This window comes from Bombyx mandarina, chromosome 15 (genome assembly GCF_030267445.1).
Source record: "Bombyx mandarina strain Sakado chromosome 15, ASM3026744v2".
Taxonomy (NCBI): Eukaryota; Metazoa; Arthropoda; class Insecta; order Lepidoptera; family Bombycidae; genus Bombyx; species Bombyx mandarina.
The window spans coordinates 10,131,040-10,419,397 of record NC_143221.1 but is presented as its reverse complement, the minus strand read 5'-3'; the positions used below and the strand labels follow the sequence as shown (position 1 = coordinate 10,419,397).

Sequence of the window (288,358 nt, the reverse complement as noted above, 5' to 3'; positions counted from 1 at the left end):
TTAGGAATTTGAATAATTTGTGTGCCCGACTGAAATGTATGTATATATACAAAATATAATCACAAATGCTACGAATATCGGAAATATCTATGAGTTGTATTAAAAGTTATTTGAATTGTAACTTTCGCAAAGTAATGATGCAAAATTTGAATGAACTTCGCCGCCAAAGTTTTCAGTTTCCCGATGTGCCATCTCGTCGTTGTGAACTTTGACCGTTTACGTCAGAAACAGTTTATATTTTATGATATTTATTTCATCAGATGTCAGATAAATAAACCTTTCACAGTGAAATTCGAAGTTCATTGTTTTCAAACATGCACAATGCACATTTCTTATTCAAATGGAAAACAAAATTCTAGTGTTGATCTTTTTATTAATCAAATGCATACATAGTCATAGTAAAATTTTATAAATTTTTGATGGACCGTGATAATCATATGTATAAAAATCTTAATCTTAATTTGTCTATATCTTAATTTGTTATAGCCAAATTCATGTTTTATTTTTCCAAGAAAAATTGGAGATATATATATTAACTTGTTCATTACACTAGTGTGGGGCCAATAGTCGAAAATCTGACTAATACGATTGACACCACAAAATTAGATTCATTTTATGTACTACATTTTGTTTTGTAGTTGAAATTTTCTCTTCTCTAGGTAAGTAAGAACGAGAGAAAAATTGGTAACACTAAAGTTTGTCAACCTATACCAGACAAAAAAATAAAATTGGTTGATATTAACAGGAGAAAAAGTAATGTTCTGTATTTGCCTATTTACGCTTAAATAATAAATCAAAATGGATTGTGATTTGTTTCTGAGGACAATAAAAAATTCTGTGGAAAAGTGATAACAAATTAATGAAATTCGAAGCTTTAAGGAGAAAAAAAAAGATTGGTTTCATACATATAAATGTAATAAATATTTTCTCCTACTTACATAACTGTGATACACTGCGGACAGAAACAAATCTTTCTCTTAAAAGTTCGCCTAAGCTTGAAATGTAAAAAACACACACTAATTAAATTATTCCTATCATTAATGCTATAAGCCAAAACCTTTTGTCTTCACTAAAGTAGAAACCGGAAAAATTTTCACCAAGTCTCTTACTTACTTCTTATTTCGAGCAATATATCTTTGAATAATCAATTTAAGATTTTCCGTTACGATAATCAAATGATTTACGTAAAGATTTGTTTACAAAAAACCTTTAAAAATGACGTTAACATCATGAATAGTCTATGGAGTGATATAAAACGATTTTTTTTATCTATGCCATGTATAAAATAAAAGAAATACGTCTTGGATTACGTTAATCAGCTTTCGCTTTTACTACCATGTCCAGAAATAAAATACTTTTGCAAGTCCTGGCGTTTTTCATCCAGGGTACAGACAGTAAAAAAATAATTAGGAGGTTTTTGATTAAATACTTATCTGTTTCAGTTTGATATAATTTCTATTATTTTAGTTTTTTAAATATGCTGCGTGCTCAACTTAAAACTTATAGATTACTGGTAGCAGGATCTCTTGTGAGTCCGCGCTGGTAGGTATTCTATTCCTATTTCCTGCCTATCCCCTTCCTATTTCTGCCGTGAAGCAGCAGTAATAAATTTCGGTTTGTAGGGTGGGGCAGCCGTTATAACTATAGTTGAGGCCTTGGAATTGATATCTGAATGTGTGTGGCGCATTTACGTCGTAGATGTCTATAGGCTCCAGTAACCACTTAACACCAGGTGGGCTGTGAGCTCGTCCATCCACCTAAGCAATAAAAAAAGGTAGTGATTGCTATGAATCTTTATTATTCCCTGATAGGTCATCAACTCTCGTGCTATGATGAATGTAAATTAAGCTTTACGTATTAATTATGTAGTAAGCGGTTGTGGGCTTATATGTCGTATTGCTATGTTTGTAGGTATCGGGCGGTGAGTGGAAGCACGTGCGGGCGAGATGGCCGCGCCAACCAGCTGATAGCATGCAGGCGGCGGAGCGCCGGCCCGCCCCGACCTAGCCGATTGCACCACGAGCGCCTCATTCACGGGTAATTTACAACTAATTAACTCTACAAACAATTGAATGTGCTTTCTTTTATTGCTTAGATGTGGAGACGAGCTCACAGCCCACCTGGTGTGGAGCGGTTACTGGAGCCCATAGACATCTACGACGTAAATGCGCCACCCACCTTGAGATATAAGTTCTAAAATCTCAGTATAGTTACAACGGCTGCTCCACCCTTCAAACCGAAACGCATTACTGCTTCACGGCAGCAATAGGCAGGATGGTGGTACCTACCCGCGCGGACACACAAGAGGTCCTACTACCAGTAAAAAAATTAACCAGTATTTATTTAACTTAATGCACAGAAGTACAATGGCGGAGTTAATGCCTGAGGCATTCTCTACCAGTCAACTAAGGGTGGTGTAGAGAATCCTGTGGTAGGAGCATACCTTAATGTGAAAATAACCAAACTGATAATAATACTTAATACATATACAACACATATACGGTGTATATGTTACGGTAAATCTGATTAATTGAAAATTATTAATATTTTTACAAAATTATTAATAATAACCACATGTTTTGGTAAATGTGAATAAACGATCGAAATTTATTACTTTTAGTAGTAATTATTAATAATTCACGACACATATTGGTAATATATATATCATCATTCAGTATATATATCAGTATATATATCATCACATACAACAACGTACACAATATAATATTGTCATCATGATAATAATATATAATTTACACATATATCTATATATAATCTCTATCATATACTCGTATATTCACATATATATTCATATACACACTTAAACACAACATAAACTAATTGTAAGGTACCTATATTTTAAAACCCTTTCCCCCTCCTGGCTGAGTTTTTGCTCGCTCACCTGTCCTAGTGAAACTGGAAAGGCCTCCGGGCCATCAGTGAACCTTCGATAGTAGCCCCTTCTGGTTGATGACCCGTCCATAATTTTGCATCTTTTGTGTCGGTTTAAAGGACATTCGTCTTATAATCAGGACAATAATCATACATCTCAAAGTGAGGTTATGATATCTATAATCTCCAGTAACCACTTCAGACCGGTTGGTACCTGAGCATACACATACACTAAAATGTTTAAAGCTTTCAAACATAATATTACATACTGTGATTTGAAATATGGACTCGGAAATTTAAGATTGAACTTTTAATTTGGCCATTTAATTATCGGAGCGGTAATCTTGGTGCAGTGCAAAGAAATATACCGTCTACAATGGTCGTCATACTTTTAAATTAGAAAATCCTTTTTTTTTTTTTTTTTTTTTTTTATGATTGGAAGTTTACTGGTGGCCCGAAGGCCTTTCCAGTTTCACCAGGACAGGTGGGCGAGCAAAGGCTCAGCCAAGAGGGGTGGGATTTGCTAACAACTGCCCGAGCGCCTCCGAAGGAGACCTAACAACTCAAGAGCAATTGTTTCGCGAATGAATCTACTACCGGATCGGAATCGCGACCCGCTGAGAAGATCCGGCGAGAAACTCAGCGGGCTGATGCATGCGTTAGGTTGCACGTCGACCTCTTTGTCGAGTTCGACGAGTACGGTTACCGGGGTCCCTAAGCCTGCCCCTAGTATTAGAGCTGAAGGCATCTAATGCAAAGGTTATTGGATCTGATGGATCCGTAAGGACGTGTCTAGGGCGTCGACGGTGACTGGCTCCTGCATGATCAGGATTCGGGGAGTAGTCAGCGGCGGCAACGATAAGGCGATTATCATGACGCATAGCCTTATCGAAGTATCGTTCCGACGCTGACTTCATGTATTTCCGAATTGATTCGAGGCCCAGGTCGTCGTGTAGGTCAACGTTCCTCACGAACCACGGAGCCCCGACAGCTAACCTGCAAAAGCGGGATTGTAGGGATTGGAGGGTGTCTATGTGTGTGCGGGCCGCGTGAGCGAACACCACACTCGCGTAAGTCATGACGGGCCTTATGCAAGTTTTGTAAAGTGTCACCTTGTTCCGAAGGGACATTTTACTCCGCTTACAGATCATGGGGTACAGTCTACCGAGAATAAACGCGGCACGGTCACGGACTGATTTTATATGCGGGCGGAATGTCATCGATGCATCCAGGGTAACGCCCAGGTACTTGACCTTCCTGGCCCAAGGTATGGGTTGTCTAAAGAGAGTAATCGAGGGTGTGAGATTCCTCCTCCTAATCCGGGAGGAAATCCGTGTGGAGCTTTCCCTCTGAAATAGCACCGCAGTACTTTTCGCTGGGTTGATGTCTATGCGCCATTTTCGGAACCACTGTCCTAGGGCTAGGGCTGCGCTCTGAAGCTTCTTCGCGATTAGGGACTTATTTCTACTAGAATAGTAAACAGTCGTGTCGTCGGCGAATAAAGCTAAATGGGTCGGCGGCGACCGGGGAATATCGTTGACGAATAAGCTAAATAGGAGGGGTGAGAGGACAGAGCCTTGCGGGACTCCAGCTGTGAGAGGTCGTGGGGAGGAGCGGGTTCCCTCGACTCGATATCGAAAAGAGCGGTTCGACAAGAAGTCCCGTATGATGGGCACGAGACTATCCGGCACGCCCATGTTGAATAGTTTGAAAATCAAACCATTGTGCCAGACTTTGTCGAACGCTTTTGCGACGTCGAAGAAGAGAGCTCCCGTGTATAACGGTTTTGGTCGATTAAGCCCCACAAGAATGTGCTCCGTGAGGCGGTGCACCTGTTGAACGCATGAGTGATTTGTACGGAATCCGAATTGTTCATCGATGAGAATGCCCTTGGATGAGACGAAGTCTCTGAGGCGTTTGTAGAGCAGACGCTCATACAGTTTGCCTAGAGACATGAGGAGGCTAATCGGGCGGTAGCTCGTCGGATGATTTTTTGGTTTACCGGGTTTATGTATGCCGATAACGTCCGCTTCTTTCCACACCGCGGGAAAGATACAGTTCGCCATAGCGGCATTGAAAATAGATGCCAACATCACGATGAGTTGGACGGGTAGAAGTTTAATAACGCGGTTAGATATACCGTCGGAACCGGGAGCCTTGCGAGGACGTAGGTCTTTGATCAAGTCTTTAACTTCCATCGGGGTGACGGATGGTAACGCATCCGAGGGTGGCAAGGAGGCTCTGCGTTCTACCTCACTGTCTACTAATTCTACATGAACAGGGTCCACGGATTGAGTGCTGGGCGTGCACTGGGTTTGCAATGTATCGGCCAGCAGCTCTGTTTTTTCATCATCATCCAACGCCGCGAGTCGGCCTGAGGGGCCTACGAGGAGGGGCATAGTTACTACCGTATCCGATTTGAGAGTACGAGCTAAGCGGTAGTAAGACCTTTGGGAGGGCGCGAGTCTTTCTAAGAAATCAGACCATCTGGCATCTCGGACTTCGGCGATGCGAGACTTTACGTCGCGTTGTAGGGCACGCATTCGAATACGATTATCCACGGTAGGATATCTATCGTAGGCGCGGATCGAGGCGTTCTTAGCTCTAAGGAGTTCCCTAATATCGTTGGGCAATTTGAAGCGGTGAAGGAAGTCCTCGGCTACAACTTGCTTCGATGACCTATCTAATGTCGAGGTGATGTGTGACGTTAAGATGTCTATGGCTTCAGCGGTATCCTGAGGAGACGGGGTAGAGTCCGGGCTAAACGGGAGCTGATGCCCAGCGTGTGCCAATCCACCACAGTCCTCGTGACGGGAACGGAATCGGGAGCGCGACCGAGCTTCATAACGACGGGACGATGGTCTGAATCTAACTCTGAAACTACTTCGATCGAGTGTAAGCGCAGAGTTACGTTTTTTAATAACGCTATGTCGAGTATATCCGGGCGATGCGCGATATTTAGCGGGTAGTGAGTCGGGGTTAGCGGAGCGACGATATCGAAGGCGAGATCATCGACTAACGCGTCAAGCCGCCTGCCATTCGGTGTTGTGGTGTGTGAGTTCCACCTGACGTGTTTACAATTTAGGTCGCCCGCCAGAATGACAGAGCTTCCCATGCCGAGCAGCGCCTCGATATCACTGCTTAGAACGATCTTATCCGGTGGAAGATAAACGGACGCGATAACGATCGGCGCGTGTCCAGTCAGTGAGATTCGGCATACTGATGCTTCGATGTTAGAAAGCGCGGGGGGGTCGAGTGGGACGCAGTGCAGGGCTCGTCTATAGTAAATGACGGTACCACCACCACGAGCAGTGAGCCTGTCGTTCCTAACCATGTTATAGTTCGCGATTTTAGGGTCGCGGCGCGCGGGCTTAAGCAGGGTCTCCTGCACCAAAAAGATGTCAATTTGATGGTCACGCAAAAAATCACAAACCTGATCACGTTGATTTGCGAGACCGTAAGCGTTAAAAAATCCTATCGTTACGGATAGGGGCTTTATTCTACTTATGTACGCCATTGATTACCGGCGGAGCGAGGGGAGGACGTACGTATTTAACGACGCGTATACGTCAGCGTATTCTTGCACAACGGCGATGAAGTGTTGTGCAGTGGAGGCGGCGCGAATGGCGTCACCCAAAGCATTAACACGCTCAAAGTTGATCGACTGAAAAAAGTCGATCGCTAGAGCGAGATTGTCGGACGCGGTCGGAGTGCTGGTCGCGGGGGAGGAACGAATCGCGGGGGAGGGAGCTACAGCCGTGTTCGTGTACGGCAGCGGTTTAGCCCAGGCCGAGCCGCTGGGCGCCGGCGTCGGCACGAAGGCAGGCTTAGCCTTCGGCACAGAGGGTGCCGTGGCTTTGATGTCAGGGCCGGAAGCTCGGAGGCGGTTTTGACGCGCGACGCGGCGATTTATTTTAGGGGCTTGGGGGCATCCACGGTAATTCGCGGGGTGACCCTGTGTTCGGCACAGGACGCAGCTAGGTGGTTCCGTCGCGGTTTTTTGATCGCGATTGCAAAGAGTCATGGCGTGATCGTCCAAACACTTGACGCATCGAGGGCGCGCGTGACAATTACGGGAAGAATGCCCGTACAACTGACAATTGTGGCACTGGCTCGGAGTGCCTTTTTTATGAGGGGTTTCCACGGTGATTCCGGAAAGCCTACAGACAGTTCGGACGTTAAAGATTTGCTTACCCTCGGGGGTAGACTGGAGGGCGACGAGAACCATATTGTATGGCTCCCTCCCGCGTCCTGTGTGCATGCGGTGCACGGAGTTTACGGGTAGGCCTTGTTCGAGTAGGTCGGCCTTTACGAGCTCGGCATCTAACTCCTTGGGGATGCCACGTATGACTGCACGGAGCTCACGCTCCTCCTGGAGCGTATACGTATGATAACTTATACGCTCCTTTCGGAGGTAGCTTGAGAGGGCCCTATGGTCGTCGGGTGTTTCTACTTTTATCTGTATCCCGTTCGCGAGGTTACGGGCACTGACAAAATTTATGTTTTTGGCCTTAAGGGCCAGGGAGACACGGTCCCAAGCAGCCTTCTCTTGAAGAATCAACGAAGGAGGGGCCTGATTTTTCGTTTGTGCCACCGGGCGCGGCGACGGCGTGGCACGGGGACAGGGAGCGACGGGGGTCGGAGGGCGGGGGCGCGACGCGTTCGCGGCTTTGCTTATTTTAGCGGCCGCGGAAGCTCGGGACTCCGCGGCGCGCTTCTTACCCTTTTGCACGAGAGTGAATCCATCTGTTAATGAGGCGGGAACGAGGTCAACCTCCATATCCGAGTCAGAGTCGGAGGACGAGGAGGAAGGCGCGGGAGCGGCGGACGCGACGGAGGCCGCAGACGATCGCTGAGGTAGAACGGAAGCTGCCGCGGTAGACGCGGGAGTTTTTCGCGACAGTATGGGGGACACGGGTGTGCTGGGCGCGACGGAGGCTGCGGTGTACGGCGCGGGAGTTTTGCGCGCGCTTGCAGGGGACGCGGGAACGGCAGGCGTGGCGGAAACGGCGGGCGCGGCGGGCTAGAAAATCCTAATTAGTTTTCATTTCTCATGTTATTCAGTTTTATTTACCAGCGTATCGAATATAATATAATATAATCTAATGACTTTCAATGCTTTTAATGACTCTTGATTAATTAATGCAATAACCGATGTATTTGATGTACGACAGATTGTTCGAAGTCTCAAACTCAGTTACAAGGGTCGCTTATATTCAATTACATCATGAAAACTTATAGGTTCCAATACCTAACACTCAGACCTTTTGCATAATTTGTGCGTAATATTATAAAATAATAATATAATTGTTGATGTACTCTTTACATTTAGTTACAATACGACCAAATTTGTAATGTAATTTTTATTTTAAATATTTTTTTATATACGATATTACCAAAAATTCATTAAATCACATTTTAGGAAATATGTTGTCAACTGTCGTCATTGCGGATGGAACTCAAACTGCAGTATAGGAAGCACTTATTTATTCCACACGCACCTTAAAATCGTATACATTAACAATCAATTGGCTTTTTATCTTTGAACCTTTTAAATACGTAAAACACAACTTTTATATCATGACATTTTATCCCTCAATCAGACAGTCTGTCTTTTTTCTTAGGGATATCTCCCAACTGACCGTATACCGTAACTATGGAGTTTATGTTTAGTAACAGGATTGTACTAGAAGGTAATTTTTTTTTACCTAGTTACGCAAGCGCCTTAAAACCGAACAAAGTTTTTGTGTTGAAAAACAAGTTTCTTTAATATAACCAAAAGACTTCATAAACATATTCTGAACGGTATAGTACGTCACAGTTAAGTTGGCCTGTTTTTATAAGCACAACAAAAGATTTCCTTGTTATACGATGTGTCTTTGTTTCGGCCACCGCGCCGGAACTTTCATGACGTCAACGATAGCCATTTTGCGAGCTAACAACTTTAGTATTTTTTTTAGTTGTCACATAAAACGCCTTGAAAATGTAATTTAGTGTCAAACAACATATTTAGGAGGCGGCGGCCCGGCCTCACTGAAGCTCGGGGGAAATTTTGTCGATCATTTGTGTCAGCAGTTCGTTTCTTTATCGATAAACGTAGACGTGTATGTATCGGGGTCGTTACGTTGATATTAGGTGTGCTTTTTTGGTGTTTATTTCTTGGTTGATCGTTTTTTCATTTAAAAGCGTTATTGGCACAGTCAAATTCAACTCGTGTTGACCCGACGCGCTTTTCTCTTTATTCTGGTATTTTGAACGAATAAAAAAATATCTTTTGCTTATATGGGTGGACGAGCTCACAGCCCACCTGGTGTAAGGTCACTGAAGCCCATAGACATTTACAACGTAAATGCGCCACCCACCTTGAGATATAAGGTTAAGACCTCGAGTATAGTTACAACGGCTGCCCTACCCTTCAAACCGAAACGCATTACTGCTTCACTGCAGAAATAGGTAGGGCGGTGGTACCTACCCGTACGGACTCACATGAGGTCCTACCACCAGTAAGCATCTAGCATCCTTGTTTCGACAAGACAAGCCACTGATCAGTTTTGTGAAAATTTTTCAGATACATTTTTCTAGCTACCTTGCTGTAGTTAATCACGACGATAATATTCAAAAACGTTACTGGTTCGTTATGTTATTCGAGCAGAGTTTGCGAAAGTATTCCTCAGCCAACAATGGTATGTGCAGAGCCCGAACCAACGGAAATCTTGTGGAATTGACCTCGTTTGTTCCGTCAATATTTGCGATTTGTCGTCCTGAAGTGAGCCTCGGAAGGGTTCAGTAAAATCAAACCCAATCTTCACCGCAAGCTTTGTTTGTTCTTAAAATGCACCGGAGCTCATTTATTGTAAAAATCTTATACCTTTAAACGAGCAATTCTTGTATATATATAATCTGAATCTCGGAAACGGCTTCAACGATTTTCATAAAATTTAGTATACGGGGGATTTCAGGGGTGATAAATCGATCTAGCTACGATTTATTTTCAGAAAATGTTGTTTTATTCGTGTTTCCAATAATCAACTTTATCGATGATCAACTTTATGACTCTTCCTGATATCTATTGGCGAATAATAATACTATTTTTCTTAATTGAGGGCAACTAACCGCTTTAAAGAAACAACAAGATGGCAGTATAAAAAAAAAACCGGTCATCATCTAGTAATAACTTATACTGACTAGTGTCATTCGAAGATCGAAATTCGACTTTAATCATACCTCGAGATTTAGACTCATTTTGTACATCACATTTCCGCTTTTGTTATCTTTTTGACATTTAAAAAAAAGCTGTAATTTTTTAATGCAATTTTTAGTTTAGCTTGTTAACGGCTATCAAACAAAACAAAATCGGTTAACAAACAGAGTATAGTAGCAAGTGTTGTGTATATTATATAACAGTCAAATGTACCTAAGGTTTTAATAAATTTAGAATGATAAGCCGAAGTTTAGTTAAAATTGAACCTTATTTCGTTCCAATTAATTCTTAAAGTTTGCTGTTAATTTTGTATATAAGGCTTTTTTGATAGTCGTAGCGGATTTAAGTTTTTTTTTTGTAATTGGCAGATCAATGATCACGGTCTACCTCGTGTCAATTGCTTCTTGGAACTTGGAATTTGGACACGAAATGCACCCAATTGTAAGAATTAATCACAGTTATTAACAAATAAAAGACACATAAAATCTGTATATTACTGTTTGTAGAAATCTTTGACAGCCACAGTTCAGCCACAGCTTTATACTAAAAAATAATAAATATGATAAGATTACAAGAGATATTATGTTTAAATTAATACATGTACGAGTATGTTTCATTCTAATTAATATCATAACACTTTAATAAATATAAATATTTTTCTTCACTTAAATTTACAAATTTAATCAGCATATTTTTTTCAAAATTCGTTACAAAAGGTGGCGTTTCCGATCCGGTGGTAGATTCGTGGCGAAGCACTGCTCTTGCTAGGGTCAATATTTCTTTGTAACATTGTATCTCATTTATCGCTTAGTTCGTGAAGGAGTTTTTCCTTTATATTCTGCTTCTCATTAAGGTTCATCGGATCTAGACAGGGCCTTTATTATTTTTTCTAATACAGCGTTCTGCTGCCTAATTAGGCACAACGCCGCCCTGTGAAATGGCCTTTACCTAAAGTTTTACAATTCTCCCCGTACAGGCAGCGCTCGCCAGCTGCTTTAAGTACAACTTGAAGCAGACGCGATGTTCACAAAAAGTTAGACTGTACTTTAAGAGACTCGGGAACGGACTTATAGGGGAGTACTGTAAGAGTCAAATTAACAAGATTTGTGTTTACGGTAACGCTTGTCATCTGTGGCTTTTTGTGTAGATAAGATCGATTTGACAAATCGATATTTCATTAGTCTAACACCATATATATCAAAGCATAAGTCTACGTTTCATGGACTTTAAAAAAAAGAGTTTATGGGAACATATCTTTTTATTATTTATTAATATTTATTATAAGGAGCTTTTGTACGTGCTTCGGAATGATATATGCGAACTACTTTAAATTACTATGTATGGACTATAGATGTAATAAAAGACGCATAAATTCCGAGGTTAAAGAGTATTGGAGAGGGGATTGGAACTGCTATCAGTAAGCAGTTGTTTCACTTGGTAGACAATGACTGGTTTGCTTCATTGGTAGTCAATCTTCAATATCGGAGAGGCGCTTCGAGTAAAAAAATAAATTTTCTGTTCACCCGGGAGCCCTTCTATTGGTAGGACAACTTGTGAATCCGCACGGGTATGTGATGTGCAGTAATGTGATTCGGTTTGAAAGGTAGGGCAGCCGTTGTAACTATACTAGATACCTTTTAGAACTTATGTATCAAGCTGGGTGGCGCATTTACGCCGTAGATGTCTATGGGCTCCAGTAACCACTTCATATCAGGTGGGCTGTGAGCTCGTCCACACGTCGAAGCAATAAAAATATATATAATAGTAAAACCACTTCATCTTTGTTTATCAAAAGTTTCTTACAATTGTAGAGTATATAGATTTTCTGGTGGTTTAATTAAAAGGTGTATCGCATGTTTGCGAAGCCGTGTGTTTGCGAAAGTCCCGGAACGTGTCCGAGAAATCCGGTTGCCCTTAACCAGCTCATTCTACAAAGATATGTTTCTTAATGTTTGTTCTTAAAATGATTGTTTGTCTAAGTCGCGGCTTTCTTTAACTGGTAAAAAAACAGTTATTTGTGTTACCGAAAATAAAAAAAATCTGTTATTATATCTACAAAATTTGTGGTGATCCTCTAAATAAATCACTTATAGTATCAACATTCAATCGCAGAAGTAACTCTCTAATTCTTAACTACCTCACGGAATTTTGCGAGACTTCTTCATATATGATTTGAAGTTCTAATTTGAAACGTAGGCAGTCGATATGCAATCAAGACTTGAATCTTATGTCTTAGAAAACACAGTAGCATTTTCATTGTTTTGTATCTGGTAAGTGTAAACATTTTTTGGAATTCAGTTTATTCTCGTTATTTGTAAGGATTCTCAACAAAAAACTAGGCTTCGTACTAAAAGTTAAAACGCGCAAGAATTTGCTGTAACACAGACTAATGACTGTTTACTTTACGTAATTGGTTAGTTACTGCGTAATTAAATATTCCTTTTCCGCATTTCTTAGTTTTATATACCAACGACTTAGCATTTGTTTGTCGTATTTTTATTTCATACCAAGATAGATCTGTAGAGACGAGCTAACAGTAGCCTTATTTGAGGACACGGACAAAAAAATCTTTGTCGATTACGTTTTATTACACGTATGAAGTATTTATTTTTAAATTTTGGGCAAAGACTATCACAATCTACTTTTCTTGTAAGCTTTTGGTACTTGAATTAGAAATGTAAGCTGAAATGAAAAAGTACTTGAAGATAAATCAGATGTTTCCAATTTGGGGCGGTCGCCCCTAGAGACCGCAAGTAGTTCTTGCACAAAGCTCGCCAACATTTCAAAGCTAATGGATTGAGTAATTTATTTTTACACACGTGTATTTGTAGTAATATTGGGAGTGCGTTGTAGATTTTTTTGAGATGATCCCTCAAGTCGTCTTTACCATCGCACCACCCGTATTTGGGAGCAGAATTCTTCTATGTTACTTGGAACTACTATGTTCATCCAAAGTCCAATACCAGAGATATTTTTTTGCCACGTGCTGGGCTTGATAAAAAATCTAAGTAAATAAGGGGTTCAGTTTTGCCCGAGGCATTGCTGGTTTTTTAAAGTGTAAATACCATATACCATCAGATGGTATGGCCATGTACTCTACCGCATATGAAGGAGAATTAATTAAAATAAAAAACCAACCATCAAGGACTCTCTGACGTGATAATATGACGTCAATGACGCACATTAATGACGTATACTCACAGAAAAAACAAAGATCTATAGAAGGAAAGTAAAATGTATCGCATTTTAAATTTAATGTTTACATTATATTATTTCGACTTCGACTTGTACTCCTGTGCATCGAAAAATAAATAAACGAAGTTTCCAATATAGGGACTGCGATCGAGGAATAAATACATCGTAACTGCAATGTTCAAATTCCTAACGCGGCTTGTTGTTACTACTTGCTTAAGAAATGAAATTGAATTTTGTTTTTTCTCAATGCTGATGAATATTATAAATAAAGGCTTACGACCAAAAATAAATTGAATGAAAGAAATATTGTCATCACTGTGAACGTTACAGTTTTCAAAATTCTCATGTAAAGCTATCGACTCGCAAGTTTGCGTAGCGGTGGGCTGTGTTGTCAGAAGCTAAGTCAATGTAAGCGTTCGGTTGGTTGGCGATGTATGGCGTTACAACCTGAGTGGATGACATTAGTCCAGTTGTATATCTCAGAACTCTAGCTGTAATGCCAGGGCGGCTTGATTGGTCCTCTTTTCCATCGAATACCCCATTGGTCTGGCGTCGTTGGCGACGTGTTCATTGCAGTGCTGACCGTGGTCGATCTTCCTGTATCTCCCGGTTCTCTTTCAAACAGGATTCGGCAGTTCCAGAAAGTAGTGCAGGGGAGTTTTTTTGTGTTTTGCTTCAGCAGTCCCGCGCGAATCCTTATCGAACGCGACAATCACATAGGAGATTCTGTTTCCGACTAAAAAAAAGTAATAATTGCCAAATATTTTTTATGCCGTGGAATGCAGTTACAACGATTTTTTTTTCTTGACATTGACTGTTTTCAGTATCGTTTTCTTTCTTCTTATAATTGAGATATAAACAGAAACATACGCTAGCCACTTCAAATTTAAGATTTTCTCCCGGGTACTGAAAACATACATAAAAGTCAGCACTCAGTAAACTCGGACAAAGCCGTATAGATACTAATGTATATTTGATTTCGATGACCAGTAATTAGCGGTGAGTTAGCCACCTACTGGGACGAACACCGCAGATTTACTCCAAAATCGGTCAAGCATTCGTGGGATGAACAGATTTGTTTACTCTTTGTCTAGGTGTTTAATGTCTACATATACATGTATATACTTAAACGTATAATAGTCTATTTATTAGTATCGCGTTCTTATAATATAAGGAAATTGGTTTGAAACTAGATTGCCTTGTGTGAGTTATCTCTATATGTGACTATTTATTAATTATCAATATAATAAATAAAATTAGTATCAAAGCCATTATATTTTCACTAAAGTAAATAGGCGAATTTCACGACTTTTAGCTTATCATAATTTGGTCCGCTGTTGATAACGCGACTCATAATATTAAGAAATAAATAAAAAAATTAACTAAACACCTAATTTAAGGGTAACAAATTAAAACTATTTCAATGTAGTAATTTCAGGACCATTTTTATAATACTTGACGTTCTGCTGCATGATGTAAGTACTTAAACTTCACATGTGTAGCTAAAGTGGAGAAGCAAACACAATGTTAAGGTGAGGCTCATAATAATGATAATTTCAAGGGTGGATAATATTGAGCGGGCCGTGGATAGGCGCCGCTGCCCGGTTGTGCAATACGCAGTACTCGTCGTAAACTACATATGTTTACGACCACTGTCACTGAGAGTACATTCCCACTCGTAAAATGGAAATAGACCAGGGATGGGATGGTTACGCTCATTTCATATGTTCAAATTTCGTTTTTATAATTGAATATTTCGAAACGTAATTACGGCTAGTGGCTGTGTACAATTCATAATGAAAATTATAGTTTTGTACTGTAGTATTTTTTTTAATATCTTATACCTTTAAACGAGCAATTCTTGTATATATAAGTATATAATCTGAATCTCGGAAACGGCTCCAACGATTTTCATAAAATTTAGTATACACGGGATTTCGGGGGCGATAAATCGATCTAGCTACGATTTATTCTCAGAAAATGTTGTTTTATTCGTGTTTTCAGTAATCAACTCTTACCGACATCTGTTGGCGAATAAAAATACTATTTTTCTTAATTGAGGGCAACTAACCGCTTTAAAGACACAACAAGATAGCGTTATCAAAAAAAAAACCAAGTGCAGCTCGGTCATCATCTAGTGTTTTTTTAATTACTTCGATGGCTGGACGAGCTCACAGCCCACCTGGTGTTAAGTGGTTACTGGAGCTCATAGACATCTACAACGTAAATGCGCCACTCGCCTTGAGATATAAGTTCTAAGGTCTCAATATAATTACAACGGATGCCCGACCCTTCAAGCCGAAACGCATTACTGCTTCACGGCAGAAATAGGCACGGTGGTGGTACCTACCCGCGCGGACTCTCAAGAGGTCCTACCACCAGTAAATAAATGTGTGAAAGCTACCTTGTGAGATTTCATCGATATTACTTTCTTATCGCTATTTCTTGTTAAGTATTAAAGATTTAATTTACTGACCTTTCTACGCCCAATAAAGTCGTTCAATGTAAATCGTTTGATGTCCGTACCTACTATTTTCTGCGTCACATTTACGTCACGATCTCGTCCCTGACCTGATCCTGAAGATCTATTCTCGGCTTGTATGATATTTGTGTCGCACATTACTTTGCATGGTTCGAGGATCTTTCGAGTATCGACTCTTACTACCTTGAACTGCTAAAGCAATTTTATGTATGCAGGAATGGGATAAAGTCGAGGCGCACCAACAAAACTTTTGCGTTCACTTGTAAAATCCAGTCGTTTATCTGTTACGTTTATGTTTGTTACCAACATTCGTGGACTGTAAAACGAAAATAGTTGAACACGTGCAATTTATTTACTGTTTTATTTCGAGAAAACTTATTTTTAGTTTGGAGAGCAAACACTATTATTCACTGTGGTCGATAAATTTCGTAGTTTATTTGAATATTTTTGGGTGACAAAGTACAACAGTTTAATCTCGTCATTGTATTATATCTGATTTTTCGAACACTTCATAGTTTTCGTGTTCGCGGACGATTAGTGTTATTGTTGACATTTGAATATTGTGGTAAATACTGTCTATTTTCATATAAACATTATTTGCTTTATGTTTCACTTGAAATAAAAGATATTTCTCGACTTTAACGGTTAAAATAGTTTTTAATTATATTTACGACTCGCTTACTCTTTTAACTATACATATGTAGTTTTTAATTTCTACAATATTTGATTTTCGCTCAGTAAACTACGATAAGTCTTGCTGAAAGAGCTTGTCAACACTTTTATTAATGAACCTAAAAGTTTAGATGAAAATTGAAATTGATGGGGTTGATCCATTTAGAAACTAATATCCGGCCTGATAATTGCTGGTGCGGCAATTTAATTAAGAAAAGCCCGTACGTTGAACTACAGATAGCCATCTAAGTATATTTAACAGCTACCATTGAATATTGGAGATAGCTTGCGCGAGTAACATTTGCATTTGCAAAGCATAGCATAAGTCAATGAGATCAAGCTTCACGGGAAAAAGATCGATCTTATTTTATGTTTTATTTGTTTAAATCTACAGTTAAATATCGCGTACATGTTTTTTTAGCTTACAGTTTCGAACGATTAAAAAAAAAATAGTCACCTGTGAGTATGTTGTTGTTTGTCAAAATCTAGCAATAGGACTAGCTGCCTTGTTGAGTCAAAAACAAACTCAATTTATTTTACGATTCATTGCGCAATAACAGTGGCGGCAATGGTGGATTTACACTAAGTGCCCAGGGCGGCAAAATTTAAAAAGTGAAAAAAATTTTTTTTTGTCTTATCAAGATTGCTTAATATAAGTAATTAATTAATTAATTAATTTATTAACTAATTAATTAATCATTTTCTGTTTAGTTGATAATTCAAGAAATTCAATTTATCTGTTATTTGTGAATTATAATATTGGCACTTTTGGTAAAACATAATAATCAAAATTATTTATTAAATTCATTTCCTTGGAGATTGAAAATAATAATCGATTTTTCTATTTTCTGGAATTAAAGAAATTTAATTAGTTTTTTTTATGTGATATAATTATGGGTCGCCCTTAGTGCCACATTAAAAATTGTTAAATAAAAAACAAATATTTACTTATATTTTTGGAATATATAACTTATAATAATGTTTCTGTAATAAATTAGTAATTTTAATTTTGCTAAATAAAATATATAAACTATAAGCTTAAGTAAAATTCCAATATTGGGGCGGAATTTTTTCAAGGCAAGCACAATAGCCAAGGATAGTGGCGAAATTTACTCGTGCAGGCTCACAAAACGCCCTAAAATCAGTTAATACGTAAATTGAACAAAAAGGGAAAAAATCGAAATTAATAATTAAATTCGTATTTATGAAGATAAAATCGAAACTGCTTAACATCAGCTGTACTATGGGGTCATTTGTTTAACTTAGCTATTTAATACAAAAAAGGGATTGGGACACAAAGTATATTTGGAAAAGCATATTTTAGTTGAATTACTAGTTCTTTATGTATATATTGTGACTTTTCGTATAAAAAAATAGTGATAATGTCCGATTGGATGCTCATAATATTAAGAAAAAATAGAAAAGATGACATAAAACGTGTAACTCATATAAATTAGAAATTATATGCAGTATATATTCTGATGAAGTGAAATCCTTCGTATGCGGCGGCGTGAGTCAGTCCCTAGTTTATACTTTAATCAACATTCGCTTCGTTCCGGATATGAGCGACATCCGTATCGAATGCACAGCTTATATAAATAGTTTATTGATAAAACCCAGCACCCAGCGCTGCGAATATGCCTAGAAACTACAGTAACAAGAATTAGATCTTTATTATTATAAATAAATTACTTCATAGGAAAATGTTTATACAATTGCTACACACACATTTTTACTGGTGGTAGGACCTGTTGTGAGTCCGCGCGGGTAGGTACCACCGCCAGGGTGGGGCAGCCGTTGTAACTATAATGAGACCTTACAACTTATATCTCAAGGTGGGTGGCGCATTTACGTTGTAGATGTCTATGGGCTCCAGTAACCACTTAACACCAGGTGGGCTGTGAGTTCGTCCACTCATCTAAGCAATAAAAAAAAAACACCAGGAGATCTGAATTTTAACTAGCATTGAAACATCACATATACATGTGGTTGCAAAATGTCATTCAATGACAGCTTTGGAAAATTGTATCGATTTATGAGTCTAGTATTACCGTCATCTATTATGGTAAACATAACTTTTTTTTCCTACCTAAGCTAATAGCCTTGAGAGGCCATTTCAGTGTAACCCTAACAAGTAGGTGAGCTCACGGGGCCTAAACCTGACGTTGCTAACACTAACCTTAGCAAAAGCAGTGCTTCGCAGAATCTACCACCGGATCGGAAACGCGACCCACTGAGAAGATCCGGCGAGAAACTCAGTGGGCAGTGTATATGGGTTAATTTACTCTTTGAGCCCTACTTCGCAAGCGACGGGTTCGGCGGGGACGTTGACCGGTGCTTGAAGTACCTAAAAGCACCGTTAGTGGATCCGGAGAATCCGAAATGACGAGTTTTGGGTGACGTCGACTGTTTACCATTCGGTCAGCAAGATCGGGAATGTGAACAAAACAAAACGTCTCTCATTTGCCACTAAAATAAACATATTTCTTCAAGTATTAACTAACCAATAAACAAAACAAAATATAACTATAAATACTATTTACTAGAGCTAGAGCTATATATAAATATCATAGTAAATAATATATTATTTTCATAAGAAATATATTTTGCGGCATGCAGCAGGTAAATAATATCACTATTTAGATTGAGATATTATTAGTTAAAAACACAATTATAAATTGTGATAATTAAAACCGGCAGTGCCATCAGTGCCCTCATCAGTTTATTTTAAAAACATGAATTCAAGTGTTCATAGGTTCAAAGAAATGTATTCATGCAGCTCTGCAGCTAACGGTCCACGTGGCTAACACCACAACTACAAGTGGTAGCTCTCAGATATGAGGTGAGGAATCTCACGTTTCAGACGGATATGAATGCTTGACGGTTGAAATACATATAGGTAGGATGGTGGTTCGTACCACTCCGGGTGGTCTTATGGTGCGCAATACTCACTATTCATAAAATTTGAGAGGATGTTGGGAAAAAAATGGCAACGGGAAGTAATCGCTACTAAGGTTGAGTCTTATTTCGATGAAAGTAGTGTCTTTGTATATTCAGGGTCGCGTACCCGTATGCTATAGGAAGCTGGAGGATTATTTTCAGTTATATAAGTATTAGTTTCGTCAAAATCTCACATTGGAAGGCTCTGATATTTATCACTCATGGTGAGCTATTTGCTGGTGCTCAAATAATTATGTTAAAAACCTGGTCATATAACGGTGATACGAAAAAAATATTTGAGTGTCATAGAACACGTTATGGCGTCAATCCTTATAATATTATGTACTAGCGACCCGCCCACGCTTCGCTTCGGAAACATTTAATTTTATTATTGATAGCTGAGTCCCGCGATGCTACCTGCAGTTATTGTCGTACCGCGGGTGACGCCGCGGGGGGAAGCTAGTCTAAAAAAAGTAGCCTAAGTTACTCCTTATATCATCAGCTACCTATCAGTGAAAATCTCGTAAAAATCGGTCCAGCCGTTCTAGAGATTAGTTGAAACAAACAGACAGACAAAAATTGTAAAAAATGTTATTTTGGTGTATGTACCGTGTATATATTCATATGCATGTAGTAAATAGCGGTTATTTTAATATTACAAACAGACACTCCAATTTTATTTATATGTATAGATTTATGTGTTCATACGTTTTGACTCGTGTAATCAGTGAATATTCCTGTATCTCGAGACAATTGAAAATCCTTTAGCACAGCATAAGTTATTAACCGTATTTGGCTGGTTTCCAAGCCCGATAGTAGACAAAACTTTGCACTCACTAATCAACCAACAACTATTTTTTGTTGCTTATTTAAGCGCTAATGGCTCTAGGCGTCTAAATGAATTGCTCGAGAACTTATTAGTTCTGTACTTGTTCGATTTATAGCTGTTTGTTATTTAGTTACTACTGACTAAAATAAGATTTTGATTATATAAAAAACTATATTACAAATAGAAAAATAATTAGAGATATAACATAAAAGGGAAACTAAATAACGTACATGAGGAGAATAACTTACCAGTGAATTGCGTTAGGCCCAAAAACGCGTATGTAATGTACGATAGAATATAATTTCCATGTGTTATTTTAAAATAGTGTGAGGCCATCAATATTGGCGCGCTTTTGAAATTGATATTGTGGATCAGTTTTATTTACCCCAAAATTATAATTTCATCTATTTAGGTTAAAATGTATTTCTTAGTGTCCAGTATCGGTTGCTTAGAACGGAATCATCCGGCATTTCGAACAAGATTGAATTTCGCATTTTTATCACATTTTTAAAGAATTTTTAAGTAATCGATCAATCCTGAATTATACGTCAACTCTCCTACTTCGGTTTCCTATAAGAAAATAAACAGCAGAAAATAGGTTGACTATTAATACTGTAAAAATTTGTGAAAGTTGACCGAGCGTATCACAGTAAGAAATTTACATGTTTTAATGATGGTAACGTTATTTAAAACAAAGGAGGAGGTTTGTTTATTTTACCTTTCGAAATTCTTGCGTAAAGCCCTCCAGCCGTAACTCTTCATAAGAAATTCACAAGAGTCTCAGACCTCAATCTTTGGAAACATTTAGGAGCACTTTGAGCCTCATCTGATATTCTTGAATTAAGTAAAATTATTTAAAGTTAAATGAAAGACGTATTTACGGAACGGATGCACAAATTTTGTATTACTTTCTAAAATAAAATTTAAAAAGATCACTATCTTTACAAAACATATTTTCGACCCGTACAAAGCTAAAATCTATGACACTGAAATATTTAAATAGTTATATTTTTTTTTTTTTTTTTTTTTATTGCTTAGATGGGTGGACGAGCTCACAGCCCACCTGATGTTAAGTGGTTACTGGAGCCCATAGACATCTACAACGTAGACGCGCCACCCACCTTGAGATACAAGTTCTAAAGTCTCAGTATAGTTACAACGGCTACCCCACCCTTCAAACCGAAACGCATTACTGCTTCACGGCAGAAATAAGCAGGGCGGTGGTACCTATCCGCGCGGACTCACAAGAGGTCCTACCACCAGTAATTACGCAAATTATAATTTTGCGGGTTTGATTTTTATTACACGATGTTATTCCTTCACCGTGGAAGTCAATCGTGAACATTTGTTGAGTACATATTTCATTAGAAAAATTGGTACCCGCCTGCGGGATTCGAACACCGGTGCATCGCTTCAACACGAATGCACCGGACGTCTTATCCTTTAGGCCACGACTACTAATTGACTACTATTGAGTAATACTATCTTTTATTTTTCTAGAATTTTACGAAAAATATCGCCATTAATGAAAACATTATTACGACCCGATCGAGCGTGCAGTCTTTTCAAAATAATTAGATATTTTATTTAAAACATGGCACGGTTATTGATTGTTTTTTAAGATATTGTTACTCTTTAACGAATAATCAATTGAACTTATTGTTCTTTTACTTGTTCTTCCGTAGATATCATTCACTACACGAATGTCATATATTGAGGCATGAAGCGTAAGTCTCCATTTTATAATCTTAGCGGCTGTCTCACCCTACAAATGAGAATGCATCCTTGCTTCATGGAAAAAATAGACAGGATGGTATCTACTCATGTGGGCTCATAAGACATCATACAAACATTAATTACGTAAATTAAATATTAACGGGTTTTAATTTTTTACACGATGTTATTTTTTTCATAATGGAAATCATTCGTGAACACGTACATCTAATTTTCTCGTAGAAAATTTGGTGCATGCCTGCGGGATTCGAAGCCCAGCGCATTCGGGTTGAATCGAATTTATAGACATCTTATCTATCAGGCCACGATAATATACTAATGTTTTTTTTTCTTTATATTCTTTCAGAGAGTAAGTAGTCTTTTGTCTTGACTACCAACTTATTTTGGTATTGCACTCTATTTAAACTGTCCTGAGAGTGTAAATTGAGTTTTATTAAGAAGTAGGCGCGATTCTAACAGTACGAAAGCCTGAACTTCTCGGTGGTGCGCTCCGATAAATTTAAAAGTTAATAATCGGAGTAAAATGGCAACTCCGACGGCTCACTACCAACTGTCTCCTCGTAATGCTCAATATTTTTGCTTAATAATCTAAAACGGCTCCGAGTTCGCACATTTAAACAAATTAATATTCTTGTACAGTTCAAGTCGTAAATTATTAAATATTACTTTGATCTGCGCCGGCTAGCACTTAATCTATACGAATGATGGGTATTAAGATTTACGTGTTAATTACATTAGAATAAAACTTTAACGTTTTTAATTTGTTCGATTTTATTGAAATTATGAAGTCATCCAATTTAAAATTTCAATAAAATTAAATAAATCATCAACGATTGTGAGAGTTATACTAAGAAAAGACAAAGGTAAAGTTAACAATTTGAGCGTGGCTAAACGGAACCACATAACATACGTATTATATTTTGCTTTTTCATCGAGTGTATTAAGTTTAAATAGTCTTGTCTCGCTGACTCACATATTTCACGTTATTTACTAGGTTTTTGTGTTTTATGTCAGATAATATGATCCTACAATCAGGTTATTTTGTAGAACTTTTTTGTATTGTTTATAACTTACGCGGTTTTTTTTGTGCTTAGTTTTTTATTGGTCATTTATTTATTGGTTTTAGGAGCCAATAGACATCTACAACGTAAATGCTACCACCTGCCCTGAGACCTGAGTTCAAAGGTCTGCTGAAATAGTACCTCTTATTGTATTTAGTAATTGTGTATAACTTTGTATCTGTTGTTATGTACACTTAGAAGTCGTCGTGGCCTAAAGGATAAGACGTCCGGTGCATACGTGTTCAGCGATGCACTGGGGTTCGAATCTCAGGTGGGTACCAATTTTTCTAATGAAATACGTACTCAACAATTATTTATGTTCACGATTGACTTCCACGGTGAAGGAATAACATCGTGTATTAAAAATCAAACCCGCAAAATTATAAATTGCGTAATTACTGGTGGTAGGACCTCTTGTGAGTCCGCCCGGGTAGGTACCACCGCCCTGCCTATTTCTGCCGTGAAGCAGTAAGGCGTTTCGGTTTGAAGGGTGGGGCAGCCTTTGTAACTATACTGAGACATTAGAACTTATATATCAAGATAGGTGACGCATTTACGTTGTAGATGTCTATGGGCTCCAGTAACCACTTAACAACAGGTCGGCTGTGAGCTCGTTCATCCAACTAAGCAATAAAAGTAAAAACCCCATGATTTGGTAAGTAGATGAAACATCGTTAAATAAAAAATTAAATTAAAAATAAATTAAATAGATATGTGATATTAAATGAAAAAATATATAGGCCCCGTGAAAACTCGCGAGCGATGGTACGAGGTAAACGTGAAAGGAATTCATAAAACGAAATTATTTCAAACACATGCTACCAAATAGCCTTCATAAGTATGTATAACAATGTTCATAAAATTTTTCTCGAACACGGCCTGAAACAATACGTTTAGGAATGTGGAAAAATTATAGCAATAAATTCACTTAACACGCTTCATAAAACCAAAGGACTGGACTTTTGGACATGGCCTCGCGATGTTTTTGTTTGCGGTTAAATGTGCTGATTTTGTAACGAGATACGCAAAAAACATTTCGCGGAGTAAAAAACGTGAGTTCGTCGTTATGTGTACTCCGTTAAATTTTAGTACACACTTAATTCTCCACAAACCATGTAATGTGCTATTTTCACGAAGATAGGTGAAGGAATTTCCCTTGTTTTTTTTTTTGCATAAACCCCTAAAACTGTTTACGGAGCTGACTTCGTGTATGTAGTGAGAGAGGAAAACATTAAATCATACGCATTCTTTAACATACACAAAAGCTTTTTTTTTTAGTTTAGTTTCATAAACTAACAATACCTTAAGTGCCAGGACGCATGCTCCTGAAGATCTTTTATTTTTGGAATTCCATTTGATTCCCATAAATAGATGATCATACTTGAATGCCAGTTGCAAAAATAAACAACGTTATGAATAAAAGTTGTTTCATTTTAAGTCATACAATTAAATACGTACTTGAATTAATGATATAGTATGATTTAGAATCCATGATTTGAGTCAGGAGTCAAAGTTATTAGTTAGTAAAACTTCCTGTAAATCAAATCAAAAGACCAAAAATTTGATAATTGTAATACTAAATAATTAGTGAGACCATTCATCACCATTCAACCGTTTTGTACCGCGAAGCTTTCCCACGTTTTAAATACTAGAGCCGTGAGATTTACGCAGTTTAGAGTTTGACTTAACACTGATATTCGTTATGATGCTCTGTGAATATCTATATATATAAAAGAAAGTAGTGTTAGTTACACTATTTATAACTCAAGAACGACTGAACTGATTTGGCTGAAAATTGGCGAGGAGGTAGCTTAGAACCAGGAGAAGGACATAGGATACTTTTTATCACATTCCCGTGGGACTTGACATAAAACGTGGTAACTATAACAAAACGCAACTGACAGCTAAACGTAATATATTCTATGGTTAATTGTGTTAATTATAGTAGAATTTTGAAGTTGACTGGTTGATGTGTTTGAAACAAACCGTGTGGCGGAACAAAGTTCGCCGGGTCCGCTAGTTACATATAAAGTATCCGATTGTATCTGTATATGTATTGTAATTGTATACAAAATAGATATGTACTATCAAAGGAAGTTCCCATTAGGGGGTGTAAAGCAAGGTGACGACTCCCTGGCGCGTCGTTCTAACCGCATTATATCCTAAGCTCTTATCGACTACGCGTTATTGGAAGTCGAGAAGACCCATCAATTTCCTTATACTATTTTTGTCGACGTTCTTAGCTTTTATAGATAAACATTATTTCTATTATTTGCACTTGATGTTACTGCTAGTGTTAAGAGTATAGCGGATCTAACTGCACCACATGGTTGCAGCCTCACACTTTAATATATGAGGTCGATACCTCAATTGTATTGTATGACGGTTGTCCTGTCCTGTAAAGAGCATGAATGCTTACCACCCTCCTGCTAAAATAAACAGTGATTGCTGAAATAGACAAAATGGTGATAGCTATTCAGGCGGGCTCGCCTGGAACTTAGTTTCAGTACGAGGTTGCCAAATTGCTAAGCCTAACCAAAACAAATCTTTATTCGCTTCGCTTAGGTACCAAAACAGAATAGAATTAAGTGGACAAGAATAAGTTTAATCAATTAATTTTAACTTTAAATTGATTTTGCTTGTTAAATTTCTGAGATAATTTGCATAAGCATGGAATTAGGCGGCTGAAATTCTTTGCTGTGTATGTCAGTTTCCATGTCAGATTGCATTGCTATCAGACTGCCGATGGAGAGTCGTGAATACACTACGTTGTATATGATTATGTCGCCTTTACGGGTAAGGGCTCAGTCGATTTCTGTAAGCTAAATCCCGGATTAAATATGAGTGATATGATATTGTATTGTATTGAAGCTGTTCCAATTACCAATTCCCATTTGACAGATGTCAATAATCAAGTACTAGTAAAGTACCGCTGTAGTCAATTATCGACGATATCGATTATAGAGCGGCACTGTATTCGAAGTAAATGATTTTAGGCAAATATTGTTTTCTGTTTTTAAGCTATTGCATAGCTTTTATCGCGGGCCTTGAGCGCGGCGACCGAATCATGCAATTCCGTAACGAAAAAAACCTAACACTCCTCACTTCGGCTACCATGTAGCTCACGTTCAACACATTCACACGTTGCGCTTGTGTAGTGTTTGTGAATAAGCGCGTGGTGTGACGTCACACTGCATGCGCATCATGAAAACTCTGCCCATCTCTCTCTCGCGCAGTCTAGCTTATGAGTGTGAAGGGGACAATTAAGGTTTTGCTTTTATTAATGTTTAATATAGTGTGGTCTTGTTTTATTATTGTTTTAATATTAAATTATCATTGTCTAATTATAATTGCATAATTTGGTAAAAAATGCTATGCAATAGCTTTACCGCGGCAGTTCCCGAATGCCCCACGTTTTTTTTTGTTGTATTTTTTCAATTGTTTTGGTACAGGCGCGCTGGAGGGCGGCGCGCTGGGCGGCGGCGGCGGCGGCGGCGCGCTGGGCGCGCTGCGAGCGGCCGGCTCGCCGCCCGCGCCCAGCCTCGGCGCCAGCCGGCACAGTCTTATAGGTAAGGTTTAACTACATACTTTTAGCCAGAGAAGCTCATATGATAATATTGTGACTAGCTGTTAATCAGAATAAAAAGTTATAATTTTTTTTTTATCTTACCTAAGCCGAGAGCCTTGAGAGGCTATATCAGCGTAACCTTAACTAGTAGGTGAGCTTACGGGGCTCAAACCTGACGACGTTGCCAACACGAACCCTAGCAAGAGCTGCGCTTCGCAGAATCTACCACCGGATCATCGAGGTTTGCTTGCAAACAGGCCGTCGTTCCTAACAGCTTGCCAATCAAATTAAGAACATGTTCCATACAGTGAGGTAGCGGTAATGATGAAGACTCACTACGGAATTTGTGAGAAAAAGTTGATCTGATTGAATTGATTGAAATCTGAGATTGAAAAGTTGATAACCTAACCTAGAACAATTTCTTAGAGTCCTCTTCGTGGGAAATACGATGCAATACACAGAAAAACCAAAGTCCTTCTCACCATTTCACTAAGGTCCTTTCTAGTGTCCCATCAAGCGCGCACGCTTTGATTCGCTTATTTTTGCCATAAGATAATAGGCGTATTCCCGGGATTTGTTGAAGTTGTTGAAACTTAGTTATTAACATAAAATTTCTTGAATAATTTGTTGAAAATAAAAACTGTATAATTTTAAAACCTTTACATATCTTATGTGTCTAAATGCCTTAGCAGAACGTCGTATCGATCCGTTGTCTGTGGTCGCGTGCCGCGCAACTAAAAAAGAACACACTTTCTTTTTTAATATTCGTCTGCGAGTGCTCTTTCTTATTGGTAATTTAATGATCTGTATAATTGACTGCCGAACCGATTTCGAAAACAGCTTGTATCTATTGATTACTTCAGTTTTTGTTATTGCGTCCTTGCGCATTGTATGCGTCCTTATATGACTCGATAGTATACCCATTTCTAAGCCCTTTACAATACTTACCATATAATTGTATTATAGTTGTAACTATACTTGAGCCGTTGTAACTATATTTGAGACCTTAGAACTTATATCTCAAGGTGGGTGGCGCATTGACGCTGTAGATGTCTATGGGCTCTGGTAACCACTTAACACCAGGTGGCCTGTCAGCTCGTCCACCCATCTAAGCAATAAAAAAAAAAGTTAATTTTGATATTCTGAAAATAACGATATTTTTGCATTAATTCCCCAAACGAAATTATTTTATTCAGAGTTTACTTCAGTCTTGTGAGTTTGCGAGATTAGTTTTTTTTCTTGTTTAAGTTTATGAATTGAGTGCCGCTCAAAAATTCACGTGAAGCTAATTGAATCTGAAGTTTTTCTTTCGACGAAATTAACTTCTAAAGTTGAACTAAGTATTAAGCGGTGCATTTTGTTAACTAAAATTAAATCCACGAGAATTAACGAACAAAGATGTCAAGTAGAACGTTTACTTAGAGCCAGTTGGATCCGGGCTATCTGTCTTGTCGGATCAACAGATGAAAATAAAGCCTGGAGATATCAGACGTAGAAAATAATTTGCCGGGGCGAATTGTCTGCAGTTACTAACCGTTACCGGGACAAATTTGGAGCCGATATTTAATTATTTATATGCAGACCAATAGAGTTGCGATATTAACAAAACTAATTACCATTATTATATTGATAATTTAGTTATATATATAGATTTACCTGTAATTACTACATAAAATAAATAAATACATGAATATATAAATAAAATTTAAAAAACTTCACAGGGGGAAAAACTTAACGCCGAATGCACGGTGTCTGCACTTAAGCATTAAACTTACAGATAAAAGTTTATTTCAGCTATATAAGAAAGATCTAGTTATTTTTTTAAGTTATCTTTCGTTTATACTCCATCATTTCGCGGATTTATATGTACATCTTCTTTATGGACCATAATATGGATCGTGTGCACGTAAATTGTACTTTCCGCTACGGAGTTTATTGTATACTTATCGTTTTTCAATAACTTCAAACTTCTTACGAAAGCAGAGCTTAGCTTAGACGTTTCTGAAATAGTTTATTAATAAAGATATAATCGTTTCTGCTTCGAAAGTTAATGTTCCGGTCGCGGATAATGGATTCCCGAAAACAATACTCTTCATGAGGCTACGAGTTTCGTTAAATGTGTGGCACTTTCAAACGGGATGGTAAACCGCAAATTTCTCTCAATATATAGCTAGTTTAATTTGGTGGAATAGTTTAATTAACAGGATACCGAGTCAGTGTGTGTGTCCTGAGGAAATTGATGAGTTGCGTCGTACGAAGGTTACTCGTAAATCTATTGTACCTGACTTTATCTGCTGCTACATTCATTTGTTTCCAGAGAGACTGTAATTAGTTTAAATATATTCGTGAGCAGAAGATTTGTTAGCCCACGACCTCGTTATTATTTTGCCCTTATTACCGAAGCTAGCATTAAACATTCATTAGAAGTCACACTCATTATTTATGTAGGAGCAAGCGACTTATTGTAAATTAAACATTAAATTCAAGGGACCATTAAGGTAGCGTTCTGTGGTTTCCCTTTCCTGCAGGATTTCCCTTTTGCATTGATTCGATTTGTACAGTTGCTTGTGACGTAAATTTATGTTTCGGCTTGAATCACAAATGCCTTGATTAATTGCAATTTGTTATACGAAATCGTTTATTGATCGATGTTGGGGCAACCTATGAAATGCGGGGATGATAACAAACAAATATTTGGATTTTGAATATTTTGAAAATCACTAAGGTATGATATGATTCGAAATTTTATTGCATTGGACACTGTTGAAACAATATTAATATATATCAAACTAGGAACGATTACATAAAATGTAGAACAAGATCAGTTCATAAATTCGATAAATTAACCGTTATCGAGCTCGGCGATCGTAGATAAAGTGACAATTATAGCCCCCGAACGCATGACATAGGAGTTCATAATATCGCTGACAATGAATTATTCCTATGTTCGCAATTACTAGTCTGCATCGTACTATTAGTTTTTATGTACATCTTTTAAAATAATTGTTACCCAGACCGAACGAAGCGTTTATTTTTTATGAATACAATGATATAGTTACCCTTCTATGAAATAATTTTAGAGATTGTTTTTCACTTAGTTTTTTTCAGGAATAGTTTCGCGGTATTTTTTGACATTGACAGTTACCTTTTGAAATACAAACGGAATAGGCAAATCACGATGTAAGCTATGACCGTAGAGCATTCGTTTGCAATTAAGTTTATCTATTTACATTGCCGTTATACTCTATGGTCGTTCCTTAAAAGTCCTATATCCAATATCGTTTCCTACCAAGCGCCATTAGATTTAATTATCGGATTAAAAATAGTTAATCCGATAATAAAATCGAATGTGGCCCTTTCACGTTTGAGGGTGAATAAAACAGGTGCGAGAATAAATCTACTTCTGAATTTCGATTTCTTTGTTTGATTGTTGACACAACAAACAAGTTCAATGACGTGCAATGTTTGGTATCACAAGCCCTGAGCCCTGAACAAAGAGAAACAAGGCCTTGTTCAAATAAAACATTTTGAGTGACAAAACTGGAAACGGACAAACTTTATCGAGTTCTTTGAAAATATGAAATCGATTTCTACTGCAAACTTACGATGTTCGTAATTAAAACAACTTATATTTCTTTATCTTTCGTTTATTATTTTGATTTTAGTATTTTTGATAAATATATATTTGTGTTTATTTTTATTTATTTTTATTGCTTAGATGGGTGGACGAGCTCACAGCCCACCTGGTGTTAAGTGGTTACTGGAGCCCATAGACATCTACAACGTAAATGCGCCACTCACCTTGAGATAATATAAGCTCTAAGGTCTCAACTATAGTTACAACGGCTGCCCCATCCTTCAAACCGAAACGCATTACTGCTTCACGGCAGAAATTGGCGGGGTGGTGGTACCTACCCGCGCGGACTCACAAGAGGTCCTACCACCTGTAAAAATAAATATATATAAAAATATATATCAATCAATATACTGAGCTTATTAGCTTGTTAGCTTAGCTAGAGGACGTCTAATATATATTATTATCTGATAAAGATCAATCTGTTATTATAATAGTAGCACCCCAGTAGTTGAGGTTTGATCTTGATATGATACTTCAACTCAGTATATTGATTGATATATATTTTTATATATATTTATTTTTACAGGTGGTAGGACATCTTGTGAGTCCGCAGGGGTAGGTACCACCACCCCGCCAATTTCTGCCGTGAAGCAGTAATGCGTTTCGGTTTGAAGGGTGGGGCATACTGAGACCTTAGAACTTATCTCAAGGTGGGTGGCGCATTTACGTAATACATGTCTATGGGCACGTCGTAGATGTCTATGGGCTCCAGTAACCACTTAACACCAGGTGGGCTGTGAGCTCGTCCATCCATCTAAGCAATAAAAAAATATTTATTGGATTTTCACGTGCTTCCTTTACGCAATCGTAACGACATTTTCGCATAAAGTCTCTTTACGAAAATGTACAAAAATGGTATTACATTAGTAATTTCCTGACGTCACCGCGAGTTTTGACAAGCGATAAACGTTCTTACGCTCAAATAAATGTTGCTTCGTATGACATTGTCCGCTACACGGCTCGGCAGCGAATATGGCGGCGATAATGACCTGTCAGGTTTTATCGTTGCTGTGATAGTTTTGCTCAAATTTTGGTAATCACGGTAGGCGATTTTGTTTCAATACGCAGCCATTAATTTACAAGATGAAGGCTTGAATTGAATGACGTAGTAATAAAAAAACGTATTTGAAAAAGTGTATATATTTTTTTCATTTTAGTCCTAGGACATTTAGAGTCGGTGCATATAAATATCGTCACACACCTTGAAACGCGAGGTCGCGGTTTCAATTCTATTGTATAATGAAACATAATAACTTGATAATCTATATAAACTGTTCGTTAGTAAAACTCCAGAACGGCTGGACCGATTTGGCTAATTTTGGTCTTGAATTATTTGTGAAAGTCTAGAGAAGGTTTAAAAGGTAGATAAATATGAAAATGCTAGGAATTAAATAAAAATAACAATTTTGTTTTCCCTTTGATGTGTCCCCCGTCGGAAGGATTCCTTTTCTTTGTTTTAAGTTTATGTTATATAATAGTTTAGGTCTTTTATTTATCGATTGAGGCACTACGAAGTCGGCCGGGTTCCCCTAGTTTTTTTTTCAAATTCACCATATAGATATCAGTCTAAATTCCCGAAACCTGAACATCGAAGTTATTGATAATTTGCTTCGGATAGCTACGAAAATGGACTTTTATAGTTGCCCAAGTTCTATGAGTAATGAAAGCTTAAATTCGCCGAGCACGCCGTGGAAAAGACACAAGGATGTTTTTTTTATTTTATTTTTATATTCGCTGGATGAAGTTTTTTTTTATTACTTATACGGGTGGACGAACTCACGGCACTCCTGATGTTATGTGGTTACCGGAGCCCATAGACATCTACAACGTAAATTCCGCGACTCACCTTGAGACATGAGTTCTAAGATCTCAGTATAGGTACAACGGCTGCCCTACCCTTCAAACCGAAACGCATTACTGCTTCACGGCAGAAATAGGCAGGGTGGTGGCACCAAGCCGTGCGGACTCACAAGAGGTCCTACCACCAGTAAAGAATCAATAGCCAAAATACTTTCAAAATATATAAATGTAAATGACCAACTTCGCTTTAAGAACGAACAAGCTAAATGGCTATGTGTATTGTAGGTTTTAGAATTGGGAACAGATATGGCTGAGATCTAATGATTTTCACATTTATGTTAATATACAAAACATACGAAATAATGTATTTACGTTGCGATGTCTACGGTTCCCCGTAACCAATAAATACCAGTTGGGTTGTCACCTCGATGCAATAACAAAATAAATCTATAGTAAATTTGAATTTCTTCAAGAGCGCTTCGTAAGGAAAAAAAATCTAGGTCCAAATATTGTACTAGATACTTGAAGAGCGTACCGCGTTGAGAGAGGCACGTCGTGGTAGGTACGTATTGCGCCGGAATCGGCATAATAGTGGCGCGGATAGCCGACGTGTGGTTACGTGACAAAATGTTCAATGTCTCAATATGTGCTCGTTATATGTGATTCGCTTATCCGCAGATCGTTTATCGAACACTTTTGAACCAACATCCGTTTTCGTTCGTTCATACGTAGGCGACACGAATCTTTTAGTGTGTTTACTGATGTTGTGTCAGTGCGTTTACAACAAAAGCTATAGTGGAACACTAGTCGTCGTGGCCCAAAAGATAAGACGTCCGGTGCATTCGTATCTAGCGATGCAACGGTGTTCGAATCCGGCTGGCGTCTACCAATTTTTCTAATGAATCACGTACTCAATAAATGTTCACGATTGACTTCCACGGTGAAGGAATAACATCGTGTAATAAAAATCAAACCCGCAAAATAATAATTTGCGTTATTACTGGTGGTAGGACCTCTTGTGAGTCCGCACGGGTAGGTACCACCACCCTGCCTATTTCTACCGTGAAGCAGTAATGCGTTTCGGTTTGAAAGGTGGGGCAGCCGTTGTAACTCTACTGAGATCTTAGAACTTATATCTCAAGGTGGGTGGCGCATTTACGTCGTAGATGTCTATGGGCTCCAGTAACCACTTAACACCAGGTGGGCTGTGAGCTCGTCCACCCCTCTAAGCAATAAAAAAAACACTAAGAAATATTAGCATTCGAAATAGGTTGGAAAAAGTTATCATAACATGAATTCGAGGTAAGCTTCCAAATCATCAAATGAATGTCAACTACAAAATGTCATAATTTATTTCCGAGATCTGTCACCGAGGGAGTTACGTAATGATTCATGTTGAATTATATTTGGTACAATGAGAGATCAAAGGTCGAAAGGCAATTTGTCCATTTTGCTTGTGTCACATATTAATTGGAGATTAAAACGGGGCCGCACGTAAGCTAAGTGGGCTAATTGTAACCCAAATGCGTCCTCAATAATTGATCATGCGAGACCATATCGACTATCGATACTGCGGTCGTGCTGTCACTACGTGTCAGCCCTACAATCTGTGTCTTTACAATATACAACGCTTTAATCAATAAGGCCTAATGAATTTCGCAACATTTAATTACTGGTAAGGCAAACCTGTGAATCTGTTCTAATTTCAAATATAATAGTCAATATTAAGAAATAAATCAATATTTTTCATTTAATATTAGATATTTTTTTTAATGCTTAGTTTAAAAATCATGCTTTAATAGCTCTTATATTGTACACTATTCCCCTCTTATACATCGTATTTCTCTCTGATAATGGTTTGCTGGAAGAAAACTCATGAATGAGTTAAGCTCGCCTTTGTACATAGTATTTAGACATTCTTTAAATCTGTTTTTATTGTATTTTCTTTTTGTGTACAATAAGTATAAATATAAATATATAAAAATATAAATCAATGAATTGTAGGATTTTATTCAATATTCGCGAGTCATAGATATAATTAAAAATAAATTAACATTTTGTTAAATCGTTTTATTGTCCTTTTAATTTTTTTCTGAAGTTTCAAATATTTTAATGAAGTTTCAGATATTTGAGTATTGCGCGTCTAACTAAGCGTCTATTTTTCTATTCAACTTAAATAACTTCTAGATTATTCTAGAAGTTCATGAAATAAAAACGCGAGATTCAACCGTGAAAGTAGTTTTAATTAAATCAATAAGTTTATTAATATCAAAATTAAATTAATATCAAAATTAAATTAATATCAAAATAAATAAAAAACAATACACAAAACATAAGGTCCCAAAGTGTTATGTCAATCAAAGTAATTATTAGAAAATTATTTGAGTGGGAAGAAAAGTATAGACAGATCACGAATATTTTATGACGTGATCTTAATGTCCGTTTGGAGTATAATAAAAATGATCTTGTGTGCCGTGAGCTCGGTGTTCGATGAAATATGACGCGCGTATAATAGGTGTGTGGATAAAGGACGTAAAAGTTTCATGGCGCTCAATATCCGGTCGGGGTGTGCCGCACCGTCGCCCTTGATAACTTTGTGGACGTTTGCGGTCGTCTGGACTATGTTTTTGATAATTAAATTATGATACTCGCGAAATGGTTATTCATTTTGAATGTAAACGATATAAAAGTACGAATCATTTTTTGAAGTTATACTTCTTTAGGCGCGTTATGAAAAATTGATGAGAGTGAAATTTCACGATGCACGCGCACCGTGACACAAAATTAACAGAAATGAAGTTGCACACTAAATCGCTCATTACGACCGACGTAACTTGGCGAGTCTGAATATAGCCGCAGGTGAACTTTCGCGTATGTACACTCGTAAAAAAAAGGTGTTATTAGCATTCATTTTTTAACGTTAAATATTTATTATTAATTATTAAAAAAAAAAAAAAAAATTTAATAAAAATAAAGTATAACTTCTTACGCGCGTACATAAGTACACGCACCCTTTTTTTTCCGCTCAAGTAAATAGCTAACCGAGTTCATTCGTGTTTTATTTATTTATCGGAGTATCGACATGAGTCGGAATCCTTTTATCTGTTTTTATTACGTGTGAGCGAGTTCACATAGATCGAAGCCCACAAACATGATAAAGTGAATACCATTGGCCACCTTAAGATATATATGGTTCAAGCCTCACTTATTCTGTTTAATATCAAATTTAAAGGCATGTTTGATTTGCGGCAGAAATAGACAAATTCATAATACCTACCTATGCGGGCTTAGATTATGCCCTACCACCCGTAAATTAGTTTTTTTTATTGCATAGTTGCGTGGACGAGCTCACAGCCCATCTGAAGTTAAGTGGTTACCGGAGCCCGTAAATGCCGCCACCCACCTTGAGATATGAGTTCTAAGGTCTCAGTATAGTTACAACGGCCGCCCCATCCTTCAAACCGAAACGAATTACTGCTTCACGGCAGAAATAGACGGGGTGGTGGTACCTACCCGTGCGGACTCACAAGAGGTCCTACCACCAGTAAATTATAGTAAATTTGCTGTTCCAACCATCAAGCCGGAAAGAAACACTTGTTTCGCGACAGAAAAGAGGCAGATTGGTGGTGCTCGCCCGTGTATATTCAATATACGCCCTACGTGTGGGTAGTTAGACCCATGTCAATATTTAATTAACTATTAATAAGCCTATTTTTTGGCGAATTGGCAAACGTAGGACGCCCTCAGGTGGAGTGATCTATGTAGAGTGACTGGCATGGATGAGGGAAGCCGAGGATCGTGCTTAGTGGCGTGCAATTAGAGAGTCCTATGTTCAGCACTGGACTGCTCTATGCTGATGACGATGATGACGATGATGATGAAGCCTGTTTTCTGAATCCAAAGTTTCTTGCTGTGATAGTTCACCTGTTTGAAGTACTGAATTTATTAAGTAACAAAAACTGGCAGATGTGAATTAAAATTTCAAACCAGTTTGCGAGTAGCTTAAGATTTGTGTTGTAATAATTGTGTTCGTCTATCCTTTCGTGGTTTATTTGCCTGAAATATCAGTAACAAGCAAAAGTTAGTCTTAAGGCAAAGAAATTAATTCAAGCATAAAATTGACAAGACGCGATAAGCAATAATATTTATATCTATTAATATATTTAGTAAAAGTTTTTTAAATTTTAAACTTAGTGTCGATAAAGCGATATAAGTGAACAGGAAAATAATCAATAGAGACATTGATGATGTTTAAAAAATTATTGCCATCGAACGTAGACGAATCGTATGGCCAAACTATGATCGCAAGTAGTCACTGTTGGCACTGACTACTTGTAGTCAGTAGTAGATTGGTACAAGCCAAGCCGTTGCTCACCAGTGAGAAGCACGTTTGACGAACATTTTAAGTTATACTGAACTATTTGTTGGATAAGTTAAATTCCAATATTTTCTATAAAATAATTTCATTCTTAATTACCGATTCAAATAATACGATTAATCTATTAATTTGTTTATGATATGCTCATTATTGGTCTATTTAATTGTTTACTTAATCATTTTTCGCTATGTTTAATACACCTTTGCCATTTTTAAAATCATTTACTTCAAAATCATTAGGTTTGTTTAATCTGTGAATGATTTGGTATCTTTTCTTCGGCTCCCTTCGGACAGGTGGTGAAAATGTATCTGTTTTAGTATAGATTTTAATAATGGGTAACCTTTTTATCAATGTTGCCATTTTTTTAATTACTTAAAACCAATTGTTGATTTATCTATGATATTTATCTTTACTTGTCAAGTGAATAATGAAATACGTATTAAATAGGTAGCCGAGCTGACAAACAAAAATAAAAACAAATTGCCGAAATTCATTTTTAACGAAATCCTCATTTGTATTATCTACTAGCTGCCCCGGCAGACTTCGTAGTGCCTCAATCGATAAATAAAAGACCTAAACTTTATTTAATTCCAATTCTCATATTTATCTACCTTTTAAACCTTCTCTGGACTTCGACAAATAATTCAAGACCAAAACTAGCCAAATCGGTGCAGCCGTTTTCGAGTTTTAGCGAGACTAACGAACAGCAATTCATTTTTATTTAAAGATTAATTAAACGAATAACATGAAAACAATAAAAGATAAAATAAGACAATTGATGTTGAACCGAAAGAGAATACTCGGTATTTCGTTCTAACGTTGCTGCAGTGTGGAAGTGAAAACTGCTGTAACAATTGTTTTACGAGAGCAAAAAAATGTTCCACAGTCAGGAATGAAATCACGAGAGGAAGTCATCGTGGCCTAAAGGACAAGACGTCCGATGCATTCGTATCGAGTGATGCACCGGTGTTCGAATCCCGCAGGCGAGTACCAATTTTTCTAATGAAATACGTACTTAACAAATGTTCACGATTGACTTCCACGGTGAAGGAATAACATCGTGCAATAAAAATCAAACCCGCAAAATTATAATTTGCGTAATTACTGGTGGTAGGACCTCTTGTGAGTCCGCACGGGTGGGTACCACCGCCCCGCCTATTTCTGCCGTGAAGCAGTAATGCGTTTCGGTTTGAAGGGTGGGGCAGCCGTTGTGACTATACTGAGACCTTAGAACTATATCTCAAGGTGTGTGGCGCAATTTACGTTGTAGATGTCTATGGGCTCCAGTAACCACTTAACACCAGGTGGGCTGTGAGCTCGTCCACACACATAAGCAATAAAAAAAAAAAAATTAAACATTTACGACATGTTTACAGTGTATAGAGGTTACAACAAATTATCTAAGCTATAAATTATAAGCTATAATCTAAATGCCGTGGTGTAGCCACCAGGTTCTCGTAGGCGAAAGTTATGTATTTAGATTCAACATCAAGGTAATATCAACAACATCAAATGAAATCAATGGTGTAAAATATAGTAGAGTTAAGTGTCTGTAAATTGAAGTAAATCAATAAATGTAGAAAGAGGGTTATTAAAGTAGAGTGGTTATAACCTAAACCTAATTATTAATTTCTTATCGAGGATTATTTTCTGTTCTTTTCGTTTAAGTCACACACCTAGTCTTTATTACCAAGTTATCTGAGTTAATGAAATAAATAAATAAAAATTACAAGTATATATATATATATATATATCGCTCAATTTTGTTTCATTAAAATCAGACGTTGCGAAAAAATGTTATCAACTTTTAGATGTTAAAATATAGCAAATAATATTATTAATAGGAAAGATTCTATTTGCTTGTTACGATTTCACATCCAAATCATTGAAACGATTTTGTCGAAGTTCGGTATCGAAATAGTTTTTAAGACTGAGGAAATAAGGCTATATGTCTTTGATGCTACTTTTGGACATAGGGTGTGCGAGCATGTAGTTTAATAAATAGACGATGATTGATAATTGAATTATTAAGTCACAATGTGTTAGGCGATATGTTCTGAGTAGACTGGTAGTTCATAATTAGTAGAGTTAACGACAGACGTCACTTGTCTCTGAACGACTAGCCATCGTTCCCAGCTGGTCATCATCTTAATGCACTCATGCAAGGGGCTGTATGATTTGGCCAACATATCCTGAATGTGAACATTCGAGATTTAATTAGCCTTCTTAAATAATACGATTTATTTTAGCAAATATAATTCGGAAATATTGGTAAAGTCATAACGGTTTTAAATGTTTATAAAAAGGTCTATCTAAATGAAAAAAAACAATCAGGTTTTGTTTAAATCTAATTTAATTATAGCATTTTGTGGACACAGAAAATTGTCAAATTCGTTGAACCAATTGATTAAGAAAATTGCTTGGAAATAAATAGGTTCGAAGCGGGTTTTTTCCTCGGTAGTTCTTGAAGGGACTTGAAAATAATGAAAATCTTTTCACTGCGTACTTTTTTGTTTGCCCGAGTTGACACAACCAACTTTCGATTTCTCAGATTTTTTGTGTTTGAATATAATGCTATTTGCTTTAACGAGTGGGTATTCGTGAATTTTTATTTGTCAACCATTGAACTTAATTATACTTTAACAGCGTTTTACACAGTCATTAAAATTCGATTAAAACATAAATGTCGTCAACAAACAAATGTTTATGTTTTCGAATTGTCTAAATATATTATAAAATTTCTAATTTTCAATTTAAATTATTGCACTATATAAAAAAGTAAATTTAGTACTTAAATTAGATGTCAATAATTACAGAAAATACCTTTTTTTATTGCTTAGATGGGTGGACGAGCTCACAGCCCACCTGGTATTAAGTGGTCCATAGACATCTACGACGTAAATGCCGTCACCTTGAGATATGAGTTCTACGGTCTCAGTATAGTTACAACGGCCGTGAAGCAGTAATGCGTTTCCACCCTTCAAACCGAAACGCATTACTGCTTCACGGCAGAAATAGGCGGGGCGGTGGTACCCGCCCGTGCGGACTCACAACGGTCCTACCGCCTTACTTTCCTTATTTTGGTAGACTATTGCATAGTATGGTAGTAATAAAATATTTTAATAGATATGCTTATTTTATTTTAATAGGAATCAGTAATGAATTAGAACAGTCACTAGCTTAATACGAATAAACTGACTAGTTTGTTTACAATTTCATTCAATCAATTTATTGTGATGAAAAAAGTCACAGTAAATTCCTACCATTTGCTAGGACGTCATTTCATTTCGTCTTGTCTTATTCCATTTCATCTGAATGAATTATAATTTTAATTAAACCAACTTCATTGCATTCCACTCCATTTTTATTTAAAGTAGGTATTTGTAGACTACAGTTGATGATTTTTATAAAATAAACACGGGCAGTCATGGTATTGTATGAATCCGATTACTATTCTAATCAGATGAGATTTCGGAACTGTATAAGTTTTGAAAAACAAAACTGCATTTGCAACGCATTAAGAGAACAAAGCTTTGTTCTTTGAATTACATTTTACATGGTTATGATAATTTCGCCTTTATTCGTTTCCCATCCCTTCGTAATAAAATCAGAATCTAAATTGTAGTTGTCCATTGGGTGTTATTCTAGTCCACTGGTCATAGTCAACTCAGCGACCGAGCGCAATTTGTACGTGTCGAATGATCAGCTCGTATCTGTTACAACGCGTTTTATATTTGGAAAATTGGTTTCAATTAACAGTATTACATTGGAGATTATCATTAAACTTAGGTTATTTAAAAATATATATAGAGAGAAGAATACCAAACACTTGGAAGAAATTCTGGTCATTGAGTGAAGTAATGAAAAATAAATAAATGCCTATGGCAGCGAAACGATAAGTCTTCAATGCTTGCATACTGCCATATCATACATACGGATGCCAGACATGGGACTTAACTGAAAAACAATAAAATAAATTAAATATATGTCAGAATGGGATAGAGAGAAGCGTATTGGGAGTAAGAAGAAGGGATAAAATAGAACCAAAAAAGATCAAAGGAGAGACTAAATTTGGAAAAGTTCAATCAATATCCAGAAAATTAAAATGGCGCTGGACGGGATATATTATGGTGAGAGAAAAGAAAGAGAAATGGAAAGAGAGAGAGAGAGATCATGTTATTATTTTATGTTTAGTTAAATCAGTTAAACTCTAGCAGCAAATAGGCTTATTATTTAAAAAAAAACCGTATTTCCATTCTTTTGTAGGCGCTACGCGAATACCGCCACCGACCTCGAAGTATGAGGTTTAGGTCTTAAATGTATCTCAATCTCCAATCACACGTCAGAAAATTTTCAAAGTGATCCAAAAAAAAGACTAATAAAGTGGGGACCGTGCTGGTATTTTTTTTATCCCTCGCTATCTCCCACTGGGTGCGGAAATTATTTACACCTAGAACATCGAAGCAGAATACCCAGCTTCTCATTAATCTCCTAAGTGCTAAAATTATGCGACCACTACGTAATATTTAAATTATTAGTAAAGTTTTCTGTTTTTTTTTTTTTTTTTCCTACCTATGCTGATAGCCTTGAGAGGCTATTTCAGCTTCACCCTAACGTGTGTAGGTGAGCTCACAGGGCTCAAACCGGAGTGTTACTAGCACTGACCCTAGCAAGAGCAGTGCTTCGCAGAATCTACTACCGGATCAGAAACGCGACCTACTGAGAAGATCCGGCGAGAAACTCAGTGGGCTTACTCAATAAAAACTACTTTTACGGCTTAAAGTTTTTTACTCTCATTTCATTATAATACTCTTGATTGATATTTCGAATACTTTCATCACGGACGAATGTATTATTTTTAATAATGCCTACGACCTGCGAAATACGAAGAAATAAATACATTTTGATTAATTATTAAGCACTACATCCTTGAAATTTGTTCGGCCAACGATCCAATTCCACTAATTGTATAATTAAGGATTAGTAATGAAATACGGTACTTTAGCTCTTATTTTATTTCATACTCAAAATAAAAAAGTGGCTCAAAACAAAATTGTAAAGTAGGCAGTCGAATGGTATAATATGTTGGATTCCTTCTAAAGTTGCATTAGCATGGGTTACCCTAAAGCGGAATACGGAGATCAAAGAGTTTTCTTTCTTTATATAGCCCATGGAGTTCTTCATTTCGACTTGAAAGGAACGTCGACATTATTTTAAATTTTTTTAGCGAGAAAATTGGTTTTCGTTGCCGTATAATCATTATATAAGGCCACGGGGGCAGTGCAGGGTGAATGAAACACATCAGAAGTTTGAGCATGGTTGATAACGTGTGTGTCGTGTTCGTTAATGTGTCGCGAGGTATGCGTGTCCGTTCATGATAACTCTCAAAGGAATCAACTCATATTACCTTTCATTATCATGACTGAAATAATCATGATATATATCTTTTTTTTATTTATTGCCCTTGTAGACAGACGATCATACGGCCCACCTGATGGTGAGTGGTTACCGTCGCCCATGGACTTCAGCAATGCCAGGGGCAGAGCCAAGCCGCTGCCTACCGAAATTGCCGCTGCCTGTCTACCAAAAGGAAGCAGTTTAATTTTTATATCTAAAAGTTATTTTTATTGCGTTGATAGGTAAACGAGTTCACGGCCCATCTAGTGGTGGGTGGTTACCGGAGTCCATAGACATCTTCTCTTCTTTTTATTCACCTTATACCACTAGGTGGGGTCGGTATAGCTATTTTTTCTCTTCCATTCTCTTCTATCAGCCGTTAGCTCAACACTCATTCCTCTCTTTCTCTCATATTGTCATTCACACACTCCACCCATGTCTTCTTTGGTCGACTACATTACATGTGAGTTTTATGTGTTAAATACGAATTTGTTTAGAAAAATTGGTACCTCGGTGCGGGATTCGAACGTCGGCAAGGTCGTATTTCTGAATAAAGTATACCGGGCGTCATCATATCATTTAGACCATGCCAACATCAGTAGAAAACATAGTAACGAATACATGTTTGTATTTTAAATAAGACAATTTTCTACAACAAGACACTGCTTAAATTGTTTTTTTTTTGATAGGTGAGATTGATGTTCTTTTTCCTATTCGTACACTCTTGACAGAGTGGTCGTGGTCATCCATCAGTCGGATCCTGCGATACCGATGCTCTCGCGATGCTACGCCATGTATAAACGTAGTAATTACGCAAAATGGCGACTAGTAAATATTTTGTTGTAATGAAGATTACCGTCGCAGCCGAAGATGGGTGGTGGGCGGTAACAGTAGACAGACGAGGCTGGCGTATCTACTAATTGAATCTGAGAACTTGTCCAGAACTCTCCGAACTTGTGAGAAATTTGATTAGTTCATCATCTTTCTTTGAGCGTCGAGTTTTAAAATATTAACTTTAGTTTATCTGATTAAGCATGGTTCTGATGGTTATCGCATCAAACAATATTAATTTCATTATCTGTGAAACACGAATTTGTTTATTTACAACATTACTTCTTTTTCAAGTTTTTTTATAGATTTGCGCTATTTTACGACGAGCGCAAAGAAACAATGATAATTTGGGTGTTTTGGGATATTTTAGGAACCTACCAATATTCACATCAAGAGAACAATATCAAATTGCTTAAACGATTGCGATTATCAGACGTACTTAGATGTAATAAAATCCGAAATTGTTTGAAATTTTAAAATAAGAAGAGGTGAAAAAAAAAATTAATTCTGAAAAAAACATTTACAAAAAAATATATATAGATTTAGAAAGTAGGTTCGTCACAGAACAACTAAGCGAAATCGTTTATGAATACTAAAATGATAGAATTAATTCTTCAACAAACGATGAACATTATAATGACAAATTGCCTTTTGTTAAATGAATACTGGAACAATAACGTTTTTCCAGGGGAGACCGGAACAAAAGAAATAGCAATTTGCTTCGAGAAAACGATAAGCAACCGAGAATATTACTGATTAGTTGATGGAGTCAGCTTCTTTTAAACGCCAATGACTTACACATTTATTGTTAATGTTTATTAGAAGATTTTTTTAATATAAGATACTGAAAGAAGATTTGGCTATCTAAGAAAATCAAATCTTTAACTTATAGCTTTGTCGATTATTTAAAGCTCCAGCTATCTACATATTAGGTTTCGGAATTTGCGACTTGCACTTGGTTGAATTGCGCAAGAAAACTACGAAACCATTGTTATGTCTTATTGTAATCTACCAACTAAATTATTAGACCTTCGGCCCTAAATGTGATGAACCGAAATTCCGTCTATGGTTATCTAACATGACTGAAATTTTAAAAAATGTAGCAATTTTTTTTTAATCCATAAGTACACTGCGGTTAATTTATTTCCTGAAGTGATTCTTGTTCACCTGACGGTTTTCTAGAAAAATCGCTCTTAAAGATAAGACCGCCCATTGTACTTTTTTGTATTTAAGGTTTTGCATTTATATTATATATTTTTTTGGTGTACAGTAAAGCATACTCTCTCTCTCTCTCTCTCTCTCTTTCTCTAAGATTCGTCATAGAAATTAGAATATATTAAAAAAATTAGGATACATTTATTTGCCGTATCAAAAAAAAATCCTAGTATTCTGAAACAAAATTTGTAATATAACTAATTAGTATATTACTTATTTCGTAATAAGTATATACAAAAATAACGCGATACGTGTTAATTTAGTGTAGCTTCTACATTGGGAAGAAAGCCAAGTCACTAGTGGGCACTGTCTGCAATTCCAAACGCCAGCGTTTTTTAAATTAAAAACCTATTAAAATTGTTATCCGCGCCCGTTATTCATTATTATCTCAAATTAAACGTCCATTTTATCGGGCCATCATTTTGCCAACATTAAGGTAATCCAAGTTAAGTAATTGCTTAGTAAAGTTCCAAGTTCAATTTCGGGGGTGATTTGCTTTTACTTATTTTATTATATTTTGAGATGACGTTACCAAACATTATGAAGTTTTCTTTTTATTTTAAATTTGAATACGTGGTATGGGTCGTAATGCAAGCCGAATTTGATTTCAAAAGATCATAAAGATTATGCAATCCAGTATTCATTTTAATATGCTCAATAATATTATCTATATATTAATACGTGAAGCAAAAACTTTGTATCCCTTTTTACGAAAATTGCGCGGACGGAGGAGTATGAAATTTTCAACACATATAGAGAATATAGAGAAGAAGTGCACAATGTTAATATTTTTTTAAATAATGCATAAAAGATACATTAAATCAATTAACGAAAACATTACACACACTACATACCATGTATTTGACGCACACACGCATGCATAATATTTATTGTCAAACTTTTGTTCTTGACTTCTGTTGTCAAATTGAGATTAAATATTGTTTGTCTTTGTTAATATTTTTTATTGTGTAGTCTTGGCGAAATTTGTGATTATAAAAGTATAAAATACAATCATAATGTGTAGTGTACAAACTTACAATTCCAATTAATTATAGTCGAATTTCGACTACTGCAGGACCTCTAGTTATAATTATTAGCTTATGTTACAACGGCTAATTAATTACTGGTAATTTAATATAATTACTTTAACTAACAGTTATTTTATGGAATCAAATTGTCATTTTAAGTTTTGGTAATTAAATATATAAATAGTAGCGTTTTTTTTAAAAATAAATTGCAAACTATTGAACGCAGGTAGTAAAAGAAGTACCAAAAGAAGATACAGAACAGTCCCCCCCTATGACACGAAGCAATGGATATACTATTGGAGATAAAACCCGAGGAGGGTTGAAGGTGACAGGAGGCAGGTTTTAAAACTCATGCCAAATCCCAACTAAATGGATACGATCATCCTGCCCGTTTCTGCCGCGATGCAGTCATGTGTTTCCGTTTGAAAGGTGCCATCTCGATCTCATATCTCCCTACGGCTGGCGTCATAACGTCGATCCCTATGGGCTCCGGCAACAATCACACGAAGTGAGTCGAAAATTCATTCATTCAACTTCGCAACTAAAACCAAAAACAAAAGCAAGCACAGCTTCTCCCTTGTACTGAAACTTTGATGACATCATCGTATGTTTTAAAAGTTCGATGAACGAAAAGTTCCACCTAGTGACTCGACCGTCGAGAGTATGCACCCGATGCTACAGCAACAAGTAGCTGCTTGCTGCGCTACAGAGAGAGAATTGTTTTTCGTTGAATTCTTAATATGACCGGATAAGTTTTGACTTATAAAATTTACGACATTCTTATTTCTGAATCGACGTATGTATCATTTTGTAACTACCAAAATTTGTTTGTAAATTCTAAAACATTTAGACCCGTATTGCTTTAATAAAACAGTTTACGTTTATTAATGCGTTTAAAAGTCACTAAAAATATCCCCTTACTTATAGAGATAGCTCAAAGGGTTATTTACTAAAAGTAGAAAATAAATCGACAAAACAATTGAGTTTTAACTGCTCAATTGAGAAGTTGTGAAAATACATAAATTCAAAGATGTAATCGACATTAACACAAATTGAAATTCGAAACGCAAAATTTTATGAACGCAATTTAATCTGATGACTGTCAAAGTAATAATAAGATAATAAGGAATGCAACCGTCTGTGAAAACGATTGTCTCGCAGTCACTTGTTTTTATTGACGTTTTATATTGTTTCAGAAATAAAGCGTGCAACTTTTTTAGACGAAAAAAAACTTTTATCTCGAAGCCCGAGAATCGAGACATCAAAAAGTAGAAAAGTTTTCGGTTTCGAGGGTCGGTTCGAACTTTCGGTTCGGTCTGCTAGTGGAAGTTAACGTCATAATGTTTTTTTTTTTATCATTTCAATTCATTTTTATTTAGTTGTAAAATGGCTACGCTATTTCTGGCTAATGAATGCAGATTTATTTACGAGGTTGTGATTAGCATTCGGCGTAGTTTTCATTACAGTTGCCATTGATTTCCGATTTAAAGAACAAGAAAAACATATATTTTCCCCAACTCGTTAAAAAATTTATTAGTGAGTTTTCCAATGCTAAATTTTTTATCTTCTAAGTCAACTAAATTTTCGGGCCACCAGATGGTGAGTAGTGACCGTTGCTGCCATGTCAAACCTCTCGCATACGAATCTCTTTAAACTATTTACAAAAATAGGAACAATGTTGGTATCTATCTGTGCGGGCTTATAATATCACTTTCCATCAGTAGATCTCGTAGTAGATGAACAGTCAAAATATAACGTGTAAATAACGGCGAGTATCGAATGTATCATTTAATTAAAGTCATTTTGACTGCCTCGATTGGAGTTATTACTCCATCAAATTGAGTTTATTTTAACGAAGGCGAAGCAATACACGCTCAAATGATTTTCACGTTTCAGTTTATAGAAAATCAAAATATTTAATGGTATCTATCTCGTGCTTGATTGAAATATCGCTTAGATTTCGTATTAAAGTGTGTTTTTGTAACGTGATGTGGCTCTAGATTCATTGAGATCACATCGGATAACATTAGGCAGTTCAATTAAAATTTCAGTTTTCAGAATTCTCCCAATGAAAATGAATCTTATACCTTTAAACGAGCAATTCTTGTATATGAATATATATAATCTGAATCTCGGAAACGGCTCCAAAGATTTTCATAAAATTTGGTATACAGGGGATTTCGGGGGCGATAAATCGATCTAGCTACGATTTATTTTCAGAAAATGTTGTTTTATTCGTGTTTTCAATAATCAACTCTTCCCGACATCTATTGGCGAATAATAATACTATTTTTCTTAATTGAGGGCAACTAACTCCTTTAAAGACACAACAAGATGGCGTTATCAAAAAAAAAACCAGCAAAGCTCGGTCATCATCTAGTAATATTTCAGTTGAAAATGCATAGATATGTAAAAAAATGTAACATTCAAAACAGAATAGTTACTCTTTTATGTTCCCTTTCTTTTCATTCTAAATAAAATCCCTGTCAGCACATCCACAATCCATTTACAAAAAAGCAACATGAAATGTGTCAAAATTACTATTTTGGTACTTAATGTTTAGAGCTACTAAATAAATTGTAGCCACTTAAGTAATAATCAAGTACCCTTTCCTCGCTAAATTAATTGGAGGGCTTACTTAAAGCCGATTGCCAGGTTACCATTGCTTACGCTTCTAAAACTTTAATCCACTTTTTGTTCGCAACAAAAATATCTGATAAAATCTAGTTTGATCTTGTTACAAATATTATAGTGTTTCATAACGTGAATAACTTATCAAATTGCTTTTTGATTGTATCCGACACCAATTGAAATATTGTTAACAAATAAAGTTACGAATCTATTTCACAAGTAATATTTAGTATTGATTTGTTAATATTTAGAGAAGAACGAAGGCAACTGAGTCCACTATGGTCGAATGTACTCGAAATGCTTCGAACCGCCAGACCTGGAAGCGCATTGCCTGGAGGGCGGTCGTCGGGAACATGGGCGACCTAACAGGTCCTACTGCACATACAGCGTCAGCGCAACCACGACCACTCTGACAAGAGTGTCCGACTGAGAAGAAGAGAAGAACGTTGGAGGATTGAATGTTTTAAGGGAAACTTATTAAATCCAAATTAGAATCGTTGTAAATTTAATCGGGTCTCAATATTAAACACATTAATTTACCGGATTTTCTCCGAAACATGTCTCACCAATTATCTAAAGCTTGCGTAGCGCTAGCATAAATCATACCTATCTTCGTGTCGGTAATTGCGAAGTATGAACTGTAGCACCTATCTTCCTTTTAAGCTGACTGGTGCATATCAAAAATTGACATAGACCTGGCCATGTGATCTACAACTGCTAATTATCTTTTTTTGAGGTTGAGGTATATACCTAGTCAGGTCATAAGTATTGTCACACAGTAAAAACTTTTCTTTTAGAATGCTGGCCACAAAAAAGTTTATTGAATTCGAATTTCGAATTGTTCATGAAAATAAAAATGTATAACTTTTAGAATTTTACTCATTTTTAAATATGGAGTGGACGCTTAAAGAAGACCGTGTTGCAGTTATTGCGTTGCATCGTTGCGGTTACGCGCCAATTCAAATTTTGAACATACTGAAAAATTTGAATATAACCAAAATATTCGTTTATCGTACCATCAAACGATACAATGAAGACTCTAGTGTGGATGACAGGTCAAGAAGTGGTCGCCCTCGGTCTGTTAGGACTCCAGCAGTGATAAAAGCTGTGAAGGCGCGAATTCAAAAAAATCCCAAACGTAAGCAGAAACTGTTGGCCCTTCAGATGGGGTTAAGCAGAACCACGGTGAAAAGGGTGTTAAATGAAGACTTAGGGCTTCGAGCATATCGAAGAAAAACAGGACATCGTTTGAATGCTGGTCTAATGGACCTGAGACTGAAGAGATGCCGCGCTTTGTTGAAGCGGTACGCGGGAAAAAAATATCGGGAAATTCTTTTTTCGGATGAAAAAATTTTTACCGTAGAAGAGAGCTACAACAAACAAAATGATAAGGTGTACGCACACAGTAGTGAAGAAGCGAACAACCGTATTCCGCGTGTCCAACGAGGTCATTTTCCATCGTCGCTCATGGTATGGTTGGGAGTTTCTTATTGGGGCTTAACAGAGGTACATTTTTGTGAGAAAGGTGTAAAAACGAATGCAGTTATGTATCAAAATACAGTCCTGACGAACCTTGTGGAACCTGTTTCTCATACCATGTTCAATAACAGGCACTGGGTATTCCAACAAGATTCGGCGCCAGCTCATAGAGCGAAGAGCACACAAGACTGGCTGGCGGCGCGTGAAATCGACTTCATCCGGCACGAAGACTGGCCCTCCTCCAGTCCAGATTTGAATCCGTTAGATTACAAGATATGGCAACACTTGGAGGAAAAGGCGTGCTCAAAGCCTCATCCCAATTTGGAGTCACTCAAGACATCCTTGATTAAGGCAGCCGCGGATATTGACATGGACCTCGTTCGTGCTGCGATAGACGACTGGCCGCGCAGATTGAAGGCCTGTATTCAAACTCACGGAGGTCATTTTGAATAAACTTTAGTGTCATAAGAATCTATGTTTTGTTAAGTTCATTTTGGTATATGAATCGTTACATAATGAATAAACTTGTTTCAATTATTTTACATTAAACATGTGACAGAATTTATGACCTGACTAGGTATATACTTAAGCCTTTACTTTATTGCTTGGAATGAGCTCCCCTCCACGGTTTTTGCCGAGCGCTATGACATGTCCTTCTTCAAACGAGGCGTGTGGAGGGTACTTAACGGTAGACAGCGGCTTGGCTCTACCCCTGGCATTGCTGAAGTCTTTGGGCGACGGTAACACACAATTAGGTGAGCCGTATGCTCATTTGCCTACACGATCAAAAAAAGATGTGTGGTGTCGTGGGACACCGCATAAGAACGAAGTTCCTTATTATAAATTATTAATTTAAAGTTCTTTCTATTCGAGGTGTAAAGAAAATAAAACTGGAGGTTTCGCAACATCCCACGGTCATTCGGTAGCGTGGTATATATACTTCATTCACGGTTGTTTGTATAAGAGTTAGTGTATTGCGCAAACGAACGCTCTGAGATCGTGGTCAATGAATGATAAAAATATATGTTATTTTTTGTACGTTATTACAAAGTTAGTCGTACACTGTGTGCATTAATAATAAAAATCTTAGGTTACGGACCATATCTTAGGTTACGGACATAAGGAACTTAGGAAAAAAATTGTTGCCTACATTCTTAATTTAGCTGCTCACATATAACACATAAATCACATATAACACATGATTTTGTAGTCGAAGAAGTATCTATGTTTGTCTATAAGGCACAATCTTGGTGATTCAAACGGATACTGTACATCAAATTAGGTTACAATATAAATTTTTAGTTGGGCTGCCCGAATCGTGTATATTTAAAGCAATTATAATAAGAGAACTTCCATTAAATTCGGAACCTCCGCACTGCGGCGTAGCAAGCACAGCATTAAAATTTATCAAAACCGCTGCCTGAATGAAACAAGTGTGTTTCTATTTTCGTAAATACAATGCTGTTTTTTTGTATACGTTTGTATGCGATTCGCACATGGTGTACTTATTATAATCGAATAGATGTTTATGACTTAAGTGATAATCTTTCTAATATAGTTCACGACCACTATTGTTGCTTAGATTGGTGGCAAGCTTACAGCCCACCTGGTGTTAAGTGGTTACTGAAGCCCATAGTCATCTACAACGTAAATGCGCTACTCGCCTTGAGACATAAGTTCTAAGGTCTCAATGTAGTTACAACGGCTGCTCCACCCTTCAGACCGAAACGCATTACTGCTTCACGGCAGAAACAGGTAAAAAAAAAGGGCAGTGGTACCTACCCGTGCGGACTCACAAGAGGTCCTACCACCAGTACTTACGCAAATTATAATTTTGCGGTTTTAATTTTTATTACACGATGTTATTCCTTCACCGTGAAAGTCAATCGTGAACATCTGTTAAGTACGTATTTCATTAGAAAAATTGGTACCGGCCTGCGGGATTCGAACACCGTTGCATCGCTAGATACGAACGCACCGGACGTCTTATCCTTTAGGCCACGACGAACGATGTTTGCTTAATTTTACAGTTAGTTAACTGTAGTTCATTCTCTATTATAGTTGCATCGCTGGCTGCATTGAATTCTCATTTCATCTTCGGTTCGTTAGCTATTTCGAAGTGCGGGATGTTTTCTTCTCCGGCTACGTAATTTTGTGCGCGTTCTAGCGAGCGGCGTCTTCATAAAGAAAATCGCGTCGGGCTTATAAAAGAATAGCGACTCGACAATAGCCTCATTCGACTTACGTTTTATTCACTTCATTCGATTCGCTAGAGAGTTTTTGTTTATCATAGTTATTGTGTTTCTTTTGTTTATGACTGATTTTTTGAAGCGCGAACAAAAGTAACTTGTGATAGAATTTCAATGCTATCTTGTTAATTGGCTGGATAAAGGAAATAAATAAATAAAAGATATAAATAAAGATACTCGGGGACTGGTTAAAGTGTTACTTTTACTGGGTTTTTAAAGATAATGCTTACAACTCATAGCCCCGAACACTCAACAATACGGAGTACAGTTTTTGTATTGATTTTTTATTTTTGCTTGAGGAAGATGTGTCCTTTCTTTAGTTATTGTTGACGCCGCTTATGACAACATTCAATTTAAGGTAGCCTCAGTAATATGACCTTATAGCTGGAAGTCTGTGTGGGGTTTTTATTCAAAGGATATATTGCGTAGCCGCGGTATCACAACGTTGTCATGACACCGACAAAAATTTTGTACTTTATCAATTTTTATTTTTTATTGCTGATGGGTGGACGTGCTCACAGCCCACCGGGTATTAAGTGGTTATTGGAGCCCGTAGACATCTACAACGTAAATGCGTCACCTTAAGATATAAGTTCTAAGGTCTCAAGTATAGTTACAACGGCTGGCCCACCTTTCAAACCGAAATACATTACTGCTTCACGGCAGAAATAGGCAGGGTGGTGGTACCTACCCGTGCGTATCCACAAGAGGTCCTACCACCAGTAATAAACCTCTACTAGATACCTTTTTTACATAATAATATCATTATGATTAATCTTAAACTACTGCGTACAGGTGTAGTACATACAGTAGTTTAAGCTCTTTAGGGATGAATTTTTGTTAGTACAAAAAACACGAATTTATTTATTAGTACATTACATAACATAGTTAGTTATTAGTACATTATTTATATATTATTTTCATTTTATATTGAAAACAAAAAATAAGTTAAAAAAATGGTGGCTCTTCATTAAATAAAATATATCCTTATATGTTTACATAATTTATCAAATAATGTATAATTAATAATAAAAACGTACACATGTGTGAATGCTCTTGAATAGGTTAAGCTTAGCAGTTAGTATTTAGTACTTTTGGCCGGAATTCGAAGATTACATAATTTTTATATTTTCTCTTTTATATTTTACGGTTCTATGTTTTCTTTGACGTTTAGACGTATAACAACTAGTGGCTCTCGTCCGAAATTCTTCGGGACTATCGAGTCATACAAAATATTCTCATTTGTTGTAACTACTCGCTCGTGACGTTAATATATTTATTTTATTTTATTGCTTAGATGGATGGACGAGCTCACAGCCCACCTGGTGTTAAGTGGTTACTGGAGCCCATAGACATCTACAACGTAAATGCGCCACCCACCTCGAGATATAAGTTCTAAGGTCTCAGTATAGTTACAACGGCTACCCCACCCTTCGAACCGAAACGCATTACTGCTTCACGGCGGAAATAGGCGGGGTGGTGGTACCTACCCGTGCGGACTCACAAGAGGTCCTACCACCAGTGATTACGCAAATTATAATTTTGCGGGTTTGGTTTTTATTACACGAGGTTATTCCTTCACCGTGGAAGTCAATCGTGAACATTTGTTGAGTACGTATTTCATTACAAAAATTGGTACCCGCCTGCGGGATTCGAACACCGGTGCATCGCTTCAACACGAATGCACCGGACGTCTTATCCTTTAGGCCACGACGACTTCTAATAAACTTTAACTTAATACTCTATCATGCCAGAAAAGAAACCCCTCATCTCCTTTTTATCATCACACCTCCAGCCATCGAAGCAGAGTTCATCTATATTATCTGGAACTGCTGCGTTTATCGACAGTGCGTTTCCAAAGATCTTTTCTGCCTCGGTGTTTCCCGCGTGCTATGTATGATATGTCCTTCTTCAAACGAGGCTTGTGGACAGGAGGCAGCGGCTTGGCTCTGCCCCTGGCATTGCTGGCGTCCATGGGTGACGGTAACCACTTATCATCAGGTAGGCCATATGCTCGTCTGCCTACAAAAGCAATAAAAAAAGTGTGTTACCAAAATTGATTTTTTTGTATTTGTAAATTAAGGGACCTTCCCTACGAATGTCTGTTATTTTTATGTACGGCACTAATGATAATGCTTTTTCGCTAGTCGATTTTTTTATGTTTTTATCGATAGGATAGTGCTAGCAATTTAAAAAAAAATGAATATCAAGGCGCGTGTATATTTCTAGAAACACTACGAACTTCTAGGAACTACTAATAAATTGAAAAAAATTCTAGATAACTAAAGCAATGTTTATTTTTGTATGTGCTTAGAAATGATGACGTGCCGGCTAGGCTCGCGGAGGCTGGGCGGATCTCGCGGTTCGCTGCAAGCTGGCACCACGTGCTCCGCCGCCAGCGAGCTGGATCTCTCCTCACGATCTCGACGGGCGCACAAAGCCAGGTAATAATTTATTTAGGAAAACTAGTTACCGCTCAGAGCTACGGATGCTTGAACTACATTTTAAAACCTGTCTCGCCGTCTCAATAGCTCCGACTGGGTTCCCGCCCGGTCCGGGGTAGGGCGCCGGCTGTGAGCGGCAGGAGTTTTTAATGAGGTTTGACTCCCACACACCTGCCGTGCGGGTGGGGATCCGGCGATTTCCTCCTGTGGAAAAAAAAGCCATCTGCGTGAAAACCTGTGATCAGCAGTGGGATAAATAAGTTTTATTGTATTCCAGGGTTAAAATGTTTTCATAACATATTTCGTCAAAATCGATTCAGTGATTTAAGAATACAATCGTAACAGATACACACAATCGATTAAATGAGTATTAATATCGATTTTCATTATGGATGTTAACCAGTCACCTCGTGAGCACTCCTGGTCTAAAGTGTAAGCTCTAAATCGGTTATTGGGACCAGCTTTATCTCTGCTCGCGACTCGCAAAACTTAAAGAATGACTACCAAAGATAATGTATGAAATCATTAATTGCCTAGAGGTAACGCCTATTCAACCCTTTAAACCAGGAAGCACGATTGCTTCGCGGTATAAACAAACAGAGCGGTCGTATTAAAGGGCTCATGCCCCAGCACCATTAAAAATAAGCTCTTTTGGGACTCCTGAATGTCCCTCAAAATACGTCCCAAATTGTATTTATCGACACACACCATTTATTGAAACAAACCACGGGACGCCCACTTTTTTTACTACACCAATAACAATCTATTTATAGGTATATAATTTATGCATAAGCTATTTATCTCAAAATAGGAGCAAAAGTTAGTAGCCATTTTCTATTCGGACGTATTTCCACCCGGAACATGAATAAGTGATCTAACTTGATGCATAAATAAAGAATACTGTTATTTTGTTGAGAACAAGGGGAGATGCATTATCTAAGTTAAATGAGCGTATAAAAGTATTCTCATTTTCCGGAAGCATACATATAATAATGAAAACGAAACAATTGATTAATGTGTATTGTTCAAATGTTCTAGCAACTTTTTCTATTATGATTCATGTCATGATATAGCTTACTTATAATATAGTTATATACATTACTTATAACATTAAGTTGTAATTTAAAAGGTCATATTAGACGATTAATCGCCAAATTAAATTGCATAAGCCGAGTTAAAATCAAACATTGCTCAACAAAATATCTATGTACTAAATAGAAAATAAATGTGATAAATGTTAACATATTTGGAGAAGATAAGAAAAATAAAGTTTACATGACAAATCGTTCGCGAAATTGTCACTTTAAAAATTTTTGTTTCAATTCATTTGTATACGTGTGAATCAGTGTGCTTAGTGCGAGTTTTTTAACGTGCTCGATAGCGTAAAAGTTAGCTCATATTTGTATGAAATGGGATCGTTTGCCTACGTTTGCCGCTAGGGGCATTGTTCCAACTGCATACAAAATTGGGTTAACTTTTACGCTATCGAGAACTTTAAAAAACTCGCACTAAGCACACTGATTGCGGCTCTACCTTGTGTTAAGTAGTTATCGCAGCCGATATGTATAATAACATGAATGCCCACCCATCTTGAGACATTAAGTCAAAATCTCAATTGTAGTGTATAAAGAATATAAGGCATCAGCTATCCTCGAAACCGGAATACATGACTTCTTCGTAACAGAAATAGGGACAATGGTGTAATTTACGCATGTGGGCTTGCTCTCTATAACTGGTTACGTAAATTGGTTTAATAACTTGCTTAATATAATACTTTTTGATTAATTATTAACTGTTTTTCTTTTATGCTTTACGATTGACCATTCTAACCGGCACTATCTAGGCGGGCTTCGGATAGCCTGCCGACAGAGAGGGCTGGTGGTCGTGGCGCCGACGATCGCCGGTTCGGCGTCCCGAGGGGGAGAGTGGTGGAAGAGATATGCTCCGCACTAAACGCTTCACTTCTCCCCTTTGCCTTTTCATGAGTTCCATCATGCGAGGTTTGGATGCTGGTTGTTGCGCGACAGTAGGTTTTAGTCGGTTCGACTCTGACATGCCCCGCCCTCCATCCCCAGTGGAGGACGGAAGTACGGGCGATTTCTTCCTGCCACAAAAATGCTTTACGATTACTTTAAATTCAAATGAATGCTATTTGTTTTTCAAACAAATTATAATTATGTAAATAGAAACGGAATCCTTTTGACGCTCAAAATTCGCAAGTCAGATCGTGGACTATGATTTTGTCGACGCCTCTACTCAACAGTACACTTACGGCCAACGAAAATTGAACGCAGCCGCTCACACCTCAGTATTTCCTTTTTATATTATTCTACTATAGACCGCATTGTAACAACTCAGCATCCAACTTGCTTATTACATCGGAAAGGCGCACTTAAGAGATTACGCCAATGATCCCTTATAATATCTGTGGATATGTAAGGGCTAACTAAAGTCGTTAACTTTAGGGTTTCACTAGCCCTCCGTTCAAAGTCGCGTGATACCCAGGGATCTGATTACTCTCGGTCTATTTTCCATTATGCCCAAAATACTTTAGTTTAGTCGTTAAAATAGTTTCTACTTTATTAGCATTGGAATCGTGCTTAATTGAATTTGTACGTTCGCAAAATACAGCACGCCTTTTTCTTCCAAGCGAATGTTCAGATGTTAATGAACTTGTATAAATGGTTCTATGTTTTCTCAATTTCTCAATATTGGTTTTGTTTTCTTCGAATGACGTCTACAGGGTTTCCATCTGCGGAGGTGAAGTCTTTCGTGATATTTGCATGCTCTTTTGTTTGTATAGATAAAAAAGGTGGTTTTAAGTTATTCCCAATTCAAGCCCAATTAATTTCCGTTCGAGATCAATCACGCAGTCTTTCGGCTTGGTCTTTAAAAAAGTTTTTAAATAGTATTATTCGCTTGTCTCGTACTTATGTGGCGAAAGCGACTCACCGCAGCCATACGGTGTCTGAGATTTTGTTTTCTTTTGAAGTAGCAATTATTATTTATGCCGTATAATTGTAACCAAAACATACAAAGGGACAGCTCAAAATTATCACAGCTCTTCTCAGTTTTTTGCCAATTGTAGACATTATTAAAACTACAAATGTAAAAAATATATATTTAATATTAAAAAATAGATTATAGTTACTACAATATTCAAATGTTGAGGAATAACACTAATCTAATTGTAACTATACTTGAGACCTTAGAACTTATATCTCAAGGTGGGTGGTGCATTTACGTTGTAGATGTCTATGGGCTCCAGTAACCACTTAACACCAGGTGGGCTGTGAGCTCGTCCGCCCATCTAAGCAATAAAAAAAAATCATATGACCACGAAAACTGTCAAGTACCTATTCGAAAAGTCAGAAATAATACATATAAAGAACAATAAAAATCGCGAGATTAAATCGTAAAACTAGCTTTAATTATACTTTTGTATATAAAAACACAGACAGACACCGATACTTTCAATATCGAAATATCGATTCAATCTAAAAACAGTTCAATCAGTCGTAAAGTATCTAGAACAACCCGTACGTGTTGTGTAAATTGACTCGATTCGGCGACCGTTGGTGCATTGCGCAGGGACGCGGCTGTAAGCGTAATATTTATTTTAGCAAAATATTTCTTTACATTACTTGGTTAACGGTGCGGGCGCGCCTCCATTAAGGCGCCGCTGGAGAGGTTCGAGGGTCTGTCTCTTGTTTGCTGAGGAACGCGAGGGCCCTTTTCTTGAGTGTCGCTTTAATCACAAGTGTTGACTCGATGAGCCCGCCCTGCCCATGTGAAAAGCAGCAAAAAGGCCAAAGACGAATTTAAAAATAATCTGTAGGTATTGTTACAAATCCATTAACGGAAAGATGTTTTTGTTCTTAAAATACGAACTCAAATAGATTGTCGTATCTTATCTTATCTTATACCTTTAAACGAGCAATTCTTGGATAAATCGATCTAGTTACGATTTATTTTCAGAAAATGTTGTTTTATTCATGTTTTCAATAATCAACTCTTCTCGACATCTATTGGCCAATAATAATACTATTTTTCTTAATTGAGGGCAACTAACCGCTTTAAAGACACAATAAGATGGCGTTATCAAAAAAAAACCGAGCAAAGCACGGTCATCATCTAGTTAACTATTATTGGTGTTATGAGATGTTATTTTACCCGATGTTGCGTTATGATGTGTATGTACTGTGTGTGTGTGTGTGTGTATCGATAATTGAGAGTTAAGTTTCTTACAGTAATGAAATATCTTTTATTTTACTGAATACTGTTCGATTTTTAAATATATTTATTAATACGGGCAGTACAAGGGAGTTCTTTGACAACCCTTACCTGAAGCAGCCATCGTCAGACTGAGCTATGAAACCGATCGCATTTTTGAACGGTATATATCTCATTTTACGGTACTACAGCTCCGAAGCGGCTTTCCAGCCGTCACGTCGCATTGGAAAAACCAATTTCTACCGGTAGCCGCTCGGTTGCTACTAAGTCGATTGGGCTTCAAACGATTTTGCCCTCTTCTGGGAAAAATCTTAAATCTGCATCGCTGGAGATTAACGCGGGGAAAATTCAACGCTCTATTGAAACTTGATTCGAATACTTCACTTAAACGGTTTCAAACTTTTACTGTTATTTGCGATATTCACACGAAATGGTTTTATTATTAAGGGATTTTATTTTATGTAATAGAACATAAACATTATTTCAATAGATTATACGGTTGAAAACTTTTTGTAGAGCATACAAATGGTTAAATTAGCATACGAAGATGATTTTTAACTAGCGGACTTCAATTCTGTGATATTATCCGTAATCTCAATTTTAAAGTGTAACTCTCAATTTTGTAGTGATTTCAGATTTATATCCGCTTGAGAAAAATATTTGCCTATACAGCTTCTGAGAGAATGCAATAACTCCCGATCCATTAACGGTGCTATTAAGTACCACAAGCACCGGTCACCGTCCTCGTCGAACCCGTCGCTTGGGACGAAGGGCTCGACGAGCGAATGAACCCACAGACACAGCCCACTGAGTTTCTCGCCGGATCTTCTCAGTGGGTCGCGTTTCCGATCTGGTGGTAGATTCTGCGAAGCACTGCTCTTGCTAGAGCTAGTGTTAGCAACACTCCGGCTTGAGCCCCGCGAGCTCACCTACTAGTTAACGGTTACGCTGAAGTAGCCTCTCAAGGCTATCATCAGCTTAGGTAGGAAAAAAAAGCAATAACAATGCTCTACCATTGGATTGGCAGAATGTGCGATTTTTTAAACCATAAGTACTACAGTTGGTGACTCAACTATGAACCTCGTATAGATGAAGTCCATCGGTATGCTTGATCATGAACGAAAAAAAAAAAAGGTCATGAATCCGGAATACGGTAACAGAAACGTCCTCAACGTAGTTTAGTTACTTTTATATTTGGTACTCAGCTAAAACTACTGTTACGGTTTGATCTGTAATATTTTATTGTCATTAAATAATTTTCGACGTTTCGAAATATTTTACAGAAAATTCTACTAAAATTTACTGGTGGTGGTAGGACCTCTTGTGAGCCCGCACGGGTAGGTACACCGCCCCGGCTATTTCTGTCGTGAAGCAGTAATGCGTTTCGGTTTGAAGGGTGGGGCAGCCGTTGTAACTATACTGAGACCTTAGAACTTATATCTTGAGGTGGGTAGCGCATTTACGTAGTAGATGATGTATGGGCTCCAATATACACTTAACACCAGGTGAGCTCGTCGACCCATCTAAGCAATAAAAAAAAAACTTTTCAGTTGAATAGTTTACGGTTAAGGGTCTGTTCGTCTTTTAAATAATCGAATAAATTACATCAGGTTAAAACTACTGAGCGCAAGCGGCGAGGCTCCGTTGTTGGGGGGCTGGCGGAGCACGCCGCACACGCCGCACGCGTCAGCGACACCGGCGCCGCACCACTCACACAATCACCTCGCACCGCAGCACTGCAACGGCACTGATAGGTCTGTAACATATTTTCACACGTGTACACTTTAAACAAGGAAATTGCATTGATTAACACTCACACACACACACACACACATTCACACACTCACACACACACCCACATACACACGCACAGACACACACATCGTACACACATTAATATCTATGCAGATAGTGAACAGAAGGGTTGCTTCAAAAAATCTATATATTAATACGTGAAGCAAAAACTTTGTATCCCTTTTTACGAAAATTGCGCGGACAGAGGAGTATGAAATTTTCCAGACTTATAGAGAATATAGAGAAGAAGTGTACAATGCTAATTTTTTTTTTAAATAATTCATAAAAGATACGTTAAATCGATAAAGAAAAGATTACACACACTGCATACCATGTATTTGACGCACACACGCATGAATACTATTTATTGTCAATCTTTTGTCCTTGGCGTCTTATTTTTAAATGTTGGTCATTTACTAAGATTTTTTCAGTGGACTTTTTGGAGGATCCCGAGAAGTTACGTCCAGCGGCTTTGTTTCATTTTGCCACATTTGTGCACTTTCAGATATTAAACAATTAATAAACCACCATTATTACACATTTAAACCCGAAGAAACACTAAATAGACAAAATAAAACAAATCACACAACTTCACTCCTCGCGTTCCCGCCAAAAAGTCCTGTTCTTGGCGTCTGTTGTCAAATTGAGAATAGATTAAATATTGTTTGTCTTTGTTATTATTTTTTATAGTGTAGGCGAAATTTGTGATTATAGAAGTATAAAATACAATCATAACAATCATAATAGTGTACAAACTTACAATTCCAATTAATTATAGTCGAATTTCGATTAATTATAGTCGAAAAACTACTGCGGGATCTCTAGTATTTATTAATACGCTTTTATTAGCTTCAGACGTATGTATGTATGTAACGGAATCTTTGAACATGATTTTGACCCCCTTCAAAACGTTGGATTAACTCGAAACTTGGTATACTTATTGACCGATATACTACCATATGATCGATGACAATTCAATATTACAAAAAAAAATTGAAAAAATTGAAATTCAACCTAGAAATTAAAAATAAAGAACAGTTTAAAAAAACTAACAAAATACGCTTTTATAGAAAATCCAACTAAAAATAGAAAATAAATTTTAATAAATTTGAATTGATTTGACCATGAACCCCACGCTTTTTTTTACAATAAAATCATTTTTTCTTACACTATTTTTAATTCAAATTTATTAAAATTTATTTTCTATTTTTTAGTTGGATTTTCTATAAAAGCGTATTTTGTTAGTTTTTTTAAACTATTATTTATTTTTGTTAATACGGACAAAATATAAGCTCAGAGTCCAACCGTCCTCTTTATCGTAACAAACAAAACATCACAACGTGACTAGCGCGGCCCACCATTTTATTGCTTTCTTTCAACGGCAATATAAACTTATTTTCCTCAATACAATAATACCATTGTATATTACTTTTCTTAGTCGTTAGTCCATTATTATAAAGATTTTGATTATTTTGTTCTAAATGAATGCGTAATATCACGATTCAGTGGATTTACTTGCCCACCTTGGGTAGATAATAGATATTACACAAAATATGCTTTCACGCATTTAATCAAAGGTAGACCGTTCCAGGTGGTCCGATAGTAACCAGATGACGAAATTTTCTAAAGAAATTTCACACAGTATTCTCGTCACATTAATTACGTCTATGTTGTTAATTTATTATAGTTAGAATAGAAGAAATCTGGAAAAAACCAGAATCGCACTATCGACATATTCAATAGCAACAACGCTTCGGTGATCAGTCATCTAGCATTGACAAGCGCTTGATGAAAGATCTTCCCCTTTGTATAAGTCACTATATGGGCCGCTATTTCTTTCACCATTATCATCAGCCCACATTCGTCCACTGCTGGACATAGGCAGAGGCCTATGTAGATGGAGATATAGTAGGCCTGGTGTAGATTGGGCTCTCCCAATCTACACCACTGACCCCGGTCTTTGGTTCTCCTCATCCACTTCTTGCTGGCCAATGTTCGGAGGTCATCGCACCATCTAGCCAGCGGTTTATTTATCTTGCTAATATTAACATTAATAACATTGAGCATTCAATAAAGCGTTCTTTTTGTTTTTTACCATCATTTATAATTAATGAATTATTCTTCTAAACAAAGCAATTCGAATGAATGGAAAGCTTCATTGGGTGTTTTCTGACATCGGTCGATAATTCCTGTCATGTTACTGTTACTGTTGTTTGAAAAACAAAACGTGTTTCCGCTTCCGCTTCGTTTTCTCGAGAGCCTCAAATTTTAATTGTCGAATTGTGAGAAAATCTCGTTGCACGTAACTCGGGCAGAAAAATTAAGATAGCTCGTCAGAAGATATTTCTCAAGGTGAAAGATGTTTTGGGATCGTTACGATTATTGGCCTAATATAACACGTGGTCTAGATTCCTGGTCGATATCAACAACTTGGTAAATATATTTAGTATTTTGGCTTTTGTTAAAGTAACAAAACTGAAAGTTCCCAGAAGATTAAGCTATTTTTCGCTTACCTAGCTAATATCCACATGTGTTCGTCTGGTGGCCCATAAGCTCGATATTAGTATCAAACACGTCTATTTATTTGTACGTTTTCAATGCCCATAACGCATTAGAAAACCCTATTCTGGCTTCATTTTGAGGTGGCGGCTTCAGTTTGCTCTCGTATCTGTTTCACATGCTCAGCTTCTCGTGCTGGGGCACTTCAATCCACATAAGTCCTTCATAATCTTAATAATATACGCAAAATATCACTGTTTCGCGTGACTATGGGCTTAAGAAACAATATTATGTTAAAAAAATACGTATGGAATTACGATAGCGAACACTATACACATTTTATACATACCTATACATTCTTATTAAATACATTTAAACCTTAAAGTAGTGCACCTAAGCAATGAGTTCATTTTTATTGCAACAGATATTACAACAAACATCAGCAGTTAACTCGAACGCTTTGGATGAGAGATCGCTAACAAGCTCATTGTGTAAATAATTAAATAATTGCTCGTGCCCAGGCTCTCAGACGGAGATATCCAATTATAGCTACATGGTTTACGAAAAGGGGTAGGCTCAAATTATCGCTTCATCGTTACCTGCATTATTTAATTAATATTCGCAACAAAGCTTACTAGGTAATTTAATTATCAGCGAACACAAGCGCTCTTGGTATTTAGTAGTAACTTTTTATTTTTATTGCTTAAGTGGGTGGAAGAGCTGACGGCCCACTTGATGTTAAGTGGTTACCGGAGCCCATGGACATCTACAACGTAAATGCTGCCATCTACCTTGAGATATGAGTTCTAAGGTCTCATTTTTACAGTCCACGGCTGCCCCACCTGCGAAACCGAAATGCATTACTGCTTGACGGCACGAATAGGCAGGGCGATTGGTACCTACCCGGTCGGACTCACAAGACGTCCTACCTCCAGTAATTAGAGTCAGAAGAGTATCCCTGAGCACCATTAGTAAGATTAGTGGTGGAAGTCTCAAAAAGTTTACTAGTGTAAATGGATGGACGATATCATAGGTCGCTGGTTGTTTCATTGCCGGAGTCCATAGACATCGTGATGTAAAAGCCATCACTCACCTTAAGATATTAGATCAAAGTTTCGCGTCTTTCAACTAGAACGCTTGAGTGCTTCGCTGAAAGAACGTACCACGGAAATTTCAGATGTCTCAGCTTCGATTTGCATTGTAATAATGACTTTCGTCGCTACCTACTTATTATGATTGCTTTAAGGTAGGATTATAAAGCTATTGGGTTATTGCATTATTAATAGCAAACAAACACTTCGTGTTCTTAAATATGTTACAAATGTTTTTGAGACGAATATGAACAAATCAAATAAATTAAAATACCTAATTTTTTTACATTAAAGTCCAGAATACCTGTACTACACTACAAGATTTATTAAGTTGGCTCTATATTCGATAATGCTTGTGTTATCCCCGATAATGGGACTTGAATCTCGAGCCGCAAACCCGAAGTTCCTCCTTCGAAATACGCCTCGAATATACGAACGTAGGGATTAATTGGATACACATCCCCTTAATACACTGCTGCCCTCAGGTGGTAAACGCGATATTCAATTACTCCCGAGGAGGTATTACTTGTACACGGATTCTGAGCAGATCCAGTCAATCAGAGCTCAAACAATCAAGAATTGCAAACATCAGTGTTTACGTCTTATGTGTGGTGCATCTGATCTTACCTTCGTATTATACACGAAGCAGACGTGATCGAAAATTGTTTGTTTATCATAAGAGCATTATGAGAAACTTCAACAATACCTATTTTTTAATTCAAACTTTGGCCCTAGGTCTCCTTTTAGGTGGCGATATTCACATTTTGACATCTGTAAGCCCCTTAAACATAATTAATACCATTGATCCGTGTGTTGGTTCACTCGTGCCACGTAGTGATTATTGCTAAAAAACAAACAGCAGCAGTTTGAAATTGATGAGTGAACGAGCTCTCCTGGTTTTATGTGGTTACCGGAAGCCATAGACTGACCCTGTTTACAATACGGTCCGCCACGGATTGATGATAAGCTATCGCAGTACGTTTGTATAATACTCAGGGAGAACTGCTGTACTTCTTCTTAGCCTCTTTTTAATCAAGCCTAATCAAGCCTATCATACATAATCTCTACCCTCATACCCTTCTATCGCATAACCTTTTCCACACAGCCCGTCCAAGTCTTGTAGGAGGACTTACATTACAGCTTATTTTAATATCTAGGGTCTTTTTGGCTACATGCACCGGCACAAATCCCTTAGCGTTATATTACGACACTCACGGCATGAAGTGAGATGAGGTGGTGTTATGCAGGGCCGATATTACATAGTCTCTTATTAACAAGTTACTGGTACAAGTACTGACTTCGTCTTTTTACCGTCGCACCGCTCCCCATTGTGTCGTTCATCATCCACACTACCCTGATTCGCTCACAAATTGTAATGTGAGCACTCTACACTTTGTCAGCGAAGGTCCAGACGTAATTTTTCCTATACCATTGAACTGTGGAATTAACTTATCCCAGGGCGAGTCCTCTGCTCTATAACATGTCCCTCTTAAAACGAATAAGGAAAGTAATTTTCGTTACGGCAGCGGGCTGTGTCTCTGATACTGCCGGTTTCAATGATAACCACTTAATATCAGGTGGACTGTTCATTTGGCTCTCGTCAAGGTAAGAATTAATAACACGAATCTTGTAAATCAATTCAGTGTAACTTCAATATTGTAGTCATACCTTATTTTTCTATCTCGTAACTGCTTATTATTAATTGAAGTCGTCGTGGTCTAAAGGATAAGACGTCCGGTGCATTCGTATCTAGCGATGCAACGGTGTTCGAATCCCGCAGGCGGGTATCAATTTTTTTATTCTTCAATTTACTTAACAAATGTTCACGATTGACTTCCACGGTGAAGGAATAACATCGCGTAATAAAAATCAAACCCGCAAATTTATTATTTGCGTAATTACTGGTAGTAGGACCTCTTGTGAGTCCGTACGGGTCGGTACCATCACCCCGCCTATTTCTAGCTACCTTTTTTATTTTTTATTGCTTAGATGGGCGGACGAGCTCACAGCCCACCGGTGTTAAGTGGTTACTGGAGCCCATAGACATCTACAACGTAAATGCGCTACCCACCTTGAGACATAAGTTCTAAAGTCTCAGTATAGTTACAACGACTGCCCCGCCCATCAAGCCGAAACGCATTACTGCTTCACGGCAAAAATAGGCAGGGTGGTAGCACCTAACCGCGCGGACTCACAAGAGGTCCTACCACCAGTAATACAGCTAGCAAGGAGCTAGCAGTAAAATAGCTAGCAAGTAATTGGTACAAGAAGCCGCGTGGCTGTATTTCTTCTTTGTTAGTATGCCTAGTTACGTCAGCATGTACCTACATATATTTTTATCTTCTATTCTTCAGTTTGAAAATAATCATCAAGTTTTTCAGATTGTTAAACACTTCACGTGCGCTACAATCACGTGTAATCGTACCGCTTTGTACACGAGTATGTTTCAAACATGTGCTATGTGATCGAGTTAGATGTTGAATTGATAATAGCTATCAGATACACCCTAACTAAATAGGTTTCACGGTTTCAGTAATGCATTGTGTAACAGCGAACAATTTCAACAAAGGCTATTGTGCTCAAACAAAACAATGCTATGTTATATTAACTGGGTTAGACTTGACGCGATGTGTTGTGTCATAATCAGGTTCTGTAGGAGTCCGATTATAAAGACATACAGTTGGTTAGTTTAATTTATTTTGAATAATAGGTTGTGTCCTGAAAAATGACCATTCTATACTAGAAAAATATTATACTTCTAGTATTGTTACCAGTAATCGCATTAGTACGCCGTTAGTACGTACTAGCACGGATCAATGGTACAATGAAACATAAGTAGTAGTTCAAAGGGACCGTATCATAGAATTTTTTCGGTCTATGGGCCGTACATACCGTAATCTTTTTATTTCTTTATTTTATTGCTTAGGTGGGTGGACGAGTTCACGACCCACCTGATGGTGAGTGGTTACCGGAGCACATAGACATCTACACCGTAAATGTCGCCACCCACCGTGAGATATGAGCTCAGTATAGCTACAACGGCTGCCCCACCCTTCAAACCGAAACGCGTTACTGCTTCACGGCAGAAATAGGCAGGGTGGTGGTACCTACCCGTGCGTACTCATAAGAGGTCCTACCACAAGTAATCCCCATGTTACTTGTTCATTACGAGATTTCCGAAGCTATCCGTCTGACAGACTTTAAAGTTGTCATGTCATGTCATATGTAATCCTATTGCGCTCACTAAGATCGCATTTTACGCAATTCCTAACCAAAACACAGCATTTTAGGAAACGAAAAAAGCACTTATTAACACGATTACCATAGTGACGGTTGTCATAGCTTGCACATGCAACGCTATCCCGGGAAAATCCGACATGTATAATTCTCTTTGAATTACCTTAATATACCTATATACTTCTGGACGTCCATACGTCGAGTTGGTTAGACTGGATCTGAAAACGTGCGCCCCTGATCTTACACCTGCGCTAACGCGTTTGTATCACCTCTCATTAACAAGGTTCCGTCTTCATGGAAGACCGACCATGTCCACCCTATCCCCAAGAAAGGTGACCGGTCGGACTCATCGAGTTATAGGCCTGTCGCGATAACTTCCATGCTTTCCAAGGTGATGAAGCGAATAATAAATAAACAACTCTTGAGGTATCTGGAGGATCACCAGCTGATCAGTGACCGACAGTGCGGCTTCCGTCACGGTCGCTCAGCTGGCGATCTTCTTGTATACCTTACTCACAGGTGGGCAGAGCAGGGGCGAGGCTCTTACTGTGAGCCTTGATATCGCGAAGGCCTTCGACAGGGTCTGGCATAGGGCACTTCTGTTGAAGCTTACGGAATCCACGAGGGACTCTGCCCGTGGATCGCTAGCGGATTTGGATGGCGGAGCTAGTGGATTTGGATGGCGGAGCATTACGTTCGTTCTAGACGGTGACTGATATCATGACCATTAACGCTGGCGTTTCACAAGGTTCGGTGCTTTCCCCCACGCTTTTCATCTTGTATATCAATGACATGCATTGCTATGCGGATGACAGCATGGAGGATGCGCGATATATCGGCCATCAGAGTCTCTCTCGGAGCGTAGTGCAAGAGAGACGATCAAAACTTGTGTCTGAAGTAGAGAACTCTCTGGGGCGAGTCTCCGAATGGGGCGAATTGAACTTGGTTCAATTCAACCCGTTGCAGACACAAGCTCGCGCGTTCACTGCGAAGATGGACCCCTTTGTCATGACGCCACAATTCCAAGGAGTATCCCTGCAACGTTCCGAGAGTATCGGGATACTTGAGGTCGACGTTTCGAGCGATGTCCAATTTCGGAGTAATTTGGAAGGCAAAGCCAAGTTGGCGTCCATCCAAAATACTGGGAGTCCTCAACAGAGCGAAGCGGTAATTCACGCCTGGACAAAGACTTTTGCTTTATAAAGCACATGTCCGGCCTCGCGTGGAGTACTGCTCCCATCTCTGGGCCGGGGCTCCCAAATACCAGCTTCTTCCATTTGATTCCATACAGAATAGGGCCGTTCGGATTGTTGATAATCTCTTTCTCACGGATCGTTTGGAACCTCTGGGTCTGCGGAGGGACTTCGGTTCCCTCTGTATTTTGTACGGTATGTTTCATGGGGAATTCTCTGAGGAATTGTTTAAGATGATACCTTCATCTCGTTTTAATCATCGCACCGCCCGCCGGAGTAGAGTTCATCCATACTACCTGGAGCCACTGCGGTCATCCACAGTGCGTTTCAAGAGATCTTTTTTGCCACGTACTATCCAGCTTTGGAATGAGCTCCTCTCCGCGGTGTTCCCCGAGCGCTATGACATATCCTTCTTCAAACGAGGCTTGTGTACTTAACGGTAGGCAGGGGCTTGGCTCTGCCCCTGGCATTGCTGAAGTCCATGGGCAACGGTAACCACTCACCATCAGGTGGGCCGTATGCTCGTCTGCCTACAGGGGCAAAAAAAACTTTAATATCCTTCATCAATTATTCAATATCTTAATAATATAAGTTAATTTATGTTTAATTATTGTAATGCTAAAAATGAACTATAATATTTCGGAGATATTTCATAATTTCATTGGATTTTGTCATCCGCACCTTTCTACAGATATAGGATATTGTAGGATTAACGCTGAGTGCATTCCTTATTGGATTTGCACACAACATTTAGCACTTAGTTCTTGATAGAGAGGACGATGGCCAAGCGAGTCGTGTCTAATTATATTTACCGATCAATACCCTATTAATAGGTTACATGCTAGCTTGTTAGGTATTAGTATTGAGTTCCAGCAAATATATTTGTGAATGATAAATTTGGTATTACACGCTTAAACACAGACTTATATTATTAGACACAAATACCAGCTCCATTGCATTTGACTCCAAACAGAAGACAGCCGTTTGGATGATCGACAGTTTTGTTCGCACGGATCTTTTGGAACTTCTGGATCGACAGAGAGACTTTTGTTTTTCGGATTCCGTTATTCCGTTTTTAGAGCAGAGTTCATCCGTACTATCTAGAATCACTGCGTTAATCCAAAGTGCGTTTCCGTAATTCTTTTTGACACATATTTCCTGGTGAAATGGTCTTCGCTACACAATATTATTACCTATATTCTGAGCGCCATAATATATCTTTCTTCAAACGAGGTTTGTGAAGGGTTCTTACAACAGGCAGCGGCTTGGCTTTTTTTTTTATTGCTTTGATGGACGGACGAGCTCACAGCCCACCTGGTGTTAAGTGGTTACTGGAGCCCATAGACATCTACAACGTAAATGCGCCACCACCTTGGCTGTGCCCCTGTGCTTCTGATGGGTTGTATGCTAGTTTACCTACAGAACCCAATAAAAAAAGAGTTAGTAACAGTAGTGCGCATTGTAAAGCCGGGGTATCGCCAAATTATCGGTTTCTGTTGTAAAGTTATAATTCGTTTCGCTTTGAAGCCACCTCTATACTGTTAGAATTGATTGATTTCAACTTTATCACAAGATGCGGCATTCAGGCTGTGCAGTTAATTGCTGGGTATCACAGCATTTTATGGATGCCGTTAAACCTTAAGACAGCTGAGACAGTTAATTTGATTGATAAAATTCTGAATTTGAATTCGTAATTCTATTGCAATTTCCCATTTGTTAATAGTTCAAAATGTCTTCTAAGCATTTTTGGATTATCTGCTCGACAAATAATAAAGCACAATTATTTGAATGTGAACAACGAAAACGCTTGTATGATTATTACACTATTGATGAATATTAATTATAATCATCCATTCCGCGAATAGTTAAAGTCGATAATCGTACAAAATGTTCTCGCATGATATAATCTCACACGACAATCTCGCCCGCATCCTTCGAGGAACTCCTTTGGTAGAAAGTTAATCTTAACAAACTTGCTGTATGTACTTAAGAGGCCGTCAGCGCAAAAGTGCCCTAAGCTTACCATAGTATGCAAAAATGAGGTTTAAGTTTTCATGAATTTTAATTTGAGTAGGCCAAAAAATAATGTTTACAAAGCCATCTGTTCTCTATGGATGAAACTATGGATAGGCGGGTTTTGCATCATTTTTTTTTATATTTTAAATAAATTCCAATATAAATATATAAGCTTGAATATAAAAATTGTGGGCTAGGCCTTATTATATATGATTATGTACTTTAGTATGTAATTGAATGTTATTTTGTTTGTTACCCAGTGGCAGCAGAGGAGGTCTCCGACGTCGCTCCACCTACGCAAGCGGCCGACTGCGCTCTGGGCCGCACTGGTCGTTTGTTTTTGACCCCGCCGGCCGATTGTGCTACTATTGGTCCATGGTCGTCTCGCTAGCCTTCCTTTATAACCTATGGGTTATAGTCTACAGGTTCGCTTTTCAAGAAATAAATGGTAAGTAAATAAAAAAAATAAAGGTTCTGAAAAAAAATTATACTTAATTATATACGATGTTATTTGAGCTGAAAATAAACGATGAGCTTGCCATAATAGATAATGATTAGCTACATTTAAAAAAGAAATTAATAGCAGACTTGGTCCTCTGGATTCCATTGAAATGTCATATTTTTTCATGAATGTCATTGAGATATCATACAATTTTCGTTCCTTGGCCACTAAATATTAAAAATGTTTGAGCAAACTAATAATAATAAGATATGTAACGATATGACCGCTATTTAGATAGGACGTGAGAATAAATGTCGTGCTCCAAGCTGCAACGTCTTAGCGCGGTCCCCGCATAGTTTCCGCTAACTTGCGCCGCACAGTGGGTCGATACTATGATTTGAGTGACTTAGGGACCAACTTTGTTTTTTAACAAATTTTTTTACGTAGATAGATAGAGCTCGTTAATCTCAATAATAATTGTTTTGGGCAAAAATTACAAAAACTTTATAGTTTGGTCAGAAAAATGTGTTTTGTGATTTTTTTGTATGGAGCGGGTCACATTAAATTAAATTCCTGCTAAGTACCGTGAGGTCCCGCTTTGAAACTTTATTTTTCTCACACCTTGTCTAGTCTACTATCATTTGATGCTATGAACATGTGCATAAAGTTGCAACTCTGCCAAATAAATGGATCGAAAAAAATGAATAAATACATAGAATAAAAACCTTTATTTTTATTTTCGTAAGTGCTTTTAAGTTAAATTTGATATGGATTAGTAAGTAAAAGCACGCAACAATACCCATAATTACATAATACCTAACAAAAATACATTTAGTAGGTCTCTAATTAATCAATCTCTGTAATTATCAGGATAGTTAACATTAGTTACTGAGGATAATTAGTTAAGCAGCCATTACTGGGTAGTAGAAAATATAGTAAACATTTGTGTCTCTCTGGAAGTATAAAGTGACCATATTTATTATATACTAACTAGTGTTCGTTTATTCGTACTACTACTAACATCTTGTGATTGTCGTCGTGATCTTCTTTTTTCCGTTATAATGGATAATTTTATTAACAATTTAGGATTATTTATAATTTTAAGAGAGCAACTACAGTCGCTGTCTGATAATAAAAAACTTTCAATTCCTACAAAATCAAATGAACGTGACCGAAGAGAAAAGTGTTGAGCCCCAAAACTTCTGTACGCACTTTTGTTCAAATATAAGTGCAATTTGGAAACGAAGTAGTCGCATGTTAGTACAGTTTATAAGAAAAAAAAAGTGATTGGTTCGAATGTGCAATAAACTGGCCCGAAGGCATGATACCTAAAGATATCAACACTACAGGAAAGGCTCGAGATTTCTAATACTGAAGATGTTGAAAATGTACCACGCTCTAATGTACTACAGAAGCCTCAACATCTACTTTTACACCTCGAAAACCTTTTGAAGAATTGGGATCCAGGCACATTGAACAAATTTACCAATCGCTTCCGTTATCCCCGGATGAAATGAAAGCTACTACAGTTGCTAGTTTGAGAAACACTGGAAATGAAGATGTAGGAGAAATAATGAACCATTTGTCAAATCACCCCGAAGATCTAGAAAAAGTTAAGGAGTGTTTAAGTACAAGTAAAGTGAAAAGTAGTACATATTCTCCCGATAAGGCACTATTAGTTTCACTTAAATTAAGTGGCAGTATATAAATCCAAGAGAAGCAGCAAGTGAAAATGGGTCCGATTTATACCCTTCTTAATATAAAATTAAGCAAGAAAAGACCAAATGTTATCCAGGGAAAGACGAGGTAATTATTAATGAAGAAGGAGCTGCTAATATAATGCAAGCATTACTAAACTTGGCGGTATATAGGCTTTTAAATGTGATTACTTCGGATTTGGACTCGGCAAGAGAGCTACTGCTTATAAGCAAATAGGCTTTGATAGAACCCCAGGTCAAAGTAAATATAAACAAAAGACTGAAACAGAGTTTCATGATTCATCTTTTTTCTTGGCCAGTCTAGTTCCTATAAGGCTTCAGAAATTTGATGGAACAATTATTTAGGAAAACGACCTACCCTCATCAACTTTTTGTTGCCGTCCAATAATGTTTAAATTTATAAAAGAAACGCAGTCAACAGTGGCAATTATAAAAGCTAGCATAACAGAAGAAATAGAAAGACTTCGGCCATTAAAAATCAAACAAGTTGAAGTTAAGCATCAATTGCACATGATGATGATAGACGGCAAAATAACCTCATTTTGTCAGAAACATTTTCTGCTGTCTGTGATATTTGCAAAGCAAAACCGTCAGACTTTTTTGGAGTGACTTGCTTATCAAAGAAAAAATAATGAAGAAATATTCCAGTATGGAATGCCATCTTTACATGCCTGGATAAGACGCATGGAGTGCTTATTTCATATCGGTAAATATAATTTTATTACTTCACATTTTTTTCATCCTATGTAGTTTCCTGTGAGATTATTTTTTAAATGACATTTTTTTGTTTGCGTCTAATCGTTTGGACTTCAAGAAATGGAGTTGCATTGGGCGATGACTAAGAAAAAATATCAATCAGAAAGATATATACCTTAAGCGTTTAAAAAGGAATACGGTTTACTTATAGATGTTGTCAAGCAAGAAGTAGGATAGATAACCAATGATGGCAATACTGCCAGAAGATTTTTCAGGAATGCAGAAGGAACAGCCCACATAACAGGAATACGTAAAGATTTAATAGAGAGGTTTCACGTGATTCTTCAGACAGTTGCATCTGGAGAGCGCGTGGACCTTTCCAATTTTTCCGAGTTTTGTAGATATACTGCAGAATTGTATATTAATTTATATCCCTGGTATTATATGCCTTCCAGTATCCATAAATTGTTGGCACATGGCAGTGATATACAATAATAAAAAGCTTTGCCTTTCGTGCTATTCCTATAGGTAAACTGTCGGAAAAGGCAGCGGAAGCTCGCAATAAAGATTTTCGGAAATATATAGAGAGTTGTTATTTTAGAAACATAAGTAGAATGTCGACTAATGAGGATATTTTACACAATCTTCTTTTGTCTTCTGATCTAAAGATCGAATGGTGAAACAAAATATATAATACTTAGAGATATTGATTAATTAGAGACCTACTAAATGTATTTTTGTTAGGTATTATGTAATTATGGGTATTGTTGCGTGCTTTTACTTACTAATCCATATCAAATTTAACTTAAAAGCACTTACGAAAATAAAAATAAAGGTTTTTATTCTATGTATTTATTCATTTTTTTCGATCCATTTATTTGGCAGAGTTGCAACTTTATGCACATGTTCATAGCATCAAATGATAGTAGACTAGACAAGGTGTGAGAAAAATAAAGTTTCAAAGCGGGACCTCACGGTACTTAGCAGGAATTTAATTTAATGTGACCCGCTCCATACAAAAAAATCACAAAACACATTTTTCTGACCAAACTATAAAGTTTTTGTAATTTTTGCCCAAAACAATTATTATTGAGATTAACGAGCTCTATCTATCTACGTAAAAAAAATTGTTAAAAAACAAAGTTGGTCCCTAAGTCACTCAAATCATAGTATCGACCCACTGTGCGCCGTTGAGAATTAAATTACTCACCGGAACAGCTTTTCTTAGTTAAATGTCACGTCGCGTGAACAATGTAATAAATATCTACCGCGAAAGGAAATGTTTCGATGTTTCACGGTGGAGTCTCTTGTTTTGTTGTAAAGTTTCACTGCCACACGATTGCATTTGCCACGTTCTGTTGCCAACGATACGTAGTTTGTAATTCAATCTTCACGGCCTTTGTTACGTTCGTTTTCAACTCTCATTCGTTCATTCATTCATCTTTCCTTTTTATTATCTTTGATTATATTATATTATATTACTAGATAATGACCGAACTTAGCTCGGTCTTTTTTTTTTGTTGATAAATTGATTTTTAAGAAATTATATAGGTATTTAAATACGAATTACATATTAATAAAATGATGAAATATGAATAATATTTTTCGATCTCACCGACAGAATAATAAAAAAATATAAAAATTATCGATAAAGTTGATTATTGAAAACACAAATAAAACATTTTCTGAAAATAAATCGTAGCTAGATCGATTTATCGCCCCCCAAATCCCCTATATACTAAATTTTATGAAAATCGTTGGAGCCGTTTCCGAGATTCAGATTATATATATATTTATATACAAGAATTGCTTGTTTAAAGATATAAGATAATTGATTACGACATGTGAAGTCCTATCCATTAGAATTATGTTTTGTTTCAGGTGAAACATTAATAGTGTGGTTTTGCCTCGACTATTTTTCGGACTTCCTATATTTGGCGGACATTTTGTTTCATTTTCGGACGGGATATCTAGAAGATGGCGTGCTACAAACGGATGCGGCGAAGCTGAGAGCGCATTACATGAACTCTACCACGTTCTATATAGACTGTCTGTGTTTGTTGCCGTTGGACTTTCTTTATCTATCCATCGGCTTTAATTCAATATTACGTTCATTCCGATTAGTGAAAATATATCGTTTTTGGGCGTTTATGGACCGAACTGAGCGACACACGAACTATCCTAACTTGTTTAGGTCAACGAGTTTAATTCATTATTTGTTAGTGATATTCCATTGGAACGGGTGCTTGTACCATATAATATATAAAAACAATGGTTTCGGTAGTAAAAACTGGGTGTATCACGATACGGAAACGGCCGATGTAGTGAAACAGTATCTTCAAAGTTATTATTGGTGTACATTGGCGCTCACGACTATCGGTAAGTTATTTTTAATATTTTTTAATTTAATCTTGCTTAAGCAACAAAAAATGCATATGTTAAGCCGGAGAAAAATAGTCATTCGAAAGAACGTAGCGTATAATAAATATTAGGTGTTTATATTACACACCGGTGTTTATTAGTGGTAGGATGTCTTGTGAGTTCGCACGGATAGTTACCAACCGTAACTATTTCTGCCGTGAAGCAATAATGCGTTTCGTTTTGAAGGGCCCTCAGTCGTTGTACTGTTAAAACTGTGACTTTGGAACTCATGTCTCAAGCTCAAGGTGAGTGACGGTATTTACGTTGTAGATGTCTATGGGCTCCGGTAACCATTTAACACCGGGTGGGCCGTAAGCTCGTCTACTCATCTAATCTAAAAAAAACAACATTAAAAAAAGTGAGTAGAATAAAATTTTGATACGATGTCGCGATTTGGATCACCTAGTAAGAAATAAGAAGATATAAATTTTCTAATAACAACTACTTGATAAATCATTTTTGTCTACGCTGACCTTATTACCTACGCGGCTCATTTAAAATTAAACCCGTGAGTGGCGGTCGGCTCGTGTTCGTTGCGATGCGATGCGGCCTCCACATGCGGGTTTCTTAATTTACCTTTGAAGTTGGGATCGCCGACGGTAATTTTACATGGCCCTGATGTACTAGGACGGTATTATGTCACAGGGGCAGTTCACGATTATGCAGTATGTACCCGTATGCCTGCTCAATTTATATGTATATCATTTACGATCACACAGCCAGCTCGTTCAGAGCTATAGAAGTTATAGAGACCATTTTATTTAAATCGTATCGTAAATTTAAAATGGTTTCCACAGTCTTCTAGAATTTTTTTCCTTTTATGTTAAGAATTATGTAATTTATTTATTTATTTATTTGGGAAACAAACAGTACAATACAAACATATAATATTTTAGAAAATATAGCTAAAACAATAACCGAATATGTTTCCACAATCAAAATCACATATAAGTAGAAAGTGAACAGAGAAGAGAAATTTAGAAATTTAAATTACAAAAAAACAAAAGCAACACAATACGAACATATTATTTTATACATCAACTTACACTATAAAACTATAATACTCATCGGACTAAATCACCTTATAAATATTTTAAAATAGCTTTTCTATATGCTATAAGTGACAAGCAAAAGATGTAAGCATTAGAGAGTAATAATGTAAAAGTCGTCTGTTCGTTTGCCTTCTGAGGCAGTAAAATTATTGTATAGGTTTTGTAATAGAAAGTTCAATAGCCTGCTCGCTATTACAGTATGAATAGGCTAAATATTTAAAATCAAACTTAATGAGACAAGGCCAAATTCTCCTCAGTTTAATTTAAAATTCTTTTTCCTTTTCTTCTGGGTATTTTTCGAACGAATTAGAGCCCAGTTTTTACTACATCTTTAACGTTTAGACTCCTTAATTTCTCTTTGTTATTTCCCTTGGCCGCAAAACAAGTTTTTGATTTATTCAAGCTTTCCTTCCGATTAAATATTACTGAGTTGGGTGCGATGTTTACGTTTTTACGAGGTTAATGTACCAACAACTTCGAATTCGGCAATTGTAGTTTAAGAGCAAACATCTACGGTTAAAGGTTGACGGTAAATGCAAATGCAAATTTTTTATTCAAACATGCTTGTTTTAATGCAAAACATATTGACAAGAAAATGAGGTTATCAACAAAAGATTTGATTGTATTTGAATAGTTAGAAAGAAAATATATAAACGAAATGTTTTTAAACAAAGCAACTGTCGTAAGCGTTGTAGGCATTTGTGTTTGCCAGTGGGAAAAAATACGGCCATGCGAAGTCGGTCGGCTGAATAAAAGCTGCACTTCGCTCGGGAGGCTGACAGTTTCATATGGCACGCGTGAAATAGGGGCCTGTCACTGCAAAGCCGGCCCGGAGCCACGCCCGTGACGAGTTCTGTGTCCAAACACACCAGGGCATTGTGGAGTCCTTCGTCAAATAAACGCGTACTTTTTTCCGTTAAACGTTTCAGATAAATGTGTTGATGTTCCTAAGAAATGGGGTGGAAGTTTAATTTAAGAAATCGGACGGAAGCATTTCATTCAGTGAAAACATTCTCGTTTATTGCTTTAGTGCGTAGAGTGTGGCCACCGGAGAGTTCATTGACACCATACTTAGCCTCATCAACTCATCAACTACTATATCGTCACGATATGTCCATATAAGTCTTACGTGCTTTCCTTATTTCCCTCACTAATTGCACATGTAAAATTTAATGAAAAAGTGCATGAGTGGTACACTAAAAATTTGAACTGAATTTATAATTAACAGAAATAATATTAACGCCATCTGCTATTGATAAAAATTTACCGATATAACAAAGATTAACTACAACTATTATTAAGGTATTACTGGTGATAGCTCATGTTAACAGTGCGCACAGATAGGTATTACCGCCCCGCTTATTTCTGCCCTGAAATGTGAAAAGTGGGGCAGCCGTTGTACAGTAAAACTAAGACTTAGAAATCATGTCTCGAAGTGGGTGGCTTTAGGTTGTAGAGACATCCGTATGGCCTCCGGTAGCTAGCTCGTCCAGTCATTTAAGTAAAAATAATAAAAAATTGATTAGTAGTAGTATTATTTTATGATACATATAAATAGTATACATTACTACTATTTAGGTGCTAAATATATTTGGCGGAGATAGGCCTAGAATATTATTATTTAGACTGAAACGGTAGTTAGGTAAAAATAAAATAAATCAAACCTCCCATGCTACCTGGTATCTTTATACTAACCTACATTTAAAGATTAATAGAATTATAAAAATTTGGGTGATAGACAGATAGAGAATGGCAAGATTTGTAGAAACTACCTTGAGTCATACTTAGTGGATTTGAACCAACACGGCTTGTCGGCCGCAAAGTAATCACTCTTTTTGCTTTGGAAAGTGGGACAACCTTCATTCCAATATAACATTGAGGTTTTGGATTAAGATGGACGGCGACATTCATGTTTGGATGTCTTTGAGCTTCAGAGATCGTTTAAAACCAAGTACATAAGTCGTCATCTATCTAATTTAGGTGGTACAAAAAATGAATAATATAATTCGTTTAAGAGATAAGATCGTCTTAAGTGGTTAATTAAGTTTCTTGAGGATAATATATAAAAGGAAGCTAGAACAAAAGATGCTCTTAGCAAAGGGAAGTTGCAAATGAGTTCAGCATCGTTGACAGAAACTTTGTCTTAACTTACCCACTTTCTTATGTGTGTTACTTACAAATATATTGGGTCCGGTAAATGAGTTTCATAGAATGAAAATATAACCGTAGGCCCTTCATTATTATAATTTTTTTTATTTTTTTTTTATTGCTTAGGTGGGTGGACGAGCTCACAGCCCACCTGGTGTTAAGTGGTTACTGGAGCACATAGACATCCACAACGTAAATGCGCCACCCACCTTGATACAAGTTCTAAGGTCTCAAGTAAGTTACAACGGCTGCCCCACCCTTCAAACCGAAACGCATTACTGCTTCACGGCAGAAATAGGCAGGACGGTGGTACCCATCCGCGCGGACTCACAAGAGGTCCTACCACCAGTAATTACGCAAATTATAATTTTGCGGGTTTCATATTTATTACACGATGTTATTCCTTCACCGTGGAAGTCAATCGTGAACATTTGTTGAGTACGTATTTCATTAGAAAAATTGGTACCCGCATGCGGCATTCGAACACCGGTGCATTGCTTCAACACGAATGCACCGGACGTCTTATCCATTAAGCCATGACGACTACACTATAAGATAATTTAGAACAAAATATGTAGTTTGTCCCAATTTTTACTGCTCTTTTAAGCCAATTTTGTTCTGCCAATTTCTGCCATGAACTGAGTACGCTAGTCCGGAAGGCTTGATAGGTATTGTTCCAATGATACTATACCTTTGTACGGATGTTTCAAAGCAGACGGGCCTGTGCAACCGTATGATGTATCCTATTTCATTCACTCACAGTAAGCTCTATAAATGTGCGTATTTCTCTCTTTTTAGTATCGCTTTCTCGTTTCATCCAGTTTCAAGCGATGGTAAAAAAAAAACAGTTCAATATTTAATTAGGAAGTGTGTCTTTGAGTTAGATTCTAGAATAAAAATTTGAAACTGAAAATTTGGTTGTAGATCTTATTTAAACATTTCGACATAAAATGGAAAAATGGAATGGCATTTTTAAACTCCATATAGAAACTAGTTTACTATAATTTTAGTGAAACCTAGTTGATATTTAATGTTTATTTAAGTGTAAAACTTATAACAATTCACTCTTTGAAACTGTCAGAAGTAGCTGTGTATTGTAAATCCACATTGTCAATTCTCATTAGACCGTTCGCGATATTGCCTGTTAAGGTTTTTTTTTTGTGTTTGAAAATACAAGTCCAAAACCAAATTTTGTTACAGATAGCGTGCGTATTCATACCAAATTGATTTGGTTTCTTATTTAATAATCAACAAGCATCTTTGTTCTTCTTAATTTATTTTTATTGTAGTGGAGAGAAAGAAGAGTTATATGCAACTGGGTATACATAGCGCAGTAGTATCACAACACATCCAGTGAATATCTGAATTAACCTAAGAACAATATAAGAAAATATTGCTAATAAATTGCTAATACAAATTCCGTAGAATAAAGATTGGAGCCTTGCATCGGTCGATTGTGTAAAAACATTATTGTTCGGTGGAAGAATGTATTTTATTAGTCGACTTCACCCTTCCCTAAAAGTGGTTATAGGACTTGAATGCGTTTTCACTTTGAGAAATTACTGGTCTATCTATTACTGGTGGTAGGACCACTTGTGAGTCCGCGCGGATAGGTACCTAGGTAATTATAATTTATCTGATATTATACATTCCGGGGATCAATGGAAGCGAACCGAAATAAATGCAAGGTGTTACAACACTGTAGATACAGCGGATAGATATTTTTCATTTTAGTAAAATAAAATTATTGAAGATTTTAAAAATACATTTACGGTTTATTTTCCGTTTATTATTTCCGATTTCTTAAATATTTTATACTTTTCGTTATAAGGGCTAAGGTCGTTGACATTTAAATGCCTACTAACATCTGTTTTCATAAAACAAATATTTATGAAGCTTGCGTTATTAATACAGATAAATTAATTAAATAGTTAAATTCGTAAGCTATGCGGCTATGTTGTTGAGTGTAACTTTTAATGTCGCTAAGTTAGTCATTTATCCGGTGGGGTGACATTTAACCTAACTCACGATCAAAGGTTAAATGTTTCGGTTTGTCAAAATTAATCTGTAGCGGTTATAAATGACATAGTTTAACTAACTTCTGCGTTATAAATTCACAGGAACTTCTAACTAGTTATTCCGTCAGAATGTGGAACCAGGTAAACAAGATAGGGACGTTTACCGTCTTGTACAACGTCGGTTATTAACCTTTATTGAAGATTAACGACGGAGGTTCTTTAACTTTAATTAATTGGAATAATTGGAATAAATTCCTATTTCGAAACAAATTTTATTCTTACATTTGGATATTCATATTGTTTCTTTTATTTAAAGATACTTAAATTTTTTCAATTTTCGAACAATTGGGATTCATTATAAATTAGTTTAAATTATTTAATACGGCATAAAGAAAGACAATAAAATCAAACCTGCGAAATTTTTAGGCATGGATTGAATTATATGAGATATTTATTTATTACGCTTCATGTAAAATTTACATTGGCGGGCATTAAGCCTAAGGCATTCTCTACCAGTCAAAGAAAAGGTAGTAGTGCAGACTAAATAGTTGTAGGTGCAATGAAATTTATATTAAATTACAAATATATGCGTTAGGCAGCGGCTTGGCTCTGCCCCTGGCATTGCTGACGTCCATGAGCGACGGTGACCACTCACCATCAGGTGGGCCGTATGCTCGTCTGCCTACAATGGCAATAAAAAAAATACATAGATGCATATAATATTAATAAACAGATACAGAGATATTGTAGCCTAGATGGCATCTTTCTGCCGCGAACTAGTCGTGCATTACAGATTGAAGGCAGCTGTTTAATAATAAAGTTGAGAATCCGACCTCACGTCATTCACGATTTAATATGCATGGATTCCGATAACCACAAGCTACTTCAGTCATAACTTCGTTCACCCAAGAATTCAATAAATACATATAGCATAGTACATTATTATTATTCATTATTCATAATTTATTTAACAAAAAAGTGGACATCACTCCTGTTGTTCGCTTCCTGCCACCGTTTTTTTACAAAAGCACTCTAAGTTGCTTGATTGAAAAATTCTAAGAAAGATAAAAATATTGTGGCTGAGATTCCCTCGAGTCGAGCGCTATCGACTTGAAGTGTCTTCGAGGTACTTCGGCAAAGACCGCGAAGCCGTTTTGACTCGACCGATCTTGGGCACGGTCGAACGCACAGCTTACTGAATTAATAGCAACCGCAAAAAAATTATTCGCTATAACGTTGTTCTGAAAATCTATCTATATATATAAAAATGAATTGCTGTTCGTTAGTCTCGCTAAAACTCGAGAACGGCTGGACCGATTTGGCTAATTTTGGTCTTGAATTATTTGTGGGAGTCCAGAGAAGGTTCAAAAGGTTTGGTAAATATGAAAATGCTCGGAATTAAATAAAAATAACAATTTTGTTTTTCCTTTGATGTCCCCCCCGTTGGACGGATTACTTTTGTTTGTTTTAAGTTTATTTTATACAAAAGTTTAGGTCTTTTATTTATCGATTGAGGCACTATGAAGTCTGCCGGGTCAGCTAGTAACTTATAATAATATCGACGCTTGAAAGGCAAATGTGACTAAGCGACAATAACTGCTTTATACATAAATGATAGGCAATAACCATATTCGATGCGCAAAAAAAATATATTTCTAGATCTATTAAAATAATTTCAATCCTACAGCTAGATTCGTTAAAATAGAATTGTTTTCAGGTATTTCAACTTTATATTAGTCTGTTGTAAAGTTCACGCATTGTCGCTTAGTTACGTTTGCCTTTCAAGCGTCGATATGTGAAATATCTTTAATAAGAAGTTTAATTCAGTAACGAAGCGTATGTATTGTTGGAAAAGATGAATAGTTCCATCACGCAGACTGTCGTGAACTTGAAGTCTTAGTTGATCTATTATATTCTTGTAATATGTACACGTATTATGTGTTTGATTCAACAGCTATGGTTGGCAGACGAGCTCTCTGGTCTCAGATCTCCCTGATACAAAAGTCCCCTTTTTGGTTTTTTTTTATTGCTCTGTTGGGTGGATGAGCTCACAGCCCACCTGGTGTTAAGTGGTAACTGGAGCCCATAGACATCTACATCCTAAATGCGCCACCCACCTTGAGATATAAGTTCTAAGGTCTCAAGTATAGTTACAACGGCTGCCCCACCCCTCAAACCGAAACGCATTACTGCTTCGCGGCAGAAATAGGTAGGGTGGTGGTACCTACCCGCGCGGACTCAAGAGGTCCTACCACTAGTAAAAGAAGTGTCTGGAGAAAATCGACAAACTTTACACATAGGAGATTGTCCATTGATTGAAACATTTTGAAATGGGCTATCCATGTTTGGATGACACTAAGACGGAGTTCGGCTTACCACTGGTAATCAACAACGAGTGCCTCCGTCTCGAGAATTCAAAGTGGTATTCTTGCCAACATACATGTTGCATTGATGGAATTGATGTGGTGCCATTGCAGCCACTGTCAAGGCCAAGGACCGGCCTCAGCTGCTCCTTGTAGAGGCATTGTGTCATTTAGCCCGTCCCCTCGGTATTGCGTAGCAGTCAGCCCAATGTTCCACAACCCACCCCGAGAGACAGTTCTCTCCCAGAAGGCCTACACGCGAAGGATCTCGTCTTCTCTAGGCAATTAATCTAAGTTAAATTGAGAAACTACCATTCTTCGGCTGATTAGCTAATAAACTGTAAGAAACTTCAACTTTGCCAAAGTTGTGTTAACCGAGTCTCTTTTTTTTTCCTACCTAGCTGATAGCGTTGAGAGGCTATTTCAGCGTAACCCTAACGTTTGTAGGTGAGCTCACGGGGCTCAAACCTGATGACGTTGCTAACACGAACCCTAGCAAGAGCCGTGCTTCGCAGACTCTACCACCGGATCGGAAACGCGACCCACTGAGAAGATCCGGCGAGAAACTCAGTGAGCTGTGTCTGAGGGTTAATTTACTCGTCGAGCCCTTCGTCGCAAGCGACGGGTTCTACGAGAACGATAACCGGTGCTTGACGTACCTAAAAGCACCGTTAGTGGATCGGGAGGATCCGAAATGACATGTTTGGGGCGACGTCGACTGCTTTCCATTCTGTCCGCAGGATCGGGAATGTAGTTACCGGCGGCCACGATGAGAGGGTTCTCGTGTCATGCCGCTTTATCGAAGTGGCCGAGTCACTAACAGCCGCGATTTGTATAACAGTTTTTAGGTTTGTTCTTTAAGAACGTTAAATATCTTGCTAAATGAAAAGATTAGAAAAATCCGAAGATGTCCTTTTAAAAAATAGTTAAACCGTGAAGCAGTAATGCGTTTCGGTTTGAAGGGTGGGGCAGCCGTTGTAACTATACTGAGATCTTAGAACTTATATCTCAAGGTGGGTGGCGCATTTACGTCGTAGATGTCCATGGGCTCCAGTAACCACTTAACATCAGGTGGGCTGTGAGCTCGTCCACCCACCTAAGCAATAAAAAAAAAACAGTGAAAATCGTTATAGTGTGGAAGAGAATGTAAGGGCAACAATAAATACCTAGCTGAAACTTTTTTTTTGCTTAGATGGGTGGACGAGCTCACAGCCCACCTGGTGTTAAGTGGTCACTGAAGCCTATAGACATCTACAACGTAAATGCGCCACCCACCTTGAGATATCAATTTTAAGGTCTCAGTATAGTTAGGACGGCTGCCCCACCCTTCAAACCGAAACGCATTACTGCTTCACGGCAGAAATAGGCAGGGTGGTGGTACCTACCCGTGCGGACTCACAAGAGGTCCTACCACCAGTAAATTTCTATAAATGCTTTCCTAAAACGTAATATTGAAGGCACGTGAATTGAAATCTAAATCTAAATTTTTGTACTACACTGTACTTTATTCACTAAACTGTTAAGTTATTTAAGATCCAGAAGAGTACTAAACATTAAAGTTTAAATGCTATTTCGAAGGCTACTGAAACTGTTGTTCAGTACAATGTTGTAATAGGACTGCAAGAGGTGTTTTAATGTAGAGGCCATTCCGTTTAATGACAACCATTTTGAGTTCCGCACCCGCGAACATTTAAAGCATTAAGGGCAAGTACCATACATTATGACTTATGACAGGGAATTCCAAACATTATTCGAGTTTGTGATTTTCAAATGTCACTAAGAGAAGCATTATTTTTGTTTTTTTTTTTTTATCAGGTAATTTCGTTTATGGACAGAAATTTTATATTGGTTATTATTAGTTATTAGAACCTAACCTAACGATTAGTTTTTCATGACTGTTTCTTTTAAATTATTTATTAATGAAGAGCGTTCAGGAAATATTTTTTCAATTTTTGTTTATCTGTCAGCCATTATACTATTTTACAAGAATTTAGATTGTATCTTTTGTATCTTTTAGAAAAACATAAGATAGATCTGGTTTTTTTTCGAAGAATCGGCTTCTTGTGTTTTCATGTAATCTCGAGCTCTTTTTATTTTACAATTATTCTTGTTATAATAATTTGAAAAATCTTAGAGCTATAATATACAAAGAACCCAATGACTAGACGAAGATGTGTGCAGCTCGTAAATTGGCGAAAAACCCTTTTTTCTATATGTCGCACAATTTTCTATATAAAAATTTGCACACAGATTTTAGGTTTTGGTTACTAGGTTCGTTATGTGGACGGGCTCATTTTTCATTATAAATGGTTACAGGTCGCCAATTTAAAGTCGAGCAATTGATATAATCTGCATACATCAATCAGTACACATTCACAAAAGTGCCAAAAAATGACCTATATTCAAAGCCAAGATCGGAAATTGATACCTGTGTTATACTATGCAGGTTGCATGTATATTATTATATTCAAAGCAAAACCGATATAAGAAATTTTGCAAAGAAAAAAGTCGAAGATGAATGACACCAACTCCTTCGGTTAAGGAGTCATGTCGTATTTTTTCCCAACATTAATCATTTCAGCAATGATATGACGAGAAATGTTTCATTAAGATTACTAATAATAATGAGTGCGGTAAAAATAACACAAAATTCGTGTTAATTTATTTAATAAATGTGAACCACAAATGACTTGTTATTGATGTTAAAATACACGTAGCGTTTTCTTTGTCGAAAAATATAAAAACTGTTTTTAGGAAGTAAAGAGAGAAAAACACAATTTTAAGCCGGATTGATTTTGTTGATATGACAATTATTTTCAATATCCAATAAAGGAAACGGTCATGTGTAAATTAGTAATTAGATTTTAATAATTCGAGTAATTTCAATAATTGTTCAAATGAATGATAGTGCACGGATTTTTTAAAATTGGTTTTTATTAAATTACCTCTGACTTCGGAAAGTAAACAAATCATAGAGAAAATTTCATCACGAAAGTTTTCGTTTGAGGTTACTTGACGAATTTAATAAAGGTATGTATTAATGTCTAAGACAGTTGAGCCAATAATGTCATTTTCATCTAAGTGTTGTCTTCAAAGTTATATTTTCATGGTTTTTTTTTTAAAATGATTTTATGACCTGGTAACTCAGACTTTTAAGTCATGTCTTATTTTAATTTATATTCTTATTTTTATGAAAAATTATAATATAGAGTGAAATGAAATGAAAATGATTAATTTGAGACATTAATCAACTGGGATGAAATTAAATGAAATGAGATGATATGGGATGAAATATATTATAATCTTAGTAAAATGATGGTCATTTACTAAGATTTATTCAGTGGACTTTTTGGAGGATCCCGAGAAGTTTCGTCCAGCGGCTTTGTTTCATTTTCCCACATTTGTGCACTTTCACAGATATTAAACAGTTAATAAACCACCTTTATTACACATTTAAACCTGAAGAAACACTAAATAGACAAAATAAAACAAATCACAAAACTTCACTCCTCGCGTTCCCGCATATCAATATACCGTCATTGTCTTACTGATATCTGCTATGTGCAAAACGTAAAACTTTGAGATATTGAATAAATACCTTTTCCTATATATTTTTAAATGGAGTAGATTTTATAAATGATATATTATAATAATAATACTTACAGCCACTTAGCGATCCTTTTATACAACTATTTTATAATTTGGTTAGTATACTAGTCGTAATATTATAGATGATATGTAAAATACTCCAATATTTGCCCTTATCAGATATTGCTCTGACAACGAGAATATCTTTAAATAATCCTAACGCCATTTTATAATCGTTTCAATCAGCATAATGTGCAACTTCAACAGAATTCAAGTTGTACTGTGTGCTGTTATGAACATAGTTGAACAAACTTCAGGCCGTTTCAAGTGTTAACTTTACACAAATCGCCTGCAATGTAGTCATGTCGGAGGTCATATTGAAGAAACATTTACACAAATGCGGCACAAGCGCTAGCATCGAAGCATGCTATTAGTTTTAATTGCGCTAATTTAATTGAACATTGCCGTTGGGAGACTGAGAATTAGCATAAGTTTGTAGCTCAGTGGCATTATTACCCCACATTATCATGCTTTCAAGGAAGTCCAGTAATCAAGAATATATTAGTGTTTCTTGGCAGGAATAGGCTGAGACAGCAATTATATACTAGTTTACTGGTAGTAGGACCTCTTGTGAGTCCGTACGGGTAGGTACCACTGCCCTGCCTAATTCTGCCGTGAAGCAGTAATGCGTTTCGGTTTGAAGGGTGGGGTAGCCGCTGTAACTATACTGAGACCTTAGAACGTATATCTGAAGGTGGGTGGCGCATTTACGTTGTAGATGTCCATGGACTCCAATAACCACTTAACATTAGGTGGGCTGTGAGGTCGTCCACCCATTTAAGTAATAAAAAATAAATAAAAAAAGGTTAGATGATTAGTAGCAAATTTATTCAAGTCGATTGTAACTCATCTGCGTGATTCTCCATAATTTTCCCTCCCAATCGAATTTAAGTCTGTTATGAATTATAATTGCAATATATCGAAATAGCATTGCGAGTCGATAGATCACGAGTCCGAGATGCTCATACAATCGAATCTACGTCACGTTGGCCGGCGGGCGAGTTAGTCTATTCGGAAATATCGAAAAACGTTTCGATTGTCGAGTCAGAGAGCGCGATTATCGTGAATCGAATCTTGATTTGCACCGATTGCGATTCCTTAGATTGTTTAGTCGTTCCTCTCGGACTTGCTTATGACTAGCTAGCTGGTTGTTGGCTGGGTTTGCATAGCCGTTTTTTTGGATTAAAAAGCCGATTGACCATTCTTCTTTTCAGATTTTCTAACTATAAATCTTTTACTTCAAATATTTTTCTTATCAGCTAGAGCAATTCTTAATGTTATAATCATCATTCTCCTGCCCTTCTCCCAGTCACCTGGGGTCAGCGGAACATGTTTTCGCCTTCCATATTCCTCTATCATATACCATTTCTTCGCTCATTCTCCTCTTACACATCCCCTTGCCTTGCACGCAATCCATCCATTTTTTCTTAGTCTGCCTCTTCCTTTAAACCCTTAAAAATGAAACGCAAATATTATATAATCGTCTCGTCAAATAGATAAAATTTTCCGTTCTAGTACTGGTTACTAGGTTCTAGGTTCTACTAGTTATTAGTACAGATATTTTGGATACCCATAACACAGGAATAAATCCTAGCTTTTCGGCATTGAATGAGAAACATTTGTCAAAACACAAATTTTTTACCACGCTCACTCAGTGTTTAAACACGTTACATGAATTTAATATTTCAAAGTAGCATATTTTTTCTCTTTTCATATCGAGATTTATTAAAATTAATAACATAGCTAACAGGTGGTAAAGCAAATTATATCACTAAACATATCAGGCTCTAAAATTTACTTTAATTTTAAATACTAGTTTATTGCATGTATTGTTTAAACTTAATAAAAAAAACGAATGCACGGGTTGTACAATTTCAAAACAACGCGGAACGTGTCTGCCAGTTATCTTTGCGTTATAAAACGGCTTCACGAAATATTATGTAGTCACTGCAATCAATTAGCCGAAGAATTAACTTTTGTTCAGGTTAGGTATACTTGATTTTTATAATTTTAGGAATTTACATCCTGCTGTATATTGAAACTAGCTGACTCATTGTACATCGTAATGCCTAACAAATTTTGACGCCTTACTGGTGGCATTTTTAACAATAAGCACGACTCAACTTCTAAACTCACATCCAAACCCACAAAATACGATTTAATCTTCAAACTATTATCAAAACAACGTCCGTTAACAGCATCCAATAGCGTTTCTGTATCTAAAACAAATGAAACCAATCAAACAATTATATTTTTCTGTTACGTGTTTTTTTTAATAGATTTGGATGTTGATACGTCCTTGTCACCAAAATCTTAATAAAAAAAATGTGTGCAATTCACACGTGGTAGAAGTGAAACCTTCCAAAATTAAAATACAATTATCCTAAACGTCTTAAGTATATGTAAAATTTTGTCATTAGTAAATAATTGTAAGGTAGCGCCCTCTGTGAATTTATATTTTAATTTCACGTATAATCCTAAATTAACAAGAGCTTTCATACACACATTAGTATTAAAAAATCTCACAGATGGCGCTGTATTAAATAGTATGTATCTTTCTGTCTCATGAAGCCAGCAAAGATGGCTTCATCCTACACATTTTTGTATTTGTGTTTCTTACCTGTCGTTTTTTCCGTTGCATCCGGTTTGAAATCACAACGATTCTAAAGAAGTTTTCACTTCAAAAACCTTTACTTAATTGATCGATTTTTTTAGCCATGGCAATAACGAAGACAAATAAAAGAGTTATTCAATTTGTTGCCAGCGTTCTGAAGTTATCCGCGTACATACATTGCGTAGATTCATTTTTATAAAATGAGTTAAATATAATGAGTTGTTATTTAAGCTATTTATGATACGGGCTGTAACCTCGAATTGATATTACAAGTACCTTCAGAAGAGACGGAATCTCGCGTATTGGTACTTTCTTCGTAAGTTCAATAACTTTCACGAGGATTTTTTAGTAAGCGTTAACAATGCTACGAAACAGTTATTGTAAAATGTCAACTTCAGATTCTCAACTCAACTCATCTCAACTTCAGATCAGAATAGATAACAATATTATTCATCAACGTCTTCATGTATGCTTTGTTGGAGCTCTCTAACCTAAAATGTCAAGTGGCTATCAATCTTTCATTCCGTGCCTCGCAGGATAAAGTCGGGACTTCGGGTGCGGGATTGGCGCGTCTTTCAATAATTTTGGGCGTGTGTGTAAAATTACGGAATGCTTCTAAATTTATTATTACACAAATATATCTCGGTTTTAAATTTACAACGTGAAGTTCGTTGGACGTATGAAGTTTTATAATAATATACTCGTTTTCATGAACTTTGCGGCATCGCTATATAGTAATGGCCTGTAGCATACGCTACGGTGGGTCTACGGAGTAAAGCTACGTCAGCTACGTACGAAAGTCTGACTATAATTGTTGTCTAAATGTCTACGACTCGTGAAGCGTCCTTGGTCTAACGTGTAAGAAGCCGTATGCACTCGTAACGAATGACGACACTACTTCTGCGATGAAGTTAATGTAAAGTAGTAAGAGTAAATGGCATGTTCAGAAGAACGCCATAAAATATATGTATATCTATCAATATATATGTACATATCTATTAATCGGGTGTTTGTTTATGGACTAATAAGTAATACGAGCAACTTATACTGTAAAATTACTATGTGATTAATTCTTATTGGATTACATTTGTTACGCGGGCAAAACCTCATGGTGCATTTGGTGGTGAAAAAATGAAGCTCGCGCAATATTTTATGTATTGTAATTATTAGTGGTTCAACGTGTTGTGCGCCCGAGTAAATACCGCCGACCCTAAGATCGAAGTCTCCTTCCGGCTTAGGTAGAAATGTGGAGGATGGTGGCATTCACGCAGTGTTGTCTATAGGCTCCAGTAATTACTTAACAGAAGGTGGACCGTGAGATTGACTGTAAACAGCAGTGTGTTCAGTTCGAGTCTTTTAACGTTCTCGATAGCGTAAAAGTTAACTTAAATTTATATGCAGTTGGAACAGCGCCCCTAGCGGCAAACGTAGGCAAACGTCCCAATTTCAACATAGTTGAGTTAACTTTTACGCTATCGAGAACGTTAACAAACTCGAACTAAGCGCAGAAAAAAAATTGCAAAACAAAATGATGTGCCGGTTTTATTTATTATCACTTTTTATTTTAAAGCACGTATAAATAAATAATCTGTTCTTCCGCATATCTCTGTCACAGGTGGTAGGATAAATTCTGAACGCGGCTTAACCTGACATTAAGTCGAATGGAACGAAGGGATAAAGTAAATCCAGGATCGCGTATTTTTTAATTGAAATTTTTACTGTACCCGAGTCTGATTTCGCGGTTCTTTCCTGTTTACAAAAGCGTGCACGTTTGTTTATTAGTTGAGCGTTTTTTTTTGTGCCGACAGAGTTAATTAGGAGAGCATAGTCAAGTGATTTTAATGTCTGCTGCAACAAGGCCGCAATACCGCGCCGCGGATGCCGACGGCTTTTTTTACTGTATCGTTATAAGCGCAGGCAACGTCTGCAAAGTGCTGTGCAAACGTTATAAATTATTTAACATCATTACTACGCTTTGTAAACTTTTGCAGGCAGGGCGGTGGTACCTACCCGCGAGGACTCACAACAGGTGATCACCTACAACCATAACCGGTGGTAGGACCAGGTGATGATCGATAGCACTACGTGACTACAAGCACGTATTTTGAGACATGAGATCGAAGTTTCAATTATGATTTGGCAATATCTCTCGAAACACACTAAGCTGTGGATGTGCAACGTGTTTTCCATTTTGCATTTTATTTCCTATGTACGAAGTTTAAAATTTGCTTAACGTGCAGGTGATTTGCCGCGACCACGCAGCAAAGGGGAATATGTGTTCGTGATAGCGCAGCTCCTGTTTGGATTGCTCCTGTTCGCCACGGTGCTCGGTCACGTAGCCAACATCGTCACCTCAGTCAGCACGGCCAGAAAAGAATTCCAGGGTAAGTTATCTACTATTGTTTTGTTCATTTTCAGATTTGTATTTATGAGCAAACAGCATACTTGTTTGCTTGTAGAAACAAGGTGGATTTTGTAGTTTAGCGGCTGCCTATGACCCGCAGTGATCACTTATTGTTCATCTACTAAACAGTAACTTTGTATCAGTCACTTTAATTATAAAGAAAGAATATTTGAGTAATAGATTCGTGTTCAAAACGTTACTTTGACGATTTCGTTTCTATAAATAGTTCAACGTTCCTATGTACGAGTAAAACATGATCGTGTATGGCTGTTAAAAGAATAAATCTTATGTAGGAAATAGGTCGCGTGACAGCGTCGGGTGAGGGTCGCAATACGCAGGCACTGTAGCGTGTCGCGGCTCTCACATTAGCGTGCTAAGCAGGCACACCGTCTGTACGTGCCACCACGTGGCGCCGCGTCATCATTACGTGCGCACTTCAAACAGCTCACACACGACTAACCACAAACGAGATTATCCTGATCAATCAATCACGACGGTTCTTCGCGAAGAATAAACACGAAAAAACTTTAGCCATAGCTTTTAGCAATTTAATAATATGCTAAATAATTCGATAAGGCGACTCAATCGGGTATTACCTATTAGCTAAGTCGAACGTGGATTTTAAATAGAACGAACGGCAAAGTGTCAACAACTTTAATTAGCGCTGCAACGCGGTTGTGGAGACAATGGCGCCGCGACGACAGAGAGCAGGCTGGATCCGTGACCTTCCTCGGCGGCGCTGCAGCGAAATAGGTCAGCGGCTTGAATGCTATAAATAGCTCGGCGAAAGTCGGGCGCCGCAACCCATCCCAACGGGAGTGCGCGTCCCGCGCGCGTCCGCCCGACATCGATCCGGTGTTGGTACCGCGCGCCCCATGCGCTCGTCGCTCCAGCCTACTATTCGACAATAATTGATCTGCCCGTCACCCGCCCGATGCTGCGAGCGTCGGCACGTCCCCGAGGCCCGCTACTCACAAAGGGACTCCGTCATTAACGTCACGATATTTCGTCGTCTCGAAATTAGCATATAGCATGACAATTTTCTTGTTCAAACAGAAAACTTAACTATCATTTTTAAACGTTTTTTTTTACTTATTTTAATACAGTACACCTGCTTTACAAACCTTATTGGTAGCTACGTAGTAAGGAATTATTTAGTAACTAAATTATTGCTGTTTAGGCACTAAAATTCATTTCTTCAATGACATTTGAGAAAAAATGTAAGGAGGAAAGATTAGTAAAACATTAACACATCAAATGATATGAAAGGAACTTGGAAACTAGTAACTATTAGCAACTCTTTTAGTACGATTTAAACAATGATTAATCTAATTTTTGTATTTTTTTCCTTATCTTCAATATATTGGCTACTGAAAGTTGGATAATATAGTATTATTTATAATCTGTTCTAAATTTTAAATCAGGAAAGAAAGCGTTATCTTAAGATCATCCAGAACTTATAATATGTACTACTAAATTACATATTTTGTACTTACACTACTGTTAATTTACTAGTTAGTTGTGCATTTACAGAGTACATAAGTTTTTTCAAGGGTCTCGGACCGTAGAAGCTTAATGAACGTTAATGATTATTGGTCGAGATGTCGGTACGTTCGGAACGTTTTGTAAACAAGCGGCTTCGATCTCAGACTAACTACCTAGTTTATATTCAAATTGTTTGTGGTTCTCTGTCCTCCAACTCCGTCCCACTAAATCCACGATTGCATGTATATTACAATTTTAATGATGCGTGAAATCCAAAATCTTTTAACACGTAACAGCTTAACAATTTAACTAAAGTTGAACTCACTGGGAGTCGAAAGATCGCAAGTATTTAATTGACACATATTATGACTATTATTATGTTCGCTAATTAAACTTTCAAGCTAACTGTATACCGCAAAGGGTGCTGAGCTTGGAAAGCTCATTGGTTTTCAACAAAACGTTTTCTATACTTCTATACTAATATTATAAAGAGGAAAGATTTGTTTGTTTGTTTGTATTGAACAGGCTCCGAAACTACTGAACCGATTTAAAAAAATCTTTCACTGTTTGGAAGCTACACTATTTCTGCTATACACACTACACTACAATGATGTAACCCAAGGTACCGCATTCCATATTCTTTACATATTTTACCACATTCCATATTCTTTACATACATAAGGTACCATATTCTTTACATCGCGTGCCCTGCGAAAACTATTGATGATAGAATAAAATAATGTACTACGACTTTGTAGAACACATTATTAATTACAAAAAGTGTCGCGACAGCATATGTCTAACTATTATAGTTATGCCGCAATAAGTGTTATTTTATTTAAAACAAATAAAACAACGTCAAATATCGTTGAAATTTTTGTTAAAGACCCGAGCGGAGCCTGAGCGTGCCGCTAGTGTTAAATAAATACGGATAACTTTCCATGTTTTGCTGAAAAGTGTTTTGTTTTGCTTGAACTAATGTACGGTATTATGTACGTGGCTTATTTCCTCTGGACCACGTCCCTGACTAACACACTGTCGACCGCACTTCGGCTGTCCTCTCGGTCACTGTTTGAAGAAGATTAAATTACTCCAGATGTCAGCGCACTAATGACAGCGTTCACGTTTTAGTCGAAAGTAAAGGGTGAATGTTCGTTTCGATGCTTCTATATATCGGTTGACAATTTTTGTTTTAGTTTGTGTATCCAAAACAATTTATTGTACTGGTTTTTCTTTTACTGGTTTATTTATTTTATTTCTTGCAACCTATCGTATAGGAGACCACTAATTTCTGGATGATTATTGAATGTTAATGATGCTAAAGTTCCCAACGGCCCGGAAATTTTCTGTTACAAAATTACAAGCGATTATGACGCAACAATATAATTAAAACTTCCACCATATGTATCTAAGTGGATGGCGGTGTCCACGTTGGGATATCTATGGGCTTGGATAACTACTTAACATAATGCATATCCAAATGAATGAAAGAGGAGTTACTGGTGGTAGGACCTCTTGAGTCCGCACAGGTAGGTACCAACACCCTGCCTATTTCTGCCGTGAAGCAGTAATGCGTTTCGGTTTGAAGGGTGGGGCAGCCGTTGTAACTATACTGAGACTTTAGAACTTATATCTCAAGGTGTGTGGCGCATTTATGCTGTAGATTTCTGTGGGCTCCAATAACAATAATGACGGAAACATCAATGAGAAATTTGCGGGAACGATTTGTACAATCTCTTTACAAAGTACAATTTACTTAGTCATCATCATCATCATCATCATCAGCCTTTATCTGCCCACTGCTGGACATAGGCCTTCCCCAATGCCTTACACATAATGCGGTCCTCCGCCTTCCGCATCCGACCAACGACTTCCCGCCGTGCGCACTAAGTCGTCAGTCCACCTGGTTGGAGGACGCCCCACGCTCCTGGTACCCATCCGTGGCCTCCATTCGAGGACTTTCCTCCCCCACCTAGCGTCGCTGGCTCGACAGATGTGATCGGCCCATTGCCACTTCAGCCTGCTAACTTTGAGAGCTATGTCGTTGACTTTGGTTCTCCTTCGAATTTCTTCGTTCCGGATTTTGTCCCTTAGAGAAATACCGAGCATAGCTCTCTCCATCGCCCGCTTACTTAGTGATCGTACGTAATATTCTCATCGGTATGTTCAGGGATTTCTGCAGTCGATTATCCGATAGCTGACGATTAGTCGATATAATCCACTATAGTTTCAGCTACTTGTTACTTTGAACTACTTTGAAGTGATTAGATGCATCACTTTGTTCTGAGCTCGGCTTCGTTCGTTTCCTTGTCGTGAGTTCACGTGTGGCGCTAAAATTAATTTAACTACTAAAGCTTGCGTGTAGCAAATCGTTAACGGAGGAAGCTAATTGCAAATTCATATCATAAGAGCGGCTCAAACAAATACTTTGTGGATTCGGCGGTGACTCGACAGCGTGAAGTTGTTTGCGTTTGATGACTGGTTTGTGAATTTAAAAAATGTTTATGTTTTTTTTTTATTGCCGTATAGGCAGACGAGCATACGGCCCACCTGATGGTGAGTGGTTACCGTCGCTCATGGACGTCATCAATGCCAGGGGCAGAGCCAAGCCGCTGCCCACCTTTTAATACTCTCCACAAGCCTCGTTTGAAGAAGGACATGTCATAGCGCTCGGGAAACACCGTGAAGGGGAGCTCATTCCATAGCCGGATGGTACGTGGCAAAAAAGATCTCTGGAAACGCACTAACGTAGTGGCTCCAGGTAGTATGGATGAACTCTACTCCGGTGGCGGGCGGTGCGATGGTAAAAACGAGATGTAGGTATCATCTCGAACAATTCCTCAGAGCACTTATGTAATGTTAATTTATTATTTTTTGCGTCTGTAATGTGTATGGTTCACGGAGTGTGTTTTTTTGTTCTCTTTCTATTTCTGTTTCTTATAGAAAAATAGATGGTAGTTAGTTAGCACAGTATTCAAATGTCGAGAAAAATAGGATCTTAGTCGTCCTTTACCACCAAAACTGTCGACTTCGTAACGTCAGAAATAATATTGCGAAAATAATAAAGAGATTAAGTCGTAAAGTAGTTTTTATTTGTATTTTTTTTTTTTTATTTTTTATTGCTTAGATGGATGGACGAGCTCACAGCCCTCCTGGTGTTAAGTGGTTACTGGAGCCCATAGACATCTACAACGTAAATGCGCTACCCACCTTGAGATATAAGTTCTAAAATCTCAGTATAGTTACAACGGCTGCCCTACCCTTCAAACCGAAACGCATTAATGCTTCACGGCAGAAAATAATAGGCAGGGCGGTGGTACCTACCCGCGCGGACTCAAAAGAGGTCCTACCACCAGTAATATATCTTCGACAAAAAGCGAAGAACATACTAGGATATTTTTTTTATATTACGAACATCCATATTATGCTTTCGGCGTTCACGTATGCGATATGATTTATCATAACATTTAAATACACAGCACAGACTTGGGTGTTTAGGGTATCGGTAGAAACCTTATATCATCCCGACTGATACTGACTCATTGTATTGAAAAATATAAAAATTTCACATTAAAAATAACATTTTTAATTTTGCTGATAGTACTATATCAACTAAAATAATTATGCATATTGTTATCAGTTCAAAACGTTGTTTTTGAAATATTGTCGAAAGTCCGTCTGTCCTACGTCATCCTACAGACTCTACATCTAATATAAATTAACTGTTTAAAATAGTAAAAATTAGACTCTTTATCTTCTCCATTTACGACTCATTTATATCTAAGTTAAATTCGAAATAATTTAGTGATTTTTTTTTTATAAATTGTATCCACCTAAAAATAAGCGTCATCAAAAAAAAATCTTTAAAGAAACTCTTCCGTTTGTGAAAAAGTCTCCTCTCTAATTACAACAGACGTGCTCGGCTTAATAAACTGTTTTTTTAAAAGAATATTAAATGAAGAATTTGTGTGATGTTCAGATTTCTCGGAAAGGTTGAATGAATATCGTAATTAATTCCTTATAAAAATGTAAAACTTGAAACAATGATAGCGGAGTGATGACAGACGGAATAAAGTGCTTTATTAATTCACTTAACGTGTATTAATGTTATGACAAGTATATGAGTGACTTTATGCTATCTTAGGGAATAAAACACCTGTGAAGAACTGGCAGAGTCTAATACATCACCATCGACTGCTCGTTTTATCATAAATTCAAACCCGTGACATTCGCCGGGTGGACGAATAAGGTTCTGAAATGTAACGAAAATTGAAAATTGGAATTTGATAGATGAGAAGAGAAGGGGTTCAAAAGATAATAGATTGGACTGTACTTGTACTGTTGTGGATATTTTTCTTATAATTTCTTGTACGAAATCGTTTTTGCGTACTCAGAATAAGCTTCATACGTGCTTTATAGATTTACGGTCTTCACTAACTAATTTATATACTTAGTCTGGCCATAAATATTGTTACAATTAAAAATAAACAAAATATTACATTTGAATTTGGAATCTGTAATTTTTATATGATTGCTCATTGAATTTTCCCATTTTGGCGCCAGTACATTGTACAATATTTAACGATATTAAAATGGAGTGGGGTGATAAAGAGAACCGAATCGCTGTGATTACATTACACAAAGTAGGTATGGAGTCAAATGCAATTTTTAAAACTCTCCATACGCTTGGTATTAGTAAAATGTTTGTGTACCGGGCTATTAATAGGTGCAATGAGACCTCCTCTGCTTGTGACAGAAAAAGATCTGGCCGTCCACGTAGTATTCGTACGAAAAAGGTGGTCAACGCAGTAAGGGAAAGAATTCGAAGAAATCCTGTCCGAAAGCAAAAGATTTTATCTCGGGAGATGAAGATAGCACCTTAGAACCATGTCGCGTATTTTAAAAGATGACTTAGAACTTGTAGCCTATAAAAGACGTACTGGTTATTTCTTAACTGATAATTTAATAGAGAATAGGGTGGTGAAATCGAAACAACTACTGAAGCGGTACGCAAAGGTCATAGAAAAATTTTGTTTATGGATGAGAATTTTTTTACAATTGAGCAACATTTTAACAAACAAAATGACCGTATTTATGCTCAAAGCTCTAAGGAAGCTTCCCAATTAGTCAACAAAGTGCAACGTGGGCACTATCCGACTTCAGTGATGGTTTGGTGGGGAATTAGCTATGAAGGCGTGACTGAGCCATACTTTTGTGAAAAAGGTATCAAAACATCGGCACAAGTGTATCACGATACCATTCCTGAGAAGGTAGTGAAGCCTCTTAACAAAATCATGTTCAATAATCAAGAATGGTCCTTCTAGCAAGACTCGGCGCCAGGTCATAAAGCTCGGTCTGCGCAGTATTGGTTGGAAACGAACGTTTCGGACTTCATCAGAGCTGAAGACTGGCCGTCGTCTAGTCTCGATCTTAATCCGCTGGATTATGATTTATAGTCAGTTTTAGAGAGTACGGCTTGCTCTAAACGCCATGATAATTTGGATTCCCTAAAATAATCCGTACGATTGGCAGTGAAAAATTTTCCCATGGAAAGAGTGCGTGCTTCTATTGATAACTGGCCTCAACGTTTAAAGGAGTGTATTGCAGCCAATGGAGACCACTTCGAATAAGCTTTTTAAACTTTAAATTGTTTTATATTTATGTATTAAACTAACACACTGTAAAAGTAATAAATGTTATTTGCAATAGAAATTTTTGTTTTTCCTTTGTCTCAGTATTTATGGCAAGACTAGGTATATAAAAATGAATTGCTGTTCGTTAGTCTCGCTAAAACTCGAGAACGGCTGGACCGATTTGGCTAATTTTGATCTTGAATTATTTGTGGAAGTCCAGAGAAGGTTTAAAAGGTAGATAAATATTAAAATCTTTGGAATTAAATACAAATAACAATTTTGTATTTCTTTTGATGTGTCCCCCGACGGACGGATTCGGATTCCTTTTGTTTGTTTTAAGTTTATTTTATACAAAAATTCGATTGAGGCACTACGAAGTTTGCCGTGTCATTTAGTATGTAATAAAAATGTTTCTGTATTAAAATCTTTCCACGCCTAGTTTATTAGATCGAGTTTAAGCTTCTTACAATTTTTATTTTATTTTTCTTTATTGCTTAGATGCGTGGACGAGCTCACAGCCCACTTGGTGTTAAGTGGTTACTGGAGCCCATAGACATCTACAACGTAAATGCACCACCCACCTTGAGATATGAGTTCTAAAGTCTCAAGTATAGTTACAACGGCTGCCCCACCCTTCAAACCGAAACGCATTACTGCTTCACGGCAGAAATAGGCGGGGCGGTGGTACCTACCCGTGCGAACTCACAAGAGGTCCTACCATCAGTGAAATGTCAGTCTGAAATAATAATTCAAGCTGTAGAATACTTATGTACAGCAACCAATATTGTGTTTAGCTAAACTGGATGGGGTGAAGACCTACATGCGCATGAGGAGAGTACCAACGCATCTGCAAGTGAAGGTGATCAAATGGTTCGACTATCTCTGGCTCACCCAGAAGTGTTCCGACGAGGAGAAAGCGGTTTCGTGTCTGCCGGACAAGCTAAAGGCGGAGATAGCTATCAACGTACATCTAGATACCCTGAAAAGGTGAATTACTTTAATTTATGATCCCCAGCGAAATGGTCTTTGTTAAAGAACTATAAAACACGGGTAGGTTCTTCTGTGGGTTAATTTATTTGCGGAATAGCCGGACCAGGATCCTTACAATGTTTATGGTTTAATCTCTTCGGTATTGTGAAAACTAGCCAAGCAAATACAGTCTATCCGTTACATACACATAGCGGTTATCAAAAGAAAACGCTCGTGTTGAATACAAGTAATGAACCATTAAAACATCTTTTAGTATGTTATTCTAGAAACTTTATTGAATTCAAATTTTAAACAAAAGTTTCTAGAATGTCAACAATATTGATAGTCGTTATAAATGATCTCAAATGCGCAAACTTTATGAAATAGATGTCAGAGATTGCAGAGGCAGTAAGTACATCTTGTTAGAAACTGTTGTTGTTGTTAACGTCTCGAACTAAAAGTTTACGTTATAGACAAGTGAAGCAACTTTCCCTGGGACGAAGACAAAGGGTTGTAGATACACCGACGATAATGAAACCGTCGCCAGATCAAATAAATTAGTCGAGGCACTCAATGGCCCAGCTTTTAATTGAATTTAGTTTAGTTTTAGTTCAAACTTGGTGTTGTTCTGTTTCCTGTTAAGATTGATTGCAAGTTGATTGTCTGTTTGGGGTTGTACAAAAAAAAAATAGAAATTTTCCACGTATAACTAATATACATGCTATGTATATTCATTTTACACGTAAGCTTAAAATAATTTCACGTAAAAATGAGCCCAATGAAATGCTGCAAACAGCAAACGTTGACATTTCATGTTGTCTTCAATATTCAGAATTCTACGTAATTCAAATTAATGCGACGCAGCAGTTTATGCTTAATATCCCGTGTTGTATAATTAAAAAAGAGAAACATCCGCTTTTTATGGCCATGAATTATGCATAAGTATTCATTTATATCATCCGTAAATTTACGTCGTCAAATGGATATTCTGAGCGGCTTTGTTTTCAAAAAGATCCAGTATAATAAGTAATAGCATCGGAGTCATATACAAATACATAATATACATATCGACGCTTGAAAGGCAAACGTGACTAAGTGACAATAACTGCTTTGTACATAAATGATAGGCAATGACCATATTCGATGCGCAAAAAAGATATATTTCTAGGTCTATTAAAATCATTTCAATCCTACAGATAGATTCGTTAAAATAGATTTTTTTTCAGGTATTTCAACTTTAAATTAGTCTACTGTAAAGTTCACGCATTGTCGCTTAGTCACGTTTGCCTTTCAAGCGTCGATATGTATATAAATACAATCGGGCTGTGCACTTTTATTATCATCGATGAATCCAAATGTTTACATATTTGTGTTTTTTTTGACATGTTTAATTTTCATCTAGGGTCGAAATATTTCAAAATACGGAGGCGGGGTTTTTATGCGAGCTTGTGTTGAGGCTTCGACCGGTACTATTCTCTCCCGGTGACTACATCTGTAGAAAAGGTTAGTCGCTTAGCTTTTTCATTGCCTGGTCTTTCTTCAGACATCTCAGATTTTCTGTTTCTGTTTTGTAGGTGAAGTCGGCAAGGAGATGTACATAGTGAATCGAGGGAAACTGCAGGTCGTAGGCGACAACGGCAAGACCGTGCTGGCAACACTTAAGGCGGGTTCTTATTTTGGCGAAATTTCCATTCTGAACATGGGCACGGCAGGTAAACAACTTGGTAAATATCGCCACGGCCCGAGACGCCACGCCATTATTCTCCTATTATGTTACGTGTCGAAATGTACTGAAAGCAAACGTTTCGAGGAGACGCTGCAATCAGGTCGAGGGAGCGGCCGCACCGCCAACAGGTTTTGAGACATCGGTACCGAATGCGTTCGTTATCGCTATTGCATAAACTACAATCAGAATTGCTAATTCCTCTATTACAAATATTATTAATAAACCAGTGACTACTGTATCTAATAATAGCGTTAACGGGCTCGTGTCGTTCCTTTTGAATTATTAGTGAATGCTTTGTAAAATATGTATATATATATGTTAATTTAATAAAACGTAATAAGTATTTACGCTTATATAGATTATAATTTCAATTATTTTATATTCTTTTTAATTTTTTTTTTCATATTGGTACTTCAATCGAAGAAATATTGTATGGTGAGCTTTTACTGATTTAAATTGAGTTTACCGCAGTTTGTGGCTTCCAACAAGATTCGTGTAGATATCTTGTGACATGTATTGTTTTGCCTATGATTATCTCCTTTGGTTGTATTGAAGGCAGTGTCCCCGATTGCTTTGCATCCTCCCAGATACCTTATATATTTGGCGTGACCTCTTGGTGCATGTTACCCTTAATTTTTAAGTGCCATCTACCATTTGAGAATCCGAGTTTTGATCTATTGTTAACGGAGTTTATTTCATCTGACTTTAACATCTTACGCATTTTACAATCGTAGAAGCTTAGTTCTTTACGGTTAATTACTGTCTACTGATTTTATCGATAGCGACATTTCTACCTTAAGCTTTGTATTTGTCTTGGGGCACAGGTGACAACCAATTAGTCGCTTGCTGGTTGATTTACGATCAGTTTTATTTCCGATATGAACGCGATGGCTCCGGACCCACCCTGCATAAGTTTGTTAAGGTAGTTTAAATTAATTTCCTAAAGGCTTTATTAAACGAATTAGTTCCTCGTTACTTCTGTGATTCTGGAATGTTTGTACCCTGCTCGGTGCGTCGGCTTTGTTACAATACACCTATGGTCTGTTTTGGCGTTTGATTAAATCAGCGGTCGGGGAACTTTTTTAATTATTACCCCAAAATATTTTTGTGCAAGTTGATATTATACCCCATGGCGAAGAACAAAAAAAAAACGAAATCGCTTCATTTTAGCATCTTTCATATTATAGCCCCCATGATAATTTTAAATCACAACGATTCTAAAGAAGTTTCAGTTCAATGTATAATTTTTACTCACAAAAGTTTCATTTTTACCCCCCAAAATTTCATTTTACCCCATTTGGGGTAATTTACCTCGGTTCCCCGACCGCTGGATTAAATCGAGAGAGGGTAAGGGAGTACCTAAGTCAGAGTTGGCCGTAAGCGTATTAGCCGGGCACCATTCGGCACGGAGTTTGTGGATGACACGTCGACAGGCAACCGTCGGACAGCATCGGTGCGCTCCGTCGGCTACTCGGACCTGTTCGTACTTAGCAAGAAGGACATGTGGGACGTGCTCAAGGAGTATCCCGCAGCGAGAGTGCGCCTCGAGGCCATCGCCGTCAAGAGACTCGAGAAATACAAAAAAGCACCACTCGAAAAAGGTATGTGTTATACTTACGATTAAGAGCAGTCTTTAGTTTGTAAGGAGCAATGATTGCAATCACTATTTGTATACAACATTGTTATCTAAAATTAGGTACTCTCATCTTGTTTGAGATCTAATAATTTATTGCAAGAAGGTTATAGATTTCTCGAAAATCTCACAATTTAATTTTGTTTGCCTTTTACATTACAACTTTTAAGAAATAAAATAGTTAGCTGTCTCCTGCAAAGATGTTTTCAAATTTTAGAAACAATCATGCTTAACTTTAGTTATGAATGTCCTTTTGAAGATTACTGCCATTGCAAAAAGCAAAGACCGTGCTCTAACTCCATATTTCCCTCGTAATATTATTTGAAAAAATGACACGACTAAGTAAAACAGTAAGCCTGTTCTTACACATCGAAGCGAAAGAGATTCGGTCACTGACGTTTCGTGATGGTGTTGTAGTGGCAATGGGTCGGTGCCAGTCGACGCCCGGACTCGTGGAGACGAGCGGGCGCATACCCATCGAGGAGATGCAGCTTCCGGCCGCACCGCTGCCGCCGCCTCTGCACTCCTCACACCCGCCTTCTTATCGGGACCAGCTTTATAGGTGATAATACGCCTTGACATTATACTCATTCGAATTATTGAAACGATTCGTTGTATTTTAATTGACATAATAACGTGTCGGTGGGCTTCAAAATAATTGAAGCTTTCGAATATCGTCCAGTGCTTCTTCTTTTGTTTTATTCGCTGTATTTGGTAATGTAATGTTTCAGTTATAGGCACTTTTTACTGGTGATAGGACCTTTAGTGAGTCTGCGCGGGTAGGTACCACCACCCTGCTTATTTCTGCCGTGAAGCAGTAATGCGTTTCGGTTTGAAGGGTGGGGCAGACGTTGTAACTATACTGAGACCTTAGAACTTATATCTGTGGGCTCCAGTAACCACTTAACACCAGGTGGGCTGTGAGCTCGTCCATCCATCTAAGAAATAAAAAAAGGTACTTATTTGTTATGAAAAAAATTTATTGAATTATTTTTTTGGCAGTTCGTCAGTAAGTCCTCTTCGTGTAGCATCCCCGGTGGCGTCGTGTGCGTCAAGCGCTCGTAGTAGCGCGGCGGGGGGTGGAGGTGGGGGTGCGGGAGGGGGTGCTCCCCGCGCATTCATCGACTCTCATGAGGTGCTCGAGAGTGAGATTAAGCGACTGCGCGAGCGACTCTACACTGTCGAAACCGAAAATGCCGCAATGTCCGCGAAGCTGAGCCAGCAGCAGTGGGAAGTTGACCAAAGGTGACATGCTGTACCATCATAGTTAATTTAATTTTTTTATTGCCCTTAAAAACTATGTTGAATACAAAAAAATGCTAAATAGAATAGGCCGATTCCCATAATATTGAACTCTGCCATTTGATTTTAAAACTAATCACCTTAGCACGATATTAAAAAAACTTTTAACTATCCCACCGACAGACTATGATTACAAATCATATTATCTTTACATATTTAAGTTTGAATGCGAAATAAGTTGCGTAAGAAAAAAGTAACAGTGTAGTTACAATTGTGGGGTCTACGATCGATTTAGATTGTTATTGTAACGGCGATGTATGAAATATCCTTTCTTTTAATTTTAGAGTTTCAGAGTTTTTATCTATACTAATATTATAAAGAGGAAAGATTTGTTTGTTTGTTTTGAATAGGCTCCGAAACTACTGGACCGATTTGAAAAATTCTTTTTCCATTAGAAGCCGACATTGTCCCTGGTGCACATAGGCTACTTTTTTTTATTTTTTAAAATTTTTTTTTTTGGTTTCATGTGTGTTTTAATGTTTCCGAAGCGAAGCGAGGGCGGGTCGCTAGTTTTCATTATAAGGGAAAACCACTTCTTCGTGGAATAGCACAGGATGTGTCTCTTCTGAAACCAGTAATTTCTATGCATTTGTTGGGGAAAAATAATACTGTGGTGTAGTTTTAGTTTTTATTGAAAACTTTCTCATGGCTAATGATCAAAAACATTCGCTACTCCCCGTGGTTTCAGACATTTGAGATAATTCCATAGTCTTTAAAATTAGTTAATAACAGAAAAAAGGGTAAAAAATGCACTTCAACAACAAAACAAAACTAAAATTGCTATTTTTGATTTTCCGTAATGCTTTTTAACAAATTTTCAAGGTAATTCGGCGTTTTAATACTGGTTGAGATTGCATCGAAAGATTTCGATAGTTAAATCCATACAGGTCAAGCTAAGAATAAAAACGCGTTAAAGATCACCCAGCGTAATCATTTCACTAGAAAACTGTGTGATCATGTAGAAAAAACGTAGTACATCACTTTTATATAAACCGCTTCTATCAATTTCCTCTTTCATCCATTTGGATATGCTTTATGTTAAGTAGTTATCTTAGCCCATAGATATCCCAACGTGGATATCGCCACCCACTTAGAGACCTATGGTCGAAGTTTCAATTACATCGTCACAGCCATTGTACGTTTGAAACCAAATCTGTATTTTGTAATAGAAAGTTTCCGGGCCGTTGGGAACTTTAAGCATTCAATAATCATTCAGAATTAGTGGTCTCCCATACGATAGGTTGCAAGAAATAGAGATGCAGATCTGCGGCGGGAGCTCGCTGAGCTCTCAGGAGGAGAACGAGAGGAACCGGGAGAGCATTATTTAACAGCGCGCCTCCGCCGAGCGAGGGTTGCCGCCCCCCGCACTCCGCCTGTCCGCCGTCTACTGACAAGCGTCTACATATTCACACATGGGAAGTTTCAATACGAATTAACTTTATCAAATTTATATATACCTAGTATATACGACTCGCTGGTATTTGACGAGCGTCGTGGAGTGAGATTTTGTCGAGACAATATTATTATTATTATTATCTTAAATAGTTAGGTACGTCGAAGTGTTCTAGAGTGCGCGAGTGAGTTCGGGCGGCGCCACGTCTCAGGCCGTACTGTTTACACTCAATGTTCATCGGTTACGTTGTCCTAAAGGATGCTATTGTGTTTCCTTGGCGGAATGTAATGATGCGTTGTTTATAGATTGATTAATAATACATTGGGATCGTTGTAAATGTCGATAGATACGTTTTGTAATGTTAATTATACGTTTTGTTTTCGCTGACGGTTCGTAAATACGTCGTTACTATGTTTTCATGGTGAGTTTGAACAAATTGTGTACAAACGTTTGTCGTATACCCCGTTGTATTTGATCCGGCACTGAGTGCCAAACGATAACGAGTGTTCGAATAAGATTTTCTTTAACACATAGAAAACGAATGGATATTTTCTTATCCGTAAATTTGAGCTTTAATTATTATAATATCCCGGAAGACTTGTAACATAATTGTATTTCACCTCATCTCTTTTTATTATGTTTACATACAAAAAAATACTAAGTTTTTTACAGTCTAGGGAATTAATTTTTTTGACGCCATTTTGTTTCCGTTTTTATTCCTGTGGATATTTATTACGACGAATATGGAACAATTTTGAACAAAGAAAAGATGTAAAATCGAAAATAATATAAATAATGTAATTTGTTACATATTTAATATTGATTATAAACATATTGTATTTTAAGGAGACGTAGCCAAAACTGGTGATTACGTCATTTTGGTAATTATAAAGATCACTACTGCCAAATAAGATTTAAGTAGGTAAAAATGGTTTGGATGTAAAATAATTAAACGATGATCAAATGTAAAACAGTTTTGTATTTGCATTCGTAATTACAAGTAATTTAATTTCGTGGCTTACGAATTTCAATATATTTTTTTGTGTAAAACGTTTTTAGGATATAAAAAAACTGTACCAAAAAATGTGAAAATTAAAATAAATTAATAATTCAACTCTAAACAAATTGTAAATACTTATTATAGTATATATGTATGTATGATGCGTGTTTTTAAGCTGTTTTCACGAGACTACAGTTGTTGTTTTGAGAAGGAAATCTATGAAGGCTAATAAGGACGGGAGCGAGCGTCGGTGAGTCCTCATTTGTTTTAAAAATCAAGACCAGCAGTTTATATACAAGTTGTACAATAAACACGAAATGTATAAAATAAGGAGAATATATATATATATATATAATAATTATTATTAAAATAGGATGATTTGTTATAGCTTTGATTTAAATTGCAGTTTTAGAATTTTAATCTCAATTTTATGAATATTGTTTTGTACTTAATCATATAATATTATAATGGAAACATGTGCCAAAATATGCATGCCAATTTAATTTTTGTATTTGTTTGTATTTTTATCAATGAATTTAAATAGAGAAGCATTTTTTATGATGCGTAGTTCGCGACACTTGTGAGATATTCAAACTTTAGTTTGTTAAACCACCGATTTATTTACCGGTTAATTTTAACAATTGATTAATATCATATTATTGTTTCATGATTAAACTTATACCGAGAGCATGTTTGGTTTCCATCAACAAACTTTTTTGCCTCACAATACATACTTGAAAGAACAGAAATAAATATGTGTCGATTCTTTATGTTTCAGAGATAAATAGATAGGCGATAAAAATTTGAACTGTAAATAAAATATTTATTTATTGTTATTATATTCAATAAAATTTTCTTCTTACATATTTCACGATTATAAATGGTAAGAGAGATGCATGATGCGTTTTAAATAATGTTTAATGAAAAACGCAAGCGCTTTTATTGTAATCAGTAGATTTATAATTCTTCCGGAAACACAAACCGATATGAGAATGAAAATGTACAATACTTAGAAAATTCATAGTTTTATAATTGCGTAAATTAATTGTTAAGTGATCGTTGATTACATTAATTGGGTTTTACTTAACATAACACGTATCAAATTCAAAGTGAATTGATTAAAATGAATGTTACGAAATATTATAACCCGTAAATACTTTTGTTGCAATCCACTGTAACTTTTCATTCTCACGGTTAACAAGAGCTCAGTACAATTGAGCGCAACGGACTGCAATTGATTTCGTAACATTATAATAAGTAACATTTCTTTGACTTACGAGAGGGAAGCAGAGGGAAGTTGTTCACGTATGATCGGAGCGAATCTGTAGTTTTGCAGTACCCGGCTTGTGCATCTTTAAATCGGGAGTTTAATTATGTACCTATCGCACATGATTAATTTTATTGTTAATAAAAAGGTCATGATAATATGAATTGATGTTTTTATTATATAACTAGCTGACCCGGCAGACTTCGTAGTGCCTCAATCGATAAATAAAAGACCTAAACTTGATTTAATTCCGAGAATTTTCATATTTTTCTAACTTTTAAACCTTCTCTGTTTCATTCTCAATTCATTCTGATTTGTTTCGTGGACCCCTTTTAAGAAGCATATCTCTCCACTACTGTAGATTGGCCATCAATAAAGGAAACTTGTCTTTGTATGTCATCAAGAAAGAAACAGCTGCTCTTCGCTAGCGATTCCTCATACTTATTCATGACTTTCTCGTCTTTTGCCTTAAGTCAACTACTAGTAGAATGAAATGGGATGTCAACATAAATCAAAGAAATGTGATAAGAGACACAGTAACTATTTAACAAACAAAAAAATATGCATATGATACTACGAGTATATTACAAATAAATTAATACACATAATATATATTATGATTATTTATTAAATGAACAACAGAATAATTTCTGGTAGTGATTACGTGACACCGTTATAAATTGATTGAATTTGAATGAAAAAAGATGGAAATGAAATTTTATACTGTCGTGAATATCATAATGCAGTAAGCTTTATAGATTTCAAACAGTAATTAATATAGCTTTTTAATAAAAAGAGAAAAAGGGATTGAAGCTAAAATGTTTGGATAGTTCGTGGGTAATTAGTGGTAGGCTAAAATGTCAATTATTATCACGGTTTGTATCACGGTTATTATCACGGTAGCGAGCCTTTCGCTAATAAAATCTAAGCTTTGACCTCGTGTCTTAAGGTAGGCAGCGGCATTTAAGTTGTGATGCTTATGGATACCGGTAACCACTTAACCTCGGGTTGCGCGAGAACTTTCATTTAAAAATGTAATGGAAATAAAAATCGGCTTTATGAATTACATTTAACTTTCGTATACCGTAACATGCGATGTTGTTCAATGACGGTATTAAGTCGCGTGCGGCTAATTTTGGCGAATACGGGTGTGCGCCCCAGGTCACCTCAATCTACCACTACTGTCTGCTACTATAACTTGTCCATAATAATAGTGTCCTAGCCTATTACATTACTGAGCCCTCCGACAAATACCCATCGTGATAAGCGAATTCCATGCATTCCATTCGAGTAGGACATAAGCCAATATCCTCCTCCTCCTCGCGTCGTTTCCTCACTGCTGAGGGTTGTGACCTTTATAATTCGACATGATTTTACTCCTTGTGATGTCCCGCCAGCGCCTCCGATCATTGGCCGCATGAAGCCAATATAGTCACATTAAAACGTTGTTTTATAGAAAACGTCATTTACTTGTTCTATGAATAACGTAGCTCTTTTTTTTATAGCTTAGGTGGATGGATGCGTTCACAGCTTAAGTGGTTATTGGAGCCCATATACATCTACAAAAATGCTACGTAAATGCCGCCACCCACCTTGAGATATGAGTTTTAAGGTCTCAGTATAGTTATATACAACGGCTGCACGGCCCTTCAAACCGAAATGCATTACCTACTGCTTCACGGCAGAAATAGAATACCTACCGGTGCGAACTCACAAGAGGTCCTACCACCTACCACACAGATAGACTGGTATTCGAATATAGTGTGTTACAACCGGGCGAGATACATTCACAGAAATGGAACACTCTTGAGAGAGCGCCTACTTTGTAAGGTTACCGGGACTCCGTATCTTACTTAATATTTTATTTTACTCTGACGCACAAGCAGCTTCGCGGTCGGGTTTCTGCTTTGATGCTCTAATTTTATTTATGCAGTTTATATTACTTCGTGAATCCGTTACTAACAATGTACACCGCGGTAGCACTCTGCTGAATTAGCACTTTTGGTCAATGGTTTTTCGCATTAATTTTAGTAGGTATTTAAAAAAATACGCTCGACAAAAAATATTTCGAACATTTACTTTTTAGTAATTCTGTTCATAGAATGAGAAGTGAAAATAAATAGTACAAATTCTCGATTGATTAAAACGAAAAAAATAATGTTTATTTTCATTCAATTTAGTTCCATTATTTTTTTTGACATTGTTAACCGTCAATCATACACCGCTCCTGATGATAAGTAGTTAGACCATTGCACATGGACATTATCTGTGACAGTAGCACAGAGAATCCATTACCTAAAATTGTGTTTAAAATGTCTGATGAAACAGGAGCAGTTCTTTTGACAGTAATTAATGACGGCTGTGCGGTAATTCCACAAATTGGTTTTGTGCAATGCTACCAAGTAATTATCGAGAAATATGTTCTTCGATTTCAAGAAATTTAATTTGCCTGCGTACTTTTCAAATGGGAGCGCCGTGGTTGCATCTCGTACGTTTTTAGATTTTTTCAGTTAAAGTTTTTAATTCGTATTTTATGGTTAGTAAATTTTTTTAGTTCAAATTATACTTTATCGCAGTATTTGCTCTGAGTACCACAATAAAACGAGTTAGAATGAAAGCAGCTGTATAAATATAGATTCAAGAAACAACACCGTCTACATTTTTATTTCTACCCTTTGAACTGCATAAAGGTCAAAGGTTTTTACTGGTGGTAGGACCTCTTGTGAGTCCACGCGGGTAGGTACCACCACCCTGCCTATTTCTGCCGTGAAGCAGTAATGCGTTTCGGTTTGAAGGGTGGGGCAGCCGTTGTAACTATACTTGAGACCTTAGAACTTATATCTCAAGGTGGGTGGCGCATTTACGTTGTAGATGTCTATGGGCTCCAGTAACCACTTAACTCCAGGTGGGCTGTGAGCTCGTCCACCCATCTAAGCAATAAAAAAAAGGTAAGATTTTGACCAGAAGAATGAAGACGAAAAAAAAATCTAATTCCGAACTCGTTTGCAAAGCCATCAATATTATTCGGTACACAATAAAAACCGGGTCCCGAAGCCGTCAGACGTGGGTCGAGTCTCCAAGGAGGCGCATCCACAAGTTCCGATGATCCAATTACAGGCCATTGAACGTGATTACACCCCAATCTTGTTTGTTCCTTCAACACCTTACGTGTTACGAGCCAACAAAAACCTATAGAGTCAGCGCCGAATTAATCCGTCTCGGCAAACTAAACTCACGTAACACAACGACGCCGCGCCGGGTTGCTAGTCCACGAGCACATCGTTTGTTACATACGGACTTATTTGAATTATTACTGCAGTGTAACTCGAACGTGCTATGTTCTTCGCTGTAGATTCATTATTTTTAAAATAACATAGTGTTTCCGATTCTCCTTACGGTAGGTGGTTACTTCTGCCCAATGATAATACAATTTGCGTGCCGCAATTCAGCTTCAAACACGAGATCTAAGTCACGATCTAATTTGATGACGTTCCGCTCATCACACTGGAATGCATGACGGAATCCGCGGCAGAAATAGGTAAGACTATTAAAAATAAATCTTACAACAAATAATATAAAAATCGAATGCTTTAATTAAATTAGCAATTTAATTGACGCTCACAATCGGTATACACAGAATACCGGAGCAGACGCGGTGTAATCACCGAGGTGGTTTTATTTCACTTGCCGCCATTGAAAATCCATTAAAATTTTAATTCGTTCGCTGGGGGAGCGAGCGAAAACGTCGTAATAAAGCAGTAAAAAATCTTATCCAAACAAGATTCTACGAAGTAACTCTCTACAAACTAATGCTTTTGCAAATACTGTTTATAATCTGCAGTACCTTTTCGCTTCATGAATATTTTAAGAGCACTGAGTGAAGAAGTATTTCAAAGATGCTTAAACAGGATATGAATCGAAGCTACACTCTCAAACCAGATTAATTTTATTCGTGCTATAGCCGTGACTTTCGGATTTATCGCCTAAGTACAAGTTAATCATTTAGTGCCGCAACTTTGTGATATCTTTTTGGAAATAGAATAAGTTTTGTAATGTTAAATATTTCATTATTTAAACATTTTTATTTATTGTTAAGATAGGTGGACGACTTCGCTGCCCATCTGGTATTAAATGGTTACCGAAGCCCATAGACATCAACAACGTAAAAGCCGCCACCCATCTCGAGATATAAGTATTAAGAGTCTTTTTTTACAGTACAAAGGTTGCCCCGCCTTTCAAACCGAACCGTATTACTGCTTCACTACACTTCACTTCATTTCACGCTACTGGTGGTGGAATCTACCCGTGCGGGCCCTAGCACCAGTAAAATATGTTCACGTTTTACTGTTAAGCGCTTATTATCTGAGTTTATAGCAACGTAAAGTGGCCACTATGGCAGCAGTGGCCACCATACTATTGAGGCTTCGAACTCAATAGTATTTCACAGATTCTGTTCCTTTAGACCAGCCACGTTACTTTTTTTTATTGCTTAGATGGGTGGACGAGCTCACAGCCTACCTGGTGTTAAGTGGTCTGTGGAGCCCATAGACATCTACAACGTAAAAGCGCCACTCACCTTGAGATATAAGTTCTAAGATCTCAGTATAGTTACAACGGCTGCCCCACCTTTCAAACCGATACGCATTACTGCTTCTCGGCAGAAATAGGCGGGGTGGTGGTATCTACCCGTGCGGACTCACAAGAGGTCCTACTACCAGTAAAAACTTACTATTGGTAACTGGTGGGAAACTAAGAGGCGAGCACGAATGACTATCGAAAAAGTATTCGTATCAATATCGAGAAAAAATGTATACGATTTAAAAAGCGCCCCTACGGTCCGTAAAAATAATTAACTTCAGCAGCACGAATGAATTTTCTTACTTTCGATTCGCAATCGAGTTATCACGTTCTCGAAACTCGAAACTTATAGTCATAATCGAGAACACGAAAATTGTTCGGTAACGTAAATCTCGAAGGCTGGCTATCAAGTACTACAATCTAATGTAATGATCCGTTTTGGTATCGAGGACATTTCGATATATTTTCGTGCTTGATGTACTTACTGTACGTGTTTACAATTCACGTTATCAACTTCATACAATTGCTTTAATTTGTGCAACAGCTATTTAGTCCATTTATGTACCGCTTCGAAATAATAAGCCTCACGTTAACCGGATAATTGTTGTTATTGGCTTATTGGACGGTACAGCGCCGACATGTTGAGTTGTTTTGCATGCTCGTAATTCGATTTAATCGCATTCACACACCGAAGTGGTTTCATTTGAACATTTTCCATTAATGTCATTTATTTATCAGTTAATGACGTATTTTTTTCTAAAAGTGAATATTGAACTGTCGAATACAATTTAACTTTTTTATTAAAATATCAGTAGGGTGTTTTCTAAGCCCGCACTGATTGGTACCTACCATCATCTTGTTTATTTTTGTCGCAAAGCAGATGCATTTCAATTTGGGAAATGGGTAAGACGTTATAATTGACACTTTAATCTCATGTCTCAACGCGTGCTGCGCCATTCACGTTGTGGTGTCTATGGGCTTTGATAACCACTTTTGACCTCATCCTCTTTTATTACTCATCGGTTCAGTAAATAAACAATATATATTATGTACAAATCATTTAAAAACTATAAAAAATATCTAAACAATAAACCGAACTAACAAATAATTTCATTCATCATTTCATATTTTTTATTAACCTGTTGATACTGATCAGTTTATTATTTGCATGCAGCAGAGATGCGAATGTTGCGATGGATGTGTGCAGTAACGAGAATGGATATAATACGGAATGAATATGTTAGAGGAAGTCTGAAAGTGGCACCTGTGACAGAGAAGCTGAGAAGTGCGCGTTTGGGATGGTATGGACATGTGATGAGACGAAATGAGAATGAGGTTGGTAAGAGAATGTTAACTATGAATGGAGAAGGAAGGATATAGAGAAAGAGATGGACCTAAGAAGAAATGGATGCATTGCGTGAAAGACGATACGGGTCAGAGGGGAGTGAGCGAAGAAATGGTATATGATAGAAGAGTATGGAAGGCGAAAGCATGTTGCGCCGACCCCAGGTGACTGGGAGAAGGGCAGGATAATGATGATAATGATGACGGCTGATCAGTTTATTAGACCGAGCTATGAAATTGTTATATTTTCATCGGTCCTTGATGCGCTTGCAAATTTTCAAAGAAATCAAACTTTCTTATTGGTGAAAATGATGTTCAAAGATTCCGTTCGATCCAAATATACATGCCAAGATAATCAAAGCGTTTTAAAAAGAGATCTCTTTTGAAACACGTTTTTGATATTCAGTATTATTTTTACATAAACTGAATAGAGCGCGTGCTTCTTAGCATTTTGCGGGTTGAGGCTGCAGTAAAAATAAATAGGGCTTGAAAGGGCGGGTGAAGTGACGTCATAGCTAGCACGTGTTATATTTAGTTCTTACTCGGGAACCCCTTTCAACATTTTGCTTTCTAGCGAAATACACTAATGAAAAACAGTATATTTATTATTAGTCACCTTTTTTTTCGTAATTCTTTTCGAATGAATGAAACTTGTAAGTACACGAGAACAGAACTTCAAGTTCATTTGAATCACGGCTGGTCTTCCCTCAAACGTAATCGCATTTTTTTTATTGTCCTTGTAGGCAGACGGGCATACAGCCCAACTGATTGTGAATGGTTACCGTCGCCCATGGACTTCAGCAATCCCAGGGACAGAGCCAAGCCGCTGCCTACAGCATAGTTGCTTCGTGTTCATCTGCCATACAACTGAATCATAGAACAAGGCCCGCTAGTAGCATTGAAAATAAGATTTAAAGAGATAGTGGATAAGCACCTTGGATGTATAGTGGTATTTAGCCTTCGAAGGCAATCGTTCACGCAGTCTACCTGATGATTACCGATGCACGTGGAGATAAGCAATGCTAAAGAGTATGGCTGAGACGCTGGCTGCTACTTAGGACTTTACCTTACCTTTCAAACCTCAGATAGTAGGGAAAAAGTGATGTTAGCTTGCAGACGTCGGCATTCCACGCCGGTGTCATCTGATTGCATTGAAATAGCTGGAATCTTCTGACCTGTTGTTCTATAACGTTAGTTTTTTTTTTATTGATTAGATGGGTGGACGAGCTCACAACCCCCTGGTGTTAAGTGGTTACTGGAGCCCATAGACATCTACAAATACGTCTTGTAAATTTACATTTGTTCTGTATATACCATACATTCGACCTGACGGTCAGCACTTACCATTGTTTATTGACGACAGCAACGCCTGGGACAAAGCGAAACCGCTGCCTATAATAATAACCTATTGAATTATTTGTGAATCATTGTGTGGAGATAGAATGCACAAATACACAGGCGGTCAGACACAAAAGTTGTTCAGGTTTCATTTTTAAGGAAGTTTATAATACACCAGCGACCCGCTCTCGCTTCGCCTCAGAAACAATAAATTTTATTACTGACTATCGACCCGCCCTCGCTTCGCTTCGGAAACAATAAACTTTAATATTGATAGCTGTCCCGTGATGTTACCCGCGGTTATTGTCGTACCGCGGGTGAAGCCGGGGGGCGAAGCTAGTCTAAAAAAAGTAGCCTAAGTTACTCCTTATATCATCAGCTACCTGTTAGTGAAAGTCTCATCAAAATCGGTCCAGCCGTTCCAGAGATTAGTCGGAACAAACAGACAGACAGACATGTAGACAGACAAACAGATAAAAAATATTTGCTATATATAATGTAGTATACATACTTACGCATTTAGTAAAAACTGGTTATTTTATTATTACAAACAGACACTCCAATTTTATTTATTTGTATAGATTTAGATTGAGAATATGTAATTATAATTTATTTTTTAATATACGAATACGACGAATAGGAATTATACGAGTCACTTTTAATCGAAAAATGATAAACGCATTTTGGTAAGCGCTTTTCACTACTCTATTGAAATTTTCAATGGCGATTCGACAACATGAAGCTGTAATTGGCATGATGAGTATTTTGAATGACAATAATTTGTTGATTCTCGCAAACGCTTAATATCAGATCGGTCGTAAGATCTCTTGTTCGTCCATGTTATCATGTATATGGTAAAAATCTACTTCGCAAAAAAAGATTTGAGTAGCTTACGTTTTTCATTATTATAAATTTTCTGTTGAGTTGACAGCTGATAGAAGAGAATGGAAGGGAAAAATTCACTGTGCCGACCCCACGTAGTGGGATAAGGTGGAGAAAAAGAAGATAAATTTTCTGTTGAGAAATTTTCTATGAAAAAATAATTGTATGTAGTTTAACCTTATTCTCAAAATTTCAACAGAAATAAAAGTTACTATATTTACTAATGATCACTGTTGAAGCTGGAAAGGCGGGAGCCTTTCAGGATCATTTAAATTACCCGCAATCTCTCAATATCAATAACTAATAATTATTAAGGCAAAATTTGAAAACACATATTGCTTCCGTCTACAAGTGTGGGTTTTCATAAAAAACACAATACTTTTTATCAGTAAGAGAAATTACACTCGCTACCTCTTTAAGAGGGTCATTAGCTTAGTGGAACGTGGGCAGAGGGCGGGTGGCGGACAAATCGACAACATTTACAATGTGGTCAGCCGCCAGCTACGGGCCAAGCTAATGGACCGGATTCATATCAAATTGCTGCCTTTTGTCTCTAACACGCTTTTCACCTATGCAACTAGATCTTTATAACATGCTACTACTATCAAAAAGGATATCATGAGTTGTGTAAAATTGATTTAATTGGCTTCATTATTAAGTGCCGTGAAGGCCACTTAAATCGTAATGTAACCATGCATGGCTTTGAAGAGTGTGACAGGCGACAGTGCGTTAAGCTTTGATCCTTTGTCTCTGGATCAGTTTCGACATTACGCCTATGAGTTATGGTGCCCATTTAATTCCAGGTATGTCGTGAACTCATCTGCTCATCCACAGCAAAAAAAACATTTGTACCTGGATCAGTTTCGACATTACGTCTATGAGTTATGGTGCCCATTTAATTCCAGGTACGTCGTGAACTCATCTGCTCATCCACAACAAAAAAAACATTTGTACGTAAAAAAATGCGGTAAGCATTGAACAAAAATAACACTAGTAAAAGTTTAAATGATGATAAAACAGTAATTTTTCATCGCAGTGTGTCAACGTTAAAAGTTTTATCAAAAAAAAAAATGTCGTTCGTACCCCAATGCGCTTGAACCCGTGGAGCGTTTATTTTTAATTGCGTTTTTGCAAAGTTTTGTCACAACTCCAGTCCCCAAGCCGCGCGATAACCAACGGAACTTTTGATGTTTTAATATTATAACGGTGAATAAATTATGAAAATTGGGATCATGAGATTTGATTCACCTCCTAAAATAATTGAAACTGTATTTATTATACTGGCTGGGCACAAAAGTGTTTTGTTTTCTGAGAAATTACTGATTAGGTGAACCTACCAAGTGACGCAATATTCGTAATCAAGTGGGTAGTAGGAATTCGAAGACAAAGAAAAATGATGAGTGTAATTTCAAGTTATGATAAAATAGCTTAGACCAATAGGTACTGAACTATTGAAATTAGTTTTAAACTGGCCATTCGTTGGAGTTGCCATGGAGCATTGCCTATTGAATTATTGTTTTTTTCTAATTTGGAGAAGTAGTAATATCTGTAGTTTAGAGTTCCGAGCAAATAAACACAGTCACTGTATCACTATTGCCTTATCACTTTTTTCAATTCGTGTTATTGGTAGCCTGAAGATTGGTATCGATCAGTGGTTTTCTGTGTTCCACTTTATTTCTTCAGAACCTCGTCCCTGATATTTAAATTTATTTTTAAGAAATTATTTTTTCTTTTATATAGAAAATGTATTTTAATTTATACAGAAGCTTAATTATTGAATTTTCTAATACACACGCTAATACATTATGAAGCAGCAATATTTAGTGAGATTTCAAAATGTACTTGTCATCAAAATAAAATGTTCGAAATTGAATTTAGGTGGGATTGCTTTTTGGATTGTTATGAATCAAATAAATGATGTTATTAATTTTACACAGCTCATTAAATTTACGATTTGTTTGGTGATGTTATTCTTTATCTCGTTAGCGTTGAATTTTTTTTTTTTTCCTACCTAAACTGGTAGCTTGGAGCGGCTATTCCAGCGTAACCGTAACTAGTAGGTGAGCTGACGGGGCTCAAACCTGACGACGATGCTAACACGCACCCTAGCAAGAGTCGTACTTCGCAGAATCTACCATCGGATCGGAATCGCGACCCACTGAGAAGATCCGGCGAGAAACTCAGTGGGCTGTGTCTGAGAGTTAATTTACTCGTCGAGCCCTTCGTCGCAAGCGACGGGTTCGACGAGAACGGTGACCGGTGCTTGAAGTACCTAGAAGCACTGTTAGTGGATCGGGAGGATCTGAGATGACGTGTTTTGGGCGACGTCGACTGCTTTCCATTCTGTCCGCAGGATCGGGAATGTAGTTACCGGCGGCCACGATGAGAGGGTTCTCGTGTCGTGCCGCTTTATCGAAGTGGTGAATTAAATTACAAATAAATACATACAATGCATCGCCTTTATTTGTTGGAAAGTTTCACGGTGTTATGCGATCTTTCGTATAATCCTATTACTTTTTGGAAATTATTTACATGTACATTACAATTGTATTTATTATTGTTAAGCGCTTTGAATTTTCTATGAAATCCTCACGTCGAGAATCTTACGTTGATAATCCTCAATGCTAAGTAAGGTTCGTGGCCTCTTTTGTGGACTATTTTGTTCCAGCTCAGTCTATCCTTGGCTGTCCTCGGCTGCGTGAATGGCATCCTGAACGTAAATATCCTAAATGTACCTACCATGTATTTATACTAATTTTATCTTATTTTTGAGCAATTTCAGTAAAATCACCGAGCGTAAAAAGCTATCACAAAATCTTCAAGTCTTATTTATCATTTATCTAGCAAATTGTTGAATTTCGAGTGTAAATAACACTGTTCGGCGAGGTCGGGAGCCGCGTAGATTGCTTTGTAATGTTTTGTTTTAAGTAAAACATATTGCTAAGTGAAACAAAGCACGTAACTGTAAATAATTCATTACATGGATGCAGTAAACGTACGCGGTTACCGTACTAATAGAGGGGAAATAAAATTTCGATCGTTACTTTATTTGTTCATTCGGAAGAAACACCTGCCCCGGCTTCACGTTCGAGTGGTTCTCGTTTAACTAACTCGAAACCCTTCTCCGTAGGTTCAAATTACAATTGTAAAAACGTTTTTATTTAAGCCGCGTTATAATAACTAAGCAATTAAACACCGCATCTGCAACGTAAACAGTTTATTTAAAGTCTTAAATTATTATGTGATAGATAACTTGTTATGGTACATAATCTACGAAAAGTCGAAGCAGCAATACACAGCATAAGTATATAGTCTTGGTAAGGTTTGAAAGTGTTTTTTTTCTTTCGGTTTTTTTAAATCGTTGATCCATTTTAGACCGTTACAGTTGCACATACGAACGGTTTCCGGAAAAACACATTTAAAAAAGCTTAGTGCTTTTTATTGATTTCTCGTTAGTCATAAAAACAGTGACCGAGATTCACTAGTTAATACCCGATTTTTACTTTTAATTTCAATTTCGGGTCTGCGGAGGGACTTCGGTTCCCTCTGTCTTTTATACCGTATGTTCCATGGGGAGTGCTCTGAGGAATTGTTCGAGATGATACCAGCATCTCGTTTTTACCATCGCACCGCCCGCCACCGGAGTAGAGTTCATCCATACTACCTGGAGCCACTGCGATCATCCACAGTGCGTTTCCAGAGATCTTTTTTGCCACGTACCATCCGGCTATGGAATGAGCTCCCCTCCTCGGTGTTTCCCGAGCGCTATGACATGTCCTTCTTCAAACGAGGCTTGTGGAGAGTATTAAGCGGTAGGCAGCGGCCTGGCTCTGCCCCTGGCATTGCTGAAGTCCATGGGCGACGGTAACCACTCACCATCAGGTGGGCCGTGTGCCCGTCTGCCTACAAAGGCAATAAAAAAAAAAAAAATAACAGTTAATTTTGCCCCGACACAAAGTTGTAGAAAACTGTACAGCTCTGGGCACCCATTTTTTTAATTCAAACTATATATTTCAGGAGCGCGGGGCGTCCTCCAACCAGGTGGACCGACGGCTTAGTGCGCACGGCGGGAAGTCGTTGGATGCACAAGGCGGAGGACCGCGTTCTGTGGAAGTCATTGGGGAAGGCCTATGTCCAGCAGTGGGCAGATAAAGGCTGATGATGATGATGATATATATTTCTCGTTTGTTGCCAGAACAAAAAAACATTAGTGAAAAATTGTTAAAAAAAATCTCCTTTTCCTTGTATTTGAAATTGAAATTGGTTTAAAATGACATCCGATATTCTCGGTGTAACGTGTGAGAGTTCAACTGAGCGCAATGCGGTTGTGGTATTAGCACTTTCATCGCTTCAAATTGAAGGCAACTCCGAAACAACAGCGAACCCTACTCAAATTAATATCCAAACATTTGTTCATTTCGCAGCTTCTAAACAGTACCGTTTTATCGTTTAGTGAAACTGCATTAGCTGTAACGGGCTATTGCGTTCGTCTTACACAAAAATATATTCGACGAAAAGTTTTTCTGACTTTCCAGAAAAATTGTAAATAGAAAGCCGTATTGCAGTCAGATGTGTTCGTAATATAACTTACAATTTCCTTGCCGAATTTATGTGCAAACATCTTTCTTTATGTGTACGTTCATCTCGTACTGTATTTTTAAATCTTTCTAAAAGTTTTGTGTTTAAAATTTATTCATCGTATTTTATTTTAGCAAAAATTATTTCGAGTGTATGCGAACAATTTTTTTAACGCAGAAATTTATAGAAGCACTAACCGTACTCGCCCGTTTTACTGAGCATTTAAAATTAACATTATTATTTATTGTTATTATTATCAGGGAGTCCAACACTCATATAAATATTAGCCTATCCATTAAGTACATGTATTTTCTACATGAATACCAAGTTTCAAGTCAATCGGATGCATGGTTCAGTAGTTATAACGGAACATCCGTAAATACCACTGTAGATTTATTTACGTATTAGTATAGATATAGATTTGAAAGCTACGGCTTATTGAAACTTCGACAGTCACATAATAATAGGTCAGCTGATGATGCTGATGTATTGAACGAAAAGTATTAATATGTAATCGAATTCATCGTATTATTTAGAATCTCATTCCAGTTCTGGTTGATTTATAACGAACGGTTGAGTCGTCCACCAATTCTACTTCTTGATTAATTACGTGGACTGGTCGTCCGTGAGAAAACTATCGTTCCATTTCTGTCATTTCCGATCACTGTGGTTTCTGTATTAAATACCATAATAGCTTTAGGTGGCTACTTTCTTTTGTTTTTATTTAAAAGGGACGAATATTATATTTTCTGAAGCTACAATATGTGTTTGCGATTTTTTATCGATATCACCGTGCCACATGTTGCAGGTTCATATCCTTGTCGCAGCCAGCATTTGGTATTTAGCCTCTGGGTGTATTTGTTTTTTTCTCTCTCTCATACGAAATCGTGGTGTAAGGGATAGGACGGCCGATATAGTCGTACCAAGCGATGCGATTATGCCCGTGTTCATATCCCGCAAGTAGATACTAATCTATATAATATATAAGTATATAAATGAATTGCTGTTCGCTAGTCTCGCTAAAACCCGAGAACGGCTAGATCGGTTTGGCTAATTTTGGTCTTGAATTATTTGTGGAAGTCCAGAGAAGGTTCAAAAGGTAGATAAATATGAAAATGCTCGAATTTAAATAAAAAAATAACAATTTTGTTTTTCCTTTCATGTGTCCCCCGTCGACCGGTTTTCTTTTAATTGTTTTAAGTTTGTTTTATACAAAAGTTTAGGTCTTTTATTTATCGATTGAGGCACTACGAATATACTATTACTTGTCATTAAATACTAATCTAACATCTAACACATCTAACATCTTACTCAGAAATGGCTTCCATGGTGAAGGTTTAAAAATATCATATCGTAATACTGTACTGCGATAAATCAACTGCAAAATTATGATTTGCTGTCTATATCTGCCGCGACGCAGTTATACTTTCCGGTTTGAGGAGTGAGCAGTTATACTGCCTGGACTTTAGATCTCACATCTCAAGGTGAGCATCGGAATTTACTTTGAGATGAACTCCAATATCGATAGGTAGTGAAGGTAGGCACCTTTTTTATTGCTTAGATGGGTGAACGAGCTGCACAGCCCACCTGGTGTTTAGTGGTTACTGGAGCCCATAGACATCTACGACGTAAATGCGCCACCCACCTTGAGATATAGTTTTAAGGTCTCAGTATAGTTACAACGGCTGCCCCACCCTTCAAACCGAAACGCATTACTGCTTCACGGCAGAAATAGGCGGGGTGGTGGTACCTACCCGCGCGGACTCACAAGGGTCCTACCACCAGTAAACCTAGCCTGGCCTGGCCTGGCCTGGCCGTATTAGTTAATGAACAAGATTGTTTTCATTATCGAACAAGAACCGTTGTTAAATATTGATGAAGCTTGGTTATATATTGATCAAGCAAATCATAAAACAAAAGACAAATATGTAATAAATAAACAACAAATAAAAATCTTGAGGTGTTGGTGATTATTGTCGAAATATAATCATAAAACGAATACTAGTTATAATAAATTTAACACGCTGTGTTGGGAAATCTTGTTCAATTTCATAAATGTATTATAAGATGCGCGTAACCTACGTATTCCACGAGGGAGGCTGCGCGATACCAAAACAAAATTTTTGTGAACCGTAAATTTTCTTTAAGCCTTTCTTATGGCACGAGGCCAACACCGCCATGTGTTTCCGTAATTCCGCTCCATTCCATTCCTGTAAAATCATTAAAAACGCTTAAAGGTTTTAACAGTGCAAAAATTGTCTCTATTGGTTAAGTTTCTCAATGCAGGCTATTTATTCGTACTAAGTCGTCGTGGCCTAACGGATAAGACGTCCGATGCGTTCGTGTTGAGCGATGCACCGATGTTCGAATCTCAGGCGGGTACCAATTTTTCTAATTAAAGACGTACTCAACAAATGTTCACGATTGACTTCCACGGTGAAGGAATAACATCGTGTAATAAAAATGAAACCCGCAAAATTATAATTTGCGTAATTACTGGTGGTAGGACCTCTTTTGAGTCCGCGCGGGTGGGTACCACCCTCCTGCGTATTTCTACCGTGAAGCATTAATGCGTTTCGGTTTCAAGAGTGGGGCAGTTGTTGTAACTATACTGAGACCTTAGAACTTGTATCTCAAGGTGGGTGGCGCATTTACGTTGTGGATGTCTATGGGCTCCAGTAACCACTTAACACTAGGTGGGCTGTGAGCTCGTCCAACCATTTAAGCAATAAATAAAAAAATATTCTCTTCGAAAATTGAACCGAACTACCTAGACCGAAGTACACTTGCAGCTTATCAGTTCTAGATAAAATGACTGAGCGTGTTTTAGACGTTTTCAATAATGTTGGCTCAAGATCAAGGTGTCGTATCGTTTCTCTCTGTAGTTTTGAATTGTATTTTGTTAAACTAAAGAGAATGTTACATTGTTTGGTTTTAGTTTTTATACTGGTGGTGGGATCTCTTGTGAGTCCGCGCGGGTAGGTACCACCTTCCTGCCTATTTCTGCCGTGAAGCAGTAATACGTTTCGGTTTGAAGGGTAGGGCAGCCGTTGTAACTATACTGAGACCTTAAAACTATATCTCAAGGTGGGTGGTGTATTTACGTCGTAGATATCTATGGGCTCCAGTAACCACTTAACACCGGGTGGACTGTGAGCTCGTCCAATCATCCAGGCAATAAAAATAAAATAAAAGTTGCCGAGGTGTGGTTTTTGAAGGATTGGCTAATAGATGCCGTCGCGTGGGGTGCAACACAGGGCGCCGACACAAAACGTGTCTGCAGTCTAGACTTCAGTGGAACGTGCCTTACACATAACACGATGTAAACGTACTCATTTTTCATTGCTTATTTAAAGGGAGAAACAACGAATAAAATAAAATTAGAAATATAAACAAGGAATATGATACAACTATTGTTATCGGGTTCTTTTTATTTCGGAATATATTACTAATGTTTACTTGCAATGAGATTAAGACTTTTTACTTGCAATTGAGGACAGGAATGGAGGAACTTAGTCCTAACAAAAGTGCTCCGTAAAGGTCACGAACCTCAGCACTGAGGAATATGACGCACGGATGATTGCAATTTTTATTTTTGGTTCGCCTATAAAACATTTGTTGTTCTAATAATCATCTAACTAATGGTTTTGCAACGAATATACATTCGATTTATTTATTACTAGCGACCCGTCTTCGCTTCGCTTCGGAAACATTAAATTATATTATTGGTAGGCGAAGCCCGCCATGTTGCGCGCGGCACGACAATAACAGCGGGTGACGCCGCGGGCGAAGCTAGTCTAAAAAAGTAGCCTAAGTTACTCCTTATAACATCAGCTACCTTAAGCTCACTAATGTGAATGTCTCATCAAAATCGGTCCAGCCGTTCCAGAGATTAGCCGGAAGAAACAGACATATAGACAAAAATTGAAAAAAATGTTATTTTAGTGTATGTACCGTTTATATATTCATATGCATGTAGTAAAAAGCAGTTATTTCAATACAATACAAATACAAACAGACACTATTATTTTATTTATTTGTATGCCTAGATGTATAGATGTAAAAATGGAAATATGTTATACATAATTACATACATAATGTGCAGGTTATCTTTAAAGCTAACGTTTACGCACGCCAAATCTTTAAAGCGTTTAAAAGCTTTAAGGCGTTTGATTAGTAAAGAAGTTCGAAACATAATCTTTACTAACAAATCGCAAGCTTACGTTTATTTATTTGTTGCAAACAAAAATCATTAAATAACTACAACGTAATTTGTACATTTCAACATACAGTGGCTACATTGGGGAATTTCCACAATTTTCACAACGAATTCGAAAGGTCGAACCGTCATTAAAAGGGATAAAACGGGGAAGCGTCCATAAAGGGATGACCCGGAAGCGTTTTACTGATAGCCGGTGTTGTCATCGACACAGCGGTAGCTCGTCACTGTCCTGTGTTTCCTAATAATGTACTGTGCAACTCAATTAAGCCACAAACTGCGAGATTAAATCCTAAAGCTACATATGTACATCGTTATTTGGAACGTAGGACAATTATAAAGGCAAGAAGCGTTTTTTACCGGAATATTATGAGAATTATCGTTACGTTTGGCTATTCTAATGTTTAATAATTTATTTTGCGTTTAATAATTCAGATACGAAATCTAATTTAATTCTCAATCAGTATTAAGGAGGTGGACCGTCCCATGCAGTTACTTTCGATGTCCATCTCCCATCCCCGAGTCGTGCTACGTGGCCAGCCCACTTAAACTTCAGTCTTTGAGCATATTTGAGAGCGTCCACTGTTTTGGTTATGCTTCTTATCTTTGTATGACGCACTCTGTGTGTTTTTTTTATGTTGAGCATGCTGCGTTCCATTCCCCTCTGGCACGTTATTAATTTATTTTTAATATTACGCGTAAATTTCCACGTCTGGCAACCGTATGTAAGACACGGCAATATACAAGTGTCCATGATTTTCTTTTTCACTTCTGTTGGCATGTTACTTTTCATTACTTCTCTGTAACTCCAGAACTTATTCCACGTAATTCTTGTTCTGCGCTCCACCTTTATGGGATGCATGGGACGGTCCACAGGGCAAGCGGCGCGTCGGTAGACCGTACGCGCGTTGGGAGGATGATATTAGAAAGGTTGCTGGACCACACTGGATTTATGTCGCCAGAGACAAAGCAGAGTGGAAATCTTTGGAGGAGGCCTTTACCTGAGAGAGGTCCATATATATATTATATAAACTAAATATACAAAAAAAAATATGTAAATGCATGGAATAAAGGGCTTAATAAATTAATAAATAAATAAAAATTAAGTAGGTAATTAACTAGAATGACATTGAAGAAGCAAAATATAAGATTCTAATATATGAGAGAAAATATATTAAGCAACATACAACTCGTATATGGCGGAATATGTTATTTATAAATCTTTACATTCGATAATAGGGACAATAAAATCTAAATTCAATGTATTCCTCATCACTGCACCTTTTCAACATTTACATGAATAGAGAAAAAATGAGGCGGATTTTGAGTAGCCATTCAAGAGCGGCATGAATGATAAAGTGGATCTGAGTGGAGGCGGTGAATAGTGGTGCATTCCTGGGAGGGGATGTTCCTTCTCGCGGCGTGGTTCCAAGGATAAACGGTTAACCTTATTTTCAGACTTCTGGATGACGCTTTACGCTCTCTAAAATACTTTGTTTGCTAGAAGAGAAACGATATTGAATAAATTTGGTGTTCTTCTTGCACAGATACGTAAAAGAAAATCTGATGGGGTTGTCTTGCATTAAAACATTTATGTATATTGAAAAAGATTATGATAAAAGGGAAAAAGTTAAATAATTTCAGTTATTACCTAATGAATTAGGAAATGGTCCAAAAAAATTAACAAATATATTGATTACTTTATCCAACGGTACTATTGTTGGTAAATACCTCATAGACATCAAAGTCGAATTCGCTGTAATTTTAAAACAATATAACTAATAGAAACGGCTTTTTTATTTCTGCAGATGGACTGACTAGGTATGGAGCCCGTCAATGAACGGGAATATCGCCAATTTCTTGGACATACGAGGTCGACCCATAAAATGTATTGTCATAACGGCTATTCTTTCTTTAAACTGATACACATAGCTGTTGAGAAGTTGGAATAGGTGGTTCTGACTTACACGAAATCCATAATTTTATATAGGCATTACCTATATACTAGTATTTCCGCGAATTCCAATGATTACAGAAGCCCTTATAGCAGTCGACATAGTTGCGGAATTCAATATACCTACATATAATTTAATTTTTATCCATTAGGCCACGAACGTTTCCCAAATACTAATTTTCTCTGCTATTAAGGAAACCTTTTGAAATTTAATTAAGCATACTTAAGCTGCCTGTGTGTTGGAATTTTATCAAAGACATACAAAGATGTTATAAAATTGTCAATACATAAAGAAACACCACACGAAAAGATAAAGTTTTCCGTAAAATTCGGTATTCTGAAACAGTTTTCCAACGCCTGTTTATCTCGAATGGCAGATATCACACGCGCTGAAGTTGCTTTCATGCATTTCACACAGCTGTGTCGGTACTTCAGATAGATTTTTTTATGGTACCTAATTCTTATCTAATCCTTACAAAATTATCGAACATAGAGTCAGACTATGCTCCATTCCTGTGTTCTGTAGTGTTGCATAGACCCGTCATTCTAAAAACTATGATAGTTACTAACGTTCTAGAGATTCAGCCTCTGTATCATTTTACTTGTAGAAAATGTCTTTACTAAGCTCTACATGTGCTCGGCACAATTTCTTAGAACTTTCGGTTTAAGCAGGTTCTAATAATATTGAGGCACTCTGTTCCCACTTTTATTTGACCGGTATTGCGAGTACACACACATTGGTATCATAATTCTGTCCAGTTTTACCGAGAAGTAGTGATTGGTCCTATTTAAAGGTAGCTTTCTAATAGCAATAGGACCAGACCCGTCGGAAAATCTAATCACCCAAATAACGAATTGAAAATGAAAATGAAAATAAATACTTTATAACATGTATTACACAAATTACAAATTTATTCAATTGCAGTTTATGTCACAATTTGAGCGATAACTTCAAGGACTATAAATTTTTTTATAAATTGCTATTGTTTATATTTATTTCAAACTAAAAGGGGTTGCATCAGCGTTAAATTTGTAATTCAGAAAGAATGAGATATGTTATATTTTTCTGAGATAAAGAGTTTCTTGTGTCACTTTCTGGTCTATATAGTAAGTCAGCTTGTAGGTCCGTCATAACGATATACCCGTCGTTGTCTGGATCATATCATTTACCATGCTAAAAAGTACCCTAACCTATAAACGCTTTTTATTTTTATACGAAATTTTAAGCTATACATCAAAACGTAAAAAATTTCACATTTATAAAATTTACACTTAAATCTCGTAGATTTTAGTGATGTTAGATATTCTACTATGAGACAACTAGTACGAAATGAGATTGTTTACCAACATGTGTTTACGTAAAATATATTTTTATTCAAATACGATTATCATTAGTAACAGCAGAACTATTCTCCTAAAGATTAATGTAATGCTGCAGCTAAAACATTATTGCCTCTGGACTTTGTTTTATTGATTACGCAAATGGATAAATAATTTTGCGACATACGTGATAATGTGGCTACTGGACTCGATACACGTCCCCACGTGAATGTGGTCACCCGCCCTTCTCAGGGCGTAAGGTCTAAATATCAGTATATCGGTTATCCTAAATAGGTATTAAGATTAAACCTACCAACAGTAAATGCCGGTTGGTAATCGCAGCCTTCAGAGGGCACTGCTTCCCATTCTGGGGTGAATAAATGATATGACGATCTAGAGTACTTTTACTTTCCATTCTCTATGTAAGGATCACCGTTTAAAAACCTTCAAAGTAAAACAAAACACAGCTTCATTTAATTGAAATATTCACTACAGTAAACAGCCGTGCTGCGTTTGTCGGGGTGACAAAAAAACGGCATAGCAGTTGATATCAAAATTGGCACTAGTGTTTCAGAAGAGGTTAATGAATTCGAGTGCTGCAATGAATTCTCGCTGAGGCGAATATTATAATCTCTGCGATTTTTGCGGAAGAGCACCGTCTGCCGACGACCAATCTGAAAGTCATTAGCAACTTGAGTGCAACGATTTAAATAAACTGCTACTGGCATTCTGTTTGGTGGTTTAAGATAGAAAATTGATGACGCATTTTAGTGATGTAAAAAGTATCTTTTGAGTGATAGTTTTTTATGGTTTCGTAGGTAAGGATTTATAATATTCTTACTTGCGTTTTTTATCCATAGTATTACATTTTGTATACTCGTAGTTATCATAGTGGTATAGTAATTTGTTAATAGTATTTTAATTATTTACAGATATTTTAATAATCTCATCAATACAAAATATTTTTAGCAAATATTTTGTATTAATCTACCAACTACTATGGTAATGTGTATATATAAAATAGTATTTTGTTTTCTGTTTTTTGTTTCTGAGATATTGAAGGATTTGATATCTATACTAATATTATAAAGAGGAAAGATTTGTTTGTTTGTTTGTTTCGAATAGGCTCCGAAACTACTGGACCGATTTGAAAAATTCTTTTTCCATTAGAAGCCGACATTGTCCCTGATGAACATAGGCTAATTTTTTTAATTTTTATTTTATTTTATTTTTTTGGTTTCATGTGTGTTTTAATGTTTCCGAAGCGAAGCGAGGGCGGGTCGCTAGTAACCAATATTTGTGTTGAGAGAAAACTAACCGGGGAGAAAATGACGATTGTTTTGTCTTTCCTTTTTTTTATTGCCTTTGTAGGCAGACGAGCATACGGCCCACCTGATGGTAAGTGGTCACCGTCGCTCATGGACGTCAGCAACGCCAGGGGCAGAGCCAAGCCGCTGCCCACCATACTTATTTGTATATTTTAGTTATTGACACCTAATACCATTAGTTATTACAAGTGTTGCTTGTCGGGGTAAGTTGTGTAAATATTCGAGTCAGTAGCGTGCTTCTGTTAGCGTAATTCATAATATACGTTTCGGTGTGAAAAATACCCGGTTCCACTTGTTAGTTGGGATACTAGTGAACACTGTACGTGGTCGTAATAGGTATTTTTGTTCAAGATAATAGTTGTTTTAATTTTTTTATTGCATAGTTGGGTGGGCGAGCTCACGGCCCACCTGGTGTTAAGTGGTTACCGGAGCCCATAGACATCTACAATGTAAATGCGCCACCCACCTTAAGATGTAAGTTCTAAGGTCTCAGTATAGTTACAACGGTTACCCCACCCTTCAAACCGAAACGCATTACAGCTTCACGGCAGAAATAGGCAGGGTGGTGGTACCTACCCGTGCAGACTCACAAGAGGTCCTGCCATCAGTAATTACGCAAATTAAATTTTTCGGGGAGTTATTCGGGGAGTTTGCACATTTTCATCTCGTATGTGTGTTTCCAGCATTTATAACACAAGAGAAAATCATAGCTCGCAATCGTTACATGTGTAGCGTTTATTTAAAACAATTCTGATGATATTTCCTTTGTCTATGAGATACGATAACCACTCACAATGCGAGTTCCTCCAATAATCTATGTTAATTCAATTTAATTCATTATCAGATGATCTATCAATAATTATTATCAGATAATAATATTCTACCAGTATACGCATTCATTCAAATCAAAATTAAATTACAATAGGTACATAATATAGAAAGTAAAATAAAATAAACAAAGAATAATAATAAACTACACTTAAGGTATTCTCAAATGAAATTATAATAGTACTAGCCGTACTCGCCCGCTTCGCTGGGCATTTAAAATTAACATTATTATTTATTGTTATTATTATCAGGAAGTCCAACATTCATATAAATATTAGCTTATCCATTAAGTACATGTATTTTCTACATGGATACCAAGTTTCAAGTCAATCGGACAGATGGTTCAGTAGTTATAACGGAACATCCGTAAAAACCACTGTAGATTTATATATTAGTATAGATTTAAATGTTAAAAAAGTTAAATATCAATATAATTAATGTAGTAAACAATGTTAACGTATTGGCGTTAATTATGAATTCTATCGCTTTATTTATTTTACCTATGAGGCTATTATTATTTTTGTTAGTCAGTAGCTAAGTCGTTTAATTGTTCATAGTGCTAATAAAAAAGCGAATTGAATACGAACGAGCAACAATACAAATACGTTCAAATATGGGTATGTTTTTTTTTATTTCCTTTTTTGGTAGACGAGCATACGGCCCACCTGATGGTAAGTGGCTACCGTCGCTCATAGGCGTCAGCAATGCCAGGGGCAGAGCCAAGCCGCTGCCTACCATCTATATATTAATACGTGAAGCAAAAACTTTGTACCCCTTTTTACGAAAATTGCACGGACGGAGGAGTAAAAATTTCTCACGCTTATAGAGAATATAGAGAAGGAGTGCAAAATGTTATCTTCTTAAATTACGCATAAAAAAACATTACATCAAATAAAAAATAAAAATAAAAACATTACACACACTATCATGTATTTGACACACATACGCATGCATAATATTTGTTTCTTGTCAAACTTTTCTTATTTGTTTAAAGTCGATGGTCAAATTGACAATTGTTTGTCTTTATTAATATTATTTGTCTAAAGTGTAGTCTTGGTAAAATCTGCGATTACATAAGTAACAGTAGTCTTTGACAATAGAATCATAACAATATTCGAACTTATAATTTCAATTAATTATAGTCGAATTTCGACTACCGGGGGACCACTAGTATTCATAAATACATTAAATGAATACAGCATTGATGCCTCTGTTGATATGTTACATACATGTATTGTCATCTGGGACTATACGATTAGCAACAAGGGTAGTAATATCGATTGCGCATCAGAGCGTAAAGCTCCCCGCCTCGTGTCTAATGACCGACGACGGTTTGTGCTGTTTGTTGCCGAACCATAAAAATGTTAATTCAGCGAGGAATGAAAAACGTTGTTAACATGAATAGTGGCGTGGTGTTGTTCCGCAACCGAAATTATTGCGAAATAAATTAATTCATTTGCTATTTTATTACTGCCGTGAGAACAAACGAGTCCATTCTAAGGCAGCTAGACATCCGAAAAAGGCTCTCTTCCATCTGCCGGGAACGTGTTATGAGCTTCTTCGGACACATCATGCGGTCTCCCAGACATGAATTAGAGAAGCTCATAATTACGGGTCGAATAGAAGGAAAGCGCGCCGTGGGCAGAACACCAGCCAGATGGTCAGATCTGGCAAGAGAAGTACTCGGTGGTAGTCTGTACCATGCAGTCCATGCCACCCATGATCGAGCACATTGGAAGTACGTCGCATGTGGTCGCGATCCCCAGTAGTGAGGGAACGATATAGAAGAAGAAGCTATTTTATTACACTAGCATTGGTTAAGCACTGTTAAAGCTTTACTTCCTTTTCGGTCAGGACTTAAGGTTTGATAAACGAGTATTTACTTATCTATTTTTTTTTATTGCCGTTTACCTACCGGCCTGTGCGGCGTGACTAGGCTCGATAAAATCCGCAACGAGTACGTGCGTGGAAGCCTAGGTGTACGGGACATCGCCGACAAGATGCAGGAGAGTAGGCTGAGATGGTATGGTCACGAGAAAAGGAAGCCGCCTGACTACGTCGGAAATTTGGCGCTACCGCTCGACCTCCCCAGTCGAAGACCTAGAGGTAGACCCAAGACAAGGTGGAGGGACGTAGTGCTGAAGGACAAGAGAGAATGCAATGTTGCTGAGAAGGATATCGAAGACAGAGCGAAGTGGAGGAGTAAAGTCAGGAAAGCTGACCCCACCACCATGTGGGATAAATAGCTGGGAAGAGAGAGAGCCGTTTACCTACCGGATGGTGAGTGGTTACCGTCGCTCATGGACGTCAGCAATGCCAGGGGCACAGTCAAGCCGCTGCTTACCGTTTAATACTATCCACAAGCCTCGTTTGAAGAAGGACCTCTTGTGACCGCCTGGTGCTAGGACCTCTTGTGAGTCGGCACGAGTAGGTACCACCATCCAGCCTATTTCTGCCGTGAAGCAATAATGCGTTTCGGTTTGAAGGGTGGGGTAGCCGTTGTAACTACACTGAGACCTTAGAACTTGTATCTCAAGGTAGGTGGCGCATTTATGTTATAGATGTCTACGGGCTCCAGTACCCACACAAAGTGGGCTGTGAGCTCGTCGTCCACCCATCAAAGCAATAAAAAAAGGACATGTCATAGCATTTTATATATTCCATGTAAAATAATAGGTATGATAAACTATGCAAAATTCAGAATCAGAATCACATCAATCAAGTTCACATTCAGAATATTCGTCCTGTAATTTCGGGATACTAGCACTAAGGTATTCGCAGAAATTATCTGTTATTTGTTGAGCCTACGCTCATATACTCGTCATGGCGTGAAGCTGAAATAGCATTGGGGCCACCAATTATAATTCTATCCCAAAAATAACGAATCATTCGAAGTTGTATTTATCACCATAAGATTATATAGATATTTTTCCGCCGTGAAGCAGCAATGTGTTTCGGTTTGAAGGGTGGGGTAGCCGTTGTAACTATACTGAGACCTTAGAACTTATATCTCGAGGTGGGTGGCGCATTTACGGTGTAGATGTCTATGGGCTCCAGTAACCACTTAACACCAGGTGGGTTGTGAGCTCGTCCATCCATCTAAGCAATAAAAAAATAATAAAAAAATTCACTGTTGGGTATACATAAATCTTATCAAATAACAGAATCACATGCAATTAAGAATCGGAACAAACCAACACGAACCATGCACCATCGTCACAGTGTTATTATTAATGTTGAATCTCGAAGTTATAATGCAATTTCTATGTCTAACACAAACCCAATTCGGTTTTCGTCGAGTTGCATTGTTATAGAAAGTGATTTGTATGCGCGTCGTGCAACTGCGGACGGGCCCAACTGAATTAAAGTTGGCTTCATCTCGGCTTCCCGCATGTGGATTAATAGATTTATACATACATATTTTTTTTGCCATATTTCGTATGATTTATTTAATTTATTTCCGTTTTATTAGAACTTGAAACAAACTAATGATTTTTTTTTAATCATAAAACTACCTATATAAGGGTCTCTATCGCACTGAAGTAAGATTCAATTCTGAATGTATTTTAATTTAGCATAAAGTCTTATAGTCGGTGCGGTGCCACAAGGACGCAACTGTAGCATTCTCACGCTTGTTGCTTTTGCAGAAACAAGGTAACATATGGTCAGTACACACATACATATGTCGGAGACGGTCATTAGTTTGGGAGTTAAAGTTAAAGTTAAGTAGAGATGTCAGCACGACTGCGGTATCGTCCGAACTCGACTACCTTCGTGCTACGACAGAGCCTAGCCGATGGAGGCGCGTAGACGCCATCGCACTTATCAACCAGCCTTCTTGAAGAGCGGTGCCTCCGTCCTAAGAACTGTCATTCGTTTTCGTTTGCTAACGTCAAGAGAAGATTTCTAAATTGTTCTAAAATAACAAAGCTGATTAGTGTACTTAATATTTCTCTTAGCTCGATCACCCTATTCGCCCCTACGATGTCTGACGATGGTGTTAATAAGTGTGGCTCCTCCGACACATATATTATGATAGTAAATCCAAATGATATCGGTATTTAAAGACAATATGTATAGTTTGTATAGTTTCGGCCATTACATCTGAGTATTACGGATAGTCTTTAATTTTTAATTGATTATTTATCGCACTAGGTATGTGGATGGAACAGCTTCTGTTAAAGTGAGACACATTGAGAGATAAGGTCGAACGAGGCTTTAATAGTTTTCTATAAAGTTTCTCCCTTGAAATCGGAATGGACAACTATTTTATAGCAAAAATTTTAATGAACCAAGTCAGTTAGTTTTTAATTGTGTCAATTTCCACAAGTATAAATAAAATGCGAATTTGAAAGTTTCATATTTTTTCGTCTTATTTTTCGCGTAGCATTCCAATACAGCCTGTGAAGCGAACCTCTCCTTAACAAACTTCCGTGACTTTTCAGTATAAGCTCGAAAGATTAAGCAACCTATTTTTGTAAGCAGCCTGCAGACCTGCTTTATAAGTGTTATGGACTTCATTAAGTAAAGTTCCACCTACTCAGCGTAGCTCGAAAATCTCAGTATCGTGAAATTTTCTCTCATCGGTTCTGTTTGTTATCGATATTTCACTGCCAGTCATAAGAAAACGACAACAAACCTGTACCTATAGATTTATAAAGTGCACACAATAAGGCATTTTTAGTTTATCTATACTAATATTATAACAAGGAAAGATTTGTTTGTTTGTTTGTAATGAATGGGCTCCGAAACTACTGAATCGATTTAAAAAAAACGTTCACTGTTTGAAAGCTAATTTATTCCCAAGTAACATAGGTTATAATCTTTTCGGAAAAAAAATAGAGATCCTTACTAAAACTCCGATAATGTAACCCAAGGTGTAAAAAAATTACCAAAAATATTCTACATCGCGTGCCCTGCGATAACTATTGATGATAGAATAAAATAATGTAGTCCGACTTTGCAGAACACGTTATTGTTTACAAAAAGTGTCGTGACAGCATATGTCTAAATATTATAGTTATGCCGCAATACGTGTTATTTTATTTAAAAAAATAAAACAACGTCAAATATCGTTGAAATTTTTGCTAAAGAACCGAGTGGAGCCGGAGCGGGCCGCTTGTTTTTCATAAAGTTATATTATAATTAATTATAATATATTAATAATTAATTATAAGATAATAGTTACAGCGAATATAATTATAATATTATTATAGTTGAAACGTTAAGTAGTAACACAAGTATTAACGCCTTGAAAGTGCTCGTTATAGCCGTGTCGGGTAACCGAACAGAGATTTATGGCTTGCTATGCTTTCATAATTTATAACATAACAAACAACGCCTCCTTAAGAAGTTCTAAATGCACATGATTTTTAGCTTGTTATATTATTGCTATAAAAAAAAACCGTGATGTTTAAAAGCTTAAAACGATAAAGTAATTAGCGTAATTTTCTAGAATTATTAACAGTAGAAGTATGGTGTGTTTTTAAAACAAACGTTGAAGTTCTTAAGTATATTATTTCTTTGCTATTTTATCTAACTTGAACAAAATGCAAAGTTGTCTGCTACGCAAAAGGCTAATAATATCTACCTACAATCGGAAATTGTGTTCAAAACTTTTCAAATACAAAACAATGCATTAATGTTTTAGTACAGAATGTCAGTAGCTACTAACTGATCGTAATAATAACGTATCGTGCCTAGTGAAAATGCTAATGAAATAAGAACTCGGTCGATTGCACGGTTGTCATCGTAACTTTTAAAACTACTACAATCTTATCAGCAATCGCTTATAAAAATAATAAAATGCCTAATCAACGCTGAAGTCAAATTAATTCTTATGAATTATATTGTTACGCCGGTAAGAGTAACGCCATCTATCGCCGAATAGCCGAACGAGTATCGTAAGATCTTGTAACATCTAGAACGCTCGAGAAGTACAATGCCATCTATTATCAGATAGCGGAAACACACATCGAAAATACTCGACTTGTGAGGAATGTTCTTGACAATTATTCTAGGGATGTGGTATGGGCTATAAAAGCGTTGCAGAGATGGCAAGCAGTTAATAATCGAAACTATTCGAAGCGAAACAGAAGCGGAAGAAGCGAATTGAGAATTTTAAAATGTTTGTGAAGTGTTTTAAGTGTTCTAAGTGCTAATACATTTTTAATTTACACTTCGGTAGAATTTTTATTTATCCCGAGCCCCAGCGCGTAACAATGTATTAAGTCGAATAGTAGATTCTCTAGTTATACTATTACAACTAATTAAAGGCTATGAGAATCGCAATAATAAAAAAATGCACTAAACTTAGGTAGCATTTACACTGGTGGTAGGACCTCTTCTGAGTCCGCACGGGGCAGCCGTTGTAACTATACTGAGAACTTAGAATTTATATCTCAAGGTGGGTGGCGAATTTGCGTTGTAAATGTCTATGGGCTCCAGTAACCACTTAATACCAGGTGGGCTGTGAGCTCGTCCACCCACCCATCTAAGCAATAAAAAAAATATAAAAAAAACACATCACAATATAATAGCCACCACTCACCTTGAGACTTTGGTCGAAGTCTCAAATTGTACAATTGCGTACTCACATTTCAAATAGGAATATATAACTGTTCCGCGGCAAATATAGGTACCTTAGCAATGCCCTCCTGAATGGGCCCTACTGTGCACTGCACCACTAAATAAACTAGTGAAGCTGTAAAAAGAATATTCCTAATATAACTTGATCATCCTTTGACAACCAAATGAACTGATGTAATTCAGTTCGAAGAAATCTGTTTGATCGCGTCCCCAAGATTATTTGTAATAAATAAAAAGATTTGGAAAGAATCGGTCTGTAATCGGAGAGGAAATGTTTGTTGAGGGTTTGCAAAAATACTTATATTAAATATGGACTGTTTTGCTTGAGCGTTTCAGTATTTAAAACCATTGTATTATTGTTATAAAAAAGTCGTGTACGTCCGCACAATTGCTTATGTTCTTTAAAATTCGTTTTTTTTTTTTTTTATTGACCAATTTGACTACACGCAAGTATTGCTGAAAGATGTATTCATGTTGGTTCTGCCATTGTGGAGATTAGAATACATTGACGGACACATACATATATTAGATTTTAATACATAATATTAAGGGTTTAATAGATTTAATTCTTAAATAATTAACGGCAACGATAAAAAATTGTCTAGGAAGTTTGCGAACTTTGTTTTGAGAGTCTTTTAATTTATACTAGAGGTCCCGCAGTAGTCGAAATTCCCATTCCGATAGAGGCACCCGTCACGTGCGGACGTGCTCATCGTCCACTCGATCGCCCGGTCTTTGTTCGCCCGGCTTTTGTTAGCCCGGCCATTGTTCGCGCGGCCTGTGTTCGTGATACATCTGCCGACCAAGTGTGTTTCCTGGAAGCTTTTATTTGTTTTGTTTTAGTTATTTTTGTGTTGGTGGAACATTTGCCGACAAAGTGTTTTCCTGCAAGTATTTATTTGTTTTGTTTCTTTTTGTAATTTCTGTTTTGTTGTGCTTTTTCTTTGTCCTGTAGTAATCGCACCGCATTGCCACCTGTGTCCAATAGAACCGCTCAGGTCCGAGAAGTTGGGGCCTCGCCGCAAGGCGAGTGTTTTCAAGACCCGGGGCCGCCCCACCTGGGTACTCAGCGATCATGGACGCTGTATTCGCGGAATTCCTCCGACTTCGCCACCCACAGCTCGCCTCAGAGTTTCTGGCCTTCAAGGCCAATCACACTGCGAGCCCTCTCGAGGACTCCGCCGCGCTCGCTGCTCCTGCGTCGCCTGTACCTGCGTGCAGAGCTTCTGCATTGAGCACCGTAGCCTCTGTCGTGCCTGCCGCTCCCGTGTCGCCTATACTGGCGAGAAAAGCTGCTGCGTCGTCCGCCGTGACCATCGTTTCAGCTGAGCGATCATCCGCGGCCTCCGTCGCGCCCTCTAAAACACCTACACTTGCTCGTAGGTCGCCTGCACCCGCCTCCTCGTGCTCCGACTCTGACTCGGACATGGAGGTCGACCTCGCCCCCGCCTCATCGACGGATGGATTCACCCTGGTACAGAAGGGTAAGAAGCGTGCCGCGGAGTCTCGAGCTCCCGCGACCGCTAAAATTAGCAAAGCCGTGAACGCGTCGCGCCCCCGCCCTCAGACTCCCGTTGCGCCCCCAGCCCGTGCCACTCCGTCGCCGCGTCCGGTGGCACAAAATAAAACCCAGACCCCTCCCCCGGTTATCCTTCAGGAGAAGGCAGCTTGGGATCGAGTTTGCCTGGCCCTTAAGGCCAAAAATATAAATTTCACGAATGCCCGTAACCTCGCGAACGGCATTCAAATTAAGGTTCAAACACCCGACGACCATAGGGCCCTCTCTTCTTACCTCCGTAAGGAACGTATAAGTTTCCATACTTATACGCTCCAGGAGGAGCGCGAACTCCGCGTTGTAATACGCGGAATCCCTAAAGAGTTAGATGTAGAGCTCGTCAAGGCCGATCTGTTAGAACAGGGCTTTCCAGTGAATTCTGTGCACCGTATGCACACCGGTCGCGGTAGGGAGCCATATAATATGGTTCTAGTCACCCTCCAGCCTACCCCCGAGGGTAAGAAAATCTTCAACACACAGACCGTCTGTAGGCTCTCCGGTATCGCCATCGAAGCCCCCCATAAAAAAGGCACTCCTAGCCAGTGCCATAACTGCCAATTGTACGGGCACTCTTCCCGTAACTGTCACGCGCGCCCCCGATGTGTTAAGTGTTTGGGCGATCACGCCACGGCCCTCTGCGCTCGCGACCAAAAAACCGCGACGGAACCGCCTAGCTGCGTCCTGTGTCGAACACAGGGTCACCCCGCGAATTACCGTGGTTGCCCCCGAGCCCCTAAAATAAATCGCCGCGTCGCCCGCCAAAACCGCCTCCGAGCTTCCGGCCCAGACATCAAAGCCTCGGCACCCTCTGCGTCGCAGGCTAAGCCAGCGTTCGTTCCGGCGGCGGTGCCCAGTGTCTCGGCCTGGGCAAAACCGCTGCCGTACACGAACACGGCTACAACTCCCTCCTCCGCGATTCGTCCCGCCCCCGCGACTCGTCCCTCTCCCGCGACTTGCCCTCCGACCGCGTCCGAAAATCTCGCTTTAGCGATCGACTTCTTTCAGTCGATCAACTTTGAGCGCGTTAACGCTTTGGGCGACGCCATTCGCGCTGCCTCCACTGCACAACACTTTATCGCCGTTGTGCAGGAATACGCCGACGTATACGCGTCATTAAATACGTACGTCCTCCCCTCACTCCGCCGGTAATCAATGGCGTATATAAGTAGAATAAAGCCTCTATCCGTAACGATAGGATTTTTTAACGCTTACGGTCTCGCAAATCAACGTGATCAGGTTTCTGACTTTTTGCGTGACCATCAAATTGATATCTTTTTAGTGCAGGAGACCCTACTTAAGCCCGCGCGCCGTGACCCTAAAATCGCGAACTATAACATGGTCAGGAACGACAGGCTCTCTGCCCGTGGTGGTGGTACCGTCATTTACTATAGAAGAGCCCTACATTGCGTCCCGCTCGATCCTCCCGCGCTCGCTAATATCGAAGCATCAGTGTGCCGAATCTCACTGACGGGACACGCGCCGATCGTTATCGCGTCCGTTTATCTTCCACCGGATAAGATCGTTCTAAGCAGTGATATCGAGGCGCTGCTCGGTATGGGGAGCTCTGTCATTCTGGCGGGCGACCTAAATTGTAAACACATCAGGTGGAACTCACACACCACAACCCCGAATGGCAGGCGGCTTAACGCGTTAGTCGATGATCTCGCCTTCGATATCGTCGCTCCGCTAACCCCGACTCACTACCCGCTAAATATCGCGCATCGCCCGGATATACTCGACATAGCGTTATTAAAAAACGTAACTCTGCGCTTACACTCGATCGAAGTAGTTTCAGAGTTAGATTCAGACCACCGTCCCGTCGTTATGAAGCTCGGTCGCGCTCCCGATTCCGTTCCCGTCACGAGGACTGTGGTGGATTGGCACACGCTGGGCATCAGCCTGGCTGAATCTGATCCACCATCGCTCCCGTTTAACCCGGACTCTATCCCGTCTCCTCAGGATACCGCTGAAGCCATAGACATCTTAACGTCACACATCACCTCGACATTAGATAGGTCATCGAAACAAGTTGTAGCGGAGGACTTCCTTCACCGCTTCAAATTGTCCGACGATATTAGGGAACTCCTTAGAGCTAAGAACGCCTCGATACGCGCCTACGACAGGTATCCTACCGCGGAAAATCGTATTCGAATGCGTGCCCTACAACGCGACGTAAAGTCTCGCATCGCTGAAGTCCGAGATGCCAGATGGTCTGATTTCTTAGAAGGACTCGCGCCCTCCCAAAGGTCTTACTACCGCTTAGCTCGTACTCTCAAATCGGATACGGTAGTAACTATGCCCCCCCTCGTAGGCCCCTCAGGCCGACTCGCGGCGTTCGATGATGACGAAAAAGCAGAGCTGCTGGCCGATACATTGCAAACCCAGTGCACGCCCAGCACTCAATCCGTGGACCCTGTTCATGTAGAATTAGTAGACAGTGAGGTAGAACGCAGAGCCTCCTTGCCACCATCGGATGCGTTACCACCCGTCACCCCGATAGAAGTTAAAGACTTGATCAAAGACCTACGTCCTCACAAGGCTCCCGGTTCCGACGGTATATCTAACCGCGTTATTAAACTTCTACCCGTCCAACTCATCGTGATGTTGGCATCTATTTTCAATGCCGCTATGGCGAACTGTATCTTTCCCGCGGTGTGGAAAGAAGCGGACGTTATCGGCATACATAAACCCGGTAAACCAAAAAATCATCCAACGAGCTACCGCCCGATTAGCCTCCTCATGTCTCTAGGCAAACTGTATGAGCGTCTGCTCTACAAACGCCTCAGAGACTTCGTCTCATCCAAAGGCATTCTCATCGATGAACAATTCGGATTCCGTACAAATCACTCATGCGTTCAACAGGTGCACCGCCTCACGGAGCACATTCTTGTGGGGCTTAATCGACCAAAACCGTTATACACGGGAGCTCTCTTCTTCGACGTCGCAAAAGCGTTCGACAAAGTCTGGCACAATGGTTTGATTTTCAAACTATTCAACATGGGCGTGCCGGATAGTCTCGTGCTCATCATACGGGACTTCTTGTCGAATCGCTCTTTTCGATATCGAGTCGAGGGAACCCGCTCCTCCCCACGACCTCTCACAGCTGGAGTCCCGCAAGGCTCTGTCCTCTCACCCCTCCTATTTAGCTTATTCGTCAACGATATTCCCCGGTCGCCGCCGACCCATTTAGCTTTATTCGCCGACGACACGACTGTTTACTATTCTAGTAGAAATAAGTCCCTAATCGCGAAGAAGCTTCAGAGCGCAGCCCTAGCCCTAGGACAGTGGTTCCGAAAATGGCGCATAGACATCAACCCAGCGAAAAGTACTGCGGTGCTATTTCAGAGGGGAAGCTCCACACGGATTTCCTCCCGGATTAGGAGGAGGAATCTCACACCCCCGATTACTCTCTTTAGACAACCCATACCCTGGGCCAGGAAGGTCAAGTACCTGGGCGTTACCCTGGATGCATCGATGACATTCCGCCCGCATATAAAATCAGTCCGTGACCGTGCCGCGTTTATTCTCGGTAGACTCTACCCCATGATCTGTAAGCGGAGTAAAATGTCCCTTCGGAACAAGGTGACACTTTACAAAACTTGCATAAGGCCCGTCATGACTTACGCGAGTGTGGTGTTCGCTCACGCGGCCCGCACACACATAGACACCCTCCAATCCCTACAATCCCGCTTTTGCAGGTTAGCTGTCGGGGCTCCGTGGTTCGTGAGGAACGTTGACCTACACGACGACCTGGGCCTCGAATCAATTCGGAAATACATGAAGTCAGCGTCGGAACGATACTTCGATAAGGCTATGCGTCATGATAATCGCCTTATCGTTGCCGCCGCTGACTACTCCCCGAATCCTGATCATGCAGGAGCCAGTCACCGTCGACGCCCTAGACACGTCCTTACGGATCCATCAGATCCAATAACCTTTGCATTAGATGCCTTCAGCTCTAATACTAGGGGCAGACTTAGGGACCCCGGTAACCGTACTCGTCGAACTCGACAAAGAGGGCGACGTGCAACCTAACCCATGCATCAGCCCGCTGAGTTTCTCGCCGGATCTTGTCAGCGGGTCGCGATTCCGATCCGGTAGTAGATTCATTCGCGAAACAATTGCTCTTGAGTTGTTAGGTCTCCTTCGGAGGCGCTCGGGCAGTTGTTAGCAAATCCCACCCCTCTTGGCTGAGCCTTTGCTCGCCCACCTGTCCTGGTGAAACTGGAAAGGCCTTCGGGCCACCAGTAAACTTTCAATCATAAAAAAAAAAAAAAAAAAAAAAAAAAAAAAAAAAAAAAAAAAAAAAAAAAAAAAAAAAAAAAAAAAGTCGAAATTCGACTATAATTAATTGGAATTGTATAATAGATAGGTACACTATTATGATTGTATTTTATACTTCTATAATGACAAATTTTGCCAAGACTACACTATAATTTTTTTTAATAAAGACAAACAATATTTATTCTATTTTCAATTTGACCACAGACGTCAAGAACAAAAGTTTGACAATAAATAGTATGCATGCGTGTGTGCGTCAAATACATGGTATGTAGTGGGTGTAATATTTTCTTTATTGATGAAATGTATCTTTTATGCATTATTTAAAAAAAAATTGGCATTGTGCACTTCTTCTCTATATTCTCTATAAGTGTGGGAAATTTCATACTCCTCCGTCCGCGCAATATTCGTAAAAAGGGATACAAAGTTTTTGCTTCACGTATTAATATATAGATAAAACTAGCTTCTGTATTTATTGCATTGAAGTTATTCTGGCTTAATAGATAAGACGTCCGGTGTATGTGTATCAAGTGATGTGACTAAGCCGGCATTCGAATCTCGCAGGCAAATGCCAATTTTATTAGGCATTTCTTCATACAATTGCTTAATAAGCTCTATCTACAAACCTACCTACGTTTAAAGCTTCTTTGAAATTCCAGAGATACGACGTCGTCCACTCGTAGATACGTGATTCGTTTCTAAAAGTGTCTACAAATACTTCCGTACTAAAGGCACATGTCCAATAATTGAATGACTGATAAAGAGAGAACCTAACACAGCAGTCAACACCGAAGGTAGTGGGTTCCATTACCGAATGTGTCAAACATTCATGTGACGATCAGGTTTGTATCTTTTGCACGAGTATTTATTTATTACTTTATTATTACTGTCGTTGATGATAAAATATTTTCTATAGCACAACAACAAAAGTGGCAATAAAGTCATCTAAAATATATTAATACTGTCGTAATACAAAGTAAAATACGTGATAATAAATCACGTGATACGTGAAAGTAATTTTAGTAACATATTCCGAGAGAATGATTCCTCCCTAAACGCTCATCGTAACAATATTATTAGTATAAGCAAACAAATATTACTTATACTCCAAATACCGTTTTCATAACTGAAGGTAAACACATTCGGAATTCTCTTAGAAAAGTCGCCAACAGGTAACGTTCAATATGTTTACATCTGCATATTTTATCTCTTGAAATATTTATTTCCTTGAGATGTTCACCTGCCCCGGAAAAATACACGAAAATTTGATGTTAGTAACTTGAGTTCATTTGAATGTATACGATATTTCGTGGGCACACCCAAAGTATTGGAGATATTGAAATGTTGGAAAAGTTTTTCAATTTAATGTAATTTTAATTTAAAATAACTCGTAGTAACGTTGACCATCGGAAATATATCCTACGTTGTAGTTGTATAACCAATAAATAATTCAAATAAAATTATAACCTAATATCCCAGAGTGGGTTGCGGCATTCCCGTTGTGATGTTCATACTAACTCTTAACCATCCATACTTACTTACGTCCATCCATACTTAACCAAAGAAGGCGTGACTTTAACGGGAACTTAAAGTCACACAGTCAGTCTACAGCAAAAACAAACAAATAAAGAGTTTCTTAAATTAAAATTCGGTGTCCATTGAAGGGTTGGCAATAACTCTGATTAGTATGTTGTACATGTATGTTTGTTGTAGAGCACAAAATGATTATTTATTATTATAACAGCCATGTACAAAGTGGAGATTGTGTTTGAGTCTCAGATTTACATGATTTATTGCTCACTCGGAAAATAAATTATACGCCAAGCATGGGCTATGAGACAAAACTTAATTATACTAATTTGTGAATCTGTAATTAAGTAGTTTAGAATTAAAATTTTACGTCACCACCCGTTAAGAAATACTTTGAAAGGTTTTTTAAGTTTTTCCGTATGTAAGTTTTTTCTTATAATTATGGAATTTTTTTTCATTTCTAGCCGTTACTAAGTATATTTATAAGTATAAGTGTATTTATGTGGTTTATATGCATATACATACATATGTTTTTATGTGATTATATTTCAATTTTCTTAACCATTTCAAGTATGCCTCTTTGTATTTGATATTTTATTTTCTATTCTATTACATCTATCATATAATAGAAGCTATTTTAAATGTCACATTTTAAGGGAAACCTTTTTAGGCGCGACATAAGAATAGCTAGGGTTATTTTTGTGACGGAAATGTCGTTCAGTGAAATCTATTACACAATTCCGGTTTTTTGTCGTAATATTCGCCTGTACTATAAATAAAGGAATGTTCAGGTTAGCTGTGTGAAAACGTCGAACGCATTTACGTTTTGACAGTCATTCGTTATTCAAGTTTTTTTTTTTAAAGCTTTTATTAAATTTCGACGCTATTGCCTACTTCGAAATTTAACAAGATGCATAGGTATTTAAATATTTGAACATAATTATTATAATGAGAGGTAAAATAATATATGATAAGGGGGTTTTGAGTAGACAGTATATAAATATAATATACAACTTTATATGTAAATGAAAGCAACTAAGATGTCATGTTTTGTTTTGTTATTGATATAATGTTTTGTAAAAGTGTAAATAGAAATGTAAAACACAGTGCATGAGTTAGGAAGTCCCTGGCCTGTTTCTCGATTGACGCTACCTAGTCGACGGCCATGCACTGACATTCAAATAAGTTAAAACAACATTGTCTTCATTTGTGATGCATGCTCTGTTCGTTCAATCAGGGTAATCGAGTTGAGGATCGCAAGTTGTAGCGAAAATTGTGAAACCTTTTTTTCTGGTTTCAGTCTATTATATCATTCTACTGTATTTATTTCATGATGATATGTACTGTGTTTGTTTCAGGACTAGATTAGACTTCTATACCTGTTATATTTATTAGAAAAATGGTTGTTAATGCATTAAGGATTGTAAGAAAATAAACGATGCTCCTTAAAACATTGTCCGTCGTTATTTGATAACGCATATTAATCTGCCAATTATAATTTTTTTTTTTTTTATTGCTTAGATGAACGAGCTCAAGCCCACCTGGTGTTAAGTGGTTACTGGAGCCCATAGACATCTACAATGTAAATGCGCCACCCACCTTGAGATATAAGTTCTAAGGTTTCAGTAAAGTTACAACGGCTACCCCACCCTTCAAAACGAAACGCATTACTGCTTCACGGCAGAAATAGGCGGGGTGGTGGTACCTACCCGTGCGAACTCACAAGAGGTCCTACCACCAGTGATTACGCAAATTATAATTTTGCGGGTTTTATTTTTATTACACGATGTTATTCCTTCACCGTGGAAGTCGATCGTGAACATTAGTTAAGTACGTATTTCATTAGAAAAATTGGTACCCGCCTGCGGGATTCGAACACTGGTGCATCGCTACATACGAATGCACCGGACATCTTATCCTTTAGGCCACGACGACTTAGAACATTTTTGCTACTAAAATCATCATGATCTCTCATTTTATATAATAGCAAGTGACAGTTGTATCGGAATCTACATTATCGGATAAACAACGGAAAAACGTTTAGAATAAGAAACAAACAAACAAACATAAACAAAGTTAGTGCTTATAAGTTTTTTGAAGAGTTCGAAATTGACAAAATTCTAGTTAACATAAAGGTTCTTGCTCAACAAAACCCGCATCAAATTAAACCTTCGGCGACCCTTGAATCCAATTTAACTCTTCCACAGATAGCTGCAAGCTCGCGGAGGGCTCCATATTTAATAATTTATGCCCACATAAATTACGAAAACATTTTCCTTTCCTTTACATAACAAACACTAATAAATTCCGCGAACATCCACTTACATCACATGCGTAACGTCAACGGCAAATAATTTGCTCAACGATTTGCTTTATTTTGAAAGCGTAAATACAGGCGAATCAATTTTAATTGAAAACTAATTAACTTTCCAATCAAAATCATTTGCAATATTTTAGTCTGTTACAACACTTAGATCTATGACAATGACGCCTTAGTTTACTAGTAGCAATATATACTAGAATTAACTATCATTGTACTTCACTGATAAAACACAGTTTTGAATTTTAATTTCAATTATTTATTAGGTTTGATTGAAATAAATGTTATTAGTAATTATTTATGAAAAAAAACATAGATAATAATTTATTCATTTATTTATTTATTAAGTTGCACCAACAAAGTGATCATCAGTACAAAACATTGAACAATTGACAAAAGTTCATGGCAGATGTCACCTCAATTATAGGTGCAATCGACAGTGCATTAACAACAAAAATTTAAAAAAATATATAACTAAGATTTGATTACATTTCATTCATTGCCTAAGATTAATTTATATTTAATTGGGAAATGATCCGCGATAGTTAAAAACTATGGTAAATTATATTATAAAATATAATCTTAAATTTATGGTATTCATAGTTATAATTATAGTTATATTTATGTTGTACTCATTGAAGTTGTTCTTGTCGGACTGCCACAATATTTCACACAGATTATTCGACAGGTGATTTCTCAACAATTATACCGGATCACCGTATCAAATTACAATATAGTTTTAAGAACTGGCTACGGTAATTATTATTATAATGGTATGATGCCGATTCAAACAATACATTTAAAGTTATATATATTAATTTTCACGCTGAGTTGTGAAGTATACTGTGTCGCTTATAAAACACGACACTTAATTTTACTTAAGATCACACGTTTAACAAAATGTGAAAAAAAAAACATGTCATTGTTTCCCATAGTTAGAGGTTATTTACTATAATTACGGAATTCCATTGAAAAACGTAATCGCACAGAGTGCAAGACACACCATATGGCCGCAGTCACCGTCGACCGTGTCCAAAGACATAAATGGGCACATAGTCGTCACAGGCGGAATGCCTTAGCGTGCAGCCTTGCATGCGGGGCGAGGGGAGACCCTCCCGCGCAACCTGCTGCCTCCGTCACTCTTCGCAGGTCGCGGCTAGTGCCTCCGCCTCGCCTGCGCACGATCACCGTGCACACACGCTCTCACGTTACGGACACTTATCTATTAAAATACGAAAACAATTAACGCGTATTCAAAGTGAAGTGAGATAAACAATCAGTGATGTGCGCGAAGGAGTAGCGTAAGGTAAATTGTGGAACAACACCCTTGTGCTTTGGATGTGGTATTTGAACAAGGGCGTTCGCGAGTCAATGGATACTCGAAATCGAATCGTAAACACGAGTTATTTATTTTAGGTCGCATCTAAAAATGGGCACTCCTCGATTATTATAACAGAATTGAATTGTTAAATTGGCGACGCATTTCGCAAAAAATTGTTCGGGAATTTCGTAATTTTTTGTAATGTTTAGATTAGTGTGTCAATATAGCCCTTGCCTTTTACGTATGTAGATGCTCGTTCTCAATGTGTGGATGCCGAATACAGGGAGGTGCTGCAGAAGCAGTGACATCACCTGTGATGTGTTCGCACTCCACCCACTAATGCACGTGTCGTTAGGTTACGTTCGTGATAAATGCCGAGAATATTAAATTAACTTATGCTTCATTTAAATACATATACACATATTGTGGATTTTATCGTACGCATAAGGGTAAATCAATAAAAAATCTGTTGCAATAATCTTACACGTTAATGTTGTGGAAATAACATGGTTATTGAAATTTAAAACAATTGAAATTAATTAAAATTACATATGTTGTGAAAATTAAAAATGTAGAGTTGTTTATTTTTTGTAATTATTTTAAATGGGTTGAATAGCTAATGATTCATTCACTTGCATTTGCATTTGGTTGCATTTAGTGATTTGCGGAGCCCGAAGTCATCCTAATATTAATACTACTTTGTAACAAGAGCTTGAACTCTTAACTGTATTGATAAATAAGCTGTAACTCTCTACAAAGATGATATCACGATTTATTTGCATTTGAAATTAGCAAGGTAATGGTACCTTTTCCAACTCGCAATACGCCCTACGATCAGTTATTATGTAAATTTTATTAACTTTGTGTTTTTGCTTTTTATTACAAGTCCTTATTTCTTGGCTTCGTTTTAGATGTTTTTGAGGTTTTAGTTATTTGAGAGTTCGTATTAGGTGCGCATTGACTTTGAAAAACAGAAGACAAAAAATATCTGTCGTAGAATTTAAGCCCTGAATGTTCTAATGAGTTACGTCACGACGCACATGCAGGGTCATTTTTACCCATTAGACCGTTACACCGATTACATTTGTTGTAACAGAAAATATCGTTTGTACCAAATTGAATAACTTCAGAAACTGACCTTTTAAAATAATTGTGCCGATTATTTCTCAAAATTTTATCGAAAAACTTACTACGACTGGAATTACATACGTTTTTAATTCTAGTATTCATTAATCACAACAGGCATATTTATTTGAATAAATTTAAATAAATAATACTCGATTAAATCAATGATATTTTCAAGTACACATGGTAATTCTCTATTATTAGCTTCCAACGTTAGATTCTTTGTTTGTCTTATCCTACCTATGTCATAGATGTATCAATTGACATACTTAATTTGAATCAAAACTACTTTATTACGATAACTGATCATCATCTGTGACCACAGACATTATAAAGTATTCGAAACTTCGAAAATATTAGAATGACAATTAAAAACTGTAAATGTACTTTTCATTATGTCTCTACGTGAAAATGGAAGAAAATACTATTATACTTCATTTTATTTCATATAAGCATTTTGTTGCACATGTTTACACATTTTCATTAAGTTGATGCAGAAAAATATTAGATTCATTACTTTACTGACATTGACGGTAGAGGATACACCTTTTTTCTTATTGCCAAGATGGGTGGACGAGCTCACAGCCCACCTGGTGTTAAGTGATTACTGGAGCTCATAGACATTTACAACGTAAATGCGCCACTCACCTTGAGATATAAGTTCTAAGGTCTCAAGTACAGTTACAACGGCTGCCCCACCTTTCAAACCGAAACGCATTACTGCTTCACGGCAGAAATAGGCAGGGTGGTGGTACCTACCCGCGCGGACTCACAAGAGGTCCTACCACCAGTAATTACGCAAATTATAATTTTGCGGGTTTCATTTTTATTACACGATGTTATTCCTGATTGTTATTGAGTACATTTCGACGTTCAGGGGCATCAGCAATACCAAGTCACTGAAAAGCTCGTATCTATACTAATATTATAAAGAGGAAAGATTTGTTTGTTTGTTTGTTTCGAATAGGCTCCGAAACTACTGGACCGATTTGAAAAGTTCTTTTTCCATTAGAAGCCGACATTGTCCCTGATGAACATAGGCTACTTCTTTTAATTTTTTTTTTGTTTTTTTGTTTCATGTGTGTTTTAATGTTTCCGAAGCGAAGCGAGGGCGGGTCGCTAGTAATAGATAAAGAGCTAAGGACTTCGTTTGGGGAGCGTTTATTTGAGGACTTAAAATACAGGAGGGTGCATTGTTTTTCTGGACATGTTTGATTTCTTTAAAACTAATTACTCGGAGAATTCATAATTCAATAATAATTATATTCTACATACCTACATTGAACTTTGGGCATTATTGATGTCCTTCGACGATTAAGCACGATTAACTACCACCTATAAAATCACTTTTAAAGTTCAAGTAAAAACTACATCTGACAGGAAAAATTTATTTCTTACCCACCGTTGTTAAAATTCAAATTATTGAATTGCCTTGCGTTCCCATGGCCTAAGAAGATTAATATCTTACGCAATAAAACAAGAAAATAATTCGTTTTGTTCGCTTCAGTTCTTTTTGTTAAAATTTGAGTTACAATGCTAGTGGCATAACAACGAGCGAAGTAATCTATATATTAATACGTGAAGCAAAAACTTTGCATCCCTTTTTACGAAAATTGCGCGGACGGAGTAGTATGAAATTTCCCACACTTATAGAGACTATAGAGAAGAAGTGCACAATGCTAATATTTTTTTTAAATAATGCATATAAGATACATTAAATCAATAAAGAAAACATTACACATACCACATACCATGTATTTGACGCACACACGCATGCATACTATTTATTGTCAAACTTTTGTTCTTGACGTCTGTTGTCAAATTGAGAATATATTAAATATTGTTTGTTTTTATTAATATTTTTATAGTGTTTCTTTCGCGAAATTGGTGATTGTAGTGTGTGTACAAACTTACAATTCCAATTAATTATAGTCGAATTTCGACTACTGCGGGACCTCTAGTACAATATAAATGTAACTAATGCAATTGTCACGCTAGTATCATCAGATTTTATAATATCATAAACAAAAGTCGTCATTAGAACATAATAATACATATTGAGTTTCGTATGTGACGTAATCAATAATTTATTGACAAAATAATTAAAAGTTCTTCAGTAACTTAGAATAGCTATACAGATGTGTATGTATTTTCTACGTGGCTGGACCCTACATTATTGGAGGCAACGAAGCACGAAGCAAAACGTTAGGTAGACGCTTGTTAAAATAAAATTTGTATTATTTTAGCACCCCTCTGTTTTATTTCTTCATACGTGTATCTCGATATCAGTAGTGTTCTGTTGTGAAATGTTACTAATTGTCTTATTACGTTTTATTATAGTGCAGACCTATCTTATGAAAGATATTCAGTCATTAGCGATGAATTAAAGTACAAACATTCTTATTTTAAAACTAATTTGAAGTCTGAAGAATGGTTCTAAAATGTGGAAAAGATACATAACTTAGTCCACGTCCTTCCTTTGTTTGTTGCTCAAAAAGGGAAAGCTTTTACAAGCATATCAAATTATATTAGTTACAATATCATCTTTACCTCAAATCAGTTAAATGTATATGTATAAATACCTACTCCATAAATAACAAAAATATCAGTCAATCACTTTATTTTATGATATTTATAATGTATCTACAGAAATAGACAAAGATAATTTGTAAATCAGTTAAGTAAATCTCTATTAAAAATTTAGAGTTTTATTAATATTTCAATAACATAAGCCGCGAAGATGGACATAAGTCTATGAAAAAAACGTATTCTATTCAATCCTTGATATCCGTGAATTTCTTCTGGATAAACTTGAACATTGCAAAATTTATGTGTAAGTTTCATTTTAACTCGGTAAATATGATCACGTGACTAAATTTCAAAGTAAATTATATTGGTTGCTCTATCAGAATCGTCGAGATAGTCAAATTATTTGTCCTATTTACATTTTATAATCATAATGCATCCGTTCGTCTCCCAGCAATGAAAACAGACATTTTACCCGTTTCTTCTTTTTACGCATAAAATAAAATAATATTATTATCTAATTAGTGTAAAATCATGTCCGATGGAGCCTTTGCGTATTTTTTATACCGTGTTATATGTCCATATAATTAATTCAATACGTTTTTCGCGTACAATATAATAATAAAATTAACTGGGAGAGGAAAATCAAGTATATCCTAGCCCCGATATCTCTGACGAAACGACAAAAGAGGATTTTATTTTTTGTCTGATAACATAACCTTTTTTCGACTTTATTTTTTTTAAGCAAACGTCTTATTGTCGTTAGATTTTTTGTCGTGCACCTGTGGTATTTCACACGCCTCACTTTTGTGTTGGTCGCGACAATCTTCTTAACTAAGCTAGGATGAATATTTAAAATGTAAAAACGCTTTATATCTAAGTAAGTAAATATTGTATTTCCTTCCTAGTTTTCGTAATTTAAATGTTATAAGAATATTGATTATGAATACTTCAATTACTGCTTAATTATTTTATAAAAATAATATTTTTTTTCATAATTTCACAATAGGATTTTTGGATTTTGGTTTACTGTACTGTAACTTTATTATTTATTATATATTACTGCATGCCAACTGCAATGATAAAAGTAGCATGAAATATATCAGCTTACTTATCAGAATCCGTATTCTAGCGTGACCGGTGGTAAGCTTAACGCTGTCTTTTGGACATATTACTACCCAAACTATCGATTGACATTTCTAAAGATAAGATAATTTTTATATTACCAAAAGTTAGCAACATAGCGAACAATCCAAATCATAATATAATAACATAAAATTTGTAAAAATCATCTTTAAAGTGAAACACATTGACTTTTTAGAGTATAACTTTTATTTCCTTTCGGCGGGCTTTCATATTTTTGTCTCCAAAAACTAAATTCTTTATTGATTTTAAAAGCAAACGAGCATTCGGCTCTATTGATGAGGTGGGACCATGGACGTCAGAAATGCCAGACAAGCTACTGCCAACATTGATGTATAATATTATATCGATGACTGCCAATTGAAAATTAACTGGCTAATGCTTTTTTCATTAAGGTGATAAAATCACAATCGTAACAAGATTAACATATTGGTTCTCGTTTGAAATAATAACAAAATCAAATGATTAAAATTTTGAGATGTCCAATTATTTATTTATTTATTTACTTCATTCATTCACACACTTCATGTAAAATTTATATTGGCGTTCTTAATGTCTAAGGTATTCTCTACCAGTCAACCAAAGGTACTGCATAGTAAATGATAGTAGGTGCAATAAAATTTATATTAAATTATAAATACATACACAAAAATACATACGTCCAATTACGTCGAAAATAATAAACATAAGAAAAATAATGTGTGCTGCGGCGTACGTTGTGTGTACATGCATGGACGATTCGCAAAATAACAAACACGGAACATAACAGTACAATATCTTCACTAGCGCATGAATTAATACGATAATTTATCGTATTTTTTTTGCGGGGAGACATTGATGACATTTACGAAGTGGAATGACTACTTAGGAATTAATCAGTTTCATTCAAAATTAAAAGTTGATAATTTTCCAAGAGCACTGTCATCCATCCGTATTTACTTTGGAATTAAAGTTACTAAATTGGACCGATACAGAGACCTGCATGACTCCTTTTTTTAACGCTGGGGAATCCGTTTATGGATACCCGGTCGAGAGGGGTAAAAGATCGGGTTATGCCGGACTCCGGCGTCTCCAGAAAAAAAGAGGGAGAAGAGGAAGACCAATGTCCTCCTCTTCTTCCAATTCCTATCGGGAGACTACGCCTTGAGAAAGGCGCGCGAGGTGCTGCGCGACGTCTACCACGCAGGACCCGCCCCGCAAAACCGACTACCGACTAACCCCCATCGAGCACCACCACTCCGACTCCATGAAACCTAATGACCCCTGCCCTTGGGATAACATGCAAAAACGTGAAGTGGTCCACATTTTTAGAAGTTAAGGAGTGAAGAGGATTGAGATAAAGAGAGAGAGAGCAGCTGAAGGAGGCTGCCATCGACGTCAACCGCCACCTCAACCAAAAATTTTATTACATCTGTATTTTATCTTGTAACGAAACTAAATCACATATGCACGAATAGGCGACACCAGCTTACAATCACCCAATTAAAAGTAGGGGGGCCCATGCCTGGGTGGTGGGGTTCGCCCCAAGGCCCGCTCCGTGCCCCTACAAGGGAGTTCGACGATCCGTTCTTCATCTTCTTAAAGCAATTGAATACATTGCGTGATATACACAACAGCATCATAGACTGCTATGTATATTAGCAATGTTTATAATTAAATATTTCAAAATTTAATTAAAAAAGAATAAAATCGTTCCATAAATGACTTTATGATTAAAACGTGAATAAACTGTAGCTGCTCGTTCTTAACAAACAAAATTCAAAGCCCGATTGAGTTGATCGAAAAGTTTTAAAACATCGGTAAAACGTTTTATGACTTTTGCTTCGGCTGAATCCTTAAACGATCTCGGATAGTTTGTAATGCAACATCTTTATTTACATTTAAATATCCAAAAGCTTCACAAAGGAACTTATTAATTCCACTTGCGCGTTCCTCGCTCCGTCTGTCTGGCGAGGGCTTGAACTTTCTGACGATCTCACGTATGAAGCTCTATACTTTATAAGAAAGCACTGCGAAACTCACAATGTAGTAAATGCATGCATAAAGTTTCACGAGAACTTGTATTGCAACATAAAATAAAGTTCTGAAATGTTCGTTAGTGTCTACTATTCAATTAGTGTATTTAATCTATGTGGGAATGAGTTGCTCGCTCCGGGAATTTCAATATTGTAAAATTGTTATGTTATAATTACTTATTGTAATATGAATATTTAAAAAAAAAAAAATATTTAAAATAAAAATAAAAATCTAATATATAAAAAAAAAAAAAAAAAACATGCCCGCTGAGTTTCTTGCCAATTCTTCTCAGGACGGAGGCTAATTCTTGTGAATTGGCGGTAATTCTTTTGACGTTCAACAAGTATGTACTTTCATTTATGTTGAATAAAACTTTTTTGATTTGATTTGATTTGAAATCACAAAGGAAAGTTATTCTTGTGTTTAGAAACGGGTTTATTTCCCCAAAAAAAAAACATATAGGTTTAAATCGTTCTCACAAGCTAAGATAGACGAGTGGATAGAGTGACTCTTAATACGGCAGCACTTATAAATCATGATGGTGAAATTGTATCTTATACCTTTAAGCGAGCAATTCTTGTATATTAATATATACATAATCTGAATCTCGGAAACGGCTCCAACGATTTTCATAAAATTTAGTATACAGGTGTTTTCGGGAGCGATAAATCGATCTAGCTACGATTTATTTTCAGAAAATGTTGTTTTATTCGTGTTTTCAATAATCAATTCTTCCCGAGATCTACTAACAGCTTTAAAGACACAACAAGATGGCATTATCAAAAAAAAAAACTAAAATGAAACGCGCAATCTATATTTCCGAAGAACTGTGGGATATTTCAACAGTTTGTTTTAATATCGAATATTGGTTTCATACTACTAAAACCACTACTTACACTTGTCTTTGTTTTTTTTTATTACTATTGAAGTAATATAAATATACGGCCTATTTAATTTATGAATGGCAAAGAAACAGCCAAACTATTATATGCTGCTGACGTTCAAGCAACAGCGAAGATGGGTGTTTATTTTAGAGCTGGGTGGTATGTAGCAGAAATTGTCTCCCGAAGAGCACTGTAGATGAGCGTAGTGGTGGTAGGAACGAAATCTGCGTAGGTGAATGGTTCTTGGTAAATAATAGATGACGGAATCGTTTTAAGCAGTTCTGTAAAGCATCTTGTGAAACAGAGACAGAAAGAACCAAAATCCCTCCACAAGAGACTCCAAGCGGTTCATGAGTTTAGAATTGTTGAAAGACGGAACTGGACGTTTCTGTTTGGAGACAACCATTTAACTTCGTCGCTCCAAAGTATATGTATATGTATATGTGAATAAGTAAAGAAAAAGTAGTGAAGTCGTCGTGGCCTAAAGGATAAGACGTCCGGTGCATTCGTGTGTAGCGATGCACCGGTGTTCGAATCCCGCAGGCGGGTACCAATTTTTCTAATGAAATACGTACTCAACAAATGTTCACGATTGACTTCCACGGTGAAGGAATAACATCGTGTAATAAAAATCAAACCCGCAAAATTATAATTTGCGTAATCACTGGTGGTAGGACCTCTTGGGAGTCCGCACGGGTAGGTACCACCACCCCGCCTATTTCCGCCGTGAAGCAGTAATGCGTTTCGGTTCGAAGGGTGGGGTAGCCGTTGTAACTATACTGAGACCTTAGAACTTATATCTCAAGGTGGGTGGCGCATTTACGTTGTAGATGTCTATGGGCTCCAGTAACCACTTAACACCAGGTGGGCTGTGAGCTCGTCCACCCATCAAAGCAATAAAAAAAAAATAAAAACCGCTACCCAGTTTTTGGATTAGTAGTAATCCACGCAAGGTAGACTCTTTGTTTGAATAAATATTACTTCTTACTTAGGTCAGAATAGAGTTCCGGCCTATAAAAAGTGCTATAACTAATTATAGCAATATTGCTTATCTGGTCAAGAATGCAATTATTCTTGCATAAAGCAGCAACAGATATATACCATTTTCATAATACAAATATATTTATAAAATATACCATCTTCATTTTCCTCCAAGCCAAGTTATCGTCTAGCCCATGTAAGATAAGAACAGTATAAATATGGATTGCTGCAATTTGATGGCAATGATGCCGATTCCATTTCTAGTTTTTTTTTCCGTTTTTAGTTTGATACGTAAAATTTTGAGTAAAGGACCATTAGTAAACAAAATTGGATACATTTATCAGTGAATATTAAGCGGATAAGACATGTCACGAAAAAAATGTAACAACACCTGTTTAGGAAGATCGCGGCGTACCATCAATCTACGTCCGTGTTCGCATCGCGTGGGCTGCGCTATACGAATACGTCAAGTGAAACGGCGCTTAACAACTCTGACGATGGTTTTCCACTCGTTTGCCTATCGTTTGCACTCGTAAATACAAAATATGTTGCAAAGCGTACATTAGTTATATGATATGTGAATTCTGTTTGGTTGTACTTGTATTCTCAGAAAAGTATACATACTCAAAAATGTAACTCTCGACATAAGAGGCATAAAATAGGGTATCGCAAAATTTCATGTTTAAATTTAACCACACGCACATTAGCAATTACGTCAAATATAGAATGGACTTTATGTCTTTAATAATAAAGAATAGATTTTTATTTTTATATAATACTTAAATTGGTATTTTAATGCGAGATCTTTAATTAAAAAGATTAACAAAATAGTGAAGGTAAATCTTCTAAGCACCAGAGCGTCAAATGAATATCGGACAATGCGATTTCATTGAATATCGCAAACACATTAAACAATGCGATAAATGAACACGACGATTTGAATGGAAACGCAAATTAAGCAAATTAAAAGTTCTCAATTGTAATTTTCGTAAGTACATACCTACTAAGCGCGGGTGAGGCGCCAGCAGCGATTACACAGCTCTTCATTTCTGAAGCATTATTTATGAGATGTACACGATCAAAGGCAGGGGTATGCGGCACGCTTAAAACGAGCATTACACGTATCTCAAATAAAATGAAATGAAATCAAAAATAATTCGAAGTTTGAAGTCGTCGTCGCCTAAGCGATAAGACGTCCGGTGCATTCGTGTTGAGCGATGCACCGGTGTTCGAATCTCAGACGGGTACCAATTTTTCTAATGAAATACGTACTCAGCAAATGTTCACGATTGACTTCCACGGTGAAGGAATAACATCGTGTAATAAAAATCAAACCCGCAAAATTATAATTTGCGTAATTACTGGTGGTAGGACCTCTTGTGAGTCCGCGCGGATAGGTACCACCACCCTGCCTATTTCTGCCGTGAAGCAGTAATGCGTTCCGGTTTGAAGGGTGGGGCAGCCGTTGTAACTATACTGAGACCCTTAGAACTTATATCTCAAGGTGGGTGGCGCATTTACGTTGTAGATGTCTATGGGCTCCAGTAACCAATTAACACCAGGTGGGCTGTGAGCTCGTCCACCCAACTAAGCAATAAAAAAAATATTATTCAACATAAATGAAAGTACATACTTGTTGAACGTCAAAAAGAATTAACTAGGTACTTTTTTTTTATATTAATTCTTACAATGAGTATTATAACGTAACAATTATTGCAATATTGAAATGTCCGGAGCGAGCAACTCCTTCCCACTTTGTGCAATCTTCTAGATAATCATTGACTTTATAGTAAGCAATTTGTGTGCTTAGTGCGTATTTTTTTCGTTCTCGATAGCGTAAAAGTTAACCCAATTTTGTATGCAGTTTGAACAGCGCCCCTAGCGGCAAACGTAGGCAAGCGATCCCATTCGATACCATGAGCTAACTTTTACGCTATCGAGAGCGTTAAAAAACTCGCACTAAGCACACAGAGCTGTTTACTCATGATATCTGTTCTACATATGCCCTACGTATAATATATCTAGCTAGATCACAACGTTCCGTAGCTCCATAACTCGATGCAAATCCTCTCAGTAGGTGGTTTGCGCTTCATCAGCACCCAATAACAATCGGCCCACAATCCTATCCTTGCGTAGGTATTTCATTAGAACATTAATAAATGTATATCGTTAATTAAGCACATTCCTCGTTGATTAGATGAATGGTTTTGGAATTTTAAACATTAATATTTTAAGTACCGTCTAGCAGTCGAGATCGGCATAAGTTCTGAGTTTTTTTTATTTTTATTGCTTAGATAGGTGGACGAGCTCACAGCCCACCTGGTGTTAAGTGGTTCCTGGAGCCCATAGATACCTACAACGTAAATGCGCCACCCACCTTGAGATATAAGTTCTAAGGTCTCAAGTATAGTTACAACGGCTGCCCCACCCTTCAAGCCCTTCATGTATAAAAGATCTGGCGAGATAATTTAGGATAATTAATTATCATAAAAAAAAGCATTAGAATGGGATAGCCAATAGAAAGAAACAAGTTTTAGTTCAAAATTGTTCTAGATCATTCATACTAGGGAATAATTAATCACCAATATGTTTCTCTTTTGTATATTATTAACAGTGATGTTAAACATCTAGTCTCGTTGAATTTCGAAGCTAATTTTGTTTCATGTAATTTAAAACGCAAAAGTTTTGAACAACGCGACTCATATAAAACTCACGTAATATAACAGTTGCGGAGGTCCCAAAACATGTTTACAAAAACACAGGGCAAATATTTTATGAAGCACGGACTCGGAAACTAAATAAGGAAAATGTGGTGAGATTTTGTTTAAAATTACTAACTCAGTTTAAAAAAAAAACTGATTTCCTGCAACATTTTACTGGTGGCAGGACATCTTATGAGTCCGCACGGGTAGGTACCATCACCGCGCCTATTTATGCCGTGTAGCAGTAATGCGTTTCGGTTTGAAGGGAGGGGCAGCCGTTGTATACTTGAGACTTTAGAACTTATATCTCATGGTGGGTGGCGCATTTACGTCATAGATGTCTATGGGCTCCAGTAACCACTCCACTTAATACCAGGTGAGCTGTGAGCTTGTCTACACATTTAAGCAATAAAATAAATAAATAAATAAATTAATATTTACTAACAATCACGCCACGTTAACTGGTCCCGTGATAAGTTCGTAAAGAACTTGTGTTACAGGTACCAGATAACGGAAATAAATGTAAGATTTTTTATTATACACATACATATATTTAATATACATCCATAACCCTGGAAAAGACATTTATATTTACCATACAAATATCTTCCCTTGGCGGGATTCGAACCCGCCACCCCCTTGTGTAGTGACCATGTACCACTACACCAGACGGCCGTTAATAAAAAAAACATGTTCGATTGGTAATGCTGTAAATAATGAAAGTGAATTATTGTTACAATGATCTAGGGCGTTAAACAAAATTAAAACTACTTTTAATCTTATTGTCATTGCACTGTCTTCGACGTTTCGAATACTTTAATTTTTGTAGGCTGTAAACTGGTTAGTTTAATCATGCGTTTCGTATTATCATTAAACTATTACCGGCGTTTTGAATACTTTAATTTAATTTCGTAAATTGTCAAGTACTCACATAATAATATGTGGTATAAATATAAATAGCATATAAAAAAGCGTGAGTTTAAATCGTTAAAGCAATTTTAATTCTATATCTAATTCGCGAAGCCTGTAGAAGATGTCTATAGAATTTTATAGATTATTTTTTCTCTTTTTTTTATTGCTAAATGGGTGGACGAGCTCACAGCCCACCTGGTGTTAAGTGGTTACTGGAGCCCATAGACATTTACGACGTAAATGCGCCATCCACCTTGAGATATAAGTTCTAAGGTCTCAAGTATAGTTACAACGGCTGCCCCACCCTTCAAACTGAAACGTATTACTGCTTCACGGCACAAATAGGCAGAGTGGTGGTACCCACCCGCGCGGACTCACAAGAGGTCCTACCACCAGTAAATTGCGTTTAGTTTTAGGACATAGATAGTTTGATGTTCGATTTTGTTTGTCCTGTGGAGAAAACGGCATACAATATCATTATGTAATGGTAAACGAACTGTTCAGAATTTAAACTTATTTATGCATCTTCATTTCTAAAGGTCGGGATTAGTTTAGTTTGATGACTTTAGTTTGATGTCCTCGCATCACCCGTTTTACAACCCCTCTTATCCACATGTCTCTATCTTCGGCAGTCCTAAGTACTTCAGGTACATTACTATGTCATCGAATTTCGTAACCTGAAAAAATCCTTCGAGATTAATGTTCGATATTTTGCTTTTGTACCAAAAGATCATGGTTAACGTAATTGGTTTTCTTTTTATGACCTTCCCAAAGCGAGGAGCATACAACTCACCTGATCGCTTACATGTAAACAAAACAATAAAGTTAGTACCCAACTATATTCATTCGTCGGCAACGTTAATGAATCATTTGACCTGACCAAGAACCAGTTTGTTTCGATGCGATGAGCAACAATGAAAACTTTAGCATAAATTCATCGCGTTAATGCAGTTAATTGTGTTCACGAGTGCTCGTGCGATCACGGCTAAGGTTTTATATGTATATGTATATGTACAATGACAAGATCAACTAAAATAGATATGACGCTAGATACGTTTCTGCTTACAACGCGGACGATAGCAAACAGTCATCCCACATCGCATTATAGAATATTATTACATAATGATATCGACGAACCAATTTAAACGCGGTGCGTCCCACGCGATCGCTTCCAGCCTCCAACACTCATTGTTCTTCTATGTCATACAGCGAATTTGCGATAAATATATTAATGTAAGCTTAAAGAAAATCCAAAACGATAACCCGAATTTTACTAATATGGACCTTTTTTTGTATTGCTTAAGGGCAGACGAGCATACCTACCTTATGGTGAGTGGTTACCGTCACCCATGGATTTCAGCAATGCCAGGGGCAGAACCAAGCCGCTACCTAGCCTTAAAATATTAGACGTTCGTCGATCCGTATGTTATTCTGAACTTGTATGTGTGCTAACTTATCTTGGAAATGGCGTTAATGAGGTTCAGGTATCTGTCAAATACCTTATGCTCTATGATGGCTACTACCATGAAGAGGATTTTATCATTGTTTCATTTCATCCAGGTGGGGATGAACGATGAAATATTTTGTCCTATTAATATATTTCATAGGTTTTTTTTATTGCACTTGTAGGCAGACGAGCATATAGTCTACCTGATGGTGAATGGTTAACGTCACCAATGGATTTCAGCAATGCCAGGGGCAGAACCAAGCCGCTACCTAGCCTTAAAATGTTAGACATCACAGTTATTCATCACAGTTAATAGTGTTCAGAACATTCTCGAACGACAGATGGACAAGTTTAAACACAGAACAGAGTCTCTGAGAGCGGTTGGAAACATTGTCCGTAGGATTTCAATTAAATATTCCAACAATAATGGCCGAGAAGAACCGAGAATTTGTATTAAATAACTAAAACTATTCGTAGTTTCATTTGATTTCGTATGAACACAATCCAACTGTAGTGTCGCGGTCTGTCGACTAACCGGAGAAGTTTTGAAACACATGCATTTTGAATTTATTTAAGTTAAACTATTCATATTCACAAAAGAAATGCGATTTTAATTGATTTTTTATTCAAATAAACGAAGAAATTTTTACACATGTACATAGATAGATACGTTTTTCAATTACGATGAAAAATTTGTAAATGTTTCCTTAAGGCTATTTGATAAGAAAATAAAAGAAAATTCTCTTTAAAAATTCATTAAGAAGTTAATAAAATATGCTTAATTATATTATTATAATTAATAATTGGATGTTATATTTTGTTACGCATTCACGTGCAATTATGGAACTGACTAAAATAAACATTTACAGATAGGCTATCTACGCGAACAAATGTACTAGGCGTAAAAGCTGAAACAAAACGAATGATCTATTTTGTAAAATAATATTGTGTCCCTATGAAGGAAACGAATAATAAACACAAAACATAAACAAATAAATTCAAACGCCAAGTTGTTATTTAATACCGCAATAGTTAGTTGAATTAGTAGTACACCTTTATAATAATTTCATTCCTTACATGAGCGCCGGCGAATTGCATTAGGGATTTCAGGCCCCTTCCTCATTTATTCCTCTGTCTGTTTGTGGGGAACTGATTCTTATTCCACGCCATACATATCCAAGAACAAAATTAATGGATGCTTATTTTTCGAATATTTTTCACAACAAATGTTTTAATAAATTTAAACAAACATTTTTAATACTGTTTAATAAAAGTTACAAATACTTTTCAGGCTATCTTAGCGATCAGGGAGACTTATGTTTCGATGTTCAAAATAAAAAAAGAGTGGTAAAAATTTCATGATTATCCCGTTTTTTTTTTATTGCTTAGGTGGGTGGACGAGCTCACAGCCCACCTGATGTTAAGTGGTTACTGGAGCCCATAGACATCCACAACGTAAACGCGCCACCCACCTTGAGATATAATTCTAAGGTCTCAAGTTTAGTTATAACGGCTGCCCCACCCTTCAAACCGAAACGCATTACTGCTTCACGGCAGAAATAGGCAGGGTGGTGGTACCTACCTGCGCGGGCGCACAAGAGGTCCTACCACCAGTAATTACGCAAATTATAATTTTGCGGGTTTTCATTTTTATTACACGATGTTATTCCTTCACCGTGGAAGTCAATCGTGAACATTTGTTTAGTACGTATTTCATTAGAAAAATTGGTACCAGCCTGAGATTCGAACACTGGTGCATCGCGCTCAACACGAATGCACCGGACGTCTTATCCGTTAGGCCACGACGACTTCAATTTTCCCGTTCTTCCCCTTATTTAAATTCACGATTATCCCGTTTCCCGGCTCAATCGAGATATTTATTTATTGTTCTGATGTGATTAGCGGTTACCCTCTAAATCTTTTAAATGAAGTCATACCAATTCGCGATTGAAAGTCGTTCTTTCCGTTTGTTTAGGCATCTTTGAATCGGCCTATTGATTGGTAAATACATCGAGTAAGCATTCGTGTGATCAAAAAGTTGGCCCTTTTTCTGAATCTTAAGATCTAAATGTGTAACATATATTTAAGCGTGCATATGTATGTTTTTATTATCACGTATTGGTTGCCACATTACAGGCAATCCTAGTTTGAGGCCAAACGACCGTGCGTGACTTTTCCCCGGTTATTATTATTATATCAGCAAATTTTCTTTAAATTTTCGCTCAAAAAATGTAGTCCGATACAGGCAGCTTTCAAAATTTCAAAATAAATTACCTCACATTACTTATTAAGTAAATTCGTTATCATTTTATTTGCCAACCACTTATCGTACATTTTTATTTTTATTTTATACATTGCGCTGGTCGTTGTATTGTATTTTGCTTGAACTAATTAGTGCGTGTCTTCATGCTTTGTATAAACAGATAATTGTATATTGACTTGTTCTAGTGGATAGCGCCTTTATTGTCCAGGAAATTATTGGTATAGCATCTTATATGAGGATGTTAAAAAATTAATATTTATTTATAAAATATTTTATTGATAGAAAAGCAGTTCTATTATGAATACCTTTTATATATAGTTATAGTATGTATAAAGTTATGATTTTGACAAAAAGTTATGTACACTATTGCATATCATGCATAGTGACCCCTTTAATTGAACGTTTCTTTAGCCACGACATAATGATTATATTAACTAAAATTTAATAAATAAACAAAGCTATTTATGCTAGATAATTTACGTGGAACATATTATATATCTTAAAATTACGTTATTAGTTGCTTTTTTTTGCTTTTTACGATCCATAGAGGAGCTGAGGAGCCGTGCCTCATCTGATAGTTTATGAAATCACGCATGAAAAGGGGGCGATGAAAAATCGGTAATACGTGAATGTCTCTCTCTCTCTCTCTCGTTGCAAGCAGCAAATTTGAAGATATAAATAAAATACAATATATAGTTAGCCGTGAAATCTAGCTATTTTTATTTTTATTTTTAGCTAGCGGGAGCTTAAAACAAAACAAAAACGAAATCGAAAAGCTGTATGCAAGCTTTTACCTAATTGACTTTATGGTCAACGAACTTTGTCTTACGAAATCTTCCATGTATTCAAAATGGTAATTCTAATTGATACCTTAATTAATACTTAAAAGGAAGTCGTCGCCTTAAATGTGTTTTGACCTGGTTTAATGCTTTGTAGATAGCTAATAAATAATATGATGTCGCAGTCGCATTCATACTTAACTGTCCATACCGATTACAAATTTACACAATCTCCCATCCCACACGAGTTTAATTTGCCTAAACTTAGTTAATTTTTAATTATTTGTTGTCACTTAGTTCTTCTTATTCTTAGTTTTTAATTCTCCGTTTTTAATTCTTACTGGTGGTAGGACCTCTTGTGAGTCCGCGCGGATAGGTACCACCGCCCTGCCTATTTCTGCCGTGAAGCAGTAATGCGTTTCGGTCTGAAGGGTAGGGTAGCCGTTGTAACTATACTGACATCTCAGAACTTATATCTCAAGGTGGGTGGCGCATTTACGTTGTAGATGTCCATGGGTCCAGTAACGACTTAACAACAGGTGGGCTGTGAGCTCGTCCACCCATATAAGCAATAAATAAAAATAAAAAACGTAACGTATTATTGTAAAAAAATCTGATATTGCCTCCTGAGCGCGAGAGTGAGTCGATATCTATCGGCAAATATTTTAAGAATCTTGAATGCAATCATCAATCAAATTGGATGTGACGACCCATCATCAATAAGCTAAAACTCAACATCCGAACTCAATATGTCACGAGACGTCTCTGAAATTCCAGATATATTTTTGATAATATTAATGATACATTTACAACTAAAAGCTTATGTTTTAGTCTGTTATTTTGTTGATATTTGATTAGAAAAACGAATTTGCGACCGAATTACTGGTTTAAATTGCTATCGGAGCACATTAGACACTACCACATGAAAATAGCCACCTACCTTTAAGAAATAAGGTTAAAATCATAACTCTTTCAGTAACGGCCCTCCTATCTTCAAATCGGAATGTATAACCGCTTAACGCCCGAAATAGACGTGCTGGTGGAACCTAGATGTGGGTATACGATATGCCCTACCACTAGGTACTAGGAAATATGAAATTTTATTAATTCTTATTTACATATTTATTTTATTTCACTATGTTTCACAAAACATCCAATATCCGTCATGAAGCAACTGCTCCGTGAGCATTTGTTAAATTCGCACTCACTTATCGAATTGCCGGAATCGACATATCACTCGACACGAGTACCCTAGTAACCGAGAGGGCTGGTGGTCGTGGCGCCGACGACCGCCGGACCGGCGTCCCGAGGGGGAGGGTGATGGGAGAGCTGATGTGCTCCGCACTAAACGTTTCACTTTCCCCCCTCTGCCTCTTCATGAGTTCTGTCTCATGCGAGGTTTGGACGTTGGTTGTTGAGCGACAGGAGGATTTAGTCAGTTCGACTCTGACATGCCCCGCCCTCCATCCCCAGTGGAGGGCGGAAGTCCAGCGATTTCCTCCTAACCAAAAAAAATAATTAAAGAAGTAATAAAGAAACCGTGTTATGTTGATTTACAAATTTACAGTAATCGAGTCCTGATTAACAGAATACTTATGACTTGATCTCCGTTAAGTCTTCAAGAACAGAGTCATTTAAAAATTAAACAAAATATAAATTGTTCTCGGACGAGTATTTACATTCAATATTAGGTAAGGCTATGAATAAAATAGTGACATTAAGCAAAGACCTCTATTAATCAATATGTCCTGTACTTTAGGTATAAATCTACAATTGGAACACAACTAATCTCACTTGCCAAGGGATATATATCACGTTCGAAGTAGTTGCTCGTAACTTACGCTTTATTGTTTGGTCGTCTCTGATATCTTGATTGCATTTATGTTGTCGCCCGTGACATATAGTTCATATTTGTTTCCTGAAGAACCAATCGAGATGTAATTATTCCTTCCTTTCTAGGAGACAAACAATGTGCGGGACCAAAGATTACACTATGTTAAGTAGACTAAGGATGACTTTGATGCGGTATTGATGAAAGTATAATTATGGAGGGTACGAGAGTGACGCATCAGGGAGTGAGAGCCCACTCTGCCGAAGGCTCAGCAGGCAGGATCACGCAGGCTGGGCTGGCAGCTCGGAGTCCAGAAGGGACTGCGGCTAAGGGCATGGCCATTAAAGGCCACGAGGATTTATGGGTAGAAATACAAGCTAATACCTTCAGGAATTGGGTTAACGAGACTCTGAAGCCCAGAAATATTAAGGTACGTAAATCGAAATAATTTATATTATAAACGGATGCTAATGAAAAGTAATTGATTCCTTATCTTTATTTAGGTTATTGACCTTGTGGAGGACCTTCGAGATGGAACAGTGCTGTGTTCGCTGGTGGAGTCATTGCAGGGTCGTCGACTGAAAGGATGGAGTGCAAACCCTACGAATCAGCATCATAAACTAGAGAATGTTACGACCGCTTTGCAGGCCATAGAAGATGACGGCGTGAAACTTGTTAATATCGGTTAGACATTATATTATTCCGATTTTTTTCACAATACACATTAGTAATAGTTAACTTGAAAAAAAAATTGAAACCCACAGGGCCTTCCAGACTAACATTATTATTTTATATTAAAAGATATTAACATTGTTTGTTTCCATAACTCGTGATGAAAATTGTGATTTTAATTTATTTTTCAGGCAACACTGACATCGTGAACGGAAACCTTAAATTAATCTTAGGTTTGATCTGGTCATTGATTGTTCGATATCAAATAGGCAGGAGCAAATTCCCGCCGAGGTAAATCTTTGTTTAAATTATTATTAACAAAATACATCCACTACTAAAATGAATCCAGTACAAATACGATTACACATTGCTTTGCACTTTTATATCTCCGGATTTCGTTCATTGTGTTAAATAAATTATGTATCAATTCTTGTAAAGAGTTGTAAATTATGTAACAAATCATTCGATGACCGATCTAGTACATTAACAGTTCTATAGAGATCTGTGGTCATCTCTGAATAATGCAAAACTTTTCTAGTCCCACGAGTGATTATTTTGCATAGTAATTTGAAAAATAAATCCATTCCGAAAATACTTGTAAAGGCAAACGTGAATAAAAATAATAATAATAATATTGAGTATAATTTTCGTGATGTTCGATGTTCGAAAAAACAATGCAAAAACAAAAATAAATCTGTATATTTGCAATCATGTCAATGGACACTTCTATTATCGGTCTCCTCAAATCTTAACAAATAAATCGTAGAATCTTTGTATTTCATTTGCTTAAATAAATGCAGCTAACCATTTCACACAATTCGAAATGACCACGAAACGCAGTTACGTAATTCGAATGACTATTTGCAATTTCAATATTCGCGTTATTGAAAATACACGGTTGCATGTTCTCAAACATAAATCGTTTTGCTTACATATTTATTTATACGAGTATTACGTGGTACTGTTGGGTTGATAGACACAAATAACTGAAAGATAATTGAAACTGTCACTTTTGTTTTCCTTCTTCGAAGTGGCTTATCGCAATCAATTAAAAAAAAACACGTGTGGCCGCGGTAAAGCTACTGCATAGCATTTTTTATTAACTTATGCAATTATAATTAGACAATAATAATTTGATATTAAAATAATGATAAAATAAGTCCACGCTATTTTTATAAACATTAACAAAAGCAAAACATTAACTGTCCCCTGCACACTCATAAGCTAGACTGTGCGAGAGAGAGATGAGCAGACTTTTCATGATGCACATGCATTACGATATCACGCCGCGCGCTTTTCACAAACACTACACAAGCGCAACGTGTGAATGTGTTAAAAACGAGCTACATGGTAGGCGGAGTGGAAGGGTTAGGTTTTATTTTCGTTACGGAATTTCTTGATTCGGTCGCCGCGCTCAAAGCCCACGATAAAAGCTATGCAGTAGCTTAAAAATCTACGAACGAACATAGTCATGACAAGTCTGTGTATGCGCAATCGACAAATACTACGATTACGTTCAAAGTAAACACGTTACAGATACACTTTACGAAATTGCTTCATTGCCCCGGTGTTGGGAAATCCGTTCGTTCGAGTTCTTCTCAGTTTTAAATAAATTAGATTTCAATTGGATAATTCACCGCTTACGACAAATAAGACGAGGGGAAAGTGAAGGCTTTAGATTCGTTTTGGGGATACTACGCTATTAGCGTACACAGACAAAATTGACTAGTTTCTTTTTTTTGTTAAAACTTATTTTTCTCTTAGTATCGTGATCTATACGTGATCTATAAGTATCTAAGCGTGACTGAATGAACGACCAGACTGAATGAATAAATTAAATATAATTTAAAAAATGTGTACAAAGACGAGCTCAACTCAGAGATGAGTTTTCTTCCAGCAAAATCATAATTACATACTTGGAGCGTAATAAAATATAAATTTGAATCAAAATAACCTTGAAAATTCACTTTCTTAAGGGAGATAAACGAGAACAATTTTTTTTTAAAAAAAGTTAAAAACATAGAACTAAAATTATAGACCTGGAAATCCGCGTAAATGCGTCATTGAACCAATGTCCTTCGATTTTTTCTTTGCAATTTTCTCTAAGTAAATGACAGACACTGTGGAGTGATTTCCACGAAATTATTCCTAGCATGCGTTCTTCTAATATAATTATGCTAACATTATCATTCTCCTGCCCTTCTCCCAATCACCTGGGGTCGGCGTAACGTGTCTTCTCTTTTCATACTCCTCTATCATATACCATTTCTTCGCTCACTCCCCTCTTACACATATTGTCTTTCACGCAATCCATCCATTTCTTTTTAGGCCTACCTTTTCCTCTTTCTCTACCTCTATAATTACTACCTCTATAATTATGCAAACAATTATAAAATATTAGAAGGTGCAAAAGGTAAGTCTGGAGTCAAGTTTACCACCAAACAATACCAAATTTAAGACCGTCCGACCGGACACGTCCGTAATTACTTGACGCTAACCGGGCAACTTGTTTGCAAAGTTATCAAAGTGATAACATATACTAGTTGCACCTCATTTTCTCACCTGGCCGCGTAAATTGCTTAGTCTAGCTAGAGGGCGGCAAATTGCACGTTTATCGCCGTTTGATTGCAGAAAGCTGATGCTATCGTGGCTACAGGCAGTGTTGCCGGAGTGCCGCGTTAACAACTTGACTACAGATTGGAACAGCGGCGTGTTGCTCTCGGCCCTTCTCGACTACTGCAAGCCCGGCGTTTTCCCTCACTGGCGAGAGCTCAGTCAGTATTATCAATTAAAATCTGCACTATGAATACTTTTATTGCTGAACTAACTGACCCGGCAAACTTCGTAGTGCCTCAATCGATAAATAAAAGACCTAAACTTTTGTATAAAATAAACTTAAAACAAACAAAAGGAATCTGTCCGACGGGGGACACATCAAAGGAAAAACAAAATTGTTATTTTGATTTAATTCCGAGCACTTTCATATTTATCTACCTTTTAAACCTCTGGACTTCCACAAATAATTTAAGACCAAAATTAGTCAAATCGGTCCAGCCGTTCCCGAGTTTTAGCGAGACTAACGAACAGCAATTCATTTTTATATATATAGAAGATAGATTGAATTTGTATGAAATATAAAAATACGTAATAAGAATTGTATTATGTACCCAGATCGACACGAGGCTATAGAGAACTGCAGGCGCGCAATGAGGCTTGCACACCGCGAGCTGGAGGTTCCGATGATATTGGAACCCGAGTATTTGGCTTCACCTTGGCTTGACGAGTTGTCTGGCATGACGTATTTGTCCTACTTTATGAAACCAGATTCACCGGGCTTCAGGACAACCCTGGAGTGGGTCAACTCTAGACTAGAAAGGGCAATTACTAACTTCACGGTTAGTACGCAGTTTTTTACTAGATTTTTTTTCTAAGCCAAAAAACAGTATTGTGTAAATATCGCATTATAATTTGGTTCTCTAATAGTTACTTAGTTTATCATTAGTAGATTGAAACCGTCCTGCAGTTCTTGTTTGAAAGTTGGGACTGCCATTATACAATACACTTTAGAGTTGGATCTCATGTCTCAAGGTGGATGACATCGAGCAGTTATGCGTTCCTGTTTGAAAGGTGGGGCCGCCATTATACAATACACTTTAGACTTGGACTTAATGCCTCAAGGTGGATGACAGCATTTACGTAAACGTCTAGAGCCAAAATAGTCAAGACGTTATACACCGAATGCCATTTTGTTACGCAAAATTCGCAAACAATTTCTTAAGTAAACACAAACGCGACTCAAATACAAAAGTCAACGCTGTTATTCGAGTGTGTCTTGATCAGGGTGGAGCGATTAATATAATCTCCAAGAAGGTATCGAATTCGCCTTATCCAAGCAGACTGATAATATCAACGATATAAAAGTTATTATTAGTCATACGTATTTTACGAATTCTTATTACGATCGTAACATTATTGGTAGAAAAATACATTATTATTTAGTCTGTTTGTGGTAAAAGAAAATATTATCTTTGCTGTAAAGCATATATTGTAAAAAATATATATATATTCTAAATTATGAATTCGATGATTGTACCATATACCTAATTATTGTTGGCAAGATGCTTATCCAAAATCATTAATACACACATCTTTTTTCTAACTATTAATGACAAAGTTCTAAAGAATTTATAACAGCTACAGTTAATTCTAGTTTACCTGGTTATGTTCAATAGAACAATTCTGTTTCTTGTAAACCAAATTCTGATTATTGGAAATATTCACACAGACGGATTGGAATGACGGGCGTGTAGCCAATGAGCTGGTGAGGTCTTTAGGTGGGCCCGCTCCTCCAGCAAGTAGACTTAGACGGGATCCTGCGAAATGGGAAGAAAACAATAAACAAGCCATAGAAGCTGCTAAAAAATTAGGTACGTACCGTTCCACTAGGCATGTTCGTTTGTATAATTATATTACCTACGGTGGCTCTTAGGTGGTCACTGGAATAAAAACAGTATTTTTAATTTTTTTTATGACATTGAATGTATGTGAACTTTCTCTTCACCTGATGTTTATTCGGAACGCAGGATTACTCCCTCGCAGAAATATGCATGAGGTGGTTAGTGCCTTACGTAAATCGCTTGGTTACCTTTTATGACTACTACGGCAAGAGACGGGTTAGCATTTTTCTAGGCCATCACACAACCAAAACTCGAACTATAATATTTGGCAAGGGACCTTTTAATGTGTCATTTATCTGCTATCAATTGCCTGTCATCCAAGTAGTACGTTCATCCATTTTTCTAGCTTATATCCTAATTACTGATCGATCCACATTCAGCAGGGCATTGAAGTGCTCTGCCCAGCGCCTTAGTACATCCTCCTTGCTTGTTAAGAGGTGCCTACTATCTAGAGCCCTTAAAGGAACCTTTGCATGGTTGGATGTACCCATCAGCTTGCGCACCTCGCTATAGAACTCACCGAGCTGGTTTGTGTCAGTGAGCCATTGCATATGAATAGCTTTGTCCTGCCACCACTTGTCTTTTATTTGTCGAGACAGCTTGCGCAGTTCAAGGTCACTAGCTTTGACCGCCGCAACGCTTCCTTTACGCCTTCTGTGCTGTCGCAAGAGATCACGGTGTTTGTCGAGTGCCGCCCGCAAAACTTCATCATTTCCATCAAACCAGTCTTCATTACGACGGCATTTCCTACCCAGTTCAATTGAAGCGGTATCCATGATATGAGATGATAAAGCTCCCCAGTCAGCATCAACATCACCTGTCTCATTAACTGGCAACAGCTTCTTAGACAAAACTTCAGCATAGTTCTTCCTCACCTCAGGATCTCTTAGCTTCTCTATGTCCAAAGACGCAAGCTTTTTCATAGGAGATCTACGCGGGCGGCGGAGGCGGAGTCGTAGCTTAGTGACAATAAGTCGGTGGTCAGACCAGCAGTGCGCACCACGCATAACACGGGTGATCTGCACTTGGCTGAAATCTCTTTGCCTTACGATAGCATAGTCGATCAAATGCCAGTGCTTGGATCTTGGGTGCATCCATGTTGTCTTGTACTTAGCGGCAAGTCTAAACATAGTGTTCGTAATTGCTAGACCGTATTGAGCACAAAGACTGAGCAGCAACTGACCATTGCTGTTCATGTTGCAAAGCATCGCTTTAATGCCTCAACTCCCTCTTGCCCTTGAGCTGGACGAGCCCCTATTGCGTGACGAGGTTGTTACTGCCATCAGACAGCAAAAAAATAAAAGGGCGGCTGGCGCTGACCTTATACCAGGAGAGCTGATAAAGTACGGTGGAGAGGATTTGCACACGTTGGTTTGGGAACTGTTTGTTCGTATGTGGGAGGAAGGGCGCGTTCCGGATAGCTTTAAAGTATCGCGCATAACTGCTCTCTATAAGAACAGGGGCGACCGATCTGACTGCGACTCCTACCGCGGTATTTCGCTCCTATCGGCCCCCGGAAAGGTCTTTGCTAGGGTACTCTTAAACCGCCTAAAGGACTTATCTGAAAAGATCCTGCCCGAAACTCAGTTTGGCTTTCGACCGGATCGAGGCACATGCGAAGCGATCTTCTCTGTGCGTCAACTACAAGAAAAGAGCAGAGAACAGGGTCGTCAGCTGTACCTCTGTTTTGTTGACCTGGAGAAGGCTTTTGACAGCGTGCCTCGCGAAGCCTTATGGTTGGTGTTACGGAAGCTCGGATGCACAGAAAAGTTTGTGGCGCTTCTTAGACTCCTGCATGACGACATGCAATGCTGCGTCACTGTAGATGGTGAACAGACGGGCTTCTTCCCCGTTACCTGTGGGGTGAAGCAAGGATGCGTCTTAGCGCCTACTCTGTTCGCCTTGTACTTTGCGGTCGTAGTTAGAGAGGTTCTACAAACTGTTTCCCAAGGAGTCCGCATCCGCTTCCGTACGGACGGCAGTCTTTTCAATTTGGCTAGACTTAAGGCTCGCACCAAAGTGTCGTATGCATTGATCACTGAGATCATTTATGCTGATGACTTGTGCTTCTTAGCAGAATCCTCAGACGGCCTGCAACAGCTGATGTCCGTTTTTCACCAAGCCTGCCGTAAATTCGGCTTGAAGATTAGTGTCAATAAGACGGAGGTGATGTCCCTGGACAGTCACGGTCACGAGACACTAACCATAAAGCTTGGTGAGGATGTATTGAAGCAGGTGGATAAATTTCGCTATCTGGGGAACACTTTAACATCCAAGTGTGACCTTGATGATGAGATCAATAGCAGGGTCGGTGCCGCTGCTGCAGCATTTGGAAAGCTATATTCCAAGGTCTTCTGCTCACACGAACTTAAGTTGGTCACTAAAATCTCAGTTTACATGGCAATTGTGCTGCCAAGCCTCCTATACTCCTCCGAGTCGTGGTGTGTGTACCGCCGCCACATTCGCACTCTGGATCGCTTCCACCTTAAATGCCTTCGTGCCATCATGAAAATCAGATGGTCTGATAGAGTGCCAAATACCGAAGTCTTGCGACGTGCCAATGTTGGTGGCATTGAGACCTATTTAATGCGTCGGCAGCTTCGATGGTGCGGTCATGTATCACGCATGACGGAGGAAAGAGTGGCGAAGCGCATCTTCTTCTCTGAATTGCAGGATGGCAAGCGAAAGCATGGCGGACAACTCCTGCGGTACAAGGATGTCGTGAAACGACACATGAAGAGATGTGATATAGAGCCCTCTCAATGGGAGCGCTTGGCAGCACAGCGGCTAGAATGGCGCAGGATGGTGAACAGCAAAGTACGCAAGTTCGAGGATCAGCGTAAAGCTGACCTTGATTACAAACGCGACCAGTTGAAGGCCCGCCTACCTGCTGCCATAACCTATAATTATGAGAACGGCGTGCTTATGTGCCCTCAATGCGCAAGGAGTTTTGCCGCAAAGATAGGCTATATAAGCCATCTTCGAGCACACGAGCGCCAAATCGACGGATAGGAGTCAAAGTGGTCGCCATGGCCGAAATCGGTCGGATGAATCATCATCATCCTAATTACTAATTCTCTACACCTTGTCTTAAGTATTAGCGCGATTTCAAACCTAAGTCAGTCGTTCAAATAATTATGAGTACTTTCTTGTCTGAAAGCGGACAGCAGCATTTACGTTATGTTAATGGGGTAGCCGCTTAAACATAAGATAGACAGTCCGCGTGACTGATTAATATAAATAGTGAAAAATGATAATTATTTTAGAAGTAATTTGATCGTTTCCTGAGTTGTGTTGCTCTTCGACTATACCTATCGGTATAGACTTAAATAGCAGTTCAATAATTTTTATGTAATTTAACAAGATTATAGTTTTTCATAATTAATACTGTGCAGATTTCAGAGCCTAGATTGAAGGTAGGTTGGCTATGATAGACCGAAATGTATGGTCTGGTATGAAACATATGTAGCGCCCGTGTATTTGTAGAGGCAAATGGGATGAAGCCAGTAGGTGTATACTGCATTGTAGCATGCAGTACAGCACTTTGAAAGTGTGAATGGCAACGCCTTGTACGTTTTAAATCTAACAATCAAATTGGAAGGTTTGGAAGAAAAAAAGTGCTTGGATAAACTGTTGTCCGTAAAATATTATTTTAATATTTGAGCTATTGAAACACAAGACAAATCCATCAAGGATTTCTAAGTGGGCCAACATTAATAGGAAACAGCAACAGATCAAAGTATTTTCGAAACGTCTTAGAAATCGATCTTTATTACAATTTAACTACACGAAGGGCTATTTCATTTACAAAAGAAAATCTTGAGGCCATTGAAATTTCCTTATTTTATAATGCAAAGAAAATTAACATTTGAGGCGATTATGTTAAGAATCAAAATCGCGCTTACAGAAAAACTTCTAAGCCAAGCCTTTACATTGAACTACAGATGCTTGCATTGAGATTAACACCTGCTTTTACGTCTAAGCGTCCAGTTTAATCGATAACTAAACATAGTATTCGTTTCTGATTTTTTTTTTTAATTATTATGTGTAACTTACTAGAAAGCGAGTGATAAAAAGATTGTATTATTGTGAAGCTTTTTGTTTTCGAAACTGAGATAAGGTTACAAAAACAATGCCTTTTTGTTACCTAATGTAAATATTTTTAAAGAGGATTTCCTTAATTTCCCGTGTCATTCAGGGGTCCAACCGGTGTTGTCGGCGCGTGACATGAGCCAGAACGACGTCGAGCACTTGGGCGTGATGGCCTGGGCTTCGCAGTTCCGGAATGTAGCCCCCAGGCCACCCGTGCACGACATGCTGAGGCTCGCACTTGATTCCACCTCCGGAAGAGTCGGCGAGCCTGTTAGTGACTCCTAATTTGCATCTCGTTTATCTTTTGTGCCGTGAATAAAAAATTTACGAAATGTTTTTTTTCTCATATTTTTCTTGAGATTGTCCTTCAGGTTATGCAGTAGATGGATGTCATTAAAAAAAAAGCATACATCTTTTTAATTAGTTCAATTGAATATGCAATTTTGAAAAGGGCACATGTCGCATATTTTGTCAAATACGTTTTTTCATATACATTGTAGTTTTGACCCATTTTATAATAATTCTAATAATTTTCAATTGCTAATTAACACTAAAATATATCTCAAAAGTTAATATTTTAAATTTTACACTGCTTTAGAAAATAATCAGTTTTTTTTTAATTTCCTGAACATTTTACATTTTCAGAGATGTGCCCTTTTCGAAATTGCATATTCAATTATTTTCTACCGTCAAAACAATTGAAATAATTATCACAATCTATTTCACTCAAACAGTACTGAAGTATTTAATTTAAAATGTTAATTACAGACCTATATAAAAGTGGAAAGCGTGTCCAATGATCTGTCTATATCGGAGGTGAAGGTTTCCATTGTGAACCCGCTGGAACAAGAGTCGAGGTTAAAGTTGGACGCTCGGGGCTCCGGAGAGTTCGTTCCGGAGCACGCAGGAATGCACGAGATCGTTCTGACCGTCGACGACATAAGGTGAGTTCTCGACAATTGATCAATATGAATTGTTGCTATTGAAGCTTCAAGATAAATATTGTTTACTAGCTGACCCGGCAGACTTCGTAGTGCCTCAATCGATAAATAAAAGACCTAAACTTTTGTATGAAATAAACTTAAAACAAACAAAAGGAATCCGTCCGGCGGGGGATACATCAAAGGGAAAACAAAATTGTTATTTTTATTTAATTCCGAGCATTTTCATATTTATCTACCTTTTAAACCTTCCCTGGACTTCCACCAATAATTCAAGACCAAAATTAGCCAAATCGGTCCAGCCGTTCTCGAGTTTTAGCGAGACTAACGAACAGCAATTCATTTCTATATATAGACATTACCTATATATTTGTGTCACAATTGAGAAAAGTACACAAGCTGATGTAACGGTATCGCTTTAAATTAATTCCCTAATAAATTATTTTACGAAAAACAAATACCTTTATTTTTTAACTGAGAAAGTAATCATAAATTAACCAAAATTAATTATAATTACATACGTAAATGACTTGAAGTTGTCATTATTATAATTTATAAACGAATTTTATGCGCCGGCATCGTTTTAATCGTATTTGTGATAAGCGTTCGTTGAAATATGGTATGTCTATAATAATTATCAGGATCTCGAACTACACAACAAATAATTTAGATCTATTTGATCATTTTGATCATTGTGATCATTTTGATCATTTTGATCATTTTGATCATTTTGATAATTTTGATCCGTTGTATAGTTCGAGTATGTGTTAAGTATTTTTTCTTGTGATGCTTAGAAATATACACGCGAGCAAAAGTTTGGAATCACTTACTTGATATTGGTACCGCGCGATCTTGCTTACTAAATAAATTTTTAATTATTATAAAAATCACATCATTTTAAAGGTTCAACTGTTAACTTTAAATTGATATTAAATTCATTCAAATCGAACCAGTAGTTAAGGAGCTATCCCGGATTAAGTGAAGGAAGTAGGAAAAAAAGGAAATATGGAAAAAATAATGAATGAATAAAACAACAAAAATTAATAAATAAAAATTTTATTTAGCCTTCAAATTAAATGTCAGTACTTTGTATTCCCTCCCCTTGTCCTAATAATTCCTCGAAGACGATTCTTCATAGACCTGATCAGCTTTTGAATTGATTCTTGTGGGATACCTTCCCAATTCTCAATCAACGCCGATTTCAGCTCATTCAGGCATGAAGGAGCAGAAGTTCTGGAACGAATCCTATTCTTCAGTTCATCCCACACATGCTCAATAGGATTCAAGTCAGGGCTGAGCGCAGGCCAGTCCAATGTGGCGATATAGACTTCTTCGAAGTATTCAGTTGTTCCACGGGCAGTGTGACAACGAGCGTTATCGTGCTTAAAGAGGAAGCCATCACCGGCATATCCCGCATAGGGAACGACATGTTCCAGCAGAATATTGGAAATGTACCGGTCCGAAGTTAGATCGCCTCCTCGTCCCCCGCCAGGCACGAAAACAAGCTCGCTTTTACCGTCGAAGGAAATGTCGGCCCACACCATACAAGAGACGACCCCATAAGCCACTGTTTCAGCGAAACAGCACTGCGCAAATCGCTCCCCAGGCCGCCTGTAGACCCAACCTCTTCGGTCGCTACCGTGCAAACACATCCTGCTCTCGTCGGAGAACAGGATTTGCCTCCATTGCTCAACCTCTCAATTAAGATTGGTACGAGCAAATTGAAGGCGTGCTTGTCGGTGAGCTACCGTGAGTTTCGGGCCTGTGACAGGCCTTTTTGCAGTCAGATTCGCTTGCTTGAGTCGTCAACGAACTGTCCACTTACTGGCTGCTACCCTACGAACATCTCGGAGCTCCTGTTGGACGTCGACACCAGGTTAATGCCGATTTCGGAGAGAGGTTAACACGATAAAACGATCATTCCTCTCCGATGTGCCCCGGCGCCGTCCAGATCTTGGTCTCGGGATCTTGGTTACCAGTCTCCTGAAAGCGCTTGCAAACTTTTGAAACACAGGAATGGCTTATTTGGAGCTGACGAGCGACAACCCGCTGGCTGAGTTCTTCTTGCAATAGGGCTACGATTTGTGCTACTTCTCTAGGTGTTGTCCCAATTGTGGTACAAGGTAAAGGGTCAAAAGTAGCGGAGATATGTACCGGTCAACGTGTGAAAGTCGACTGATAAAGAAAATCAGATAACAGGTGCTTTTATAGGGGTCAATAGGCCGCAACTCGCGACGTATCAAATAATTAAAACACGTCTTTTTCGTTATTCCTTCACTTAATCCAAGATAGCTTCTTAAATACTGGCTTGATTTTAATGAATTTGGTATCAGTTTAAAGTTAAGAGTTCAACCTTTAAAATTATCGCATTTTTATGATTATCAAAAAAATATTTAGTACACAAGATCGCGCGGAACCAATTTCAAGTAAGTGATTCCAAACTTTTGCTCGCGAGTGTATAATGACAGATCGAACATGATATTCGATTTCAATGTGCTTAACGAACAATCATTCCAATTTACAAATAATCAAACTTATCACTCAATGAAATATAAGAATAGTTTTGATTCCGACATAGAAATCCGATATTTCATGACGAAAAATATTTTCAACGGACGAACGGGTAATAAATACCGCCTGGAGTTTTCATTGTAACAGGATTTATAGAATAAATCGCACATTACAAGAATTCTGTCCATTGAATTTATGCTAGGAAATTTATAAGGTTGACTGGGCTAGATACTGAAGAGTGATACGGAACGCTCAAGCGTAGAAATGTGTAATAGAGCGCAAGTATAGAATACTTGGAATTTCCGAAGCTCTTTTAGATGGACGAAAGTGGATTTTAGTTAGTTTTCGATAATCGGGAGAAACTATATTGAGGTTGAACGTTTGCAGAGTGGACGGCAAATACTTCTTTAGAGTATTGCCTAGATTGGTCGCAGTTCCGCCGCCGGGGATGGCCCCGTGTGCAATTGGCAGCATCGTTGAAGTACTAGTTAGTGCCACTGGTGAGTTTTATTGTAATATCAATTAAATAACTGTCATATTATAAGCCCGCGCAGTAGATACTACTACATACACTACCCTTTTCGTTTCTGCTGATAACCAGTAATGCCTTTCGTTTTGAACAGTGAAACCGCTATTAAATAATACAATTGAAATTTGGACTTCGTGTCTTAAAGTGGGTGGCGATATTGCTCATGTTTAGGTGCTCACGTAAATATTTAATACAGTGTATTGTTAGCTCGTATTTACGCAATTAAAAAAATCAAAAATTCTATCCTAAACAGTTCTTTTTGCCATAAATGGGAGTAAAAATATTCGACATTACAAACATGGGCTGATTGGATATTCAGCGGCCATCGAAGCCTCTAGACACCAGTAATGAGGTGACTGTCGAAGATTCACTTTTACTCGTCAAACTGGGAATTACAATTTTACGGTGACGTTATTAGCTGTACTGACAATACGTCCTATAACCAAAAGATGTATTCTTTAATGGATAGTGTTCCTTCATCGCAAAACTCGTTCATATGCTACACCTATTCTTCCGTAATATATTTAAATTGGATAAATTTCAATGACTAAAGGTACCGATAGTAAATTTGGAATAAATGAATATTCTTTTCCAGGATAGCTATTACTTATCAATGCTACTTAATAATATCTGTTGTTATTAAAAATCCAATGTTTATTACCCGCTTTATATTAGCTTCACTTGTATGTATGTTTGTAACTGACTCTTTTAGACGCGACTTTGACCCACTTTAAACGGTCAGATTTCATTCAAACTTTGCAGATTTATCAAGGCCCCATGACAATTCAACATTAAAAAAAAATTGAAAAAATAAAATAAAATTCAACTAAAAAATTAAAAATAAATAATAGTTTAAAAAAACTAAAAAACACGCTTTATATAAAATTCAATTATAAATTCGAAAATAAATTATAATAAATTTAAATTGAAAATAGCGTAAAAAAAAATTGTAAAAAAAGCGTGGGCCTAACTAATAATTATAAATATTTTTCTGACAGATATTATGAGTAGAAGAATTATTATTTCAATAATATCTTAAAAAGCACCCCACGCTTTTTTTACAAATATATTTTTACACTATTTTTAATTGAAATTTATTATAATTTAATTTCAATTTTTTAGTTGAACTTTATATAAAACGTGTTTTTTAGTTTTTTTAAACTATTATTTATTTTTACTTAAATTTAACAAATATAAACATACTTTTCTGTGATCAAATCTTATTTCGTATATATAAACAATAAATATGTTGAACTCGTGAAGGTGCGCCTCGAAGGGAAGACATTGATGTGACAGCACACGCCCCGAGCGGTCGCGCTGTCCCGTTGAACGCCCGACATCCCCCTCCCTCGGCCCCAGGAACCACCGCCTCGAGTGCCACCTTCCAGCCCGACGAAGCTGGAACATGGACTATCGCTATTACCTACAAAGGAGAACACATACAGGTAGAAAAGGAATTATTTTACGTGCTTCTTACTGCCTTTGTCAAGTCGTACATCGACGCATTTATTGATACAAAGATAGGTATTTTTATTATTACATAAATTAATATTGTTCTCAAAACCGAAACGAAATTAAAGATTTAATGGAACGGTAAACAAAAAAAATATATATCCAAGCTAAGCACAACCGTAAAGAAACCGTAATGGATGGTGAAGGTAGCTAGCGATCGCTTGCTAGTAGAAGTAAATCTTAGAAGTTACTATACACTGCGTGTCATCTAGATTGCTAATCTAACGGTTACTGTCCTTAACAAATGTACCTCATTCGATTTCGATTCGAAGCTTGTATCTTTTTTAATGATTTAATATTTCCATTTGAGATTTCCGTGTGCTTATTATAAGAGCGCAAGATAAAATCCTAGCTTGGGACCGTTGTACAAATCTATTCGTTTTACTTAAAATAATTAGGGAACTTAACTAAAAGTTTGCCAAATTTTTAAAGACAAGTAGTTTCCAAAACTAGAAGCAGAAATAATTATCGACTGATAGATAATAGAGTACACATAATTTTCGAAAAACGTTCCTTCGAGATGTCTTACCTCCTCGTATTCGAGAAAGTATTCTTGTGACGAACAATCTTAAATACGACATGGATAATGTTTTTAGGGCGGTCCGTTCACATGTGAGGTTTTTGACCCGTCTGGAGTCCGGTTGAGTCCGGGGGCTCTTGAAGGCGCAGAACCTTTGAAGCCGCACTCTTTCGACCTGGATACCAGTGGCTGTGGAGTGAAGGGCGACCTTCAGTTAGACATTGTTCACGATAAACGAAGCGTTATGTGTGCTCTAGAGAAGCTATCAGCGACAAAGTACCGAGCTACTTTTATGCCTAAGGCGCCTGGAAAACATAGGGTAAGTAAGATCTTCTCAATGCGATTTTTTTATTCCTTTTAATGTTAATTAAAATTTTAAAAAACGAATTCATAAAGTGTTGAATGTACCGTGGTTACCGGGGTTTAAATACATGACGTGGGAGAGACGTGTAATTGAAGAAAGATTAGTTGGCAGTTGGTTACATTGAAAGCAGAATGCAGGACAGTTTTTCTGGGGAAATTAATAAGATGGTTTATTTTTATTAAAAATTGGTAATCGCCATAGGAATATAACTACAGGAGAAAAAAAAATTGTTTAAGGATTGAATCTGAAGCCATTTAATGCCACGTTTTTTAATAAATAAATTAATACTATAAAGATGGACGCTACGTATTTCTTTTGGTGCTTAAGAATTTCACTGAATGAAACAAAACACTGTATATATTAATAATCGTTACCCAGCAATAATATCATCGGTATGATTTAAAACATAGTTCTTGAATAGACATATACTCCGCCAGAAAAGAAGAAAAGAACATATAAATTTAATATTTTCTCCTAATTTAAACTTGAAAAAAAAAAACCAAACGAGTACAACGTATTTAATGAATCTTTTACAAAGAAACTGACATTATAATTTAAATGAATGTCCACGAAAAGTAAATGCATTTCCCGGGAGCTCTCTAATTAAGGTAAAGGAAATAATCTGCTTGCAATGAAAACAGACGCGCCGACTAAAAGAAAATTACTTTTCCACCTCAAATAAATTACGAATTACGTTGTAATTTGCTACTGTCGTGAACAGAAGGATATTTCTTGTTTACTAAAGTACAGGCCGGATAACCTAACCTAACAGGATTTTTTCAGTTTTCTTTTTTTTGTTGCTTAGATGGGTGTACGAGCTCACAGCCCACCTGTTGTTAACTGGTTACTGGAGTCAATAGACATCTACAACGTAAATGCGCCACCCACCTTGAGATATAAGTTCTAAGATCTCAAGTATAGTTACAACGGTTTCCCCACCCTTCAAACCGAAACACATTAGTGCTTTACGGCAGAAATAGGCGGGGTGGTGGTACCTACCCGCGCGGACTCACAAGAGGTTCTACCACCAGTAATGTTTTGTTTGTGATTATATTAAGCTTCTATTTCTGATAATTATTAATTATTTTATAAATACGAGTATTTTTGGTAATGCGAGTCGTATATTTGTAATTTTGCCGACTTATTTGTTCTCGAATATTCCACGATTTATATTGCAGTCGCCCTGTTTTCAAAGCGGGACTGTTGTTAATACGGTTCGCTGGTTGTTTGTAATTTAATATTCAGTTTGACGCGCGTACATACTATATATATGGACATTTTAGGTAGTGATCACAAAGTAGGAAAAAGATTATTTACTTTATGTATATTTCCGTTTGTGACTCACATTGATAGGTACGAGAATGTTTGTTACCTCGAGGGAATCATTCAATCGACAAAGTGTAATGCGTAGAATTGTGTGCGTACTACTTATAATTTTTCATTTTAGATTAGATCTAGGCTAACATGGTAGTCATTTTTTAGCCTAGATAGGCAGAGATCAGCTCGACTAGTACTGAGTGGCTGAAATAATATTTTTCTTGAAAAAAAAAAGAATCCACACTCTATGTCTATCTATCATCTGATAGTTAATGGTTACTGACATAGTCTGCGATACATACTGCTACTAATGGTGCTATGTATTATGAGCTCAATCGAGTAGATATCACTAATAATGAGCGAGATTATGTATTGGCCCATGCGGGTTCAAGACGTGGATCTTCCATATTATCAGGAATTAAACAAGTTTGTTTTTAGTCGATGGGTTCTTTAGTCGTAGACGTAGTTTTGTAGGCAGCCGAAGCTGCCACGGGCATTGCTGAAGTCCACGGGCGACGGTAACCACTCACCATCAGGTGGGCCGTATGCGCATCTGCCTACAAGGGCAATAAAAAAAAGACGTCTTTCGTGAATACACGTCACTGCTCACAGTTATTTATGAGCACATCTGTTAATCCAAGGTACACGAAATACCGTTCCAAATTTTTCTATATTAGTTTCAAAAAGTCATATATTCATGACATGAACTGTTTAAATTGCCATTTCTTCTGATGTTTAATAAAACGTTCTTAGGATTATGTTTCTCTGTATGGTTTAGATGTAGATAGAAAATGATAAAAATCCTAAACCCCAAGCTGCTTGAAGCACACTTTGCGATAAATACACTCGATTTTGTGCTTCAGAGGTTACCTTTAATTTCTAATGATTCTGATAACTAGTACCACTAAAAGGGACGGCAGCACTCGTTAGCATAACAAAACCAATTTATAGTATTAATGCTAATTTTTTTTAATAATTTTATTTATAAAAAAAAAAAATAACATAGTATTCCTAACCTAAAAGTACATGTTATTATCCGCAACATGCTTCGTCACATTACAGAAATAGAGTTATCAGCAACATGCTTCGTCAAAAAGTACAATACTTACTTTCAGCTGCAAGCGTTTTCATAATGCTAATAAACTATTAATGCTAATAAAAGTACATTATTCAACAGTTATACATATATTTTAATGGATATGACGTTCACGGATCGCCGCATATGTTCCGAGTTGGCTCCCGCAGTAAGAAGACCCGAGACAGTTCCAGTCCCTCACCGGCTTACGCGAGAATATCAAGTTCAGGTATGATAATAATATGTTTTGAAAATAAGAAAATATTCTTCGGGAGATGAAACTTTTACATGATTAATATTGTTTATGAATTTGCTTAATTCCAATTTATATTATAAAAAAATATCATTTTTTTTATTGCTTAGTTGGGTGGACGATCTCACAGCCCACCTAGTGTTAAGTGGTTACTGGATCCCATAGACAGCTACGACGTAATAGCGCCACCCACCTTGAGATATAAGTTCTAAGGTCTCAAGTATAGTTATAACGGCTGCCCCACCCTTCAAACCGAAACGCATTACTGCTTCACGGCAGAAATAGGCAGGGTGGTCGTACCTACCCGTGCGGTCTCACAAGAGGTCCTACCACCAGTACAGTAATCAATCAATCAATCATTTTTGTGACTTGCTGATTCAATTAGCATCGGCGAACACTCCCTGCCAGATGTACCTGGTAAATAAGGATATTTTTTTCATTTCAGACAAGAATAATAAAAAAATCTGAATTCATCGATTATTCATTTGTCATACTTAATTTTCATCTTACAGTGACACGCCTGAGATCCGAAAGTCCAGTAAACCAATATAATTTATATGAGACAAACACAACTAAACACAATACGAGCTCGATTGATCGACGCGAGGACAGACGAGACACATCCGACTACTACAGGTCCACCTTCAGTCCAGAAGTGAAAGAGAAAACCTATGACGCCGTCGATTCAGCGTACTCTTCCTCTAGAGTCAACAAGAGGGAAGGTTTGACTACAAGATACGGCTCTGAGAGTCCGAGAAACAGGACTGCGAGTCCTATAACGAGTAAGCATTTAGGCAACGGGTCTAGACTAGACGCGAATAGAGCCGGCAGCCCGTACAGGTCGATGAGTCCAGCCGCCCGCACTACGAGTCCACTCGCGAGGAAAGACAGCCCTTTGAACAGAACTGCGAGTCCAATTAACAGGTGAGTTCAAGGACCTGTTGGTCTACATCTATACTAATATTATAAAGCTGAAGAGTTTGTTTGTTTGAGCGTGCTAATCTCAGGAATTACTGGTCCCTTTAAAAAAAATATTTCAGTGTTAGATAGCTCATTTATTGATGAAGGCTATATGTTATATAACATCACGCTAAGACCAATATAAACGGAGCACCAATAAAGAATGTTTAAAAATCGGCTTTTTTCTCTTACTACGTAAATGAAGTCGCAGGTAAAATTTAGGGTTATGCCAATGTAACTATTCCATGCGGACGAAATCGCCGGCAAAAGCTAGTTATATATGAATTCGAGCTCAAATTGTGATTTTAGCGGTAGGCAGCGGCTTGGCTCTGCCCCTGGCATTGCTGAAGTCCATGGGCGACGGTAACCACTCACCATCAGGTGGACCGTATGCGTCTTCCTACAAGGGCAATAAAAAATAAATAAATAAAAATTGCTCGCAAGCCACGTTGGAGTTTTTTATTGACTCAAGCAAACCTTGATTAATTTTTTTTTCTTTCTTCACCCCGTGTTAAGTTATTTACACGATACAGAAGATCACATTGACAATTAAGTCTATTTTGAAAACTGCGTTATGTTACCTTTCAAACCGTTATTTCGGATAATTTAGACCTCATGTCAATTCTTAAACATAATTATGCTACCTCACAGCTAATACTCAAAATAAAAACTAGAAGATATACACTTGAATGATTTCGAGCTCAAATGTGCGAAGTGAAAATGGCGATTGCATTTTCCGTTGTAAGCAAATTTCAATCAATTTTCAATACGGAGCTCTCTTGAATATACATTTTGTTAAAATATGAAGTGATTATAACTTTAAATGACAAATTCACGTTAATTGCATTTTGAAGTTTCCAACATGATGAAACATTGAATTTGATGCTTTTGAGTGTTTTTTAATTTACTGCTGTTGGGTACATAACACACATATATATTAATTGTGTACTAATTACCTCGTAGAAATAACAATCAATTACTGTTTCTTCGTTTCTAAAAGCTAAAAGTAGATTTGTTTTTGAAGAGTTAGCAAGTATCCAAACAAAAAACTTAAAAAAAAAACTTTCGCGAAAAGTTAATCTCCATAAAAACCATATCTATTGTACTATTTATAACTCCAATGTTCAGAAATGCTAATGAAATAAGTCTCATTTCTACGTATAGGGAATCATAGTATGGATTTTATTGCTTAGATGTGTGGACGAGCTCACAGCCCACCTGGTGTTAAGTGAAGCCCATAGATATCCACAGCGCAAATGCGCCACACACCTTGAAGAGACGGGAAGATACGGTTAAATGATGAACAAAACCTGTAATTATCGTAACGAGAATGGGAAGAAGAATACCGCCACCTGCGATTTTTTAAGACACGACGACCGCTATATTTATTTTATTTACTTCAGATTTCGCATCCATATTACATTCATTAAAATTTTTATGTAGTTAGTTCATATTATACTAAAATGTGAAACAACTACATGTCTCCCAAAGTAATTGGTATTCTCGTGATAACTGAGAACTTTTGCACATCTGCACTAGTAAAAATAGTTCAAGACAATTTGTCTTGAAAGAAAATTAAAGATAAATGTATAAAAAAACTTTTTAACATCTTCCCTCAGCATAATAAAAAAACTTTGTTAGCCAAATAAATCACTGAGTTTTGTTCACAAGTATACATATGTATATACTTTTGGGGATTCTAAAAATAAGATTTTCGAACGAGATTTAACTATCAAACAAAACGATAAATAGCTTACGAGTTAAGTGAATATTGGTTGATTTATTTTCTTAAGCAAGATTACAGATTAATAAATAATGGATTCGAACAAATAATATAGGTAATTGGTTATAACCAATAAATATTTTGTGTAGATTATAATTCATGTCACGTGTAATTTACTGGTGGTAGAACCTCTTGTGAGTCCGCGCGGGTAGGTACCACCACCCCGCCTATTTCTGCCGTGAAGCAGTAATGCGTTTCGGTTTGAAGGTTGGGGCAGTCGTTGTAACTATACTTAAGACCTTAGAACTTATATCTCAAGGTGGGTGGCGCATTTACGTCGTAGACTATGGGCTCCAGTAACCACTTAACACCAGGTCGGTTGTGAGCTCATACACTCATCTAAGCAATAAAAAAAAAGAACGTAATTGCTAAGGAAATGCTATAAATTTTAGATCTCGGTAGTGAGGAGAGCTTTATTCAGTTTCAGTCTGCAGAGCTTCCGTTTGTTTCCGCCTGTTTTGTTACAATGAGTACAAAGTAGATCTATTGTTACACTCGAGATACGAATAGAAGTTTCAAATGTTCGTCACTAACTAAGAACCTTACACAACAATTGTCTGATGAAATAATCAATACTAGGATCGTGTGTCGTTTAAATTCTCCAAAATTATCCATGAAAAAATTGTGTTTTTATTTTAATTTTTTTATTTGCTATAGTAGCATGATATACATTATTCTTATCAGTTAATAGCATAGTACATTTTCCATATTCCTGCTTTTAAAATTTACACAGAAAGTTGTATTTTGTTGTTGAGATATCAATATTATAACAGAGAGAATAAAACGTTCGAACCAGATCGGTTGCCGATATTGATCAATTGCTACTTTTTTTACTACTTGAGCGTATAGTTCCTGTATACTACAAATAGAGTTGCGGATAATCTTGTCTTGATACTTAGATCACTGGTATAGACACACTGGCGCGAAATGTAGCTCAAGCAATTTATTTAATTTTAGAATAAGAAATAAATGACTATTGATATCGGAATCTTTGAACATAATTTTGATCCCCTTCAAAACGTCGAATGAACTCGAAACTTGGTATACTTATTAAGGACCGATGACAATTCAATATTTAAAAAAAAATGAAAAAAAAAGATTTGAAAAAATTGAAATTCAACAAAAAAATGAAAATTAAATAATAGTTAAAAAAAACTAACAAAATACGCTGCTAAAAAAGCGTGGGGTGCATGGTATCAGTAGTTATAAATATTTTATGAACAGATATGAGTAGAAGGGTTATTTTGATACTATACTGAAGAGCACCCCACGCTTTTTTTACAATAAAATCATTTTATTCTTATACATTTTTAATTCAATTTTATTAAAATTTATTTTCTCTATTTTTTAGTTGAATTTTCTATAAAAGCGTATTTTGTTAGGTTTTTTAAACTATTATTTATTTATATTTACGTTTAAACAGAGTGAATAGTCCATCAGAACACTACAGCCCTGTCACGACAACCAAGAAAGTAGTCGAAAAGCGGTCCAATTACAAAATGTACAGCTCGTACAGTGGCTCCCAGGACAATTTGGACGGTAGTCCGCATTCTTCCCTTGAAGCCGATCGGACGAGGCGACTAGGAAGTCCCGGTAAGTAAATTTGAAAAGTAGTTTTTTTTATTTTTTTGTTGCTTAGTATGGTAGACGAGGTCACACTTGGTGTTAAGTGGTTACTGGAGCCCATAGACATCTACAACGTAAATGCGCCATCCACCTTGAGATATAACTTCTAAGGTCTCAGCACAGTATAGTTACAACGGCTGCCCCACCCTTCAAACCGAAACACATTACTGCATCACGGCAAAAATAGGCAGGGTGGTGGTACCTACCCGTGCGAACTCACAAGAGGTCCTACCACCAGTAATTACGCAAATTACAATTTTGCGGGTTTGTTTTTTATTACACGATGTTATTCCTTCACCGTGGAAGTCAATCGTGAACATTTGTTGAGTACGTATTTCATTAGAAAAATTGGCACCCGCCTAAGATTAGAACACCAGTGCATCGCTTCTACACGAATGCACCGGACGTCTTACCCTTTAGGCCACGACGACTTTAATATCGTAGTAATTTCTTCTGGCTTGTCGAGGCCTATAAATGCATTTTATGTTGTGTAGGCACCGGAGATCCTGGTGGAAAGCCATACCACTCAAGAAACTCCTGGGATCAAGTTGAAAAGACTAGACAGGCATTCAGTTCTAACAGGTAATTAATTTGTAAGATCAAAACAATATATTTTGTATAAGACAAAGTTTGCCCACCCGTCTATGCAAACAAAAAATATGAAAAATGACTTCCCATGATCCAATGCCAGCAAAATTATACCTCAAACTATTGTTTCAGTTTCCAAATTACAATAAAAACAAATTCGCGGCTCTTCCGCATCCAAATTATACGCCCACTAGAAAAAGACTGTCAAAAAGTTTTACTGAATCAATCTTGATCATTTTAGTTACAAATAACACTTTAACACGATCATCTTCTAATAATCTCATGAAGGTCCGATAACTAATTGCAAACGAAACAATTAGTGTTTTAATTTGTATCAATTATGTTCTCAGTCTTGACTCGAACAAGGGTGATCGGTACAACAGCTTGGATCGTGAGACGAAGCGGAACACCCAACTCAACAAATACACGAGAGATTACAACAGACAGCACGATCAATCGCTGGAAGACCGAGACTCTGAGACGTATACTACCAGGGTAAGCTAATTTTATCTTCTAAGTCAACAGATCTAATAATAATGCTCCGTATTTCTAAATTGTTGTGATCTAAAGGATAAATAGCTAGGACGTGTACTCATATCAAACGAGGGGTATTCAAATCCCGTTGACATCTACCAATGTATTTTTCTAAAGGAATATGTATTAGGCACTCTACGGACGACTACCATGATTAAGGACCAGCTTCGCACAGAAAAATATATACCTATTTATTAATAAATTTGCGTAATTATTGTACGCCTGTTTGTACGAGTATAGGTTTCACTATTCAGCCTATTTGTACTGCGAAGCAGTAACGCATTGCGGTTTGAATATATCCTATATACCTACTAAAATAGAGTCATCGACCTCATAACTCAAACACCATTTAGCATTACATAGGCTATGAGCTCGTTCGCGCGTTAAATCTAAGGATTAAGAAAAAACCTGGGGTATACGCAGTTATTTTGGTTAGAAGAACCTAAAATTATTATGATAGTCCGATTTAGCATATGGCACTCTGCCACTGCTAGCTAATGCTATGAAGTCAACTCTAGTTAAAGTATCTTGTATACATATCTTTTTCCGATCTCCATAGTATCTACCTAAGTTAGGTCTTAATTAAATCCCGCACTGATGAGTACTATGTATTACTTACCTATTTTCGCTGCAAAGAAATCTTACGTCACATTTGGTTTTTTATGACGAGTTGAGTATTGTTCCATTTTGGTTATGCTTATGACCAGGATTCACATGAGACTAGACCGTTATCTGTAGTAAGAGAAAGCCTATTTGTAAAGCTCACAAATTGATCACCTGCGGCTTGTAAAAAACACACGAAAATTCAGTTTTCTATTTTTTTATTAATATACAGCCACACGGGTCTCCAATGAGTCATTATTATTATATATGTATACACATATATTGATAAACGTAGTGAGTGCAACATACATCGTGTAGACAATTAAAACAGTAATGTAGGTGTCATATTAAATACATATTCAATTAGGAGAATATTTGATATCAAACATGCATGTTTGAGTGAATTCTAATGAAAAGCAAACACGTGTATATTAAGTACGTAATTATTTTATTTTACAAACATGATTTATTCAGCTCACCTCATTAGGAAATGAATGTAAATGAAGCGAGGTGCTTATTTTATGGCCACCTCGTTGGTCGAGGGGATAGTGAAACTGACTGCTACATCATAGGATTTGAGCCCGATTAATTTTATACTGCAACCTGTAAGCTCACATAAACACCATTTGATTTGTTCATTGATAAGAAACAATAAATTTAAGTGATTTTAAAATTAAACGTTAATCAGTTAAAATGACATCCTGAATATATTTTTTTATTGCCTTCGTAGGCAGACGACGAGCATACGGCCCACCTGATGGTGAGTGGTTACCGTTGCACATGGACTTCAGCAATGCCAGGGGCAGAGCCAAGCCGCTGCCTACCAATGTCAATGTCAATATGCCACGATATATTACGCTTAAATTACTAGTTAGAAGTAGACAGAACATTATTATGAACCGTTCGATTTAAGCTTTTCATTATATTTAAGCATTATGTAAATTTCGTACGTTTGTCCGGAATTTAATCGATGACTGCCCTTTTTATAATAAAATTTCATCTTTTCGCAATAAAAGTGTACAATTTCCAAAAATATTTGAAACTCCGTTGATATACGTTCTAGAAGTCGTCGTGGCCTAAGGGATAAGACGTCCGGTGCATTCGTGTTGAGCGATACACCCGGTGTTCGAATCTCAGGCGGGTACCAAATTTTTTAATGAAATACGTACTCAACAAATGTTCGCGATTGATTTCCACGGTGAAGGAAGAAATAACATCGTGTAATAAAAATCAAACCCGCAAAAATTATAATTTGCGTAATTATTACGTTGTGGATGTCTATGGGCTCCAGTAATCACTTAACACCAGGTGGGCTGTGAGCTCGTCCACCCATCTAAGCAATAAAAAAAAATCATTTTATCACCAGTATTTTTCTCATAAATACTGCCAAAAGAGCGTAGTTTAATTTTAGTTTTTTTTTTTTAGTTTACCCATATTTTGACTACTTTTAACAAAATTAATACATCATTTTATCTTACTTTAAAAGACAGATAATGTATCTGGTAAAAAATAAAGAATAAATGTTGCAAAGATGATTAATATTAAAAACATCACATGCTAAATCTTTAAAGCACTCTCCTGTAAAATTAGTAGGTTTTGAGATTATACAGTTTTAATGCGAGAAGACGATTTGTATAAGAGTATGCAGAGCTGTACAGATAGGAGAAATGCTTATTTAAAATAACATCAATCTTTGATGCAACAAAGGTTGGTCGGGATGTGGATCCAAAGAAATAAAACCCGAGTTTCACGTAATTTTATTCTATATGGGTGTTCTATAGGCATGTTACTACTGAATTATGTAGTTTTAAATGTACGTGTTTCTTGATTACGGTGCGTCATTCAAAGTTAAGATCCGAGGTAAAAGCGACCATTACTACGGTTTCTATTTGCGTTCGTAACCTGGAACACGAAATTCATTCTTTGACGGACATGCGCATGAAAAGGCTTACGTTAGCACACAATATTAAGTAAGGACTTTTAAGTGTTAGCCAATATCACAATGTATTTTTCGAATGTCGGTTACTGGTATTAACGGAACAAAGTTACGTAGGGAAGTAATTTTATGCTTCACTTGGAATTATTCTTTTATCGGATATTACGAAAAGTGTAGATTGTTACTGTTCTTTTTTACATGAAATTTTGTAAAATTCACATATGTATCAAATAATCAGTACATCGTGAGATGGTATAAGTCTGCTCCCTACAACACTGAACTATGAAGTCGTCGTGGCCCAAAGGATAAGACGTCCGGTGCATTCGTATGTAGCGATGCACCGGTGTTCGAATCCCGCAGGCGGGTACCAATTTTTTAATGAAATACGTACTCAACAAATGTTCGCGATTGACTTCCACGGTGAAGGAATAACATCGTGTAATAAAAATCAAACCCCCAAAATTATAATTTGCGTAATTACTGGTGGTAGGACCTCTTGTGGGTCCACGCGGGTGGGTACCACCACCCTGCCTATTTCTGCCGTGAAGCAGTAATGCGTTTCGGTTTGAAAGGTGGGGCAGCCGTTGTAACTATACTTGAGACCTTAGAACTTATATCTCAAGGTGGGTGGCGCATTTACGTTGTGGATGTCTATTGGCTCCAGTAACCACTTAACACTAGGTGGGCTGTGAGCTCGTCATTACGGCCACACTCTTGACCATCTGTCAAGAGTGACACGATTGAGAAGCAGAAGATAAAATAATATTTGTAACATAAGCATTTTTAACCAAATTAAATGTGCGGATTTTAAAACGTTTTTTTTTTAGATTAGTTAAACACTAGTTATAGTATCAAATTAATTAATATAACCTAATTGTAGCTTTCGCCTAGCTTCGACATTAGGTAGCCCCTTATTTTTTCGAATACTATTCGTCAAAATTAAATATTTTTTATTTATTTTAATTTTTGTCAATTGCCTAATAAGTTAGATTGAACTGTACAGATTGAAGGTAAATGTGCGGAAGATTTTCTTTGTAACTTCTAAAGCTTGGCTTACGCTCTTCTGTGATTCTCGGCAAATATATGAAATATACCACTCGTTAAAATTACAATACAATACATCGATTGTATTCTAAGACAAAAACCTTGACCCGGAAATGTAAGCAGCAGTTTTCATTTTCATTAAGTTTTATGCGAACGGACTGATTGTGAACAAACAAACATACAAACGTATTTTATTCTATATCCATATTGTTTTTTTTTCTACCGTGAAGCAGTCTTGCATTCTAACTTGAAGGGTGTAGTAGCCGCTATATAACACAATTGAGACTTCTACCTCTTATTTCAAAGGTGGGGGCACCCACTCTGACGTCTTTATGCTATGATTACTACTTTGCACCGGTAGGCAGCGGCTTGGCTCTGCCCCTGGCATTGCTGAAGTCCATGGGCGACGGTAACCACTCACCATCAGGTGGGCCGTATGCTCGTCTGCTACAAGGGCAATAAAAAAAAACCTTATGGCCCCCTGAGTTCATTCACCATTGGAGCAAAAACAAAAATCGCGTTTATATGTCACTTGTAGCATATAGAAAAGCTATTTTAAAATATTTAAAAGTTATTTAGTCCGATGAATATTATAGTTTTATAGTGCAAGTTGATGTACAAAATAATATGTGCGTATTGTGTTGCTTTTGTTTTTTTGTAACTTAAATTTCTAAATTTCTCTTCTCTGTTCACTTTCTACCTATATGTGATTTTGATTGTGGAAGCATATTTTAGTTATTGTTTTAGCTATTTTTTTAAATATTATATTTTTGATTTGTACTGTTTGTTTCCCAAATAAATAAATAAATAAATAAATGTTTACAAAGAACTGTATTGTCTGCAGCAAGAATTCAGTAAGCGAGAGATCCGCGAGAGCTCTTACATTGTTCGAGACTCCTCGTATAGCAGTGTTGAGGAGAAACAACAGCAGTCTTTTTTATCCAATAGGCCCCCCCGCGACCCGAACGGGGGGGCCCGCACTGAAACGGACGCAGTACACGGACGTTTCAGGTAATTAGTTCTATATTATTAATTAGTCTTATAACGCAACTGAGCCAGTTAGGCGTCCATAAGTCTGCTAATTAAAACTTATATCCACTATTATAGTACACAGGGAATACACGTTAATGAATTATGGACGTAGAAACTGTTGTTGATTGATAGTGAAAACGTATATCTATTAAACTTTGAGTGGTTCTTTTAAATGACTAAATAGTTTTAATTTTGCGTCTATCAATACTATGTGGTTGGAAGTCGTAAGGTAAAATTTTCCATTTATCTTATGTTTTCAAAAAAAGTATATGTGAACCTGCATAATTCGATTAGTATCGTGTTGATTTAAAACGTTGAGAGCGTCACAGTAAACCACGAAAGTACATTTTCTATAAATATCTTTTGTTACAGACCAATTCAAAGGGATAACAATAGAGGTGCCAGAGGAATAATCGTAAAACCGAATTACAAAGGTGTCGTAGGACAACCTGTTGAATTTATTGGTGAGTTCCGAACAATAAAAAAACAACAGTAAATTCAGTCGTAAAAATCCAAGCATCTGAATAAATTTACAATGTAGGTGAAATTGACGAAACGCTCAAGAAAACTCCTCAGCTTCTGTGTCACATATGTTTCTTGAGATATCATTCTTGCACAAAACATCGTGATTTAACGAGTCCATTTAAAACTACTGAGGTTCGTTCACAGGTCAAAATTTGACATAACCTCTGATAACTCAAGATTTATATAGGACTAGTTGTACCCGTCCGCTTCGCTGGGCATTTAACATTAACATTATTATTTCTCACCCCACAAAGATCATCATTAACGCCCCTGCAACAGGTGTAGGGAATCTAACACTCATTTAAATATTAGCCTGACCATTAAGTACATGTATTTTCTACATGGATACCAAATTTCAAGTCAATCGGATGCATGGTTCAGTAGTTATAACGCAACATCCGTAAAAACCACTGTAGATTTATATATTAGTATAGATTTTACCTATGATATATTATCATATGTTGCATACGTTTATGATTGTAAATACTAGTGTGTTAGTGTAAGAAACTAATTGTTTTCATGTGTGTTTCTATATAACACTAAATACCGTGAATAGCTACTAATACAAAAATCACTAGACTTCAAAACTTGTATAGTTCTGTTATCTCCATAGATCTTTTAAGCTCATACAATTAAACATACGTATAAATTCACAAATATATAATTCTACATGAAAACAGTGTGTTTAACTATTAACCAGAAAAATACGGTAACAACACCAGCAACTTATATATTCTACTTATAGCATATACATGTATGCTAGTATTTATGTATCATCTTTAAACAGTAGTCGCTTACGCCAAACATTTCTATCCAAACCCATATTTCTCAAGGAGGATTAATATTGGATGTGGTTATAAAACTATAGGATAAATTGGGTAAAGGTACATCATACAGACAAGTTTTGTCGACCCCACATAGTGAGACATAGGAAAGTAGACATAATATCTTGTATGTAAAGAACCTTTCCCAAAAACAATTCTGTAGCGCTCGTTATTCCTGATACGGTGAACTATCGAAAAATTCATGATTTTTTTGTAACATATCCAATATAACGGGTCGAGTCAGTGGTCTCATGCATAGCTTCGTTTTAAATTTCAGGCTGTTTTTTATTTATTATTGCCCTTGTAGATAGACGAGCATACGTCTCACCTGATGGTGAGTGGTCACCCATGGACTTCAGCAATGCCAGGGGCAGAGCCAAGCCGCTGCCTACCGCAAATAAATTATTTAGTAATAAGCTATTTAGAAATCAGGAGTATTTTACTTTTATTATGCTTTCTACAAAGTACTATCCCTTGTACAGTGGACGGAAGTACGGCAGGTCCCGGTCATTTGGAGTTGGAAGTGTCTGGCGGGAACGGGGCTTTAATAGCGAGTTCGGTTCGGCCGCTCGGTGCCCATCGATATGCCGCCATGTTCGTGCCACGGATCCCGCGCCCGCACACTGTACGAGTGACGTTTAACAATGAACACGTACCCGGTAAGTCAGTAAACATACTAGCTGACCCGGCAGACTTCGTAGTGCCTCAATCGATTAATAAAAGACCTAAACCTTATTATAAAATAAACCTAAAACAAACAAAAGGAATCCGTCCGACGGGGGACACATCAAAGGAAAAACAAAATTGTTATTTTTATTTTATTCCGGGCATTTCATATTTATCTACCTTTTGAACCTTCTCTGGACTTCTACAAACAATTCAAGACCAAAATTAGCCAAATCGGTCCAGCCGTTCTCGAGTTTTAGCGAGACTAACGAACAGCAATTTTCGTCGTCGTGGCCTAAAGGATAAGACGTCTGGTGCATTCGTATTGAGCGATGCATCGGTGTTCGAATCCCACAGACGGGTACCAATTTTTTTAATCAAAAAAGTACTTAACAAATGTTGACGATTGACTTCCACGGTGAATGAATAATATCGTGTAATAAAAATGAAAAAAAAAATATTTGCGTAATTATTGGTGGTGGTGGACCTCTTGTGAGTCTGCACGGTTAGGTACCACCACCCTGCCTATTTCTGCCGTGAAGCAGTAATGGTTTTCGGTTTGAAGGGTGGGGCAGATGTTGTAACTTTACTGAGACCTTAGAACTTATATCTCAATGTGAGTGGCGGCATTTACGTTGTAGATGTCTATGGGCTCCGGGAACCACTTAACACCAGGTGGGCTGTGAGCTCGTCCAAGTAAAAAAAAACAGGTATGTTTTCAGCTGCTACCGATACCGTGATAAAACTTGTTTTGCTGCAATACGAATTTAGAATAAGTTTATATTTCGTATCTGATGTCGGCTGTAAGCTAACGTCTGTTTACGTGATTAAAATAAAAAACTGGAACGCAATTATATAGTTACTTTATTAGCTACATCAATCGATACTTTTGATGATATTGAAAGCACGTGTCTTAATTAGATGGATGGAGGACATACCTTAAGTGAACACAAAGTTAAGAATAAGTAAATAAGTTAAATAATACTTTTTTTTAAATATAATATGATTTTTTAATCAAGATTATCTTTTTGCTATAAATCAAATTATTATTGCTAATTTATTAGGAGCTGTAGAACTTTCACATTAAGTATTGCTAACTAAGTAACGGTGCACATCCTGTTATAAACAAGAAATGCATTCTGGCTAATATTTTACTTAAAAATGTTACGATCCTCACTAGATGATAACAGCTATTAATGAAATTAATAACCATGTTAATTTAACGAGTGTTGAATCTGGTAAGCCTGAATAACTTCATTAAGCCATAATATGTACTTCCATGCTAAACTTAAACACTGGTGGTAGGACCTCTTGTGAGTCCGCACGGGTAGGTACCACCACCGCGCCTATTTTTGCCGTGAAGCAGTATTGCGTTTCGGTTTGAAGGGTGGGGCAGCCGTTGTAACTATACTGAGACCTTAGAACTTATATCTCAAGGTGGGTGGCTGTGAGATCGTCCACCCATCCAAGCAATAAAAAATAAATAAATAAAATCACTTTGCGTAAAGTCAATTTGAACGCTGGCACGAACTATGGTGATGCATTTCAAACTGGCTGTGATTATATTAAATATAAAACAAAACGTGATTAAAAATGAAAACTCTTCTGATGGAATCGGAAGGAAAATCAGATACTTTGCATTCGAAAAAAGGGAAGATTTCGACTCTAAATTGCTCTCAACACAGCAAAAATGAATAAATAACTTTAAATTGAGTACCTCTCTGAACGTTGTGTTTTTCTCAAGCAGCACCCGAGCGTGCTCTCAACCACAAAGTTTACTGTCACATGACAGGTACAAAAATATCAAGAAACGTGAATGAAGTGCGACATTGCACGATACTCGGCTCTTCGAATATTGGTTTCCAATCGAAAACCCATTATAAACACTTTTCATCGACATCAGAACAAAATTCCAATTCAAAAAATCGCTGAAATCGTAAAAATTGTGTTAAACATGACTTGTATATAAATCTCATAAAAAAAAAAACTACAAATTTTTACAAGCGAAATAAACAAAAAAAAAGATAAAAAATTTAATTACCATTTTCTCTTCTGATTGTCAAGCGTTTTTTTTATTGTTATTGAGGAGCTCTTTTTTTATAATAAAAAAATAGAAGCAGTTTTTCTTTTCAAAATTTCAATAACAAGACAATGAAGAACATTTAAACAAACAAAACAAAATTAATTATAAAGTATCAGCGCTTAAGGTTCATTTTCGACCATTGGCTAAGCGCTAGTAATTATAAATGAAAAAACGAAGACCGATTAAAATAAAATACGTGAATTGACATCCACGCATGTTAACTAGAAGTCAATAATCATAATATGAAGTGCACACAGTAAGGATTAAGGAGCCATGCGAGATTTGAACTAAGCTTAGAATTACGCAACTAATCTACATAGGTAATAGGTATTAGCAGCCACTAGTATATTAGTGCTAATTTAAGCAGATCGTTGTATCTATGTAGAATATATTATTCAATTGAGGACTCGTAAAGGTAGGAATAGGAATCGCAGGCACCTAATACTATAACCTCATTACAAGTGCCATAGAAAAACTATTCTGCCTTTACAAGCTTATATTTAACTTGCTGTCTTTATGAGTATGTAAGCTAGACTGGGTCAGATATTGCAAGCTAAGCTAAAAGATTCTTCTAATTTTTACATGTTAGTGACCTTTTTTTACTACGTAGATACCTATACGGGGTGCTAACAATAAGTCGCCTCCTTATCTAATCCAAATAAAGAAGATAAAATGCAAAGTATTCGCAAAATGTTTCAAGAAATTTATTTTTATTATAAAATTCGCGAAGGCTTATCTCAAAGTCGTCTCCGCAAAGCAACGAATTTAAACAATCTTTTGTCACAGTTGCACGTAGGTACGGACACGAAAGGGAACATTTATTTTTAGTTTTCACTAGACGGCTAGGGAGAATCTATTCTCGCTGTGCTTATATATAGCTGTCTACTCGTTAAAGCTTCAGTGTTTATTAAGAATAGCTAAATTTATTAGAACGCAAATAAACTGGTGGCAGGACCTCTTGTGAGTCCGCACGGGTATGTACCACCACCCTGCCTATTTCTGCCGTGAAGCAGTAATGCGTTTCGGTTTGAAGGGTGGGGCAGCCGTTGTGACTATACTGAGACCTTAGAACTTATATCTCAATGTGGGTGGCGCATTTACGTTGTAGATGCCTACGGCCTCCGGTAACCACTTAACACCAGGTGAGCTGTGAGCTCGTACAGCCATCTAAGCAAAAAATAATAATAATAAAAATGCCGTGCGTGAATATTTTAATACGTCGCTATGTTGAATCATGAATTTATCTAAATCTAATCTAAACCAAACTAATAAAGCTTTTGTGATATTTTTAAGCCCATAAGGTGGTATGATAGTCACCAGCATACTGCCTTTCAGAACGCAAATTCAAATTCTTCTTCAGAATGCAAATTCTTCGCTTTGGCTTGAGAGATGTGAGAGCCATTATACTACAAGATTGAGACTTTGGCCTTATTTCCGAAGGTGGCGGCTCTCACGTATCGATGTCAAAGTGCTCCGCTAACAACTTAACACGAGGTAGGTATATCGTGAGCTGCTCCACAATTTTATTGTAAAAAAAATAGAAACCAGAGAAGATATAATTACAACAACAACCGCTAGTATCTATCTTAATCATTCCACTACTTTCGCGGTAGGCAGCGGCTTGGTTCTGCCCCTGGCATTGCTGAAGTCCATGGGCGACGGTAACCACTCACCATCAGGTGGGCCGTATGCTCGTCTGCCTACAAGGGCAATAAAAAAAAAACTATATTGTGTCTGTTATAATCGTGAAATATATTCCCAATGAAGGTGGTATATCTATACTAATATTATAAAGAGGAAAGATTTGTTTGTTTGTTTGTTTCGAATAGGCTCCGAAACTACTGGACCGATTTGAAAAAATCTTTTTCCATTAGAAGCCGACATTGTCCCTGATGAACGTAGGCTACTTTTTTTAAAAAAAAAATTTGTTTTTTTTTTTGTTTTTGTGTGTTTTAATGTTTCCGAAGCGAAGCGAGGGCGGGTCGCTAGTCATATTATAAGGCTAAGCTTTTAAATTAACTCAAATAACACAAAATTGAATAGCGAAAATGTTTGTGATATATATCCCGATTTAATTTGCTTGTTAAAACGACATGGTATTAAGGGTCTGGATTGTTTCTTGCTTGGTGTTTAAGTTTATAACATAACACCGGAGAAACTTCTAGTCTTAGAACGTGGGGCTTAGAGCGCATTTTGTTTTCTTAAATTGTGAATTAGCTTACGCTGGTAGATTAACGAGGGTTTGAAAGTATTCGTCCGCGTCACGTAAACAGTATAAATTACCAAATCATACACTCTCGAATGTGAGAACTTATGAGTACACTTCAGTTTGACTACCTACGTAACTAAATGAGTTATAGACGGACTTTTTGGCGGGAATGCGAGGAGTGAAGTCGTGTGGTTTGTTTTATTTTGTCTAATTAATGTTTCTTCAGGTTTAAATGTGTAATAACGGTGGTTTATTAACTGTTTAGTATCCGTGAAAGTGCACAAATGTGGTAAAATGAAACAAAGCCACTGAACGCAACTTCTCGGGATCTTCAAAAAGTCTCAGTAAATGACCACAATTTTACTGAGATTATACTTCATCCCGTATCATCTCATCATTCGTATCATTTCATTTCATAATACCATTTTCATATAAAAAAGTTACGTATCATTAAAATTAAAATAAGACTAGACCTAAAGGTCTTAGTTACTAGGTTATAGAGAACTCAAAATACAGAGTTATGTGCCCGGTTTCGATCATGCAGCATCCACACGAGTGCTTTTTCTTATTCTAGAAACGAATTTCGCAAAAGATGGCCTTTAAATTAGTTTCATAGTTAAATAGTTTTCCTTTGTAACCCTTTCGGAACAGTTGAAGCGCGGTTGAGCGTTCATGAAAGTGCCGCTAAATGCAGTATATCGTTGGAGGCGCTTTCCACATTTTCTAATTACCGACTTTCAATGCCTCGTAAATTACTTAAGCTTTAGGAATCCGCTCGGAACAGGGTCATGGAAGCTGAACTTTGCATACAGAAAGTACTTGTAGATATAATTAATATAAAAGTGTAAACCAAAAAGTTTTATTTTAATTATTTTTTTATATATAATCTATAAATTTTATAAGATTATAGACTAAACAAAAAATTAACAAACCTGAATAGAAATGCACGCGGGCGGTTTCTTATAATATTTTGCGCTTTTAATAATTAAAAAAATATGCTGGTATTTATAATTTTGTAATTATTTATTAGTTTTTTGTATTTAGTCCTCCCGAATCATAGACATAATTTAAACTACTTTTACAGCTTGATTGCGTGTTTTTATTGTCATTTTCTTGTTCTCATGTTCAGATTATGTAATCTCAAACTACTACTATAGCAAAATATTTGTTTTCTAATCGATTAGAACTATTGGTTTAATGGAAAATTAGTGGTATGGTTACGTGTTGCATAACATCCTCGGATTTTCTATTTACCAGCGTTGGTTTTTAGACGAAATTAGAATAACCGGTATGTTACGAAATATTTGTAGAGATATATAACTAGTATATTATAATTCTAGATTAAATTATGATATGTCGAATAATGTAATAAATTATATTTCTTTTTTGTCCCAGCTTTCACCTAACAGCTTTCTTAGATCACGGAATAGATTTCGTTCGTAACATATTTTTATAGCTGTTAGCGAAAAGTTATTTCGCTATGATTGATTAAAAGCTTTATCGTATCTATAAATTAATTACGTTCACAGCTATTTGCTTCAGACATGATTATTTTTGCTTAAATATTCAGTCAAAGTAGTACAACTCAGTTAGTGATAACAGTAAAATCATGAAATTATCGAATTTATGAAAAAACGAGGATTTTGTTTATTTTTTTATTATTTAAGCTGTAACTTCATCACTGTTACTCGAATTTAACCCAAATGCTTAAACGTTCGGTGTAAAATTCATTAACGCCATTTAGATTTCAATAATAATGTAGTACCTACAATCGGTGAAAGTTTATTTGTTTGAGGTTTTCGGAAAGTAAAAGCATTGTTGTCAACTATTATTATCATATTATTCTTCTTAAATTCTATACTATTAGTTTGTTGATTTTAATAGATTTCGTACTTAGTCGAAAGATTCATAAACGCGAATTCGTAGAAATTTATCAACATATTTGATTTAATAAATAAAAAATGCAATCGATAATCTGATAAAAAAAATGAATTATGTTCTGCATTTTTCGTCGACATCGTATCGAATCGTAAACATATTTAAAATCATTACGGTATCTTGTTATTGGTTTTGTAGGGCACATTGTGAGCACATATGGCACTAAAATACCGATGTATTTTCTGCGAATTACATACGTGTTTCCCTTTTAAAGACAGAAAACCCGGCTTGTTTAATTAAATTGGTACATCAACCTCACCTGCTAAGGTGGCAGATTTTGTGTTTTCTTTTCTTTAAACTCCTTAGTTTCCACCAGTGGACTGGTTTGTTTAACATATGTACCTAAATAAATAAAATACATGCTTAAGAGAACGATGTCGAGCGAATTATAGCATTTGTACAAATAAACAATGTAAAGCAGCAAATGATAAACCGCAGGCAGGTTTTGTTGGCATTATGTGTAGGCTCTCGAATTCCACACCGCCATTTTGAATACCACGGTGACGTCAGGCAGGTGGGCGCGGGCGGGTCTGCGCTTGCGCACGTCTAGCTCACATTCGCACCGCGTCCGTGAACGAAAGAGGCTTCGCCTCCCCGCTGCCACGATGATATTTTGTTGTACATAACGTCTACCGTCTATACACTGAATATTGACACGAGTAACAAAGTGTCTCTCTGTTCTTCGTGACACAAGAATAGTTGAGCTTAAGTTTGCCGTGACGGATTTTTAGAAGCTGTGAATGTTTTCGAAGTGTTATTGTTGTGATTTCTTTTGATCCGGTCAGTAAAGTGCCCTAGATATCGCGTCTGTTGCTGAGGGGACGTGGTCTTGTCTACGGAGGTCACATCGCCCTCGATAAGTGAGTGTATTTGCATAAATTGTTCCTACATCCGTATTGTCTGATGTTGAATGAAGAGTGGGCGAGACACGTCATTGCCAACCTTTTATAGGATAGGAATAATAATCACATCTCATAACCAGATGAGTATCTATTGTATATTTTTACTGTGGAGTCAGGCATGACGCTGCGTATCATTTTTATTTGAATTTTATGTCTATGATTTATGAATACATAATGCATATAATCTTAACAAAAAATATAATAAATATTGATTAACATTTTAAGTACTGTATTAGAAGGCAATTGACCTACATACTGTAATGTGCCCAATTAAAAATAAATTAACTATATGTGACACGCAATATTACATACGACTTGCAAGTTTTCATCAACAACGTGCATTATAAGCAATTGATTGACCAAGTTACGCCGCATATTGAGTGAACATGTTATGTTCAAACAAGCATAATGGACAATAGACGTCCTGGTATCGGCCTGTAGTTTTGCACGACTGATCAGCTACAACACAATGCGTGCGTTGAACTCTTTTATAAGGGCCGCTTCTCACGCACATCCCTTTCCAGTACACTAACCAAAAATGAACTTTAACGGTATAGTAATAATGGTCATTATAGGAAAAAATTGATATTTCAATAGACAACGGAAATAAGGTTTTTTTATGGCTTGTACCAACCCGAATTTGTTTGAAGTCGAAAAACCATTTACAGTCTCGAGCAAAAATAACTATAATAATATCACCACTTTATCCTGCGGTTTCACTCGTAATTATAGTTTAATTTTATAACTATGACATGTGCTAACTCGTTTCTTTACAAATAGTTCCAGTCTTATCAATATATTTTCCGTCTTCTTTTCTTCTTAGTGAAGATACTAAAGGTATATTTTCTCCAAAAAAATTTAGCACCAGAACGCCCGCGTATTCTGTGAACTATCAAACAGCCATTGAGCGTACAGTTTTGTAAACCGACCTGATATTTAATTCGCACTAGATAAAAGGAAACGTAAGCCACTTCCACCAGTTTATTCATATTGTTAATTAACATCAACCTCGATACAATTCAGTCAATCAAATGTACAATCAAACACACACGTACGCATTTCAATAAAATTTAATTGGCAATATCAGACGACGTATTTATCGAGATTCATAGATTCGACGATATTCGACTTACAAGCGCATATGTTTTTATTTTTAACCGGCTATCGGAGCCCATGGACATCATAGCGTGAATGCTGCCACCTACTTCGAAACCTCAAACTATACATCATTGCAAAAATGAGCCGGAGAGTGGAAGCTCTTATTTTTATTTATTGCTTAGATGGGTGGCCGAGCTTACAGCCCACCTGGTGTTAAGTGGTTACTAGAACCCATAGACATCTACGACGTAAATGCGCCACCCACCTTTAGATATAAGTTCTAAGGTCTCAAGTATACTTACAACGGCTGCCCTACCCTTCAAACCGAAACGCATTACTGCTTCACGGCATATACGGCTCATAGTACGTACTATCGATGAACCGGTTGAAGATTCGTCAATCAAACATTCGAGCACTTAAACCAGTGAATTTCTTAAAAACAACACACGACACATAAACAGATCCATAAGCTCAAACAGGTTGATTACGTAAACATAAACCGTAATGTTTGTCTGCCATTCTGATAGCATAAAGCTTTACACGTAAAATTGTGAAAGCCAACTGTGCATATAAAATCATATGTAATTTACTTGCATAAGCTATATTCTAACCTAATCCAATAACGCTTACGTCTTATGCAACGTGAAGCTATCTATATATTAATACGTGAAGCAAAAACTTTGTATCCCTTTTTACGAAATTTGCACGGACGGAGGAGTATGAAATTTTCCACACTTATAGAGAATATAGAGAAGAAGTGCACAATGCAATAATATTTTTTTAAAATAATGCATAAAAAATACATTAAATCCATAAAGAAAACATTACACACACTACATACCATGTATTTGACGCACACACGCATGCATACTATTTATTGTCAAACTTTTGTTCTTGACGTCTGTTGTCAAATTGAGATTAAATATTGTTTGTCTTTATTAATATTTTTTAAAAGTGTAGCCTTGGCGAAATTTGTGATTATAAAAGTATAGAATACAATCATAATAGTGTACAAACTTACAATTCCAATTAATTATAGTCGAATTTCGACTACTGCGGGACCTCTAGTTATATTAAACGTATAACCCAAGCCATAGTGTGCTAAGTGCCTAATGTTTGGGAAAGGGTAATTCCCTGTTTGGTGATTAAATAACCATAATACCAATAACGAAAACGACTATCACTGAATTTATGAATTACTAGCGACCCGCCCTCGCTTCGCTTCGGAAACATTAAAACACACATGAAACCAAAAAAAAAAAATTAAAAAAAAAATTAAAAAAGTAGCCTATGTTCATCAGGGACAATGTCGGCTTCTAATGGAAAAAGAATTTTTCAAATCGGTCCAGTAGTTTCGGAGCCTATTCAAAACAAACAAACAAACAAATCTTTCCTCTTTATAATATTAGTATAGAACACCTATTTCGTCTTTTCGCATTAAAAGTGTATAATTTCAAAAAATATTCGAAATTGAGTTAATATGCGGAATCACTTGGTATCACCGGTATTTTTCTAATAAATACTCTCAAAAGAGCGTAGATTAGTTTTAAGTGTTTTTTTTTTTGTTTACCTATATTTTGACTACTATTAACAAAATTAATACATAATTTTATCTTACTTTAAAAGAGAGATTATGTAACTGGTAAAAAATAAAAAATAAATGTTGCGAATATGATTAATATTAAATATTAAGTGAAACCTTTAAAACACTCTCCTGTGAAATTAGTAAGTTTTGAGATAATACAGTTTTAATGCGAGAAGACGATTTGTGTATTTCATAATTATATTATGCTTAGTGCATGATTCCCCCATTACTTGTTTTCAGATGGGTCGAATATTTAGTTTAACAAAGAGCTAGCCTATCAGATATCTTATATATTATCAGTACTAAAAAAACACACACACCTGAATTCACGATACCTACGAGAAAATAAAATGAATGAACAAACAAACCGACACACACCTTTAGAAATAAAGTGGCTTAACTAGAAATTTTAAGAAAATGAGTTACATACATTGAACGACTAACAGACATGTATTCTATTATAGAAGTTTATAAAATTAAGTTTTTAAAATTCAAAATTATATTTAAATTTTAGCCGAGAAAAGGACAATGTGTACTTTCCGTCTCGTTGAAATTAAGCGCATATTCTAAACTTTAAGGCGTGCGCTTTAAGGTATTAAAATCGAAACTACAAATTAAAATTCTTCAATTACATTTTTGGCGTTTACCAAAAAACAAGAATTTCGGATTAAGTCAAATCAATTTTAAAAGTGCGACATATTCGATTTATATATTAGAAAGAAAAAAAACATATCCGTCAAATACAACGAGATTATTGACATTTAATGCGTTGTCTCGAATAGTTCGTACTTATTTAAATTCTCAGCAGAACCTTCTTACTGAAAATACTCCTTATTTAAAAAAAAAAAACAATGAATAGCAAAGCATTTAGTGTCAGCAGATCGTAGATGTTCCAGAAACAACGAATTGTTTGTGAGGATTTATTATTCGGTTCTTTGATTCCTTCAATCCATAAAATTAATCAAAATGAAAACAGAATTATGCACATTTTATGAATTTCAATTATTTAAATTAAAGTTCGTTGACTTCTCGCTGATTGCTCGAATAACGTCAGAGTTTTGTTTAATTTTTAATAACTTAAAGTTATTACTAAGTATGTGATACGGTTACAATGTAACAGAATTTTTTTACTAGGGCAAGTGCCAAGTAAATTGGTTCTAAGCATGACCCACATACGCGATCTAATGGAATAACGTATGTATTTCATTGCAGGGGAAAATGATTTGCGATTGAACACGTACTAGATTTTCTATTAAAGTTTTCTGAAAATTATCAAATATTATAGAAAATTATAAAAAATTATCAACATTGAACCAAATAAAAGAAAAATATTGAAAAGATATCATCAATGCAGTCGATTCCAAAAGGACTGTCCAGGCCATGATAAAATGGGACTAAATGAAAAATACCAGATTTAAAATAAATGAAAATAATAATTAATATATGTAGGTGGATCCAAGTGAACCTAGAAGAAAGGTAGGAAACATAAAAAAAAAACGTTTGAGCACAGAGCAATTGAGAACATCCTCTTTTTATGAAGCTGGCTAAAAATAAAGATTGACGACGGTACGTTCTGCTATGAAGCCGTAATAAGTAGTGTTATTTATAGGCGATCGTGCTCTTCAGGACTGGAGTGATGATGCCGTAAGAATTTTTTGCTCGCCTGCCACTAAAGTCTCATAAAAACAATAAGTAAAACCAATAGTTCTTTTAATCGATTATAAACAAGCTAGTACTTTTTTATTGCTTTGTAGTTGGGTAGATAAGCTCATGGCCCACCTGGTGTTAAGTGGTTACCGGAGCCCATATACATCTACGATGCAAATGCCACCACCTACCTTGAGATATAAGTTCTAAGGTCACAGTATAGTTACAACGGCTGCTCCATCCTTCAAACCGAAATACATTACTGCTTCACGGCAGAAATAGGTGACCTATCTGTGCCGACTCACAAGAAGTCCCACCACCAGTAATTACGCAAATTATAATTTTGTAAGTTTGATTTTTACTATCCGATGTTATTCCTTCACCGTGGAAGTCAATCGTGAAACATTTGCTAAGTACGTATTTCATTAGAAAAATTGGTACTTGCCTACGGGATTCGAACACCGGTGCATCGCTACATACGAATGCACCGGACGTCTTATCCTTTAGGCCATGACGACTTCTGCATGCACGACTTAAACTATTTTAATTAGATACAAATGTACATGTTAATTTAATATGTTAATCTTGATGAATTAAGGCCTAAAGGAAACAAGGCAAAAGAGCCAAAAGAAAAATTAATCCACGGCTGATCACCTATATACTGGATAACGGCTTTGAAGGACACGACCCGCACAATCATGAAGAACTGATAACGGTTGTGGTGGAACTTAAAACTGACAAGTCAGTGCGATATAGGTTCTATTTTATGAAAAGTATCTAACAAATTTACAAAATGAACTACTGTGATTTGACTAATTTATGTGGCCTTAAATCATATCGGTATTATCGATTTCTCATAAACAACGAAAAGTCATAAGACCTTTATTTGATTCCGAATAAAATATGTGATGCATAACGGGTGTTATGATAGCGTGGGCGCGAAGTAGCTAATAAAAACTAGTTTGCTCTCCACATTATTAAGTTTAAAAAAAATGAAAACACAAAAAATAAAAAATAAACCAATGCTTTAAATTTATAACAACTATAAAAGCATGTGTAACGACATAAGTCCAATTCTGATAGATTTTAATGTGTTCTTTATTCATTTCATTAAATTTAGGAACTGTGTTAAATTAAAACAATTACCTATCCAGTGAAACATCTAAACGACTGGCGGGATAAAGCCGCATAATAATGATTATTTAAAAAGATGAAATTAAATGGTTCGTAAAATAAAGTTTTATCGTGCTGCGGGGTTCAGATACACAAGTACTTTAGCCTTGCGAAGTGGATGAGACGATTCTCTCGAGTCTCGGATTGCGTGCTTGTATGCAGATATCGGGTTGCAACCGCATTACCGCACTCGCTCTTGTACATTCTCGCACTTTCTTACTGTTTCTCATCTCTACTATGTGCCTTTTACTATAAACTTTTTCTATTAATTGATAGTGAAGCTAATTTAGTGATGTACAAAATTTTTGACGTGACAACGTCTTACAATTTGATGGAGCCGGCTGCACGCACGAAAAAACATGACTCATGCGGCGTTACCTCGCTCTGAGGCGTATTTTCTTATGACGTTGTCACGTTCAACTATCGTCAGTAAACCGACTTTACAGACAACCGATTTTTACCTTAAAAATGTCACCTAATTAAATTTAATGAACATCAGCATTCTAATTCTAAAAGTCTTAATTGTAGGTGCATAGAGTTAAGATCGTTTTCCTTAAACACGTTCAAGAATGTTTTACGACGTTTGCAAGAAAACAAGTTAAAAATGGCTTTCGAAAGAGCCGAGGGAAACCTGTTTTTAAACTAGCCTATTCCCACCTCTGAATCCACATCAATCTTAGTTTATTAACAGTGAATTTAACAGAGTAACTGCATTATTTTGGAGAATTTCAATGAATGAAATTAATTTGTATTTTTGTTGTTTCCTATATAATAAAACGAGGTGTTATAATTCGGTTTCATATTGTATTAACATTAGCATATACCGCATTCATTCAACATAACGACCCAAATTCCAATGTTAATGTTCGGTCAATTATTTCCTACGTGTTTGTAGTACGTCATTTTCATAATTAACTTGATTCGCTGCTTGAATTTCCATTTTATTAATCTAGACTGATGAAAAGAGCTTAGTTTTTGGTATTATATAGTTACGTAACGGCTTGCTGTTAACGTATTATGTAATGACGGTCTGATCAGACACACGAAACGAGATCAAAAGTAGAAGTGTTTGGAAAGTCTTATTCACTATTCACAGTTGTTCTCATATGTAATCTAACGGTCGAATTTATGTTAATCAATTCTTATGCATATATGTATATGTATATGAATTGTTTTGTTTAGAGTTTTCATAAATTTTCGCGAAATGCAGTCATAATTAAAAGTACTTTTACAGTTTAATTTCGCGTTTATTCTTCTTCTTTTCTCCACTTTATCCCACTAGGTGGGGTCGGCACAGCTAATTTTTCTCTTCCATTCTCTTCTATCAGCCGTCATCTCAACACTCACTCCTCTCTCTCTCTCTCATATCGTCATTCACACACTCCATCCATGTCTTCTTCGGTGGACCTCTTCCCCCTCTACCTTGCACTATCATTTCCATACATATCCTAGTTACATGCATAGTTTCGCGTTTATTAATGTCATTATTTCCTACGCTTCTAATGTTTCTTTAGTTTTCGTGGTCAAAAACGACTAAAGTGTTTTTCATCAAGACTGGAATATTGTGTTAACTATTGTCTAATTAAAAAAAAGATTATTTCTAATCACTAACGTTCATTTTCACTTTAAAAAAATCATTCGCTTACAATCGGGATTTTTACTACACAATAACCCCATCATCTGCGTAAAAGAATTTCGCTATGAGAGTAACAATGAGTTAAATTGATATTTACATATGGGCGTAGTCTTATCTGATTATGATTTTCCAATAAAATCATCATTCTTAGATTTTCTGAAAATATAGTTACTAAATTTGTACATATATGATTAAGTAGGTATTGGCGTAGTTTAGTTGCGTATGTACGAAGGAGGTCACCAGACGGAGCGCGGGTCGAAACAATGCAATATAAGTACAATACAAAGGCTTTTTATTCGGTGAATTTATCCAATATGAAACGATTATATTCAAATGTTTCGGTTAGGCCACTTTTAAGCCTCTGAATAATGGGCTGTTGCAAATTAAATAGTTATTAAAACATATATTAGACCATAGATTAGACCTTGAATGATTTTGATGTAAGTCTGAATGTGGTCAAAATAGTGTTTAAAACAAAGCATAGCATGTATAATTGATTTGATTAAGTGAAAAATGCTATACAAAATCAATTAAGTAGATTGAACCATAACATAGATTACTTATTTTTATACATAATAATATGACCTGATTCCGTCATAGAATATGTCGCTTCTTTCATGTTCGTACTAAAATATTGTTAACGTACATTTAGAATGGCGGTTTTACATACTCTTTGACCTGGATCTTAAGTATTTCCAAGCGATTTTCTCATTGCTCGCTTTGCATGAGGATTTTTGCACTCACTACTCCAAGGATATGAACACAAGACCTCATAAAGACGAAAACGAAATAGCACTCGACACGTTTTGCCTTTCTTGTGAGTTTGCCTTTTTAAATACAATATTAGTTTTCTAATCGAATACATGTCGAAAATGAAAGTTGTATTCATTCATCACGGTCTAAAATTTAATACGATAAATCACGAGATACGAATTAAGCACATCGTATCGTCTTTTGGCATTAAAAGTGTACAATTTCCAAAAATATTCGAAATTGAGTTAATATGCGAAATCATTTGGTATCATCACCAGTATTTTTCTCATAAATACTGTCAAAAGAGCGTAGTTTAGTTTAGTTTTTTTTTTTTAGTTTACCTATATTTTGACAACTATTAACGAAATTAATACATAATTTTATCTTGCTTTAAAAGACAGATAATGTAACTGGTAAAAACAAAACAAAAAATGTTGCAAAGATGATTAATATTAAAAATATCATATATTATGTTATACCTTTAAAACACTCTCCTGTAAAATTTAGTAAGTTTTGAGATTATACAGTTTTAATGCGAGACGACGATATTTTTGAAAATGTAAGTCACCGAGAGTAATGTTCATATTTTCTGGGGTACAAATACACAGTCCCGGTTAGTAACCGAACAATGGTGGACCCGTGACTTCCGTTCGTCGGCCGGGCATTAGGAAATAGGAAATGCTCGCCACTGGCGGTATTAGGGGACAGAACGGTCGAAAAATACCAAGTTTCTATCGAACAATAGAAACGTGCTTGAGACACACTAGTCATTTCGAAGAACCTCCGAACACGTTACGGTATTGTAACTTTTATTTGCTTTTCAATAATTCACCGGCTACATTTAAGTGTCGTAATGTAGAATAATTTACATTTAAATGTAAGTATGTCACTATACTTTGTAGTAATGAATTGTTTGTTTACTGTTCAACTGACTCATTATGTCGAATTGATGATAAATATGTAGGTAACGAAAATCTTTATTTATTTATTTATTTATTGCTTAGATGAGTGAACAAGCTCACAGCCCACCTGGTGTTAAGTGGTTATTAGAGCCCATAGACATCCACAACGTAAATGCGCCACCCACCTTGAGATAGAAGTTCTAAGGTCTCAATTAGTTACAACAGCTGCCCCACCCTTCAAACCGAAACGCATTACTGATTCACGGCAGAAATAGGCAGGGTGGTAGTACCCACCCGCGCGGACTCACAAGGGTCCTACCACCAGTAATTACGCAAATTATATTTTTGGCGGGTTTCATTTTTATTACACGATGTTATTCCTTCACCGTGGAAATCAAAATGAACATTTAATTTTGTTGAGTACGTATTTCATTACAAAAATTGGTACCCGCCTGCGGGATTCGAACACCGGTGCATCGCTCAACACGAATGCACCGGACGTCTTATCCGTTAGGCCACGACGACTTCAATTGGTAATATTAAGAGAACGGTTGGTATTTTTGGCCGAAATAATCTTCTTTACTATTAATTCGAACATCTATTCTCAGTTAAAGTGAATAACTATCATACTCAAAGTACGCCATCGCGTGATTCAGAAGACTTTAAGTTTTTTCAATATTTTTATTACCGAAACTTAAGCTTTAGTCTCCGTGATCATCAAAATGATATTGCCAAGATAAAATAGTAAGAGTACTGATTTCAAAGTGATCATTACTATATTTTTGATAGAGTCCAGAACGTTCTAGAAAAAGTTTCACAATGAAAACATTGTATAACAGTGATTTGAAGTCGTCGTGGCCTAACAGATAAGACGTCCGGTGCATTCGTGTTGAGCGATGCACCGGTGTTCGAATCCCGCAGGCGGGTACCAATTTTTCTAATGAAATACGTACTCAACAAATGTTCGCGATTGATTTCCACGGTGAAGGGATAACATCGTGTAATAAAAATGAAACCCGCAAAATTATAATTTGCGTAATTACTGGTGGTAGGACCGCTTGTGAGTCCGCACGGGTAGGTACCACCACCCTGCCTATTTCTGCCGTGAAACAGTAATGCGTTTCGGTTTGAAGGGTGGGGCAGCCGTTGTAACTATAATTGAGACCTTAGAACTTATATCTCAAGGTGGGTGGCGCATTTACGTTGTAGATGTCTATGGGCTCCAGTAACCACTTAACACCAGGTGGGCTGTGAGCTCGTCAACTCATCTAAGCAATAAAAAATAAAAAATAAAAAAAACTTCAACAGGAAAGTGTGACCTAGTCTGACCTAAAATCTAACCTAGTGCTTGGCTATTGTAGGCTCTTTAATATTTTCAAACAAAAATCTTATCTATACCGAAGTCATTATAGAGATAACGACCACCTCATGGTTACTAGGTGTTGTGAAAGTTCGTTGACAACAGACACTTTCCATCACGTTTTATTTACCGACTTCATTACAACAAATACGTGAAATGCTTCTTTGTGTTTTTCAACCAAGGCTTTGCAATGGTGCATAATTTTCCTGTTATATGGCATATAACTTTTGTATGTACATACGAACTAGTTGGCATTTTATCTGGATTTAATGATATTGAAAATGAAATTTAAGGCTACGATAATTTATCTTCGTCAAAATTTATTAATTTTTCAGTAAGATTACTATTTTACTAAATACTTTTTATTTATTTTAATGTTTGTTGTATGTTCATGTTTTGTCTTTTAATGAGCATTCTATCTATGAGCCCGCATGGATTATTTTTGTATCGCATGAACGGAATCTTGTGTTCAACAGTGGGAGAAAAGATATAATACTCGTAGTAATACTGGTGAGAAGTTATCAAGGCTTACCAACCTTGACGAGGAAGGTGAGGTAGTCCCGATTGTACCAGAATAACAACCATTGTGCCCTTTATAGTAGAATAATTATACTTGACATAAGATTTCTTTTTTTTTCGGAAATTTAACTTAGGTTGCGGACTATGAATCCTATTGAACATCAACACATAATAGACAAAAATTATTCCAACTAATTTGATGTTTTATCTTGATATTCCATCAATAATAATCGAAGCTTCGAGTGATATGAAGCACCCAATTAATCATTATTAATTAGTTGTTGTTTCCTGTTATACCTCGTGATTTCGTAGAATGAAAGGAAAGGAGAAGGTTATTTGTTGTCTGTATTTATTTACTATAGGAGTAACTAAGTGTGAAGATTGAACGTGGGCAGGATACCAGGTTAATGTACATCTATACTAATCTATATCTATACTAATATTATCTATACTAATATTATAAAGAGGAAAGATTTGTTTGTTTGTTTGTATTGAATAGGCTCCGAAACTACTGAACCGATTTGAAAAATTCTTTCACTGTTTGGAAGCTACACTATTCCCGAGTGACATAGGTTATAATATTTTTTGAAAAAAATTAGGGATCCTTACTAAAACTCCAATAATGTAACCCAAGGTGTAAGAAAATTACCGAAATTATTCTTTACATCGCGTGCACAGCGAAAATTATTGATGATAGAATAAAATAATGTACTACGACTTTGTAGAACACATTATTATTTACAAAAAGTGTCGCGATAGCATGTCTAACTGTTATAGTTATGCGGCAATAAGTGTTCTTTTATTTAAAAAATAAAACAACGTCAAATAAATTTTTTCTTAAATACCCGAGCGGAGCCGGAGCGGTCAGCTTGTTTGTAATAATCCAAACATTTCTGTGGATGAACAAAATTCAAATAATCTATTTCTTACGTAAGCAATTTCATTGTTTTATTTGCACGCGAATTTTTCTCACAATTTAATATTCACCTTGAAATTACCCAACTATTATTTTAATAATTCGTATTGCTGATTCTAGTTAAGCACTCGAATACGTAATGAGCATAACATTAATTTTATACTGACGTCAAAAACTTAATTTTTACAAATAATCATCGACCCGTGTTTTGTTAAATTGTCGTTAGTTCTCCTCACAGTAGCGAGACAAAGTAAATAGACAATTTGTATATGTTATTATGATAATTGTAGTAATTTGAGGTAAAGTGCTCGAACGAAGAAGCGTACGTACAAAAACCACAAAAATTAAGATGTCCGACGTCCATAATTGTTTTTTTTTTTAAATAGCAAATTACACACAATTCTGTACATAATTAGATTTTAGAATAATATTGCCGTAAAAGACTATTGATTTGCCGTACCCTTTACTCACATAAATACTGATTTTTTAAAGGTTTTTATGGCCAGAACTAGGTAGACGATTTTACGGCACACCACCTAGTCTTTGGTTAACAGAGGATTGTATAATAACTCTCCCGCTTTTTCAATCTATTATAGTTTTGGCCAAATAATATATTTCAATTAAAGCTGTGAAAACATATAAAAAAATATATAAAAATGGTGAAAACGCCTTGAAAAGTTCTCTAAATTTAATAACGATTTAAAGAATAAATCCATGTTCATTTCAATTTTTTTTACATAATTCAACTTGAATGTCATCACTACATAGTATAAAACAAAGTCGCTTTCTCTGTCCCTATATCCCTATGTATGCTTAAATCTTTAAAACTACGCAACGGATTTTGATTCGGTTTTGTTAATAGATAGAGTGATTGAAGAGGAAGGTTTATATGTATAATAACATCCATTAAATAGTGGAGAAATCAATAATAAATTACAGTTTTGGAAGCGAAGCGAGGGCGGGTCGCTGGTATAGCATAATCTATACCAATATTAAAAATAAAGACTATATTATAGTGACTTCAAAAAGAACTAAATCTTGTGAATAATCAGAGAATAATAAAATAAAGTTAGAAGACCATATTATTATTATCATATAATTACTATGTAATTAATTACTGGTAACAAAAAATAAGTAAGGGTAAAACAAAATGTTTTTGATCATTTTCTTTAAGGCTTACGTGGATGAAAGAGTTCATATCCCACCTGGTGTGCGGTGGTTATTGGGCATCACAAACTTAAATACTACGATACCCAGTCTGAAGCCGAGGTCTCAATTATATTGTTTAACTGTTATCCTCCCCTACCGCATGCACGACTGATTCGCTGCTAAAATAGATAGTATGGTAATTTCTAGTTGTGCGGGCGTATCGCCTGTAAGAAACCGTAACATTTCAAAGCTGTTTATGTTGTTTTAATACATCACTTTTTTAAAAGAATGGTGATGGAATATTACTTATCCGCGTAGTGTTGTTTGCTTGTAGGTACATACTTAGTATAAGTATATGCTTTTCATTTCCATACTGTTGGTTTATTATGTTTATATAAGTATATCAGTAAGTCAGTATATTGGCATATAAATCAAACAGTAATTTCATATTATATGTAAACGGTATATATCTATTTATTGTATATTTAAATTTTCTATAATAATATTATATTGCCAATAGTACACCGCAACATACGTGCTATATCTTTACTAGTTTCTGTAAATTAAGCGGTTGTTTGGAAGAGATCGCTTTTAGCGATAAGACCGCCTATTGTACAAATGTATCTGCTTGTTGACTATTTTTTTTTAATTTAAAAATTTTTTGATTGTTCTTTAAAGGGTATTCTTTGTCTCTCTCTTTCTCTCTCTCTTTCTCTAACTCCATTTGATTTTTTTTATTGCTTAGATGGGTGGACGAGCTCACAGCCCACCTGGTGATAAGTGGTTACTGGAGCCCATAGACATCCACAACGTAAATGCGCCACCCATCTTGTGATATAAGTTCTAAGGTCTCAAGTATAGTTACAACGGCTGCCCCACCCTTCAAACCGAAACGCATTACTCTTTCACGGCAGAAATAGGCAGGGCGGTGGTACCTACCCGCGCGAGCTCACAAGAGGTCCTACCACCAGTAAATGTATTTGTAATTTGTATTTGTAATTGATTGGAGTGTAAATAAGGTTGCCGCAGATCGGAGCGGACATGCATGCCCATCGCTGCCACACCTAATTGGAAATCCGCAACAGACACCGCCCTATGCCCGACAACCCGTTTGTCGCGGTAACGGCACTCGATGTAAATTATTCGGCTCGGAGCTTAGAACGCATCACCTACTAATCTCAATTTATACAAAGATGCTGCTGAATCGAATTGATTAACTGACACGACTATTTGCCCTGTATACACAATTTATAAACGTGTCAATTTTTTTACATGTAACATTGAACAAATTTGAAACTCATGCGTGTTCGAATAATATTTTAAAATTTATATTCATATTTAGTGACACTGCTGGTAGGACTTCTAGTGAGTCCGTACGGGTAGGTACCACCCACCCCGCCTATTTCTGCCGCGAAGCACTAATTAATGCCTTTCGGTTTGAAGGGTTTGAAGGGAGACCTTAGAACTTATATCTCAAGTGAGTGGCGCATAAAACACTCAACTAAATTCATCATTGGAATTTGTATGAATAGTTTCGGGCTTAAAAAAGCGTTGAAATTGATTTTGTCACTTCAATAAACAGTAAATTACGCTGCAAGAAAATATTTGACTGCTTTATTGTAAGATAAGAATGCCACAGAGACGGCTGCGGCTGTGAGAGTTCACCTAAATCGAGACGACATTATTGAAATAGTTTTGCTACTTTTTTTTTTATTGCTTAGATGGATGGACGAGCTCACAGCCCACCTGGTGTTAAGTGGTTACTGGAGCCCATAGACATCTACAACGTAAATGCGCCACCCACCTTGAGATATAAGTTCTAAGGTCTCGAGTATAGTTACAACGGCTGCCCCTCCCTTCAAACCGAAACGCATAACTGCTTCACGGCAGAAATAGGCGCCAATTTAATGTTTCGTAAAAATCTAAGATATCCGTTTATATCCTGTCCGTGTGTAATTAAATACGAAGGGGCGTACCAACAATTTCCTAAAGACGAATATATAGAGCTACTATATTATCGGTGTAATATGATTTATAGTAACGAAACGTCCTTGTATCGAGCTCGTATTTTATCGCCCCTCAGCGCTGTACCCACTCGACCACGGCTGCTAACGGTCAGACAGCGTTAATAATGAGAACAAACGCGGTTATTGATTGAAAACTATAGTCGACTGTGACAATGAATATTTCAGATAATATATTTTCTTAAACAAGTACAAATAAAATCGTGTACTACCGGCGAAATAAACTTAGTAGTCACTAGGTTTTGCCTTTTGAATTATGGAATGTTAAGGAACTATTTAAACCTCTACTTTGAAACATTTTTTATTGGTGCTCCACTTGTATTGGTCTTACCGTGATGATATAAAATATAGCCTATAGCCTTCCTCAGGGGCGCGGCGCGTCTCCCCGAAAGTGAGCTGCGGGCGCGGAAGGCCCATTCTCGGCGGTCCGTGCTCGAGTCGTGGTCGAGGCGACTGGCCAACCCCACGTGGGGGCTACGGACCGTCGAGGCGGTTTACCCGGTCTTTGATGACTGGGTGAATCGTGGCGAAGGACGTCTCACCTTTCGTCTGGTGCAGGTGCTGACCGGGCACGGATGCTTCGGGAAGTACCTGCGCCGGATAGGGGCTGAACCGACGACGAGGTGTCACCATTGTGGACACGACCTGGACACGGCGGAGCATACGCTCGCTGTCTGCCCCGCTTGGGAGGTGCAGCGCCGTGTCCTGGTCGCAAAGATAGGACCTGACTTGTCGCTGCCTGGCGTCGTGGCGTCGATGCTTGGCGGCGATGAGTCATGGAAGGCTATGCTCGACTTCTGCGAGTGCACCATCTCGCAGAAGGAGGCGGCGGGGCGAGTGAGGCAAAGCTCTCCTCACTACGCAGAAACCCGCCGCCGCCGAGCAGGGGGTCGGGACCGGGGTCGTATCCGTGACCTGGCCCCCTAAGAGCTAGGGGTCCCACCCGTCTTATGCGGGGAGAGACCCAGACGTGGGGTGGCGTGCTTTGCATGCTCACCCGCAGTAGGAAGCCGGGTGATGGTAGACCGCGTTCCCCCAACCGCTCTGGGGGAAGGTGTAACGCGGCGCCATCAAAGCGGGCTCTCGGCCCGCTGAACGAGGGAACCGGCGGTCGTGTCGCTGGTGGCCGCCGGTCCGGCGTCCGTGGGACGGTGGGATGGATGTAATGTGCTCTGCGTCAGCCCTGTCCCGCCGTTTCAATAGCCCCGACTGGGCTCCGGCCCGGTCTGAGGTAGGGCGCCGGTTGTGAGCGGCAGGAGTTTTTAGTGAGGTTCAACTCCCACATACCCCACCTGCCGCGCGGGTGGGGACCCGGCGATTTTCTCCTGTGGAAAAAAAAAAAAAAAATAGCCTTCCTCAATAAATGGGTTATCTAACACTTAAAGAATTTTTCAAATCGGACTAGTAGTTCCTGAGATTAACGCGTTCAAACAAACAAACTCTTCAGCTTTATAATATTAGTACAGATTTCTAATTTTCATATAGTTTCCTATTCTTTTTCTTCTTTTCCTTTTCTTTTTCTTTCTGCAGCGAAACAGTAATACGTTGCGGTTGAAAGGGTGTGACAGCCGTTGTACTATAGAATTGAGACTTACCACTAACTTTTTTTTAAAATTATGTTTGTGAGATTACGGGTGGCCTGGAGGCCTTTCCTGTTTTACCAGGCCAGGTGGACGAGCAAGGGCTCAATCAGGAAGGGTGGGATTTGCTAATAGCTACACGAGCGCCCAAGGTGGATTGCGTCAATAAAGTTGTACGTGTCTGTATTGAGGTCCGGTAACCACTCATTTGGGGCGTCAGCTCATTGACGCGTGCAAGTGATAAATACGTAAAAAGTACGCTGGTATAAAATCGTGCTATACTAAACCACGCGGCTCTAGAATAAGCTCCTCTGCACGGTGCTTCCTAAGTGCTATGATATTTATTTTCTCCAGTGAGGCTTATAGATTTCTCGGCGGTAAACAGTAATTTGGCTGAGCCCTTGGCATTGGTAATGTTCATGAAGGACACTGCTAGCACAACATGGCCAGCATACTCGTTTGTTTTCAAAGGCCATAAAAATTTTTTTTTTTTTTTTTTTTTTTTTTTTTTTTTTTTTATTGCCTTTGTAGGCAGACGGGCATACGGCCCACCTGATGGTGAGTGGTTACCGTCGCCCATGGACTTCAGCAATGCCAGGGGCAGAGCCAAGCCGCTGCCTACCGCTTAATACTCTCCATAAGCCTCGTTTGAAGAAGGACATGTCATAGCGCTCGGGAAACACCGTGGAGGGGAGCTCATTCCATAGCCGGATGGTACGTGGCAAAAAAGATCTCTGGAAACGCACTGTGGATGACCGCAGTGGCTCCAGGTAGTATGGATGAACTCTACTCCGGTGGCGGGCGGTGCGATGGTAAAAACGAGATGCTGGTATCATCTCGAACAATTCCTCAGAGCACTCCCCATGAAACATACGGTACAAAATACAGAGGGAACCGAAGTCCCTCCGCAGACCCAGAGGCTCCAAACGATCCGAGAGAATGGGATTATCGACAATCCGAACGGCCCTCCTCTGTATGGAGTCAAATGGAAGAAGCTGGTATTTGGGAGCCCCGGCCCAGAGATGGGAGCAGTACTCCACGCGAGGCCGGACTTGTGCTTTATAAAGCAAAAGTCTTTGTCCAGGCGTGAAGTACCGCTTCGCTCTGTTGAGGACTCCCAGCATTTTGGACGCCAACTTGGCTTTGCCTTCCAAATGACTCCGAAACTGGACATCGCTCGAAATGTCGACCCCAAGTATCCCGATACTCTCGGAAGGTTGCAGGGATACTCCTTGGAATTGCGGCGCCATGACAAAGGGGTCCTTCTTCGCAGTGAACGCGCAAACCTGTGTCTTCAACGGGTTGAATTGAACTAAGTTCGATTCACCCCATTTGGAGACTCGCCCCAGAGAGTTCTCCACTTCAGACACAAGTTTTGATCGTCTCTCTTGCACCACGCTCCGAGAGAGACTCTGATGGCCGATATATCGCGCATCCCCCGTGCTATCATCTGCATAGCAATGCATGCCATCAATAGACAGCATGTCATTGATATACAGGATGAAAAGCGTGGGGGAGAGCACCGAACCTTGTGGAACGCCAGCGTTAATGGTCATGGTATCAGAACAGTCACCGTCTACAACGACCGTGATGCTCCGCCCATCCAAAAAGCTAGCGATCCACTTGCAGAGACCCTCGGGGATTCCGTAAGATGGTAACTTCGATAGAAGTGCCCTATGCCAGACCCTGTCGAAGGCCTTCGCGATATCAAGGCTCACAGCAAGAGCCTCGCCCTTGCTTTCCAAGGCTTCAGCCCACCTGTGAGTAAGGTATACAAGAAGATCGCCAGCTGAGCGACCGTGACGGAAACCGTACTGTCGGTCACTGATCAGCTGGCGATCTTCAAGATACTTCAGGAGTTGTGTATTTATAATTCGCTCCATCACCTTGGAAAGCAAGGAAGTTATCGCGATAGGCCTGTAGCTCGATGGGTCCGACCGGTCACCCTTCTTGGGAATAGGGTGGACGTGGGCGGTCTTCCATGAAGACGGAACCCTGTTAGTGCAATAAGAGAGGCGATACAAACGCGTTAGCGCAGGTGTCAGCTCAGGGGCGCACGTTTTCAAAACCACTGCGGGGATGCCGTCTGGCCCACTCGACTTATGGACGTCCAGGAATCTGAGCTCCCGCCTGACTGCACACTGTGTGAAGCAGATTTCCGGCAGGGAGCTATCACACCGGGGGATGTTCGGTGGTGTGGCACCCCCGTCGTCCACAGTCGAGTTCGAGGCGAAGAGTTTGACCAGAAGGTCAGCCTTCTCTTTCGCGCTGTGGGCCAGATTGTCATCGGACTTGCGCAGTGGTGGGAGACTAGACCTGCAGAAGTTTCCTTCTGCAGCTTTGGCGAGCGACCAAAAAGCACGGCTCCCGGAGGGATAGCTCTTCAATCGCTCGCCAACTCTAGCGACGTGCTCCGACTTCGCCTTGGCAATTACCTTCTTGTAGGACCTGGAAGCGGCGTTATATTTCCGCCTTTCCCCTGAGATGTTAGGATCCCGACGTCTCCTGGCATTATCCCATGCCACGTATGCGGACCGCTTGAGGTGTGCAGCATCCCTGCTGGCATTGTTATACCAGGGTCCGCTGCGACCCCCAACGGGCACTTCAGAGGAGGGAATAAACAATTCCATCCCCTGGAGCACCACGTCTTTAAGACGGTCCGCACAGACGTCAGGATCAGCGGAGGAAAAGCAGAACCGCCCCCATGGGTAGGATGCGTAAAATTCACGCAATCCATCCCAGTCTGCTGACATATACCGCCAAACTCTTCGATACCCGGTCGTCGTTCGACGATCAGGACGAGAGAGTGGTACGGCAGCACGAATAAGGCAGTGATCAGACGATCCAAGCGGAGCGTCGACCACCACACTGTATCCGGCCGGATCTGTGGTCAGCAGAAGGTCCAACAAAGAAGGCTCGTGCCCCTCGATATCTGGGACACGGGTGGGCTGTGTCACCAGCTGGGAGAAGCCGTAGGCCAAGGCGAAATCGTAGGCAGTCCGACCCGGGAGGTCAGTGGTTCTGGATCCCAACCACTCTTGGTGGTGAGCGTTAAAGTCTCCAAGAACCACCACCTTCGCAGATGGGTACTGCTCAAGCACGCGGTTAGTCCCCTCTTGCACATGCTCAAACAGAGCTGAACCTGCATCACTGCTGTGGGACCTGTACAGGCACGCGTAGATTCGGCTACGGCCCCCGTGATCTACGCGCAGCCACAAGAGGGACAGGTCCCGTTGTTCGAGGCCCCGAAGACGGCGACAACAGACATCAGCCCGGACGAATACGCACACCCCGGCTTTACGCAGGAAGTTGTGCTCCAATACGTAGCCGGGGTATTCAAGGTATGAGGTATCATCCGGAGCAGATATCTGCGTCTCCGTTAAAAAAAGCAGGGCAGGCTGCGCCGTCTCAAGGTGGTGGTGTACGGCGTCAAGGTTGCTATGTAGGCCCCTGACATTGCTGAAATCCACATTAAATGTGGAATGGGGGACCGCCTGTGAAACCCTTTTCTTTTTTTTTGTCGTCTTCATGATGTTTAAGTTTTCGGAGAGTAGGATTAGGAGAGGTAGGATGTTGGAGGTGAGATCGAGGCAACACCTGAATGAAGCGCGGAACATAGTACGTGCTCGACCACGGGTTGCGTGAGAGACTGACGCAGGGCATGGAAGGGCCCCCAGTCCACTCTGCGTGCGATCGCCGGGATCCACTCCGGTCTCCGACTCCGGCACGACGACCGCACGGCAGGATTTTACACCGGTTGGCGGGACAGCTTCCCGGGGCGGAGTTTAGTAGAGACACCCGGGTTCAGGTCCCCTACTGACCGGCGGGCGGCAGCGGGTACCGTTTCACTGGGTCTCCCTATACCCCCGTCAAACAATCACGCCCCGTGAGTTCGCACGCACGTCTGCTCCGCAAGTTCCAGGCGTCACCAAGACTCAACCCCAACAAGGAAGGGGAAAGGGAAGGGATAGAACTGGCTCTCCAACCCACACGCCGGAACACAGCTAGGCTATTTGGCGGCGGACTCTAGTTGGAGGGTGGTCGCCAGCCAGTCGGACTAGGTCCTACCACCGGTTATGTTTTCGGCTCCCGTTTAGCACCACCCAGGGGTCACTTGTAGGGAATCGCGGGTTAAACCTACGGAAGCGGGAAGCACCAACCATAAAAAATGTATGGAACCCTTTAATACACTTCCACTATACTACTTTACTTATTTATATTTGAGAATATCCAATAACTTATGAAATACGAAGCGGCATGCTCTTAATATGTATCTAACATTTAATGCAACTCAACATATTATGCGACAAAAAAAAAATTAAAAAAATATAGAAAAAATTTAAATTCAATTAAAAAATGAAAAATAAATAATAGTTTAAAAGATCTAACAAAATACGCTTTTATAGAAAATCTAACTAAAAAATAGAAAATTAATTTTAATAAGTTTGAATTAAAAATAGTGTAAGAAAAAATGTTTTTATTGTAAAAATTTATTTTCTAATTTTTAGTTGGATTTTCTATAAAAGCGTATTTATTTTGTTAGTGTTTTAAACTATTATTAATTTATTTTTAACTTTTTTTTTTGTTGAATTTCAATTTTTTCGTTATTTTTCTTAATATTGAATTGTCATCAACCCTTAATAAGTATACCAAATTTCGAGTTAATCCGATGTTTTGAAGGGGGTCAAAATCATGTTCAAAGATTCCGTTACAAACATACATACGTCTGATGATAATAAAAGCGTATTAAAATAGATTTGTTCACCGAAAACACAGCTGCATAGACCATATACCGTTTATGCGTCATAAAAATATTCGCACGACGCGAAACACCTATTAAATTGCAAATGACGTTCTCTATTGATGATCAAATCACAAAAATTTCGATAACGTTGTCGCCGATGACATAACAGTAACCGTATTTTTCCACAAAACTAAATTATTAGTTGTGCAATATTGTTGTTTTACAACGACAAAGATCGGAGGCTAGTCTGATGTAACAGTTTATCTTGTGATTTGTTACATTCTAATATCTTTCTCTTCCTTTTGTCTCGCTGCAAAAGATGATATATGTATTTATTTAATAATAAACATAAGTATCTCGAGAATTGATAAACTAAGTGTATTTTTATTATTCCCGTAATTAGAGAAGATATAACGTTTTCACCTCAGCAGCTCAAACATGCCGCTTTTGCTGCGAAACAACAGTGAACAAAACGCGATTTTGATTCGAGCGTGGGTCAAAGTAGCTTTTTAATTTTTCAATCTTCAGTACCACCAATTGACATTGTTCAGCCATAAATTTGAAACATTCGAATTTTACTGTGCTCTGTCTCTTTCACACACATGTAAAAAAGTGAGTGAAAAAATAAACCCCTTCGAAATTAGATTTTGGAATTCGACTTCAAAGAAAACACGTTCGGAAACGCTAATACCCTAAAATTTAAAGATATTTGTAATAAAGAAATTAGGTTTTTTTTAATAGTTACTTCAATCTATTCCTGTTCATTTCTACGTCTCCTAAGTACCTAATATGTGTTCTCACTGCTGAGGAGAAATAACGTTTTACAGTCAACGGTTTCTATTTTATTCGTTTATTTAAGAAAGTAAAATTTTCTGCTAGAGACCAGTCAGTGAATTTAAAAAAAACACAACGTTTACTTTTCTTTGTTGGCACGGTAAAGTACCCGTTTGTGTGATTTTTATAACTGTCTTTGTAGACGTCTCTAAGCGGTTTCAATTTTAAACCCGTTTTAAAAGTGCGAAAATATGTTTGTGAAAACTCGTCGGTGGGCTTAACTTTAACATAATTTAACTTTATACATAATTCAACAACAGTTCCAAAAAAAAGTGATTTAGTTATGTGGTACGATGACTTCGTAAAAGTAATTTGTATTCATTTAATTGCTATGATTTCGATCTAAAACAGGTCAATAGCTAAATAAAAATACCAATTTGAAAATAAAAACAGTTGGAAAAAGTTTTTCGGCTTTTCACAATATACATAGACTAAAGTGAAATAAATAAAACAAATTTTCAATGGAGATATCCAAACCGTCGCATATTTTATTTATCTAAGTTAAAAGTAATTTCTTCAATGATTATCTTTGTATCTAAATAAATTCGAATTACCTTCAATACTTAATCTGACGTTTTGAATAATGTACACCTCTCATGGTCACAAACGACTAAACATAAAATTGATTTGACAATGACATAGACGTTCAACATTCACTGGCCCCAAATTTAAATTTTCTTTTGTACTATGAGCGCTGGAAATAACTTCTACGAGAACAATATTGAACACTGAAGTATCTTTCATAAAAATCACCAATTAGAGTGGTCGAATTAAATTAATTATGCACTATTAACTATCATAAAGATCACCAAAAAACTACTCGTCAGATCTTGATAAAATTTAATTAGTATCAAACAAGAAGCACAATCATTAAAATACGAAATAACAATTATCAAAATCGGATAACCTAGAAAAGAAATCCGCGGTAACATACTTACATAAAAATAAAGTTGAATTATGAACTTTGAATGATGAATTTTGAATTTTGAATTTTGAATTTTGAATGATGAATTTTGAAACTTTGAATTTGAATTATGAATTATGTCCTTTTTTGTCGAATTCCCTTTTTTTTTCTCTCCTTTCTTTAAAAATACACATGGCCCACCCCAAAATGTCAAGTCTTCTAATTCTTTTCGCTCTTGCTGGTAATTATTAGTGGTTAGTTTTAACCATAAGTTTGTAAACTATATGAGTACCCGTAAACGTACTTCAAGTTATATTATTGTCATTATAATTTTTAGAAAACTTAAAGATCTAAACTTACAACCGCCATTTCAAACCATGTATTTGTTGTATTCTCGTGAAACACAGGTACGCTTACTATTTACATTATCTCCTATCACTGATTGAACGAAAATTCACGCGCGTTTACCAAAAAAAGTTTTTAAAGATGTTAGTAAACCTTTTTTCTAAAATTTACGAATACAACCAAAAATAAATCAGCCTAATCGATCGATGCATTCTCGAGTGATACTCAGCCACACTAGTGGCAATTTATTATTATTAACATAAATTATTTTATAACAATTCATTATAATAAAAGATTTCACTTTAGAAGGTGTTACCGATCAACGTGATTATGAAATTGGCTGTTAATAAGTAATGCGAGTCAAAAAAATTTAACCCGAAGAGTCAATCGGACTATTTAATTAAAAGCTTACGATTACGTGATTTCTGATTTGAATAATATTAAATCGGATTGAGTAATTTCTTGAAAGTTAAGAACTTTTTATTTTTATTAGCTTTGTTTCGAGGTGGATGGAGACTTTCACATTGTGACAGGCTTCCAGAACTATCTAGAGCCGGTTAGGTAAAAACCCATTAACTTATCTACAGGAATTAGAAATATATTTATAAGTTTGAAGATGCTTATTTCTTTTGGGCAATGACCAGGATGACAATTATTACGCAAGACCCTTTACGCAAGGCTTTAGTTTGACATGATGTCATTGTTTCAGGTTCCCCGTGGAAGGTCGAGGTGATGGCGGGGCCGGTGGGCGGCGGTGGCGGAGAGCCGACCAGACTAATCCCCGCACGAGTGCCCGCCGTCTTCGAGATATCCACATCACCTGGCTCTGCCACTTTTACTAAAAATGATGTGAGTTTTAACGTTACTAAACCGTACTAAAACTTTTTACGTTTTTCAGTTATACAGAGAATAAGTATTTTTTTTGCCCTTGAAGGCAGGCGAGCATACGGCCCACTTGATGGTGAGTGGTTACCGTCGCCCATGGACCTTAGCAATGCCAGGGGCCTACAGCTGTTTGGAAAATTTGCTGTTTTGATAATGTCAATTATTTTTTCAACGTTTTCAGTAGCCTGTCCTAGTCTATCATGTTTTCATGAGATATATATTTTTGGATTGTAATTAATAACGTACCAAATATAATATATCAAGTATTTTCACGTTAACATTCGATTTTTTCTAATTTAACATCTCCGTATTTGTAATAGACAAATAACTTACGAAATCTAGTTTTAATGTCTCGCTTTATTTCAATTATCTCTTCATTCACACGTTGAATTTTACGAAAACTAAATTGTCGGTGACTGTGACAGTCTGATAATTAAATTATTGATAAATTGAATATTGTACTCCTTTGTTTGCTAGTAAGGTTTGTCAATTATGACATACTGGAGTTTATTAGGTTTATTAGTACAAAACGCAATTAACCTATTTGGGCTGAGAGTACCAAAGACGCGAGACGTAAAGTAGAATGGATAATTATTATTTTTTAGTTTTATTATTCTAAAATCTGTTCCGAACAAAAATTGTGTTTGAAAACTCTTCAATTAGTAGGTTAACCTACCGTTTGAACGTTGCAAAAGAAAATATATCTTGTTATAAATACCGATGTCGTATCTCATCCATTACATTTTTCCTGTTATTAATCAATTGGGGCTTTGATTTGTGGTACGAAGTATATTTGTTTAATCTATTTGATATCCGCTGGTTGTATTTGTTTTTGGCTCGTCTGTATTTCCGGTATCTATAACAGAATATTTTTTAATGTAGAACGTTTAATTGTTTTTTTGGAATGAAGTTCCTTATGGGACGATGCGGAGGGCTATTCTAACCGGGAAAAAACGTCCGTAACGTAAGATTTTTATTAGTAATGCACACAATGTACGACTTAACTTTGTAATAACGTACAAAAAATAACTTTTTTTTTTATCATTCATTGACCACGATCTCAGAACGTTCGTTTGCGCAATACACTAATTCTTATACAAACAACCGTGAATGAAGTGTACCACAATAAGTTCGCATGTTACCGAATGTCCGTGGGTTGTTACGAAACCTCCAGTATTATTTTCTATTTTACCTTGAATAGAACTTAAAATTAATATGTTTATAATAAGGTATTTCGTTCCTATCCGGTGTCCCATGACTGCACACGTCTTTTTTTTAATAGGTCGGAGTAACAGTCACATCTCCGTCGAGACGTCCTGTGAACGTCCGAGTTCTGGATGTTGCAGAACGTCCGGGTCTGTACCGCATCGAGTTCACTCCTGAAGAGGTCGGCACGCATTTGATCGATGTAAGTAAAGTCAAAGTTTATTAGTTAGTTATTAGTTTATTAGTTATTTATATTTGGATCTGTGCTTGTTTGTTATTATCTCATTTCATATTATGTAACCAAACGTCAAATAAATGCAGCATTTATATTATAATATCTCCGATACTCGCCTAAAACCAGGTGACCTATGAACTCGTTCGTCCGTCTATGCAATAAATAAATAAAATATTATAAAGCTGAAGAGTTTGTTTGTTTGAACGCGCTAATCTCGGGAACTACTGGTTCGATTCGAAAAATTCTTTCAGTGTCAGATAGCCCATTTATCGAGGAAGGCTATAAGCTACATAAGCGGAGCACCAATAAAGAATGTTTCAAAATCGGGGTTTTTTCCCTTTTGAGAGCTTCCGCTGCGTGCGCCGCAGAAACGATTAAAGTTTCGCTAAAATAATGTATGAGAGAATTGTTTTCCTTTAAAAGATCTAAAAAAAGTTCGCGACAGCACATATCTATATGTTAAGGTTGGCTGACTATAACCTTTTTTATGCTGACCAAATCTATTCTAAAATAAAGCATTATTTGTGAATTATTCTACGCGGACGAAGTCGCGGGCATAAGCTAGTAAATAAATAAAATACATTACAGCGTCGAATATCTTCTTCAAACTCCAATCTAAATTTTTTTGAATCAATTACCATTATTTAAACAACGATACTTCGATAGATTCGTCTCATTCTAGTGAACCATGTACAAAGCTCAGACTCAATATGCTATAATTATAAATATGAGCTCTTCACCTTACTCGTATAAATGTCGATTCAACCAAGAACTTTGACCTTAAACTGTAAAGGTCATTGATATTTTTATTGCATTCCACATTAATGTTTAAAAGTTCTTACACATACATATGAATATATTTATATACATGGTTGTAACGCTTTCTTTCGAAGATTTCCCTAATTTTTTTTATACGTAAGCAAATCTATACCTAGTCAGGTCATAAATTCTGTCACATGTTTAATGTAAAATAATTGAAACAAGTTTATTCATTATGTAACCATTCATATACCAAAATGAACTTAACAAAACATAGATTCTTGTGACACTAAAGTTTATTCAAAATGACCTCCGTGATTTTGAATACAGGCCTTCAATCTGCGCGGCCAGTCGACTATCGCAGCACGAACGAGGTCCATGTCAATATCGGCGGCTGCCTTAATCAAGGATGTCTTGAGTGACTCCAAATTGGGATGAGGCTTTGAGCACGCCTTTTCCTCCAAGTGTTGCCATATCTTGTAATCTAACGGATTTAAATCTGAACTGGAGGAGGGCCAGTCTTCGTGCCGGATGAAGTTGATTTCACGCGCCGCCAGCCAGTCTTGTGTGCTCTTCGCTCTATGAGCTGGCGCCGAATCTTGTTGGAATACCCAGTGCCTGTTATTGAACATGGTATGAGAAACAGGTTCCACAAGGTTCGTCAGGACTGTATTTTGATACACAACTGCATTCGTTTTTACACCTTTCTCACAAAAATTTACCTCTGTTAAGCCCCAATAAGAAACTCCCAACCATACCATGAGCGAGGATGGAAAATGACCTCGTTGAACACGCGGAATACGGTTGCTCGCTTCTTCACTACTGTGTGTGTACACCTTATCATTTCGTTTGTTGTAGCTCTCTTCTGCGGTAAAAATTTTTTCATCCGAAAAAAGAATTTCCCGATATTTTTTTCCCGCGTACCGCTTCAACAAAGCGCGGCATCTCTTCAGTCTCAGGTCCATTAGACGAGCATTCAAACGATGTCCTGTTTTTGTTCGATATGCCCGAAGCCCTAAGTCTTCATTTAACACCCTTTTCACCGTGGTTCTGCTTAACCCCATCTGAAGGGCCAACAGTTTCTGCTTACGTTTGGGATTTATTTGAATTCGCGCCTTCACAGCTTTTATCACTGCTGGAGTCCTAACAGACCGAGGGCGACCACTTCTTGACCAGTCATCTACACTAGAGTCTTCATTGTATCGTTTGATGGTACGATAAACGAATCTTTTGGTTATATTCAAAATTTTCAGTATGTTAAAAATTTTAATTGGCGCGTAACCGCAACGATGCAACGCAATAACTGCAACACGGTCTTCTTTAAGGGTCCACTCCATATTTAAAAATGAGTAAAATTCTAAAAGTATACATTTTTATTTTCATGAACAATTCGAAATTCGAATTCAATAAACTTTTTTGTGGCCAGCATTCTAAAAGAAAAGTTTTTACTGTGTGACAATACTTATGACCTGACTAGTCTATACTAATATTATAAAGAGGAAAAATTTGTTTGTTTGTTTGTTTCGAATATGCTCCGAAACTACTGGACCGATTTGAAAAATTCTTTTTCCATTAGAAGCCGACATTGTCCCTGATGAACATAGGCTACTTTTTTTTATTTATTTTTTTGGTTTCATGTGTGTTTTAATGTTTCCGAAGCGAAGCGAGGGCGGGTCGCTAGTTATATATATAAATGAATTGCTGTTCGTTAGTCTCGCTAAAACTCGAGAAGGTTTGGACCGATTTGGCTAATTTTGGTCTTGAATTAATTGTGGAAGTCCAGAGAAGGTTTAAAAGGTAGATAAATATGAAAATGCTCGGAATTAAATAAAAATAGCAATTTTGTTTTTCCTTTGATGTGTCCCCCGTCGGACGGATTCCTTTTGTTTGTTTTAAGTTTATTTTACACAAAAGCTTAGGTCTTTTATTTGTCGATTGAGGCACTACGAAGTGTGCCGGGTCAGCTAGTCATCGATAATAATCATCACTTACTTCTAACACATAAGGTTCTTGATTTAAGAATTGGCAAAATTTTGGTAATAATTGGTGTGAATCATATACACAGCTACGAAAATAATAAAATACGGCAGCTTTCCATGAATTCGATGATAATGAGGCAAGAAGCATTTCGATTCGTTCATTTTATAGCGTGTAAGAAACAAAAATGAAATTAAGTAGTGAAACCGTAGATTCGTTGAACCATAAAAAGACAAGCAACGTCAGCATTATGACCGTAAAATTATTAAAGGTTTGTTCTAAAATTTTCCGTAATATGCGCTAAGAACTGGTGTTAAAGCATATCGATCAGAGAATAATGCAAAAACAAATTAGTATTTTCAACCGATTGAAAAAATTAGGAAATTCTCAATTCGACTGTAATGTTTTATGTGTTACCTCGGATTTTTTTCTAGGTCAACCGATTTTGATGATTATCTTTTCATTTGAAAGCTACGCGTGTGTCTGAATTTTTTCTTAATTTAAAATTTTATCCAGATATTTAATCAGCTTCGACTATGTACGTAGATTATTTTCTTAAATTTCGAACACTTTTTTTTGTAACTGCATAACTAACATTTTATTTGAATAAATGTACTTCCTATGTCCAGGTATCGATAGCAGATGATAAGCTGGCCGGCGGACCGCTGGTGGCGAAGGTGTATGACGCGAGTCTGATTAAGGTCACAGACTTGGGCAACGCCGTCGTCGGACAACAATGTCAGTTTAAAGGTCAGATTCCGAATACTTTCCTTAACAAAGCTATGGTTGGGTTCGATAACCTCAAGGTAAAGTATTGGATGCTTTACAAAGTGCTTAATAATGTTTTCAAGACCTGTTGATTTGAACACGTTAGTCAATCTCTGAGTTGTACAATTTGAAAAAAAAAAACTTAGAACGTATCTTAAAATTTAATAAATAATTCAAAAATATTAAATCACCAATGATTAGTCAGTAGTAGTGTTAGAGCTGTGAGTACCATTGCACTGTCTATTTCTGTTACAAAACACGATGATGTTATTAAGTTTTTAATGGCAGGTTATTCAGATATAAGTGTGACATTAACCTCATTTCTCAGTGTGGGAATTGGCATTTGCTCTGATATCCCTATGAGTTTCTGGTAAGTATTCCATAGTACACGATGACGATGATTGATTGATGATGAAATGATTTTTATTATTATAATTCATAGTATTCTTAACCTATGAATGAATATGTAAGAGGAAGTCTGAAAGTGGCACCTGTGACAGAGAAGCTGAGGAGTGCGCGTTTGGGATGGTATAGACATCTGATGAGACGAAATGAAAATGAGTTTGGTAAGAGAGTGTTAACTATGAATGTGGAAGGATATAGAGGAAGAGGTACACCTAAGAAGATATGGATAGATTGTGTGAAAGACGATATGGGTAAGAGGGGAGTGAGCGAAGAAATGGTATATGATAGAAGAGTGTGGAAGGAGAAAACATGCTGCGTCGACCCCAGGTGACTGGGAGAAGGGCAGGATAATGATGATGAGTATTCTTAACCTTAATTGGTATTAATTGGTTGGTAAATCTTTTGTGTAATGGTTTCGACTCGTGCCACTATGTGAGGAGACAAATACCATTTTTAGAATAAATAAATAAATAAATAATTAAATACATATGTAATTCTTCCACTCACGACGTCCACGATGATGGAATATCATCGAGTACTAAAATATGAAAGCCTTATATTGTAATGTGTTTAAAAAATCGTAATTACTAAATTATCTATTTTTACTTTGAACCAGTCATGTGTTCTCGTTTGAAAAATGGGACAACCATCGTATCGTTAAAGGGGATTGCCCACTCTCCATAGTGTGCTAGGCCCAAGATGGACATCAAATATTACTATAAAAATGTACTGATTCAAATTCTTAAATGTATTGGATATCTAAAAAATATATTGAAATTGACGCCACTATTATAAAAAATATAATAAAAATAAAAACTCGTTTTGAGGTTAATTTTCTATATAAATAAGTGTCGGATTGTGAGATACTTCAAGAACTTTTCTTTTCTTAATGTTTAAGATGTTCCTAATTTATTTTTATCCAATAGGGTATAAAAACACACTTAATTCTTTAAATATCTATATTTTCTTCATCTTCATACACAATTAGTATCATCTAAAAATAGCAAAGGAGAGCATATACACGGTTTTAAATCTCGGTCAGGGTAAAACCACAATTCACACAATGTTTTTTAGTCGTAATATGAAACGTTATTGATAAAAGTAAAATAAATCGAAGAAAAATCAAAACACATCCATTTTGTACGCAAGCACAACACCACAAGCAGCAAGCGAAGTGTCAGTCAGTCAGATTAAATTCAGTGTTGTCAGTATAAAGAAAAATAATTACATGAAATTCATATATCGATTATTTTTTTAAATAACCGATAATTGATTTATATCTTAATCTTTTTTTACGAGTACACATTATTTTTTATGTTTTTGTTTTAGTTGTACATATTTAAATAACAATACTAGTAAAGTTTTTTTTATTGCTTAGATGGGTGGGCGAGCTCACAGCCACCCTGGTGTTGCTAAGTGGTTACTCGAGCCCACATACATCTACAACGTAAATGCGCCACCCACCTTGAGATATAAGTTCTAAGGTCTCAAGTATAGTTACAAGTTAAAGTCCAATGGGTATGTCTTCGATGTTATTTTATGTGCATAAAATCCATTAAAATCGTTTGATTAATGATAATACTTAAAATGATTTATTTATATGTTTTATTTATATACTCAAAATATTTACTTCATACGTAAAAGGATTTGAAGCTGGCAATATTTTTCCCGCAAAAATAAAAATCCTTGTTTTTTCAATAGAGTTACTTTTTTTAAACTACTTATTGTAAACTATAGTGGCGCTTATTTGCAAGAAAGTAAATGCATATTTATTTATGACAAAATTAATGCACTAAGTATTTTTTCTATAATCTATTGTCCGCTTTGGGCCGAAAATGGGCCATCCCCTTTCGGGCCTTCGAAGTTATTTTCAAACATGATTGGCGACGAAATAATTAACCAAAAGTCAGAATGAGACAGACGGGAATAGCACTGGTGGTAGGACCTCTTGGGAATCCGCACGGGTAGGTACCACCACCCCGCCTATTTCCGCCGTGAAGCAGTTATGTGTTTCGGTTTCAAGGGTGGGGCAGCTGTTGTAACTATACTGAGACCTTAGAACTTGTATCTCGAGGTGGGTGGCGCATTTACGTTGTAGATGTCTATGGGCTCCAGTAACCACTTAACACCAGGTGGGCTGTGAGCTCGTCCATCCATATAAGCAATAAAAAAAAAATAGCAAAAAGGAATTTCAACGATGTACGAGTTTCAGGAGTGACTCGATGGAAAAGTATTACCATCAATAAGTACGAGAATGAAACTATAATAAGTACAAACAAATAGGTAACTACAGTTTAAATTTCAGTGGACGCGAGCGCGGCCGGAGAGGGACAGTTGGAAATTTCCATTAACGAAGGGGAAGTCCCAAACCACGTACAGGTGAGATTCAGATCATTCCCTCACTACACGTCATCTTTTTTTTTTCGTAACAGCAGTCAGCGGAAAAAAATAATACAAATAGGATTTCGAGATATCACTATCATAATCTGTTCATATATCACGTTACAATGGATAAAAGAGAAGAGTAAAATTTATCGATGCTTTTCTGTGAGCGTTATGAGGAGGATACTATGTCACGAAATGTGTTTGAAGTGCTCCCGTAAATTTTGTACGGATACAGTTTCTCTTGTGTTATATAGAACTGATAATAATGTGTTTTGTTTACAATGTTGCCTATAACTATTCTCTATAGTATTCGTCATGCCACGTTTGACGTGCGACTGTGATATCTATATACGTGAAGCAAAAACTTTGTATCCCTTTTTACGAAAATTGCGCCGACGGAGGAGTATGAAATTTTCCACACTTATAGAGAATATAGAGAAGAAGTGCACAATGCTAATATTTTTTTAAAATAATGCATAAAAGATACATTAAATCAATAAAGAAATCATTACATACACTACATACCATGTATTTGACGCACACACGCATGCATACTATTTATTGTCAAACTTTTGTTCTTGGCGTCTGTTGTCAAATTGAGAATAGATTAAATATTGTTTGCCTTTGGTAATATTTTTATAGTGTAGTCTTGGCGAAATTTTGTGATTATAGAAGTATAAATTATAACTATAATAGTGTACAAACTTACAATTCCAATTAATTATTGTTGAATTTCGACTACTGCGGGACCTCTAGTAGGAATAAATATCTATTTAAAACTCTATCGTAATTGTATCGGTTACAAAATTCGACTGCGGAATGTGTCATATCTTGATGTTAATGTGAAGATAAATGTTTTAGTCAAATTATATTACTGTAGATTTTATATGGGATATCAAAATGAACAAAATATGTTAAAGGTTTATTATTTAAATTATATGTTCATAAATATAAATACGACAGTAATTTCTTTGTTGTTATTTTCTACGTAACGTAACATTTCGAGTGATTTATCAAAGTAACATTTTACAAAGAAACAATTAGAGGACAGAAGTGTAATAAGTTATTTTTATGCCGGTTTTTTTTTTCAAATGTATCAGTATTTTATTACAAATTATTATTACTTCCGAGTTTCGTGATATAAAGCTTACATCATGCTCTTATTATAAATAAGTAAATATGCTTAGTTTGAGTTTTTTTAATTGTTTATTGTCCACTGATTATCGCATTCACATTATGTTATTGTTATTATTTTTAAAGTCATAAAATATTAATACTATTAGAAATTCAATTTCGTTCTGACGTCACGAAAAGTGTTTTGCAATTGAAAGAATCACGTAATTACGTCAAAGAATAGTGCAATGAAAAATATCTTTAAATTACACTTCGCATTTCGAACGGAGTTTTGCATTAAAAAGTCTCGAGCAATAAACCGGTAGCCGAGCACTACCGATGTGGTGAAATCCAATTTCATCAACATTGCGGCCAGGCAGCTTCGCAGAAAGCCCTTTTTCAACGTACGACATATACGTAATGCAATCCGTACGTGCACGAACGAAGTTGTCGCTGAAACTCTGTGAAAAGCTTTTGTAAAATTTACAAGACGATCCAAATGAGTTTTCCCTTATTGTTGTGAAGCTATGACTGAAATACATACATACTTAACTATATATAAGCGAAACATGTTGTCTCCAGTTGATTTTTCATTAGATTTAATCGTAATAAACTAACTGGCTTCTAATATGGGGTGCGCTTCAACAATATTTCAAGTGTGTATTACGCCCTATCACATGATAGATATGCCTTTTGGAACATTTAAATATTGCATACAATAGCTTTTAAATCAAAACGACCTCAAAGAGTGAGGAGCAAAAAACTTCAAAATTATTTTTTCTTTAATAATTTGATCATATTTCTGTTGACGTTGACCTATCCAAAAATATATTTATATTAATTTACTTATTTAACTGAATTTCGATTTCCTTCAAATCTTATTCGGACTATTTCGAGTACATTAAAATAAATTGATAAGATCCACCCGCTCTCAAGTATTTTTTTTATTGCTTAGATGGGTGGACGAACTCACAGCCCACCTGATGTTAAGTGGTTACTGGAGCCCATAGACATCTACAACGTAAATGCGCCACCCACCTTGAGATAAGTTCTAAGGTCTCAGTATAGTTACAACGGCTGCCCCACCCTTCAAACCGAAACGCATTACTACTTCACGGCAGAAATAAGCAGGGCGGTGGTACCTACCCGCGCGAACTCACAAGAGGTTCTACCACCAGTAATTTGATTGTTCAAGAAAAGTATTTGATTGTGATATAGATTTATTGTTTAATAGCAATCGTATTATGGTACTTTTCCGTTAGCCGGACTCAAATTAGGTTACATTAGGTTAGGTTAGTACATTGTTTGGCGATTTTTCGCTTGCCCCTTACCAACGAAAATGCATCGTTTTCCACAATAAACCACAGGTTGTAGGAGGAGGAAAATGTTTGGTATACTGGCGACCAGAGGCGGCGTCTCCTCACCGCGTCGACATCAAGTTCAACGGTGAACCCGTTCCATCGTCTCCATTCGTCTTCCAAGTAGCACCGGCACAGAGAGTAACCATCGATACTTCGCAAGTTGGTTAGTACTACAATATTAACTTAAACAGACCGTATTGTGATAATTTCGTGCTGTCATACCTGATAACCACATATAAGCTAGCCACCAAGCTAGTCTTGAGCTCTACCTGACTAGATAAATAACAAAAGCAATACTGTCTTGGATTTTAAATTGATAAGTATAATTGGTCATCTGATAACATTGTGCCTCTAGTTTTCTGTTATCACTAGTGCTCTATCGCCTGTCTATTATCTAGTAATATCCTTACCTGACTTTCAATTCAAGGCCTCTCAGAAGTCAAAGGTGGAAAAATTTGGCTTTATATATAGTGCAGATCAGCTAAGCCAGCTAGCATAAATTACAAAAATGAATCAGAGGTTTAAATGCAACCGTCACCCGTGTTGTAAAATTTGAAGCACATAGTACTTCTATAACTATTCGTTTTAATAATGATGTTTACATGTAAAACATGATTAATTATTTTGTATCCCAGTCTGTTTCTTCTTTAGAGACTTGATTTCGAAGATCGGTTTAGGTTTTAAGTGAAGCTGCCGGACTTCCGCTCTGACTATTATCGATGCTATTTTACTTTAGCTTGTTTAGTTTTATGATTTCGTTTTGTCGCAGAATTAATACCAGTCGGTGACGTAGCGTCATGTTCAGTAAGAGTAGAAGGTTCATCGGGTGGAGAATTGACGGTTACGGTGCGCGGTCCTCGAGGAGAGGTTCCCGTGCGACTCACGGGCGATGCCGTCACTGGGCTCGTCGCGAGCTTCACACCCAAAAACGTTGGACCTCATACATTGACCGCTCACTATAACAACCAACCTGTACCCGTATGTATAAGCGCTCTATAGTTACATAAGTTATTAATTAGTGCTGCGATGTAAAAATTCAATTGAGACTTTATTGATTATCAATTCATCATTCATGAATCATTATTGATCATTCATCATTATAATTTGATTCCAACTTCAAACTGCTTTAAAAGAATGGTGCAGGAACATTATTTATCTGCTTAGTGTTGTTTGTTTGTATCATTATCATTTATCATAGTGTTGATTTATTATGTATATGTAAGTATATTAGTGTGTAAGTATGTATATTGGTATATAAATCAAATAGTTATATATTTCATGTTATATATAAACGTATATTTATTGATCGTATGTATATACATATTTTCATAATAATAATAATATATTGCCAATAGTACACCGCAACATACTTGCTATATTTTTATATTTTCCAGAATTTCTGTAAATTACACGGTTGTCTAAAATAGATCGCTTTTAGCGATAAGACCGCTCATTGTACAAACTTATCTGCTTTTTTACTGTTTTTGAATCTAAATTCTGTTTTGGTAGGCATTCTCTCTCTCTCTCTCTCTCTCCCTCTCCCTCTCTCTCCCCCTCTATCTCTCTCGCTCACTCTCTCTCTCTCTCCCTCTCTCTCTCTCTGATCGTGTGTTCATTTGCATCAAAAATGTCATTATTTATGTATCAGGGAACACCATTCACGTGCAAAGCCTACGATGGGAAGCTGGTGAGCGTGACAGGAGCAACGTCAGCCCGCGTCGGAGTACCTGTTCAACTGGCTGTGGACGCTGCGCAGGCTGGAGAAGGAAACCTCGAAATCACTGTTTCCGCAAGGGGACTCAACATTCCCACGCAAGTACATCCACAAGTGAGTAAACAAAATTACATATACATAGATTTACTGGTGGTAGGACCTCGTGTGAGTCCGTGCGGGTAGGTACCACTACCCAGCCTATTTCTGCCGGGAAGCAGTAACGCATTTGGGTTTGAAGGTTAGGGCAGCCGTTGTAACTATATTGAGATCTTAGAACTTATATCTCAAAGTGGGTGGCGCATTTACGTTGTAAATGTCTATGGGCTCTAGTAAACACTTAACACCAGGTGGGCAGTGAGCTCGCCCACCCATCTTAGATAAAAAAAAACATATTATATAAACAATTCACAACTTTTATATAATCAAGCTGGAGTAACGTATCTCTAATTCTGTAGAAAGCGTAATGACGCGGAAGTTATTATGATAATTTATAAATTTGACAAAATTATGGATTCGTTGTCGGAGTTATTTCGTATCGTTCTCCCTCAATATCTGTGGATACACTTTAATTATGGTGACGTCATAAATAACAATGCACATCTAATGCAATTTTAATAGTTCCTAAGTTAGTAAGTACAAAAATAATTTAAAGTGTTACTTAACTCTTTTTGATAGTAATATACAAATTAAGTCAAGTCATATTCTCATTCTGATTCTCTGATCCAAGGATCCATCTGTTTACAAATGGACAGAAACTTTTTCGATGTATTTTTTGCACGAAGACTGTTGTGATACTGGTAATTAATCTAGCCTATTATCCAATATTATATAAATACTTACTCCTTTTCAGGGAAATGCACGCTTCACCGTGTCTTTCACTCCGACTGAAGTGTGCGACCACATTGTCAATGTTTCTTTCAATAAGGTAAACCTGATACTCTGATTTTAGTTATTGATCAATTATATATAATATATATAATACATATTAAGTTACATATTACTGTAGCGTGGCCTAAACCTATTATATTATATAAAAAACTAGCGACCCGCCCTCGCTTCGCTTCGGAAACTGTAATTTATTATTGATTTCTCCACTATTTAATGGATGCTATTATACATATAAACCTTCCTCTTCAATCACTTTATCTATTAAAAAAAACCGCATCAAAATCCGTTGCGTAGTTTTAGAGATTTAAGCATACATAGGGACAGAGAAAGCGACTTTGTTTTATACTATGTAGTGGCGTAAACTATACGTATAATGTAAAACTTCGATAGTCAAACAGATAACAGTTTTCTGTTATCTTAAAGCTTAAAGTTTTTTTAAAGCTTAATAGTTAAAGCGATAAAAGCGCAACTCCATTCTCCGAGATTGTAAAAAATTTACATCTACATTTTTAAAACAACTTTTTTAATATTGAAGATTTGGTTGTGGAAAACAATAAACTATATAATGCTAAGTATATTACGTCTCGATTGGTGTGAGACACTCATACAATAGATACACTACATCCTACCTTTTTTAAATCGACCGTATTCTACGAGACTATTCTGCTATCTTCTTCGTCGCTATATTCATTATTGAAGGTCGTGTCCCTGAAACTTGACCGTGGCCTGTCTCGTGAGCTGTTTCCAACTCATCCGGTCCTCGGCTTTTCGTAAAGCGATTGTGACTGGCAGCCCAGTTAGGTTGCTTATTTGGTCACATCAGCCACTAGGTGATCGGCCGCGTGGTCACTTTCCTTGCCTACTATAATACTCTACTGTTATGTACTCTACTCTACTCTACTATACGTCTATACTCTATACTATACTCTAATGTAGTGTATCGTTATTTTCCTGTAGATGCGAGTACCGGGATGTCCGCTAGTGTTGCCGGTGTCGGAAGGGGCAGGGGGGGCGGCCCGTGTGTCTGTCCCGGGCCCCGCACGGCTGCACCACCCCGCCGCGCTCACGCTGCACCACGCCACCGCCACGCTCGACCAGATCGAAGTCAATGTGGAAGGTAACACCCACCAATGCATATTTAACTTCGACAACAATACAATTTCAGCGGTCTTATCTGGATGCTAGTGGAAGAATATTTCTAGCGTCGTGCGTTCGTGTCTTTAGGACATATTAACCGTCACTCCAATACCATAGCGACTTTAGCCTCACGTTTGAAAGTAAATATTTTAATTTTTTATTGCCCGCGTAGGCAGACGAGCATACGGCCCACCTGATGGTGAGTGGTACCGTCGCCCATGGACTTCAGCAATGCCAGGGGCGGGGCAATAGCGTGTATTGGTGTTTGGATGGAACATGAGTTAATTAGAGCGACAAGAAAGTGTGCCATATCGGTCGGTAGAGTGCTACTCGTACACTGAATAATAATCACATTTACAAATTACAATAATTAATTATGAATCCAGTGCGTGTTTTAAATTTTATGCGATTACATAAATATTATAATATCACATTACATATGAATTAGCATAGGTAAAACATAAATGTGTAGCTACATGTGAATGTTTCTCGTTATTTGCAGGGCGGTTTAAATGAGAAAATGGTCCATAAAAAAATTGGATACAGAATAAAGAGAATAGAAATTAACTACCGTAGAATCATGATAGTGGAATTACGATAAAATGAAGTAGACAACGTAGAATTAGGTCTATATTCATGCTTTGCAAACTAACAAACGCCACGTACATTTTATTTAATTAACCCTAATATATGTATTCTCTTTTATTTCATATAAATATAGAATTAGGTTTATATGTATTTTAGTTTAGCAGTATGGTAATAAATTCCAATGTTGGCGATGGCCAATGAGTTTAGCAGTATGGTAATAAATTTCAATGTTGGGTCCAAGTTTTTCAGGATCTTAATAACAAGACATAACAAATCATTTAGTGTTTACGAACAAGCTCATCCGCTTCGCCCTAACTCCTAACATCATGTAATGACGTCAGAGCTATTATTAAATATTCAAAATACGAACTGGGGTAATTCTGGAAATCGCTGACGTCAGAGGTAATATAAATAGCTTAGAATATTTAGTTATTATTCGAAACTGATACATCGGATTCGATGGGAACGGGGATAATGATTTAAGGGGTGTTAGGAAATTTTTAGTTAAAGGGAAATAGTTTAGGTTGGGGTGTTAGGGCGTGGCGGTGAGCTGAGCTATGGACGTGGGGCAGGTCCTAATGGGGCGTCGGTGCCGGCGGCGGTGTCCTCGGCGGGTCCTGCCGCCTTCCGAGCAGAGTTCGTGCCGCGCGCCGTCGGGGAACACAGACTCAACGTACTTATCGACTCTGTGCCCATTCCGGCCAGTCCCTTCCATCTAAAGGTATACATTACCCATATATATAATACTTTATATGTGTTTCAATAAGACTAAGGGCACCCGTTATGACTATACTGAGATCTTAGAACTTATATCTCAAGGTGGGAGGCGCATTTACGTTGTAGATGTCTATGGGCTCCAGTAAACACTTAATACTAGGTGGGCTGTGAGCTCGTCCACCCATCTAAGCAATAAAAAAAGCACTAAGTAATACACCGTAAATGTGGAAAAAAAAAGTTATATGATTTCCCAAAGTATTCGATACGTAGTAGTTCGAAGTATACGAAAGACTCCCGAAAATAGACTGATGCCCGTGGACGTCAACCTCTAGTAATGAAAACACATTGCAACCAGAAAAATACATTTGAATATAATTGACCGATATATTTCTTTCAAAGTTTAAATTGTGTGTTTTAAAAACTAAGTTATAACAGAGATTTTTTTATTTTTTATTGGTTTGATGGGTTGGACGAGCTCACAGCCCACCTGGTGTTAAGTGGTTACTGGAGCCCATAGACATCCACAACGTAAATGCGCCACCCACCTTGAGATATAAGTTCTATCACCCTTCAAACCGAAATGCATTACTGCTTCACGGCAGAAATAGGCAGGGTGGTGGTACTTACACGCGCGAACTCACTAGAGGTCCTACCACCAGTAAAATTCGATTCGAAAAATATTCTATTTCATTTAAAATTATCATCATACCTAAGGAAAAAATAGAACAAGCAACAATAATATTGGAGGAACAAATAGAATAAGCAATAATAATATAGTTATATAACAATAATATTTCACATTCCAGGTATACGACGTATCAGCTATAAGAGTCAAAGATGTCGCGCACGGTACTGTCGGTAAACCTGTCACTTTTTTAGGTTCGTATGAAAATCTAGTTGTTTGATCATTTGCTAATTTTCGATGAGTATAATACAATAATTATTAATGCTGCTTATTCATCAGTGGAGACAATGGCCGCTGGTCCTGGGAATTTAGAGGTGACAGTGAATGGTGGACGGGTACCGACTGCAGCGGCTGCGCAAGGAGCTCACACATACGCCATCAGCTTCACGCCGCGTGATCCGAGGCCTCACACCGTTGAGCTGCGTTTCAACGGCGATCACGTGCCTGGTAAGATATTTTTTTATATTTCGGAGACGGTCATTAGTTTGGTACGCAGCAAACGCAGCACGATTCCCGAGAGACGGCAGCACGATTGCGGTATCGTCGGAACTCGGCTAACTTCATGCTACGACAGAGCCTAGTGGATGGAGGCGCGTAGACGCCATCGCACTTACCAACCAGCCATCTTGAAGAGCGGTGCCTCCGTCCTAAGAACTGTCATTCGTTTTCGTTCGCTAACGTCAAGAGAAGATTTCTAAATTGTTCTAAGACAACAAACGTGATTGGTGTACTCAATATTTCTCTTAGCTCGATCACCGTATACGCCCCTAAAACGTCTGACGATGGTGTTAATAATTGTGGCTTCTCCGACATGTAAATCTACAGAGTATACAATTGGTCAGACGAGCAACAGGCAAGACCTTGCAATTGCTTGATATTGGTTATATTAAAAAAGTTATTGAGAAAAGCAATCAAGTTCAGGGCATATTGATTGAAATAGTGAACTTTTAGTAAAAACAAATATCGGTGTTATGTTGCTACATTACATTGACTGGATTTTGACCTGCGACATGTATGCTATACCAGGCAGTCCATTCGTGTGTCACGTGTCGGCGCCAGCGCGCGTGATCGGTGCAGGATCGGGCGAGCCTCCGGAGAAGGTGTCGGTTGGTGACGCGTATACGTTCAGCGTCGACTCGCCTACGTCACCGCACGTCGAGGTGCTTGGCCCCGCCAGAAGACCCGTCACTGTGCAAGTGAGTTTCAAATAATCAAGATTCATATAATTGTGCAAAATGCCATTTTATGTCCTACTCATCTCTCTGTCTCTCTAACTCCAACAATAGAAGAAAACATAAGCTTACGAAGCTGTACGAAAGCCGAGCCTTTCATCACGCTCAGAGAGCTTTCCAGACAAGTGCAGAGGCAACCGTGACAGTATGCAACATTTTGTGCCGATCATGTCTGGTTATGTCTTATGTCTTTGCAATAAGAGAACAAGAAGATTAGGAATTTATTCTAACTGACAGAAGTTTTTAATGGTGTTGCAAGCTCACGTAGGTAGGTCTTGTTCGCTTCTGCTCTGATTCTGCTGCTACGGCTACTGTCGCTGCACTGTTTGAGACTTCAAGAAAGGTTTCTGGTAGTACACCTTTAATAGATGTACGGGGTAGTCTTAACAATGGGAGTATTTCATTTCTTTTTCGATAGGAAATCGTTGCTGGACCTCGTTAATAACCAACTATTTCTTCCAGGTATCTGCTGAAGAAACCGTAGGTGAAAATGAGGCGAGCAAACGGTACACCATCTCATTTGTGCCTGTTGATGTAGGAGATCACAGTATTGAGGTATTTTCAATTCAGTTAGATTTTTTTACAAAGTATCTTCATCTCATTCATTTGTAGGAATATTATGTAGTGCTCATCAATTGTGAGTTAGGGTTTTTGTTCTACGCGCTAACATGACAATCTGTCTGGCCCTTAATAGAATCAGAAGTTGCGTATACTGTTTCCTTGTTTCCATCATCAAACCTTACTTACGTCGCGTGGTGACCAGGGGCGTTACTACTACGGTTGTAAGATGTGATGTGCTCCGTACCATCATCGTCTCCAACGAGCTTGAAATGTTCTTACTACAACCATTTTTCCTCAATATGTCATTTCATCAATATTAATAGCAAACACTTTGGTTTCCGATAAGCAGTTAAGACTGGTTGTGTTAGCTTTTCTACCCTATTAATAAATATACCTTGTTTTTATGACTAGGTTCGCGCCGGCGCTTCGGGCGGTCACGTGGAGGGTAGTCCGTTCTTGGTGAAGGCGTACAGCGCCGCGCGGGTCAGCGTCACTGACATCTCGCCGGGTGTCGTCGGAAGACCTGTATCCTTCACCATCAACGCATCACATGCTGGTACGCTGATTTAATTAGGCAGCGGCTTGGCTGCTGAGGTCTATGACCTTTTTCCATTAGACGGGCCGTATGCTCGTCTGCCTACAAAGGCAGTTAAAAAAAACTTGTACCAATAATACGGTCGACAAAGCTTTTTAATTCCAACTAGTGGTCGCAGGTAGTCAAAATTCGACTATAATTAATTGAAATTAAAAGTTTGAACATTATTATGGTTCTATTGTCAAAGACTTTACTTCTATAATCACAGATTTTCCCAAGACTACGCTATAGACACATAATATTAATCTATTCTCAATTTGACCACAGACTTTAAAAATAAACAAATGAGTATATATGCGTCTGTGTGTCAAATAGATGATAGTATGGGTAATGTTTTTTTTCTCATATTTAAATATTTTTTATGCATAGTTAAAAAAAAATTGTATTCTGCCTTTCTCTATATTCTCTGTAAGTTTGGGAAATTTTATACTGTTCCGTCCGCGCTATTTTCATAAAAAAGGGTACACATTTTTTGCTTCACGTATAGATAGATAAGAGACGACGCTACATTCTTATTGTAACAATGTTTTAAAAATAACAGCATTGATCACATTTTTTTTATGATTCGTTCTGTCACAGGTGCCGGCAACTTAGAAATTATCGTAGCCGTTAACGGTCGAAACGTGCCTAATTATGTGCAGAGTGAAGGAAATGCGAGATTCAAGGTAAAGTGGTCGTAATTTGTAAATTAAAAATACTGCTTTCCAATAAGAATAAATATTAATTTTGCTAAGGTTATTATAACTAAATTTTACATTAACCTTCAGCAAGACAAAGTCTTTCGGATTTACCGATTTTCCACCACAATTTATCGTATGTACATAATTATCTATTTTCTTTAATAATATACTGTTAATAGTACACCGCAACATACCTGCTGTATCTTTATCTTTTTCCGGTATTTCTGTAAATTAAACAGTTGCCTGGAAGAGATCACTTTTAGCGATAAGATCGCCTATTGTACAAATGAATCTGAAGTATATTCTCTCTATATTAGCGTGAAATGTCGACTCTCGTCGCATATTAATTAATCTTAAGTTATTCAGCACACTATGGGTTATCTAGGATAGTTTTCGTGGATAAATACCAAGAGATTAGCTTCATAGAATCGGTGGTAAATCGAGACCTAATACAGCAAGCAAAGAGCATCTTTTCGTCCGTTGTACACATAACGTAATACGAGAGAACAAGCAGAGCATATAATATGTGCTTTCGGTAGTTCAGAATTGGTTGTCTATATATATAGTACTAGCCGTACTCGCCCGCTTCACCGCGCATTTAAAATTAACATTATTATTTATTGTCATTATTATTAGGGAGTCCAACACTCATATAAATATTAGCCTATCCATTAAGTACATGTATTTTCTACATGGATACCAAGTTTCAAGTCAATCGGATACATGGTTCAGTAGTTATAGCGGAACATCCGTAAAAACCATTGTAGTTTTATATATTAGTATAGATGATGTGTTTGTTTGGTAGGTGAACTTCAAGCCGGTAGAAGCGGCGCCGCACACGCTGTCGGTCCGGTTCAACGGTCACGCGGTTCCGGGCTCGCCGTTCACGTGTGCCGTGTCCGCACCGACCGCGGCGCCGGACGCGCGCGCCTCCGGTGCCGGCTTAGTGTCGGCGCCGCGCGGGGACCCCGCCGACATACACCTCACCGGTTTCCAGAGTGAGTACAATGTGACAGTTTAGCACAAATCTTTTTCAACCGGCTTCCAGAGTGAGTACAATGTGACAGTTTATCACAAGTCTTTTTCATCGACTTCAGATGATAATGAAGGTCCCCAATTAAAATTCATTGACTGGTTTTTAGTAAAGCGACCAGATAGTTTGGTAAAACGAATCACAGTGTATTTTTAGCAAATTGAAAAGCGGTTGCGCTATTGTAGCACGTAATTGATTCCATTATGCAGATTGTTTATCAAGATTCAAGGCTATTTTTATGTTAAAATGAAATTATATCCTATTATACCTATAAAATTATATCTATAAGTTTTGGGAAACTTGAATTGTCAAATAATTCAATGACGATAAAGAAGTATAGCTTAATATGTCGGTATGTAACAATCACGGTTTTCTAAATGATGATTGAGATATTTATATTTTTTACTAATTGAATTACATATCCAAAAGGTGGTAATGCAGGCTTTTTTAAACAATCGAATAAAATCTATTCGAAATACGCCTACCACTAATTAGTCATTGTCCTAAGTCAGTTAAGTACAACCCGGTCTCGAAATATATTATATCAATACAATCTTAAAATATTTTTTTTTATTAAATTGTGATGATTTATCCGGCCTGCAAGAGAGACAGAGAGAGATTACTTAGAAGAAGAAAACCAAAGAATCGGTAATTACAAACAATACAAAGTTAGTGTTTACATTGATGATATCATGAACAAATTGATTGCTTATTGAAAAACACAAACAGTTGATTATTGACAAACAAAACACAAGATGTGTCTTTAATTAAGCGTTAACATTAGTGATATTCACACGTTGACTTTTTATAAAATGTCTTTGTATTATAAACTTCACAAAATAGCTCAGTGGCTTGTCTTAAATAATGACTTCAAAATTACTTTTAAAAAATGTAAAATACCATTTATTCATAATTTTCATCATCTCGTTCGTCTAGCGGTTCTTTGGTGAAGTTAAGACTTGTAACAATTTTAATAAAATCGAGTCGTGTAATTAGATCAAACCGTGTAACAAAATAAAATGAAACCGGCAAAAATGTTTTAATTAACAAATAAATCAATTGTGGTAACATAGACCTCAAGTCGATATATGGCAGTATATGCTTTGTGACATCTATGGTATCCGGTAACCATTTAACATCAGGTAACTTAAGGCTGTTTCTTTTATGGAACGTTTTTTTTTTTAAACAGCAGCTGAGCCCACTATTTACGTGACCGGTCCGGGTGGGACCAACGTACGAACCCGTGTGACACCATTAGGTGATGGTCGCTATACAGCAACTTACACTCCGGAGGCTGTCGGACGTCACAGTGTGCAAGTGACGTGCGCGGGACGACACGTGCCAGGCTCTCCATTCACATGCAACGTGTATGATGTACGCCGCGTCAGAGTCACCGGCCTTGGACCTGGAGGTGAGTTCCAACTTATAGCACGAACAATGGCCATAAAAAGAACTAAGATATTTTGTATCTCTATTTGTATTTATTCTAATCACATAAATCTAAGTGGTTTACGGAAAATAAATGCCTTTTCCGCTTCTCTGCCATTTCACATTCACTCCCCAGACCTATCGAACATCGATGTTACTGGGTGATGAATAAGAATTTCTGTAAATATGCAACGCAACAATTGACCTTGATTAAAGACGTGCGAACGCACAGATTCTAAACAAGAAACTTTGTTGGATGTCATACATACAATGGCAATTTTCTATTAAATTCTCTCAATCGATTCCCACTAAACAAAAGCATGAGGAACAAATAGTTCAGACAGGTACTGATAAATTTAATTATTTGATTTCAGAACTGGAGGGTACATTAGAAGGGCTGAGTTTGGATGAAGGTGTGGAAGAAGAGAGAGGTGTAGAAGTTGGTAAGCCAGTGACATTCAGTGTGGATGCAGCAGGCGCGGGTGAAGGAACACTGGAACTGGTTGTATCTACACCCACTACAACAGTAAAGGCTGAGGTGTGTATGAAAATAATTTTTTGTTGCTATTTGAAGAAGAAAATATTTAAAATTTTAATATCTCATTACCGCCAACCTAATGGTGTTATTCATGTTCCTAAAAGAGCCCTATCATATTTTCATTGTATCTCCGATCATCTTTAAATTTTTCTATATATTAAAAACCTCGCCATTAATATGAGAATTTTCTGCTCTTCTTTAGCCGAAAACATCCACTATTTCCAAACACAAAAGGATCGAAATTAATAAAACGTACAACATTTACAGGTAGTGGCTGTGGCCCGTGGTCTGTACGATGTGACTTTTGTGCCAGTTTCTCGAGAGCCTCATCGAGTGTCAGTCACGTTCAATGAACAAGCAGTTCCTGGTAGTCCATTCATTTGCCGCGTCAACGAACCACACACTTATGTACAAATTGGTAAGTTTCTTATGATATTTTTGATTTTACTGATTATCAATATGATTATGATGATGAAACGTGTCTTGAAAAACTCATCAATAATACTGAATTTCTAGGTGGAATTGCAACAGTGGAGATCGACGAGAGCCTTTCAGACGTAGACGTAATATCTCCTACTGGAGTTCGTGTTTCTGATGCACAGCTCGAAGACACTGGTCTTCTAACGTTTCCTGCGAGTCGTGTTGGTAGATATGTTGTCAGAAGTGCAAAGGGACCAGTAGCGGAGGTCGAGGCTGTTGATGCCACTGCTGTAAAGGTGTTGTCTATTGGAGATGCAGTGGTTCACCGACCAGCTATATTGACCGGTAATTATATTTAATATATGGGTAATGTTAATAAATCGAAATAGATATAATAAGAGCGGCTTTCAGAAAATAGTTGACAATGTTCAAAGCTTAAAGCTTTATATTACATAATTAATTAGTTACGCCATTATGGGCCTGTTCAACCTAAGCTCAGGCAGTTGAATTCACGTATATCCAATCTCATGTCACAAGTGCAACATAAGTGTGAGTAAATTTCAGTGAGCACGCACGGCGCGGGTGCCGGTCGACTGTCTGGTCGTGTGTCGTGCGGCGGTGCGACGGTCCCCCACTCGGTGCGTCGGCGCGGGGGATCACGGCACGAGGTCGTGTGGCACCCAGCGCGTGCAGCCCCTCACCGCCTGACGCTGCTGTGGAGCGGCGCGCCAATCGACAGAGAACCGTTACTCGTCGATGTGCATCCACCACACCATGGACAAGAGGTTACCACAATAACAATTCACTAAACTTCTTACTGGTGGTAGGACCTCATATGAGTCCGCACGGGTAGGTACCGCCACCCCGCCTATTTCTGTGAAGCAGTAATGCGTTTCGGTTTGAAGGGTGGGGCAGCCGTTGAAACTATACTAAGACCTTAGAACTTATATCTCAAGGTGGGTGGCGCATTTACGTTGTAAATTTCTATGGGCTCCAGTAACCACTTAACACCAGGTGGGCTATGAGCTCGTCCACCCATTTAAGCAATAAAAATAAAAAGTAAAGCTCTAGATGGGTCAACCTCACTGTCCACATTATTAATTAGTCACCATTTCACAACTAAAATACCGCCACAAGTAATTCACAGCTAATTTTGAAACAAAAAGTCAGTCTCGAATTGGATTGTAATACCTCACCTACCTCAGCTTTCAACCCGGAGCATATGACCATTTTATCTCAGAAAGTGGTAAATTGATACATAACGGAGTAAAATTAAAGTAGTAGATATAAAAGTAAAAAATCACGCTATATTGAAGAGAATAATCATCATTCAAAAATGTAAAAAGTTAAATCACGCATTGATTTATAAAATTATCATAACAGGTGGCAGCTTCTGGTCTAGGTTTATACCAAGCTCAGGTTAATAAAGTGGCATCATTCAGTATCGACACCCTGGGTCGACCTGCTCGGGAATTCGACGTGGTCGTCTCCGGACCTGGCTCTCGAGCACTGCCCGTAAGATGTTATCAAACCAAGTCTGGCTTGTTGCAAGCAGAATTCACTATTAATGAAGTTGGACAGAGTACTATAGGTAAGTTTTTTACATGAAGTCGTTATAAGGTACGATAACTCGATTATTCCCAGAGTAATTAACAATACATTTGGTCCTTAAACAAATTCTAGGAGTTGATAGCTTCAAGACATAAAGAAGTCGAATTTTTAATTGCATTAAAACAACAGCTATTGTACTTATTTGTTCCACTAGATTTCCTAAGCTATTAAAATAAATAAAAACAATACTTATCTCAAATGTAAGTAATCTTTACTGTCCTAATTTCGCCATGAAACTTTCACGCTTTTGTTTAAAGGGTAAGATTGGGAGACGATGGTCTATATTACATGTTGTTTCGACTTCAAATACAAGATGGACGTTGACTGTACCCACATCACCATCAATAATATATGTGCTTGTTTTAGATATAACTCAATAGTGTCTGTTCTTTTTCAGAGGTTTTACATCTATCCAAGCCGGTATCCGGGAGTCCATACACATGCGAGTCCTTCGACCCAAACAGAGTGATAGTTTCTGGTTTACCAACTGGAAATATTGTTGCCCAAACGCCAATCAATTTCAGTGGTAAGTTTTTGTTTTTCAAATATAGTATCTAGGATTTTTATTTTACGAATGCTTTCAATTTAGTTATTTTGTGTTTACCACATTTCAGTTGTCACAAAGGACGCGGGTGTTGGTGAATTAGACGTGGTGTGTGAAGCGATGGGTGAGCGTCGCATCCGACTGCCCGTTGACATCCGAGAGGATGGACACACGCACAGAGTGCGATTGCGTCCCACTGTACCCTCACATTACAGGATTTACATCACCTATGGAGGTACTGTATTATTAACATTAAAAAAAAACTAGTGTAAAATGCCTTAAATTAGTAGGCCGTGCTATGACGATAAGCCATCATCATCAGTCCGGTTTTTTCTTCCTAAGTACTCATGCGCTTTCGTTTGAAAAGTGGGACTACCGTTGTATAAGATAACTAAGACTACTATGGTACATTCAACCTTAAGCCGGATAAAAACCTCCTTATAGTATTGAATTAATAATAAGTGAACTGAAAGTACTTTTAGTGACATAGAGCTAAAATAGAGCTAATAAAAGACATGAAACTGATCAATAGGTTTCATTTCAGGTGCTCCAGTATTAGGCAGTCCAATATCTTTGGGAGTTTTAAGTGGTAGAAGTAGTTCTGCCGCCAAATGCTCAGGTACCGGACTTGCGCATGCTCATGTCGGCAAGGAAGCGGCCTTCACTATACACTGTGCTGAAGATACGTCACCAACTGTCGAGGTAATTCATTGGATATGATCGTCGGTAATTTGATACGGTTTGGTTATTAGTGAGTTTGACAGCTGTAAAACAGTGTACAGGTTCGATTTCTAGTCGAAGTCAATAGCTCTGCGTAAAATACTTGGTGGTCAGAATTTGTAATTCATTAATCTCGTATTTATATCCGGTATTGGTAACATAAGGAAAAAATCCTCGGCTAGTGATGTTTACTTTGTAGTTGATTTAATAGTTCAGATTAAATCTTATACAAAAAAATATTCTTATACAACGCCTAACATCAATTTAATTCTGTAATGGATATCTTTTAACTACTTTGACGAATATTTAATTAATATTTAATAAAGTAATTTGAATTACGATGCACCCTTTAAGTAATAATCGCATAATTATGGACATAATTTTCCATGCTATGACCAGGTGGAGAGATTATCAAATGACAAAGAAGACAATCCAGACTCGGGGTTGCTAGAGTGCAGAGTGCTGTCGGGTGCGCCACGCGAGTGGCTCTGCGCCTACATCCCTCTGGTCGTCGGTTTGTACGAAGTCAGGATATTCACATCCACTGGACCGCTACCAGGAAGTCCGTTCTCCGTCAAAGTTAGTTGACATATTATATGAATAGAGAAAAGACTTTCTCTGATCATAACTATATGATAAATTATATGGCCAAACATAACCATAGGTCAATGATACAATACCTACCTATGTGTTGTTTTTAAGGGCTGATAGCCATTATTTTCATGCAGCTGTAACTTCCACCTCATATTTCAGGCCAGACGCAGACATTCACTTTGTAATATACATAACCACCAAAAGCCACTTAACACTAAGAGCAAATTCGTCTATAGCAATAAAAATCAGATTAACATTAAATTTAAAAAAAATAATGTATATAATAGCATGTCTTCATCAAAAAAATTCAATACAACATATAAATTAATTTTGGGCAGGTAATAGACACATCAGCCATAGTACCAGTCGGAGGATGGGGAACTGATAACTCTGGACGAGTGCGAGCTCCTTCCAAGCTAGTCCTAGACACGAGCAATGCTGGGCCCGGTACACTAGAATGTTTACTCGCTGGGAGGCATCAACGTGAGTTGTTACATAAAAAACCAAATAACATCACTAGTATTAAAAAACAATATTACATGAACATTGGAAAAAGTGCATTCATTCACATACTTTATGTATTGTTTTAAAAGCGTCCCTATCATTGTTGAATTGATGAAATCGAGGAAAAGACACGATTTTTCAATAAGTGCGACAGTTGCTTTCTGAGTTCCGAAAAGTCTGGTATCTTGAATGATAATTTATAATGCTGCTTAGCAAAGTCTCCACCATAAAAAAAGTAGCCACAGAGTATCAACTAGTATGCACTAAGGTTTTTAAACTTTATTAGATTCCATATTTTAAGTTGAAACCCTTGATGTACGATGCATTTTTCTTGAACCCGTGTTTTTATTCGATGTCGCATTCATTAGACTCGAACTTTAAGAATCACTCACTGGTTTAGAGCTTTATGTGCATTCTTTTTTAATTTTTTTATTGCGTACTTGGGTAGACGAGCTCACGACCCACCTAATGTTAAGTGGTTACCGCAGCCCATAGACACCTACAACGTAAATGCCGCCACCCACCTTGAGACAGGAGCTCTAAGGTCTCACTTTTAACTACGGCTGCCCCGCCCTTCAAACCGAAACACATTACTGCTTCACGGCAGAAATAGGCGGGGTGGTGGTACCTACCCGTGCGAACTCGGAAGGCGTCCTATCACCAGTAATTACGCAAATTTATAATTTTACGGTTTTGACTTTTATTACACACTGTTTTTCGTTCACCATGGAAGTTAATTGTGAACATTTGTTAAGTACGTATTTCATTGGAACAATTAGTACCTGTCGACGGGATTCGAACACTGGTGCATCGCAACATACGAATGCACCGGAAGTCTTAGCGTCCACGATGACTTAACTCAAAATTAAATTTAATATTATTATTGTTTAACTTTTACAGGTGTAGAAACAGTATCCGGACGATCAGTAGTCACTCTCGTCGCAGCTGAAGGTATCAGCGGAGAACAAGAGTTTGAACTTTCTTACAACGGAGCGCTTGTTGCTGGGGCTCCTAGAAAAGCTCTAGTCGCATCTGGCAACACTGCAGACAGAGTAACTCTTGCTGGCAGAGGATTGGCGCATGCAGCACCTCACACACCCGCTGTCTTCACTATCGGTAATTACTGATCATCATTATCAGGATTATACCCGCTAGGATATACGAGTTTCAATAATCATCTTCCTCTTCTGTATTTCCTATTACCCTCTGCGGGGGTGTAGGGCTCGAATCAAATCCTTCCATTTACATCGGTATTGGGCGGTCTGTTCTAGCTCCTCCCACGCCATGCCCTAACCATACCAAAAACTTGAGATATATCCATTATAGGTCTAAAATTCTAACTTTTTAGACGTTAAAGTTCACGGGCTACTATTGTGACAAAGTTAAGGGAGCTCGTAGACATTACAAGGTGGTACCCACCTAGAGTTATGAAGACCAATCTCTCGATTGGTGGTCATAGCTAAAACATGCAGTACATATTAGTACCAGTATTTATTGACTCAAGTAGGTGAACAAAAATTAAGTGGTTTAGAAGTATCTGGGTTACATAAGCCTATAGACACTAAAACATGAGTTCTTTTACCTATCATAAAACATCTATGTCTATTAAAGGATATTAAAATAACAATGAGTAATTAATTAAGAAGAATAAAGAGTACGAAGCCAGAGGCTATTTCTGAATAAGTTTCCCTCTACTAAATCTTCTAAAAGCCACGACATATCCTTCTGAAATTTAACGAGAATCCTCAGCGACGTATGGTTGTATCAAACAGATAGCAGAGCTCTACTAAAATAAACATGAGGAACCATACAAAAGCAACTATACTACTTTAAAAACCGGATTTAATATTTGTTTCTATGACAGATGGTAGTGCAGCTGGTCCGGGAGCGCCTGAAGCTTCACTTTTGACGCCGGACGGTGACGTCGTGCTGGTCGCGCTCGCGCCCGCCGGGCCTGGACTGTGGAGAGCTACTTACACACCAAGGCGACCTGGAGACCATCAACTACGAGTTTTGTGGGCTGGGAGATTAGTCAAAGGTGTGTTGCATGTCGCGTGACGGTCGGCTGCGGAGTAGGGATACAGTGAAAGGCGCTCGTCAGAGCAGCCAAGGCCAATATGGCGGCGCCTATAGTTCGCAGCAGCTGACCGTGTAGTGTATAGACTATTACTCATTTGTGCCAGTGCTCGCTATTTTGTTTCTTTTTGTCAGTGTTTAATGTAAATGTTGTTTGTCAGAGTTAAATGTCTATAATGTGAAAGAAGTTTCACTTTTACCGTGGTTTCATAAAACCACACAATCCTTTTTTTTTTAAATTGGATCCCTGATAATTTTAAACGTTTCTAAACCGGAACTCACGATAGTTTTGTCGCAAACCGAATAACTGCATTTACACAATCACGCTACACTTCAGGATAGTGTTACCTGTTTTAATTGCTTTGATGGGTAAAAGTGCTCACAGTCTAATCGATATTAAATGGTTACTCTGTACATTAGGTAGAATAGCTATTAACATCGCTGCCGGCTTACAAACAACATAAAACCAACTATTACGGTACGCTAGTAACTGATGGCAAGTCTAAGCTGCCTATCTGGAGCTACAGAAAACATTTGATAGAGAATTTCGCCCAAAAATGTTTTGTTACTTTAATTTTTGGTTTCCTTAATTTCGTTTCTATTCTTAGGGTGTCCTCTAACGGTGAACGTAGCAACCGGTTCGGAAAGTGGTGATGCATCACGTGTGGTATGTTCGGGAGCCGGACTGACTGGCGGTGTTGTGGGTAGGGAGATCCGATCCTGGATCGATACCAGACGAGCAGGTCCCGGGGAACTAACGGCCCATTGTACTGGACCTAACAAGGTATTTTATTTTATTTTATTATCTATCTACTTTACTGGTGGTAGGACCTCTTGTGAGTCCGCGCGGGTAGGTACCACCGCCCTGCCTATTTCTAGTAATGCGTTTCGGTTTGAAGGGTGGGGCAGCCGTTGTAACTATATTGAGATCTTAGAACTTATATCTCAAGGTGGGTGGCGCATTTATGTTGTAGATGTCCATGGGCTCCAGTAACCACTTAAAACCAGGTGGGCTGTGAGCTCGTCCACCCATCTAAGCAATAAAAATAATAATAATAATTGGTCTGATGACTCTTCTATAATTAATCGAATAACTTAACATCCTAAATAATAATGATGAAATACATTATTTTGTGAAAAAAGCATTGAAATTGGTTGTAATGAAGTTTCAGTTCTTAAAGGTGGATTTAAGTAACAGTTTTTGCGTACAAGAATATCACGTCACCGTTTCGCACTGACGCTTTTTAATGGCAATTTTTCGTTAAATACAATAAGAATTTTATTTTAAAAAAAATCTCAAATTCTCAATCTTCCTCTCAATTCTGAATGGGCTTAAACCTTTCACCCGTAATTCAATTATTACTTTTGACCTATACTCCAATAGTTCATAACTGCTAAAGATAATGTCTTCCTATATCTCCTTAAAATATTCTGGTCATACTTGAAGCTTTATGGTAATAGAATTAATTCTACAGGTAGCATACTGTGAGCTATACGAACACGGCGACGGTACGTTCACACTAAATGTGAAACCGGCGGAGGCTGGACGACACGTGCTGAGCATACAATTCGCTGGTGAACACGTGCCGGGCTCGCCGTTTGTGCTAAAAGTGGCTGGAGCTCCAGACCCTTCAAAGGTAGAAAAAATCGTCCCTTGATGAGACTCTCATAGTCTACATTATTTTAGATAGAAGCTTGACTTATTTGTTCCATTTTGAAAACAATATTATTTTTTAAGCTATTGCATAGCTTCTTTTTTTTTATGATTGAAAGATTACTGGTGGCCCGGAGGCCTTTCCAGCTTCACCAGGACAGGTGGGCGAGCAAATGCTCAGCCAGGAGGGGTAGGATTTACTAACAACTGTCCGAGCACCTCCGAAAGAGACCTAACAACTCAAGAGCAATTGCTTCGCGAATTAATCTACTACCAGATCGGACTGATTTTATATGCGGGCAGAATGTCATGGATGTATCCAGGGTGACTCCCAGGTACTTGACATTCCTGGCCCAGGGTATAAGTTGGCCGAAGAGGGTGATCGGGGGTGTGATATTTCTCCTCCTAATGCGGGAGGAAATAAGCGGTGACTTTCCCCTTTGAAATAACACTGCTGTGCTTTTCGCTGGGTTGATGTCTATTGCATAGCTTCTATCGCCGGCCTTGAGCGCGGCGATTGAATCAAGAAATTCCGTAACGAAAATAACCTGACACCCCCCCTACGCCTACTATGTAGCTCGCGTTCAACACATTCACATGTTGCGCTTGTGTACTGTTTGTGAATAAGCGCGCGGCGTGACGTCGCACTGCCGCATGCACATCATGAAAAGTCTGCCCATCTCTCCCTCGCGCGGTCTAGGTTATGAGTGTGAAGGGGTATGTTAATGTTTATAAATATAGCGTGGACTTATTTTATTGTTGTTTTAATATTAAATTATTATTGTCGATTTATAATTGCATAAGTTGATAAAAAATGCTATGCAATAGCTTTACCGCGGCAGTCTCCGAGTGCCACACGTGTTTTTTTTCATTATCACCCTATTCGCAAAAGGAACAATAAATCGTCCAATAAAAAATGTCCAATCACAGTTGCTTTTAAGGTTATTTCCTACAAGTAGTAATGTATAACATAACTGCGACCACCATACCTATTTCTACCGTGAGCAACGATATCTACGGGTTCCATTAATGACCTCAGAAGGGCAGTGAGCGCACTCACTCATGAGTCATCGCATTGGCAGGTCCGCGTGTACGGCCCGGGCGTGGAGCCGGGTGTGCTGGCGTCGTTCCAATCGCGGTTCGTGTGCGACACGCGCGGAGCCGGCGCCGGGCAGCTCACCGTCCGCGTACGGGGACCCAAGGGCGCCTTCCGGGTCGAGATGCAACGCGAGAGCCAAAAGGACCGCACCATACTCTGCAAGGTACTCTAATGCTTCATTTAGTGCGAATAATTGGGTCGAGATATAACGCGAGAGCCAAAAGGACCGCACCATACTCTGCAAGGTACTCTAATGCTTCATTTAGTGCGAATAACTGGGTCGAGATGCAACGCGAGAGCCAAAAGGACCGCACCATACTCTGCAAGGTACTCTAATGCTTCATTTAGTGCGAATAATTGGGTCGAGATATAACGCGAGAGCCAAAAGGACCGCACCATACTCTGCAAGGTACTCTAATGCTTCATTTAGTGCGAATAACTGGGTCGAGATGCAACGCGAGAGCCAAAAGGACCGCACCATACTCTGCAAGGTACTCTAATGCTTCATTTAGTGCGAATAATTGGGTCGAGATATAACGCGAGAGCCAAAAGGACCGCACCATACTCTGCAAGGTACTCTAATGCTTCATTTAGTGCGAATAATTGGGTCGAGATATAACGCGAGAGCCAAAAGGACCGCACCATACTCTGCAAGGTACTCTAATGCTTCATTTAGTGCGAATAATTGGGTCGAGATATAACGCGAGAGCCAAAAGGACCGCACCATACTCTGTAAGGTACTCTAATGCATCATGTAGTGCGAATAATTGGGTCGAGATGCAACGAGAGAGCCAAAAGGACCACACCATACTCTGCAAGGTACTCTAATGCTTCATTTAGTGCGAATAATTGGGTCGAGATGCAACGAGAGAGCCAAAAGGACCGCACCATACTCTGCAAGGTACTCTAATGCTTCATTTAGTGCGAATAATTGGGTCGAGATATAACGCGAGAGCCAAAAGGACCGCACCATACTCTGTAAGGTACTCTAATGCGTCATGTAGTGCGAATAATTGGGTCGAGATGCAACGAGAGAGCCAAAAGGACCACACCATACTCTGCAAGGTACTCTAATGCTTCATTTAGTGCGAATAATTGGGTCGAGATATAACGCGAGAGCCAAAAGGACCGCACCATACTCTGTAAGGTACTCTAATGCGTCATGTAGTGCGAATAATTGGGTCGAGATGCAACGAGAGAGCCAAAAGGACCACACCATACTCTGCAAGGTACTCTAATGCTTCATTTAGTGCGAATAATTGGGTCGAGATATAACGCGAGAGCCAAAAGGACCGCACCATACTCTGCAAGGTACTCTAATGCTTCATTTAGTGCGAATAATTGGGTCGAGATATAACGCGAGAGCCAAAAGGACCGCACCATACTCTGCAAGGTACTCTAATGCTTCATTTAGTGCGAATAATTGGGTCGAGATATAACGCGAGAGCCAAAAGGACCGCACCATACTCTGCAAGGTACTCTAATGCTTCATTTAGTGCGAATAATTGGGTCGAGATATAACGCGAGAGCCAAAAGGACCGCACCATACTCTGTAAGGTACTCTAATGCGTCATGTAGTGCGAATAATTGGGTCGAGATGCAACGAGAGAGCCAAAAGGACCACACCATACTCTGCAAGGTACTCTAATGCTTCATTTAGTGCGAATAATTGGGTCGAGATATAACGCGAGAGCCAAAAGGACCGCACCATACTCTGTAAGGTACTCTAATGCGTCATGTAGTGCGAATAATTGGGTCGAGATGCAACGAGAGAGCCAAAAGGACCACACCATACTCTGCAAGGTACTCTAATGCTTCATTTAGTGCGAATAATACGTCGCCTAATTAGCCATTCGTGCACGAAGACAACCACGGAAATTACTCTTTAAATATTCGTTTATTCGTTATTTAGTGAGCATAGATCCTGCAAACAGGGATGATGCGTGATGTGATTTAAATTCGCGATTCCCGTCACCATAATAAACGCATCCAATAACCAAACTTTTTTAAATTCAATCTCGGATTTAAAAAAAACTTTAAAACATCGTATCGTATGCCAATTTAACGATACAATGTCAAGTCAAGATTATTTTTGTTTTTCAAACAATGATTTGTTTTTTTTTTTCCAAATAACTAAGATGTAATACCGATTAATAATTATTATATTATCGCATTCGACTAACTCAGACCACCTCTTAGTAAGATCAGATAACGTTTCAAATTTACATTTATCGAAAATACTCTTTGATGAATACGTGATAATTATAATGGATTGTCAAAAATATTGGAAAGTAATCGGTTTTCGCAAAGATCGGCCGATCAGATCGATCGAACTTGATAAAAATAATAAAATCGATAAAAAATAGAAAAAAATTGATATCAACAGCAAATATTATCTTTGTTGTGTGTCTGTTTTAAATTACTTCCTACGTACATTCAGTTCCATCTATGCTCAAGAGTCCATACATTTATTTATTTATATGATCCATTGAACATATTTCTGTCAAAATTTCACCTGCACTAAAACAGGCCAGTCATTTCTAAGGTTGATAAGTACTATAATAAAATTCAGTATAAATTTATATAGATTGTGACGATATTTCATTTCCGCAGACAGATACTTCAAAACATGTGATTGGATTTTATAGTTTAGTGTTTCTTCTGAGAGGGGAGAATCACGCAATTTGTGATTAGGTATATTTCGACAACAAACTATAGCGGCGGCTTGACTCTGCCCTTGGCATTGCTGACTTCCATAGGTGACTGTAACCACTCGCCATTAGGTGGGTCGTGTGCTCATCGCTCTACAGGGAGAATAAAAAATAATAGTTTTAATTTAATGTTCAGTTCTCGCCGACGGAGCCGGGCGATTACCGCGTTGAAGTCCGTTGGGCCGGACGCCATGTTCCTGGTTCGCCTTTCCCAGTCATGATCTTCGACACCCAGGAGGAACTACGCCGATACATGCAGGCTACCACTACATAACAAAACATGTTTCGCCTACACTTCATTTGTCTTCACACTGCTGTGTAGTTGTTGACACATTTCTTTGAATTCATGAGTCTTAGAAAATGTGATAAAACTGATATTACAATTTAAACTAAAAAATGTATACAAACAGCTGAGAATATAAGCAAATAATCCATACAATGTTTCACATATTTTATATCATATCTATTGAAAGCACTTTCCCATTACGCAGCTCGTCCTAATATTCATATTATGTAAATACTATTTTACCAATTAGAATTATTACAAAAATGTGTCAACGCCAATTTACAGCAATATAGTCTCAAAATACCATAATATTACTTAGTAAAAAAATATTTAAGTTAATACTGTAGTTCGATTTTCCTTCACTTCAACATTTCATGTAGGTATTAGAGAAAGAATTTTTCAGCTTACTTCCTATCCACCCGATAAGTGATTTTGTTCAAATATACGTCTAAGGCATTCACGTTAATAATATACGCATATACATATAAAAGGAAAATGAGTATTAAATACACAGATTAGTTACACGGATATTTTATGGTGGCGTATTCGATATAAATTTTATTGACGAAAGAGTTTCTCATAATTCCGGAACTATTTTAAAGTTCAGAAATAATTTGTTTTTAATAAATGATAGCAAAATTACATGGCCATGATAATTAGACATTCTAAATTGAAAAATAGGATGCCAAAATAGAAAAAAAGCGACGAAAATTTTTAAATAAGCATTTAATATTTTTCGTTGTGTTTTTCTATCTTTCTAAAGATGTAGAAAATTTTATAAATTTATTAAACGATGAAGATATTATTGGACAAGAATAATTTAATAAACATTTTAATAATACACTTATTGCATTCCAAAAATAAACGAAATAATACTTTTTTTTGTTAATAATTTATTAATACTTTTTTAGGTATAAAATATTTTAACTTAATATTTCAACTAATATACATTGTACTTACTCTGTTTATTGTTTTATGTGCTCAAATTCTATATAATTTTGTGAAGTGAATTTGACCACATAAAAGTATATCTAGTTACTAATTGTTAATAAATAAATTTTTATTACAAATCAAATGTTTTATTTTATTTACCCGTTATATTTGAGGTAGTTTAAAACCAAGATATTTTGATTTACATTACAAAATCATTACGTTTATCTTATGATAGATATCTTTGCAAATGTTGACTTATCAGTGACGTTAATACAAAAGAACAAGGTACACGCGTTTGATACAAATGAAAAACTCCCGAGTCTTGGTGGTGTTGGAAATATCTATACTAATATTATAAAGAGGAAAGATTTGTTTGTTTGTTTGTTTCGAATAGGCTCCGAAACTACTGGACCGATTTGAAAAATTCTTTTACCATTAGAAGCCGACATTGTCCCTGATGAACATAGGCTACTTTTTTAAATTTTTTATTTCTTTATTTTTTTTTTGTTTCATGTGTGTTTTAATGTTTCCGAAGCGAAGCGAGGGCGGGTCGCTAGTTTCATATAAAAACATTAGTGAATCGATTTTCCAGTACTATTTTCCTCACCTTAGAATTACCTGAACATTAAATAGTACTTAATACCTTTTGCCATAGTGCCTATAATATTTTTACTATTTCTGTTACCATCTTTTATACTAGAATTTAAAGCACTATAACCAAGTATTAAGCGATTACTTTTTTCTTCGATGAACTCTTAAAAAATTACCAAGACAGATTTGTTCATTTATCTGTATCTGTATCCTTCGAGGCGGCCTTTTTTATGGTGCAAGGTTCGCTTGTCACATGAGCGCAATGGAATTAACGGGCGCCGGTTACGGCACTTTCAATGAACCTATTACATATCGTCTTTTCGCATTAAAAGTGTACAGTTTCCAAAAAATTTCGAAATTGAATTAATATGCGGAATCATTTGGTATCACCAGTATTTTTCTCATAAATACTGTCAAAAGAGCGTAGTTTAGTTTAAATTATTTTTTAGTTTACCTATGTTTTGACTACTATTAACAAAATCAATACATAATTTTACCTTATTTTAAAAGACTGTAACTGGTAAAAAATAAAAAAATAAAAGTTGCAAAGATGATTAATATTAAAAATATCACATGTTAAACCTTTAAAACACTCTCCTGTAAAATTAGTAAGTTTTGAGATTATACAGTATTAATGCGAGAAGACGATATGTAGACATGTAGGTACCTAATCCATTTTGAGGGCTTACTACGCTTAGTATAGGGCGCTAAAGTATTAATTACACTCCAGCGCTACATAAGATACAGACGACTTTGCGTAACCTCGTCTACTTTCGTTCACTCCTACTTGCCCTGGTGAAACTGGAAAGACTTCTGGGCATCAACCAATCCTTTCACCAATCCTTTCATCCCAAAAAATTTCTTCGTTGATCCAACTAATTCTGTATTTGTAAAATATATTGACTGCACAATTTGTCCAAGACGGGATCACCGGTTGTTCCTAAACTGGTAAATAGCCGGCAATCAAAATGACTAATATTCCAAGGTTTCGTATTTCATTTTAATCTAATATAAATATATGAACCTGTTGTTCATATATTTAACCAATTTTATTTACTAAATTTCACTTAGAATATTTATGATATAAATTTTCATTGCTTCAAACAAACAATAAAAATAAAAATACCATAATTATTAGATACGGATGCCCGAAGTCCAGATTATGATCAGACGTATAGATATCACAACAAAATATCTTTGCAAAAATCTAAACTAAGATTAAATTTCAAACAAAAACATAATAACAGAAGGATGTATGTAGTACATATTTTGTATACAACCTAGGATCACGTGTTAATCACAAATTCTAAAACAGGAAATATCTAAATTGTCCCTTCTTCCTTTAATTTGGTTTATGATTGTGCAGAACCCTTTATCTTATTATCCATTTTAAACTGAAATTATTTAATGTCCGGTCTATATCTGAATGTCAATGTGCGCCGATCAGGAACATTTGTGCGGACGTCTCCAGCTAGTTGTAAACGCAAGGCATCTAAGCTCTGCCATAGCTGTTGCATTTGGCCAAATATAATCACTTCTAGCCGTTGAATAGACAAATGGAGTTCTCCTATAAAATAGAAATAATAAGAATTATAGTAAAATAATATAATAATTAGATAGCAAACATGGCAAATATTGATAAAATACTATTTTTCATTGATATGAATCAGCACTGACGGACGTAATTATACGTGGGTGGTAATCATCTTTTCAATCATAAGACAAAGTGCGACAAACAAAATTTCGAATGACGTACTTGTAATAGACCTTAAAAATTCTATATCCTTTTGCTTAAGTAGCTGAAACAGCTGAAAGTTGTCTGGGCATGTCTAGTGATAAGTGCTTACCGAACATCATCCTTAACACAAGAGTTCTAAGTCTCAGTTCTATATATAGTACAACAGCTGCCTCGTGCTTTAAACTGGAACCCACTACTGCAGAAATAGGCAAGGCGGCGGTAGCTACCCGGTGCGCTCACAAGAAGCCTTACTAACAATAAAAGAAATAAATCAAACCCGCAAAATTATAATTTGCATAATTACTGGCGGTAGGACCTCTTGTGAGTCCGCGTGGGTAGGTGCCACCACCCTGCCTATTTCTGCCGTGAAGCAGTAATGCGTTTCGGTTTGAAGGGTGGGGCAGCCGTTGTAACTATACTTGAGACCTTAGACCTTATATCTCAAGGTGGGTGGCGCATTAACGTTGTAGATGTCTATGGGCTCCAGTAACCACTTAACACTAGGTGGGCTGTGAGCTCGTCCACCCATCTTTTTAGCAATTAAAAAAAAAAGTTTTTGGAAGTAGGTATTGGCGAAAGAATAATTGTGGTGCCAAGCCGAAATAGCTTTTTAGCTTTGACTAATGCTCCAATATAATAAGAAATTCTTACTCGATGTAACAACTCCGTGCAATCTCCGAGTGATGGTGGCATTAGCGGTAGCGTTGACCTCTTGTGTTCTGACAGAGCACATGGCACGGGCTTCTTCTCTGGGACCGCTGCCGTGATACGTTGAATTCTTCACCTCTATGAAAGGCTGAATCTTATTTGACACAGGGACGTTACTGATTGTGTAGCTGGGACCGCGAACTGTAAGACGGATTAAAAGATACAAAGCTTCGTACTCAACAAAAACATACACACTATAGGGTTAATTTTATAATTTTTATTCCGTGGATGGGCGAGAAAATATGTACTCTTCAAATCATTTTTCTAGTTATCGTACTATGTGGAAACATTAGCTTTGTCATTTGTGAACGATTTCTAAACACACGCTTTACAATCGAGCAATAAACTGCAGTAGCTACGTGACTTTAATATAGGCGTCAAATTTATTTTAACAAAATATCTTCAAGGTCGCGAGAATAAGATTTACGGAGCAATAAATTGCATACACAACTATACTGGCGACAAAACTGGGTTAAATTCATACAGAGCCACTATTGTACGTACCTAAATAACGTAACTATTGCAAGTTCTTCTAGGGAACAAGAACATTTAATGGTTTTTTATTTTTTTTATTGCTTATATGTGTGGACGAGCTCACAGCCCACCTGGTGTTAAGTGGTTACTGGAGCCCATGGACATCTACAACGTAAATGCGCCACCCACCTTGAGATATAAGTTCTAAGATCTCAGTATAGTTACAACGGCTGCTCCACCTATCAAACCGAAACGCATTACTGCTTCACGGCAGAAATAGGCGGGGCGGTGGTACCTACCCGTGCGGACTCACAAGAGGTCCTACCACCAGTAAATGTTAATAAAACATCTGGGATTGCGAAGTCACATTGATTGTCTTTGCTTTATTTAAATATTCGAAATAATTTTCCTACGATAGCTCTAGGAATTATAGCGTTAGTTAAGATACAATGTTTGAAATTCAACAGTCTTCTTCCACGTTATTTTAAATCGAAATTGAAAACCTTATTCTAGAGACAATAATTTTAAAACAATACAAGAAGCTAATGTGTTAACACGTATACGTAATCAGATGTCTTGAGATAACCCTTCAGATTCGGCGCTCACCCGGTAGTCGAAATTTGACTATAATTATTAATTTAAATTATAAGTTTGAACATTATTATGGTTCTATTGTCAAAGGCTTTAAGTAATTCTTTAATCACAGATTTCACTAAGGCAACAATAGTGTAGCGTATAGTTTGTCTATAGAGACAAATCATATTAAAGAAACCAATATTAATCTATTCTCAACTTGACCACAGACTTTAACAATAAACAAAATATAATAGTCGATATGCGTGTTGTGTGTGTATGTGTCAAATACGTGTTAGTGTGTATAGTGTTTCTTTATTGATTTAATGTATTTTTTATGCATTATTTAAAAAAAAAAGCACTGTGCACTCCTCTATATTCTATAAAAGTGTGAGAAATTTCACACTCCTCCGTCCGCGCAATTTTCGTAAAAAGGTGTACAAAGTTTTTGTTTCACGTATTAAAATATAGATTATCATCTAATTAAACGATCTCAAAACAACCACCAAAACTTCCCTGGTTCATAACCAATGCTGAGTTTTTTTTTATTGCCCTTGTAGGCAGACGGGCGTACGACCCACCTGATGGTGAGTAGTTACCGTCGCCCATGGATGTCAGCAATGCCAGGGGCAGAGCCAATCTGCTGCCTACCGTAAAGTACCGCAAGCCAGTTTGTAGAAAATTCTACCATAAAAGAAGAAATAGCTAATTGTTGCACTAGATACAAGTCTTGATTGTCAAAACATCCAAATAAGCTATCCTCGAAACTACTTAGCCCACCTCTAGATCAACGCTTAAAAAGAGCAAAGATTTTAAATCTGGATGAAAGAGTTGCATCCTGCCAAAAAATGAGACCAGAAGCGAAAAAGAAGAAGAGAAAAGAGCCAGTGGATAAGGGCCTCTGCAAGTCCTTTCCTCATAGTCTTTTCCCCTCGCCTGCTTATAATATTAGTTATTGCAGATACTACAAAGCTTTTTGGAACTTCGAACAACTGCAGCATTTGAAACTCAATTATAAACGAATCCTGAATGCAAAAAAAGCGAATAGACGTACAAATACTGTTTATTTGATTTTATATGAAATCCAACTATTATAGATAAAATAATAATCTACCTGGATGATAAACAGGAGCAGTTGTGACACGAGACGCGATATTGTAGAACAAAACACACATAACAATAAGTCTACGCCACATTGTAAAGTATATTAAATATAAATTTCTTAATTCGTAAGAAGACCTTTAAAAGCTTTTTAAATTTTCATTTGTTTTACTGAATTTATGGTCTTGTTCTTTCGTAATTGGCACATATGTATCTAAGCATGTGCAGCTATGGCACATATGTATATGTAGGCACGGACCAGTCTGCACTGAGCGAGGTAAGCTCACTCACTAGGGAATAAATAGCAAGTACACGTAGCTACTAACGAGAGATCAATGGATGTGAAACATGTAGGTATGGTGTTTACGCTTGAATGAAAAATCCCGTTTTATTTTAAGAGGATAATATTAATAAATAGTTAATACCTTATATTATATAGTAGTATATTTAAATTATAAAGAACAAATACAGAAAAGAAAAGCAGTGATAATAAAAAAAAATATGAATTATGTAATCAAATACACAAGTGGGCAGCGGCTTGGCTCTGCCCCTGGCATTGCTGAAGTCCATGGGCGACGGTAACCACACACCATCAGGTGGGCCGTACGCTCGTCTGCCTGCAAGGCAATAAAAAAAAAAAAAAAGTACTATAGAAATTATTATTAAATATTATTCTTTCCCTTATGCCAACATTATGTTGGGTCGTCGCAGCATATCTTCTTATCACGCTTAATAGGGATCGACATGAGTTTACGACTGGCCACCAGCTGCCTCACATAAACCCTCCTTTAGTTTCAGCCTGATATTGTAAAAATGCATTGTAAAAATGCATGTCAAGGAAGTTAAAACTTTGTTTATCCGTTTATATTTAAATGTCCATCAGAACTCTAAACAAGATTCCGCCTTTACTCAGTACCTAGTCGGTTAAAATTGTATTAGTGATATAGGGCAGAATCCGGACATCGACGAAAATAGTTGAACTAGGCAAATGGCGATATCAATTGAAAGCAGACACAAATTCCATGTAAACTCTTAGCACCTACTTACAACTACTAATTTAGTCTCGAAAAAGGTATAACAATTTAGAGTTATTTAACCTATAACATATTTAAATTTTTTAACATATTTAAATTTATCACTGGTGGTAGGACCTCTTGGGAGTCCGCACGGGTAGGTACCACCACCCCGCCTATTTCCGCCGTGAAGCAGTAATGCGTTTCGGTTCGAAGGGTGGGGGTAGCCGTTGTAACTATACTGAGACCTTAGAACTTATAATCTCGAGGTGGGTGGCGCATTTACGTTGTAGATGTCTATGGGCTCCAGTAACCACTTAACACCAGGTGGGCTGTGAGCTCGTCCATCCATTTAAGCAATAAAACTAAATAAAATAAAAGTAGATCTATACTTTACCTACTGCATAAAGTTTAGAATAAACGAAGGTAATTTGACAAATAAGTAAATAGACATGTATATGCTATTAAACTCAAGGAACTGTAAAAAATATCAAGCATGATTAACACAAACGAATGAATTAATCAGCCCAGATTACGATGACAATCCAAGAAAATCAGGAGAAAGAAAAGTTTTATAAAAAGAAAATACCCTACAATATGCGGTGGCCTTATCATACGGTTCTGATGTCCAAACTCCTCAGCACCGCAGTTCCATTCTTATTCTCAAAATTAATCGAACCGCTTTTTAGTGATTTAGTATAATCGTGCGGTGACAAGTATATGAATAGAAAGTCAAAATCTAGACCCAGACATGGACCTAGATATAGATTTTAGTTTGTTTAGAAGGGAGAGCTAGTGTACAATGCAATTCAGACTTTGAACTCATGTTTCAAGGTGGGTGGCACGACCTACGTCGTAATATCTTTTATAGTGACTATCAGGTGGGAAATATATGGGTTGGAGAAATAGCTGAGGTGGAGAAATAAAAAAATGGATGTCAACCTTTGAAAAATGGATGTCAACCTTTGAAAAATGGATGTCAACCTTTGAAAAATGGATGTCAACCTTTGAAAAATGGATGTCAACCGATGAAGTTTTCAAGAAATCTTCAGATTGGCATGGCGGGCGATCACGGTAAGTTGATAGCGATCGAAACTAAGTCAAATCACAAATCTGCCAGAGAAGCGGGCGTGACTCATTTTTATATAAAACGCATTTTATAACTAAAACAGAATGTCGTAAACTCCAAAAAACCACAACGGAAACTCTCGAAATGGCTGACAGACGTAAAACGACTTTTTTTTATGAAAAAGGAAGTATGTGGTCATGTCCACTTTTGTGTTCTACGGAACTAACTGAAATAATTAAATCTTGCTATAAATAACCTTAACCTGATGAAAAGTCGTTGATTGGGTCAGTAATGACTAGCATCGATAAAACATTGTTTGTCACAAAATTTTACATACTAATATATTCGACTTATTCAAAAACTCTAAAAAAATCACAATCGTGGATAGCCAAAGATTATTACTACTTGATATATCAAGATTTTTTTATACATATTTGTTTAAAAATGTATTGTAAGTATGTAATGTATGTAATGTATGTAATGTATGTAATGTATGTAATGTATGTAATGTATGTAATGTATGTAATGTATGTAATGTATGTATTGTATGTAATGTATGTAATGTATGTAATGTATGTAATGTATGTAATGTATGTAATGTATGTAATGTAATGTAATGTAAAGTATTCTCGAAGTCTTACAATTTTATCAACTTCTGCGGTACTTCACCCCTGGCGATTTCAAGGCACCAATTCGAAGTAGGTACGTTTCCAACGCGACGTTGCGAAGTAAATAATAGCAACGAATTGTGTGAATTTATGCGCCAATTGTTTCATAGTATTCTATAAATGCACACACTGTCTACTAAGATAGACATTATTTTACGTACGGTAAAATTAACACTACGTACAGTTACAATGTGCGGTTGAACTGTCAAAAGTGAATTGTCAAGAAAGAGAATAAAACTGTCTTTAGTTTAATCAGCAATCGATTAAACTAAAGACACTGTATTTAAAACAAATTATGAAAACAGAATGAATGGTATCCGTTTTGTCACACAAACACACGGGCTCAAGACAGATATCAATCAAATCTTGGTCGAAATACTTGGTTATGGTTCTTGGTTTTTCTTTCGACATGCACTATTAATGATTACAATCACTGACCTATTTTGAACACTCCAGTTCCAGATTGTGGTGTCAACGACAAAATTGTTTGTTGACTGAAAAAAATTTATTGTCCAAGCACACAATTGATTTATCACCACGAACCCGGCTTTCAACGCGCCATTAATTAGTTGTCTGTTGGCAGCTATTTAGTTATCATGGGAGTTTTGACATCTGGCTTAGCGTCGCATGACTTCAAATGTAATAAATTATATGACACAATAAATCTTACCTCTTGCGTCCGAACAGCTACTGGTCTTAAGACCAGTCTGCTTTAAAGCAGAATCTAATTAATATTTATGTCTACAAATATTTCACAATGACTTCTATTATACTAAGCATTTTTGATTGAATTTAATTTCACAAGCTGTGAATACACTTCAAACTTTTTTCTATTCACAACGTAACCGTGTCAGCAAAAATAAATTTTCATTACATTGGCTGTCAGTCTATATTTTAAAACCAAACCACTTACAACTAATTGTGAGCAATAACATTCGCGCATCTATATACATTTAGTGCCGCTCAAATCAGGTCATTGATCTACACGTTAAAATTAAATATCCGCCTAATATGTCGACTACAAACATCAGGATACCTTTTCAGTGAATACAATTGCTTGTCTGGCCTTTGAGTTATGGATACACGTTAAGCAATATGCTATAAAGAGCAGAGAACATATTATGGGAGCGTCGGTTGTATAGTAGATATGCATCTAATTCATTTAGTTTCCTGAATTGTGTCAAGGGTATGCATCATTTGTGGTGGTACTGTTGTGCTCATGGGAAAATTAATTCAATTAGATTTTACGAGCTCTTTACGATACGATACGATGCAATCAAACACTGATTTCATTTATTTAAAGTTCAACGACTATTAGTAATCTGTAGTACATACAATTTAGGCCCAAATTTGGATCGGGCCCGTTTTGATGCAGGCAAGTATATCTTAGTATCTTAAAACCTTCATCCTAGATAATAATCCTAATATAATCCAAGATCTCGTTCGTTACGCAAATGACGACATAGACGTAAACTAATCGTATACTTACGCAGATAATAAAGTCTTAATTTCGAAACATTTTTTTGATAATTTTAACATTTACGACACCTTCATGGTCAAAAACGTAATCTGTTCGTAATAATAATATTATAGTTGTACTCGTACACGCAATTAATAACAAAAATATTTCTGTTCTGAACTGTTCCAAAATAATCTAACCAGGAGGTATTATTGCAGAATAGTATAAACTAAATGTTAACGAATCAACGTCACGTGATACATTGATGGCTGTGATTGGCCAACGATGACGTCATATCGCACGAACCAATCACAAAACAGGAAACGCAACAGTGGCACCAATTGTCAAAATTTAAAATTATTATAACACGAAGAAAAAAGATGGACGCGCATTTCAATTTCGTATTTGTAAAATAATTAAAAACAATATAATGAGTATTTGAAGAAGTAAACGCATTTATTCATTTTCTTGGCCACCTCAAGATACATCTAAGAAATAGACGCAACACTAAAATTTTTGATGAATTGGTATCAAGAAACCCGGCCACAGGCTAGTTTCTAGTTAGGACCATGAATGATATTTAATGAATTAGTATCGAGTAACTCAACCGCAGGTTAGTTCCTAGTTAGGTTCCTACTTAGGTACCTAGTTAGGTTCCTAGTTAGATTCCTAGTTAGGATCATGAATGATAGATATTTAATGAATTGGTATCGAGAAAGTCAGCTACAGGTTAGCACCTAGTTAGGTACCTAGTTAGGATTACGAATGATATTTAATGAATCATTATCGAAAAACTCAGCCAGAGGTTAGTTCCTTTGCAGCTGGGGCTGCCTGCAAATTCATAGCACATAGCTATAGATAGAGAAGCTATTCCAATATACGAAACTTCGATCTCATTTCCCGAGTTTGGCGGCATAGTCCATGTTTTTATTATTTCCATGGACAACAAAGTCCCCTCTGCCAATTTATCCCACTAAAAATCAAGAAAAAAGTGTATAACAATGATTGTGTTGTAGTTATTTAAATAGATTTGTCCCTATACAAGTCTATCATGGTACACAAGATATTGGACATGTGCCTAAATCGCATTAACGACACTAAACAAAGACGTACGTAAGACTTTTTTATTGCCCTCATGGGCAGACTTTACGACTCACCCGACGGTGAGTAGTTACCGTCGCCCTAAGAATTTAGCAAGGCCAGGGGCAAAGCCAAACTGATTACTCTACAAGTCTCGTTTGAAGAAAGACATAGACACTATCACAAAGTGCCATAAGGAACTTAGTGAGACGAGGTTCAACTCTCAATTATTTAGTAGCACCGCTCTCCAAACTTTGATTTTATTTATTTATAGAGAACTTAATTACCATCATCCATTAATAGTATCCATTAATAATAAAAAATTCCGAAGGTTAAACGTTGAACAATCCTTAGGCAATTAAAAAAAACATCAATCATTGTTATCGGACATTCATTCCGGCAAACCATTTTACATAGATCCATAATTTCTCGTGATAATAATTTTACTAATTTTACTTAATTAAACTTTTGGAATTAAACGTTGGAATGCTTCGTCGCAGCAATATACAGGGCGGTGGTTGGTACCTACCCGCACGGGTAGGTTAATAATGCGTTCTACCAGCAGAAATCATGCGACTTGACTACTATGCTGAATGATTAAGACCGTGTAATTAAAATTCAACCGCCAAACCATAACCGGCCACGAGTCGTAAATACCATCCTGTTTATTTCTGTTACGGAGTAGTAATGGTAAAATTCCGTTCCTATAATACAACTGAAACTTCTGGTGGCAACAGAGAAGATTTTATATTTAATTTAGTTTCAAACAGAAAACATGTAAACATCAGAATTTTATTGGTTGTATGTATTGTAGCATCAGAAAAGTTGCTGGACCACACTGGGTTTATGTCGCCAGAGACAAAACAAAATGGAAATCTTTGGAGGGTTCCATGCATATAACAAAAAATATACTAAAAAAAATTGTAATTGCATGGAATAAAGGGCTTTTTTATTTTTATTTTATTATTGTAGCAGTAGGAGGCGATAACCCTTTGTGACGGCTCAGGGCGATCGGAGGCGTCGAGGTAGCGCATCACACCACCAGTACTTTATCTAGCGCACAGCAAAATTCACATCCATAAAGCGCAACCGGCTGACGGCGTATCGCTTTCCAACCCGGCAGCCTGACTATGGTCCAATGGGGTATCCGAAACCATCAGCGGCACCACCTGGACAGCCTAAAGCACCGCCACCCAGAAAGGCCGCCGTAGAGTCGACCCGCCGACGACCTCGATGCAATCATGCACTCCCATTTGAAGGGTAGAACAGCCGTTACTGACGTCACGGTAGACGGCAGTCACCTCTATGGCCCAGCTTCGTAATAAAAAAACCAATTAGGACATTTCATTTAAAGAAGTTAAAGCAAATTGATATGTATTTCTTTAGTTATAAAGCAATGATCGCTTTTACATACTGTCGACAGTCAAATGAAGCATCAGCTTGACACTGTTCGATAACGTAGTGTCGTGATTAACAAAGTTCCTTTGTATCAATGTAATATAGTTAAAATTTAATTTTCATGTCAAAAATGTATTGTGAAGATTAATAATCGATAGATAACAGTTTTTAAATTATAAAAGTGGCTCAGAAGAGCGAATCGGTACAGTTAGTGGAGTGTGTATGTACCACGAAGTGAGGGATTATTTGAAAAGTTACAAAAATTTTAGGTATTTTATGTTTTTTATACATACCTGTAATTATAATAACAAAGTGCATTTTGATTGAAATCAATTTTATTGTATTTAAATAATTTTCAATTCACAGATAGTTTTAAATTCCATTGAAAACGTAAAATGGAAATAACTATAGAATTTTATATAAATTAATTTATTGTTTTTCGGTTTTCTTTCGACATTTCAATACGGAATTTTGTTTTTGTGCTTAGTAAAGTTGGCCAATTTTTTTTTTTTTTGTATCCCTAACATAATACAGTTTTAATGAAAAGCAATAACAATGTGATGAATAATACTGCTGGTATATGGTTATCAGTGATCTCTATACATTGTTATATTGCAATCAGAAAGTATTAACCCATCGTCGTTATTACAAAATTGTTGGTAATCAACTGTGATTACAAATACAAAATTGGTTTAATGATAAAAAATGTGAATTTTAAAACATTTTAGACGATCTATATGTAATTTTTGTTTCAGTATGAAATTGGTTATTCTTTTGGCGCTGTGTGCCGTTGCAGCAGCAGCCCCTAAAGCCAACAGAGATTCTTTTGGCATAGGTAATAAATTCATTCGTTTGAATACTTCCTTATTCAGTTATCTGTGTGTTCTGTACCGTAAGTTCCATGGGGAGTGCCCTGAGCAATTGCTTGAAATGGTTCCGTCATCACCCGCCACCGGAGAAAATTCCGTTCACACTAATATGATATCTCGTTTTTACTATCGCACCACCCATCACCGGAGTAGAGTTCATCCATACTACCTGGAGCCACTGCGTTCATCTACTGTGCGTTTCCAGATATCTTTTTTGCCACGTACCATTCGGCTTTGGAATGAATTCCCCTCCACGGTGTTTCCCGAGCGCTATGACATGTCCTTCTTCAAACGAGGCTTGCGGAGAGTACTTAATAGTAGGCAGCGGCTTGGCTCTGCCACTGGCATTGCTGACGTCCATGAGCGACGGTGACCACTTACCATCAGGCGGGCCTTATGCTCGTCTGCCTATAAAGACAATAAAAAAATTATATATATACAGTAAAAGCTTCTTATTCGCGTTTCCTTCATTTAAGTTTTCACTATTCAAGGATTAAAAAATGCGACCCAATTCCCAAGTTCGCGGCTAAAGATTTATTATTCGCGGATCTGGTACACATTGATAAACAGGATTCCAATATGTATGTAGGTATCCAACCGTATATCCTTTGTAAGCGCGCTTTTCCATATTCACAGTTTCTGTATTCGCAGCTTATTCACGGAACGTATACCCCGCTAATAAAGAGAATTTACTGTATATTTCTTCAAGCGAGGCTGACTAGAGTATCGAGCTTGAAGCATTGATGTAGGCGCTAACGGCCCATTATTCAGGATTTACCATTCCAAGAATAATTAACTTCTCTTTTTATTAGACGAAATAAAATTTCTCAGCATTGGCATATCTTGTTCATCATCATCAACACCATCATCAGCATTTATCTGTCCACTACTGGACATAGGCCTTCCCCAATGCTTTCCACAGAATGCGGTCCTCCGCCTGAATATAATTTAAAAAAGCAGTGGATAGTCGTATATAAGACATACTGCTTTCTATAATAGTAAACAATATCTTTGAATTGCAGAGGAGTTCGAAAGATTTCAAGCTACTGGAAATCGCAACATTCTCATCAATGCTATCATAACGACGCTTTTCCAACGTCTTCGCACTATAATTTTAGAAGGATGGGAAGAGAAAGGAGTTCCCGTACTTGATCCTCTTGTGATTGAGAGCACGCATATCACTATTCCTGCAGAAATCATAAAGTATGTTAATGTAATATTTTGTCAACGCCTTATCCATATTTTGCTAACACCCTTAACAAAGTATGACGTTATATTATATTTTGTTAACACCTTATCCATATATTGCCAACATCTTTATTCTTATATAAAGCCCACTGAGTTTCTCGCCGGATCTTCTCAGTGGGTCGCGTTTCCGATCCGGTGGTAGATTCTGCGAAGCACTGCTCTTGCCAGGGTCAGTGTTAGCAACACTCCGGTTGAGCCCCGCGAGCTCACCTACAAACGTTAGGGCGAAGCTGAAATAGCCTCTCAAGGCTATCAGCATAGGTAGGAAAAAAAAAAAAAAAAAAGAAAAAAAAAAAAAAAAAACTTATATAGATAGATCAGTGATTCTCAACCTTTTTTTTTTTGCGGCACATATTTAACTATTTCAAAAATTGGCGGCACACAAAGAAAACGATAAAAATTATTTACTTACTACCTAATCACATACATTTGCCAATTTTAACGAAGGAAAAGGTGCAGTAAGTACTATGCAACACCTTGTGAATCCCAACTATCACTAAAACAACACCGCCGACGTGCGCCGACTTGAGACATATTCCTATTGCTATGCACGCCGCTTCATCATAATTTGGCACTAAGAAAAACCGCGTTGCAAAGCAAATAATAAAATAATTTATTTTTTGTGGATTTAAATATATATTCATGTTAAAAATATTTTTCTTTTGAAATGATATAATTTAATAATATTAACATTATTATATATATATTTGCAAAATTTGGTGGCACACAAAAGTGCCGCGGCACAGTGGTTGAGAATCACTGAGATAGATAGATAATCCATTGATCGTTTTTTTATTCGTATGTAGGCATACAGCCCGTCTGACTATGAGTGGTTACCGTCGCTGATGGATATCAGTCGCAGCGTCACAGTCAAACCGCTGACTTCTGCTTAAAATATAATGGTTAACATTTACCCATTTAATATTATTTGCCGATTTATTTGTTTTATTTTATCGTCTTTTTTTTAATTGCTAGATGGATAGACGAGCTCGCAGCCCACCTGGTGTTAAGTGGTTACCGGAGCCCATAGACATCTACAACGTTAATACGCCATCCAACTTGAGATATAAGTTCTAAGATCTCAGTATAGTTACAACGGCTGCTCAACCCTTCAAGCCGAAACGCATTACTGCTTCACGGCAGAAATAGTCAGGGCGGTGGTATTTTACGTAGTTTACGTAAGAATCTGGCTCTCCAACAACAAAAAACTAAAGTAACCTTTTTCAGAATACCTACATATTTGTATGTGTACACATTGTATGTGTGTTTATTAAATGTACATTTCGAACTAAATGTATACTTTAAAACAAAAGGATCTTAGTAACAATACTCGCTGTCTTTCAGTTTGGACCTGCAACTGAAAAACGCTCAAGCAACGGGAGTGGGAGACTTCGTTGTCCACAAAAGTATTTTGAATGTTAACGAGATATCCTTCGATGTGGACATTTCTGTGCCAACACTCGAAATCAGTGCTGGTAAGTAAAAGGAAATTCGAACTGTTTTTATTTCCTTACTTAAATAATTTGTGATACGAATACTTCTGATCGCGAATGTTATTTAAAATATTTTATTAGATTTCTGCTTAGTTACAGAAAACAACATTAAATATACTTAACTTCTAGGTATTTAGCTAACTAATGTCAAATATCTAGTATCAGAGAAACACGTTATTGTATAGGACGGATTCTCCTGAAATATACAAAACAAGAAGCATTCGTTTTACGAATTCAGAACTATAAACCAATTTAATGCCTGTTCTTTTTGAAAACTGATGGCAAGTAGAATGATGACAGCGGTCTCCGAGCCAACCAGCACTTCTTTTTAACATTCAAATATAAATAAAGTTGTGAATTATTATAACATTACTATTTTACAGAAGAATATGACCTGCTTGGTGACTTCTTCGCCGCTATTCCTCTGTACGGAAAGGGTGGTGCCGTGTGAGTCAAAATACTATTTCAAAAATATATATATTATCTTAAGGATAGAAATACAAGTGACCATACAATTTGCCTTCATCAGGAGCAGTAAATTTAATATAAATGTAATAATATACAACATAAAAATAATAATAGTTTAAAGTAAAAGACTTTAAATCCGAAATCGTTTTGAAAGGCTTGTTTCCTCACGCATCAAAGGACACATCAGAGGAAAAAAAATTGTTATTTTTATTTAATTCCGAGCATTTTCATATTTATTTACCTTTTAAACCTTCTCTGGACTTCCGCAAATAATTCAAGATCAAAATTAGCCAAATCGGTCCAGCCGTTCTCGAGTTTTAGCGAGACTAAAGAACAGAAATTCATTTATATATACATATATATATAGATAGATAGATTATATTATTTTTTATCGTTTTTCCTTTGAATAACAGTATACTAATTTTAAGAGACTTGTTTTTTTTTATTGTGGAATTTTAACACCGGCACAGATTCATATCACAGTCATATCGGTCGATACGAATACACCGGGTGCTTTATCCTTTAGGCCACGACGACTTAAATACATATTATTATCATAGTGTAATTACAGATTATGCCATTTTTAAAACATTTTCCTTTTTATTCAGATTCCATATTGAAGGATTCAGATTTAGCGCAAAACTATTCTTGAAACAATCTGAGGACAAGAAATCTATCCTTATCGAACGAATTGAAAATCTGACGTTTGTCATCCCAGGATTCAAGGTACACTTAAAATCAATTGCCATACATTTACGAACCAATTTTTTTTTTGATTTGACGTACGATCTATTGATCCTATCGAAAATTGTCACTCTCGAATACATACTACTCTGTTAAGAAAGTACTGGCAAAATATCAATAATACACAATGTCGTAGTTGATTATTATTCGTAATTCATCCATATTTATTTCATTACCTTCACATTATCGTGCTTAAAAAACGGTACAATTATGCCAACCAATAATCCAATCATCAAAACATGTTTAAACCCTTTTTCCGGAATTAAATTCAATTACCGCCGCGAATTCTCTTATATATTATTATGTCTTCTACCAAATATGAGAACGGGTGTCCGAAGTGGTAATTTAAGTTTAGGAAAAATAAATAAATTATTTTTTTGAATTTTTAGTTAAAATTTGTTCACAATGTTGACTTTATGCGAAGGCGCATTATCGTGGTGCAAATTCTAAGTATTTTCATTGCGCGAACCTGGCCCTTTTCGTCGAATTCGCTCTCACAAATGCCGCATAGCCCTCAACTAATATTCTTTATTTACGTTTGACCTCCCAGTAAGAATCCCGATTGCAGAATACCGCATTAGTAAAAAAAAACAGTCAACATGACTGACTTTTGATCGATTTTGGCGTGGCTCTTTCCGTTACCGGTCAAATGTAATGCGCCACTCCGAAGCTTGTTGACTAATTAATTACTTATCTGACCGCGTTGCCCCAACGCAAAGCCGACATTGCCCGAAACATGTCTTGTTTGATCCCTCGAATTCACTCTCGGTGCTTTTAGGCCTCTCAAGAACCGGTCACCGTTCTCGTCGAACTTGTCGATTATGACGAAGAGTTAGACGAGCGAACCAACCCATAGACACAGCCCACTGATTCTCGCCGGATCCTCTCAGTCGCGTCGCGATTCCGATCCGGCGGTAGAGTCTCCGAAGCACTACTCTTGTTTGGGCTAGTGTTAGCAAAATTCTCTCAGATTGTGACCGTGACCGCTCGACCACTTTTGAACGTTTTGTACCACTCATAAGCACGTGTTTTTGATAAAGCCTATGCACCGCCTTATGTATCATTTTTAGTGACTCCAAACAAGAAATTCCATTGACGTTCAAAATCTAAGATAAGGTTTTTGTTTGATGTTGATTTACCCATTATGAAATTCGTAATACACTAGATATAATATACCTAAATATAGCACTGTAATTAATCTAAAAAACAGATGTAACTCAAACTCTGCGCCCAAATGGAAAAACGTTTGTGCCATGTTAACACCATAAAAAAATTGATTTTGGAATCATAAATCAATCATCCATTTGAACTTTTACTTTCTACTACTACTACTACTACTACATGCGATGTTTTGAAGCACTAGTTTTCTAATCTAAATGGCAACAACACAAACACCTCAGGAAAACGTGGCCAGTAGTCGTCGTGGCCTAAAGGATAAGACGTCCGGTGCATTCATGTGTAGCGATGCACCGGTGTTCGAATCCCGCAGGCGGGTACCAATTTTTCTAATGAAATACGTACTCAACAAATGTTCACGATTGACTTCCACGGTGAAGGAATAACATCGTGTAATAAAAATCAAACTCGCAAAATTATAATTTGCGTAATCACTGGCGGTAGGACCTCTTGGGAGTCCGCACGGGTAGGTACCACCACCCCGCCTATGTCCGCCGTGAAACAGTAATGCGTTTCGGTTCGAAGGGTGGGGTAGCCGTTGTAACTATACTGAGACCTTAGAACTTATATCTCGAGGTGGATGGTGCATTTACGTTGTAGATGTCTATGGGCTCCAGTAACCACTTAATATCAGGTGGGCTGTGAGCTCGTCCACCAATCTAAGTAATAAAAAAAAAACTAGCTTTAGAGATTTGAGAGGACCAGTTTGGTAATCTCTTATGATCGAAGCTTCATTGTTATACAAAAATTTAGTACTGTTTACGTCTTTATAAATTTTTCAGTCAAACTTGGATGGCGCTGTTGGCGGAGGAGACATTGACAATATTGTGAACGCACTTGTCGAGGAAGTAATCATCGACTACGTGAATCGTTTTCGCGGAGCTATTGCAAAGGTCGCTAACGGAGCTGTAGTGAGAATCCTAAATACGTTCTTGGATGGTCTAAACACCTGGCATTACCTGGCTATGCTACTACCTAAATAAATTTGAGTTCGCCCAATAAAAAGATTTGTTCTTTATGTTCTGTTTTACTTATCTTCCATTAAAGAATTGGTTGAAATGATCCCGTAATTTTTTTACTGTGACACCCGGAGCTGAGTCCGTCGCTATGTTCTGGAACTACTGCGCTGATTTACAGAATACTTCTCTCTATGTGTTCTGCATGTACTCAACGGTTTATTCAAAGCACTATGAAATGTCCTTCAACAAGGAAGGTTTTAATGTAGTCATAACAACTGGCCAATTATTAGCTGTATCTTTATGCATGATAGGTCAGGAAAATTGATACCTTAAATATCTTAAAAGTTATAACGATTCGAAGACGCGTGAAAGGACTTGCTTGAATAAAGACTTTTTTTGATACATGGAAGCTGTCACAACTATTAGGCCCGAGTAGGATACAAACATATCGCATGCAAAAACTACGCCATTTAGTGTCTCTAGAGTGGTTCGTTAGAAGATGGCACTTGAATAAGAATATTAATCCCGGAAAGAATAACTTAGGAATATCTGTTACGGTGAATGAACTCAAGGACCATTCAGTTTACATCATTCCATCATTAGTCTTCATAATATTAAGACTGTCGCAACCACAACACGAACGAATGGGTTCTCCGCAGCAGAAATAGAGAGGATGGTGATACCAAACTAGTGTTTGGTGTGGTAGACTGCATCATATCAAATGTCCCATACTAAAAAAATTATGATGAGGGGAATAAAAATACCCCGCCCCGATTATTACTAAAACTATCTAGTCAGCTAAGTGGGACGAGGTATCATACTCCTACAAACGTACCATTTTGACGAAGTTAACAAAACAAAATGAAATCATGGGCTTTTACAACAATTGCTTTTAATTTGTCTGAGGCACTTCTAGTAACAGATTCTGATGAAAATACAAACTCGACGTCAATTTTAGAATTTCAATATTGAACAATTAAATGCAACCGTGCGTAGCGAAGAGCAATATTAAATCACTGTTAGAAACTTTACAAAGCGTTATTGTAAAGTGCTGTGGGTGGCGTTAAAGACGAGTAAGCAATTTACCGGAGAATGGGCAACGACGCGGTGGCCTTCTCTGACTAATATCCAAGTGTAATGCGATCGTCAACTGCACTTTACTAGTGGTAGAGAGGGTGTATTGTCTGCACGTGTAGGTTGGTGGTAGATGTCCCGTCTATTTCTATCACGAAGCAGTCATGCGTTCTGATTTGAAGAATGAGCTAGTATAGTTAGCGGTATTTCGCACGTTAGGGTGCTCTTTTAAAGTGCTAATTAGATAATGTGGTGAAAATCTGAGTTATGTCATTTCCGTAGTATAATTAATGAAAAAGTATAATTGCCAAAGTCCGAACGTCACTGCTCCATTTTGTTCCACAAGTTGGCGGTTTGTATTTCAGTTGCGGCTTAATACATAAGGGAATAGCGGAGTGTACAAACATGAATTTCTTGGAAATTTTTGTTTTAATACTAACCGAATTCTGAATGACATTGTATATAGATACTATTTACCTACTACCTATTTATTTTAAAGTTACTCAGTATTTGCTAATTAATTATTTAAGAGTAATGTTTTCGTTTCATTAGGGTGTTTAAATACATGTCATTGGCACACCGCTGTTAATGTGGGTTTAAATCCATGACTTTAGCCAGTCAATCCGTGTCAAATATTTTTATAAAAAAACATTTATTTTACAAAACATTGTTGTATAAAAATTATGACATTACATTTTACCATAATAAAGTGGTTGAGCGACCAACTTGGAGTGGGAGCAAAAGTGGGAGTACAAAACAGTGAAACGGTAGTAGGATCCCACGGTTTTGGCATTAGGAATCATAGGGGACAAATGCTCAAATGAACAAATGCAGAAAGAGGGGTTGTTTTCAATGAATTCATTCTTTAAGAAGCAGGCCCAAAGGAAATGGACATGGCAAAGCCCTCACACCAAAACAAAAAATGAGATCGACTTCATCATAGTGAACAAAAAGCATATATTCAGGGACGTCTCTGTGATTAATAGGCTTAATACCGGTAACAATCACAGGCTCATAAGAGGTTCTCTGAATATCGACTTCAAGCTTGAACGTGTCCATTTGACGAAGTCCAGGCTCCGACCTAACCTACTGCTGACCATAGTGGGATCTGAAATATTTCAGTCAAACTTGGAGAACCAATTCGCTGCCATGGAAACCACTAACAACGTTGACAAGACCCTCGAAAATGTGGTTAGGATCCTCAGGGTAGAAGGTTCGAGATTTTGTGAAATGCGGCGTACCGGCGTAAAGGCTAAACTTTCGGATGCGGCCGGGTTTCGAGGAGGATACAGTACCATAGACCACATACACACAATAAAGCAGCTTATACAGAAGACCCATGAGTATAATCAGCCCCTGTGCTTAGCTTTCGTGGACTATGAGAAGGCTTTCGACTCTATCGAAATCTGTTCAGTTCTAGAATCCTTGCAGCGTTGCCAATAAGACTGGCGATATATCCAAGTTGTTGAAATGTCTTTACAGCGCCGCGACTATGACCGTCCAAATACAGAACCGGCAGTCTGAACACGTCCCTCCCTCTGCATCGAGGAATGAGACAAGGGAAGGTTATATCGCCCAAATTGTTCACAAATGCATTGGAGGACATGTTTAAGAGGCTGGACTGGGACGGACGTGGCGTAAACATAAACGGCGAATACATTTCACACTTGAGATTTGCAGACCACGTCGTCATCATGGCCGAAACTTTGCAGGATTTGCAACAGATGCTGAACAGCCTAGCTGACTCTTTCAAGCGCGTCGGTCTCCGGATGAGCTTGGATAAAACTAAGATCATGTCTAACCAACATGTTCGGCCGGAACTGTATATGGTAGTTCTCTCGAAGTTGTTAAAAAATATGTTTACCTCGGGCATACATTACAGATATGTAAAAACAACTTCGAGAACGAGAACAGCAGAAGAATACAGCTGGGCTGGGTGGCGTTTGGAAAATTACGTCCAGTAATTTCGTCGTCTCCACAGAGTCTAAAGACGAAAATCTTCAATAAGTGCGTCCTGCCTGTCATGACATACGGAGCGGAAACGTGGACACTCACGGCCGGGCTGGTCCACAAGCTTAAAATTGCACAGCGAGCTGTGGAGAGGGCTATGCTTGGAGTTTCTCTGAAAGATCGAATCCGGAACGAGGTGATCCGACAGAGAACCAAAGTTATAGACATAGCACAGCACATTAGTAAGCTGAAGTGGCAACGGACTGGCCATATTAGCCGGACAACCGATAACCGTTGGGATAAACGTGTTCTTGAGTGGAGACTGAGAATTGGAAAACGCAGTAATTTAGTTTAAGTGTGCATAATAATATAAGTGATTTTATATATAAATATTTCAAATTGTCAATGGCATGTTGCCTGATCTTAACATCTCTTTAAAAGTTCCTACGCACATACTGTGATTTATTACGTAAGAACATTCATTTCTTGAAGTTTTTAGTTAAAATAATATTTTTATTCGCACCCCTGTACGTACTGTTAGAATTTTTTAAAGATTTATCTATCTATATCTATCTATATATTCACGCCTTTATTACCCGAAGGTGTAGGCAGCGGCAATAATGCCTCGTACGTCGAATCATTTTTATCTAGTCCCCATGTAATAATTAGGCTTGCTGAGCCTGTTGGCATGCGTCGGACACAATTTTTCATGTAGGGTTTAGTTGAGAGTTTTCCGTCTCTCATAGATATTATCTGCTTAGATTATCCATTAGCTGACTCTTACAGCACCCGTGGGAGAAAATAGGGTGGTGACATGTGTACTCTTAATCCGTCACCACACGGAAGATTTTAGATTAATAATTTATTTAAAAAGATTTATAATTAAAATACATAAATATATGTTTAAATCTAAACTTTGTTCCCATTTATACCACCCTACTACATAAAATTAAAATTTAAATGCTTTTAAGCAATATTAAAACTATTAGATACACGTTTTCATTTTCTTGTTATTACAAAGCTAAAATAGTTGGGTGCAATCCTAAAATTTTCTTTGATATCTACTAAAACAATACACTAAGTCCATACACATTTTGAGTTAAATTACGCTATTTAATTGTTAGCGGTTTGTAATATAGCAGGAGATTTTCTTGTTATTCCAAAAAACGCCAACTTTTATAAATTGACAAAAATAGGTCGTATTATCAGAAAATAATGGTTATAATACTGTAAATTTGTTACAAATTCGATTTTTGACTTAACTAATATGTGTTTTAGTTCTGATAAAGATTTAATTTGTTGTGTTGTATTCTCTAATATTCCCTTATATACAGGGTGGCCCATAAGTCCTTTGAAAAGTAAAATTTGAATAAAACGAACAGGGCGCGCGTGAGCGGTGCAGGGGAAGCGGGGGGAGTAACTTCGGTTTCTGGGAATTTAGTCGCGATGGAGCGTTTTACCGGAGCGGACCGTGCGTTTTGTGTGCGCGAGTTTTATAAAAACGACAATTCGGCAACCGTTACGCGGCGTAAATTTCGAGAACACAAAGGTTTACACAACTTTGACGACACTCCAACTCTTCAAACGATTAATAACTGGGTTGCTAAGTTTGAGGAGACCGGTTCGACGTTAGATAAACCGCGGTTGGGTCGCCCAAGGACGTCACGTACGGAACAAAACATAGACACAGTGACACAGTCTATTCGCGAAAATCCGACACAGTCAACTCGTAAGCGCGCCAGAGCATTAAACGTATCCAGGACATCGTTACAACGGATTTTGAAGAAAGATTTACATATGCACCCTTACAAAATTCAGTTGGTTCAAGAATTAAAGGAAACTGACGGTATTCAAAGACAAAATTATGCGAATGAAATGTTGAATCGGTTTACTTCCTTCAATAACATAATGTTCTCTGACGAGGCTCATTTCCATCTTAACGGGCATGTTAGTAAACAAAATTGCCGCTATTGGAGCCCCATCAATCCAAAACTTAAGCATCAGAAGCCCTTACATAGTCCGAAAGTGACTGTTTGGGCCGCTATGTCAGCCCAAGGTATCCTAGGGCCTTACTTCTTTGAGGATGGCAGAGGGCGCGCAGTTACTGTTACGTCGGAGCGATATGTGGCTATTATCGAAGAGTTTTTCATACCAGAATTGCAAAACTTTTCAGGCTTTAATGCCAGGACGTGGTTTCAACAGGATGGGGCCACTTCTCACACCTCTAACACTGCTATGCCCGTTATCCGTCAACTTTTTCCTGGCAAAGTTATCTCTAAGAGAGGAGACATTTCCTGGCCTCCACGTAGTCCAGATCTGACCCCGATGGATTTTTTTTTGTGGGGCTACCTTAAGGCTAAAGTATACGACACAAACCCTCGGTCAATTGAGGCCCTAAAAGAAAACATCCGCAGAGAAATGACAAGCATTTCAGCAGTGACGTGCCGCGCAGTCATCGACAATTTTAGACGTCGTTTGCAAGAGTGCCGTGATCGCAACGGATTACATTTAGGAGATGTTATTTTCAAAAAATAATTCCCGTTTTTTAAGCTTTTTATGTAAATAAAAATTTAATTCATAATGTAATTAGTTTTATTTTAAAAATTTTTATTTCATATCAAAGGACTTATGGGCCACCCTTTATTCCGCCAACAGTGAGTTAGCGGAGTGTATCCTGAATTTGAATTACAGTTTTTCCTGTTACATTCCACTAAGTGGGACTAAAATTAAAACCAAAAAGGGTTCGAAGCAACAGTAAATCAGGAGCCACTGGGTCTGCGGAGGGACTTCCGTTCCCTCTGTATTTTGTACCGCATGTTCCATGGGGAGTGCTCTGAGGAATTGTTCGAGATGATACCAACGTCTCATTTTTACCATCGCGCCGCCCGCCACCGGAGTAGAGTTCATCCATACTACCTGGAGCCACTGCGGTCATCCACAGTGCGTTTCCAGAGATCTTTTTTGCCACGTACTATCCGGCTATGGAATGAGCTCCCCTCCACGGTGTTTCCCGAGCGCTATGACATGTCCTTCTTCAAACGAGGCTTGTGGAGAGTATTAAGCGGTAGGCAGCGGCTTGGCTTTGCCCCTGGCATTGCTGAAGTCCATGGGCGACGGTAACCACTCACCATCAGGTGGGCCCTTTGCTCGTCTGCCAATAGAGGCAATAAAAAAAAAAAGCTAGATACACAAAAATAATCATAAATATATCTGCAATAATAAAGATTTTATCAACTTTTTTCGTTTAAACGCTCCTCCTGTAAACCTACGAATTTGGAGTTAGCGTAGTGTTCATTGGAGGCATCGATCTAATCTATCAATCTGAATCGACGATTGTGTTCATATTGATAACGATAAAATGCTACTTAATCAATTTTTGATTATCATGTTATTATATTTTCTAAAATATTCTCAGGTATCTTATCACCTAATCCACTAAATTTCAATGCGATGTGATTTAGGATTCGTGAACAAACTCGATTCTGTTATACTAATTAGCGTAGAGTCTATACCGTAGAACATAAGCACCGCATTGTAAAGACCACCCTTGATAGACTTTAGAAGTCG

General features: G+C 37.3%; 4 protein-coding genes across 14 annotated transcripts in view; 3 read left to right on the top strand and 1 right to left on the bottom strand.

Moving 5' to 3' along the window:
- LOC114247968 (cyclic nucleotide-gated channel alpha-3) overlaps positions 1-107,822 on the top strand; it is a 113,247-nt gene extending 5,425 nt beyond the window's left edge. For 2 of the 10 annotated variants that reach the window (XM_089732726.1, XM_089732727.1), the window contains exons 2-16: positions 1,912-2,037; positions 26,459-26,575; positions 53,534-53,663; positions 59,507-59,650; positions 69,987-70,174; positions 74,464-74,961; positions 91,087-91,230; positions 99,163-99,355; positions 100,740-100,840; positions 100,912-101,061; positions 101,487-101,498; positions 102,497-102,664; positions 103,114-103,258; positions 103,699-103,941; positions 105,239-107,822. In XM_089732726.1, coding sequence (XP_089588852.1) covers positions 53,536-53,663; positions 59,507-59,650; positions 69,987-70,174; positions 74,464-74,961; positions 91,087-91,230; positions 99,163-99,355; positions 100,740-100,840; positions 100,912-101,061; positions 101,487-101,498; positions 102,497-102,664; positions 103,114-103,258; positions 103,699-103,941; positions 105,239-105,326 — 2,202 coding nt within the window. In that variant the 5' untranslated portion in view covers positions 1,912-2,037; positions 26,459-26,575; positions 53,534-53,535 and the 3' untranslated portion in view covers positions 105,327-107,822. Of the gene's footprint in view, positions 1-1,911; positions 2,038-26,458; positions 26,576-53,533; positions 53,664-59,506; positions 59,651-69,986; positions 70,175-74,463; positions 74,962-91,086; positions 91,231-99,162; positions 99,356-100,739; positions 100,841-100,911; positions 101,071-101,486; positions 101,499-101,805; positions 101,815-102,496; positions 102,665-103,113; positions 103,259-103,698; positions 103,942-105,238 lie in introns of those variants that run through there. The other 8 variants (XM_089732730.1, XM_089732735.1, XM_089732734.1 and 5 more) reach the window with 8 other exon arrangements.
- A 39,617-nt stretch (positions 107,823-147,439) lies between these two features.
- Positions 147,440-263,080, top strand: jbug (filamin-type immunoglobulin domains fbug). Of its 2 annotated transcripts, none has more exons than XM_089732982.1 (54): positions 147,440-147,607; positions 166,360-166,661; positions 166,735-166,915; positions 167,095-167,194; positions 169,535-169,677; positions 170,075-170,298; positions 171,189-171,330; positions 175,559-175,722; positions 176,221-176,396; positions 179,292-179,404; positions 180,697-180,878; positions 181,542-181,784; positions 184,324-184,450; positions 184,987-185,398; positions 188,641-188,810; positions 189,338-189,425; positions 189,782-189,926; positions 194,393-194,559; positions 194,953-195,044; positions 196,412-196,588; positions 227,606-227,745; positions 229,064-229,189; positions 232,588-232,708; positions 235,437-235,510; positions 237,997-238,153; positions 238,760-238,968; positions 239,639-239,818; positions 240,555-240,629; positions 241,550-241,709; positions 242,890-243,038; positions 243,841-243,913; positions 243,999-244,166; positions 244,746-244,915; positions 245,414-245,506; positions 245,924-246,068; positions 246,687-246,772; positions 247,593-247,785; positions 249,013-249,231; positions 249,623-249,786; positions 250,054-250,204; positions 250,303-250,551; positions 250,771-250,991; positions 251,590-251,797; positions 252,215-252,343; positions 252,432-252,596; positions 252,906-253,063; positions 253,481-253,660; positions 254,014-254,158; positions 255,080-255,295; positions 256,044-256,217; positions 256,864-257,039; positions 257,731-257,892; positions 258,992-259,171; positions 261,856-263,080. In XM_089732982.1, exons 2-54 carry the CDS (start codon positions 166,446-166,448, stop codon positions 261,991-261,993), a joined length of 8,616 nt encoding a protein of 2,871 aa, XP_089589108.1. In that variant the 5' UTR covers positions 147,440-147,607; positions 166,360-166,445; the 3' UTR covers positions 261,994-263,080. The 2 variants fall into 2 exon arrangements, with proteins under 2 accessions (XP_089589108.1, XP_089589107.1); XM_089732981.1 differs by having other exon boundaries at positions 249,010-249,231.
- Positions 263,081-264,851: 1,771 nt separating this feature from the next.
- On the bottom strand, positions 264,852-268,333 carry LOC114247969 (uncharacterized). Its single transcript, XM_089733438.1, has 3 exons — positions 268,137-268,333; positions 265,919-266,116; positions 264,852-265,096 (listed from the first exon to the last, which is right to left on the bottom strand). The coding sequence occupies exons 1-3, from the start codon at positions 268,216-268,218 to the stop codon at positions 264,930-264,932; spliced, it is 447 nt and encodes a 148-aa protein (XP_089589564.1). The 5' UTR covers positions 268,219-268,333; the 3' UTR covers positions 264,852-264,929.
- Positions 268,334-274,959: 6,626 nt separating this feature from the next.
- On the top strand, positions 274,960-281,826 carry LOC114247948 (uncharacterized). The gene is made up of 7 exons (XM_028181038.2): positions 274,960-275,079; positions 275,566-275,645; positions 276,702-276,882; positions 278,272-278,402; positions 278,804-278,867; positions 279,497-279,614; positions 281,591-281,826. Exons 1-7 carry the CDS (start codon positions 275,033-275,035, stop codon positions 281,789-281,791), a joined length of 822 nt encoding a protein of 273 aa, XP_028036839.2. The 5' UTR covers positions 274,960-275,032; the 3' UTR covers positions 281,792-281,826.
- The last annotated feature ends 6,532 nt before the right edge of the window (positions 281,827-288,358 follow it).

Coding starts and splice junctions, on each gene's coding strand:
- LOC114247948 (XM_028181038.2), top strand. CDS start 275,033: ATGTACCACGAAGTGAGGGATTATTTGAAAAGTTACAAAAATTTTAG. Junction 275,080..275,565: donor AAAAGTTACAAAAATTTTAG/GTATTTTATGTT, acceptor TTTTTGTTTCAG/TATGAAATTGGTTATTCTTT. Junction 279,615..281,590: donor TTGTCATCCCAGGATTCAAG/GTACACTTAAAA, acceptor TAAATTTTTCAG/TCAAACTTGGATGGCGCTGT.
- jbug (XM_089732981.1), top strand. CDS start 166,446: ATGGAGGGTACGAGAGTGACGCATCAGGGAGTGAGAGCCCACTCTGCC. Junction 196,589..227,605: donor TAACAATGAACACGTACCCG/GTAAGTCAGTAA, acceptor TCATTGTTTCAG/GTTCCCCGTGGAAGGTCGAG. Junction 241,710..242,889: donor GATCGAAGTCAATGTGGAAG/GTAACACCCACC, acceptor GACGTGGGGCAG/GTCCTAATGGGGCGTCGGTG.
- LOC114247969 (XM_089733438.1), bottom strand. CDS start 268,218: ATGTGGCGTAGACTTATTGTTATGTGTGTTTTGTTCTACAATATCGCG. Junction 266,117..268,136: donor TGCTCCTGTTTATCATCCAG/GTAGATTATTAT, acceptor TCCGTCTTACAG/TTCGCGGTCCCAGCTACACA. Junction 265,097..265,918: donor GCACGGAGTTGTTACATCGA/GTAAGAATTTCT, acceptor TCTATTTTATAG/GAGAACTCCATTTGTCTATT.